At 41.5% G+C, this 288358-nt stretch overlaps 3 protein-coding genes and 1 pseudogene across 21 annotated transcripts; 2 read left to right on the top strand and 2 right to left on the bottom strand.

Moving 5' to 3' along the window:
* The first annotated feature begins 3010 nt into the window (after positions 1-3010).
* PTH (parathyroid hormone) lies at positions 3011-7438 on the top strand. Of its 2 annotated transcripts, none has more exons than XM_032168027.2 (3): positions 3011-3150; positions 6631-6721; positions 6825-7438. In XM_032168027.2, exons 1-3 carry the CDS (start codon positions 3072-3074, stop codon positions 7084-7086), a joined length of 432 nt encoding a protein of 143 aa, XP_032023918.1. In that variant the 5' UTR covers positions 3011-3071; the 3' UTR covers positions 7087-7438. The 2 variants fall into 2 exon arrangements, with proteins under 2 accessions (XP_032023918.1, XP_032023919.1); XM_032168028.1 differs by lacking the exon at positions 3011-3150 and adding an exon at positions 3193-3279.
* Positions 7439-29530: 22092 nt separating this feature from the next.
* BTBD10 (BTB domain containing 10) lies at positions 29531-104984 on the top strand. Of its 6 annotated transcripts, none has more exons than XM_032166576.2 (9): positions 29536-29731; positions 49480-49637; positions 72816-73012; positions 74923-75208; positions 77405-77507; positions 80852-80972; positions 93566-93763; positions 96147-96257; positions 104447-104984. In XM_032166576.2, exons 2-9 carry the CDS (start codon positions 49537-49539, stop codon positions 104755-104757), a joined length of 1428 nt encoding a protein of 475 aa, XP_032022467.1. In that variant the 5' UTR covers positions 29536-29731; positions 49480-49536; the 3' UTR covers positions 104758-104984. The 6 variants fall into 6 exon arrangements, with proteins under 6 accessions (XP_032022469.1, XP_058302969.1, XP_032022467.1 ...); XM_058446983.1 differs by lacking the exon at positions 29536-29731 and adding an exon at positions 30250-30266; XM_032166578.2 differs by lacking the exon at positions 49480-49637 and having other exon boundaries at positions 29531-29731.
* On the bottom strand, positions 62918-63063 carry LOC116477603 (U2 spliceosomal RNA; annotated as a pseudogene).
* Positions 104985-105718: 734 nt separating the features above from the next.
* On the bottom strand, positions 105719-216409 carry BMAL1 (basic helix-loop-helix ARNT like 1). 13 transcript variants are annotated; one of them, XM_058446978.1, is made up of 20 exons: positions 216324-216409; positions 183682-183754; positions 143712-143837; positions 141200-141261; positions 139325-139472; positions 136995-137033; positions 136676-136717; positions 135142-135299; positions 133314-133393; positions 128161-128253; positions 126954-127071; positions 123934-124083; positions 121267-121513; positions 119481-119587; positions 117828-117978; positions 116867-116955; positions 115149-115272; positions 112339-112432; positions 107799-107901; positions 105719-107000 (listed from the first exon to the last, which is right to left on the bottom strand). In XM_058446978.1, exons 5-20 carry the CDS (start codon positions 139462-139464, stop codon positions 106840-106842), a joined length of 1896 nt encoding a protein of 631 aa, XP_058302961.1. In that variant the 5' UTR covers positions 139465-139472; positions 141200-141261; positions 143712-143837; positions 183682-183754; positions 216324-216409; the 3' UTR covers positions 105719-106839. The 13 variants fall into 13 exon arrangements, with proteins under 13 accessions (XP_058302961.1, XP_032022447.1, XP_032022451.1 ...); XM_032166556.2 differs by lacking the exon at positions 141200-141261; XM_032166560.2 differs by lacking the exons at positions 141200-141261; positions 143712-143837 and having other exon boundaries at positions 216324-216403.
* Positions 216410-288358: the final 71949 nt, after the last annotated feature.

The raw sequence follows: 288358 nt of genomic DNA on the forward strand, positions 1-288358 counted from the left end.
TTCATGACGAAGATGCCAAAAGCAATGGCAACAAAAGCAAAAATTAACAATTGAGATATAATTAAACTAAAGAGCTTCTGCACAGCAAAAGAAACTATCAACAGAATAAACAGACAACCTACAGAATGGGAGAAAATTTTTGCAAACTATGCATCTGACAAAGGCCTAATATCCAGCATCTATAAATTAAACAAATTTACAAGAAACAAACAACCCCATTAAAAAGTGGGTAAAGGACATGAACAGACATTTTTCAAAATAAGACATACATGTCGCCAACAAGCATATGGAAAAAAGCTCAACATCACTGATCATCAGAGAAATGCAAATCAAAACCATAATGAGATACCATCTCACACCAGTCAGAATGGCTGTTATTAAAAAGCCAAAAAATAACAGGTGTGGGTGAGGTTGTGGAGAAAAAGGAACATTTATACACTGTTAGTGGGAGTGTAAATTAGTTCAACAATTGTGGAAAACAGTGTGGCAATTCCTCAAAGACTAAAAACAAAACTACAATTTGATCCAGCAATCCCATTACTGGGTATATACTCAAAGGAATATAAATCATTCTATAATAAAGACAGATGCATGTGTATGTTCATTATAGCACTATTCACAATAGCAAAGACATGCAATCAACCTAAATGCCCAACAGTGGTAGACTGGATAAAGAATATGTGGTGCCTATACACCATGGAATACTAGGCAGCCATAAAAAAGAACAAGATGGAGCTAGAGGCCACTATCCTTAGCAAACTAACATAGGAACAGAAAACCAAATATCTCATGGTCTCACTTATAATTGGGAGCTAAAAGATGAGAACACATGGACACAAAGAAGGGAACCAAAGACACTGGGGCTTACTGAAGGATGGAGAGTGGAAAGAGGCGGAGGATCAGGAAAAATAACTAATAGGCACTAGGCTTAATACCTGGGTCATGATATAGTTAGTACAATAAACCTCCAAAACATGAATTTACCTATATAACAGGCCTGTACATGTATCCCTGAACTTAACAGTTAAAAAATAAAAATCCATTTGTGGCTGGGTGTGGTGGCTCATGCCTGTAATCCCAGCACTTTGGGAGTGAGAGGTGGGAGGACTGCTTGAGCCAAGGACAGCCTGGGCAATTTAGCTAGACCCTGCCTCTACAAAAAATTTAAAAATTAGCTGGTTGTGGTGCTGTGTGCCTATACCCCCAACTACTCAGAAGGCTGAGGCGGAAGGATTGCTTGAGCCCAGAAAGTTGAGGCTGCCATGTCCATACCACTGCACCACTCCAGTCTGAGTGATAGAGTGAGATCCTATCTCAAAGAAAAAAGGAAAACCATTTGTATTTCCAATTCTTCTTCTCAACAGAGTATAACAGAAAAACGACACACAAACATCACATGTAGAGTTTGCATCAGGTCTTTAAAAAGATCAAGACAACAGATTTTTACAGTTAAAAGAGACCTCTTGGTTATCTAGTTCAACCTTCTTCTATGTATGAGTTTCTATACTATGCCTGATAAATGCTCATCTACCTTCTATTTGAATATTCTCAGTGATGGATAAATCACTATTTGAGAAGGTACTTGATTCCTTATTTTGACAATTATAATGTCCAAGTTAAGCCCAATGAACCCAGCCCTTCCTTCTTAAACCACAGAGAATACTCCTTCCTTATGGTAACCCTATAAATAATTAAACACAGCTATAAAGTCATTCCGTCTTTTTTTCCTCAGACTTTTCTAGTTTCATTCAACTACTTCTCATGTTATAGTTTTCAACATTTTCACCAAACTGATTGATATCCTCAGTATATGTTCCCATTTGTTTCTACTACTTCTAAAATGGAGCCTGGAGCAACACTCTAAGTGAGGTTTACCCAGAGTGGAGAATTTCCTACGGCAGGACTAGTATATATCTCTCATTATAAAGTCCATATGGTTACTATTCAAATTTGTACTGGCTCTTACCTAAGGTAGAGTCAGACCTTGACAATGGCTAGTAGGAAAAACGATGACATGAAGCCAGGATGGGACCAGAGCTGAGAGAACTGAACTCACTCTGGAACCGGATCTTTGGTGGGAAGGCAAAGCTGTCTAAAGGAGTCCTAGATATATCAAAGACATTCAAGGTGTTTTAATAGGTAGACCAGGCAAATATTGCTGGAGCAATATTTGAAGTCAGACATGTGGCAGCATCACGCCTCCATTAGGTTTTGGAGCAGGCTCTCATCATCCCTTAGGGAACATGAGAATAAAGTCCTAACCCCTGGGAGAAAATATTGCAAAGAGCTTTTGCTGTGATTTCAGATGACTTTGCAAATTAAAGTCAAGAAGACTGGAATTCAAAGAAGGGCTATATTTCTAGGCAGAAACTGAGGTAGTAAGAATCTGGTGTCATAAAGACCTTTGTTGAATTCCATCTTTTCTGCTTTCCAAGCCTAAGTTTCCTCATGTAAAAATGGGGATAAGCACCTACTTTAGTACTTTAAGTACTAACTTTAAAGGACTGCTGTGAAGATCTAGTGGGATAATATATGTAGTTAGCATGCAGTTAGTGCTTATCAAATGTTATTATTACAGATTAAGATTCACAAATAAAATATGTTAAATAAATTTTAAAATAATTTCATTTTTGAAGCTTTTAAAGTAATTATGTACTAAGAGCATTTTCTCAAATTATTTTTAACACTTCCTTTAAGAAAAGGGCTATATCTATTTTTTTGAAAGATGACCAGAAGTGATATGGATTGGTTGAAAATGGCTTGTAAAGTAAGCCTAACATTTATGATTTATTACCATAAAACTGTATCAACAGTATGGTTATAACAAATATACTTATTTTTGGATTTTATTTTCAAGTAAGATAATGACTTTATCATAAACCTTTGAAATCAGTCTTTTTACAGTATAAATTCAGATTCATTAATCCATGTAGAATTTTTCTAGATGGTATAATTCTGTATTTATTAAAAGTCTTTGCATAAGCCTCTTTTCAAGCCAAATGCTGTTTTTCCTTTTAGTATCCAATTATCTGAAACTTAAGAAGAGTGTGCATCGCCCAGTGGGTGTGTGTATGTGCTGCTTTGAACCTATAGTTGAGATCCAGAGAATTGGGAGTGACATCATCTGTAACAATAAAAGAGCCTCTCTTGGTAAGCAGAAGACCTATATATAAAAGTCACATTTAAGGGTCTGCAGTCCAATTCATCAGTTGTCTTTAGTTTACTCAATATCAGCTACTAATATACCTGAACGAAGATCTTGTTCTAAGACATCGTATGGTAAGTAATCTTAAAAATTCACTTCTGAATCTCATGAGATTTTGATAATCAAGTTATTATTTAATGTGTACCATTTCTACAAATACCATGTTGTTTCTTCAACGTAAAATGCTAAGAGGTTTGAGTTATGTTTAATATAAAATGTCACATACAAAATAAATTAATGCTACTAAAATACTCTCAAATCACAAAATACTTTTTGATTAAAGTCTTCTGAGATACCTTGCCTTTTAAAACCTCATCTGAAATTACAGCAAAAAATCACTAAAATTTGGCATGCTATGCTTTAATATAGTAGTATTGGTATCAAAATTTTGAAATAAAACAGGCTGATGGTGAATGAATAGTTCTGATTTAAATAATCACTATAAATTTATTAAGTGGAGCTAATATTCTATTTTTCCTGCAGAGTATTCTTATTTAGATTATTTATTTTATGGCTCATAAAGAGCCCAATCTGTATACTAAAGTTGGATAAGCCCGGTTTGACTAGTAAATATTTATTTCTTTTACATAAATTACAGCTGTATTCTGAAAACTGTATTTCCTTAATTTCATGAAATTGTATTACATGAATTTTAAGGGTGTTTTGCAACAATTTTTCAGCTTTTTTTCATGATATTCTTATAAGAAGCCCATAACCCTATGAAGACAAGGAAGCAAAGCAGAGATGTCTGAGGTCACTAGATGAATATAACAAAGCTAAGATTAGACTCCAGTGCTCCTGTCCTCCAGCTGCAGTGCTTGTTTCTAACATAAACAAAAACAGAAAATTTTCATGTTGCTTCATCAATAGCTTTATATTGTAAACAAAAATGTAGCAGATTATATTTCCTATGCTACTTCTAAATGATGCAGTTTACCTGTAAAATAGTAGTACATAACTACTCTATGTTTAGGTTAAAAGGTAGTACACTGAGCATTAAGGAAAAGTACTTCTATAATAACAGCCTTTGCAAGTACTGAAATGCAGATTAAGGCAAGAATATCCTATATTGATGTGAAATGAGGAAAGAGACAAAAGTTATACTAAAAGATAATTGTTAATAAGTTGAAGAAATAAGCTACAAACAAGCATTCCATTTAGAGATAAAGCTTGAAATCCATATCACAAGTAATTAATCAGATGATTTTTAAATGCTTTGACACATTATTTTTAATGCTAGGAGAAATGTGAATTAATTTAGTGAAAATCTCTAAATTAGCACCTATTAGTTTGGTATTTATGGTTATTATTACAATGCCTGAAATGAAGTTTACTTAAGAAAAGGATTTGCTAAGTAAATAGTGTTAACAATTTACACTATTAAGAAAATTAGCCATTTTCAAGCAAGTTATAAACATTTAGGTACAATCAACGTAAAATGCAGTGTGGGGGGGGCATTCTCAAAAATAGGCTCTTTCATTCCTCTTGTGGCTTAAGATTTCCGCAGTGTGACAGAAGGGAGCATGAGAAGCATGGCTCACCAGCCAGCCTCTATTGTCTTTGAAATTAGAAGCTTCAGAACTCACGAATACCACTGTACCTTTCATTGGTGCATTACCCCATAAAACTTGTTGAGACGAGATGAGATCTGAGTATAAAGATAGGTCAGAAGTATTTTAAAGGGCTTAATTTGCCAAAACGAAAAGTAAAAAGCTAGAGACCCTTTTTGCAGAATATTTGGTGACCACACATTTGAGGGAAGATGTCGCATTAGATGAAGCATAAGCAAACCCTGCTCTTAGGGGCTCATCTAGGTGAGTGCATAGCCTGTGACACTACAGGGAGAGGCTCAGTAAACTGAGATCCAGTGTTCTGTATGACAGGGGCATTGCTTATCACAGAGGTTCTGAATTTTAAGTAGGAAGTACATAAGGAAGAGGGCTTTAAAAATTGCTAAGAAAGCGAGTCACCAGGGCTAGTAGTAGTGTAACGGGGCCGTCCTGAGCTGTTAGGAGAGTAGATGCAGGGAGGGCTGGTGACCTCCATGGGTTTATCTGTCGGAGACTCTTCTCTCCAAATCCCAGGCCTGGCTTCCAGCACCATGCAGTTGTGCCCAAGAAGCCACCCTGGTGTGTTCTCCAACTCTTTTAAATGGTGCCCAATTTTTTCTAAGTGAGCTTAGCAATGAGAAGAAAGAAAAAAAACACGAATTCTTTTTCTGGAAAATCAGGGAGACATGGGTAACAATAGGCACTAATAAATATTTGTAGATGAATGAGGAAATAATTACTTCAAAAGGTCAGTGACAATTGATAAATGACAAGGAAATATTTAATTAGGTAAAACTAAATCATTGCTCTCTATACTAGGATAGACTTTTAACTACTTCGTCTGTTCCTAAGTCAGCATGTTAATTCTGGGGGAGGATCATAAGAAAGGAAATACTTTTTTTAAAAAAATTTAAAAACATGTAACAAAGCAAGGGTAAAACATATGTATATATATATAAGTGGTGTGACTGTAAAACTGTACTTTCCATTAATTATTAGCCAAGTTAAGAGAATGATCACATTTAAGTACTGTGTGGACTAGAAATGTACTCCGTCATCATGCAGTGAAATGTTGTTAACATTTTAACATAACTGATTTATGTAGAATGAATTCTGGCAGTTGACCCCAAGTCACAGTTAGGATGGTAGACGGTGAGATCGCAGATGCAGGATTATCTAGATTCAGTGTTACATTTTCGATGTTTATCACTCAGTGGATTTTTATTAATATGCTGATTAAATTATTTACTTGGCCAGTCATTGTGCTAAATAGTTTTGTGTAAAGTTTTGTGTTTCATTGCCTTGATGTTTGAGTGTAATCTAGCATTTTAATACAGTGCTTATTTTGCATGATCTTTAACAAATGTTTTTAGCAATTTTAAAAAGGCAGGATGTTATTGACATACACTGAAGTCTTAACATTTTAATATTTATAGTGTTTATTAGTTTGCAAAATCTTATAATTAGGAATTATTTCAGAGACAATGTTTTCTTTTTCAGGTGAGTAGCTGCTGCATAATATCAATGGAGTACATTCTTTATACTGTTTGTGAAATTAATACTAGCATATTAAGTGTACAAATAGATTTAGAAAGCAATAAAAAATTGCATGCTAAAAAAATAAATAAATAAATAAATAAATAAATAAATAAATCTTGCACAAGAAATCTCCAAAAGATAGTTAGGAGCATAAAGCTAATTTCTAAGTTAAATTATGTGTATATATAATGTATACTAATGTATCCATACAATAAAGAGGTTGATTCCAAAAGCTTCTCGTGAAAACCAACCCAATTAGTTAGTATTGCATTCTGTGTACTATAGTTTGGAATATTAAAAATATTTTAAAAACCTCCATTTTGCTTGTCCTTTTAGTGAAGATGATACCTGCAAAAGACATGGCTAAAGTAATGATTGTCATGTTGGCAATTTGTTTTCTTACAAAATCGGATGGGAAATCTGTTAAGTAAGTACTGTTTTGCCTTGGAATTGGATTTTTAATGTTGACTTTATCATTTCGAAGTGGGGAGCTAATGGGAAGCGGCCCTCTCTGTTTCTCTTCTTCCCAGGAAGAGATCTGTGAGTGAAATACAGCTTATGCATAACCTGGGAAAACATCTGAACTCGATGGAGAGAGTAGAATGGCTGCGTAAGAAGCTGCAGGATGTGCACAATTTTGTTGCCCTTGGAGCTCCTCTAGCTCCCAGAGATGCTGGTTCCCAGAGGCCCCGAAAAAAGGAAGACAATGTCTTGGTTGAGAGCCATGAAAAAAGTCTTGGAGAGGCAGACAAAGCTGATGTGGATGTATTAACTAAAGCTAAATCCCAATGAAAATGAAAACAGATATGGTCAGAGTTCTGCTCTAGACAGTGTAGGGCAACAACACATGCTGCTAATTTTTCAAAGCTCTATTAAGATTTCCAAGTGCCAATATTTCTGAGATAACAAACTACATGTAATCCATCACTAGCCATGATAACTGCAATTTTAATTGATTATTTTGATTCCACTTTTATTCATTTAAGAGTTATTTTTTCTTTTCTATTGTTTATTCTTTTTAAAGTATGTTATTGCATAATTTATAAAAGAATTAAATTGCACTTTTAAACCTCTCTTCTACCTTAAAATGTAAAACAAAAATGTAATGATCATAAGTCTAAATAAATGAAGTATTTCTCACTCATTGCAAATGTATCTTTTTGGTTATGACTGATACCCAGATGTTTACAGTGATCAGGACTAGGTAGAACAATACAAAATATTTTTTTAATCATGTCTTTCACATTTGGATATTTTGAACATCAACCTTTTAGTATTACCAAAGTATTAGGTTTCCAAATCTTCACTAGCTAAATACTGTTGTCCTCTTGTTTTCAGGAAAGGAAATAAAATGCTCAGCAAAAAAAGGGGGCATAAAGTGGTCTGAAACTTGAAAAAGTATTTGTCCCTACATAAAAACCCACTAATCATAGTTCTAGTCTGGACCCAAAATTGCAAGCAATAGAATGTTTGTATCTATTAGAAGATAATTTCATTCATTCATTTGTCATTTGACAAATATCTATTTAGTGTTTATTGTTTGTCATGTACTGTCTTAGGCACTGGCATACAATGGCAAACAAAACAGACATGGTTTCTGTCTATATGCGGTCTAAGATTTAAAGGAGAAGACAGATATTATTAATTCATAATTTGATAAGTGCTATGTAAGCACAGCACAAGATATTGCAGGAGTGTAGAATACAGAGCTCTAATGTACTTAGATCAGTGCTGTCCAACAGAACTTTCTGTGATGACAGAAATGTTCTGTATTCTGTGCTGTCCAATATGGTAGCCACATGTTCATTTATGTAAAATGTGCGTAGTGTGACTGATGATTGATTTTTATTTACTTATTTTTATTTTTAATCCCTTGGTCAATTTTTGTTCATTTATGTAAAATGTGGGTAGTGTGACTGATGATTGATTTTTATTTACTTATTTTTATTTTTAATCCCTTGGTCAATTTGAATGATTTTAAATTTTAAATTTAATTTAAAATTAATTTAAATAAAATTATAAAATAAAAAAAGGAAATAGCCACATATGGTTAGTGACTACTGACTACTATACTGAACAGTATAGTTCAATCTCAAGATGATCCAGTTGAATAAGAAACATGACTAAGAGTTAATTAGATGAAAAGAAGTAGGAGGTTTTCCCAGGCAGGTGGCATAGCATATGCAAAGGCCCTTAGTTGGGAGGGAAGATGGCTGTAATGCTAAAAGCCAGGATTACAAAAATGAATAAGATTCCATCTCTGGCCTCAAAGAGTTCATGTTCTAATGGAGAAAGACAGATAGGTAAGCAAGTAATTACAATACAAATGCAAAATACTGTGAGATACAGAGAGACTAGACTTGCCTGATAGAACGAACAATTGAGATGGAAGTTTAACGGCAAGTGAACTTTGCAAAATGTAGAAAAGAGAATATTAACAAATTTCTTGCATTCTGGTGGAATCAGTCAAACTGTAGTTTAAATGCAAAGAAAATTAACTTTAAATAGAAAGGGATGCATTACAGAATCATAGAGAATGCTGAAGGAAATAATCTAGGAAAGACTCAAAGTCACTGAGGGAGCAATTCTCTCTTCTAATAGCAGTAGCTGCCTTGACTACTATCCTGACACTGCCCTGATCAGGAGGCAGCTGCTGTTCCAGAAACACACTACACCTCTACCAACCACCCCAGCAAAACGGATGTCCAGCATTCTGCCTATTGACATCTGTCAGTGCCTTGTCATTGTAACGTTTGCTAACACTAGTACAGTAAAATCAAACCGGTCCACAACAATGCTTGCCAGCAGAAAGGGAGAAGTGGCAGATCACTTTACTTCTGCCTTCCCTTTCTCACAAGAATGCTTTTGATTTGCTGAACCTTAGCTGCAGAGGTGTCTGGAAAATGTAGTTTTTAACTTGCCAGCCTGTGTAATAGAGAAATACACACTAGAAGGTGGAGTGGACAGTGTCTCCAACTCCCTGGTAGAGAAATGGCACGGTGAGTATTCTTGAATATGTCCTCTTATGGAACTGTGTGAGAATTTCTTTGGGATCATTATCCAGAAGTAGAATCATAAGACAGACATAAATGAGTTTCACAAGCACAGTTTATACTCCTTCCAGTAGGCTAAGCCTTCCTGTTTCCTTATTTCCACCTCCAGTTTGGAATGATATGCCTTTATAAAAAGTTTTGCCATATTGATGTCAGGTGGTAGCTCATTGGTTTAATTTGTGTATCTCTGATTATTAGTGAGATTGATATTATCTCTACATAGTGGTCATTTGGGTGTGAACTGCTTATTTATATCCTTTGCCATTTTTCTATTAGTTTTCTGGCCCTGTTGATTTTGAATTCTTTGTATATTCTAATGCAAATTCCTTGTTGGTTTTGTTTGTTTATGTATGTATGTATTTATTTATGAGACAGGCCAGCCTCACTGTGTTACCCAGGCTGGAGTACAGTGGTGCAATCACGGCTCACTGCAGCCTCAAACTCCCAGGCTCAAGTGATCCTCCTACCTCAGCCTCCCAAGTAGCTGGGACTATAGGTGCACATCACTATGCCCAGCTAATTTTAATTTTTTTTTGTAGAAATGAGGTCCCACTATGGTGCTCAGCTGGTCTTGAACAACTGGGCCCAAGTGATCCTCTTGTCTCCCCCTCCCAAAGTGCTGAGATTACAGGCGTGAGCCATCGCACCTGGCTCCGTGTTGGTTTTAAAATGCCACAAATATTTTCTCCCAGTGTGTCTGTCATGTATTTGCCAACTCTTTCTATGCTTTTTTTAAAACTTAAAGGTATGTTATTAGCATTAACTTAGCAACTTAATAATGTATTAAAATAACCATTCTAAAAAAGAAAAACTTGAAACATCTTTCTATAGTATTGTCTCAAAAACTACAAATTAGACAACTGACTGAAAACACCAACTTTCCAAAGAGTGTGCAATTTCACCATGATATTTTGCTTTGTATCTTGATCCTGAATTAATAAGAACTAGTAATATAAAGAAAATTCGCAGGTTAAATCAGATGTTCAAAATAAGATTTAGTCAAGAGATACCTTTTAAAATTGTCAATGACTTAATAGCCAGATTTAATTATATGAGGGTAATGGATATAATCATTATCTTCATTGTAATGGTGGCTTCACAGGTATATACGTAGGTCAACATTTATGAAGCCACACACTTCATGTTTGTGGTAGAAAACTTTTAGAATTACAGAAAGGATTTTTAAAAGTTGGGGGAGGAGGGAACCCACCCTAAATGCCACCACCAAAAATGACCACTGTTGATATTTTGGTTACTAAGTTTTTGGATTTTCTAGCATACATCCACTCAGAGTACAATTCATAATTGACACGTTAATTACAACTGAGAGTCAGCTAAAGCATGTACATGTTAAAACAAGGAGACCACCCACAATATTAGCAACAGTATTTACTTCCTGCCATATAAAAGCTTCCAAACTTATTTTAAGATGCCACACAAAGCCCATTATCCAACATAGTAACTTTGGTTTCAAACTTTGCCTGTCCATTGACTGTAGCAAAAACAAGCTTAGGTACTCCAGGTAAGACAGAAGTGGGGGGCAGGGATGTTGGGAGAGGTGCCACCACTTCTAAAGTGTCTGTATGCAGGGAATCCAAATCTAAAACAGAGAAACTGACCCAGTACCACAAAATGGAGACAACTGAGCCTATGACGACCACTTAGTGCAGTTAGTTATGTTTCGTCTGCGTTAGAAATGGACATTTGCCTTTCTAAAGGATTTCTTTCTACATATCTTGAAAGACAACATAGAGGAGTGATCCTGGCTCAGCCAAGGGACACTGAGGCAAGCTGATTCAGTACTTTGGGTCTTAATTAATTAATTGCCATCTCTGTAAAATAGGGCTTACAACCAAAACTCACTCAAGTACAGTTCATACACATAAAACACTTAGAACAGCTCTGCCCTTTAGCAGTGTCACTGAAGTCTAGGTGGAAGCCACACCCCTTATTAATCTGGTTTGAAGGCCTTGTGTCTCTTTCTCCACACTCATTTCCTGAACCTCCCACCCCTACAGGTCCCAGTCACTCCGACTCTTCCATCAATTCCCAGAACACACCGGGCTCACCACCTCCAAAGCTTCTGTTCTCACTATTCCAGGGCTTGCCTTTTTCATGTGGCCTCCCCTTCTTTCATTCTTCATCTCTTGGCTTAAATGTCACCTTGATGAGGGGCCATCACTCAGTCTGTCTAGGCTTTCCTGCTATTTTCTGCCACTAAACGCTGCTTCTTTACTTCAAACCATTTTCATGATTGTCAATATTTTGTTCACACTATTGTCTGTCTCCATTTCCTGTGGGCAGCAACTCTCTCTGGTCACCTCCATACCCCTGAAATAGTGCTCATTATGTAGTGAAGGGTAATACATACCTGTTGCCTGAATGAACGCACCCTTGTGGGGAAAGGCAGACATTGCCGCTCGGGCAGGAAGAGCAGAGGGGACAGAAAAAGTCCTTAAATGTCAGGAATCAACAGCCGAGAGGACACGAGTTCAGCAATCCAGAGCCTAGACCAGGAGCGTCCAAGCTTTTGGTTTGGTTTCCCCGGGCCACAATGGAAGAATTGCCTTGGGCCACATGTAAAATACACTGACGTTAATGATAGCTGATGAGCTAAAAAAAAAAAAAATCGCATGATGTTTTAAGAAAGTTTACGAATTTGTGTTGGGCTGTATTCAAAGCCGTCCAGATTGGTATGCAGCTGGTGGGCCGCAGGTTGGACAAGCTTGGCCTAGACGTTGCTGTCACACCTAACAGAACTCAGCCCCCACCAGCTCAGCCTTCTGAGGGTGAGAGGTGACAATCTGCTACCAGCCCTCGCTCGCTCTCGGCCTCCGGTCTGGCCATGCTTGAGGAGCCCTTCAGCCCGCCTCTGCGCTGTGGGGGCCCCTCTCTGGGGCTGGCCGAGGCTGGAGCGGGCTCCCTCTGCTGGCGGGGAGGTGTGCAGGGAGAGGCGGCGGCTGGAGCCACTGAAAAGTGAAACCAGCTGGGCTTCTGGGTCCGGTGGGGACTTAGAGAACTTTTGTGTCTAGCTAAAGGATTGTAAATGCACCAATCAGCACTCTGTGTCTAACTAGAGGTTTGTAAACGCACCAATCAGCACCCTGTCAAAACGGACCAGATGTGTCCAGAGTTTCTTCCTTTTGGTGGGTTCGTGGTCTCGCTGACTTCAGGAGTGAAGCCGCAGACCCTCCTGGTGAGTGTTACAGCTCTTAAAAGCGCGCATCTGGAATTGTTCATTCCTTGCAGTGGGTTCGTGGTCTCACTGGCTTCAGGAGTGAAGCTGCAGACCTTTATGGTGAGTGTTACAGCTCATCTGTAAAATGTACCAATCAGTAGGATTTGGGTGAGGCCAGATAAAGGAATAAAAGCAGGCCACCCAGCCAGCAGCGGCAACCCACTCAGGTCCCCTTCCATGCTATGGAAGCTTGGTTCTTTTGCTCTTCACAATAAATCTTGCTGCTGCTCATTCTTTGGGTCCGCACCACCTTTATGAGCTGTAACACTCACCATAAAGGTCTGCAGCTTCACTCCTGAAGCCAGTGAGACCACGAACCCACTGCAAGGAATGAACAATTCCAGATGCGTGCTTTTAAGAGCTGTAACACTCACCAAGAGGGTCTGTGGCTTCACTCCTGAAGTCAGCGAGACCACGAACCCACCAAAAGGAAGAAACTCTGGACACATCTGAACATCTGAAGGAACAAACTCCAGACACACCATCTTTAAGAACTGTAGCACTCACCGTGAGGGTCCCCGGCTTCATTCTTGAAGTCAGCAAGACCAAGAACCCACAAATTGTGGACACAAGGGAAACATGCCAAAGGAGAGTGGGGCAGAGGCAGAGAGATGAGACATGGCCTCTGCTGGAGAGGTGAGGGCAGGATAGTACCCAGTAGCTGAGGAGGAGAGGAGAGACATGTGGGACTGTGAGCCAGGGGTGGAGACACGAAGCTGGGAAGTGCCCCCATCGCCTCTGGGAAAAGACTCCAGCTGCCCCAGTCCCAGGCCAAGGCCTGGCTCACCTGTGGCTCACCTCAGCCACGGGCAGCCCCAAGAACCCGATCCCCGCAGCAACTGTGTCGCCATCAGCACCACAGCTGCCATCATTATAGATGATTTTGATGAACTGAGATATATCAATTTTTCACTTCATTGTATGTATTTTTTGGGTGTCTTGTTGAAGAAGTCTTTCCCCAGCCCTAGGCCACAAAGTTACCTCTTACATCTGCTTTAGAGTTTTACCTTTCACTTTATTTTTTTTATTATACTTTAAGTTCTAGGGTACATGTGCACAACGTGCAGGTTTGTTACATACGTATACAAGACATGTTGGTATGCTGCACCCATTAACTTGTCATTTAACATTAGGTATTTCTCCTAATGCTATCCCTCCCCTCTCCCCCAACCTCACAACAGGCACCGATGTGTGATATTCCCCACCCTGTGTCCAAGTATCTCCAGAATTGGTTCCTTCCAGTGGGTTCTTGGTCTCGCTGACTTCAATAATGAAACCGCAGACCCTCATGGTGAGTGTTACAGCTCTTAAAAATGGTGTGTCCAGAGTTTGTTCCTTCAAATGTTCAGATGTGTCCAGAGTTTCTTCCCTTCCCGTGGGTTTGTGGTTTCGCTGACTTCAGGAGTGAAGCTGCAGACCTTCGCAGTGAGTGGTACAGCTCTTAAAGGTGGCGCTTCCGGAGTTGTTTGTTCCTCCAGGTGGGTTCGTGGTCTCAATGACTTCAGGACTGAAGCCGCAGACCCTCGAATTGAGTGTTACAGCTCATAAAGGTGGTGCGAACCCAAAGAATGAGCAGCAGCAAGATTCAGTGTGAAGAGCAAAAAACAAAGCTTCCACAGCATGGAAGGGGACCCCCCAGCAGGTTGCCACTGCTGGCTGTGGCTGCTGGCTCAGGTGGCTAGCTTTTATTCCCTTATTTGGCCCCACCCACATCCTGCTGATTGGTCCATTTTACAGAGCACTGATTGGTCCATTTTACAGAAGGCTGATTGGTGCGTTTCTACAGAGTGCTGATTGGTGCATTTGCAAACCTTTAGCTAGACATAGAGCGCTGATTGGTGCATTTTTACAGAGTGCTGATTGATGCATTTACAAACCTTTAGCTAGACACAGAGTGCTGATTGGTGCATTTTTACAGAGTGCTGACTGGTGGTTTACAAACCTTTAGCTAGACGCAGAGCACTGATTGGTGTGTTTACAATCCTCTAGATAGACAGAAAAGTTCTCCAAGTCCCTACAGACCCAGAAGCCACACTGGCTTCACCTCTCACAAGTGTTCTCATTGTTCAATTCCCACCTATGAGTGAGAATATGCGGTATTTGGTTTTCTGACCTTGCGACAGTATGTTAAGAATGATGGTTTCCAGCTTCATTCGTGTCCCTGCAAAGGACATGATCTCATCCTTTTTTATGGCTGCATAGTATTCCATGGTGTATATGTGCCACATTTTCTTAATCCAGTCTATCATTGATGGACATTTGGGTTGGTTCCAAGTCTTTGCTATTGTGAATAGTGCTGCAATAAACATACGTGTGCATGTGTCTTTACAGTAGCATGATTTATAATCCTTTCGGTATATACCCAGTAATGGGATGGCTGGGTCAAATGGTATTTCTAGTTCTAGATCCATGAGGAATCACCACACTGTCTTCCACAATGGTTGAACTAGTTTACAGTCCCACCAACAGTGTAAAAGTGTTCCTATTTCTCCACATCCTCTCCAGCATCTGTTGTTTCCTGACTTTTTAATGATGGCCATTCTAACTGGTGTGAGATGATATCTCATTGTAGTTTTGATTTGCATTTCTCTGATGGCCAGTGATGATGAGCATTTTTTCATGTGTTTTTTGGCTGCATAAATGTCTTCTTTTGAGCAGTGTCTGTTCATATCCTTTGCCCACTTTTTGATTGGGTCGTTTGATTTTTTTCTTGTAAATTTGTTTAAGTTCTTTGTAGATTCTGGATATTAGCCCTTTGTCAGATAGGTAGATTGCAAAAATTTTCTCCCATTCTGTAGGTTGCCTGTTCACTCTGATGATAGTTTCTTTTGCTGTACAGAAGCTCTTTAGTTTAATTAGATCCCATTTGTCTATTTTGGCTTTTGTTGCCATTGCTTTTGGTGTTATAGTCATGAAGTCCTTGGGCATGCCTATGTCCTGAATGGTATTGCCTAGGTTTTCTTCTAGGATTTTTATGTTTTTAGGTCTAACATTTAAGTCTTTAATCCATCTTTAATTAATTTTTTATAAGGTGAAAGGAAGGGATCCCATTTCAGCTTTCTACATATGGCTAGCCAGTTTTCCCAGCACCATTTATTAAATATGGAATCCTTTCCCCATTTCTTGTTTTTGTCAGGTTTGTCAAAGATCAGATGGTTGTAGAAGTGTGGTATTATTTCTGAGGGCTCTGTTCTGTTCCATTGGCCTATATCTCTGTTTTGGTACCAGTACCATGCTGTTTTGGTTACTGTAGCCTTGTAGTATAGTTTGAAGTCAGGTAGCGTGATGCCTCCAGCTTTGTTCTTTTTGCTTAGGATTGTCTTGGCAATGTGGGCACTTTTTTGGTTCCATCTGTTAAGATAATCATGCGGTTTTTGTCTTTGGTTCTGTTTACATGATGGATTACATTTATTGATTTGCGTATGTTGAACCAGCCTTGCACCCCAGAGAAGAAGCCCACTTGATCATGGTGGATAAGCTTTTGGATGTGCTGCTGGATTTGGTTTGGAGTATTTTATTGAGGATTTTTGCATTGATGTTCATCAGGGATGTTGGTCTAAAATTCTCTTTTTTCATTGTGTCTCTGCCAGGCTTTGGTATCAAGATGATGCTGGCCTCATAAAATGAGTTAGGGAGCATTCCCTCTTTTTCTATTGATTGGAATAGTTTCAGAAGGTATGGTACCAACTCCTCTTTGTACCTCTGGTAGAATTCGGCTGTGAATCCGTCTGGTCCTGGACTCTTTTTGGTTGGTAAGCTATTGCTGGAGAGGATGTGGAGAAATAGGAACACTTTTACACTGTTGGTGGGACTGTAAACTAGTTCAACCATTGTGGAATGCAGCCATAAAAAATGATGAGTTCATGTCCTTTGTAGGGACATGGATGAAACTGGAAATCATCATTCTCAGTAAACTATCGCAAGGACAAAAAACCAAACACCGCATGTTCTCACTCATAGGTGGGAATTGAACAATGAGAACACATGGACACAGGAAGGGGAACATCACACTCTGGGGACTGTTGTGGGGTGGGGGGAGGGGGGAGGGATAGCATTAGGAGATGTACCTAATGCTAAATGACGAGTTAATGGGTGCAGCACACCAACATGGCACATGTATACATATGTAACAAACCTGCACATTATGCACATGTACCCTAAAACTTTAAGTATAATAATAATAAAATAAAATAAAACCAAAAAAAACTGCCATGTTGTTTTCCAAAATAGCTATGTTTTATGTTCACACCTATAATGTATGAGGTTCTAGTTTCTCCCGTCTTCATTTATACATGTCTTTTTTATTTTTTTTATTTTTTTTTTTAGACAGAGTATCACTCTGTCATCCAGGCTGGAGTGCAGTGGTGCAATCTCCGCTCACTGCAAGCTCCACCTCCCGGGTTCACACCATTCTTCTGCCTCAGCCTCCTGAGTAGCTAGGACTACAGGTGCCTGCCACCACACTCAGCTAATTTTTTTGTATTTTTAATAGAGACGGGGTTTCACTGTGTTGGCCAGGATGGTCTCGATCTCCTGACCTCGTGATCCACCCGCCTCGGCCTCCCAAAGTGCTGGGATTACAGGCGCCTGGCTCTCATTTTTTATGATAGCCATTCTTGTGCATGTGTATTGGTATCTCATTGTGGTTTTAATTTACATTTACTTAATGACTAAGAACTTTGAGCACCTTTTCCTATGTTTATAATTCATTTATATGTCTTCATAGAAGTGTCTTTGCAAGTCTTTTGCCACTTTTTAATTGTACTCTTTTGTCTTATTATGGAGCTGAGTTCTTTATGTATTCTTATATAAGTCCTTTATATAATTTACAAACATTTCTTTTTGAGACAGCCAGGTGGGAAGGGGTCCCCAGAGAAACTCCAACCAGCCTGCGCACTGAGAGGAACGCGCACTGGGGTGGAGCCACAGAAGTTCATGCCTTTTGCAGTTGAGTGGAGTCTGGCCCCTCCTCTTCCTGCGTGGAGCCTGGAATTCAATCTGCGAGGTGGGAAACACACTAGCAGGGACTTTGGCTCTGTGGAGAGTCCCTGCTTCCTTTTTTTTTCCTTTTTGCCCAATCAATTCCATTATTCTCATCCTTCAAAGTGTCTGCAAGGCTAATATTGGCCGTGTGACAAGGACCTGGCTCTTAGCTGAACTAAGTAGGAAATCCTACAGTAGCTTGTTGAACTAAAAGAAGAAGCTGAGGCAAAATGTAGGGATAAGTTGCGTTTTTCCCTTTTCTGCTCTTTGTCATGAAAGGAATGAGGGGTTATGAAAAACTCGTCCATGGGGGAAGACCAGTTGCCATCAAGAGACCCCATATAAGTGGAAGTTGCTGTTGCGGGATGGTATTGATATTGCATAGCCATTATAGGTGGAATCTTTGTGATCTGGAAGATATAAACTTAATGACAGCATTAAAAAGGCAGGGACAAAATATTAAAAGAAGAATGACAAGGAATAAAGGTCTAAAGAATGGAAGAAGCCATGTGATTTCAACAAAGGTTTTGGTCCAGTCTTGGTTACCTTGGAAAAGTGTGTGTATCAGTTTCCACTTTTTCAGATACATTAATGGAGGTGCAACAAGTTTTGTTGATGACAGCACAGATTCCTCTTTGTTCAGCTAGGAGGTAATTTTGAGCTTGTCTATTATGAAAAACCGCTCCCGCTTGTGAGTCTGAAGACTTTTCTATCGCTGATATACTTGTGCCAGTTTTTGCTAAGGCTATGTCAAGGGAGGCAGTAAGTTCTTGTAGTGTGATTTCATGGTAAGTAAAACCTCCAAGTGGCGAGAGTGAGATAGTTCCCACAAGTGTGGCCACATTAAATCCTAGGGCCCTTTTTTTCTAGAATGAAATTCTGAATTGGAGTTATGTTCAAGACAGTGATTTGGGTGGGAGCTATTGTTCCCAAAATACAATCACCATAATGAAGAGAATTATCAAGGTGGCACAGGGCCAAAGCTTGAAAATGGTTTAAACAATTATTGGTGGTGCTACAAAACCATAAGATTCCAGGAGGGGCAAGTAATATAGCTTGAGGCTTTTTTGGACTAAGAGGGCCACTGATGCTAAAGCTTTAAAGCACGGGGCTATCCCTGGGAAACCAAGTCTAAAATTTTGAAAAATATGTTATGGGGCGCTTAGAGGGCCCCAGATTTTGGGCTAAGACACCCAAAGCAATTCCCCTTCATTCATGTACATAGAAAAGCAAAAACTTAGTTAGATCTTTTAGGGCTAAGGCTGGGCTGAGATTAAAGCCTGTTTTAAAGTGTTTAGAGCATGCTTCATATCATTAGTCCCCGAGAGAGGTTGTTCCTCAGCTCCCTTGAGGGCTTCATATGAAGGTTTTGCTATTATTCTGAAGGAAGGAATCTATATTCTGCAAAACCCAGACATACCCAAAAAGGACCAAAGCTATTGTTTAGTTAGAGGGGTTGTCATTTTAAGGTAATATCTTTACTGGAACCAGAGAGGCTCATTGTACTGGGGATTAAACTAAGACCCCAAAATTGAATGCTTTGTGCAGATGTTTGTACTTTGGAAGAAACTTCTTTGTACCCACAGTTAGCAAGTTTGTTTAGTTACGAATACTGTATTTTGGTCTGAAACAGCCTTGTTAGGAATACAGATTAGTAGGTCATCCACATACTGGGGTATATTGCTATCTGGGAGAGGCTGCAGGGTAGACAGGTCTTTAGCTAGGGCCTGTCCAAAAAGGTGGGGGCTATCTCTGAATCCCTGGCACAGAACTGTCCAAGTTAACTGTTGAGTTATTTGAGTATCTGAGTTTTGCTATTCAAAGGCAAAAAAAAAAAAAAAAAAAAGGCTATCTGGGTATACAGGAATGCAGGAAAAGGTGTTCTTAAGATCAAGTACAGTAAACCAAGCTGTGGTAAATGGAATTTGTCCACAAAGGGTGTAAGGGTTTGGGACAACAGGATGAATAGGAATAACAGCTTCATTAATAATTCTAAGGTCCTGTACTAGTTGGCAGGAGCCATCTGGTTTATTTACAGCTCAAATAGGAGTGTTGCAAGGTGAGTTGCATGAGCTCAATAACCCATGGGCTAAAAATTTTGTCATTTCAGGCTTTAACTATTTTCATGCTTCTGGTTTCAAGGGATCTTGGGGGATTCTGAGGAACTCATTGGGATTTTTAAGCTGAATGATGACAGAAACAGCTGATATTGAACGGCCAGGAGCAGACGTATTCCAAACCTCAAATGGCATTTGTTTTAGAATGTGAGGTTCTATTGACTGCAATAGCTCTTTTGGTGAAGTGTGAGTTAATACAGCTAGAAGGTGAGGTTATAACTGTGAATTTGCTTGTAATTTTGTGAGTAAGTCATGACCCAATAATGGAACAGGGCAGCTTGGCAGGACTAAAAGGTGTAGTTAAAGGTTGAGTTTTCCATTTCACAAGGGAGTGGCAGTGTGAAACAGCTTCGTTGGGGTTTTCCTTCAATACCCATGAGGAAAATGGAGGACTGGCACATTGGGTTATAATAAATGTTTAAAGTTGGACCCTGTATCTATGAGGAATATTATTTCTTGTTCAGCCACAATCAGATTTATCTGAGGCTCATCCATAGAAGTGGAAAAGATAGGGGCCTGGATAGCCACCCCACAGCCCCATCAGTCATCTAGAGGATGACTTTCGAAGGCTCGAGCATAACTCAGGAATACAGTTAGAGGTGCTTGTCCTTGCCCTTGCCCTAGTCCTCGTTCTGCAGGAATTTCTCATCAGGTAGGTTGGCAAGGTTGTGGCTATGACAGCACAGAAAGAAGAGGTGGTTCCATCTCACGAGGGAAAGAGGGACAATCGCTCTTCCAATGACCCTCTTGTTTGAAATGAAGACAGGGTCCTGAAAGCAGCTTGTAAGCCAGAGGTTTGGGACATTCTCTACTCCAGTGTCCTGGATTTCTGCAGCGATGACAGGCCTCTATACTATTAGTATTATAGGGACAAGCCTTGGGGTTGTTAGCTAAGGAGAAAGAATGTGCCAATGCTGCCACCATGTAATTAGCTTGACAACAGCATTTTTCCTCCTCCAATTGAGCCTTTTTTATTTTTGATGTTTCCTCCCAGTTATTGAAAACCTTAAAGGCTGTATTTAACAATGTAGGAAAGGGAGTTTGTGGACCTTTCTCTAATTTTGGGAGTTTTTGTCTGATGTCTTGGGAAGCCTGACTTATAAAATGTATGGCCAGAATGGAGTGGCCCTTAGGGTTTTCAGTGTCTAAATTTGTTTATTTATTCATAGCCTCCACCAGTCTAGCTTGGAAAAGGGCAGGGTTCTCAGATGGCTCCTGGGTGATTTCTCATAATTTAGAAAAATTAACAGGTTTTATTACAGCCTTTTTCATTCCTTCCAACAAGCACGTTATCATATAATCTAATCTGCCCCACCTCTGTTTGGGCTGGCATTGGTATCCTGGTACTGCCAGCTGGGTTCTGTGTCGTGGACAGCTTCTGCTCCAGCTCTGTTATCATTAAGATTACAAGCATGAGCTTCATCTGCCCAAGCTTGAGCTAAGACCATATGCATGATTTTTCTTTTTCTTTTTTTAGAAGTTTATCAATTTTTTTTTATTTTACTTTAAGTTCTGGGATACGTGTGCAGAACGTGCAGGTTTTTTATAGAGGTATACATGTGCCATGGTGGTTTGCTGCAGCTATCAACCCATCATCTAGGTTTTAAGCCCTGCATGCATTAGGTATTTGTCCTAATGCTCTCCCTCTCCTTTTGCCCCACCCCGCAACAGGCCCTGGTGTGTGATGTACCCCTCCCTGTGTCCATGTGTTCTCATTGCTCAGCTCCTACTTATGAGTGAGAACATGCAGTGTTTGGTTTTCTGTTCCTGTGTTAGTTTGCTGAGAATGATTGTTTCCGGCTTCATCCATGTCCCTGCAAAGGACATGAACTCATTCCTTTTTATGGCTGCATATTATTCCATGGGGTATATGTGCCACATTTTCTTTATCCAGTCTATCATTGATGGGCATTTGGGTTGGCTCCAAGTCTTTGCTGTTGTAAATAGTGATGCAATAAACATACATGTGCATGTGTCTTTATAGCGAAATAATTTATAATCCTTTGGGTATATACCTAGTAATGGGATTGCTGGGTCAAGTGGTATTTCTGGTTCTAGATCCTTGAGGAATTGCCACATTGTCTTCCACAATGGATGAACTAATTTACACTCCCACCAACAGTGTAAAAGCATTTCTATTTCTCTGCATCCTTGCCAGCATCTGTTGTTTCCAGACTTTTTAATGATCACCATTCTAACTGGCGTAAGATGATATCTCATTGTGGTTTTGATTTGCATTTCTTTAATGACCAGTGATAATTAGCTTTTTTTCATATGTTTGTGGGCCTCATAAATGTCTTCTTTTGAGAAGTGTCTGTTCATACCCTTTGCCCACTTTTTGACGGGGTTGTTTGTTTTTTTCTTGTAAATTTGTTTAAGTTCCTTGTAGATTCTGGATATTAGACCTTTGTCAGATGGATAGATTGCAAAAATTTTTATATGCATGATTTTTCTTCACGGGAACAACTAGTTAATAACACGAATATATCTTGCCAGGTTAAATCAAAGGCAATAGTTAAAGCCTGAAATTTTTTAATGAACTTAGAGGGATCCTGGCTAAATGAACTCAACTTAGATTGAATTTGTGAAAGATCAGACATTGGAAAAGAAACATGAACTTGAGTTGTTCCCAAATCTCCATTTGCTACCTTGCAGAGAGGCAAAATATTTTTGGGATTTTCTGAGGACTCTGTACTACTAGTGGCATATGTGACTCCTGTGTGAGTATGTGAGGAGGATAAAGTATTGCATAGGGAGGAAGTTGATTGGGGGATGGAACAGATGAAGAGGGTGTAAGTGCAGGGGGAACATGCTGAGGAGAGTGTGATAGACAAAAGAAACGATCATCTAAGACATCAGAATCAGGGAGAGAGGAACTTCCTTGGAAGCATACGTGATGATTTTTATGTAATTTTGGGTTTTGGGATAAAGCTAAAAAGACCTGAACGTGAAGTCAGAGGTATGGGACCCCTGATTATAAAAGAAAATTATGCACTTTTTTTTGAGAGTTTGTGGGTTAAAATGGGACCAGTTTTTAAGACTGAAACCTAACGGCAAGAAGGAATGAATTAAAGAATAAATTGAACCCATGTTGGGTTTTGGTAAGGGACCACAAGATCCCCGAGGCTTCCCTGAGGGATTTGGATGTCCCTTTTCCCTTTGACTCACTCTTTTCAGGGGTGTCCCACCACAGATAGAGGGCCTGCACTTTCCTGGATGACCAGTACAACTGTTCCCTTGTTTGAGTGGTCAGCTCAAGCCTAATGTGAAGAACTTACCCATAACTTGGGATGAGGTGCCTGTGATGAAGTTGAATGCAAAAGTGGGTCGGCAACCTGTAGAGTGTGTCTGTGCAGTGTTCAGATCGCTGCTGCTCATTTCCAAGGCAGAATTTACAGTGTTAAAAGTGGACTTGCCACCCTGACAGGTAATAGCAAATTTGCTCTTTTGTTACGCCTTCGGGTAACATCAGTTCAGATAATACGAGGGAGTGCCCTCAGCCAGAAACCCTCAATTGCCAACGAGTATTCAAGCTGGCTCACTGGCAGTCCAAAAATAGAAAAGAACCCTGGCTAGTCCCTCACCCCTAAGGACAACAACAAAGTCTAAGTATCCCTTCTCTAGGGCTTTAGGATCTCAGCCTTGGCCAAGGGCCTTTGGTTCCCAAGTGAAGAACCAGACCACTGAGGGAAGCAGGAAGGACAAAGAAGGGAGAAATCTCAGTAAAGTTCCCATATGGTCAAGATGCCAGGCAAGGTGTCAGAGCCCTGGAATTGGGAGGAGTTTGAATCGCAGGTTGGTAAAAAGAATTTATCGGCACCAGTATAGGTTTGAAAAAGGAAAGTTTATTAGAAAGAATGTGGCAGAGGAGTGCAGTGGGAAGCCTCAGTGAGAGGACTGAGCGTGCTGTGGTGGATTTTTCACTGGAGAATTTGTGGACCTTAAGGCGGGAGCGTATGGAGAATTTATGGACCTTAAGGCAGGAGCGTAGGGTTGTAAAATGAGTTTCCACATGGCATTCCAGAGATATATAGGAATTTTAGTTTCTTATAAAAGTTGAAAGAGACCTGGAACCACATGTCGACTTTAGCTACCAGGGAAGTTTAATTACTTCTAATTTTCCCTAGATAAGGAGCTTTGCCTCCGGATAGCCTGTTTGATAGTCACCAGGTGGTCTTTGCTCCCTTCTAAATTCCTCAGATGAGGAGTTTTTGTCTCCGGGGCCTGTTCAATGATCACCACGTGATTTTGCTCTCCTCAATGGGTACATGTCTATGTTTGTATATTGTCTACAAAGTGCCAAATTGATTTATGAATAAATGAGCACTTATTAATTAGGCAAATAAGCCCAAATGCTTTTGAAGTTCACATGACTTTAGTAATCACTGGTAATTAAAACTAGTATTTAAAATGTTGGTAAAATAAAATTAGAACTTCTTCAGAATTGTCAGTATTAAATATAATTCAGACATTTTCACCTAGGTCTCTTGGTGAGACATATTTATACTGTTTGGTAATTTATACTGTTAAGGTAACAGAGTTTGGTGACCAAACACTGTGGTTGGCACCTATAATCCCAGCACTTTGGGAAGTCAAGGCAGGAGGATGGCTTGAGCCAGGAAGTTTGATACCAGCTTGGGCAACATAGTGAAACTTTGTCTCTATAAAAAAAAAAAAAAAAAGACACATACAAAAAAACCGTTGCTTCTGTGAATTTTTTTTCTTTTCTTTCCTTCTTTTCTTTTTTTTTTTTTTTTTTTTTTTAAGACAGGGTCCTACTCTGTTGCCCAGGCTGGGGTGCAGTGGCACAATCATAGCTCACTGCAGCCTTGAATGCCTGTGCTCAAGCAATCCTCCTGCCTCAGCATCCCAAGTAGCTGGAACTACAGGTGTGTGTCACCAGGCCTGGCTAATTTTTAAATTTTTTTGTAGAGACAGGGTCTCCCTATGTTGCCTAGGCTGGCCTCAAAACCTGGACTCAAGTGATGCTTCCACTTTTGCCTCCCAAAATGCTGGGATTATAGGCATAAGTCACTATGCCTGGCCATTTCTGTGATATTTTTGATGTTTGATTTGTCTTGGAGCCAAAGCTCTGAGGGCTGGCTGTTGGGCTTCCCTGAAGCCTTGAACACATCTTACTGTGAGCTTACATCTTTGGTTTGAGCCTTTAGATTCTGGGGTCTAGACAAGTGGCCCTGGTGAAGACTGAAGACATACACATGTCCACAGCGTCTAGGCTGTCAGGTGTAGGGCAAACCCAACGTATCCTCCCTGGCCAAGCTATGCCTCCTGGTTATGTTGGGTAGGGTCGGACCCTCCAGGCATCCTCTTCATAGCTCTGCCCTCTCTCCTAAGCTCTAGACCTGGTATGTAAATACAGGACCCAGATGAGCTCCACCCTTTACAGCCATCCTAGTTGCCATGTGGGTACTTGGGACCCAGGATGACTGGGGAAGACATTAGAGAGAATTCCTGTGTTATTTTAAAATTATGCTGTATTAAATTAATAGATAAGCATAAAATGTCAGAGTCACTTCTAAGTAAGTTAAAATACTGAAATATTAATCTCTAAACATAAGTTTAAGTCTGTATATTTTAGCATCTTGTTTTCATGTGGTATAGAGAAACTAATTATATCTGTTAATTAAAAAATTTATCTACAACTACTGATATGAAACAGTTCAAAATTACTTTCTACGTTTTTCACTAGAAATTAAGGTTACTAAGAGTTAAAATTGTAATTAACATATGTAATTAAAATTACTAGATATAAGAGAAACAAATGTGTATATAGAGTGTATAAGAAAAATAGGATGTATTTTTGGTTGAAAGGATTACGAAGGAGGCATGAGAATGTGTTCTTTTGTTAAAAAGAAAGTAATTTTGTCCAGAGATTTTTAAAGGTTGTTTTAAGTTGAAGAGATTTTAAAAATGATAAAACTGAATGGATATAGAAAATTGAGGAAAGAAAGAAAATTGAAAAAAATTATGAGTTTATAAAAGGTTTATAGAAATGTTGTGTGGTGAAAGCTGATTGAGATGAGATGAATTAGCATTTCCATTGTGTATACTACCCTCAGTCTTCCAGACTGGTGGAATGCACAAATGGAAAATAAAAAATCAATTGGCAAAGCTTACAGAAATGTATTACCTTCCTTGGCCTAAGACTCTTTCATTTGCTTAGCTTAAATTCTACCCTGCCTGGAATACATCAGCTCTCTCCCATTGAAGTGATAATGAGAAGGCCCATGCCCCTGAAAAAAGGAGTTTACAAGCTAGCTCTCCTTAAAGGTGGTGTTCTAAAAAAAAAAAAAATAAATAAAAGAAAAGAAAAAATAAAAATTAGTAATCTTATGCCTGGGTGTGGTGGCTCATGCCTGTAATCCTTGCACTTTGGGAGGCCGAGGCAGGTGGATCACCTGAGGTCAGGTGTTCGAGACCAGCCTGGCCAACATGGTGAAACCCCATCTCTACTAAAAATACAAAAAGTTAGCCGGGCGTGGTGGCACATGCCTGTAATCCCAGCTACTCAGGAGGCTGAGGCAGGAGAACCGCTTGAACCAGCGAGGCGGAGGTTGCGGTGAGCCAAGATTGCACCACTTGCACTCCAGCCCAGGCAACAGAGCAAGACTCCATCTCAAAAAAAAAAAAAAAAAAAAAGAATAATCTTCATTTCTGTCCTCCCATAACACATTATTTCTATCTTTGACCCAACTTGTTTTCCTTTTGTTATTTAATTATACATCTCATTTTGTCAGAATATGTATAATACTATCTGTATCTCTTAGTATTTTTATTTTTTTCAGTTTTGTAGAGAAGTCTTGCTATGTTGCCCAGGCTAGTCTCGAACTCCTGTCAAGTGATCCTCCCACCTCCCAAAGTGCTGAGATTATAGGCACGTGCCACAGTGCCCATCTCTTTTGGTATTCTTACACAGGGGCTTGATTAATAAATGTATTTGCTGAATAGGGATCGAGTTATTTTTGCGGGTATGTGATTTTCCTGTTCCTGCCATTAGATGGCAGTGCTCAAACTTAGCAGTACAAAGAAATTCCAGGTTTTAAAAATTAAATAGGATTCTGGGTCTGTGGTCTTACCTGCTTTGAAACAATATTACCTTAGCATGCTATAACGCAAACTACCAAATGATCTTGTTTGTTCACTGCTACTATATGAAACTTCTCTTTCTGTATGGACCTCTTTGGTATGTGGAAGAAAGACTTTCATTAAAGTTCTGAACCTTAGCCTATGCAGTCAGCTAGCATTTACAAATTATTGTGTAGAGCAGATTTGTGATTATCTAAATCTATGGCATTACCTACCAAATGTATAACTGTTACCAGTGCTACTGTGCTACTACTACATTAATATTTGAAAGGTTAATTATCTTTTTTTTTTTTTGAAACGGAGTCTCGCTCTGTCGCCTAGGCTGGAGTGCAGTGGCACAAGCTCTGCTCACTGCAAGCTCCGCTCACTGCAAGCTCCACTTCCCGGGTTCACACCATTCTCCTGCCTCAGCCTTCCAAGTAGCTGGGACCACAAGCGCCCGCCACCACCCCCGGCTAATTTTTTGTATTTTTAGTAGAGACGGGGTTTCACCATGTTAGCCAGGATGGTCTGGATCTCCTGACCTCGTGATCTGCCCGCCTCGACCTCTCAAAGTACTGGGATTACAGGCGCGAGCCACCGTGCCCGGCCGGTTAATTCACTTTTAAAGCAAAGAACAGTAGAAATTTTATTCGATTTTCTATTTTCTCCCAACCCCCATTCTTTTTTGTTTTTGAAGAACAGCGGAATGAAATGAGCTCCAGGACCCATCCAAGTAGGGTATGATGGTTTGAACAGATTCCAGCATGGAACAAAGTTTCCACATTTTGCCTGAAGTCTTTCATTCATATGATTCTTCTAATGCTTCCTGGAAAATTCCAAGAACTTGATGTGAAATTATGCTTAACAGAGCACCCAGTTGGCCTATGGCAGGTGCATTAGTCCATTCTTGCACTGCTATAAAAAAAGAGGTTTAATTGGCTCACGGCTCCGCAGGCTGTACAGGAAGTCTGATGGCTTCTGCTGGGCTTCTGGGGAGGCCTCAGGAAGCTTACAATCATGGCAGAAAGCCAAGGTAAAGCAGGCACGTCTTATATGGTGGGAGGAGGGAGGGTGGGGAAGGCGCCACACACTTTTAAAGAACAGATATCACCAGAACTCACTATCACCAGAATGGCAAAAACAGGGAAATTTGCCCCCATGATCCAACGACCTCCAACACTGGAGATTACAATTCCACATGAGATTTAGGTGGGGACATAGATCCAAACCGTATCAGCAGGGTTAGAATAACTGTTTTTGCTTTCCTCCTAAGTGTTGGGCTTATTCGTAGTGACAGTAGGGTAAGCCAAATAAAACTATAGTATACATAGTACTTTTCATATAGTATACATATTATTTTATATGTAATATGAAAATAATGTGTCCAAAGGAAGGTGAGTAGAAACTCTACAACAAAATACCAGTCTTTCTTTAGAAAAGGACAGCTATTTTGATATAAGTATATGGTTCCTCATTAGCCCTAACTTGGACTACAGAATGACTTCTTTTGAGTAGAGCTTATAGGAGAAAATTTTGACAATAAATCAGGACTGATGACGTTTTTGTTTTTTGTCTGAGAATTTTCTCAGTTTCTCTGAGAAACTGTATCACCAAATTCCTATTAGATTGCTCTTATGTAGACAGCTTGAAATTATTGGCAATTTCCAATTTAGCAAAATGTTGGCTATCATAACTTAGTGAATTATGACAATAACCCGTTTCTCTTAGGTTTCTGATATGTAAGTGTCCTTACAGGAGAAAGAAGAAGCTATCTTATAATTGTCCAGCTCAACTGCTCATCTCCTTAGCATACACTGATTTGGAAAATACTTTGCGTATCACACGTAGGAGCCTGGGAATGTTCTCATCCGAACTAAACAGTGGTTAGAGGTTTTCAACAAAGTTCTTGCTGCAATATCTGTTTTCATACCCAATTACTCAAAACCAGGTCCTCTTCCTCCTTGCTTCCTATCCTTGCAATGCCCTTCCCCTCTTCCCTAAACTGGAGAACTTACTTATGCTTAAGATTCAGCGCAAGTGTCACTCCCAGGTGAAGGCTTTCTCAAAGAGGCCTCCCCGTCTGCTCCCAGAGCTCATGGCAAGCAGCTCGGCTTTTATCAGAGAATAATGGGATTATCTATTTTCCTGTAGGTCTTGCCCCGAGGGTGCAAGCTTCGAGGGCGGAGACTGTGTCTTTTACATTTTTTCCCGTTTTTATTGCCCGGCCAGCCCATGTAGGTGACTCTCGATGTTTCCTAGGCGGCCAAACTGAAGAAGTTTCAGCTGGCACACGGGTTCCCGCCAACCGAGCGTTTAAAAATAAGCAGCGGGGGACGCTAGGGAACAGAAGGTGTCCCTCACGACGACGGACTCTCATCAGTTCCAGCCGGTCCACGCCGGCAGAAGCGATTTTGGAGTCTGCTTTGATGAGGAAAACGCTTTCCCTGAAGAGTTCCTGCAGTATTTCTCCAACTCTGTGACCGAGATGCTGTCCACTTTTAACGGTGACAGGAAGTCAAGGGGAAAACGTAGGATTCAAAGGTTTGAAGGTAACAGCCCTCAGCCACTCGGGCTCGAGGCTCGCGGTTGACCAGAGCTGACGTCTGCGAGGAAAGGTCGCGCGGCGCCTTCCTCTCCCCGCCGCCTGAGATCCCACCCGAGGCCGCCAAGCCCTCAACTGCCTCCTCCTTCGGTGCCCCGCCCACTGCTGGGCGGAGAGCACCGTTATCGCGAGAACGCTGCTGGCCTCGCCTCTTCGGATTGTGAGCTCTCGCGATCAGAGGCTGAGGAGCCGGCCTGCGACTTGCCCGGGCGACTCTGCTACGCGCAGCCGCCTGAGTGGCCGCCTCCACAGCCACCTCCGGAGGGATCTGGCTGAGGAGGAAGTGGAGGTGTCACTGGCCTTGGCCTGTGCCCCAATCTTCTGTGGGCACTGAAGGGGGACTACAGGTTCGAGAGTGAGTGGACTCAGCTGGGGAACTCGGCGGGGGCGGCGCGGGAGGCTGGGCTTGGCCGGGGCAAAAGAGGAAAGGGGCGGGGGGCGAATCTGGGCGTGAGAGCCAGGCTGCTGTGGCGGTGGTCTGGGCGGCCGGACCCTGCTCGGGGACCGTGGGTGGCGTTTTGGGCTCCGGCCACGAGCACCCAATTAGGAGAGGCCGGGATAAGACTTGAGTTTTGCGGCTGCTGCTTTTGGGTTGAGAGTCCGGAGGCCTTTCCCCGGGGATGAAGGCGATACCCTCATCCCTTTCCAGGGCAGAGGAACCCCGTGCCCCGCCCCTTTCCTGTCATCTCAGACGAACGCAGCGACATCCTGGGGAAGGCGCATCACAATAGGGGATAGGGTGGTGGGCAGCCTCCCTCTGGGTGAAGAGGAGTGAGACCCCACTAACGTGCTGCGTGGTTTTATGCTGTAACCATTTTACGTGTGGTAAAGCTTTGTTTTCTTAAAACTTGCACGGAAAAGGTTCTGATGTCTTTCTTCTTCAGATGCAGGTGCCCTGACACCCTTATCTTTGGGAATGGGGTGGGGGCAGGTGAGACACCGGTTAGTAATTTGTTAGTGTGGGCCAGTGTGACTGTCGCTGGGCCTCACAGATTTCCTGCTTCTCCTTTCTTAGTATTCTGAGTCCATGATGAAAACTCACTAGTCCAGACATGCTGAAAGATAGAGCTTCACTTGCTTGTGGCTTTGTGCACTTAGCAAACAAGATTATTTTACGAAGATTTATTATCTTGCAGAGTTTTCATGCTTTTTATTTAAATTAGCAATCTAAATGAAACAGCACAGGATATTGTATTTGGACAACTGAGTTCCTTCCCGCCCCGATCCTCCGAACCCCCCAGCTACACAAATTTGATCAAAATCTTTTAGAGAGGGGGTTAGGGATAAATTTTCAATGAAAGAGACTGTGGAAATCGGAATAAGAGATATAATAAAGAACGCAGCCGTAACGGCCAGAAGAGTTTCTGTATTAGAGAGTGTGTCCAGGGTTGAAGTTCAGGCCTGAAACCCAGGACCGCAGTTGTCATTTGAATATAAAGCGGAAAGCAGTAGAAAATACTTGGGAAGGGATTTGAAAGTGGACTAAGACTGGTAAAAAAAAAAATGTAAAAAGAATTATTTCTGATGATGTAAATGTGTTTTATACATTTTCCCAACATTTCTCAGCATGTATGACCTAACTGCTATTATATTAATACATACAAAGTAGGAAGGAAGTTTCTGAAGCATGGAATGTGGTAAGGAACCACCAGAGAGTAACAGTGTTCAATCAGGAAAGCGTTTAGTGTTTCAACAATGTTTTTGTGTTCTTTCACCTTTTTTCTCACTCCCAAAAAAGTTTTCAGATGGACTTTTAACCCTATGTAATTATGTTACCCTTCCACTAGTCTGAATTTTCTTCTTTCCCACTCCTTCTAAGCTATGTGAATTTTTTAAATTATTAACTATGGAGTTGCAAACCACTGTGGTCTGCTTTTGGCTTTTTATAATAGGTGACTTAGGGAAGTATGGAAGTGATATGGAAAATATTATGCATCTTTCAAAGCCATAGCATGAGCAACAAACTCACATGCCTTCGGGTACTAGTTAGATAATGAAAATGAGGGAAATGCACTATGCCTTATCAGAGAGACATCCAAGTCTCAGGTCCCCCTAATCAGTGCCATATATGAATATGGACCCCATCTTCAGCATTCTCAAGAGGACCCAGAAATCTAAATTTTTGCATTCAGTGTCTTGCGTCTTAAAAATATTGACAACTAATTAAAACCATTAAAAATATCATGTGGCTGAATCAAATCCAAACCTCTCCATAGTTGCATTCTCCTCTCCAGTTTAGAAGCTCTGTTATAGATCAAAATTAATAAATTTTATGACGGGAAAAAAGGAGGTTTAAAGCAAGTTTGGAGTTTCAAACTTAAGGAGTCTTGGGAAAAATGTCACATCTAATTGAAAACAGTAGTTAAGTTTAATAGCCTTTAAGTATAGTAGGGCAGATTGAACTGGTATTTACTATAAATGTTTTAGCTGTGGAAATAACTGAAGAAAAAGTATCTCAGTATTTACGGTTTAAGAATTCAGAGTTCTGAGCAAAGCTGATGTATAGGTATCTTGTACAGAAATTGGATTATTTAGAAGCTCTTTATTGTACTTGCAGCTAATATATAAAATTAAATACAAGAGACCCTCTACAGTCCATTTCAGGATTTGTATGTTTATTGTTTGCTGTGCTATCCCACCTTGTCTTCCTAGGCATTGACTTTTACTGGAAGAAATACTGATCCCTTGGATTTTATTCCATGCCAGATGGAGATTGGAGGGGTTTGGTAACAGGATGGAAAGAAATTGGTGGAGAAAGTGTGATATGAAGCAAACACTCTTGTGCCTCTTCTTTACATTGTTCATTAAAAGATTGATATGTGTTAGTTTTTCTTGTAAGAAGGATAGGTATATTAATTGATTAAACTTAGTGCCTTATACGTAGTAGAGTTTAATGACATGTGTGGAATTGACCTTCGTGGATTAAGCCTCATTTACCCATTAATGTGAAGTAATTTAATCACATAATCTGATTCATACCTAGTTGGGTTATGGGGAATGGGAGTGCCAGAGGTCAAACCTAAGTAAGAGGTGGTTTTTAGGCATATAGAGGGCAAGTTGAGGGTCTTCACTTGGGATAAGGGTGAGAGAGGAAGTTAGGTAAGGGAGAGAATTTTGAAAAGGAAGGTGAAATTATTAAGTACCCATTTGTGTACTGTGCAGTTTTACAAAGAGGTCTGCCTTTTGTAGCTAAATTTATCATAACCTGTGCAGAGACTACATGGAATACTGGTTTTTAATCAGGACTGCTTTGGGAATTTGCAGACTTGATTTTCTTCATTTTAGCTCAGTCATCTCAGGCCAAGCTAGGCTAATACCTGTTCATTCAATCTCTGCCTCTCTCTGAAATAGGAAATGAAGGAAGAGGAGATATGTATTATGTTTGTGAGGTGCTCCTGTTGAAGAGTTATAAGACTATTTCTGAAGAATTTGTTTTATATTTGAGAAGATTGTGCTTATTGAAGGGGGAACCATTATTTTCGTCTTTACGTGTTTCTACCATGACTCATAAAGTAGGAAGTTCTTTTTTGGAAATAGCTTTCCCCTTCTTCCCATCCCCTGAGTTGCCATCCCAAAGGAGGATTAGGGGAGGCTAGGGGAAGGGATTGAGTATACTTTTGTTCAGTGCCTTATGATTCAATTTTTGGGACTCTCAATTCTTAGGCTATACATTGTCTATTCATTTGTATGGTAGGCTTATCTGAACAGGCTGGACTACTAATACTATGAGGGAGAAGGAAATGGAATGCCTGCAGTTCTAACTGGTTAAGTTTAATGTGCAATTGAAGTAATAAGGGTTTTTGCACATTGGATTTAGTTATATTTTTATCATCATCTGTTTGGATCCTTTATTTTTTGTTGATTCTGAACCGAAAGTAAGGCAGGTCAGGAAAGTACAGATGTTACCTTCTCCTGTTAATGGAGAAAGAACTATTAAAATTTTTCCCCGTTTTTAATAGATTCTTCATCAGGGTTCAAGCCAATTTTGCATTTCCCCTAATGTATCTTGCTCCGGTTTACTTTGAGATCTTTGAAACTGAGACCTAGTTTGCTAAAGAATGTAGCAATCAGCCAGCCAGGCATGGTGGCTCATGCCTGTAATCCAAGTACTTTGGGAGGCTGAGGCGGGCAGATCACGAGGTCAGGAGTTCAAAACCAGCCTGGCCAACATGGTGAAACCCCATCTCTACGAAGAAATACAAAACTTAGCTGGACGTGGTGGTGGATGCCTGTAATCCCAGTTACTCAGGAGGCTGAGGCAGGAGAATTGGTGAACCTGGGAGGCTGAGGTTGCAGTGAGCTGAGACTGCATCATTGCACTCCAGACTGTGTGACAGAGCGAAGACTCCATTTCAAAAAAAAAAGAATGTAGCAATCTATAACTTGAAGATGGAAGGTGAACTATCAGTTTAAAAAGATGCTCTCTGAGAAAGGATTAAGAAATTTTCAGGCATTGGGAATACAATGAGCTGAGTATTTGAAATAGTAGAAACTTGAACATAAAGAGGAACGATTTTAATTTAAATATGTAACCTTATGTCACAGCAGATTTCTGAATATTATAAATTATCGTTGCCAGTAAAAGCATCTTTCTGGCTGGGTGTGGTGGTTCACTCCTGTAATCCCAGCCCTTTGGGAGGCCGAGGTGGGTGGGTCACAAGGTCAGGAGATCCAGACTATCCTGCTTAACACAGTGAAACCCCGTCTCTACTAAAAATACAAAAAATTAGCCGGGCGTGGTGGCATGTGCCTGTAATCCCAGCTACTCGGGAGGCTGAGGCAGGAGAATTGCTTGAACTTGGGAGGCGGAGGTTGCAGTGAGCTGAGATCATGCCGCTGCACTCCAGCCTGGGCGACAGAGCGAGACTGACTCCGTCTCAAAAAAAAAAAAAAATCTTTCTTCACTCTGTTAATAGTTTAATTATGTTATTCTGTTTAAATGTAAGGTATCTGATTATATGGTGCTTATTTTTGTCTTTGTAGTTGAAATGAGTGATCTATTAGTAATTTTGGTGACAAATTGAAATTACCATTTAATATTTAGCTCAGAATGAAAGTCCATTATAATGAATCATTGATTGAAGTACTTGATTAGAAACTATGAAAAATACTTTTGTGAGGTCATTTTATTTACTTATTTTGTTTGTTTTTCCCTCTACCTATGGAAGCTCTAGGAACTAAGGTCATTTTAAATTGTAATCATACTTTTTTGCCTGAAGTGTCTTATTTAGCATCATTTAGATCTGAGTTTAAAGCCCACTGTTAGCTCTATGACAGTAATGTTAACCTCTCTGAGCCTTTGTTTCCTCACATGAAAAATGTATGTAGAACACAATTGTCAAGGATTTTTCTTGTTTGTTTTTTTTTGAGACAGAGTCTCGCTCTGTCGCCCAGGCTGGAGTGCAGTGGCGCGATCTCAGCTCACTGCACCCTTCGCCTCCTGGATTCAAGCAGTTCTCCTGCCTCAGCCTCCATAGTAGCTGGGACTACAGGCTCACGCCGCCTTGTCCAGCTGATTTTTTTTTTTTTTTTTTTTTTTGTATTTTAGTAGAGAGTGGGTTTCACTGTGTTGCCCAGGCTGGTCTTGAATTCCGGAGCTCGGGCAGTGCGCCTGTCTTGGCCTCCCAACGTGCTAGGATTACAGGTGTGAGCCACCTCACCTGGCCAATTGTCAGGGATTTAAGGATGAAATGAAATAAAGTATATAAAAGTGCTATTATAAATAGTAAAATGATGTATAAGTTGTTAGCACTTTGTTCTGTGTTTATGCTCAGAAAATAGCATACTGGCATCATTGCCTCCTTCTCTCACCTCTCTATCTTCAGTGATCTTAAAACACATCCATTAGTTAGATTTACATTCACATCTGGCTGTCTCACTTGGAGAGGACAAGTTCAACTGACTATTTACAGCCTTGCCAATATCACTCCTCTAGTGAAAATTACGAAGCTTTTTCTTTTTATTTATTCTAGTAAGCATTAAACAATAGGAAGCTTTTTTTCTTGTTTTTCATATTGGCATCTATTGGCTGATATCTGGTATTCTGTGTAATATGAATGCTAGGTAGAAAAGTAGGCAAAAGGGAAGAGATTAGAGTGAAGAGAGAGATGGTGTGGCATTTTAAAAATTGTCTTTTGGGATACTGTTATCTACCTCTAAAAAAACCATTTTTATTAATTTGGATTATTTTCCTTTAGCATATTTGACTATTATTGCTTGTAGCACATGAGTAGAAAATTAACTTGGGTTTTCTATTTGTAGACCACATGAAATGTCATCTTAAAAATAAATGTCATCCTAGGAAACCAACTGGGTTTGGAAAAAAATAAAAGATAAATAAAAATAAATTTTAGTGTTTAGATACCTGAGAAAGAATCTTAGGTACAAAATTGTACAAGCGTTGTTATGATTTTCTTGTTTTTGGGTGGCATACAAATAGTGCTGGATTGTTTTAAAGGTAATTACTTCATTCAGACAATGTATTTTATACGATGCAGGCTTGAATTTGATTTTTCTCACATCAAGAAAGCCAGCGATATGATGTTTCTTTCAGCTCTTCATTTGTTCATTTAGAATTTTCTTAGAGAAGACCATAACCTCCTGTAAGATGGTTAACTGCGAGACATTCTTGTTTCTTACTTAATTTTGTAAATTCTTGGAGTTTCTCTTTTAAAAGAGAATAATTATTAGAGAGACTAGTGGGATTATAAAACCATAATACTGAAAGTAACTTTAAAACCATTAATACTCCATTTTTTGGAAGAGAAAACTAAAGTGCAAATCAAGCCCCTTAACTGATTTTGATCAAAGATATTGGCAGGCAGTAAGATGGCTGAGACTAGAATACAAATCCACAAGTCTCCTGATTTGGAGTAGTTTGTTCCAGTGATCCCCCTAGTGGGTTGCATGTGCTTCTGGGGATATATGAAAAACTTTTCATTGGCTGTATGAAGAAAACAATAGAACTTCTATTTTATTTTTTACCGTATCCTTTTAAAATTTCCATTTCGTATGTGTATGTACTATATACATAATACTGGCGTGATAGTATATGTGCATTGTTTATAAATATACATATGTGCAGCTGTCCGTGTTACTTGAACTCAACATATTAAGAAAAGGAAAAGCTGCCATATTTTAAGTGGTATGGTGTCTTTGATCATCTTTGCTTCCCTAGTGAATGATATTATTTAACAGTAGACTGGAACAGTGTTTTTTTTTTTTTTTAGATGGAGTCTCATTATGTTGTCCAGGCTGGCTTTGAACTTCTGGGCTCAAGTGATCCTCCCACCTCAGCCTCCCAAGTAGTTGGGATTACAGGCACATACCAGCACACTCAGCTTGAATGGCTATTAATTTTGAAACTGTTTTATGATGAGTACTTTGAAAAATTTCCTATAAAAATATATTTATTTCGAGTAATTTCTTTCTGACTGTAAAAGTAATGTGCATTACGTGCAACTGGGCACATTTAGCAAAGGGCAAAGAAGAAAATGGTACCATAATCCCATGACTTGATGATAATTGCTTCCAGTCAGAAATATACGTGTGTACATAGATACATACATACACATATGAATATTACATACACCACTTATTTATTTATTTGGAGTATGTAAGTCATTACGTGGTTCAAATATCTAAAGTATATCAAAAGAGAACTCAGAAGTCTTGATTACATCCCTATTACCTTCACCCCAGTCCTACTCTGCCCATATAGGTAACCATTTTGATTAATGTCTTATTTATACTTTGAGTTTTTTTCTTTTACAAAAATAAATACATGTATATTTGTCTTTGAATATATGTACATATTTTTAAATTTCCCCTTTATGTCACAAAAGGTAGTACAATGAATACTGCTTGTTCTGTATCTACCTGTTTTTTGCTGTTGTTGTTTAACCTAACAATGTATTTTGGATATTAATCTAGTATTCTATTTTGTGGATGCACGTAGTTTATTCAGTTAACTTCTTTTGATGCACATTCAGATTGTTTTAGGCTTTTACCATTACAAATAATGCCACAGTGAATATATTTGCAAATATTTTGTGGAATATTAGTGGAGTTGTATCATGTTTGAAGTAGGACTAGTAAGTGTATGTGTAATATTATTGGATATTACAGAATTCCTTTCTACCGGGGTTATATAATCTGTGTTTTCATTTTTATTTTTTATTTTTATTTTTTTTTGAGACAGGGTCTCACTCTGTCACCTAGGCTAGAGTGCAGTGGCATGATCACCACTCACTGCAGCCTTCACCTCTCAGGCTTAAGTGATCCTCCCACCTCAGCCTCCCAAGTAGCTGAGACTACAGGCATGTGCCACCATGCTTGGCTGATTTTTGTATCTTTTAGTAGAGATGGGGTTTCACCATGTTGCCCAGGCTGGTCTCAAACTCCTAGGCTCAAGTGATCTGTCCACCTCAGCTTCCCAAAGTGCTAGGATTATAGGCATGAGTCACTGCGCCAGGCCCTCATTTGTACTTTTCATTGGCAGTGTATGCCAGTATTGAGACTGCTTCTCCACAGCTTCACCAACAGAGTATATGGCCAAAATTGGAGGTGTTAATTTGCATCTTTTATGAGTGAGTGAGGTTGAACATATTTTTATGTTTAAGGCCATTTGCCTTTATTTTTCTGAGGATTGCCCATTTCTTTGTGCATTGTCTGTTTTGGAGAAGAGAAGTTGTCTTTTTCTTTCCTTCTTTAAGGAGCTCTTTATCTACTATGAAATTAGCCCTTGTAAAAAAAATTACTTGTTTTTAAAACTTTACTTTTTCTGTGCTTTTTGCAAGTAGTGGTGTTTTTCATAGGCAAATAGGAAAGGCTTTCTCTCCTTCCCGGTTGTCAGTGAAATCACCCATAATTTTTCTAATATTTGTATGATTCCAGTTTTTACATTTAGATAGTTGATTCATTTGGAGTATATCCTTGTATGTGGTATGAGGTACGAATTCAGTTTCATGTTTTCCTGAATGTTTATTCAGTTGTTCCAATACCATTTATTAGTGTCTGTCTTTTCTCGATGACTTGAGCTATTGCTTTATCATATATTGAAGTTCTTTATGTTTTAGGGCTCTGTTTCTGGGCCTTTAATTCTCTTCTATTGGTTGGTTTGTCTCTTCATGCACCACAGACTTTTAATTATTGAAATGAGCCTTAATTCAAAGATCTTTGAATATAAGACCATTCTTAATTTTATTAAAATGGAACGCTACCTATAGTACCAAGACAAAGATGTGTAAAATGTTTCTTTGTGAGCAAGCGTTTTGTCTCAGGGCAAATTTTAGATTCTGTAAACTTTTCGGACAGTGCAAACGTAGAACATTTCCATTATCACACTGTTGGTGATAATGGAAAGTCCTACTGAGCAGTGAGTGCTACAGTCTAGAACTTGAACCATATTTAATAGGGCCTTTACTAGCCTGTTGAATTGATGGCTGATAGACAAAAATCGGAAAGGAGTGGAAGGTAAGGGGAATAATGAATAGGTCAAAATGGAACAGCATAATAAAGGTTATATGAAAAAAACATAAAAAAGCATTATGGAAGGAAAAATATTGTTTAAAATATTGTCTGACTTTGTTTAAAGGGTGTTGCTTCTTAAGAGTTGACTGTAATCTCCTTTGATTCAGGCATCAGCTTCAGGAGCATTGCCTGTATTAATTGATATTATGTCAAGATGGTTTGCTTCAACTAAGGTGTTTCTGGATTTGAAGTCAACGCTTTTTGGTCATAGTAGAAAAGTAAAACGTTGTTATTTCTTTAGGATATTAAAAAATATGCCCTTTGAGTTTTAAGAAGGTAGCCTATAACCTAAACAGTGTCTAGTTACTTACAATGCTAATCATGTAATGTAGGTACTTTGTAAATGCTTAAAATATGGAAAGATTTTCAAACATTTATTGAGCTGTTTGTGATGGGAAAGAAACAAATGAGTAACACTTTATTTATTGAAGCGTTAATGTGTTAATTAAGTCAGCAAAATTTGAATAGAAATTCTATAAAAGTGATAAAATCAATTAGCACAAAGATTTTATATCCAAATCACCTCTGGAACATCAAGGGTTGACTGAGCTGACTTTGGAAGTCTTAACATCTTGGTGAATTAGAGGTCACCCTTTAAATGGACAACAGGGCTGGGCGCGGTGGCTCATGCCTATAATCCCAGCACTTTGGGAGCCCGAGGCAGGCAGATCACTTGAGGTCAGGAGTTCGAGACCAGTCTGAACAACATGGTGAAACCCTGTCTCTACTAAAAAGAATACAAAATTAGCCAGGTGTGGTGGCACACACCTGTAATCCCAGCTACTTCGGAGGCTAAGGAAGGAGAATTGCTTGAACCTGGGAGGCAGAAGTTGCAGTGAGCTGAGATTGCACCATTGCACCCCGGCCTGGATAACAAGAGCAAAACTCCGTCTCTAAATAAATAAATAATTAAATAAAAATAAATAAATAAACAACAGATCCTACTTTTAATGGAAATACCATGCAGTTTTATTAAATCTGTTTGTTAGAGTCTCCCTAGCAGACTCTTTTCAGGCATTTATCAAAATGCCTGAAAGGTGCTAAGTACTCAATAAATAAATTTTGAATGAAAGAATAAATCAATTTTATTTTATTTTTAAAAATCTTTTTAATTTTTAAATATTTATTTAATTTAATTTTTTATTTTTAGACCTGGGGGTCTCATTATGTTGCCCAGGCTTGCCTTGAACTCTTGGGTTCAAGCAATCCTCCTGTCTCAGCCTACCAAGTAGGTGCGATTATAGGTACATGCCACCGTACCTGGCCACTTTAATTTTATGTGGTGAAATTAGATACATACAATTCAATTGGTTATAAAAATATCCTGAATAAAGTTCTCAGCTAAGCTTGTCTTAACTGTAACAAAGCAGAAAAGGACAAGCCTTAACAATTGAAAGGGCTTCTGTGAGATTTAAATAGGCACATCTTTGAGGAATGTTTTGGGGAAACTTAGGGCTTGTTTGGTAATAGCTTGAAAAATGTTTTCAGGGATGTGATATTTTCTCTCTTTTATCCCCACTATCTTGATATGTATTTCCTGAGAGCATTAGAAATTGAATTGTTATAATTTTTGCTTATTTGAGAGTGAGATTCACATGATTGGTGCTCTTTGCAATAACTAAAACATGAGTACAGGTATATGACAGTATTCTTTTAAGACAAACAACTAAAAGTTAAAGACTGCTTACAAATCTTTGTAATTCTTATTTCCTCTGCACTAGTAAATTATATTAACTGAAATGTCCTTCAGTTTCTTTCTTCTTCTTTTTTTTTTTTGTTTTTGTTTTTGAGATGGAGTCTTGCTCTGTCGCCCAGGCTGGAGTGCAGTGGCGCGATCTTGGCTCACTGCAACCTCCACCTCCCAGGTTCAAGCAATTCTTCTGCCTCAGCCTCCTGGGTAGCTGGGATTACAGGTACCCGCCAACATGCCCGGCTAATTTTTATATTTTTAGTAGAGATGGGGTTTCACCACGTTGGTCAGGCTGGTCTTGAACTTCTGACCTCGTGATCCACCTGCCTCGGCCTCCCAAAGTGCTGGGATTACAGGCGTAAGCCACCGCGCCCAGCCTCTTTCTTCTTAATGTAGTTAACATTTTGTAAAAGCTTACATACAAATTGTGCTAGCCTGTGGGGACACAAACCTGAATCATACTTTGTTGTTGCCCTCAAGGATCTTATAGTCTAACGGAGGACATGTGGCAGAAACATATTCTATCAATGCATATATAGTGACTATATTTAAGCAATCCAAAAAAATTTACAAAACTGCACTTAAGCAGTAAAATTAAACAAGGAAGAAAATTTCTATAGCACCATCACCTCCAAACACTTTTTAATAAACCTTCCCCAATATTATCATTATGAAAATAATATGTAGAAAATTCAAATAGTATGAAGAGATACAACAAAAAGTAAGTCTCCTTATTCCAGCATTTTCTCAGAGGCAACTAGTTTTAGTTTTATGTGATATTTCTAGACATTTTATCTTAACATATACAAGCATGGATGAGTGTGAGTGTATGTGTATTTAATTTTTTAATTTTCTTTTTTCTGTTTTTTGTTTTTTTTCTTGTGCATAAATATGGGGTTACATAATGCATATCTGTATCTTGCTTTTTAGCATAACAATGTATTTTGAAATATTTTCTGTATCAGTATCTATATATCTCATTTTTACTGGTTGCATGATATATTGTGCAGATTTTTAACCGATAAACTAGATGAACATTTAGATTGGTTCTAGATTTTTTCTAGGACAAATAGTACTGTATATCATGTCAGGGAGAGAAAGGAGATGTATTCATTGTGTGTATATGTGTGTATTAGTGTAGTGGTATGTATAATTAAACAAGGGCTGAGCAAAATCTTAAAACTTTTAGTCATGAATAACTAATAAAATATACACAAAATTTATATTAGGTTGCCTACTAAAGGGAGTAAGCATTGTGCCTAGCACTGTGTTATATAAGGTATCTTGTCTAACAGTTTGGTGGTTAAAATAATAATAGATTAAATAATGAGAATTGTGTTATTTTCTTCATTTCACATTTAAGGAAATTGAGGTCTTGAATGTTAAGAAACTTTTACAAAGTTATACAGGTTTTTTTCTGATACTAAAACCTCTTCATTACCCACTATTGTGGCAGAAGTAGAAATGAAAACTCACCAATTTTCCTTATCAAAAGTTTATGTGTGTCGTTTGTGGCAGTGGAAGGATGGCTATTGATTAAATATGCTTGCTATGGTAATGAGACAGTGTGATTGGGGTTTTTGATCAAAAAGTGGTTTCATTATGCCTTGCTAATATATTTGATGCTGCTTTTAAGTATTAATTAAAATCATTGCTGATTTTTTCTTTTAAAATTTAAATGCAATAAACTTACTTCTTTCTGATATACAGTTCTGTCAGTTTTGATAAAAGCATACAGGTGTTTACCACTACCGCAGTTAAGATACAGAATAGTTCATCACTCACCAAAATTACTTTGTGCTGTCCCTGTGTAATCACTTCAGCCTTAACTCCTGGCTGATCTGTTCTCTGTCTTTATAGTTTTGTCGTTCTATGAATGTCATAGAAATGAAATCATATGGTATGTAACCTTTGAGTCCAGCTTCTTTCACTTATCTAATGCTTTTAAGATTCATTCATGTTTTGTATGTATTCAATAACTTACCTACCTTTATTATTAGATACTGTCCCTCCTGTCTCTGAATCTCTTTTCAATTTTCTTTATTCTATGGATTGGGTAGTTTCTATTGATATGTTTTCCAAGTTCCCTGATGTTTTTTTTTGTTATCTCCATATGCCATTGTACCCATCTAATTTTTCATTCTAGTTGTTGTTCTTTTCAGCTAGAGCTGAATTTCCATTTCTTTTGATAGTTGCCACCTCTCTACTGAGATGCCCTTTGTGTCAGTCATCAAGACAGTGCTCTTCTTTTAGTTCTTTGTATAGACTTTTTCTTTAATTGTTTGAATATATTTATAATAGGTGCTTTGAAGTCTTTGTTTGCTAAATCTAACATCTGGGCCAACTTGGAGTCAGTTTCTGTTTTCTGCCTTTTACTGTTTTAATTGTTTGCATGTCTCATAATTTTTGGTTGAAACCTGGGCATTGTAATATTTTTATGAGGATTTGTTGTTGTTGTTTTTTTATTGTTTTAGAGAATGTTAGCTTGCCTGGATTCAAACTGCAAACTTGTTTCCCCTGAAGTGTATAGCAGCTGCCGTCTGTGCTTATTTCTTACTTCCAACTACTTACTTTTTTAGCTTGTTTTCCTGGGGGTCAGGGCAAAGGGAAGGCTTTCCTGCACCTGTAATTTGGTGGTCAGCCAAGAATTTGGGCAGAGATTGTACTCACATTTTGGAATTCACCCTCTTTGTGGGTTCTTTACTTCTGGGAATTCCCTCTTAATCTTTACCTGCTAGTGGTGGTCTTTGTCCTCTGATACCCTAACCAGTAAGGGATTCAGCTTTCTGCTGCTGGAGGTGTATACGGTTGGGGAATACATTCAGCTTAGAAAGCATCAAAATCATGTCTCATGCCATGCAGCTTTCAAGGGCAGAGTTCTCTATGGTCTCTGCCTGCTTTTTCTGCCAGGCTACCTGATGTACCTCCCCTATCTCCCGTACATGTGTATTTTAGCTATCAGCCAGGGATTCGAGCAGAGTTTATGCTCAGATTTTGGGCCTGCACTTTTCTTTGTTTCTTTCACTTCCACTACGTCTACCTGAAATTTCAGCTCTGAGGTTTTCTCTGCCACTTTGAGCTGTGTGGCTGCCTGGTTTCCTTCACCATATTTGTGAGTGATGGGGAGGCCACTCAGCAAAAAAACTTCAAACTGAACTCGTGATTCTGTTGCTTCTAGTTGTAGTTTTTCATGAGTAAGCTCTTCTTTCACTACTGTCTGCTTTTGGACACTTTCCAGTGCTTTTAAATAGTTGTTCTTTATAGTGTACCCAGATTTAAATAATTGCTTTCTGTTGGAGGTGTGCATGATCACTTCACCTGGCTGTGTTTGCAAGAAGTTTCTTTCCGTCTGTCTGATCTCCTTTTCTTTTAAAAGTTGCTTCCACCTGTTCTATGTCCTACATTATTATCTGTGATAGTTTGCAATCCCTCAAGCTCTTTCAGTTCTTAATGTTGCTAAAAATGACTGTTCAGTTCTGTCAATTAATTTTTGGATTTACGTTATACTCCATGGGAGAATTTAGAGTAGATTAGCAATCAAGAGGAAATTATAAACATTTTCACGGTGGTTATATCCATATCATACAGTCTCTCTTTTATTCCTAAGGATAGAAGCTCATCAAGTGATCTTTAAGTTTCTTGTCCTTAGAATTCTTCCTCCATGTAGGCCCCTCTGAAGGCCTTCTTTGTAGTTAGTACAAAATTAACTTTGTGAACATTCAGGTATTTGCTCTTTTGTCTGCCAGTATCAAGTGATTAATTTGCTCTTTGGGGCTATCTCTCCTCCTTTTGGTCCTTTCCACGTAGAGAATGTCATCTTAGGACATTTAACTGACTCAGTTGTCGTCTTGGCTTCCTCCTGGTCAGTCTTTACCATCCATATATTTGGATATTTGGACTTCTGTAGTTGAAGGCAACCCTTGTCATCTGATTCTGGGATCACTATGTAATTCTATCCTCTTCATTATTCTCCATCTCTTATCTATCAGGTCTTTCTAGTAATGGTTGCTCTTGAAATATTTTGTCTGCAAAGTTTGAGAGAGAAAAATAATTTGACATTAACAGAAAAGCTGTTGTGTAACGACACTATTTAGAATGTGCTATGGTTTAACTGTGTCCCCAAAAATCCATGTGTTGGAAACTTTATCCTCATGGTAAAAGTGCTGCGAAGGGCCTAATAAATGTTGATTGGATCATGAGGGTGGAGTCCTAATAAATGGATTAATGTAGTTAATTTCAGGAGTTGGTCAGTTATCAAGAGAGCTGGTTATTATAAAAGTGAGCCCAGCCCTTCGTGCTTTCTTTCACCCAAGTTCTCTTGCCTTTCTACCTTCTGTCATAGATGACACAGCATGTAGGCCCTTGCCTCATGCTGGTGACATGCTTTTGAACTTTCCAGCCTCCAGAACCATGAGCTAAATAAATTCCTGTTCATTATAAACTACCCAGTGTCAGATACTCTGTTACAGCAACAGAAAATGGACTAAGAGTAAGATTTTTAATAGGATGGATGAAGCCACAAGATGGCTGAGGTTTAAAAGCCACATTGTTGGTAATAAGCAAAAATATCAATTCTTTTTTTTTCCCTTTAAACTCTTTTTGGACTTGAAAAAAGTACCAATTTTTATATACCTTGCTTGGTACATTGGAAATAACATGGGCTTTTTGTTAGACTGGGGTTTTAATCTTATCTCTTAAGATTTCCTCATATATGAAACAGGATAATAATATAGAGTTGTTTTAAGGTTTAAATAGGAGAAAATATATAAACTTCCTAGAACATCGATAGTGAAAATAGAATAAGTGGTCTCCATACACTGTGCATTGTCTTTGTTTTGTTTTGTTTTGTTCTTCCATGTATCATTACCATTAATTGATACTATCTGGAAATAGTGTCCCAAGGAGCAATTATTTATTTTTTTACTGTAGTCTTCAAGATTCTGTCTATCCCCCAACCCCCACCTCCTGTTTAGACAGAATGTCCAAGAGAAGGGGAAGTAATTGCATCATCTTTTTCTCAGTTAACTTTTGGCAGTCTCCTGAATGCCTGCCCCTAGCCAACAGGCCCAGTGGTTCTAGCCTCTGTACAGATGAGTTCTAGATTATTTTGAATTTAAATTTATTTCTATCATGCCTAAACGTAGTAATGAATAGTGACGTATTTTCCAGGAATTTTGTTTTCAGTTGTCTGGTAATTATTTTTTGATGATTACAAGATCCAAACAACAATAAACTTTAGTTTGTCTAGACATTGGGGATTCAAGTGCCAGATTCTGAAGGACGTTTTTATAGTAAGGAGTTTAGATATAGGAAATGAGGAGCCATTCAGTTTTTAGGCAGGCCGTTCTGGTTACAGCAAAGCCAGTATGGAATTGAATGGTGGTAAGGAGGTCAGCCAACATTTTTACTGATAGATGATAAGGACTTAAATAAAGGCAGCACTCATATGAATGAAAGGGAGAGAAGGAGTCAAAAGAAGATTCTAAAGTAGACTTGGTGTGAGGAAATGAAAAAGAAGTCAAGGATGACTTCAAAGTTTTTAGCTTGATGAATAGAAATGACAATTGATGTGAGATGCCAAGATGAGACTGACTGTTGAAGTTGGGGTGCCAATTAAATAATTCAGATAGTAATAATGCAAACATAGATTCTATGTAGTGTATAAATCCTGATGTTTGCAAGGGTTCGGTCCTCATTTTGTTTGCTGTCTGTCTCAACCCAGCAAGTAGAGAAGAGAGGAAGATGGAATCCTAATAAACACCAAGATTTAATGAGGGTGAAGGATGAGGCAACAGTAGAACTTGAATAGAAGTGCTACAGGTGGGAGGGAGATGCAGGATATGGAATCATGAGAGGTGTCTTTTTTCCCCTTTCTGAGTTTTTTGAGTACAGGAATAATGTCTAACTTACTTCAGCACCTTGCATATTGGCATATTGTAGTAAATGCTTGTAAGTGCTTGACTGACTGACTGAATGAATGAATGAATGAATGAAATCAGACAAATACATTGTCACTGAGAATAGCACAGAGGATGGTTAAAACTGAAGAGATTATCAGATATTACAAAATAGTATACAATATGTGCCAGTGGCCTTTCAACCCTTTACAGTTATAACTTAGCTTATTGATAAAATTTAAAAACAATAGCATTTTTGTGTGTTTTACATGAACATAAAACACATTATGTTTGTGTAGGCAAACATAGGCATAGTTTTTCCAAACATCTCAATTTGAATTCCACTTATTTTTTAGTGTGCTTGTAACCCTATGACTACTGGGAGTGAGGGCTGGGGAAAAATCTTTCACGTGGTAATACCTAAGTTTTATTGACGAATGAAATGTGAATATGATTTTTCAGCTGATTTTTGAGCACCTTTACCTGAACATTCATTACTTTCTTATGGCTTGCTGTGAAATACATGCTGATTACTTTAAATAGGATTGATTAGGAAAACATATGGGTATTTCGCTCCTGCCACCTGTTTACCATCCAGTGTAATAGTGGTAGAAAATCTGAATCTGAATTTGCCTTGCTTATCTGTTCCTTGTAGTTAGCTTTTTGGTCACTGCCACCCATGGTTTAGGATCATTCTTCCCTCAGTGGACATCTGTGGCTATCCTATTCAGAAGAGTATCTGATAGTTAAGGAAAAGGAAGAGATAAAATGCTCTTCAAAGATATGTTAGTCTGTGTTCCCAGATATTCTGGAGGCTGAAGTGGGAGGATCACTTGAGCTCAGGAGTTGGAGACTGCAGTGAGTTATGATTGCACCATTGTACTCCACTCTGGATGACAGATTGAGACTCTGTCTCGAAAGAAACGGCTGGGTGCCCTGGCTCATGCCTGTAATCCTACCACTTTGGAAGGCTGAGGTGGGAGGATCACTTGAGGCCTAGAGTTCAAAGAAAGAGAGAAAGAAAAAGAAAAAGAAGAGGAGAGAGAAAGAGAAAGAAGAAAGAAAGGTTAATCTCTGAAATAGTTTATACTTGAGGATATGTAGAGTAAGGAAACAGTGTTCTAAATCTCATTCTACAGAATCTGCCAAATCTCTACATCTTTATTTTCTCACATTGTTTCTTTCTACTATCTTTATACCTTTTGCATCTCTTTTGGTGACTACTTGTTTTTCTGACTTTCTCCTTTGTTTCTCCGATTTGTTCATTCTCCCCGTTTTCTTCTCTTTGACCTCATCTCTTCAGTACAGATAACTAGTCATAAAGTAAAATTGAGGTTTTTAAAAGTTTTTTGTAATGAATACATTTTTATTTTTATAATCTAAAATTCAGATGACATTGACATATTTTTATGTTTAAAATAATTCATGGTTTTTATAGTCATCTAATACCTGATTGATTTATGATACAGTCATTCTTAAGGAAATAACAAATAGGAAATAGCCTTCCTTTTCCAGGAGCATTCAGCAAATAAACTATGTGGCATTTGCTCAGGAATTTGTATCAGTCATAGATTCAAAGGAAGAATTTGAATCAGCAGTTCTTCCTTTCCCCCTCTTTTATTTTTATTTCACTCATGGATCTACCTATTTATATATTTATTATATTAAATGCTCATTTATTATAAAATTTTCAGCTGTTTTTAGAAAGAAGGTACTATGAGAAAAAATTATAGTAAAATGGTTTCTCTAAAATGAAAATGTATCTTCTACTGATTTTTGATATGAACACAATTTTAATGAGTTTATCTTTGGCATTCTTTGTGAACTTGTACTGCAATACTGCGTTAAACTCAGGAAAGTATAGTGTTTTCCCAGTTTTGGAATTTCCCTTTGACTTTTATGTACTCTACCTCACCTCCCACCATCAAATCCAGTTTGGAAAAGTATATAGAAGGTATACAGGAGTGGGTGTTAGGAAACCTGAGTTCCAGTCCAAATTGTATAGCTTTGTTTAAATTGTTTATCTTCATTTGGTCTCTTTTGGTGTCTGCAGTTTCTGAAAGTCAAATCATCTATTTCCAAACAAATACTTTAGTCTCAGCATTTTTCAAGGTCAAGATTTTATTCTATATAGTGAATTATCATTGTTCTTTATAACACCATTTAGCAGCATTTTGACCTTTGGCAAAGTTACTAGAATTCTGAGGCTTTCTATTCTGTATATGGTGATCATAATGCCTACCTTGCAAGGTGATTGTGAAGATTAAATTGGATAGTGAATGTGGTTTTAAAGTGTTTAGCTCAGATATTCTGTAAAGCTGTTGTTAAGTGAGCTTCCTTATTTCATTTGACTAGAGTAGAAATAGCAGTTACAAGCCTCACATGTGAAAAGGCATAAAGTATATGAATTGCATTGATAAAACATTCTTATGGTTATTGCACTATAAGGAAACATCAGAATGCTTACATACAGTTATTTTTGAGTAAAAATTAAATTTCTATTCAGAGTTTTTAACTTCGTCAAAGAAATAATCATTAAAGAAATAATAACATTGGTTATTTGGTTTTACTACATGCTTTCCTAAGCATTTTAAACTTTTAGTAATTAGGAAATGTGTTCCAAGTGAAATTTTGTCTAAAAGAATCATTCTGTGAAATTGTTTTTGCCTTTTTGGTACCATAATGATATTTGGATACATGAAGTACCTATACAGCAGTTGTTTAAGTATATTTACTAAATATAAATAGCACATTATTAAACTGTTACATAGTGGTAGGAGATTTAATAGACAAATCAAATGAAAAGTACCTAAGAGGACCTCTGGTGTTTATTTTAATTTGATTTGTGGCATTTGTATGGTTAGTATTTTATAATCTATTCATCACTTTAAAAATATGTTACAATAATATCAAGTCTGTACAATTCTATGACTATTTTATTCTGCGTGGAATAGATTTAAAGGTCAACACTGCTCTTTTATGTAGGTTATGGGTGCTACATGTGTGCTTTCAGAGCAGTAGTGTGAGGAAGCTTGGAGTGGGATGGCAGGACGGCCTCATCCCTATGACAGTAACTCCAGTGATCCAGAGAATTGGGATCGGAAATTGCATAGTAGACCTCGTAAACTTTGTAAACATTCAAGGTAGGTAGAAAATATGTATTTCGCATGTGAAAGCTCTGCTAAAACTGATTGTAAAGAATACTACTGCATTTGGTTGTGGCAATTCCTGTCAGAGAATGGGGGCTGTTTTACAAAACATTGTGAATGTTTATCTGTCTCCATAGATAACCTTTTGGAGAAACATTTCTTTTTAATTTTTTAATATTTGTATTTGAATATTTATTTCTGTCTCTAAAGATGGTGAAAATCTCCCTAGTTGACCCCATGAATAAATGCTATAATTTACTTAATTGGGGACTCTCACATGACAGGTTAGTTCTTTCTATTTAAAACTCTCTAATAGGAATTTATTTTGTGCTCTAAATACATTGTATACCTTACACAGGATAATATATAGATTTATGTCCTTGTTTGCTTCATACGTTTTTAAACTATCTGAGTTTATATTGTGTTGTCATCCTTCTCATTAATGAGAAAAATTAATCTTTCTGGAAAGACTCTACTGGTTTATTTAAAGTTTGCTGCATGAAATAAAATTCATTTCAAGTTTCAGCCCGTCTATTTTTAAAACTTTCATTTTCTGCTGTGTAACTTAATGAGGAATACCTCATTGTAGACACTTTGATCTGAAATTTTAAGATGTTAATTGACAACTCAGAAACCTCACATATTACAGGTATGTAAGCATGTTTTCATAAAGGAAAATCTTCTATGAATATTACTTAGGGGATATTATTGAGCATTTAACTTACTTGAATATAAATTTCTCCTTACCACTGATAACAAATACCAGCTTTCTTGAAAAAAAAAAAAAGCCATAATATTGTAATAATGAAATCGTTTTTGTGATTTTAAAGAAATAGTTCAGGTACTTTATATACGATAGCTAGAAAATTTGAGTGTTTGGTACTTCTTAAGTCTCTTGATAATATGTTCACCTTTATTGTGGACTTTTAATGTGATGAGGTCTAAAATGTTAATATTAAGTTAACTTTTTAATTATTTATAAGTCCATGCCAAATGGTATGAGTGTTTTTTTGTTTTTTTGGTTTTTTATGTTTGTTCATTCTGTGTGTGTGTGTGTGTGTGTGTGTGTGTGTCAGCATCCAAACTGGGGCTTTTGTTCTTTTCCTCTATTTCATGGATATTATTTTGTCATTTAGATTAAAGATATGTTGGTTTTGCCAGGTGTTCATGCCTGTAATCCCAACACTTTGGGAGGCCGAGGCAGGCAGATCACTTGAGGTCAGGAGTTTGAGACCAGCCTGGCCAACATGACAAAACCCTGTCTGTACTAAAAATACAAAAATTAGCCGGGAATGATGGCATGCACCTGTAATTCCAGCTGCTTGGGAGGCTGAGGCACAAGAATTCCTTGAACCTGGTAGGGGGAGGTTACAGTAGGCCACTGCATTCCAGCCTGGGTGACAGAGTGAGACTGTGTCTCAAAAAAAAAAAGTATTGGTTTTATCACATTAAATGTGGGGCTGTATTTCTATCTACTATGTTATATATATGTGTATTTTTTAAGTGAATTATATAGTATTCATCCTAGTTCTTGCTGTTTTTCTGCTGAAAAACAGATTGCTGAGGTATAATACTGCATTATATAATGAAGAGGTGACAAGGGAGAAAATAAGCCATTATTTTATAAAAGCTACATACATACAGTGGGAAAAATTTATAAAAATGAACAGTACATTTTTCATTATTGTTGTTTCATTGTCAGTAACAAATACCAAAGCTCTTCTTGATAGCTGTAACATCAGTAACTTTTTAGTCTGTTTTTATTCTTTCTTTTTTTTTTTGAAATGGGTTCTCACTCTGTCAGTCAGGCTGGAGTGCAGTGGCATTATCTCAACTTACTGCAACCTCTGCTTCCTAGGCTTAAGCAATCCTCCCTCCTCAGCCTCTGGAGTACCTAGGACGACAGGCATGCACCACCACCACCACCACACCCAGCTAATTGGAGCTATTTTTGGGTAGACTGCAGCAGTATTTAGGGTTATTTGGGTGAAAAACATTAAAGTAAAATAGAAAATAAATACCAGTGAATTATTTTTTAAAGCAAAGACTATGAAGTCCTTTAAATGAGTTTATTTTAGCCTCATTCATGGAAAATCTGCCCAAGGAAGAACTTTTAGAGACCTCCTGTCCCATATGCTTAGGAACATATAACTTAAGACAATTGAAAAGTATGATTTGACTTTTTAAAAGTGTTACTTTTTGAATTGATAGTAAATTAATTGGCTGAGAGGTTTTAAAAAGTAATAGCAAGTATTAATGAGAACTTGCCTTCAGTTCAGGAGAGATTCAAAAGTGCACTGTTATGGAATAGTTTAGTATCCACGCATGGAACTATTAGAGGACAAGAAGGCACTTAAACTATGGTAATGAGTTATAAAATAAGAGTTCAGAGAAAGAATCATTATCAGCTTGAGTAGGTGAAAATAAGACTTGAGCTAATCCTGGATGATTAGAGTATTAGGTAGATGGAGGACATTTCTGGCATGGATCTTCAGATTACCTTGACTGGATCTGAAGGTGGAGCTCTGTGGATAGTATTATTGTTCCCATTTGGCAAATGAAAAAAAACGAAGTGAGTAAACTTGCCCAGGACCATCCAACTTGTAAATAGCAGAGCTGGGATTTATAAACAAGTTTCTCATTGTTTTCTTTTTCAAATTTTAAATAATTTATTATGGTATATTTTAAATACATGCAAAATAGAACAGATATAATGAACCCCTGGTATTCATCACCCAGCTTCAAGTTACCAACTCATGGCTGATTTTGTTTCATCATGCCTCTCCTACTCTCATTCCTTTTTTGAATATTGTGTATTTTATTTAGGTATGTTTGAGTAAAAGAAAACAAGACTAAACACTGGCTGACGTTAGGGGCTTATTTTTCTTTTATATAAGAAATCCAGAGATAGGCAATGGCAGATGGATGTTCAGTGGCTTAAGGATGTTAGGGTCAAAAATCTCTTATTTTCTTGGCTTTCCTCTCATTATCACAAGGTAGATATTGTAGTTCCAGATATCATTTTCACTTTCTAGACAAGAAGGAAAAAGGGTACAATGGAAAAGGGCTTCATTTATATCAAGAAATTAAATTTCTCAGAAATTTCCAGCAGATATCTGCTTATAAACCAGTCATTGGCTAGAATCATGTCATATGGCCATCTCTGGATCAGGGAGACTGAGAAATATGGTTTTTAAATTGGGCACATTGTCACTTTGAACAGTTGGGGATTTAAATCTATAAACGTAAGGAAATAAGCATACTTTATTGTTTAGTTTTTCTAGGTAATCTAAATTTTGTCTTGTTGAAATTTGTGTTTTGTTTTGTTCTATTTGTGTTTTGGAATAGCCTGACTTTTTCTAGTCTTGTACTTTTGATTTTTTTCCCCCACTTTTTCTTGCTGGCTAGGATAAAAATAAATTTTTTGATTTATAAAAGTAACAGCAACAGTTACTATCTAATGTGTATTTACCATTAAGGTTTGAGAGTTTGAGAGCATTGCCTTATGGTTTCTGTTCCATCTAAACAACTTTAGGTACTTTAAAAAATCATTTAATTATTATATTTTATTTCTGATCATTTTCCTTCTTTTTTCAAAAGATTAAAAAATTTTAAAAATTGGCACATAATTGTGCATATTTATGGGATACATAGTGATATGATATGTGTATCATACAGTGATCATATCAGAGTAAGTAGCATGTCCATCATCTCAAATATTTATCTTTTTGTGTGTGTTGGGAATATTCAGTAAAAGGTGCTTTCTTTTTAAACTTTCTTTTGAATGTAGATATATATCTCTTTTAAAAATTTGTTTACAGTTAGAGAAACTAGTCTGAACATGGATGGACTTTTAGGGTGACTATGATCGCTCAGCAGGTCTGTATGATTGAATTTGTTTAAAATTTACTGAATTGGTTTAAAATTAGTTTAAAATCATTGAATTTGTTTATAAGTTGCTCAACTTGTTTCTGGGTGAGTAGTTGTATAGTTATATATAGAGTTGCATAGTTACATACTTGTATGATATCTATATAGAACAGTTTGGTAGCCTGCTGAAGATGTTAAAGATCATTTCAGTTGAAATGTATTTGGCCTGAATTTGTGACAACTTCTTTTTAAATTATGAATTAGAAGAGCTTTTGCTACTTAAAAAAGAAAAAGAAAAGCACTTTTTCTGTATAAGAAGGTTAAAATGTCTAGATAGATGATACACTAAAAGCACTTAAATATTTGAATTGGGTGGAATATGACCATATAAAACTCAGGTCTGCAGTCCACTCAGGTTACTGAAGATAAATGCATCATACATTCAGTATAGACTATGCCGCAAGGTTTCATTCCCACATGGAAGTACGCATGCTCGTTTCTCCTGAGACTGCATAAAGTCTGAACGTTCCAGTTTCTCTTTTAAGTCACTTCATAGCCCTAGCAGCAGTTTAGAAATGCAAAAGTTTGGTTGCTTTAAAGGATAGTTCTTGAGTGGGTTCTTAATTAAGTACAATAATATTTTCTCTTTGATTTTAAAGAGCTTTACTGCCCAGAATGGATACACAATAAAATATTGAAAGGAAAAAGAAAGTTAGCTGTATCCTAGTTTTCTAAACCCTGGCAAGCTGGCAGAGCTAGAATTAGCTTTACAGATGGCATTTGGCAACATATCTACATATCTCTAAGCCCTCAACTCCTGCGTTTTGTTATGCCTGTCTATCAATTACAATATCCAATCACTGCCCAGAGATGGAGAAATGGGACGATCACAGCTCACACGATGCTGTTTTGTTAGAAACGTCAGTGCTGCACAACCCACGGCTGAGTCAGTGTCTGTGAGAAAATAAACTGAATTAATATGTAGAGGGGGTTGTATCTCTGAACATTTAAAGCCTAAATATTGCAACAGCATTATTACACAGTAGAGGGAGGAAGCTAAAGGAAGTCTATGGACAGGTGAGGTAGGGGGAGACTGGGGAATTTTCTGATTGTTCAGAGGAATCTTGAAGATGATGGAAATATCAGATGTGCTAAAGTTTCCTAGTAATGCCCAAGGATGCTGACCTGGCTTTCAGTGCTTCATTGTTTGAAAGAGCAGAGTCCCTTTATACTCTGATTTCAAAATTTTTTTCTTGTTTTTGTGTGTCTACCTTGGCATATACTAAAGGAAGGTGTGTATTCATTTATTACATGATATCTCTGGGTTATAATTATTTACATATATGAATATGAAAGATTGAGAGGGATATGTGTGACCTTTGTTTCATTATGATCATTTACATGACTAAAGATAAAGATCATATGTCTGATTTTCAGTTTAATGGCAGGTTACTTAAAATAAATGAAATATGTTTTTATTGTTTTCGTGGGTTTGATGCTTTGTGTTTTATTTCAAGTAACTTGAGAATGCATTGTGTTTGGTATTGCTTTTTATGAATATCATTAAAATTTAAGGAGAGAGTAATTTTGAAATAATATTTTTAATTTATTTGAAAATAAAATTCAAGATAAATGAAATAATTGAAATTTTCTAAAGAAGGAATTGGATATATTTTTACATCTGGATGAACTAAGGATTAACTGAACCATTTATATACAGTATTTTACAGAACTGAATATACTTAAATGATAAAGCTCTAATTGGTTAAAATGACTTTCTTTCAAGTCAAAGAACCCAGAAACTGAATAGATGATCTAACTACTGCTACTGAGGTTTTGGATTAGTGAGTATTAATTTTCAACCAGACGAAATTTCTAAATAAGGATAATGGTTTTTCCTGTGAGATTTTAAATCTTAACAGGTGATATTGCTCACTTTATTAGGAAATTTTACGACAATTTAAAACATTTTGACTAATGGTTTTTTTCCTTCTCTCTTTATTACCCTTTTCCTGCTGATCCTTAATTTTTTTGGACTTTTGGGATATACAGCATTTTACATTTACTTTGTTTTTAATGTATTTAAATGGTTTATAACATTCTTTCCTTGAAGTGTAAGGAAGTTCTTTTAATGTCCCCCATTTAATTTCTAAAAATTTGAATGGTCATCTTATGGTTGTCATGACTTATTTATATAGTTCTGTTCGTGGTATCTTGTATTGACTTTTCTTGTGGTTTAGGGTCCAGAAATGTTTTTCTCAGCTTGTTAAATAGAGTTATAAAAGCAGAATCTCAGGCTAGACCTTTTAATCTTATACTTTATAGGATACTTTCCCCTGGTTCTGCTGATTCTTTTAAGATAATAATGTCTATCTGATTGTGAAAATGGTACATACTCATTAGGTAAATTTGGTAAGCCCAGAAAAATATATAGAAGAAAATGAAAATAAGTTTTTCTATTATCAAAGGAAAAATAAATATTTTGGCATATAACCTATTTTTTCTGTGTATATATAAAAATATAAAATAACACATATGCACTTAAAAAGACATTACTGTAGTACTGTTATGTAACCTATCCTTGAAAAAAAAGAAATTTAATTATGAACATCCTTTAGTCATGAAGTGATCTTCTATTGCATAATTTTAAAGGATTACATAGTGTTTTGTACATATATATTTTGTAATTTATTTCACCAATCCGCATTTTTCTGATAATTGATCAGAGAAAAGATCAGCATGATTTCACAGCATAAATATCTCCAAAAAGAAAGAATGTCTTAAGGAGTTAAGTAAAAATGTAATTTTGATTATTTTTCTGGCAGAGAAAGATCTTCAGTGTGATTACACAGTGAACCCTTTAAAGACATACACATTGCTTTTAAAACAAAGCAAATAGCTAAGATAACCATCATAAAGCATAAAAAATAAACAAAAAAATCAGGAAAACTAGAGCTCAGATGAACTGAGACTTCAGAAAAATGCCAAGACCACCAAAAAAGGTTTCTTATATTACATTTAATGTAAGAAGAATAATCAAGGAAAGTATAATAATAATGCGTGACAATGAGGGGGAAAAATCTTTAGGTCTTGAAGCTTCTTTGTCAAAGTGGAAGAGGAAACCACCACCACCTCTAACAGAAATAAAAATAAGACAAACATTGATAGGAAGGACATAAAGGCCAATATGAGTATAGAGGTAAAGAATGCATCTGATTAAATGAGTTATCTTCTGGGCCATTTAAAACATGTTATAAAAGGAACTGCATGCAACACCTTAAAATTATTGTTATTATTTGTGATCTTTGAAGGTTTTCTGAGAATACAGGAACTGCTAAAAGATGGGAGATTCTGGGCTTGATTTTGAAACAAGTAGGAGATTTTGGGTTTAAAAATGGAAGGGACTCATTTATGACTGACTTGAAGAAAAACAGTTTAAAAATGATTAGGAATAGGTTTGTTAAAATTAGATTGCCAGACCAACTTAGATTTTTCTCTGATGCAGTTAGTAGACTAGCAACACTATAATATATTTGGACTTAAGCTTAGCTTTTGGTAAAGTCATTTTGATACCCTTGAGAGTAAAGTGGGAGAACAATAAGTTAGCTACCAGCTGGTTGTGATAATTAATTTACACAATTCTGACTTTAAATGATCCCATCCAGAGATTCATTGATCTTGAAAGGTGGCTTTGTTCTTTGCTTTGTCATATTGCTTATATGGAGAAATCAAATTGTCAAATTTATCAGTGACAATGAGGAGTGATAGTAAATAATATACTAAATGATCCAAAATAATTTTTGAGGCTGAGTTGTTGTACTAAGTTTAGATGTACTTTTTGGGAGTATATATGTAAGGCCTAAAAAACACCAGGATACATTAAGGTAGCATCGCTCTACAGCATCACATATGAAAAAGACCTGAGGGTGGCTGTTGGCAGTAAACTAGATATAAGACAAAAGTATCATATGGCTTCCCATCTTCTTCCTCACCCCTCCCCTAAAAAATCCATCTCAATTAATGGAAGAGTAGAGTAACTGTTGAATACCAAAGTATTGTTATTTTTAGTTCTGTGTATATTCAAGAGGAAGGATGTGAAAAAGTTGGATATGTTGCCAGTTTAAGGAACTAAGAATTTAAGAGAAATCTTGGGCTGGGCGTGATGTCTCACACCTGTAATCCCAGCACTTGGGGAAGCTGAGGCTTGCGGGTTGCTTGAGGCCAGGAGTTTGAGACCAGCCTGGACAACGTGGCGAAACCCTGTCTCTACTAAAATTACAAAAATTAGCTGGGCGTGTTGGTGCACGCCTGTAACCCCAGCTATGTTGAGAGGCTGAGGCACGAGAATTGCTTGAACCCAGGAGGCAGAGGTTGCAGTGAGCAGAGATCACGCCACTGCACTCCAGTCTGGATGACAGAGTGAGACTCTTTCTCAAAAAAAAGAAATCTTGTGACAGCTCTGGTTGGATATTAAGGAATGTCATAATAAGAGCTATCTTCAGATATTTTAAGACTTTTCCTTTGAAAAGTAATTAGACATGGTTTGAGTCAGACTTGTTTGAAGTTAGGAGCATGAACTCTGAAATTGAACCCCTTGGTTCAGACCCAGCACTTAATTAACTATATGATTTCAGGCACCTTGCTTAGCCGCTAAGTTTCCATTTTCTCAGCTGTAAAATTGGGATGGTTTTGAGGATTAAGGTGCTCAGTACTGTTCTAAATGCCCAAGTGTTCGCATTGTTGTTGTTGTTATTTGGTCCCAGCAGGTAGAACTAAGGCAGTTGTTTTCAGCCCAGATGATTATGTCTTCTAGTGGGCATTGGCAATGTCTAGGGACATTTTGGTTGGGGAGCTGGAGGAAGTACTAGCATACTGGTGGATGGAGGCTAGGGATGCTGCTAAACATTCTACAATGCAAACAACAGCCTCTTTACAACAAAGAATTACCTGGCCCAAAACCCTGAACTTGGGTTAGGTAAAAAGGTTTAAGCCTTAATGTTAAGGAAAAACAGCCTAAGAGTCAGAACTTTCCAAGGCTAGAATGAAACTTTTAAAAGAGAAAAGTTCCCCTTCCCTGTCATTAGTAATAGGTCAGCCAATTCGAGAACACTTTGTAGATGAAGATTCAGGAATTAGATGAATGTTTGGACTAGATTTTCTAAAGGGTTTTTCCTAAACTAAGGTTCCGTGTTTCTGTGGATATTTCTTAGGATAGTTAGACATACTGAATTACAGCAACATCAAAGGGCCTCTGATAGAAATTATTTTAGTCTTTAATTTCATCAATCTAATTACAGTATAGATTTTTATTTTTAATTCTGATATTTAGGATTGAGTAAAAGGCATAATGGGGGAATTTAATAGAAAAAGGTTGTGTTTTCAGAGGTCATTTGGAAGGAGTGATTGGGGGATGGCTGTGATTTGTCTTTAGAAATCTGTTTTGTGGCTGGGCGTGGTGGCTCATGCCTATAATGCCAGCACTTTGGGTGGCCTAGGCGGGCAGATCACAAGGTCAGCAGTTCAAGATCAGCCCGGCCAACATTGTGAAAGCCATCTCTACTAAAAATACAAAAAATTAGCCAGGCGTGGTGGCGGGTACCTGTAGTCCCAGCTACTTGGGATTCTGAGGCAGGAGAATTGCCTGAACCTGGGAGGTGGAGGTTGCAGTAAGCCGAGAGTGTGCCACTGCACTCCAGCCTGGGCGATAGAGTGAGACTCCATCAAAATCTGTCTTGTGAAAGTAATTTATTAAAATAATTCACAATCATTTGATAAATATTTTAAAAACTGAGTCTTGTATTTGTACTTCATATCTTTTATACTCCAAAAGTTTAAAAAAATTATATTTTTTAAAAGCATTGCTTGAAAAATATTGGTTGTGTATGCATTATAATATTATTCTCAATCATTAACAATACTAAGAACAGTAACTGGCACAATGTAGTTATTTAGTAAATATTTGTTGAACGAATGACTATTCAGTAGATGCACAATAAACCTGTGCAACCATTAATTTAGCTTTGAACAATTTTTAATAGTGGCTAGCTATTTTTAAAAATTTTTTCATGCTAGGAAGTTGCTGAGAATATTAAGTATATAGTGACTGACAACTCCCAAATTTGTATTTCTAGCCTAGACTTTTCCCCTGAACTTTAGACTTATGTATCCATAAGTATACACAGACTTACGTACACTCAGATGTGTAATAAGCATCTCACTTTTAGCATGTCTAAGACATACCTACATTTCTAAACCTAGTCCTCTCACTCTCACTTGCATTCAGTAAATGGAACTTCCATTCTTCCAGTTGCTCAGGACAAAATCATGGAGTCATCCTTAACTCTTCTTTTTCTCTCACCTCCTACATTTCATCCATCAGTAAATTTCAGAGGCATAGTCTTCAAAATATGTAGTCTAGTCCACTCTTTACCACGTAACTCTGCCATAACACTGGTCCAAGTCACTTTCAGCTTTCGCCTGATTATTTACAGTAACCTCTGAAATGGTCTTTTGGTTTTACCTTTGCCTTTCTCCCATTCTCCCATTGTTTGCTTTGCAGCTAGAGTGATCCTGTTAAAACGTAAATTACATCATTTAATTCACACTTCAGTGCTATCCATTTCACTCAAACAAAAGCAAAAACCCTTTAAACATTGCTTCAACGCCTGTCATAATCTTGTTTAGTCTTGCCTAACTAAGCTCTACCTTTTTAACATGGTTCTTACTTTCTATGCTTCAGCAACCCTGGGCTTCTTGAATGTCTTGAAAAAACCAAGGATAACTCTTGCCACAGGGCCTTTACATTTACTATTCCCTTCTATATTTCATAGTTCTATTTCTTAAATTTTTAGGTCTTTGTTTAGACACTTCCCCCTCAGAGAGTTCTACTTTGACCATTCAAAATGGTGGCACTCTTTTTTTATTACCTTTATTTTTCCTTATAACATTTATCACCATATGTTAGTATCTGGGTCTTCATGTGACTTCAGTTGAAATTTGAAAAGATACTCTTAGGTGCTGCTGCTGCTGCTGCTGCTGCAATGGGATTTTAGGAAGAAGAGAAAGATGTCAGGATTTAGAAATAGTATTAGAACTATTTTTAGGCTATATATATTTATTGCTGAAGGTGTCTTTGTGGGGGTAATCTAGGATGTAAGTATCATTTAAAATATTTTTATGGGAAAAATATATCTGACAACAGACTTACAGGTGATCTTTGAGAAATTAACTAATTCTTCGGTTGAGAACCTCCCTTTTCCATAATTAAGCCTTTCTTCCTTGGGAAACTGACCATATATTAAGCAGAAGAGCAGAAAGTTTATAGAAGGCTAATAGACCAAAAAAAGGAAACGAGATAGATTGTTATTAAATCTATTCAGAAGTTTGATAGCATTTTTTTATATTATAGTTATTGACATTTAATACAGGGGTCAGCAAACTTTTTCTGTATAGGCCTGGATAGTAAATATTTTTAGCTGTGTGGGCTACAGTCTCTGTCCTAACCACTCAACTTTGTCATTGTAGCATGAAAACAGCCATGAACAGTAATCATGAATAGACATGGCTATGTTCCAATAATACTTTATTTACAAAATCAGGCAATGGGTAGAATTTGGACCATGAGCCATAGTTTGCCAAATCCTGACTTAACACATTAACGATGCTTATAAAAAACAAATCGGTTGCTTCAAAAATATATTAATATAAAGTCATTTAAAAGCTTTAGTTTAAAAAACTGAAACAGAGGATCTGGTGTTTGTTAGAATATTTTAAAAAATCAGCTAATTCTTTCTCCCACAATAAAAATAGAATTTAAAATATTGCTTCTTTATTGAGGTCTGACTAATTCAAATGGATAGGAATATTGTCAGTGGAAAAAAAAACACACTCAACTCCAGGGTATGGGGCAGGACACCTTCTGAAATGAGGGGCCTATGGCCTATAAGCAAAGTAGGTCAAGGGATTTCTTTATGGTCAGCTCCATTACAGAAAGGCAGGGGAAGAGTAGAATGTATTTTTAGTTTCTAAGTCCTGCCTTGGAGAGAAAAAGGAGCCGTGAAAAGAGGGCAGGTGAAGGTCAGAGAGAGAGATTCTGTTTTCTGAGGCCTAAAGTGCCCCCAACATTATAACAAGGACAATAGGAGTTACGAGCCAGGAAACATGGACAAAAACATATATATATAGCCTTTTATGGAGACATATATGGTTTTTTACAGAGCTATATATAGTTTTGTATATTACAGTTTTGTGTATTTGTCAACAGTTTTCTGATATGAGTGCTACTTATATCAGCTACTTCTGGAAATTTTTCTTATATTATTTCCTTGAAAATGTGCTCCCCTCTATTTTCTCTGTTCTCTCTAGAACATATATTAGTTGAATGTTGACCTCCTTCATTAGTTCTCTTTTTTAATGCTTTCTTATTTTCCATTTCTTTGCATTTTTGTTCTTTTAAGGATATATTCAATATTTTCTTTCAACCCTTCTAGTAACCTTGTAAAAATTTCTGCTATTATTTTGAATTTCTCAGAACTTATTCTTTAATTTTTTAAAAAATTGCAGCATTCCTGTCCTTATTTTATGGATACATTTTTTATGTTACTGAATTTATTATAGTTTTGTGTTTTTTTTTGTCTCCACTTTATTGCCCCTTTTGTTATATATATTGAGCTTTTTCATTGTGAAATAATTTTAGATTTACAAGATGTCACAAAAAATCGTACAGTGAGTTCCCAGGTACTCTACTCAGCCTCCTTCAATGATAGCATCTTACATAACTTTAGTACATTATGAGAACTGACGTGGGTACAATACTAATAACTAAATTATTGACCTTTCTTGTATTTTATCAGTTTTTACATGCACTTTCTCTTTTTTCTGGTACATGGTTCTGTGATAGTTTATCGTATGTATAGATTCATGTAACTCCCACCACAATCGGGATACAGGACTCTTCTATCATCACAAAGAAATTCTCTTATGCTACCCCTTTATAGTTACACCCTCTCTCCAACTCTGACCTCTGGCAACCCCTAATTTGGTTCTATATCCCTATAAGTTTGTTGTTTTGAGAACATTATATAAGTGGAATCATATAGCATATAAACTTTTGGGTTTGGGTTTTCTCATTCAGCGAAATGCTTTTGGATCCATTCATATTTGTTGCAGATATCAATAGTTTTTTTAAAATTGCTGAATAATATTCTATGGTATGGCTGTACTACAGTTTACCCATTCAAAAAATGGCTTGGTTTTTGTTATAAACTTTGCAGTACTGTTGGATTTTAAAAACTCTGTACGTATTTAGTATTATAAACTTTTTCCCCTTGTAGGAGTCTCTAGTTTCATTGAACAAAACGAGGCCCTTCTGTTTTTCTTCAGTTCTTAGGAACCTGCCTGCCATTGAAAACTGTTGCTGTAATTAGAATTTTTAAACAAATTAGGTGACAAAATCATATGCAGAAGTTCATACCAGATTTGCATTCTAAAGTTTGATGTGAATAAATGTTTGCTTCTACACTTGATCTTAGCCAAAAGGCCGAGAAGCGATAGATATTTGCTTCTGAGAGTGACCATTTTAATAAGATTTAAAGGTTTTTAGAAACTTTACTGCCTGTTGATTCACCTTATGCTTCAAAGCATGATTTTGAAACAAAGTGAAAAGTTGATATTAAAGAAAACAGTAGCATTATTAAGTCATAAAGCTGCAAAATTTAAAAATGGAAATATTTTCTTTGTGTTTAAGGTGGATTTGTTTACGTAACTAGAGGTGCTTGCAAGTGATTGATATTCCTTAGTTGAAGAAAATTGTGATTTGAGAGGATCATGATTAAGGGTTCTGATTTGGGCTTTTGTAGTAAGTTTACTGGGTAGTATATGTTGGTTTGTGAAGTTTTCAAGTGGTGATCAGTTGGTGATGGTAGATGTTTTTAATCTGATTGTAGAAATGCTTTTGGTTTCTTGAGACCATGGACCATATTACAAGAAGAGGATGCAAGAATCTATGTAGATTGGTAGGAGAAGGAATTTAGTGCACTCTGCTAAGAAAAGTATGAAAAGAAAGGACTATTAGAAGAAGAAAGGCATGACTTTTATTACTTAAGTGTAATTGAAATGGCTAAGTAGTTGTTTTCTATTATGGTATTCTCAGGCAGCTATGTTTTGGCCAAGAGGTCAATTCTGGTGTACAATTTGGTGTATATATATATATATATATATATATATATATCTCCATAAAACCTTACCATAATTAGGATAATGAGCATATACATCACACTCAAAAGCTTCTTTGGTGCCCTTTGTAACCCTTCCCTTTGAACTCCTATACCCCTTTTTTGTGAAACCACCAATATGTTTTCTGTCACTCTATACATTATTCTATATTTCCTAGAATTTTATATAATTTATTTTTTGTGGTGGGGAGAGATCTGGCTTCTTTTATTCAGTGTAATTATTTTGAGATTGATTCATGTTGTAACTTGTGTCAGTAGTTCATTCTTTTTTATTGCTGAGTAGTATTCCATTGTATGGATATATCACAAATTGTTTATCCTTTCCCTTGTTCTAGACATTTAGGTTGTTTCCAGTTTTGAGCTGTTACAAATAAAGCTGCTAAGAATGTTTGTTTACAAATCTTTTTTTATGGATAATGTCTTCATTTCTTTTGGGTAAATACATAATGGAATGGCTGAATCATATGGCTAGAGTATGTTTAATTTCTTAAGAAACAAACTTTTCCGAAACAGTTTCTAAAGTGGTTGTACCATTTTCCATTCCTACCACAAGTGTATGAGAGTTCCATTTCATACATGTACTCATCAACACTTGATATAGTCAGTCTTTTTATTTAGCCACTGTAATGTGTAATGATGTAACAGTGTCATTTTAATTTACATTTCTTTAATGACAAGTGATGCTATCATTTCATCTACTTACTTTTTCATCTGCATATCTCAAATTTTTTACCCATTATTTTGAGAGTTCTTTATATAGCTTACATATCAGTCCTCTATCAGATATATGATTTGCAAATATTTTCTCCCAGTCTGAGGCTTGTGTTTTTAGTCTCTATTATTTGTTTATTTTTTTGAAACAGCATCTTGCTCTGTTGCCCAGGCTAGAGTGCAGTAGCATGATGACCATGACTCACTGCAACCTCGAACTTCTGGGCTCAAGCAATACTCCCACCTCAGCCTCTCAAGTAGCCAGAACCACAGATGCCTGCCACCACTCCTGGCTAATTTTTTAGAAAATTTTTTGTAGAAATGGTCTCACTATGTTGCCCAGGCTGGTCTTGAACTCCTGGGCTCAAGCTGTCCTCCCGCCTCAACCTCGCAAGGTGCTGGGATTACTGGCTTGAATCACTGCGCACAGCCTCTTTTCATTCTCTTAACACTGTTTTTTGAAGATCAAAAGTTTTTAATTTTGATGAAGTTCAATTGTCGGTTTGCTCTTTTATGCATTGTGCTTTTTATTTCTAGAAGTTGTATAGTTTCAAGTTTTAGATTTAGGTGTGTGGTCCATTTTGAGTTAACTTTTGTATATAATGGGAACTATTGCTCAGAGTTCTTTTTTTTTTTTTCTAGAATTGCTGAAAGTGAAACACCTATTGTATATTCATTTGTTCCAGCACCGTTTGATGAAAAACTCTTTCTTCCCTGAATTGTGTTTGAGCCCTTTTTGAAAATGAGTTGTCCATATATATATGTATGTGAGTTCTTTTCTCGAGTCTTTATTCTGATTCATTGATCTATGTGCCTGTCATTATGCCAGTAGCACACTTTACTCATTACTACAGTTTTTTTAATGAGTCTTGAAATCAGATCATATTAGTCTTCCAACTGTTCTTTTAAAAAAAATATTTAGGCTATTCTAGGTCATTTGCATATTCATATGAATTTTGGAATCAGCTTGTCACTCTTGACAAGCAAGCCTACTTGGTTTTCCATTGGGATTATGTTGTGTCTAGTAGATGAACTTAGGGAGAAAATTGACTTGTAAAGATGGTAGGTTTCTCCATTTGTTTAGGTCTTCTTAATTTCAGTAATGTTTTATAATTTCCAACGTGTGAGTTTTTCACATCTTTTGTCATATTTATCCCGAAGTATTTCAGGTTTTGATGTTATTTGTAAGTAGTGTTTTTAAAATTTCAATTTCAGGTTGTGTATTCTTGGTATGTAGAAATAAAGTTCATTTTAAAATACTGATTTTGTATTCTGCAACCTTGCTGAACTCATTGGTTCTAGTAGCCTTTTTTTCTTACTAGAGCCTACAATAGATGATCATGTTTTCTGCAAATAAGGACAGTTTTACATCCTAATCAATCTGAATGTCTTTTCTTGACATATTGCACTGGCTAGAATCCTCAGTATATTGTTGAAGAAAAGTGACAGTGGACATTCTTATTTCTGATTCTTGTTTCTGATTTTAGATGGAGAGCATTTGGTCTTTGATTACTATTCTTTTTTTGTGTGTTGCTGGATTTGATGTATTAAAATTTTGTTTAGAATATTGATATTTGTGTTCTAAGATTTGTAGTTTTCTTTTCTTGTAATATTTTTTTCCACTTTCTTTTAGTTCGAAATTTTCTAATTTCCTTTTTGATTTCTTTATTGCTCTGTGAGTTGTTTAGGTAAAGGTATTATTTAATTTCCAAGTATTTGGGAATTTTCTAGATATTGGTGTCTGGGCAATGTTGGTCTCATAGAATGAGTTGGGAAATACTATCTTCTCGTCAATTTTCTGGAAGAGCTGTGTAGGGGTGATATTATTTCTATCTTAAATGCTTGGTAGAATTTGTCAGTGAAGCCTTATGAGCCTAGAGTTTTCTTGGAGGGAATGTTTTAAACTACAAATTAAATTTCTTTAGTAAACAGAGCTGTTCAACCTTTTCTTAAGTGAGCTTTTTTGTGGGTTTAAATTTGTCCATTCTGAGTTGTTGAATTTATTGGCTTAAAGTTGTTTATAATATTCTTTTATTATTCTTTTAGTATCCGTAGCCGCTCTTATTTCTGACATTGGTAGAAATCTTCTCGATTTTTGTCCCAAGCAGTCTGGGTAGAGGTTTAACAATTTTATTGACTGATGTCATTTTTCTTAGACCTTTCTTCTTTTCTAATATAGGAATTTAATGCCATAATTTGCCCCTAAGTACTGTTACAATGTCATACCATGCCACAAATTATGGTATCTTGGGGTTTTTTCCACTTTCTTTTAGTTCAAAATTTTCTAATTTCCTTTTTGATTTATTTATTGCTCTGTAAGTTGTTTAGGTAAAGATACTATTTAATTTCCAAGTATTTGGGAATTTTCTAGATATCTCTGTTACTGAATTTTACTTTAATTCCATTGTAATCAGAGAACATACTTTGTATGATTAAATTCTTTTAAGTTTATTGATACTTGTTTTATTGCCCAAAATATGATCTATCTTGATAAATGTTCTGTGTGCACATGAAAAGCATGATTTTTCTGCCCTTTTTGGGTGTTTTGTAAATGTCAATGAGGTCAAGTCAGTTGATAATGTTATTCAAATCTCATCAATCCCTCCTGATTTTCTGTGTAGTTTTTCTGTTAAATATTGTGAGAGAGGTGATGAAATCTCTGATGATAACTGTGGAATTGTCTAGTTCTCATAGTTTTATCAGTTTTTGCCTCCTGCATTTTGAAGCTCTCTCATGAGGCAGAAGAACATTTGGATTGTCATGTGCACTTAATAAATTAACCCCTTTATCTTTATGAAATACATTGGTGATATTCTTTGTTCTGAACTCTGCTTTGTCTGATATTAATATAGCCACTCTTGCTTTCTTTGAACTAGTGCTAGCATAGTGTATCTTTCCTCATTCTTTTATATTGAATCTCTTTGTACCATATAGCATATAGTTGGACCTGGCTTATTATTATTATTATTATTATTATTATTATTATTATTATTTTAAGACAGGGTCTCCCTCTGTTGCCCAGGCTGTAGTGCAGTGGTGTGATCTCCGCTCACTGCAGCCTTGACCTCCGAGGCTCAAGTGATCCTCCTACCTCAGCCTCCTGAGTAGCTGGGACCACAGGCATGCGCCACTACACCCAGCTAATTTTTGTATTTTTTATAGAGATGAGGCTTTGTCACGTTGCCAAAGGCTGGTCTCGAAATCCTGGGCTCAAGTGATCTGCCAGGCTGGGGATCTAGCTTTTATATCCAATCTAATAGTCTTCACCTTTTATGGTTTAGACTGTTTACATCTAAATGGCTAAGGCTATCTGTATTTAATGTGATTATTGACATGGTTAAGGTTAAGTCTTATCCTGTTATTTATTTTCCGTTTGTCCCATTTGTTCCTTTTCCTTCTTCCTCCCAACCTCTTTTTTCCTTTGCCCTCTTGGATTAGCCAATTTTTTATGATTTTATTTTGTCTCCTTTTTTGGTATATTAACTGTATTTCTTTTGTTTTCTTATATTAGTGGTTGCTTTAGTATTAACAGTATACATCTGTAACTTATCACAGTATACCTTCAAGTGATGTTTTACTGTTTGTGTGGTGTAAAAACCTTACAAAAGTATACTTCCATTTCTTTCTCCCAGACTTTGTGCTGCTTTAGTTATATGTATATGTTATAAGCCCCATATTATATTATTACCATTATTGTTTAATCTTTTATAGAGATTTAAACAATTAGAAAAAAATTATATTCTTCCATGCAGTTACTTTTTCTAGTAGTCTTCATTTTTTTGTGTAGATTCGTATTTTCATCTGGCATTAGCTTTTTTTTTCTGCCTGAAGGACTCCCTTTTAACATTTCTTGCAGTGCAGGTCTTCTCATGATAAATTCATATGTCTTTTTTTGCCTGAAAATGTCTGTACTTTCTTTTTTTTTTTCAACAAATAAATGCAGATCCTTCTTATTTTTGAAAGATGTTTTTACTGGCTGTGACAAACCTAGGTCGACAGGATTTGTTTTCGTTTTTTTTCTTTAAAGTGTGTGTGGAGTTTGTTGTGCATATTGAATCTGTGGGTTTGGAATTTTTACCAAATTTGGAGAAAGTTCAGATATTACTTCCCTTTTTTTCCTTCCCACTTCCTTCATGGACTCCATTTATACCTATATTAGGCTGCTTGAAATTGACCTGCAGCTTACTCATGCTGTTTATTTTTCTGTTTTCTCTTTTTGTATTTCCTATTGCATTGTCTTCAAATTTGATAATCATTTCTTCTATAATGTATAATCTCCCATTAATTCCATTCAGTGTGCTTTTCTTTTTTAAAGTTTTTTTAATTGGCATATAACATGTAATAATTATACATATTTAGAGGTACTGAGTGATATTTCAATACATGTATACAGTGTGTAGTGAGCAAGTCAGGGTGATTAGTATATCTATCACTTCAAACATTTATCATTTTTTTTAAATGTCGGGAACATTCAAAGTTCTCTCTTCTAACCATTTGATAATATATAATAAGTTATTGTTAACTATAGTCATTTTAAAGGGCCATTTAATATACTTTTCATCTCACATGTAAACATTTTTATCTCTGGAAGCTTGATTTACATCTTTTTAATCCTGTATGTCTCTACATTGCTTTTTGGAGGGCTGTGGTTATAGTGACTTTTTAATGTTTTTATTTCTCATTCTAACATATGTGTCAGTTCACGTTTTATTTCACTTGATTTTTTTTTCCTCGTAGGTTATGTGTTCTCACTTCTTTGCATGCCTGATAATTTTTGATTGGATGCCATACATTGTAAATTTTACCTCATTTGTGTGTTTGATATTTCTTATAAATATTCTTGAGCTTTGCTTTAGGATTTAGCTATATGGAAACAGTGTGGTCCTTTGGTCTTGATGTTAAAATTTGTTAGGGGAACTGGAACAGTGCTCAGTCTAGTTGTAATTATTTCCCATTTTAGAATCTTCTAATTCTCTTCCCAATGCCCGATAAATTATTAGGCTTTCCTGTCTGAACTAGTGGGAACAGGACCTATTCCTGGCCCTGTATGAGTGCTGGCTGGGCACTATTTCCTCTAATCCTTTGAGATGGTTTTTTTCCCCAGCTTCTTTTCATAGTGTCCTCACATGGTGTGACAGGTATCCAGCTCAGTACTCAGGGAGGACTCTGCAAATTTCTGAGGTTTTCTCTCTGTGTTACACCCTCCTCTCTGGTACTTTTCCCTTAGAACTCTAGCCATCTCTTATCCCAATGTCTCAGCTCCATGTCTTTCATTCAGAGTCCACTGGGTTCTGCTTGTGTTTCCCCTTTCTGTGTTTACTTTGCAAATGCTGTCAAGATAGTAATTTGGGACAATTGTTGGGCATATCTCATTTGCTTTCCATTTTTCAGTGATTGTTCTCCTTCATTGCCTGATGTGCCGTGTCTTGGAGACTTTTGTTTCATATATTCCGTTTGGTTTCTTGGGTTGTTTCAGACAGGAGTGTGAACTCAGTCCTTGCTATTCTATCTTGGCTGGAAATAAGATATTAGGGCTAATCTAGTCTTCATGTCTTTACCTATCCTTAGTTCATGAATCTCAAACTCTTCAATGCAGCCTGAAACAGAGCTCTCCCCTCTGAACTTGCTTATCCTCATTTTCTTTTGTACATATTAACTATTTTTGCCTTTCGAGTGCTTTCTTAATCTAAAAGTATTGAATTAAATATAGTAGGACATAATTTGTCTTCCATGACATCTGATTTTGAAGGTCAGATTCAGGGTTCAGTCTATGTGTGAATTGAAAGAAAATATGAAAGTGTATTATGACACCTTTTGAATTCGTTTAAAATCTGAGTGGTTTAGAAATGAAGCCAATATTTTAGCAGTGTCTAGTCTTTCGGCTACAGAGATGTCTGGTGAAAACGCTTTTTTAATTACTCAGTCTGCTTGGCCCTTACTCAAACTGAACATTTAGCTTGTATTGGTCTTACTTCTTGTTGTGCTTGTACCTTGTCCATTAAATTACCAGACTCACATTTAGATAATGTGCTTTCTTGTAGCTGAAAATGATGAAAACTTAGCCACCAGAATAATTTGAAGAGTTATTTTTTCTATATATGATCTTTGTTCTATTTAGTGTGGATTCCTTTTTTTCCTACTTTAAAAACGAGCCAGAAATTCCAGTATTCCTACTCTAACGATTTTTTAAAAACATAAATGCAGTAGGATCTTTTGATTTGTTCTGTTTGAAAGAAAATATTATGTTCTATTGATGCAGCTGTCCTCTGATTTTTTTTCACTAGAATGAAGGTGGGAGTAGAATTTTTCTTTGTAGGTTTATGAGAAACAAATAACTGATAAAAGCTGTTAGGTTGCCTTTATTTCCCTAGAAGTAACTTTCAGGATAAATACAAAGTCAACTTTATCTTCTTTCCTGGTAGTCTGTTACATCAAGGTGATGACTGATTTTTATAATGAAAGAAACCACCAAAATAACAAAAAATATTAAAGCTAATAAAATCAACCAAAGAGATGACCCTGAGACACTGAAAGATTTTGTTTTCTGAATCACCAAGATTAAATTTTAACTCGTGGTTTTGCTAAAGGAGAGCAGTATAATATTATGAAAGGGGCACTGGAATGAATCAAAAGGCTTAGGTTATAGTGTTACTAGCATTTCTACTAAATGCTATGTGACCCTGAGCAAGTCTTGCAGTTTTGGACTTTAATATCCTCATCTGTCATAACTAAATAAACTAACATTTCATGAGTAATTATGTTTTGCCAGGTACATTGCTCGTCAGCTTACTTATTATACTTCATTTAATTCACCTATTCACCTTAGAAAATAAATAGAATCTATATTTTACAAATGAGAAACCTAAGTTTCCAGAATATTATTATTCAAAATGCCAAGCAATAAGCATTAGATGACAGTTTTACTGTAAAGCCATGAAGTTCCTTCTGTTTCTAAAAAGGACTTTAATATTTTTGAACCATAGTATATGCTAACAGTAAATTTCCAAATTGCCTTATGTCTGGTTTTATTATTTTTATTACCATCAGTTTTCTTATTTGCAGTGTACTCTAATTATTGAAATTTTATCTATTTGTCAGGGCCTGGACACTAGTGATACACTAGTGGCTACTCTATAGCAATGTCTGTTTTCTTTGAGATCCTGAAGCGTTTATTATCTAATACCCATTTAGTAGTTACATATTTGGAAACTCTTTAGTAGTTTTATATTTGGAAGTTGGGATAACTCTTGAATTGTTTAAAGTTCTGCATGTTCATGTATTATTGCTACACTTAGAAAACGAGCTCCTGAGGAAGCTTCTTTCTGTTGGCATTTAGCATAGCATTGTGCTTATAGTATGTGTAACTTAATACATAATTGTGTTAAAATATTCTGTAAACTGGACTATTTTATTCAGCATTCGGAGTTATTCACTTCTGGTGGAGAAGTTTATTATATATAAGATATTTTTAAGTTTTTAAAAATTCTGTGACTTTATGTAGTCAGAGTCGGTAGGTTTGTTAGGTTTTTCAGAGAAATGCTTTTCTTTTTCTTTTTTTTTTTTTTTTTTTTCCTGAGACAGAGTCTTGCTCTGTCACCCATGCTGGAGTGCAGTGGCGTGATCTTGACTCACCGCAACCTCCACCTCCCAGACAATTCTTGTGCCCCAGCCTCCTGAGTAGCTGGGATTATAGGTGGTGTGTGCCACCTCACCCAGCTAATTTTTGTATTTTTAGTAGAGACAGGGTTTTGCCATGTTGGCCAGGCTGCTCTTGATCTCCTGACCTCAAGCGATTCACCTGCATTGGCCTCCCAAAGCATTGGGATTACAGGTGTGATTCACTGTGCCTGGCTGAGAAATGCTTTTCAGAAAAACTTTTTAAAAAAAATCATAGTGTTTTGAAAAGACTCAACTCAAAGTAGACTTATTTTGTTTGACAGGGAGACCAATTTCTCTGCCCCATTCCTCAGTTTTTTAAGAGTTCCAGAAGCTCTTGCCTTCTCTTGTTCCCCTACAATGAAGGAAATCAAAAGAACATTTGAGTAACATTTAAGATATCTAAGTGATCTACTACTATTATTACTACAAGTTCTACTAACTCATATGTTAGTTAACCTTTCTAAGCTTTAGTTTTCTCGTTCATAAAAAACTGAGTTCAAGTATGTGATCTTCAAAGACACATTATTCTAGAATTTTTAAAGCCTACAAGTTTGAGGTAAATTAGGTTTCAGAATTGGAAAGTAGCATTTGATTTTTGCGCTTCAAGATACTAGTTTTATGTTACTCGGGTTTTTCTTTTAAAATGTTTGCAATCTTAATATTCTGCTTTTATGGTTAATTTTCCTTTCTAACTTATCAGTACTTCCTCGCGTATTGCTAAAGGAGGAGTTGACCACACCAAAATGAGTCTACATGGTGCTAGCGGGGGACATGAGAGATCAAGAGATAGACGAAGGTCAAGTGACAGATCACGAGATTCATCTCATGAAAGAACAGAGTCTCAACTCACTCCTTGTATTAGAAATGTGACTTCTCCAACACGACAGCACCATGTTGGTATGTAAAATCAACTAACCTTCCTAACAGTTCTTAAAAACATGCATTTACCTTTTTAAAGTAGTAATGACATTGAATTGTGCCTAATACTGCAGAGTAAAATTAGCTTCTTCTATTCAATTGTTTCTGTTTTAGTTGAGCTTGGTTCTTGCTGTGAAAGAAAAAACAGCTTATTAAATGCAAACTTAATGTGTATTTTTAACCTCTGGGACAGTCTTATAAAATAAGTAATTGAAAAGCCTTTGAAACTGTGATATATAGATTTTCAAAGTTTTCAATTTAATCTTTGTCTTATGAAATATATAACAATAGTTTGTAGTAAATTATTGATAGGAATTTAGTTATTATTATGCTAACAAAGGACCTGAAAGGTAGAATGGCCATCACGTTATTTATTCTTATTTTTGACAATATCTCAAATTTAATAATAAAAATAGATGAAAGGTGTGATGTGTTTTACTTTGTTAGTAAGTAGTTCACCTTCCTTCCTACTCATTATTATAAATGAACATTGTTATTATTACCCCAGGTGAACATATGGTATAACTATAAAACACCAGCTGAAGAGGAGGTACCTTAGCATGTGAGCTTGCTGATTTTTATTTTCCCCTGCAGAAGGGACAAATTAAAACTTTGACTTACTATATGCAGCAGTAGTTTCTGATAATCTGTTGTAAATAAGAATCATTAATATTAGGGTCTAATTATGAGAGAAGTTGTCAATGTTTCAGTTGATCCTTGAAGTCAGACTAGTACTTATAAGCCAGACATCAACAAAAGTATAGAGTTGACAGTTTGTTACACGCAAAAGTCAGTGTCTGGGAGTAGAATAGCAGGATATAATAAATTATTTTATTAATATTGCTTTAGCAAATTTTGCTTTTGGGATGCTACCAGTATTGTAGAAACAGGCAATAAAAGGGAGGTGTCAGAGTATCTCTGGAGATATGTCAAACCTAATTATATAATCAATAATGCTGTACGGAGTGTTCTAAGTAGTTTGAGTCATAGAGGAATTTGGCAAAAGCTGATGAAACTGATGAGATGGCGGTACATTTTTAGGTCACCTTTAAAGTTTAGTGATCTAGTCTCTAAATGAAATATATCACAAAATCTTGGTTTTTATTTCTCTTTTGTAGACTATTAGAACATCTTAAGAAAATTTTCTGAATTTTAACAATATTTTCTACCTATGAAAATTACAAACTGTAATTATAGATCATAAAATTTGTAGCAGTGCTTTATTCAACAAACATGAGAATGAGAAGAAAACAATATATCATAAGCTACTAAAGCCACTTTATTTGGTAGACATAAAAATCATTAAAAAATAAATAAATACTTCTTACTGCCCTTAGTGAATTTCTTTCTTTTTTTTTGGGGAAAGGGGACCTTCTTTTTTTGAGATAAATTGCTGGTTTTAGAATGCCCTTATTAACGTAGTGAGATTCTAAAGATTGTACTTTGTGTTCTCAGAATAGTGTTATCCCTTTTAGTAATTAGGACAGTTTAAATTGGTATTCTTATTAATCTTTTACTGTAATAACTTTCAAAGCATATTTATTTTACTTGTGAGAATATTTGGTTCCTTGGGTTTCTATTTTTAAGTGGAGTAATAACGTAAAATTTTCCTTAGTCTTGATGTTAGTTTGGGTTAGCATTAGTCAGCTATACATCTTTTTTAAAAGTCTACTAATAAAGATTTTAGAAAGCATTTTGATGTTTTGGGTTGTATTCCTGGGAACTAAATGAATGTTTATGGTGTTCTGTTAACATCTTATTTGAAATTGAAAAGTAGAAATGCTGTGACTTAAAACAACTTTTATAAATCAAACATTTAAAAAGATATATATAGATCTTGAATTTGTAAAAGAAAATGTGCATAACTTCGTCTAACATCTTTATTTCAGAACGAGAAAAAGATCACAGTTCCTCTCGTCCAAGCAGTCCGCGTCCTCAAAAAGCATCCCCAAATGGTTCCATTAGCAGTGCTGGGAACAGCAGCAGAAACAGTAGTCAGTCAAGTTCAGATGGTAGCTGTAAGACATCTGGGGAGATGGTGTTTGTATATGAAAATGCAAAAGAAGGAGCTCGGAATATAAGAACGTCAGAACGAGTGACACTAATAGTGGATAACACTAGATTCGTTGTAGACCCATCCATTTTCACTGCACAGCCAAATACAATGTTGGGCAGGTTTGTATTATTGCAGTTATTTGCATTACTAATTATAAGGTGCTTTTACTGCCATTATTTTTTCGTTTAAGTTTTACAGTAATTCTCTGTTGAAATGTAACATTTCTGTTTTACAGATGAACTGAGCTTTGGAGGCTAAATTACTTGTCCCAAGTTAATACAGCTTAGAAAGTGATAGAGTAAGAGCTTGAACTTGGTTTTATTTCTAGTGTTCTTTGCAGTACCAGTAGAAATAGCAAATATATTAGTTATTGAAGTCAGGATACTAAAATATCTTTACAGATTGAGACTGTAAATTGAATCTAACAAGGTGAATTTAGCAATGATAATATGTTTCCTGCACTTGGGTTCCCATTCAATCACAAAATATAAACAATCAGCGTTGTTTAAAGGCGGAAAAAAAACCCAGTAGGTAGTTTAGCTATAAAGTCAGCATGAATTGTTAGTTTGATGTAGATACTTTAAAAAAAAAAAAATGTCAACAAGTAGTTAACAAAATAAAGGAGATAATTGTCATCTTTTGATTTGTACTGGTCCAGAGTAATAGATCAATTTAAAGTTTGCGGTTATGAGAACCACAGTCTAAGAAGGATATAGACAATATAGACTTGATTTTTCACCATGTCCAAACTATACCTTTTAATTGTAAAATCAGTGTCTTTGTTCACACTACTATCAAATGAAAGGGCATGTGCATGAAATAGAAGTTTACATCAGATAAAAACTTGTACTTTACTAGATTGCATATGTAATGTGTGTGTGTGTGTGTGTGTGTGTGTGTGTGTGTGTGTGATTTATCATTGTCTCAATACAGAATAAATGCTGCCATTGTGATATTGCATACATTTTTGAGTAAATATTTTCCTTCAGCATTGACACTACGCTTTATATCATGAAAAAAAATCTTTGAACTATAGGCTTTTTTGTATTTTTAGTATTATAGGGGAGGATTATCGACAGAAATTATCAGGAATATGACTTGACACTTAGTAATACTTTATATTTTTACATAATATATATAGAAACAATAAAAAAGTAGATATTTGAAATTTTGGCTGTTATGTTTTCCTAAAAAAACATTTTAAAGTGTTCATATTGATGTGAAAAGAATAGCTTTCCCCTTTTGTAAAAAGTTTAAATGATGACATTTGATTCCTGAAAGACTATCTTCTTTTTCTCCTTTTTTCATCTTTTTATGCCGATTGACTAAAGTGTGTCTTTGGGGATGAAAATTAATATTCATGGGAACTGTAAAAAGCAGTTGGCATTGTTTTGGAAACTTTGACATAAAAAGCTTTGTTGTTCATAGTTTTCTGTGTTACAACAAAAGAGAAAACTATTTGAATTAGGAAACTACTGAGTAGAATACTTAGTTTAACCGTACCATAGGATCTAGAGGTTCACCTTTCTTTAATCATGATTTTTAAATTTTCTGGAGAGTACTAGAGTACATTTTTTATTGTTTAGGACATATTTTGGAAATGCCTCTTTTCTAAACAGCCACTGTTGAAGGGCCAACAACATGACTTGAAAAAAACATAAAGTCATTTGTATTTTCTTACATAAGAGCTTTTTTAATTTATTTTCTTAAACTTGTCCTTGTCCTATTTCTTCATTCCTGTCTATCCCAGCATTTGATTGCTTGTTTTTCAGTTCTAGGATGCAAGTCTAATAATTTTGAGTAGGATTTGTTACGTTTATAGTTAAGATTGTGAAGTGTAAAACAACCTGATTGTCCTGTATCATATCACTTTGTCTCAGTTTAGCTTGCTATTATGTGCTGCATTATGGCATTAACTGTACAGTGAAAATAGCAGTCTTAAGGAAAAAGCACAGATAACATGGTTTCCCTTTTTTTTTCTTCCTGGTAAAATTAGTATTAAAAACTCATCTTTTTCCCTAGATTAATTAGTTGGTGTTGTTTTCTGAGAAGGGGTAGGAAAGCTCTTTAGCTTCTGAATTTTGTCATTTATTTTATTGTTGCTTACAGGAAATCTGTACTAGTGTTCCCTACCATCAAAAAGGAAATGTTTTTAATATTCCTTCTTTTATGATGTTTGCCAGAATAAATTAATGATAAAAATTCTTGAACTAAATTTAATGATATAATTCCTTTTTACTTTTGTACATGAAATCTATTTTCCCTTTTGAAAGAAGTATTCTATTGACGTATTTCTCAATTATTTACTATCATAGGATGTTTGGATCTGGCCGAGAACATAACTTTACACGACCCAATGAGAAAGGAGAGTATGAGGTGGCAGAGGGAATTGGTTCCACTGTGTTTCGAGCTATTCTGGTGAGGGTTTCTTATGAGTATTGACTTAATCATAAGACCCCTTCTTGGTAGGTACTTGGATTAGAAGCAGAATTCTATTTGAGTATCTCTCTGGAGTTATTCCAGGATATTGTTTTTCCTTAAATACCATTTAATTCATCTTTATTTTATTTCGTTTATATTTTTATTTTGCAACAGGGTCTTGCTCTTTCACCCAGGCTGGATGGAGTTCAGTGGCACAATCATAGTTCACTGCAGCCTCAACCTCCCGGGCTCAAGCAATCCTCCTGCCACACACTCCTGAGTAGCTGGGGCTACAGGCATGCACCACTATGCCTGGCTAATATTTTTTGTTTTCATTTTTTATAGAGACGAGGTCTCACAGTGTTACCTAGGCTGTTCTTGAACTCCAGGGCTCAAGCAATCCTCCCACTTTGGCCTCCCAAAGTGCTGGGGTTATAGGCATTGAGCCACCATGCTGTGCTCTCATCTTTATTTTAGTACATACAGATAATATAATATAAGCAAATGAATTTTATGACCTTCAGGATGATAGGATAGGTGATTATTAATCTCTTAGGTTTGCATATATCAGGTATTTAGTAACATTTCTGGAGTCATATTTACTTCTCTTTCTCCTAAATACAGTAAATCGATCATTTTTATTTTCTGAGAATGAATATGACTACTTGATTCTATTATTTTATTGCACATAACTAGCAACGTGAAACATCTAAAAGTCATCTTCAAAATGTATTTGTTAACGTCTTTAGTTTTTTGTTGGTTTTTTTTTTTTTTTCCCCCAGACAGGGTCTCACTCTGTTGCCAAGGCTGCAGTGCAGTAGTGTGATCACGGCAAACTGCAGCCTCGACCTTCTGGGTTTAAGTGATCATCTCACCTCAGCCTCCCCGGTAGCTGGGACTATAGGCGTGTGCCACCACGCCCAGCTAATTTTTTTGTATTTTTAGTAGAGATGAGGTTTTGCCATGTTGCCCAGGCTGATCTTGAACTCCTTAGCTCAAGCAGTCCTCCTGCCTTGGCCTCCCAAAGTGCTAGAATTACAGGTGTGAGCCACTGTGCCCAGCTGACGTCTTTGTTTTAAAACTTTTTTTTGAGGTTTTAACCGGTTTTTTTTTTTTTTAATGTTTTATCATACAGAGTCCCTACTTGTAATTTAAATTCAGTGATTTTGGTTCATAAGGCTGGGTGTGGTGGTTCATGCCTATAATCCCAGCACGCTAAGAGACCAAGGCAGGTGGATGGCTTGAGTCCAGGAGTTCAAGACCAACCTGGGCAACATGGCAAAACCCATCTCTACCAAAAGAATATATCCAAAAATTAGCTGGGTGTAGTGGCACGTCTGTAGTTCCAGGTACTTGGGATGTGACAGTTACTACAGGACTGAATGAAGGGGGATGAACGCAGAAATGAAAACAAAGACAAGATAATCTGTTTTAAAGAAGGGGTCGGGGGCTCCTTGGTTCTAGTGAGCAAGGGCCTTGAGCTTCCACAGCCCCTTTGTATTTACTGGGGAGAAAGAGCAGAGAGGAGGCACTGTTGGCCAGCTGCTTGATTTATCACAGGTTCACATGATTGCTTACAGGCTTCAGTTGTGCCTGTAGATAGTCACAAGAAACACTGCGCCTGGGGCGTGATTGCCCTCAGCATTCATTTTCGGCGGCAGATGCAGTTTGTCAGTTTGCCAACAACCTGCTTTCATGAGAACAGTTTGCTGTTTGCTCATATAGCCTCCAGTGGTATACTGAGTTGGTCACCACCCTTATTCTTTCGGCCTCCAACACTTGGGAGGCTGAGGTGAGAAGATCTTTTGAGCCAGGAGGCGAAGGTTGCAGTGAGCTGAGATCACACCATTGCACTCCAGCCTAGGTAACAAAGTGAGACCCTGTATCAAAAAAAAAAGAAAAAAAAAAGGTTTGATTGATAGTTTGTGACCGTTTGTGCCACAGCCTGAAAATACGGTTTTCTTAAATAGTTTGAGGGAAGGGAGGATTCTGTGATGGAAGACAGATAGGGAAAGTAGTTGATCTTGATCAGGTGAGTATTCGTACAAGTACCAGACGATGTTTCACTTCCATTGATTCAGCAACCTTAGAAATTGTGTTACTGGTTACTTTGGTTCTGAACCTCAGGAAGCTTGAGACAGAGACAGGTCTTTTTTGTTTGTTTGTTTGTTTGTTTGTTTGAGATGGAGGCTCGCTCTGTCGCCCAGGCTGGAGTGGAGTGGTGCGATCTCGACTCACTGCAACCTCTGCCTCCTGAGCTCAAGTGATTTTCCTGCCTCAGCCGCTTGAGTAGCTAGGATTACAGGTGTGCACCACCACGCCCAGCTAATTTTTGTATTCTTTTTTTTTTTTTTGAGATGGAGTCTTGCTCTGTCGCCCAGGCTGGAGTGCAGTGGCGCGATCTTGGCTCACTGCAAGCTCCGCCTCCTGGGTTCATGCCATTCTCCTGCCTCAGCCTCCCGAGTAGCTGGGACTACAGGCGCCCACCACCACGCCTGGCCAATTTTTTTGTATTCTTAGTAGAGACAGGGTTTCACCGTGTTAGCCAGGCTGGTCTTGAACTTCTGACCTCAGGTGATCTGTCCGCCTCGGCCTCCGAAAGTTCTGAGATTATAGGCGTGAGTCATGGTGTCTGGCCGAGCCAGGTCTTAATTTTGGGGAAAAATTAAGCTTTTTTAGCTGTCCATATTTCCCCTTGTGGAATTGAAAAGAATTTTTATCACTCATCTCTGAAGTAACTTATCTGTGATTTTGGGGTCGTCCTTTAACAACCTGTTAAGTGGATTTTGGAAATAATTAATATTGCTTGTCATAATATGGAATCACCAAAGGGTAGTATTGAAAGAAGAATATCTAATGGTATGTCTTATTTTACATATTTTAATGCTTGAATATGACTATAATTCTGTACTAAAAACCTCAAATTTTGTTAAATTATCTAGGTAGTATTTAAGGTAACATATCATTCAATTTCCTTACTTTTTAAAAAACATTTAAAACTTTATGATGGTTTTATAGAAATATAACTTGTAGAAGGAAAATACATATGCATTGGTGTGATGTCATAAAGAAGACATGAATTAGGTAACAGGGAGCCCTATGTTCAAATCTTACCTTTGCTTTTAAATAATTTTATGACAGGCTAAGTCTTCATTTGGACCTGAATTTTCCTTATAGGTAAAATGAAAAGTACAGGTCTCATCTAAGTTTAAACTTCCACATTTCAGAGATGTCTGAGTTCTCTACTGTTTCTGAAAATGTTACCAGCCCTTCCTTAATAATAAGTTTTGGCTACCTTGTGCTCCAGATATTTTATGCTTTCTTTACTTTTCTTTTTCCAGGATTACTATAAAACAGGAATAATCCGTTGTCCTGATGGCATATCTATTCCTGAACTGAGAGAAGCATGTGACTATCTTTGTATCTCTTTTGAATATAGCACTATTAAATGTAGAGATCTCAGTAAGTATGATGTTTTGTGTGTAAGTGGTTTGTAGAATTATAATATATTGGAACAAAAAGCCTGAAATTAGTGCTGTTTACCTAGTTATACTTAAAGTATTTAATTGAATTATAAAGCATTCTAGTACCACAAAGATTATTAGTGAAAATTTGCAAAGACCTTGATAATTTCCTTGTGCAATTTTCCAAATATTTTTTCAATTTTAATAATTTTCTTTTTTGACAAACCCAGATTTCCTCCTAGACAGTTTTCTATATTATTTATTTGTTACCAGTTTTATCTCCTAGATTTGGATCCTTGGCTTTGGTCAAGTGTGGTCATTTGGCTTCATTTCTTTGATCGTATCATCCAAAAATTTATAATTTTTTGTATTACCACATATGATAATATGAGCACTATGGAAAACACAAATAATTCTCAAAAACAATACCTATCATTAAAGATTCTAGATTGAATGTCTAGCCCTCATGTATACATAGGGTTAAATGACTTCATCTAAGAACTTCAAATATAGTCTCAAAGCAGTGTGTAGAACGTTGTAATCCCAACTCTTTGATTGGTATTCTTCTCTCACCACTTCTTCAGCACCCCTACTCCATTATTACGCCAACCCTGAGAAAGGACGTGATTATGCACAAAAAAGTCAAAATAGTGTATGAGAAGTATCAAATGTTGACTTAGGTACTTAAGCCAACACCTAAGTGGTTGGAGAAGTTCAGAGGAAGGGGAAGTGATTGTGGGCTAGAGGATCGTGGAAGAGTTCAGTGGAAATAGGTAGTAAAGAATGAACTAAATGATTTACAAAGAGTAGATAGTATTGTTTTGGGGAATTATTTGTATCTTCCATAGTGCCCAGGATATCATCCTACATGGTAATACAAAAAATTCTAAGAGCTGAGGTTTCTGGAGTAAAGATGTAGTAGGTATACTTTGGAAATACAGTAGACCCAATAGACTGTCCAATAGATTGTTGGACAGCCAGAACATACAACTGTACATTTGAATAACATTGCTGGGTTGTTGTTGTTGTTGTTGTTGTTGTTGTTGTTTTTGAGATGGAGTCTCGCTGTGTCACCCAGGCTGGAGTGCAGTGGTGCAATCTCAGCTCACTGCAACCTCCGCCTCCTGAGTTCAAGGGATTCTCCTGCCTTAGCCTCCCCAGTAGCTGGGGTTACAGGCACCCACCACCACACCTGGCTAATTTTTTCGTTTTAATAGAGACAGGGTTTCACTATGTTGGCCAGGTTGGTCTTGAACTCCTGACCTCAGATGATACACCCGTGTCGGTCTCCCAAAGGGCTGGGATTACAGGTGTGAGCCACCGTGCCTGGCCAAAGTTGCTGTTTTTTCACATCGTAAAAAAATGATTTTAGGGGTTGGGTGCAGTGGCTTAACCTGCAATCCCAGCACTTTGGGAGGCAGAGGCGGGCAGATCACCTGAGGTCGGGAGTTCGAGACCAGCCTGACCAACATGGAGAAACCTCGTCTCTACTAAAAATACAAAATTGGCCAGATGTGGTGGCGCATGCCTGTAATTCCAGCTACTCGGGAGGCTGAGGCAGGAGAATTGCTTGAACGTGGGAGGTGGAGGTTGTGATGAGCCAAGATTGTGCCATTGCACTCCAGCCTGGGCAACAAGAGCAAAGCTCCATCTCAAAAAAAAAAAAAAAAAAAGTTTTAGTTGAAACCATGAGCATTATAGATCCCTGATTTCGAGTTTTGTGTCTATTCATATGACCATTTAAATTAATCTTTATATAATTTGATGTTGAATTTTGGTGACTGGCAGATATAGAAAAAAACTAGAATTTTTTTTTTTTAAAATATCAGATTTTTGTTTTGTTTTGTTCTTTTTTTTTATTGTACTTTAAGTTTTAGGGTACATGTACACAATGTGCAGGTTTGTTACATATGTATCCATGTGCCATGTTGGTGTGCTGCACCCATTAACTTGTCATTTAGCATTAGGTGTATCTCCTAATGCTATCCCTCCCTGCTCCCCCCCACCCCACAACAGTCCCCGGAGTGTGATTGTCCCCTTCCTGTGTCCATGAGTTCTCATTGTTCAATTCCCACCTATGAGTGAGAACATGTGGTGTTTGGTTTTTTGTCATTGCGATAGTTTGCTCAGAATGATGATTTCCAGTTTCATCCATGTCCCTACAAAGGATATGAACTCATCATTTTTTATGGCTGCATAGTATTCCATGGTGTATATGTGCCACATTTTCTTAATCCAGTCTATCGTTGTTGGACAATTTGGGTTAGTTCCAAGTCTTTGCTATTGTGAATAGTGCTGCAATAAACATACGTGTGCATGTGTCTTTATAGCAGCATGATTTATAGTCCTTTGGGTATATACCCAGTAATGGGATGACTGGGTCAAATGGTATTTCTAGTTCTAGATCCCTGAGGAATCACCACACTGACTTCCACAATGGTTGAACTAGTTTACAGTCCCACCAACAGTGTAAAAGTGTTCCTATTTCTCCACATCCTCTCCAGCACCTGTTGTTTCCTGACTTTTTAATGATGGCCATTCTAACTGGTGTGAGATGGTATCTCATTGTGGTTTTGATTTGCATTTCTCTGATGGCCAGTGATGATGAGCATTTTTTCATGTGTTTTTTGGCTGCATAAATGTCTTCTTTTGAGAAGTATCTGTTCATATCCTTTGCCCACTTTTTGATGTGGTTGTTTGTTTTTTTCTTGTCAATTTGTTTGAGTTCCTTGTAGATTCTGGATATTAGCCCTTTGTCAGATGAGCAGGTTTCAAAAATTTTCTCCCATTTTGTAGGTTGCCTGTTCACTCTGATGGTAGTTTCTTTTGCTGTGCAGAAGCTCTTTAGTTTAATTAGATCCCATTTGTCAATTTTGGCTTTTGTTGCCATTGCTTTTGGTGTTTTAGACATGAAGTCCTTGCCCATGCCTATGTCCTGAATGGTATTGCCTAGGTTTTCTTCTAGGGCTTTTATGGTTTTAGGTCTAACAGGTAAGTCTTTAATCCATCTTGAATTAATTTTTGTATAAGGTGTAAGGAAGGGATCCAGTTTCAGCTTTCTACCTATGGCTAGCCAGTTTTCCCAGCACCATTTATTAAATAGGGAATCCTTTCCCCATTGCTTGTTTTTGTCAGGTTTGTCAAAGATCAGATAGTTGTAGATATGCGGTGTTATTTCTGAGGGCTCTGTTCTGTTCCATTGATCTGTATCTCTGTTGTGGTACCAGTACCATGCTGTTTTGGTTACTGTAGCCTTGTAGTATAGTTTGAAGTCAGGTAGCATGATGCTTCCTGCTTTATTCTTTTGGGTTAGGATTGACTTGACGATGCGGGCTCTTTTTTGGTTCCATATGAACTTCAAAGTAGTTTTTTCCAATTCTGTGAAGAAAGTCATTGGTAGCTTGATGGGGATGGCATTAAATCTATAAATTACCTTGGGCAGTATGGCCATTTTCACAATATTTATTCTTCCAACCCATGAGCATGGAATGTTCTTCCATTTGTTTATATCCTCTTTTATTTCATTGAGCAGTGGTTTGTAGTTCTCCTTGAAGAGGTCCTTCACATCCCTTGTAAGTTGGATTCCTAGGTATTTTATTCTCTTTGAAGCAATTGTGAGTGGGAGTTCACTCGTGATTTGGCTCTCTGTTTGTCTGTTATTGGCGTATAAGAATGCTTGTGATTTTTGTACATTGATTTTGTATCCTGAGACTGTACTGAAGTTGCTTATCAGCTTAAGGAGATTTTGGGCTGAGACTATGAGGTTTTCTAGATACACAATCATGTCATCTGCAAATAGGGACAATTTGACTTCCTCTTTTCCTAATTGAATACCCTTTATTTCCTTCTCCTGCCTAATTGCCCTGGCCAGAACTTCCAACACTATGTTGAATAGGAGTGGTGAGAGAGGGCATCCCTGTCTTGTGCCCGTTTTCAAAGGGAATGCTTCCAGTTTTTGCCCATTCAGTATGATATTGGCTGTGGGTTTGTCGTAGATAGCTCTTATGATTTTGAGATACATCCCATCAATACCTAATTTATTGAGAGTTTTTAGCATGAAGGGTTGTTGAATTTTGTCAAAGGCCTTTTCTGCATCTATTGAGATAATCATGTGGTTTTTGTCTTTGGTTCTGTTTATATGCTGGATTACATTTATTGATTTGCGTATGTTGAACCAGCCTTGCATCCCAGGGATGAAGCCCACTTGATCATGGTGAATAAGCTTTTTCATGTGCTGCTGGGTTCGGTTTGCCAGTATTTTATTGAGAATTTTTGCATCAATGTTCATCAAGGATATTGGTCTAAAATTCTCTGTTTTGGTTGTGTCTCTGCCAGGGTTTGGTATCAGGATGATGCTGGCCTCATAAAATGAGTTAGGGAGGATTCCCTCTTTTTCTATTGATTGGAAAAGTTTCTGAAGGAATGGTACCAGCTCCTTGTACCTCTGGTAGAATTCGGCTGTGAATCCATCTGGTCCTGGATTCTTTTTGGTTGGTAAGCTATTGATTATTGCCACAATTTCAGAGCCTGTTATTGGTCTCTTCAGAGATGCAGCTTCTTCCTGGTTTAGTCTTGGGAGGGCGTATGTGTCGAGAAATTTATCCATTTCTTCTAGATTTTCTAGTTTATTTGCGTAGAGGTGTTTGTAGTGTTCTCTGATGGTAGTTTGTATTTCTGTGGGATCGGTGGTGATATCCCCTTTATCATTTTTTATTGCATCGATTTGTTTCTTCTCTCTTTTCTTCTTTATTCATTTTGCTAGCAGTCTATCAATTTTGTTGATCTTTTCAAAAAACCGGCTCCTAGATTCATTAATTTTTTGAAGGGTTTTTTGTGTCTCTATTTCCTTCAGTTCTGCTCTGATTTTAGTTATTTCTTGCCTTCTGCTAGCTTTTGAATGTGTTTGCTCTTGCTTTTCTAGTTCTTTTAATTGTGATGTTAGGGTGTCAATTTTGGATCTTTCCTACTTTCTCTTGTGGGCATTTAGTGCTATAAATTTCCCTCTACACACTGCTTTGAATGTGTCCCAGAGATTCTGGTATGTTGTGTCTTTGGAGCTGAAAGCCAAGGCTCGAGAACTACGTGAAGAATGCAGAAGCCTCAGGAGCTGATGTGATCAACTGGAAGAAAGGTTATCAGCGATGGAAGATGAAATGAACGAAATGAAGTGAGAAGGGAAGTCTAGAGAAAAAAGAATAAAAAGAAAAGAACAAAGCCACCAAGAAATATGGGACTATGGGAAAAGACCAAATCTTTGTCTTATTGGTGTACCTGAAAGTGACGGGGAGAATGGAACCAAGTTGGAAAACACTCTGCAGGAGATTATCTAGGAGAACTTCCCCAATCTAACAAGGCAGGCCAACATTCAGATTCAGGAAATACAGAGAACGCCACAAAGATACTCCTCGAGAAGAGCGACTCCAAGACACATAATTGTCAGATTCACCAAAGTTGAAATGAAGGAAAAATTGTTAAGAGCAGCCGGAGAGAAAGATCGGGTGACCCACAAAGGGAAGCCCATCAGACTAACAGCTGATCTCTCGGCAGAAACTCTACAAGCCAGAAGAGAGTGGGGGCCAATGTTCAACGTTCTTAAAGAAAAGAATTTTCAACCCAGAATTTCATATCCAGCCAAACTAAGCTTCATAAGTGAAGGAGAAATAAAATACTTTACAGACAAGCAAATGCTGAGAGATTTTGTCACCACCAGGCCTGCCCTAAAAGAGCTCCCGAAGGAAGCACTAAACATGGAAAGGAACAACCGCCACCAGCCACTGCAAAATCATGCCAAATTGTAAAGACCATCGAGGCTAGGAAGAAAGTGCATCAACTAACGAGCAAAATAACCAGCTAACATCATAATGACAGGATCAAATTCACACATAACAATATTAACTTTAAATGTAAATGGGCTAAATGCTCCAATTAAAAGACACAGATTGGCAAATTGGATAAAGAGTCAAGACCCATCAGTGTGCTGTATTCAGGAAACACATCTCATGTGCAGAGACACACATAGGCTCAAAATAAAAGGATGGAGGAAGATCTACCAAGCAAATGGAAAACAAAAAAAGGCAGGGGTTGCAATCCTAGTCTCGGATAAAACAGACTTTAAACCAACAAAGATGAAAAGAGACAAAGAAGGCCATTACATAATGGTAAAGGGATCAATTCAGCAAGAAGAGCTAACTATCCTAAATATATATGCACCTAATACAGGAGCACCCAGATTCATAAAGCATGTCCTAAGTGACCTACAAAGAGTCTTAGACTCCCACACAATAATAATGGGAGACTTTAACACCCCACTGTCAACATTAGACAGATCAATGAGACAGAAAGTTAACAAGGATACCCAGGAATTGAACTCAGCTCTGCACCAAGCAGACCTAAGAGACATCTACAGAACTCTCCACCCCAAGTCAACAGAATATACATTTTTTTTAGCACCACACCACACCTATTCCAAACTTGACCACATAGTAGGAAGTAAAGCACTCCTCAGCAAATGTAAAAGAACAGAAATTATAACAAACTCTCTCTCAGACCACAGTGCAATCAAACTAGAACTCAGGATTAAGAAACTCACTCAAAACCGCTCAACTACATGGAAACTGAACAACCTGCTCCTGAATGACTACTGGGTACATAACGAAATGAAGGCAGAAATAAAGATGTTCTTTGAAACCAACGAGAACAAAAACTAGAATTTTTTACAGAAGATGTGAATCTGTTAGTTCTGTAATCTTTTGTTGTGCATAGTTTAGCTTGTTATTACTACTAAGTATCTTTTATATGTTATGGATTAAAAGTAAGGGTTTATGTAAAATATGTGTAATCTTATCCTAGACTTTTAGCTTTTCAGTAATATTTGTAGTTTCTAGATTACTTGTAATATATGTTACTAAAAATCTAGAGATTCTCAAAGACGTTTTAAAAAAACTGTGTAGAATTTGAAGAGGTGGAAGTGGTCTTGTAAAAATGTAAGTAGACTTGAATCCAAAAGTAAATTTTTTTTCTTGCAAATATATGCCTTTGCTGAATATTTGGAATGGGACTTTGCACTGAAATATCTGGGCTTATGTCTTAATTTAAGAAGAAATTATGCAATTTACTTGCATGTTCTCTCTCTCTGGTTGAGGCACTCTTTTCCAGTTTGTGGCATTAAACTAGTTTGGACTTGAGGACAGAGACTATATCTTTTTGACTTTGTGTCTATAGTATGTGGCACATCCTAAGGACTCAACAAAATGTTTGCTGAACTAATAAATTATTGTATTCTCTTGCGCGTTTTTAGGACCCTCTTCCACTGGTTGTCCTCTCTGGTATCATCAGTCTTTCCCTTTCTCTATGTAGTAAACCTCAGGCCCAAACATACTCAAATCTGACTTATGTCTGTTCTAGATGTTCAAAAACATTCTCATTAAAAAAAACTTGAGCTTTTCATTGGAATCCTTTGAAGTTAACTTTTTAGAAGAATTAACATATAGCTCCAAATGCTGTGTCTTCCCATTTATTCACACTTTTGTGTCTTCAGGTAGAGTTTTATAATTTTCTTCATATAGTTTCTGCTCTGGTCTTGTTAATATTTTGTGTTTTATTGCTGTGTGTAGAATATGTTTAACTTTTCTAAGTGCTAACTTATAATAAAGCTACTGAATTTTGTGCATTTAGCCACCTCATAGAGCCCTGTTTGTTTCTAATAATTTTTTAGTTGATCCTCATATATGCCTCATAGTTAATTTACTATGTTATAAATATCACTTTTTATATCTTTTTTTTGTCCTGTCAAATTGGCTAGAAGATTTTGAACAATGTTAAGTTTAATGGGAATTCTGGCATCTCTGTCTGTAAAGGCATTTCCCTGGACGTGGGGGTCATGTCTATATTCCCAGCACTTTGAGAGGCTGAGGTGGGAGGAGCACTTGAGCCCAGGGGTTCGAAATCATCCTACACAACATAGCGAGAACCTGTCTTAAGAAAAATAAAGGCATTTCTTTTAGGCTTAATTACGATGTTACTCATTTTTTTCTTGACTCTCCCTTCCTTTGGCTTTTTGGCATCCTTTTTCCTGATCCTTGGAATGTGGTTGTTCTCCACTGTTAGCTACTTTCTCACAGAATCTGCACTTATTCTAAGTGGTGCTATTCATCACTGTGGCTTCAAACATTGTCTTTACACTGGGGATTTCTACCTTTTTATCTTTAATTTCTAAGTGTCAACTCCAATTTTTTTAAAATTTTATTTCAGTTGTTTTTGGGATACAGGTGGTTTTGGGTTACATGGATAAATTTTTAGTGGTTATTTCTGAGATTTTGGTGCACTCATCACCCGGACAGCGTACAGTGTACTCAGTATGTAGTCTTTTATCCCTCACTTCCTCCCAGCCTTCCCCACCGACTTCCCAGAGTCCACTATATCATTCTTGTGCCTCTGTGTCCTGATCAACTATTCATTTCTAGTTTACCATTTAACTTGTCCTTTCGTCACCTCTTCCTTCTTAATCAAGCTTTTTATGAGTTTCATGCATATAGTACATATACTGATGAATAAAGACAGACATTGTCCCTGCCTTTATGGAGTTTATAGTGTAGTTGGGAGGACAGACATTTAACAAGTAATAAAAGCTGTGAAAAATGCAGTGAAGAAATGAGATATTATTAGAAGTATATGACAAAGGGTCTGTGGAGAATCATTATCTAAGTGCCTTAAAGCTGAGACCTGAAGAAGTGGCAAAGAGTGGGGGAAAGCTGACCATACAAGCAGTAGAAATGATGTGTGCAGAGGTTTAAGTGGGAAGGAACATGACATATTTAGGATACTCAAAAAAAAAGGCAAATGTGGCTAGCACAGAGGGATGGAGTATGAGTGGTGAGGAATAAGGCCTGAGAGGTAAAGAGGAAACAAAATTTATGAATTGAACAAATATTTAATGACTCTACTCTGTACTAAGCACTGTTCCAAGTTTTGGGGATTCAGCATGAACAAACCAGGCATAACTTTCTGTTCTAATGGAACGTACACTCTATTGGGAAAAACATGTGATAAACAAAGTAAATAAATCATATATGGTATGTTAGTGATAAGTGCCAAGGAGAAAAAAGTGAAGAAGTTACTTAGAGGAGCCAGAGAAACTTTCATTGGAAATAAAAATGTTAAATTCCAAGCAGAGGTTACTAGTGAATGCACACAATGAAGGAGCTTGTCTGGTATATTTGAGAGCAGCAGAGAGGCCAGGATAGCTGGAGTGGAGTGAGTGAGAGTGTCAGTAATAGGAGATGTGGTCAGAGAGGTAACACGGCACCTAGGTCAAATAAGGCCTTTATGTTTTGGCTTTTACTCTGAGTGAGATTGGAAGATATGGGAGGGGTTTAACAAAAGAGTGATATTATCTGTAAGGCTGTCACATTGTACCATTTCATGGGGACCCTGTTCACACAGAAGTCAGTGTAGAGTTGTTCAGTGCTATAATCCTGACCTGACTTAAGGTTCAAAAGAATCATTTTTGGCTGTTGTGTTAAAAATGGACCAAAAGGGGAATTGTGCTAGAAGCAAAGAGATCAATTAGGAAGCCATTGTCAAAGTCCAGGTATGAGATGGTAGGGGCTTGGATTAGAGTGGAAGCAGTAAGAAGTAGTCAGATTCTGGGTATATTGGATGTTCAGATTACCAGGATTTCCTCTTCAATTGAATGTGGAGTGGAAAGGAGAGGAGAGATTTAACTGAAGTGTGAGGTTGCCATTAATTGAGATGGGGGAGACTTCATGAGGAGCAAAACTCTAAAAGCTTGATTTTGAACATGTTAAGTTTGAAATACCTGTTAGATATCCAAGTAGAAATGTTAAGTGGAGCATTGGGTATACATGTCTAAAGTTCAGCAGAGAAATGTGGGCTAGATATAAGTGGGAGTCATCAGTATATGGATAATATTTAAAGAAATTTAAATATTAAAGGATTGATTCTACACACTGATATATAACATTCTTTTTCACATTAGCAGGGCTTTATGTACCAAGTTGAGGATTTGAGACTTATTTTAAGGATAGTACAAGTCATGAGAGACAATTAGATTTGGCTGCTGTGGGGAAAATGAATTGCGGAGAGGCAAAAGCAGATGTTGGGGGAATGTAATCAGAAAGATTTTGTAGTGGTTTGGGTGAGAGTTAATGATGAACAGAACCAGGATGGAGGCAAGGGGATGGAATATGTCGGGTTAACTATTGCTGTGTAATAAACCACCCCAAGCTTAGCATAAACTATAACCATTTTATTACTCTCATTTATTCTGTGGGTCAGGAATTTATACAGGGCACAGCAGAGGTGGCTTATGGCTGTATCACAATATCTGAGGCCTCATCTGTGAAGAATTGATGGACTGGGGTGGCTCACAAGGCTGGAGGCTTTGTTCACATGTCTGGTGCCAGGACTAGGATGACTGAAAGGCTGGAATGTCAAACAGAATACCTATGTGTAGTCTCTCCGTATGACTTGAGCTTCTCAAATCCTGGAGGCTGCATTCAGAAAGGAAGCATTTGAAGAAAAAGCATTCCAGAAACCAAGGCAGAAATTGCAAGGCTTCTTCTGACTTAGCCTCCAAAGTCATGTGCTGTCCCCTCAACCAAGCGCCTCCGGTTACAAACAAATTTGTATTACCAGTCTAATTAAAGGGGAGGGGAGCTAGACTCCACTTTTTGGGAAGAGATGTCAAGGTCATGCAGAAAAGTATGTGGCTTAGGAGATTTTGCAGCTATCTTTGTGCCAAAAGAAGGAAATAACACAATTCAAGGTATGTTTAAGAAGACTTGAGGAATTATTTGAATTAGGAGGTGAAGGAGAAATCCAGGATTTATTCATGTAGTATACTAACATTTAAGTTCCCATTATATGCCCAGCACTGTGCTGAGATAGTTCTGAAAACTTGGGTGGATAGTGATGCCATTATACTGATGTGAAAAATACTGTGGAGAGAGATAGAGATAGTAAGTTAAATTTTGGATGTATTGAGTTTGAGGTACCTCTGAGGTTACATCCAAGTGGAAATTTCCGGAAAGCAGCTGAATATAATGCATCTCGAATACAGAAGACTGAATTAATAGAAATAAATTTGGGAATTCTCAGCGTAAGATAAATAAGAAAAGAACTTAAAATTGTCCTGAGAAATACAGTATTTAATGAACAGCTGGAGGAGAAAAAGTTAGCAAAGGTTACTGAGGAAGAATAGCCAGGAGGAGGAAAAAAAACAGGGATAATGGTATCAGAGATTCTTAGGGGTGAGGATGTTTCAAGAAAGAGTGTTCCATTGTAGGAGATTAAACTGAGAGGTCAAATAAGATCAGGACCAAAAGGTGATTATTGTCTTTAACAATATGAAGGCCATTTGGAGACCATAGCAAGACATTTTTGTAGTATAGTGAGAATGGAAGCCAGATTGGAATTGGTTCAGAAGTTGGGGAGAGAGAAGGTGTTGAAATACAGGTATTTGTCTATAAAGATAACTTTTAAAAATGATAATGGGAAATAGCCAGCCTGGAGAGAGACATGGCTAAGTAATAGTAATGTAGATTATTTAATTATCTAACCAATTATTATATTAATTGTAATATATTAATTATATAGTGTTAATTATTATATAATATATAATTATAGCGACATCTTGTAGGGAGGAAAAGCTCTCCTTTGGGAGACTGTAGGTTTGAGTTCTAGTGTCCTCCTTCACCCCTTCTCCAGTTCTCCAGTTTTTACAACACACACACACACACACACACACACACACACACACACACACACACACAACACACACACACACACACACACACACACACACACACACACACACACAGTCTCTCTCTCTCGCTCACTCTTTCTCTTTCTCTCTCTCTCTCACTCATGCATATGGTTGCCGTGGTTGCTTCTTTAACTTCGCTCTCCAGGCTGATGCAGTAGCAGTAGTTCTTGAGATGTTGGCATCTTCAGTAGGGAGATAGGACATTGCCATTACATAGGAATAAAAGAAAAAAGCAGTGCAGGTGAGTTTGTGGCTGTGCATTTAGGAAATTGAAGTTGTTCATTATGTCTGTGCTTAAGGAGGTTGAAGTCTATCTTTCAGCTCTCTCACTTCTAGTATCAAGTTTGCTGTGGAATTCCTGCATCATGTATTTTGCTTGATCTTTTGCCTGCCTTATTCTAAAGACTATTGACCCTTTTCACCTCACCTCTCAACTTGCACTGAAATATTAATTCTGTTTGTAACTTTCTGAGAAGGAGAGCATGCAGGAAATGGAATATAAGAACTATTTCAGTTTATGTGGATAACCTGAAAAGTATCCTTAAGATATACCTTAAAACATATTGTGTATACTGATGGAAGATAATATGGTATAGTGAAAAATATGCTAGGCTAGAGATAGGGTTTTAATTCTGACTTTGCAAATTAGTTTTGTAATATTAGGCAAGTTATTTCATGATGTGTAAAATGAGGGGGCCTATGTAGGCTGCCTTTAATTGGCCTTTCTTGTTATAAGATTCTATATTTCTAAAAGAACTCTTTTTAGGAAAAATTTTGGTAAGATATTTTTGTGGGTTTCATTTCAGGTGCCCTAATGCATGAGTTATCAAATGATGGTGCTCGTAGACAATTTGAATTTTATCTAGAAGAAATGATCCTCCCTCTCATGGTAGCTAGTGCCCAGAGTGGGGAACGGGAATGTCATATAGTGGTGCTTACAGATGATGATGTGGTTGATTGGGATGAAGAATATCCACCACAAATGGGAGAAGAATATTCACAAAGTAAGTATTCTGGCATGTTTTCTCTCTCCTGAATCATCACGAATTATTTCTTGTTTATGTAAAGAAAGAGCTCTTCTCATAGACTAGCAAACTATAGCCTGGGGGTCAATCCAGCCCATCACCTATTTTTATAAATTAAGTTTTATGTATTGCCTATGGCTGCTTTCATGCTACAGTGGCAGAGTTGAGTAGTTGCAACAGAAACTGCATGGCTCGCAATGCCCAAAGTGTTTATTATATGTCCCTGTACAGAAGAATGTGCCCCGCCCATGCCATACACACATGGTTAGTTATTTGTTGACTCTCTGGAACTTGATAGATTTTTTTTCTTTGTATTTAAAAGCATTCAGGAGAACTAGTTCCTTTATAAAAATAGCTCTTTTAAAAAATGAGGTTTTTTACATAAATTTGGAAGCTTTAACTCATTGATTTTGAGGATAACTTTAAGTTCTAAGGTACCCTTTTTTAAAATATATGTTCATCAAGGATACAATGACCTTTCATAAGGCTTTGTAGAATTATAGTTCTTTTGGGCATTTCTGACCAAAATGGCCTATCTTGAGCAGCAATCACTAACACTGTTTCTTATTTTTTTTTGTTAGTTTTCTTGATGAGCCCAATATTAGTATTTTTGACCAGTTTTATAAATAAGGAAGAATTGAAAGAGTGACTCAAGGAATTGAATAAAATAGCCTAGCATCTTCTTCTGTACTATATAGTCTGTTGACTTGGTAAGGATTAGGGTTTAATATAGAAAGTAACAAAACACCTTCTCTCTGATTTTTCCATTTTACATACGCTTTTATAAAATCAAAACAAAGCAGACTCCAGATGGCATTCTTTTTTACTTCTAAAGGAGATTTTTGAAAGATTATTTTAACACAAGTTATGGTAGCACTTTACAGAGTTTGCACTGAGGTATTTCTTTTGCATGATGTACTTAAATGAGTGTTGTGATTCCTTTGTGGATAGTTGTAGTAATAGACATTTCTGTTGCTATTTCCTCAGTTCTAGGCTCTTTGCTGACAATGGTTTTCTATAATATGTGGAATAAAAAGTTGAACAAAACCCAAGAAAAATGAAAGGTTGTCAAAAATAAAAGAGGTATACTAAATTATTTTCTGTTCAGGAAAAGGAGTGAACAAGCTTATAACTTACATTTTACTTTTCAAAAGGTTTGACCCCAAGAAAGTACAGCCAACCATAGAACATAGAAATGATATTATAGTGATAAAGGAATTATAATAAACCTGGTGTTTTCTTTTCCGTTGTTGAACTTTTCACTTCAATATTTTTTTTGTTTTCTTGTTTTTTATCTTAAAGCTTAAAAGGCCTGAAAACATTTTTACTTAGTTGTCTAAATATGTATTATTTTGTATCAAGATGATCCAACATAAAGAAGATTCATTTGAGGAACTAGAGATAGCCTTTCAGCCTGATTTTTCTACATGTGACTCTATGACAAATATTGTCCTTTCTAAGATCTAAAATTATCTTAAAATGCCAGTAAATCTTAAGGATATAGTAATAATCACAAATTTACCCCATAAGTAGAGTTTATTTACGTATTTTCCTTTTATTGGCTCTTAAACCAGCATGTTTGGTTTGTGAGTGTGTTTTTCTTTTTTTGAAAAAACCTTTGCAGTTCACCTTTTAAGGGAGATAACTCAACCTGAAAGAGAGAAGGCGAGGAATGTCCATCAGTCTAACTCCCTGAAGTTCTCAGCACATTTGGAAGACTCAACATGTTGTCAGTGGAATATCTGTCCTTTGCAAAGCCAGTTTGCTCTAAACAGACTAACCTAGGCAGAACTTGCTCGAATCTGCCATTTTTAACATCAGTATTAAATGGGGCTGTTCGCCTGAATGGAAAACAGTTTGTGGGGAGGGTCTTTGCCTTTTGGGAAATTATTAATAGTTGCTCAATCCATGAAATGTAAAATGTATCTGTTTTGTACTCTTTGACAAGGCAGTTTTTCCCCCTCTAGACTAGACCTTGTAGACATCTTAGCAAAGTCCTTTACTTTGCTTGATAATGATGCGATATTGATATCTTCTTTGGATTCTCTTATTTGAAACTTGGGGCAGATCTCATTCCAGTAAATGTGTAGATGATGTATCTTTCAGAAGGAGTTCTTCCTATGGATTGGGTTTTCTGATTGGTTGTCAAAGCTTTTCTTGTTTCCACTTAAGTAGACATTTGCTTCTACATTAACTATACTGAATACTGCCCTGTCATGTTGGCTAGTCATCCTTTGGCATTACTGCATCCATTATTTGGGCTTTTAGGACTGTTAGGCCCCTTTGATGAGCAAGATAAATTTAAGTTCATCTCTAAATCCTTTAATTTAATACAATAATATTTTTGTCTTTTTGTTTCCAGTTATTTATAGCACAAAATTATATAGATTTTTCAAGTATATTGAAAACAGAGATGTGGCCAAGTCAGTTTTGAAGGAGAGGGGTCTTAAGAAGATTAGATTGGGAATAGAAGGTAAGACATTTTCATTATTTTCTATTAATTTTCTTTTGAAAACAAAAAGGTTAAAAACAATTGGATCTTATTTAGAATACAGTTGGAATGCTTTGAGAAAAACTCTGACAAATGATTACCACATGCTTATGCAGTAGACCTATAAATAACAAAAATCAGCTGCACTTAGAAGACAGATAAAAGGCCATTAGAAATTGTTATTCCATAAGATTCTCTAGTGATAGAGATATGAATTTGTCTTTTTCTGCCCTAGTTTGCCCTAATTCATTTTTGACAAAGCCCATGTGGTGTGTGTGGACATGAATATATGTACATTCCCATAGGATTGGCAGGGCTCTTTGCATAGTAGTGATCATTGAAGCCCAATAGAATTAAAAATTACTTCCTGAAAATTCATGTAAAAGCAGCACTACTAGTGGCTTACTTATGTCTTAAAGTATGATAATAGCTTATTTTCAAGGTAAGTACAAATTATGAAATATTCTTTCATCTTATGTAAAAGCATAGAGTTTTAGATAGCTTACTTTATGAATTAAAAGAATTTTTCTGTAATGTTTTATCAGATGCCTCTTTTATTTTAAAATACCCTTAAGAAGAACAAAGTGTCTTAATTGATATAACATGACAAAGTAAAGACTAAAGGCTCTGGAGCCAGATTACTTACGTTCAAATCCTGTGACTTAATAGCTGTATGACCTTGGCCAAGGCACTAAAAAATTCTGTGCCTCAGTTTCTTTCCTCTAAAATGAGAGCATTAATGAGTACTTTATAAGGTTTTTGTAAGGATAGAATGAATTAATATATGAAAAACACTGCCTAGTACACAGTAAGTTTGCAGCATATGTTTGTGATGGTGATAATGAAGATAAGAGTGTTGATCATTGACCTACCTGATTGAACTGCTGGAGAATAGTAATGGGCTGCTGAGATATATAGGAAGAATAACCAGAAACAGGATTTTTGTGTGGGAAGGTGCAGAGACTTTGGGCTTAAAAAGCAGTGGAATTGCTGATATATGAAGCATTGGTCTAGTGTCCTAGTCCATTATTTTGTAAACAGTGAGATTTAGCTACTTGGTCTTAGAGCTAGAGAGAAGGCACTGGGAGCTACTTTAGACTGGGAGGACAGGGAAGGCCTCCTGAGGAGAAGACATTCAAGGGGAGGCCTGGTGACAAAAATGGTTCTAGAAGGAGAAAATAGCAAGTGCAAAAGGGTTGAGGTAGGAATGAGCTTACTATATTTGTAGTACAGAAAACATACATATATGTCTGGTATAATACATGAGGAGGAGATTTGAAGAGATATAGTTGGTCTGAAAGTTAGTAGAAGAGATAAAGTAGGATCAGAAGATGCAGGGTCTTATAGGCCATGGTAAGGAGTATACTGGCCAAGTGTCTTAAGGTAAGTCCCTCAGCCTTTCTGAGCATCAGTTTCCTTTATCTTGGTAGTGAATATAATACTCTGTCTATCTTAGAGGATAGTTGTGATAATCAAATATTATTTACTAGAAATTACTTCCTTCCCACTCTACTTCCTCTTTCTCTACATGGCGACTATTATTCATCCTTTAAATCCTCTGAAACCTTCTTGGAACCTCTGTGAAATTGTTCCTTAGAATAATTTGCTATATAATACTCTGTTCAGTCATAGACTGTGAGCTCCTTGAGAGAAGTCAAGTTGCATATTGCATACCTAACATGTGGCCTAGTTCCTAGGTATAGGTGGTTCTCAAATAGTAAATAAATGATTTATAGAAAAGCTATATGTAAATTAGTTACTGAAAGTGAGGACTTCTTTCTCTGTCACAGGGAGATAATAGCAGTGCTCTAAAGCATTGAGCCATAACTCTTAAATGAATTTTCATATGATTTTAAGGACCTATAACAAGTACTATTTACTATTAACCTCATATAAAATTCATTTAAAATAGTACATTATATGTGTATGTATATATATATTATGTAATATATATCTGTATGTATATATGATATATATAATATTTCACTTCTAAATATTTTAATATGCAGCTCTAAAAATATTTTAACATACCCAACAAAATTAAAGAATACTTTATTTGAATCAATCCATATTGAAATTTCTCAGTGGTCTCCCCAAATTTCCTTTTAGCTGTTTTCTCTAAACCAACATTCAGTCTAGGACCACATCTTATAACTAACTGCTTGCTTTGTCAAATTTCTCAATCTAGAATAGTTCGTTATTTATGATATTGTCCTATTGAAGAGTCTGGGCCAGTTGTCTTGTAGAAGGTCCCACTTCTGGGTTTGCCCTATTATTTCCTTGGTGTGTCCTTCAGTTTAGTCCCTCTCTTCTGTAATTTCTGTGAACTGTAAGTTAGATTAAAGGCTTAGTCTGTGTATTAGTCCATTTTCTCACTGCTATAAAGAACTACCTGAAAGTGGGTCATTTATGAAGAAGCAAAGAGATTTATTTGGTGCACAGTTGTGCAGGCTTAACAGGAAGCATGACTGGGAGGCCTCAGGAAACTTATAATCATGGCAGAAGGCAAAGAGGAAGCAAGGACCTTCTTCACATGGTGGCAGGAGAGAGTGAAGGAACTGCCACATACTTTTTAACTGTCAGATCTCATGAGAACTCACTATCACAAGAACAGCATGGTGGAAACCGCCGCCATGATTCAAACACCTCCCACCAGGCCCCTCTCCTGACACGCTGGGATTACTGTTTGTAATGAGATTTGGATGGGAACACAGAGCCAAACCATATCTGTGGGTGACAACCTGATCTCTCCATTAGAAGATTAAGATGTTCCTTTGTGCGGTATTATTTTGACACTAAGAATGTTCAGCTCCCCGCTAATCATTACCTAAAGGTTTTAAATACTAGTTGATAATTTTTGCCTGAATTTGTAATTTCATTGAGGATTGCAAAATGATAATTTTCTAATTTATCATTCCTTTTACATTTATCAGCTGGGATTTTGTAAAACAGAGCTTTCCTCTACCTAATGAGGTTATTTGGTTAGCTATCATTATCTCTGTTTTTTTTGTTACATATGTATCCATGTCCATGTTGATTCTGCACCCAATTGTCATTACATTAGGTATACTCTAATCTGTCCTCCCTCCCGAGTGTGATGTTACCCTTCCTGTGTCCATGAGTTGTCATTGTTCAATTCCCACCTATGAGTGAGAACATGCGGTGTTTGGTTTTTTCTCCTTGCGATAGTTTACTGAGAATGATGTTTTCCAGTTTCATCCATGTCCCTACAAAGGACATGAACTCATCATTTTTTATGGCTGCATAGTATTCCATGGTGTATATGTGCCACATTTTCTTAATCCAGTCTATCATTATCTCTGTTTTTAAGAGAAAGAAGCTAATGCTTAAAAGGTTGAGTACTTATTAAAGTTTTTTTTGGAATAAATAGCAGAGCCAGGTCTTGAATCCAAGTCTCTGTGATTTGAGTCTGTGAGTGGTTTTGAAATGTTATTTTAAGTGGAAATTTAAAAAATTTAAAATTTAAAGTGTAAAAAATTTCCACTTAAATAGCCAATATTATTTGCCTGTGTACTACAGTCTATGATATTGGGCTTGACTTTGGCAGGATGGTAACTAACCAGGCTCTTCTGTTCTTTTTTTTCAATAACTGCTTCTATGTACTGAAGCACTCTTTTCTTTCTCCACTAATATGTACACCAGTAGCCATATTTTCTTATCAAGTCTATTACTTTTACCTCTTGAAAAAATAAGTAGAATGGTCATAACCCCAGCAGAAGTGTTGAGACTTTCCTGGGATTAAAGAAAAAAAATTGAGATTTCCAAGTTAGCCATTTTGTTACTATCCTCCCCCACCATTTCTATGCCCCTGCCATACCAATCCCAAGTCCCTTAAAAAAAGTTTATTAGAATATTAAATGTGTTGACTTTTATGGGAGCTAGGTTGGGTTGGTGTATAAGAGACATGAGGAGGACCGGAGAGAACTTGGATATGTGAGAAAACATGACATATAAGGCCAGAAGTGTTCAAAAAATAATTTTAGCTCTGTGGTCCCATATTCATATTGAGAGATTGCTATAGTCAGGCCTACCTAAGGCCTCTTCTACTTAACTTTTAAGCAGGATTTTTGGGTGTATTAGTGTTGTTAAACACAAATGTGTCGTGGGAAAGCACAGATAATTCTTACCTAAATCATTCTCTACACCACAATTCCACCGAAAGGCACTTCTTTGGGGTTTTTCATTTTGTTTGTTTCACTTATCCCTTAATGGAACATCTCTCAACCTCCTAGGGTTGGGTTCTTAAGGCAGTTTAGGACTACTGCTACCCCATCTAGCAGACCATATTGGATGTGGCCTTACTCCCATCATTAGTCCTTGTCCTGAACTCAGTAGAAAGCTCTCTTCTGTCAGAGTAATTGGCTGAGACTTAGAACAGAACCTGAAGAGAACAAACTCTAAAATAATTGTGGAATTACAGTTACCATAGAATATAGGAAATGCGAGACAAAGTAATGAAGTCTTTAATTGGATGGGATTGTGAATTATTCTACCCTCTACATCCTGGGCAGGAATGGCAAGACAGTAGTAGGACTGGCTCTTACCACTGAAAGTTCACCTATATACAGAATCTCTGATTTCCCAATTCCATGTTTCTGGAACTGCATACAAAATTTTGTTCTCTGCAAGATTTAAACAAACTAAGCTTAAAAAAAAATCTGAGCTTCTCTTTTAATAAAGAATAGAATTTACTGTTTATTAAAGAGTAGAATTTACTCATGGCTCTCCTCCATTTGACCATAATCTGTCTTCTAATGTTACCTCCAGCTATTTCCCAGTACACTTTCAGTCCAGTCATACATGTGTTAGGATCTCCTAAACCATCTTCTGTGTTCCTGCCTCTGTAGCTTACCTGATGCAATTCTCTCCTTAGAATGATACTTTCTCTGCCTACCTTGCGCTCCCCTTGTTTCTGCCCATCCCAGTTTTGCTCATTCATTAAGATTAAGGAAGGCCTTCAAGAAGCTTTTTCTATTTTAGTCCATTAGAATCTCATTCATCTTCTGAATTCTTTACACTTCCACTATTGCTTTAACACTTTCTCTTATGTACGTATGTTTGCTGTTTGGAATATTCTTTGACTTTATGAACAATTTAATGACTCTTAATAGACCATAAACACCTTTAAGGTAGCACTCTGGCATTACAATTTTGTGATGCAGTAGTTGCTAAACCATTAACTGTTGACTGAATAGGTTGGTAAATCTGCAAGTCAGGGGCAGGCTTGCTCTATCATCTATCTATCTATCTATCTGTCTATCTATCTATCTATCTATCTATCTATCTATCTATCTATCATCTATCATCTGTCTATCATCTATCTATCTATATCTATTTATCTATCTATCTGTCTATCTATCTGTCTATTCTATCAGACAGGGTCTCACTCTGTCGCCAAGCTGGAATGCGGTGGCGTGACCTCGGCTCACTGCAGTCTCCGCCTCCTGGGTTCAAGTGATTCTCCTGCCTCAGCCTCCCAAGTAGCTGGGACTACAGGCGCACACCACCACACCCAGCTAATTTTTGTATTTTTAGTAGAGACGGGGTTTCACCATGTTGGCCTGGATGGACTCGATCTCTTGACTTCATGATCCGCCTGCCTTGGCCTCCCAAAGGGCTGATTTTACTTTATTTTTAAAGGAAAAAATGTTCTGAGTAAGATGGATGTTGGAAGAGGTTATTACTTGTAACTAGCATATCCTGGTAGTTCATTGACTCTTTGTTCAAATATTTGTTTAGCACCTGCAGTGTATCAGGTACTATGCTAGGCACTGAGGATAAACGGATACTGGCTTTCCCATATAGGAACTCATTATTTAGGTCAGAGAGTCAGACATACAAAAAGGTAATTACAGTTTAGTTCTGTTAAGTATTGTTAACATATGGGAGTGCTATGGAGCATAAGAAGTGAATGATTAAATGTTGGAGAGTCTTAATGTTTTTGCCAAGGATAAAAGAAGGTGGAGCGCAGGGGTAAGGAGGCTGAGAGGGAAGAGGCAGCAGAACAATTTATGTAAAAGCATGTTTGGGGAAAGCTTAATATGGCAGGTGTATTTAAGAACTCTAGAGTTAGAGTGTAGCATCATAGTAGATGACAGTAAGTAGATATGGAACCAGGTTGTAAAAAAAGCCTTGTATAATACTCTAAGGAGTACAGACCTTCCCATTAAGCACGAGGAAACCATTGGTAGTTTTTAAGCAAGGATTGTGATATGATTACATTTGTCTAGAGTGGTGATTTTGTGTGGAGGACAGAATACAAGGAGATGGGAATTTTAAAGTCTTTCTAATAGTCCAGGAAGAATCAAGGACAAGGGAATGGAGATGGAGACCTTTCTGATTTCTGGTGCTGCCTTCAGAGGTAATTGACCAAAAGTATGAAATGAAGACATTCTACAGGTTTTTAGATTTTCAGTTTTGTTCACCTGCTGCACCTATCTCACCCCCACCACATACACACATGCTGCAAACATGGCTATTTGTACTAGCTACCAACGATGCCTACATACATTCCCTTATGCAGTAATCATTAATTGATCCCCGACTATGTGAGACCATTCTATTTTTTCTGATTCTAACTATGGTCTAACTTTGGCCTATGGGCCAAAGTCAGCTCATTGCCTCTTTTTTATAAAGTTTTATTGAAACATACACATGTGGCTGGGCGCAGTGGCTCACACCTGTAATCCCAGCACTTTGGGAAGCCGAAGATCACTGGAGATCAGCCTGGCCAACATGGTGAAACCCCATCTCTACCAACAATACAAAAATTAGCCAGGTGTGGTGGCAGGCACCTGTAATCCCAGCTACTCGAGAGGCTGAGGCAGGAGAATCTCTTGAACCTGGAAGACAGAAGTTGCAGTGAGCCGAGATAGCACCACTGCATTCCAGCCTGGGTGACAGAGACTCCATCTCCAAAAAAAAAGAAAAAGAAAAACATACACATGCTCATTCATTTACGTATTCTCTGTGTCTGATTTCACTTTACAGTGGCAGAGAGAAGTAGTTCTAGTAGAAACCATGTGGCCTACAAGCCTGAAGTATTTACTCTGGACCTTTACAGAAAGTGTTTGCCAATCCCTGGTCCAAACTAGTTAATTCTTACTAGAAGAAAGGAGGGAAGGGGTCTGTAATAGTTTCTTAAGGACAGTTGATCTTTGGAGAAATGGCCTTACTAGTAAGTAACTAATTTTTTTTTTTCAAATCTAGGGTTGTCCTTACTTTTAAGTGACTATGTTCCAAAAGAGGAAGGTAATATTAGGTATTATTAATCAGGGAACGCTGCTTTGGAAATGTGACTATAAATTGAGTGCTTGGTTGTTGGGAGTAGTAATGTTAAAATGATATGGGAGGTTAAAATGTTGGCCTTGCTGATCTAGATGCAGAAGTATCTAGAACCACCTGGAGAGCTGTACAGCTTTTTCATTTAACAAAAAGAAAAGAAAAAACTCAGAGCAATATAAAGATGAGATGTAGGTTTAAGGAAACTAGAAGGCTAATGTGGCATAAATTCCAGGCCTGTAGGCCAGGTAATCCTGTGACGAGAATATAAGGATACATAGCTAGAGGCCGGCATGGTGGCTTGCGCCTATAATCCCAGCACTTTGGGAGGCCGAGGCAGATCACTTGAGGTCAGGAGTTCGAGACCAGCCTGGGCAATCTGGTGAAACTCCCTCTCTACTAAAAATACAAAAATTAGCCAGGCACGGTGGCATATGCCTGTAATCCCCGCTACTCTGGAGACTGAGGCGGGAGAATTGTTTGAACCTGGGAGGCAGAGGTTGCAGTAAGCCAAGATCGCACCATGGCACTCCAGCCTGGGTGACAAAGTGAGACTTCATGTCAAAAAAAAAAAAAAAAAAAGGATGCATAGCTAGAGATCAAGATCTGCTCCAACATACTCCTACTTTAAGAATGTTTTTTTGATGTTTGGTATATTGAGTAATTGAAAGAACGATAGAAGATTTTATGAATTACATCAGGGTTTTCATGTCTGGCTCATGAACTGATGAGTAGGTGGATGGAATATTGTTTTCACTTCTTTGTTTTAATTTCCGTTTCTTTAGGATCTATAGCAGAAAAGCTTTCCAAGGCAAAATTGGGTGAGAGGTCTGTGTGTGTCTCCTCAGTTTTTAAAATCTTTCTTTCAGGTTATCCTACCTACAAAGAAAAAGTAAAGAAAAGGCCTGGAGGCCGCCCAGAAGTGATCTACAACTATGTCCAAAGACCCTTTATTCGAATGTCCTGGGAGAAGGAAGAAGGAAAGAGTCGGCATGTAGACTTTCAGTGTGTAAAGAGTAAATCTATCACCAATCTTGCAGCAGCTGCGGCAGACATTCCCCAGGACCAGCTGGTAGTCATGCACCCAACTCCACAAGTGGATGAGCTGGATATTCTCCCTATCCATCCCCCTTCTGGCAACAGTGACCTCGATCCTGATGCACAGAATCCAATGCTGTGATGCTGATTTTCCTTGAAACCATAGCATGCTACTCTTCACAGTGACGTTGTACTCTCCTCATTCTGCACTGCAAGGCCACTCTTCTTCATTGTGAGATGCACATAACAATGTTTAGGATATTGCATTGTAGGCTTTTTTAAAGACCAAAGGTAGCTGAATGGTTTTTTAAAAATGAGTACAACTCTAGCATTTTGAAGTTCCAGTTATATAAATGTATTTGTTTACCAGTAGGTTTGTGAAATTGGTTCTTTGTATGGGGGATGGTCCTTTTTCACACATCTAGGTCTTTTCAGAAGTGGTGGAAATTGGCAGCTGGGGTACTTTCAGTTTGGATTGATATTCATCACACCTCAGACAAAATGCAGAGTATTATATAGTTGCACTTTATAAATGGTGGTTAAATGGAAATGTTCAAGCCATTTTATAGTTGTGATGCACAATATAATTTAAGTGCTTCTGTCAAAGTATTCCTCCAGTAAAATTTGTATAGTTTGCTGCCCTTGATGAGCAAAAAGTATTTATCTTGGGCTTATCTGAATGATCAGGATGAGATTTAATGCCCATATCTTATCAGTTCAGTTATCTCCAGGGCCATTTCACCCTTTAGAGTGAGTCACATGCAGGGAGTGTGAATGTCAGAGGTGGTTTATTATCCAGTCTGCCTTACCCTTAATCTGTTCACAGATATTTATTTACTAATGCTTTTTTTTTCTTAAGAGTTATGGGATAGGAAAATGAAGTGTTTGCTCTTCATTTACTAAATGATTGTAAACTTGAGTTTTTCATCAAAATAAAATTCCATTGTTTTAATGTTTCTGACCAAATTTATAACCACGTTGACCAGATTTTTAGTCTCATAATTTCCCATCTCGCTGGTATAAAAGTATTATTAGAAATAGTAGCTCAAGGAACTTTAACTTACTATATGTGTGATGAGGCATTTAAATTCCCTAAGTATAAAATATACTATAAATCAAAACAATATTAGAGCTGAAAAGAGTATTTTCTAGTCCAACTTGATATGAAAGGCAAAATGACTTTACTAGGTCATATAGTCACCCTAAGTTTCAGAGCCAGTTTCTCATACTAGTTCAGTGCTTTTTCCATTATACCATGCTACTTTGCTTAGCAAATTATTTATGCAAATGCTATTCTAAATATTCTTTGGTCCAATTCAAGAAGGAATCAAATATTTAGGTGCTTTAGGACTGGGGTCACTTACTACGTAACTGAAGTTGTATTAGAGAGGTGTAGCATTAGAGAAGCCAATTTGTTAAATATAATCTTGAATTTATAATTTCAGAGGATTCGATGTTTGTGTATAAGCAGTAACATCTTTGTTCTCACATAAATTAAAATCGCAACAATTTAGAAATGAACTATTTTAACAACACAGCTAAGCTAGTAGCATGGGGAAATTATGCAAGCCCAGAATCGTTAGGAAGGCCAGAAAAGCAAAGCACCACAAATGCTACTGGCGTAGATCGTCCTTGAACATCCACTGTAGAAACTCATAATCCAGCCCTGCAACACGTAGGATTTTTTTTGTAATTATTTGAAATGTGAACAGTATTTATAGAACAAGGGAAACATTTATTAAAAATATTTAACTGTCTAGTACATTATACTTTAACCCATATTTATAGTAAAGGATTCTTACAAGGAAGAATAAACGGCTTTATGATACAATTAGTATAAGAAATATCCACATGGGGGACTTCTTTGTAGTGTAAAAACACCATACATCTGAAATGTCCATTTGCATATAAAAGCTACCAATGATGCTTCTGTGCACAATGATTAAAAAATTCAACACAAACAGAATCCAAAATATACAATTAATGCAAGCTATCCACAGCTAGCCCAATAATCAATGATGAGGAAACACTGGAGCAGGCTTAGTTCCACTTTGTCTGAAGTTACATATAGTAAGATTGACTTGTATCAATGGCTCTGAGATGGCTTTTATGAAGTCAGTACATAAAAGCTATTCTCTCCTTATCCAGTAAGCTTCACAGACTGTAAAACTCCACCAGTAATGCACTTTGATACTATAGCTGTTGCCAAAGCAACATGTAGTGTTTACAGCGGCCATGGCAAGTCACTAAAGTCAACAGGGCCACCCAGTCCAGCATCTGCTTCCAAGAGGCTCATGATGACAGCCATTGCTGCCTCATCATTACTGGGACTACTTGATCCTTGGTCGTTGTCAATCATGTCTATACCTATGTGGGGGTTCTCACCTGTGGGAGGAGATAAAGACTGGTCAGTGATTTTTTTTTTTTTAAAGCATCTTCAGATTAAGTAAGCAATTCCTAAGCACACTTTTAATAAGAAAGTTACATTTAATGGTAGGGTAAGACGCTGCTTTTTGGGTTGCATGGCTATCTTTTTTTATATTGCTGTTTTTCAGAGGAAAGAACGAATTTTTTAAAAATACATAAGAAATAAGTGGGGTTACGCTGTGAAGAGATAGCTCTAAGGAATCAAATGATCATTTTAGAAATAAGTACAAAGTGCTTAAAATTTAGTAAATGTTAAAAATATTTGAGTTGAGCTTATTTTAATAATCTGATATAACCAGTTAAGAGGAGTTACAAAAAGAAAGGCAAATAGGAAGGGAGAGTTTAGGAAAATAACAGATCTAGAAAGACAAGTGGAGAAAAAGATGGATGTGATGGGAAAAGCAAACTCTTTTCACTTAATGACTTTTAATACCTTCTGATATGCTTACTAATCACTCTTCTAGGCATTATCTCTGAACCTTGATTAGCCTTCTCTCTGAAGAGATTATGCCCCACATGGGAGAAAGCCTATGTCTAGGTAGCTGTAGCCTCCTCTTGAGTTCAGGCACAAACTTGGACCTCCACCAATACTGAAGTCAACTTTTTAGAGATTTAAACAAATCTTAAACTTTTATTCTGTTCCTATCAAATTTATCTAGGATTAGCTTGTTTCATACAGTTCAGTTCTTAAAATTGACTTTATGTAAGATGTTTTGCAAGCTCATTGCAATGGAAACGAATAATAATGCCACTTACCAAGAATAGAAGAACTATCAGAATATGGATAACCTGGGTTCTCCTGAGCCTGGCCTGATAGTAGGCCACTGGAAGGAATGTCTGGAGTCCCTCCATTTAAAATCTACAAACAAAAGGGAAGTGTGAAGTTTGAATCAGTATTATGAGCAATGCCAAAAGGAAAATGAAGCATGTTGGAAATGCATGGGGTGGGGTGGGGAGAAGCTTCAGATGGCTTCAGTTTTCTGTTGGATGATTTCAAACAAGGAACTGTTAGACAGACATGGTCAGAGTAAGAAAAAACCTTTCCCCCAAACTATCCTTTTCTCTTCATTTTAGTGAGCCCACAGAGGCAACTTAAAGGCTGAGTAAAATCCCAAGAGTGTTCAACTGCCTGGAATCATGATGCCCACATATTTCTTTAGGACCAATGCCTAAACTTCAATGAGCCCAGCTAGGCATTTCCCCTATAAGGGAATAAAACATCTTATAGTGACAGATGTTTCTGAAGAAGAAGAACTGGAGTTAACAAGCTGTGAAGAGACACAGCTCTAAGGAGTCAAATGAAGAAAACACTTAAAAGTAAATCTCTTACACTACAGGTGCCAACTTCAGTAACCTGTGGTTTAAGTTCTTAAGACAGGCTACTGGGGAGGATTATTACTACTACTCAGTAGGAGAACTCTGTCTCAAAATCTCCCCCACTCACCCCAGCTGCCTTCGCCTGGCTGAGTCTCAAAGAAGAGCATTCTTTGAGACCCATCTTGGATATACGTGAGGAAACAGTTTGGGAGCTGCTGCTTTCAGGAGCAGCACTGATTTCAGGCCTTGCCAGTAGGTGGCATTACAACTTACTTTATTTCCACAGCAACGTTTTGGTCTAGGGACCCTTTTACACTCTTAAAAAAATTATTGAGGACTCCAAAAAACTTTTGCTTATGTAGGCTGTATTTATCAATATTTACTGTATTTGAAGTTAAAACTAATAGATTTCTTAAATGTAATAAACCCGCTACATGTTAACATAAATAATGAATAGTATTTTAATGAAAAATAACTATTTTCCAAAACAATAACAAAAAATTACTGAGCAGAGTATTATTTTACATTTTTGCAAATCTAATGTCTGGCTTAATTTTCAACTGGATTCTCGTATATGTTTTTCCATTCAGTCTATTTAGATACGTCTTGTGATTCAAGTATATGAAGGAAATCCAACCTCCCACAGATAAGTAGTTGGAAAAGGGAGGCATATTTTAATAGACTTTTCAAATAATTGTATTCTTTTTTGATACCACTTCAAAACTTGAGACGTAGAAGTTTCTTAAAGGTGAGTTGCAACGTGGAATCAAACCATATCAATGAATGTTTTGTACTCTTTATATCTTGGCACTTAGGATGGATCTTTTACCCTTACGTGATTTTGAAATACCTTGCATTGTTTAGTTACAAAATATTAGTTCACTTAGTTATGCAGATCTTCTATATGTTGACACATTTCATTATACAGCATCAAAATATCACCATTGTTAACACTCCCTATCTCATCCACAACATTTTTTAAGTTTTAGGAAGATCTCAAGGTCAAAGTAGCAGATACAAGTTTTCTAAAAATTCCAATTTTTGCTTGAAAGCTCAGATTTTATCATTGGCAACAAATGTTGGTCAGTCATTTTCCTTGAAGTGACAGGTTCACTTCATTCATTTCCAAAAAAATGTATTCTAAATACCCCAAACCGAATGACCATATACAATAAAAATGGTGTCCAATGAAAATAGAAGCTAGTTCAACTCACAACTTAATCACACAAGTAGTTTTTGAGACAAACGTCATACTTTGGTATGCAGCACAAGTTCTCTGTGCGTACTTCTCATTTTGTCACAGAGCATTAAAAAGATGTGTGCTTGAGAATTTTATAAAAGTAATGATGGACATTTTCCCTCCCTCCCTCCCTCCCTTCCTTCCTTTCCTCCTTGACAGGGTCTCACTCTGGTTGCCCAGGCTGGTGTACAGTGGCACAATCTCAGCTCACTGCAGCCTCAACCTCCTGGGCTCAGATGATTCTCCCACCTCAGTCCCCCGAGTAGCTGGGATTACAGGTACACCACCACACCTGGATAATTTTTTGTATTTTTTAGTAAAGATGGGACTTCTCTATGTTGCCCAGACTTGCCTCGAACTGTTGGACTCAAGCAGTTTGCCTGCCTCAGCTTCCCAGAGTGCTGAGATTACAGGGGTGAGCCACTGCACCTAGCCATGATGGACAATCTTAAATGAAACTGGCTTTAAACTGTTTTTTTACTGCGAGTGTGTGGTGGTGAAGAATACAATGACTACTAGTATAGTTTGGTGCCACTTGTCTGATTTTTGTAAAATGCCAACAGTTTTACCCAACAGTGCTTTTAGCATGAATAGTGCACATTATCAATACAGTGAAAAAATTAATGTTATTAAGAAAATAGCTTTAACCTTGCAGACCCTTAAAAGGATCTTGTGCCCTTTCTTTCTAGAAAAAGACTGCAGATGACATTTATAGAACTGCTGCTTTATCTGAATTTTCCTTAGTGCTTCTGGATGTCTGTACTCTCCTGCGACCTACGGAGGCTCACTTAGGCTTCCTTTTTAGCTTGATCCTGACTGAAACAACTGCAGGCTAAATGGTTCATTTTTGGACCTTCCAAATTTGAAAGTGACTGGAAAGGGCTGGGTATGGTGTACCATTTAATACTGCTGTCAGTTTTAACTGCCTTGTTTTTGCTGCTTTTCTTATAAGTCCTGCTGCCCAGGACTCATCTCATGAGAACATCCAAATTTCTTCTCACAGATCCATTTTATAATCCATTCTTCCCAAAGAAAAGGGAGAATTTTCATAAGTGCCTCAAAAATAGCTGGGGCTTTATGATGCAGAGCACAGCTTTTGATTTCCGGTAGTTGTTGATGTGAAAAGAATTGGAAGTCATGAGCCCAGGATTGTAGTTTGGGGGCCATACTTATAAAACGAACGCTGAGGAGCCTGGATCTTGTCACTATAATGTTGTGAAGGTGAGATGAGACAATGCATATGAAAGTTCTTTGAGTAATATTTAAGCCTATACTGGACTGATAACCTTTCAAAACCAATCAGTAGAATCCTTGGTAATACCAGGAGTCAAGTCAAGTGCCTAAAAGTTAACTTGAGAAGCAGAGACGAAGACCACCCTAAGAAGATGGTGGATCCAATATGCAGGAAGGACCTGGAGGTATAACAGAAAAACAGCTAAGAAGACAGCTGGCAAGCAATGTGTGTGTTGTGGGCAGGGGGGCGGGGGGCACGGGACACCAAGCCTAGACTTCATCTGTCAATGGTATTGTGGGCCAAGCACTTTCACATATATTATCTCACAATAGGACCTCATATGCAAAGATGCTGGCTACCCTAACCAGTATTAGCTCCATTATAAAGAAAACTAGGACTTCAAAGTTGTACAAGTTCACATAACTAGCACATGGCAAGGCCAAGCTTTGAACCCAGGTCTTTCTTACTTTGTAGTCTTACCCATTAATTTGTTGACTTTCAACCTTTTTGGGGGGAGCAAAACCCTTTTTCAAATAGAAATGTTCGCAAAAGATTCCTATATAAAAAAGAAGTATTGCTGCCCTTGTAGAAGCAGGATTTCTGCCCTTACCCTCTCTCCTTAGCAACTATCCCCACGCCCATCCCACCTGGTAACACCACAGCTCTTGGTAACCTGAACAAACCTCCAGGGAGCTCAGTTTTGAAAATCCTTGCCCTGCTTTTGATGGTTTGTGCCCTAGGAGTCCTGCCTATGGAAATTCCTAATATTCTCTCCCTGTGTTTTAGGAGATGGGGAAGGAAGCCATTGTGTCCAAAATGATGGCCTTCAAGCTGTCCTAAGCTCTACTGACATCAGGCTGTATACACAGATTTATGGTTTACGATTAACATGGGCCTAGGCTTATAAGTTCTCCGGCAAAGATGAAAACAAATGACTGGTTCCTAAACCTATTTATAGGGTAGTCTTATAGCAAGCTCTTCATGAGGGCTGGTGATTGATCCACTGCTTGGATCCAATGCTGTCACACCACAGGAACCCCCAGGCAGCAGATCCCCAAGTATTCTGCAGCTATAAAGCATGGCTTGATTTCCAAAGCACTGCTGGTGGCATTGCTGTTTCCATTGCCTGCCCTAGACACTAATATTTTCTCCCTTGAAAACTCGTGGCAGAGAATGAGAAGCTTTTCTATGTGAGGTACTCAATAATCTTTCCCTCATGGGAACTCTTGAATTGCTCCCTCAATTAAATGAACTGACAGTTCCCCATTCCTTATTCTTTCTCCCTTCTTCCACTCACATGGAAGAAAGCCTCTGAGGATGTCAGCAAGCCTCCCTAGCCCTACCAGTATGCTTTGTATCCAGCCTCACACAGATGCATTTACTTCAAGAAGGAAGTAGTACAACTTGTTTCAGCAATCGCAGTTGCAATTCCATACTCCCACCCCCAACATTTCAGATCTTGGGCAAGAGGCTCTCTAGCTTAGGCTAAGAGTCATCAGTCTTACCTTCTTGCCTCCTGGAGAAGCAGCATCAGGGGGAGGTGTACTCGTGATGTTCAATGGGCTGGAGCCACAGCTAGAAGGCGATGACCCTCTTATCCTGTCAGAAAAGAGAATTACACTGCCTTTTCTTTTTTCAGTGGAGTGTGTGTGTTTTGTTAAAGGGTAAAGGTGAGAAAGGGGATGAAGATCTAGATTAGGGTTTGGCAAGCTTTTTCTGTAAGGGCCAGATAGTAGGCTCTCTAGGCCATATGGTGTCTGTCACAAATGCTCAACTCTGCCTCTGCAGCTTGAAAGCAGCCACAGACATGAATTGGTGTGGCTGTGTTCCAATGAAACTTTATTTACAAAAACAGGTGACAAGCTGGATTTGTTCTACAGGCACCTGATCTAGAATGCAGTCCCTAGAGTCAAGCATCTCACTGACAAAGCCCTTGGATTGGAGTTTGCATTCAGTTGGTGAATTTCAAGTAAGTGGCCAGTTTTATTTCCTCACAGAATCCAGGTGAATTGGAGGAGAACTTCTAGGATGAACCTCCATCTTTGATCCACAGAAAACAATTTATCCCCTTCTCCACAAACACTGTTTAGCTAGTGAATACTCTTAGGACATGGAGAGCACCAGGGTCTAAAAGGTAGCCTAGTAGTAGTGACAGTAAAAGCAGCCTTTGAAGGCAGTGGTTGATGAAAAATGGGTCCAGGCCTTTCTTATCTAGCATATCTCTCAGATGATTTATAGAAGGGAAGACTTAGAACTGTAAATCCACCTAAACACTTCTCAGGCTGAAGGACCTCAGGAAAGAATCCATCACTTGGCATTGCAGCTACAGTTTAGGGAGAGTGTGATGGCAGTTATGTAACCACAGGGCTTTCAGCTCCTACATGGATGAATGCAGCTTTTAGGTGACCCAGAGACCACTTCCTCCACCGCCCAGAAATCTTTTGGTTCTTATACTGCCTAGTTCTCTAGATTTGTGAGTGAACAAGTTTTCTTTCTGGATTACAAGCTTAACAGCAGTTTACAACTACGTATTATGTATTCTCAGCATGCACAAACGGCTGCTAATTGCTTACAGAAAAATTGCTGAGTGTCCCCCACCTTTCTCTGTCTATGAAACCACTATTTTCCTAGGTTTCTCATCTTGGAATTGCTGTTTCATCATTCCTGATTTCATCTTCAAACGCTAGACCTTAGATGATTGATTTCTCTTTTGGCAGTGTCATCTCTGTAGGATAAGGCCTCATTCCTGAGTTACCAAATATGCCCACCTTCATCTCTCCCTTTTCCAATGCAACTTCCACAAAGCGTAACACAAGACTTTGGGTGCTTGTTCAGCATCCTACAACAAATGGGGTCTTACAGGTTTCTACCAGTCCAAACTGCACAGTATCATTTCTTGGGTTTCTTAATTGCCCATCATAGCTCTGTGTCTCCTTCCTACACAAAGCCTGCCCAGTTAGGTAGCTTGTTTCTTGACCGTGAATTTGCCACTCACATGCCCACTCAAGAATATCCCTGGCTTTTCTAGAGGGAACATCCACTTTTATTGCAAACCCTGGCTAAGGCCAAGTTCAAATCCTTCCTCCTTTGCTTGCTTTGGCCCATGCACTCTCCCTTTTTCCTGTTATCATAAAGAAAATAGACTTATAAAAGATTTTAAAATTCTTGAGGTCAAGGACTCTTTGATACTGTTCTTGGATGGTCTCAAGCAAAATATAGGGTATGCAAATGCGAAGTATAGGGTTTGAACCTGATTACACTGCACACTACCCTCATATCTCCTTCCTGATGCTGAGGTCACACCCACTAATCCTGTGGGGTTGGAAAAGAGCTGTGTTACCTATAGGGGAATAACAGCCCCTTTATGGCCAATTGGAAAACAGGCCAGCCTCTAATTCTGAGAGAATCCAGTGGCAGCAGTCTTTTCTTCCTTTTCTTATTATTATGTTACATTAAGTTGAGTTCTGAAGAATCTGGTTACCACCTTCTTTATTCCCCAAATTTGGACAGACTTATGATAACTGCTTCCCTCTCAATGACTGCTCTTAAAGACAGATTTAATTAATTTTTAAGCACTCACTATATGTCAGGCTGTGTTCCTGGAACTTTCCTGAGTGCCCTCACGATTCTAACACAATTCTTGGGAAATAGTGCTTTCTTTTTATGGTTTAAGTCAACAGAGAGCAAGAGGTTAAGTAAGTCTCAGCATAGCCAGGTAGAGAGATAGGCCCAGGACTCAAACCCAGGTGGACTGCTTCTAAGCTCCTTCTCTTTCATATGGAAAGGAAGTCTCTCCCAAGACAGCTATTAATAACTAGCTGATCTGCTTGGTCTCTAGTACTAATCCTGGGCAGCTCTTTGATTGAAAAAAAGTGAATGTTTTGTTAAGGTCCAGATTGCTCTGATAGTTCACAGCTCTACTCCTGCATTCCTGTAAAGTAAAGGTACATCCATCCGCACTGGGAAGCTCCTTGAGCCATAAGAAAGTTAAGTCTTCTTAAGAATTCTTTTTAGCTCTGGGCTATTTTGGTTTAGCTTCTTTATTTAAGGCAAGATTTCTTAATCTAGGCACCACTGACATTTTGGATTGGATAATTCTTTGTTGGGTGGGAAGGGGGGAACCGTCCTGTTTACTGTAGGATGTTTAACAGGCAGCATCCCTGGTCTCTATCCACAGGATGTTTAAGTAGCAACCTCCCACCCAGCTGTGAAGACTAAAAATGTCTCCTGACATTGCAAAATACCGCCTGGGGGAAAAAATTTCCCCGGGTTGAGAACCACTGGTTTAACAGAGGAACTAGAAGGTGTTACTTGCCTGTGGATTTCCATGATTTCCTCAGCAATCATTCGGCCTATTTTTCCTGCCCCAGCCCGGGTTCCCCCTGGAATCCCTGGAACAGTGGGGTGGGTCCTCTTTGGGCCACCTACAACAAAGGAATCTGAGAGTAGGAAAGGGGAAAACTGAGGAAGAAATACTATTATGTATTAAAGTAAAACCAGTTTATCCCATGATCCACCTGCAGTTCAACATCAGAGTTGCCTTGAGGGACTTTAGGGCTACAGCTTGTCAGGAAAAAGCATTCCAGCAGGGAAAGGCTCAAGTTTCCTTCTAGGATCTGAGGCCAGTTTTTTCCCTTCATGCAGCATCTAATTCTTTCCCTTCATGCACTGAAAAAAACGTTTATTGAAGACCACTGTATGTGCCAGGGTTACAGAGACAAGTCCCTGCCCTCAAGGAGCTCACAGTTTAACAGGGAAACCAACAAGATGAACAATGGCTAAAGCAAAATGTTGTAAGTTTGACAGGCAAGCACGAGGCAACCAACTCATCTGGGGCCAGGTGCAGCTTCTGGAGCAAGTTAACCCCGAGCTGAGTCTTGAGAGATGAATATGAATTAGCTTGGCAGAGAGGTGAGGAGAAAGCATTCCAGGCACAGCAACCAAAACGTGCAGGAGCACTGAGGCAGGTTAAAACTTGGGAGACTCCTCCAAGGAATTCATCATGAATGATGATGTGAGCATGACAGATGAAACTGGGGCAGCAGGTACCAATCCGATCATGAGGGGCCTCTCAATGAATGCCGTATTAACGAATTTGGACAGTTTCCACAAGGGAATAAAGAGTACCAAAGGACGATACACAGAAAAGGCACAAATGAGAACTGGGTTATTAGAAAGTCCACGGCAGGGAGAATGAACTACAATGGAGGATGGGGTGGGGAGAGTGGGACTAGAGTGGGACTAGAGTTGCGAAGTGATTTGCAGTGATCCAGGCAGCAGATGAGGAGGGTGAAATAGCAAGTGACGAAGTTTAAGAGATAGAAGGTTCAGGACTCCGTGTTTAGATATAATGGGGAGAGACAGCAGCCAGGTTTCTGACTTAAACAACCAATCAGGTCGGGGAGTACAGAAAATCAGCTTGGGATATTCTGAATTTCAGATGCCTCTGAGACTCCAGGTGGTTCTGTCTATGAGGCATTTGGAGAGACAGATCTGGAGCTCGGGAGAGAGACTGGGCCTGGAGATGTGGATGTGGGAATCATCGACGGGGGCTGCAGCCATGCATGTGGGGATGGTCCCAGGAAAGATGAGTCCAGTGTGGACAGCAGGGGCAGGGCCAAGGCTGAGCCTGAGAAGGGAGCCCAGTGGGTATGGTACACACCCTGGTGCCGAAAGACACCTTCCTGCCAACCACAGCAGCCAGTGACAGTCATGAAAGAGCACTTCACATCATGGCCACTAGCCAACACAGGAGGAAAGCACAAGGGGAGTAGGGAGTTTGCGAGCTCAAGGGCTTCCAGGGGCCAGCAGCTTTGGGAAGTGCAGCAGTAAGCTCCTAGCATTCTGGCTCAACAGAGAAGTGACATGACAGTGTCCTTGGCATTCCTGGGGAAATCCGCACATCATCCCCTCGAGGCCTCCCTTGTTCCACAGAATATGAATGGAGGGAACCCTGAATACTTTAGGGGAGGATATTTGACCACAAGCACCTTCTCAGGGGCAAGCCCCAGGGCCCCAGCAGCACATAGTTACCTTCTCCAGAGGGCAGCATGCTGTCCATGCTGTGGGGGGATGCTGTGAGCTGTGGGAAGGTTGGGTCCCCGCCTTCCAGGACGTTGGCTCTGTGAACATCCCAGCAATAAGGAAACGTGAGTCAGGCCTGCTCAGAACTGTGCACCTTTCAACTTGGCCAAGGTGTCCGGTGTCCACTCTGGACCTGGACAGGCCAGAAAATGAAGTGTCTGAGTGGGTAAACAGGTCTCACTGTTTGATAATATAATGGATAGCATCCTGGCCTTTGGCCCCACTGCCTGCCTGGGCCTTCCTAATATGTGTGGGACACAGTTCAGCAGAGGTGGTGGCTGCAGTAACCTACTGCCATCACTACAGCACCTCCTCCTGCCAGCCTGCAGTGCACCTAGCCCCAGCCCCTCACACAGCTCTAATCATAGGTGGGGTTTTGGACACCATGGGGAAGGAAAAGTAGGGAGCGGGCCTGGCCGAAGAGAGGCTCCTTCACCTCCCTCTGCTCATCTAGCAGGTAGCAGCCTTTTGAGGTGGCATTCCAGCTGCCAGTGCTTGGGCCCCCCGCCTGATAGGTATGGAGACCTCCCCATCCTCAGCCAAGGCCCGTGTGAGCTAGTGCCTGAATGAGCCTTTCATAGATTGTCAGCCCCTTCCTCCACAGCAGCACAAGTGGATGCCTAGGGTGCAGGGCCTGTGCAATTCAAAGGTTAGCTGCTTTATCTGGAAGGAAATGTTGCTATTTCCTGGAGCAGTTTCATAAGCCAGGGCCTGCATGGTACAAGTACTGACGCTTGTCCTTTGTTAACAATCCTTTCTAGCTTCTGCCAGTCCTGAGGCTTCACAGGTATTAGCAAGATGGCATTAAAGGATATGATACTGGATGTTGCCTGGACCCCATTTCCCAGATAAGGAGCCCTAGGCATCTCTTTGAAGCAAGGGGAGCTTCAGATATAGGAAAAGTACTTACAAAACAACAGTGTTAGTTGAGACAATATATTCTACTTCCTTGGTCCAAGGGTTCATGAAACTGAACCATCGACTCCGTAGTGTGATAAAAGAACCATCTTTGATTTTAAATTTATAACAATTAGTTGTAATTTTTTCTCTTGTCTGTAAAACTGAAAATGTAAAGAAAACATGGACATTGTTGTTTTCTCAGACCAAAGTATTAAACAGGACATCCAATACAAAATATTAAAGGTACTTGAGCTCCAATGACATCGCTCTTTAGTAAGCCAAGGAAACTCCAGTGGTCAACACTCAGGAAATAGGTTGTTTTCTGAGGGTCTAACTCAGAGCCTTTCAATTCATTTGTGAAGCTGTCACAATTTTCCATAGTCTGTAAAATTGAGGCTCTAGGGAATTACTGACTTCATGTTATACATCTAACTGGAATCAGCTCTAACATGACCACCACCAAATGAGAAGGCACTGTCCAAAATGTCATGCTTTATCCCAATCACAAAGCCCAAGGGCAATATAGAACTTATCTCATTTCTAAGAACATCCAAATCAACAGAGGCCACTCACCTATTCAACCTCATTCTTTCATGTAACAAACATGTAATGAGCCCTTCTCATGTGTCAGGCACTGGAGATACAAGAGGAGACAGGCTATGACTCCTGCACTCAAGAAGAGCAATGAGGGAAGGCTATACAGGGAGAAGAGATCAGAGCCTTGAGGGATGAACACGAGTTTGCCAAGAGAAGGAGGGAAGAACCCAGCAGTGCCTGAGGAGCAGCAGGGTCTGGTGGGGGAGAGGCCAGTGAGAAGGTCAGTGTGCCTGAAGCACAGGCCTCTGCAGGCAGGGATGGGGACTGAAACTGAGGAGGTGGGCTGGTGCCAGAAGGTGGAAGGTCTCACATTTGAATGCCTGTCAAAAGCATTTGGGCTTGAGTCTAAAGCAGGAGATGTTTAAGCAGGCTGATGTTATCAGGCTCAATCTATCTGGGGATAAATGGGATAACTGTGGAAGATGAACTGGGGGTGAGAGGGAGCAGGGAAACCCTGAGAAGTCTATCACAGGTCTCTAGGTAGGCACAAGGGCCTGAACCAGGGTGATGGCAGTAGAGGTGGTAAACCTGAGAAGTCTATCACAGGTCTCTAGGTAGGCACAAGGGCCTGAACCAGGGTGATGGCAGTAGAGGTGGTAAAAAGTAGACTTTTGGAAATGCATGTCTGAGGTGAATGAACAGGATCTGGTGGAGACACAGTGAAAGACGGGGTCAGTGTTGGTCTCTCTCAGGAGGCTGCACATGAAGCCACAGCATTAGTCAAGACAGAAAATACAGGAGGTAGTGCAGGCTTGAATGGAAAAGAGAATCAGATCAGTCTGGTCCATACTGAATCTTTACAGGGTCTGGGAAAACCCTCTGAACAAGAGATGTCTTTCAGAAACTGCCATGCAGTCAGCACAGGGCAACTACAAGGGGGATAAACAGTGCCTGCAGGCATCAGCTTCCTCTTCGCACAGATGTTCTGACCTGAAGAGTCCTAGGCTGGCTGACTCTACATCCTCTCTACATCCTCAGTGGACAGATTTCCCTGGAAGGTCATGTGGACTAGCCTAGAAGCAAGGGGACACTTTAAACTCAAGATCTTTTATACATCCTAGCTTACCTTGCCTATGACATTCTGCAAGATGTCCTATGTCATCTTGGTGAAAATATTCATAACACGATGTGCCTAGAAGTTCTTGTGGTAAATATGCCAAAATAGCTGTTGCCCTAAAAGGGAATAAAGGAATATTTAAAGAAGACAAAGCCATTCAGACGATTAATTGCAACTTTGCAATGGATAAACCCTGCTACAGCCTATGAGAGCAATGTCAAAGCTGCAGGCAAAAGAGCTGGATGGATTTTTAGAGGGCTCACTGTTTGGATCTTTTTCTCTTTTTTTCTGGCATCTGAATTTAATCAAGGCTATAAAAATAGAGGGAAACAAAGCAAAGCCTTTGTAAAGGGACTATTATCACAAGAAATCAAATCTGTGGGGGCTTTAAAAATGGCAACCAGTTGGGCACGGTGGTTCATGCCTGTCATCCCAGCACTTTGGGAGGCCGAGTTGGGCAGATTGTCTGAGCTCAGGAGTTCAAGTTTAGCTTGGGCAACATGGCGAAACCCTGTCTCTACCAAAAACACAGAAAAATGAGCTGGGTATGGTGACACACATCTATGGTCACAGCTACCTGGGAGGCTGAGGTGGGAGGACTGCTTGAGCCCAGAAGGTCAAGGCTGCAGTAAGCCAAGATCTCGCCACTGCACTCTAGCCTGGGTGACAGACTGAGATCTGTCTTTAAAAAAGGAACCACATTAATTAGATTAAAATGTGGTATAAATCTAAACCTTAGTGCAAGGCTTCTGGTTTTTGCTGCCTTTATCAGGACAACCAAATGCCAGAAGCTGCAGCAGCTGAGGCCACAAGACAGCTGAGGCTGTCTCCTTTTCCAGCATGTTGTGGCTGTCTCTAGTAGCCAGAAAAATTATTAGCCTGTGCATATTCTGAGGGAAAGCAGTAGGCAGCAGTAAATTTGGGACACCTGGGTCCTTGGTCCAGGTCTATTACCAATTAGTTGTGAATCCTACAGGAGACCAGTCCCCAGGCTGGGCCTCTGTTCTTCATCCATAAAATAAGAAGGTTGGATTAGATCAACGCTGTCCAACAAGAATTTCTGTGATGATGGAAGTGTTCTATGTTTGTGCCGTTAGCCACATGGGAGGCTACCATGGCCAACGAGTATTTTATTGGACAACTCAGGACTAAATAATTACTTCTAAGTACTAGATTCAAAAGAATTTCAATCACAATAATGGTTCTGGAACATTCCATAGATTCAGACAGCATGCTATCCCTACTGTTTTTCTTTCAGCCACGGACATCAAGGCACCCCACTTAATTGTCTCTATATGCCAAAGAATGACAGAAAAATCTCTGTATTTATGACGATATCCTATTGAATCTCATTTTTTAACAGAGACTCCCATCACTTGTTTCTTTCTTTTTTTTTGAACCAGGGTCTCACTCTGTTGACCAGGCGGAAGTGCAGTGGTACAATCACAGCTCACTGCAGCCTTGACCTCCCAAGGCTCAGCTGATCCTCCTGCCTCAGCCTCCAGAGTAGATGGGACTACAGGTATATGCCACCATGCCTGGCTAATTTTTGTATTTTTAGTAGAGACAGGGTTTTGCCATGTTGCCCAGGCTAGTCGCGAACTCCTGGGCTCAAGTGATCCACCTGCCTTGGCCTCCCGAAGTGCTGGGATTTCATGTGTGAGCCACTGCACCCAGCTTTGTTTCTTTCTTCATTCTTAGAAAAGCCAGCTGATGGCCCAGTCTTCTCTGCTTTTTAGATCAGGGTTGAAAATCCTCTACCATCATTGCTCAAGGGTAATATGTAGACTCTTACCTCTGGTCTACAAAAACAAACTTTCCATCTATCGCGTGCCGAGAAACATATTCCATAGATTTCACCCTGATTTCCCCATTCACTGGTTGTGGAACTACATGAGAATGCAGTCGTCCAATTGCAACGAGGCAGCTGAGGTTACATCCCTCATTGTCTGGTTCGTTGTCTTCATCCAGCCCCATCTTTGTGGGTGGCCAGCTTTTCAAATAGCCTGTGCTGTGGATTGTGCAGAAGCTTTTTCGATCTGCTAGAAAGCAAAGTTCGTGGTTAGTGTCATCACTACGTTTGGGTCATGGAGGTGTACACGGCCGATGGTGGGGTGGGATGTAGGTAGGGAGTCAAAAAATAAAATCAAGGCTTCAGTCTCCAGAAGTGAGCATCTAGTGAAAGGGGCAGACAGAAAGAAAAACAAAAAACTGTCATCTGGTGTCAGAATGCTTAAGTAGGGCCAGTTATACCATGGGCATTCCTTACATGCACCAAGGAAGGAATATCTTAACTCTTCCTGGGGAGAGGAAGGCTCCCCCAAAAAAACAGTGGAGGAGGTGGGTCAAGAAGGATGAGCAGTGGCTGAGGGACTAGAATGTATAAAGGCTGAGGACGTACAAAGGCACAGAGGCACAGCCTATATAGGAAATGGCCAAGAGCTCTGTGTGGTTGAAGTGAAATTGGAGGTACTGGGAGTGAGGGGCAAATTGGAAAGGCAGGTTGGGGGAAGATTAAAAGGGCCTTGGATTACTTGCTAACCAATATGTTGGTCTATTTTTTTAAGGCAGGAAATGCAGAGCATCTACAGGTATTTAAGTGCAGAAACAGCAAAATCAAATTGTGGTTTGGATGCTATAGGAGCAGAGTGACGTGTGAACTGGAAGAGAGTAGAAAACAGAAGTAGGAAGGCTGGTTCAGGGGCCAGTGGCTATAATACAGCAAGAGATTAGGAGGACTGAACTATCGCAGTGCAGTGAAGACGAGAGGGAGTCTGTGCATATTCTGAGGGAAAGCAGTAGGCAGCAGTAAATTTGGGAAAGGAAGCAGGAGAAATTTCTGAGATCAAACTGTTGGGATTTGCTATGAATAGCAGGCTTAAGGGAAAGAAACAAATGAAGATGACCTCAACTTTTCTGGATGGGTGGTTGCTGGTGTCATTCACTGACTCAGTGAAGAAAGAAAACAGACTAGAAGAGAGAGAGAGAAAAAAATATTTCGATTTGGGACACATTAAATGTGGAGCACCTATAGACTTCACCAACAAGCAAACCACTGTGGAGTGTCTGCCAAGCGTGGAGTCTGTGCTGGTTACTGGAATAGAGTGAAAAACAAATCAGACATGCCTTTGTGGAGTTTACAGCCTAGTGGGGAAGACAGACTTTAAACAAATAATCGCACAAATAACTATATAACAGCAAGTATAAGAAAGCACTAGAAAGCAAACAAACAGGGTGCTATAAGACATAAGGCAGTCTGAGGTTGGAGAGAGCCATGTGAAGGGAGCTCATGGGGAAAGGGAAGAAATTCCAACCAGGAAGCGACAGCATGTGCAGAAGCATTGCCCAGAAGGGCCTTGAGGCATCCAAGGAAGTCAACATGGCTCACATGTGCTTAGTGGCAGGGTCAGGGGCTGCATGGTCACATTAAATATTTTGAGCTTTTCTTCAAGAGCAATAAGGAACACTGAAGGGTTTTTAAAAGGGGACTGATAAAAAGATCATCCTGGCTGCTGTGTTAGGGGTGGGGAGCATGTGGGTCTACACTTTATGAGACCTGGTGAGAGTTGGGGGCAGCCTGGAGCTGAGTGACAGTAGGCAGCATGGAAAGGGACAGACATTTCAGAGAACTTTTGCAGATGGGACTCTTTGTGGCAGGACTTCATAACTAATGGGATTGAGGAGTGGGGTGGTGAAGCAGAAGTGAGGGCGCCTCCCTGGCTTCTAGCATAAGCAGCCAGCTGGATGGCAGTGCCATTTATGCTGGAGGAGAGGCTCAAGTGATTACTTTGGCACGTATCCTGTTGGAGATTCCCCTGAGATATCCAAGCAGGTTGATTTAGTAAGCAGTACCTTTATGAATCTGGAGTTCAAAAGACAAGTCTAGGCTGGAAATATGAATGTGGAAGTTGTTGGCATTTAAAGCCAAGGGAGTAGATGACGTGACCTACAGAGAGAGACTGCAGACAGAGAAGCAGCCTAGGACAGAGAGGGGCAGCCAGCAAAGGGGCCAGCAAGAGAGCCTGTAGCAGCAGGGGGTCGGGGAGGAGGAAGAAGAATGTGGTTTCATGGAATCCAAGGGAAGAGAACACTTCAAGAAGGAAGACAAAGGGAAAGTGTTCATTGCATTTAACAATGAGCTCAGAGTAATTTTGGTGGACTGGTGGGTGTTCATAAGGCAGTTAGGATTGTGGCTGAGGGTATTCTTCCTCAATCACGTTAAAAGAAACACAATTTAAACAGAGGAGGCCTCTCCACAAATCTCTGCTATCAGGCTTTTCAGCTCTCTCCTCTGCTCCCAACTGCCCTACACATAGGGAGGACCGCAGGGTCCTGTCTGCAGTCCTGGGACCTGCCACTCTGGCCAGCCAGAAACCACTGAACCAATGCCCAGCTGACAGCTCCGCTGTAGAAAGCATGCTTCACCTGTCACAGGGTTTTAATGGACTGTTAAAATTGTTACCTTTTTTCTTTGAGCAGGTAGAGGGGAAGTCCTTGTCTTCAACCTTTACTGAAGGCCTGTTACACTTCATCCTACAGAAGAAAGAACGTCGTGCTCCAGAACATAATCGAGATGGCCCAGGGGTTATATCTGTTTTAACTGGAAGTCCAGCTGCAAATCAATACACAAAATGTGATAAACTGAGAGCAGTGTTGTCTGTCAGGAGGGGGAGTGTGACCTTGAGCAAAGCCTTTTCTTGCTTGCCTCACTGTTTTATAATGATGACATGAGACAAATATCTCCCAAGTTTAGGCTTTAGCAGATGCAGCATGGATAGGTGTGTTGTCAGTCTGGAAATGTTTATAAATCACATTGAGTGTGCTACTAAATAAATGGATTAGGTACTCTGGGGATGAAAAGAAATATAGTATGGGGTTCTTGCCCAATAGAAGCTTATGGCTGACAAAGGAGAAATGGAGGTGCACCAAGAAAAGATTAATAATGGGACAGGGTGATGTATGATTAGTGCCAAATAAATGGCAAAGACAACCTGTGCTTCCCAGAGGAGAAGGAACTTGGGCTGTCACTGAAGGATGAGTAGGATATGGATATTGGGAAGGAAAGGTGGGAGCAGGACTGCCTTAAGTTCTCAACCTGGCTTGTAGGCCAGAATCCCCTGGATGCATGATCAACCTACAGATTCCTGGACCCCATTCTAGATCTGTGCTGTCCAGTGCATTAGCCACTAGCTGCATGCAGCTACTGAGCACTTGAAATGTGGCTTTTCTGAATTGAAATGTGCTGTAAGTGTGAAATACACACAAGATTTCAAAGACAGTATAGAAAAATAAAACAATGTGAACGAACTTATTAGTTGTTTATAATTATTACATGCTGAAATAATATTTTGGAGTTAATTTTGCATTTATTTTTATTTTTTAAAATCTGGCTACCAGAAAATATGAAATTACATATGTGGCTCATGTTTGTGGTTTGCATTATGTTTCTATTGGACTGTGCTGTCTGGAAAAACCAAATTAGAATCTCTGGGGGTGGAGCATGACTATGTTGAAAAGCTCCCAGGTGATTCTGAGGTACACACCTCCTTACCAAGCACTGGCTAGGTGTCAGTACAGAAGCCGAGGGAAAACACACCCATGGCCGTCACGTGAGCAAGTGTGCCGAGGAATGGCCACTGCCCAGGGCTCCTTCTGGGCCTCCTCCCCTCCCATCTACCTCCCACACTGCCATCTCTGCGATCTCCCCTAGAATGCCAATCCGAGCCTGCCCCGCCCAACTCAGAGCCCTTCACTGTGTCCCCACAGAACAAATGGTCTTCATGGTTCAGCCCTTCCCCTTCCCTGCACGTTTTGTCCAGTAGCACCAAGCAAGCCACGTGGCTCCACACCCCTGCACCTGTCCACAGATTGCTTCCTCTTCTCTCTTCCTCCCTTCATTACCTGGCAAACATTAATTCATCTTTTCAAACCCACCTCGGTTGTCATCTACTCAGTGATGCCTGTCCTTGCGCCCACATGAGAATTAATCATCCGTTCTCTATGCCTGGCACTATTTCTATGGCTGTACCTATTACTATGCAGGGTGCTGTCTGTCTCATTTCTCTGACTATATGCTAAGAGCCTCAAAGGCAAGGCCCAAATGCCATTCATATTTTTCTCCTAAGGTCACTAAAAAGAAGCCAAGGCTAGGCTATAAAGAACAACAGATACCAAAGTCTGCATTTTACTTTTAGGAACAAGAGGAGTGCTGTAATGAAAGAGATGATTTGAAGGAGATTCCTCTGGTGGTGTTTCTTTCCAGGGATTAACATGGACAGCTTGGGAGCAAGACATTAGTTAAGCCATAACTGCACTGGGCCAAGGTGAATGCAACACTGATACTGTTCTTACTATGTGCTAGGAACTGTTCTGCCTGCTTTATATACATTAACACTTTCAATCCTCACAACAACCCAATGAAATAGGTACTCTTCCATAAATGAGAAAACTGAGACAGAGAGAGGTTAAGTAACTTGCTCAAGGTCACACAGCTAGTGAATGGTGGAGCCGGAATGAGCCCAGTAATCTCCCTTATGTTCTCATTCCCTTTTTTTTTTTTTTTTCTTTTTTTGAGACAGAGTCTTGCTCTGTCACCCAGGCTGGAGTGCAGTGGTACGATCTCAGCTCACTGCAACCCCCACCTCCTGGATTCAAGAAACTCTCCTGCCTCAGCCTCCCAAGTAGCTGGGATTACAGGCACGCACCACCACACCTGGCTAATTTTTGTATTATTAGTAGAGACGGGGTTTTGCCATTTTGGCCAGGTTAGTTGCAAACTCCTGACCTCAAGAGATCCGCCTGCCTCAGCCTCCCAAAGTGCTGGGATTACAGGTGTGAGCCACCGCGCCCAGCCAGAGTCCTCATTCTTAACTGTAGGAGTACACAGCCTCCCACAGGACTAAAGTAGATGACAGCTACTGGGGCCTTGCACAGGAGTGTGTGCAGTAGCAGGAAGCTGGGGGCAGAGGGGACGATGTGAATGGTGGTTCCATTACTGCAAGAAGAAAGCCAGGTGGGGGAGCCAACCTAAGGAGGAACACTTTGGTTGAAGAAACACCATATTTATAGTTGACGTTTTCTTACTTTTATGAGGCTGCCTGTGTGCAACTCAGGTAAATAGGGCCCATTTGTTCTGGGAGAACAAATCAAACTTAGCCCTTTAAACTCAGGAGCATACAACTGGGATTTTCTAGATTCTGAAAGAAAAAAAAGTCTAAAAATCAGAAAGAATCCAGTCTAAATAGCTCTTCTTTTCAATAAATTTGGACATTGAGATTTTTTTTTCTTCTTTTTATGTAAAAGAAACCCAAAAGAACATAAATAATTCCATTTAGCCAAAGATAGCTCTGGTGCCCCAGAAAGAGGACAGAGAAGTAGGACTGGAAAGGCTGAGCCCATCACACACACCCGCCCTCTGCTCACTCAGGGTTGGCTGCCTGTGAGTGGGCTGCTGAGGAAATGTGAGGCCTCTCTGGTACTCACTTTTTGCATCTATGAGCCGCTCCCGGGGTGCGGTGTCGGAGGAAGAGAGCTGCTCCTTGACTTTGGCGATATCTTTAGGATGCAGGTAGTCAAACAAACTCTGACCAATCAGATCATTCTGTGGAGATGAAATGTTAAACATGACAAGTCAACTGCATGCAGAAAACCAATTATGCAACAAGTAAGCGCACACAGTCTGCATGTTACCTTTATTTTGTTTTTGTGCATGAGACCTCAAACTTTCCTATGTGAACCTGTACATAGGTCCAACCACTTTGCCTAGACACCAGGAAGGAGGCACCTGGAGGTTGATTTTGATAACGTAAGGGGAAAACCCTCAATTATATAAATAGTTTATGCTCTTCTAAGGCAATAATCTTGGAATTCCCCTGTAAGACCTCAGAAGGCAGAAGATAGGGGTGGGCTCTGATTCCAGCTCTGCTGTTCAGCCTCTCTGTTCTCAAGCAAGTCATGCATATCATATGCTTCAGTCACCTTGTCTATTAACAGAGATAACAGCAACTTCCTCCATAACTTTGCTCTGAGACTAAAAAGAGCCGAAATCTTTGGAAAATTAAATTTACATTAATTCTAATTTACATAAATGTCATTTTGATTCTTCAAGTCTTCTGCCTACCAAGCTTCCATGCAAATACCAGTGTGTCAGTGAGTGAATGAATAAATGAATAAAAACTCTGGGGGACATAATAGGTGAAAAGTTCTGTTCTAGAAGCATTTATAAATATTACTCTTATTTGATCCTATAGGTTATCATCATCAATTTTTAGAGTAAACTGAGGTTCAACAGAGCTAAGTGACACAGCACTGCAAACACAGCATGGAATGGATTTCCAAGTGACGTATTCTCTGGTATTGTGTTACCTGCCTACCTTTCTCCCTTGTCAGATAGCCTCTTACCCCTCTGTCCTCGCCACATATTGTGGGATATTTATTTTGCAGCAATAGAAGAAAGCCATAATGCTATTGATCAGATCAGAGTCAGATATTTCAATGGGGGGAATATGGAACATATTACAAGATTGTTCTAAGTCTAAATTAATTTATCTGTTAAGAAGTTAAGAATTTTCTGGAAGAAGTTCACATGTGACTTGTATACTATAATTATTCTGACAAAACTGAGTGACACTTCTGACTTCTGACTGCTGTGAGGCTGCCCACCACCAACAGGAGCATGAACAATACCTACCTGGCTGTAGTTGAGGATCTTGAAGACAGACTCTGAGACAAAGAGTATCTTCCCTCGGTCACATCCTACGACAAACAAAAATCCATCTGCTGCCTAATCAGGAGAAATGGATAATCAATTTCTCATACTTTAGGAAACATAATTTGTAATCACCCTGATAACAAATAGAGGATGTGCTTTCTAAGCATCCAAAGCACAGGAACACCCACTGACAGTTTCAGTGATATCCTGAGTGCAGAATGCTGAAAACAAATGTCTCTGAAGAACTATAAGATTTTGTGTGTGTGTGTGTGTGTGTGTGTTTCTACATATCATCCAATTATTATAGGAAAAAAGTCCAATTAAAGTAAGTTCTATTTCAAAGCAGAATTCAACTTGCACGTGTTCTTTTGAAGGTATCATGGTCCAGAGAATCATATTTCATTGCTCTAATTAAAACAACTCTATGGAGAGTCACAGAATCTGAGATTTGGAAGGACTCTTGAAGAATCCCCTCTCCAACATCTCAGCCACCATCTGCCTTCAACTTGAAAACCTCCATGTACAGGGAGCTCTCTAAAACAGTGGTTCTCAACATTTGGAGTAGTGTTTTTTGTTTTTGTTTTTATGCTGATGGTCTGGCATGGGGCTGATCACTGGGGTATTTTTAAACCCATCCCACTTCCACGTTAATGTGATTCTAAGGTACACAGGGCTGAGAATTACTACTCTCAAATGTTATCCCTCCATCCAGGGCCGGACTATTTGCATTCCAAGTGAGACAAGAAAAGCAAAATTCCCCCCCTTAGATTCTTCTTACCCCTTCTTCAGTTTAATACAAAAAATCTAAATGTTCCAATAAAGCCAGCCATTAAGATAGGACAACATTTGGTAAAGAGACTGAAGCAGGTAAATACCCAAGCTATAGTGCCTGAGAGCTTGGGCTGTTTTGTCAGTATATGTATGAATGCCACCCACTGCCTTCCAGACATACAACCACTCAACTTCTGCTGGGGTCTTCTAGTGACAAGGAGGGTGCGCCCCACTCTGTCATGCCCTTGCTCTTATGACTCAGCCCTCCCTGGTTCTAATACACAGTGGGCTAGTTTCTCACCTTATTCACTGGTCCTTAATCTGCTCTTTGGAAAAATACAGAGAAACTCTGTTCTCTTTTTCCACAAAAGGGCCTTCATGACGTAGTTTAATTCAAAGAACTAGGAAATGAATTAATGTGCCAGAAGGTAAAAGAATGGTGAATGTACTTGTGCTGGGACAGAAGAAATGAGTGAGAGGGGAACAGAATCACTGTTGCTTAAGACCCTGGCAGGCTACTCAGCCAGAAGGAAGCTGGGGAGGATTCTTTCCTAAGTTAGGTCCCTAAGCTGGCCCAGGGGCAAGGGATGACAGTGAGGAGGAAGTAACTTTCCAAGCACCATCTGCTGGAAGCCTCATTCTGTCAACAAATAGGGTATTAATAAGTTCCTCGTTTGCTTTGCAGATAATCTTATATCTCATAGAAGTGTTTTTGAGGCTTTTCATTGATGTGGTAATGTGGCTTGAAAGGTACCTGGACAGAAGGGAACTGTGACACCCTGGAAGTAATGCTGGGCAGGGTCACGCCTGAACCGACAACACGGGTAAAGCTATTTCAATACTCCAGGGGAAAGCCAGCAGGTTCCAAAGCAGTGAATGCATCAGCGAGGGCAGGCTCTGGACATTCCAACTCCACAGCACCCTGGCCAGCAGACCATCTGTGAAGGAGCCGGGCCCGAAGGACCGCTAAGGAGCAGAAGCTGTGAGAACACTACCAGCACCACAGAGCCACAGGGCCAGCCAGTGGCAGGGTCACTCTTGGGAAGACGGTGCTGGTTAATAAATAACACAGAGGTTCTGGTATGGTCTGCCTAGTTTTCAAAACATGGGGAAGTAGACTAATGTAGACATTGTAAACTGATACAGTTGACTAATCACTGACATACACTTTATTAAAGATATTTTGAAAGCACTTAGTAAAGAAAGCAGTTTGTCCACTTTGCATTGCTGAGGAAAAGCAGAAGTCCAGCTCCTGCAGCCAAACTGTCTGAACATCATCTGAGTGGACCTGGCTTTCTGTTGAAGCAAGTCCCTGGAACTGGGCCCCTGGAAGTGGTAAGGGCTTGGAAAGTATTTCACAGCCACTGACACGTGCCAGAGAAGTGACAAAAGCTTAATAAGGCAAGAGAGATCACTCCTGAGTGCTGCATAAAACAAGGGAGTAGAAAAGACAAGCCCAACATGAAGTATTTAGCTGAGATAGCATTATAATCCTTGTTCCATACCCTGGTAAGTATGGGTATCTGATAGAAAATTATTAAGAAAAGCAGCAACAAGAAAATGATTAAGCATGTGCCATTGCAAAAGGAGCTTGTTTTATTTATTTTTAAATTTGTCCATCCACAGGACTCTGCTTGATAATTATTTTACATATATATATATATATATATATATATATATATATGAAATAAAGACATAGATTCTTTTTCTTAAAATAATCAAGCCTGTACCCCAGCCTAAAATGTCATTGATTTGGATGTTCCTAGAACAATGCCAAGCCTCTAGTAAGTACACAAAAGGGTTTGTTGAATTCATGAATACGCAAGAATGAAAGGCATAGACACAGGCCTATCACATCTACAGCTGCAGATCTGTTACCAGTATGGGAATCAGGACCAGTTACATAATTTGTGGGGCCCAGTACAAAATGAAAATGCAGGGATCCTTGTTCAAAAATTACATTTTCAAGATGGTGACAGGGCATTAAACCAAGCATGGGGCCTTGTGAAACTGCAGAGGTCACATGCCCATGAAGCTGGCACCAATGGCAGCTACAGAAATCGGTCATATTTTAACCTCAGCAAATCCTCTCTGAGAACATGGACATCTTTATGAAAAGGATGGAGAGGTGGGCAGAGTTGGGTGTTTGAATAACTGTGTCCTGAGAGTGGTAACCGAAAGACTATCACTCACTTGATCAGGAGCCTGGTCCTACCCTAAAGTGTTTATCATTGATTTGGATGTTCCTAGAACAATGCCATGCATCTAGTAGGTATACAAAAATGTTTGTTGAATTTACGAATAAACAAGAATGAGAGGCACAGAGGCATGTATTGGATCCACAAGTCACACAAGATTCCAAGGGTCACTAATGACAAGCTGGACTGTGGGGCTATTCAACAAACAGGTTTTGACAGAAATGAAAGAGAAGTCCCATCTTAAGTTCGAAAAAGCACCTATACAAGATGTAAAAAACCTGACCTAACAATAATTCATATTCAGGAGAGAAGGGGGAGGAGGCAGTACTGCAGCTTCCCCAAATGATGCAGTACTAATAAGATGGCTTTTTTGGCAAGGAAGGCACTAGCCCCATTCAACCTCAGGCCAACCAGACCACAGTTGAAGTGCTGTATTGGGCTGTGGGAGTCACTTCTGGAAGGAATCGAGCAAATGCACGTGGCTCTGGAAAGTGTGTGTGGCAAACACTGTTGGGGGAGCCAATTCCCAACACCATTCCCAGGCCCCTTCTCTCTTGCCTGTCTCCACCAGGGAGGCTGGAAAATCTATAAATATTTGTTTCTGCACCCTGCCCTGCAGCTAGGTGTGACCAAGTGACACACTTTTGGATAAGCTGAAGTCCACTATTGAGTTTTCAGGAAGGTGTATCCTACCTTGATAAAAACGACAGCCAGACTAGAGCTTCATTTACCCCTATTTTTACAGTGGGTCTGGCTACTTAGACCTGGCATAGGTACCTGGCTACATTAAGGAAGCAAGCTAGCATGCTAGCTTGGTGTGGCTGAGTGCAAAGACAGAAAGAACCTGGTTCCTGTTGACCTAATTGAACCACTGCAGCAACCCCACATAAGCTACTGCAGACCAGTTATACTTGAGAAATGAAACTCTACTTATTCATCGGGTCTTCTGGTCCTTGCAGGTGAATGCTTTCCAATTTGAGATAGCATGTCATGAGGAGATAAATAGAGAATGCTGGAGTGAGCAGACAGGCCAGGCTTACAGAGCGCTGAAAATGGATAGTGATGATGCAAAATTCCAGATGGACTACCCTCTACTCTAGGGCTTTGCAAACTTCTGCTCAAAGATGGGTAGAAAGATTCTGTTGGCTGTGCAGGTAAGGTCAGCCCTGACTTCGTGGGAGGTGGAAGTGGGTATCTTTCCTTTTAGTTATGTTTTTCTATTCTGTTTACAATTTGCAAGAACACGTTTCTGAATCCAGTTTCTTTCCCTTCAATTCCCAAGTTAATCTCACTTTACGTAGTAACACAACTGAGAGCCTTGTGCCAACCTAATTCCGCATGGAAGACAACAGGTTCCCACAGTGCCACCTCAACCATCTCCCAGCAGAGATTTAGCAAGACAGAGAGAGGCACTCAAGTCAAGCAAGTGAAAGCATATACCTCTTGCATTTATTTATCTTTTTTGGACCACTAGTCTTTGGAAGTTTGTTTGTTTTTTGAGACAGAGTCTCACTCTGTTGCCCAAGCTGGAGTGCAGTGGCTCACTGCAACCTCCACCTCCCAGGTTCAAGCAATTCTCATGTCTCAGCCTCCCAAGTAGGCGCTTGCCACCACACCCAGCTAATTTTTATATATTTAGTAGAGACAGCGTGTCAACATGTTGGCCATGCTAGTCTCAAACTCGACCTCAGGTATCTGCCCATCTTGGCCTCTTAAAGTGCTGGGATTACAGGCGTGAACCACAGTTTTGTTATTTTGATGAGATTTTGGTGTAAAGATTTAGGTGGACTTTTTTTGTGCTAGTGGTTAAATCAGGTGAAGAGAAATTCTCAGTTGTTGTTGGTTTCAGTCCCTTCCTAAAATCTTCATGCAGAAATGTGATTCTTAAATCCCTCTTATTTTTAACAAATCCTGACTCTTCTGATTTTAAATTGCGGTGGCATAGACCTTCCATTTTTGTCTAGACGAGGTTAAAACAGGAGGAGAGTGGTTTTGTGGAAGAAATGTGAAGCCTGTCCAAACAATAAGATAAAGGGAGGGACCCAAGAGAGGAAGCAGGCCTAAAAAAAAACTCAGTGTTGAAACATCAAATTCCCACAGCTGGTACTTACTTGAAAATTTATAAAAACAAATGTTGTAAAACAATCCCATAATTGAACATACCCTGAGAATGAGGTGTTTCAATTCATCGTCTGACAGAAAAGTTGGTTTGTAGTTTGCTTCTGTATATGGATTGGTGGCACCTTAGGGGGAAAAAGAGAAAGAATTGGTATACTTGATATTCAGAAAATGTCTAACTTGCTGCCTCAAACCTTCTGTAAGTGGCCTAGTCCCTACGACCTGGTATTTAAATTTTATTGTTTAGGCCTTAACTGAGATGAGCCTAGATCTGGCTTTGGACAGAATCCTGTAAGCCAAAGAGAATTCCATGGAAAAGAGAACACTGTTACCCACAGGAGACCCAACAGGCCTGTTTTACTCATTACAGGGAAAACCAAGAGATAATAGAAGGAAGTTTAACAATCTGCTTCTAAGAAAGAAGGCAGCTCTGGAAGTAAACTGGTAGAGGCTCCTCAGAGAGTTCCCTCCTCCTAAGATCTATATTGAATGGGTTGTCTGGTAGTCCTTCAAATCACCACCCTAAATGTTCTTGGGAAACCATCCAGCCTGCCAGGCCCTGAGTAAATATATTGTGGAAGGCATTTAATGTGAGTTCCTCTTCATCACGGGTGAGTTAAACGAGCGTGGCAATGTGCAGGAATGCATTGCTTCAGTCAATGCAGCTCTCACTCCTAGGACTGAAAGGGGACAAGATTTAGGTTTAAAAGGCTGTCAATCCGGCATTTTTCAGGAGAACAATCACTTAACAGAGAAAAATGCCAGCAGTAAATGACTTGGAGTCTGTAGAATAACGAGTAGAATAGTGAAGGAATAAAAGGAAATGGATCTGTAACAATTCAAAGTACCATGGGGAGGGAGGGAGACAAGACGTGTTGCAACCATCCTATTGATCCTGATCCCTGCTCTTTATTGTAACTTGAGATTTGCCACTTTTTTCCAATTTAATAGAAATTAGTTTATAATAATTTAACCCATGTAATATTTGCTAATATGAATTTTTAAATGCCATTCTCCCAGCACAGAATACAACATTTATATTTTTGGGTAATGATCTAAAGTCAGACAAAACCAGCTACTTCTTATTTCTGGTGGCTTTGTGCAAATATAAAAAGACGCAATTCTTCTACCACGCAGGTCAGAGATCTGACTGAGCGCCCACTTTCCAATTTCCGCCAAAAGTCCAAGACTAGCTGTGGAAAATTCCAGGAACAGCATTCACTAAAATGCCTGATATATTTCAGATTTCTCTTGTGGTTTGGATAAGTCACTTCCACTTTTCTGCGTCTGTTTTCTCACCCTCCCCACACTCAGAAAAGAAGGAAAATACTGCCTCCCTCACAAAGAGTGGATCTGGTTCGGGAAAATTCCAGGAAGATGAAAATATCTTCAGTGTTCATTCCTGACAACAAAATGTCGCGAGAACCCGCAACCCGTGACTCACTTTTCAAAGGAACCATGATGAATTTTCATCTTTAAACTGACTTTTCTGTGTCACTGTGTGCACCTACATTTCTGCGTGTTATAATTGTAAGGATGGGATCCAGGCACAAACATAGGCAAGATGTGAGACATCAGAGCAGTATCATCTCTGATAGGCACAGAGCCTGATTACATGCATATACAGAGACATGCAAAGCACATAGTTTCTACGCTCTGAGAATGTGTGACTGCAAAATTACATGTCAAAACCCACATAAGCTCAATAATCACTTCATTTGCATCATGGCTGTTGCTGAAGAGTAAAGGCATACTACTCAAGGCTACATAATTGCAAGTAATAAACATCTGCCTTAGGGACAGGAACATTCTAGGCAAGGGTGGTAACATTTGTGGGCAAGGACATAAAGGACAATAGAGCCCAGGGTCTCACCTCTTAATGTTTTCATGTGCTGAACAGCCATCCTTAGCACAGTAAGTTTATCTAATTTCCTGGACATTGCGTTGCATGTTGGTACCAAAGAAGCCAATTCATCTATAAAACTGTTCATTTTATCCCGACGCCGCTTTTCAATCTGACTGTGAGCTTCCCTGAACAACAATATGAAAAACGATTTCTTATAAAATGTAACCAAGCATCAAGAAAAGATGACAAAAATAAATGAGTTGTAACTGTTTTCAATGTTCATCTGACAAGGCAAATTTAGAATTTGCAGAATGTTTAAAATTAGACTTTTCTACTAAAGTCTCCAAGAAAATGGTCTCACTGCCAGGTCAGTATTAGTTTTTTTATGTTTACCTCATCTTTAGAATTCAGGAGAAAAGCTACAAAAATTGTCTTTTCAGAGTAAACTGAATTGTTCATTTCTCCTCGTTTCTTTTCCTCTCAGCCTTTGTAAAGTTGGATTTTGAAATGGGGGTGAAAGGAAAGAGAAGGGAGATGGTGGCTTCATAGCACAGAGCTATGCAAACCAGAGCATCCAGAGCCCCATGGGCTGTCCCTGAGGTCTGTGAGGAGCCCGCTGTGTGGCCGTGTGACCTGGGCAGGGCACCAATTCTTTCCAGTCACAGCCTCACTGACTAGGGCACCCAGTAACCAATGCCGTCATCCTTGGATCAAAACCAGGACCCCACCTAGGTGTAGCAGATGATACATCTGTCCCCAGGAGCCTCCTCTGAGGAATGTCACACTCCTCCCTCCCAGGAGTGGCTGCCCGCTGAGGCAGGGTGACACTGACTGATGTGCACCTGCCATTGGTGATGGTCCTCCCTAAGGAGGTGCAGCAACTATGGAAATGTAGTTTGCTGCAGCTGCCGCAGATAGAGAGCCATGGGAGCTCCTGTCAAGGCTGGCCTCCGAGGGAAGAGCTAGAAGCCTTAGGGCAGCCAATTTCTGCAGCCCCCTGTATCAGTCTGTCATGACGCAGCCTCAGAACACAGCCTGGTACTAACGGCAGAAGAACTGAGGACCCAATGGGAAGAGGTCAGCAAGTGTGGCTGGAGGCTGGAAGGACCCAGGCAGAGAATCTACTCGAGACGCCAAGCGTGCCCCATGTGGTGCATTCAGTTGCAACTCGCAGTGCAACAGGGGCCCCTGTCAGAGGTGAGTCCCAGCCCAGGAACCAAATCACTGAGCCATGTCTCCTGTGGAGGGTGCTCCAGTCAGGAAGACATTCTCTGCTGAAGACTGGGGAAAAACTTGAGCCTTGATTGATTTCTGCTACCTTCAAATCCACTTCAGGTTAAAGATGCTTAGACAGCAAAGAGTAAAGGCCAGCCCAGTATGGAGAGCATGGAGGGCAGAAGGCCACCTTGGCCAAGGCCCACTACCTGCCTGTACCCTAAGGAGGTGACAGTGCCCAACAGGACTCTTAGACAGACAGGACCAAACATGCAGAGCCTCCTCAGCTGCTCTCTAAGCAACCAGAACTAGGACGCTTTGTAGACAAAATGAGGTCCAAGCTTACCTTGCATTTTTTATCCTTCCTTGGTGTTCTGTATATTCTAACCTGGGGGGAGGAAAAAGCAAAAGATAAAAACATAATTCTCTGGAGATGAATGGCAAAGTTACACATTGCTGTTTTCTTCTGCCTGATCCTGTCATCTCTCTGCAGACACACAAGGGGACTGGGGGTTGGAGGGACACAGGGTGAGCCCACAGGCTCACGGCCTCCTTGCTCATCTCCAGTTGAGGACATGGGTGCTGCCCCAAGTAATAGAATGTGTAACAGTGCAAAGAAAATGGCTATAAGGATGCTGAAGTTCAAATTACTAGGTTCATGGTACCTTCCATGAGGGTCATCTTTGTCTGTGTCCATGCTTTCTCTGAAAAAAACAAAAGAGAATGTGACTGCATGTTAATAAAGACATACAGAAGAGCTTCTTATCGTAAGACAGAAGGCTCTCATTTATCCAGAAACCAAACAATTATAAAGCTCGAACAGCCACAGTATCAATTAATGATGTATAATAAGGGTAAAACAAACAAACGGAAATTAACTTGAACTTACTATAAAACCTGGACCAGCTTCTCAGGTTATCAAACAAAAGTTATCATCTCAAAAGAGTTTGTGTGTTAACATATATTTTACCATATTCTGATTGTTTGAAAATTGGGAATATGTAGTGTTTATAAAGATGCTTAGTTAACCATAGGATCGAAATATCTATAACCTCTCATTCTCCCCCATCTTTCTGGATAAATGAAGCTTATTCCGTGTGCAAAACATATTGAGCATCAAAGATAAATGTGCATACATATCTATTTGGCAGGGAAGGGGTGAAGTGAGGAGGGTGGAATTAAAGTACCAACAAAGTACTGAGCAGAGCCCCAGGCAGCTTTTCAAAGGCACTACTGCCAAATATTCTGCTTCTCAGGTAGGTGGGAACCCCTAGATTTTAGGAATTGGGATGGAGGGATATAGTGGGGCTGAGGGCCACAGAGGTCCTGGGGTCACAGCAAGGATCTCCCTCCCTTTCACAGACTCCAGAAATCCAAGTTTTGTTGCATCCTGTGGTTCAGTAGAAGAAAACAGACTGAAATCCCCAGAGGAAGGAGTTCCAAATCCCCCTCACCGCCTTCTCCAATCCATACATTTATCAGGAGGGCATGGACTGCCAACTGGGCCTCTCTCCTTTTCCTTTATCCCACAGGAAAGGAGAGATCATGGCTCTTCAAACAATGTAATCCCAAGGGCAAAAATAGCTGTTTCTAGGAGCACTGGATCATATTGTGGACATTCTAGAACAGTGTTCCCAATTAGACGCCCTGGGGTTTCTCACAGGCAGAGGGTTTCCCCAGCTAGTTCTAAAGTTCAGAGATCACGCAGGCCTCACAGAAAGACAAAAACTCCCCTCTCCCTTTTGTCTAGAATTCTATCTGTTCCTTGAGGCCAGGTGATAATCTCAGGTGAGAAAAAGCGCTGCCTGACAGTCACAGATGACTTCAGTTACATTAAAATGATAGTGAAAGGGATTACGGTTGCTTAATTAATTGAGTCTCCACGAATTACAGAAGATTAGCAAACCAGAGTCCACAAGGGAAATCTTGGGTGGTGACCAGGCTGGAACCCACAGGTCTAGAGGACAGAGGCCTTAGAACACATCAGTGGCTCCCTCAGCGCTTGCTCAAGACAAAGGGTTTGTGGCCAACATCTCGCAGTCTTTCTGCTGGGGAGTTACTGCTATGGAAGAACACCCTCACAGCCCTCATACCCACTCTCCAGCCCCTGGGTGTTGGCTGTCTTAATCATCTGGGATAACTTACATATTAATCATAGCATCTCCTAGTGGGCATCTGACCTCCAGCCATTGTGCTCCCCAAATTCGACCTGTGAACTTCAGCAGAAAGGACATCTGCTGTAGGGGGTATACCTCCTCGGAGATTTTCCCTCATTAAACAAAAGAAAACCTCTTAAATGGACATTTGGGTAAGATTCTCCACGCAGGTGCTTCGGCAAAACAAAATGTGCCTTTGAATATTCTACACTGCCTTATTCCCTAGGTGATGGAAATATATAGAAGGGACGACTGTAAGTGTGAAAATCTACTTACTCAAACGAAAAGTCATCAAGTCTAAAAATAAACAAAAATACTATTTAACATAACAAGTTCATACTAATTTAAATAATGTTTAAGGACAATATCAATGTTCCTAAATTGTTTTCAGAGAGGACCTCCACTCATTCCTTCCATAAACATTCATTAAGCACCTGACACTTGCTGTCTTCCTCAGAGAGGCCCTCGGGCAAAGCTCTCTTTGAACCCCCTGAGATGACACCCATAGACTTAACCCTCTTGCTCAAAGGAGCAAAGAAAGAAGAGGAAGAAAGGGGTAAAAGGCAGAACTTGGCCTTAAGGCTGTTCTTTTTCTCTGGGTGTAGAACATTTTGGGGACAGGAGGTGGAAGTTAAATGCCTCAGCAGTGCTGAAGGCTCCCTTCTTGCTTACAAACTAGGGGAAGGTAAAGCCAAAAACCAACTGTGTCACCACCTAGAGTTGGGTTTTTTATCCCCATCCCCTTTTCCAGGATGAAACAGTAGCTGGCTGCTAGATGTTCCATGCCCGAGAACTGACACCAAGTTTAACAAGAGGAAGACATGCCCCAAAGGCCTTACTGGTAGTCAGTGGAGCTGCCTTTCCGTTTGCGGTTGCAATCCACACCACTGGTACCAAGAGAGCTGGAAAGCAGGTCGGTGGGGCCCGGGGACATGAAATCACTGATGGTTGAAGAAATGTCCATTCTCTGGTCTGCCATTGGATGATCTGGAATTGTTACAAGAGGCACAAAGGCGTGTTTATTTTGATGAGCTCTCAAAAGTGGTGGAGAACCCAGGGTGGTGCTTGGGGGTTTGGCGGTGGTGGGGGGGCGGTGGGGGAGACCCGGGGCTGGTTTACAGCAGCACTAACACATCTCTCACACCCCCGGACCCAGAACAGGCATGTGATAGAATGGAAAGAGCAACATATTTATTTTAAGAGTTTTTGTAGGAAATTTAAGCCCACCCGCTCATTTTTCTGGTGAAGACATAAAAGCCTAGAGAAGCTGAGCAGCTTCTCCGTCCCTGTGCTGTCGCATGGAAAAACTAAACCAGAACCAGACACTCTAGGAGTGAAAACCCAGGGCGGTTCCCATGGAGGGGACCAAATAACCCAGATGTTCTCTGACAATGCTAATTATTTTTCCTCCCTTTTCTCCACCAACAAAGGTAATTTTATTTTATTTTAATTTTTTATTTGTTTTGAGACAAAGTCTCACTCTGTCACCCAGGCTGGAGTGCAGTGGTGCAATCTCAGCTCACTACAACCTCCACCTCCCAGGTTCAAGTGACTCTCGTGCCTCAGCCATCCAAAACGCTGGGAAGCTGGGACTAAAGGCATACACCACCACACCTGGCTAATTTTTGTATTTTCAGTAGAGATGGGGTTTCACCATGTTGGCCAGGCTGGTCTTGAACTCTGGGCCTCAAGAGATCTGCCCATCTCAGCCTCCCAAAGTGCTGAGATTACAAGTGTGAGCCACCACGCCTGGCTGCTAATTTTATTTTCTTCTAATCAATAAACATGATCAAGGAAACAAATAAATGCAAGTTCCTTATTATCTTCGTATCTCTGTTATGACTTTTGAGAGCTTGTTTGGAGGTCCTAGCAGAAGAGTGCAGCTACTCATATACCCTTGACCAAAGACCGGTCCTTCTCTATTAGGGATGGTCATCTTTTTGAGCATGCAGCTTTGGGAGGGACGCACATGGAGTGGTGAGGGAGGAATGGGACATCCGCCTAACCAGCCAGATCATCCCAGTCAACCCTAGCAACCAATGGGGTGACAGATGTTGCAGCCAGATCGTCCTCACATCCTGTTATGACTTTTGTAAACACTGTAAGAAAGCAGAAAATATCCTTTCTTCCACTGTAAGTCTTACTTGGGAATCAGGAAAATATGGTGCCCTCTATCACGGCCCAGGCAGTCGGCCTGTTTTCCCCCACTGTCAGCATCCTTTGCAAGGAAAGCCATGAATGATGAAATGAAGACATTGTAAACAAATTTGCAAAACATTTTGAGAACTCATATTTTAAAAGCATTAAGCAAACCAGCCCTTGAAAGGGGCTTGACAAGTGCCTTGCGAGGGACTCTGATTCCAAGCCCAGTTGAAGAGGTTGGGCAGGGTGCCTGCCTACAGCCAGGGGGTCTGAGCTCCATGGAGTAGGACTGGAGCTGTCACTACCCCCCTCTGGACCCAACTTCCCTCATCTGCAAAACAGGAGGGTAAGTGTGAGCTACTGTTTCCCACTATCACTGTTAGGCCAACAGATAAGTGAACCAGTTGCCTCCTGTTTAGATGACTGCCATTTTTTCACTTTGATAAGCACTGCTGGGGTGAACATCTTTGTGCATATATTTCCTTGCATTTGAGCGATTATTTCTTAGAATAAATTTCTAAAGGTGGGACTGACGGGTCAAAACGGGACACACGTTGTATTCTGGAACATACTGTAACACTGTGCTGCAGAAAAGCGACAATAATTTCTATCCCCAACAAGAGTTCTTGCCAGTCTAAAGAGAAAAAAAGAAAACCTCATTGTTTTTACTTGTATTCTTCAGCTATTACTGATGTTGCTTTTCTCTTTACAGGCATTTCTCTGTCTTACCTTGTGTCTGCTCATGTCCTGTTTTTCTACCACAATGGCCTCCTACCCCGTGTTCACCTGTGTAACACGACATGGCTGGAGAAATACCCCTTAGAGGCCTGCATGCCGCCCAGCGATCCTTCGTTCCCCTGGCCATTTATTTTCTCATTCTGCTATGAAGGACTTCATACTTTGTCCTCTCTCCTCAAACTTCCATCATCTCTTTAGTCTCCATTCTCCGCTGAGGACTCTGCTTCTTAGTGAACTGAGAAAAAAGGCAGGTGCACACCCACCACCTCCTTAGATGCTCCTACTTAGGATCCCTTCCCCAGCTCATGCCTGGATTCTACCTCTCCCACCTCCTCGAGACCACCATTTCAGAACCCTCACCCCAGCCCAATCCTGCACCATCCAGTCTCCCCACGCTACTGAATCATTTCCACTTGGGTAAAAACAAGAGTTATATAACTCTCATCTTGGGAAAAATAAACTTACTTGAATACCATCCTCCTCCAGCTATTGTCCCATTTCTCTGTCTCCAGTTTTTTTCCTCTTATTCTGAATAACCCAACTCCAATCAGATTCTCTCCCCATCATTCCCATAAAACAGCCCTTGTTGGGTTGATCAGTGACCTCCCCACTGCTAGATCCAATGGCCAGTTCTCTCCTTGCCCATCAGCACATCCAGAGGAGAGCTGACCTCGCCCTTCTCACTGTCTCTTGGCTTGGGAGATCCCCCTTCTTGCGGGACTCCTTCCATTTCAGTGGTCACTCCTTTTTGCTCTCTTTGGCTGGCTCCTTCTCATCTCCCTCAACTCTAAGGGAGGGTCCCATGGATGTCCTGGGCCCTCTTCTGTATCTACACACACTCTCCAGGGGCTCTAGCTAGTGTCATTCTTTCAAATACTATCAACACTGTAACAATTCCCAAATTTATATCTCCAGCCTAGATGTCACCCTGAATTACAGATTTGTATGGCCAACCACCTCCCTGACATCCTCACTTGAATATACAAGAGAGATGTTAAACTGAAACATCCATAACCAAAACTCTAATTATCTCCAAGCCAAACCTCTCAGTCATTCCTATGTCAATGCTTCTGGTTGCCAGGCCCCAAACCTAGAAGCCACCCTGACTCCTTTCTTTCACAACCTGCATTCAATCCGTCAGCAAATCCTATCAGCTCGACATTCCAAAAACAGCAAATGTGCTATCAGCTCAACATTCAATGACTTTCCCTTTTTCTTCACATGTCATTCCATCAGTGAAGCCCCCTTGAACATCCATATAATGCAAACCCTGCCAAGCCTCCCTAGCCCAGCCACCTACTTAATGTTTTGTCCTTAGCCCGTATCAAAATGTGACCTACAATAATCTACCATATTCACTGGCTGTCCTCTCCATCAAGGTGTAAGTACCAGGAGAGCAGGGACATTATTTACTGCTTGTGCCCTTAGTGCCCAGAATACTTTCTAGTACATACTAAGTGCTCAATAAATATTGAATCAAAGAATAAATTTGTATACTAATATTAATGCTTTGTTCATCATTGATGTTGTAAACACTTTTTCCACCCTTTTGCTTTTTAACTTTGTTTACGATATTTGTATGTGGCACCAAAAGTGACATGTTTTAAAAGCCTTTTCTTACCCAAAATAATACAAATATTCTTTTTTCTAAGATTTTAATGATCTTTTTAATTTAATGCTATTTGGAAATTATTTTGATATACTACCTAAGCTTAGGAATTTCTTATTTCCCTCTAATGGATAGGAGATTTTTTTCTAACACCATTTGCTAGCTCATACATCCCATTGCCACTAACTTGAAATATACCTTTATTGATTTATCACCTATTTCTGGACTCTCTACTCTGTTCCTCTGATCTAGTTATTTCCATCACAGTACCATACTGTTTTTATGACTGTGCTTTAGAATACATTTCAATAGCTAGCAGAACAAATACTCTCTTACCGCTCTTTATTTTCAGAAATTTCCTATTCTCTCCGATTTATCCTTCAAGAAGTATTTCATGATTATTTAATCATATTAATGGCCCTGTTGGGTGGGTGACATTGTTTTTGTTATTCTGTCATTAACATTTACAGAAGCAGGGCCAGGAATGAGGACAGAGCCCTGCCCTCAGGGTCTTGGTGATTTATGGAGCCCTGGCCCCCTTGGGCCACGCAGCAGACATAAAGTACCTCCAGAATCCCCCACTCCCTTTTTTGACCAGCCAAACAACCACATGAGGTGGAATATCCCAAGTTTCAGAGTTCCTGGAAGAAACTACACTTCCTAAAGGAAGAACTGCCATGCAAGCTACCAATAATCATGAGTTCACAGGAGGCAGGGAGGGGATACTACTTTTTTACCTGAAGTTACAGTTCTTACACCCCAGATCCAGCTTGGGAGGAGTTAGGGGCCTCTGGAATTGGTCACCTCAAAGCGATTTTCATGTTTTATAATTTCTTTTCAGGCGGTCAGCTTCTTCCAAAAACCTACAGTGGGGGCCACAAGAAAAGAAAACCCAGACAGGTCACTTTGAGGTAAGTAAATGTAAAAATCTTTTATTAGCTAAGGGAGACGGTGGAGATGGTTCATGACTCCTAATTACAGGGAGGAAGGCTGGGCGAGCTCGTCACACTCTACCGGCACTCACCACCCCTTGCTGCCTGGCCGTCCTTCAGCCCCTTGTTAAAGCTAAGCTGCAAACACGTGAAAAAATCTGGCAGGAGATATTTTCTGTGCAAAACAATGCCTTCAAAGTTACTAAAACTGGATTCTTGGGCATGTCCTTGGAAGGAAGTTAGTTGTGTTTTTTATTTCTCCTACTGGGTCAAGTAATCATAATTGTGAAAACTTGTTGAGTGTGATTTTGTGTCAGGCTCTATCCTTATTGTTTCATGTAGATTAACTCACTGAAACCTGAAAGTAACTCTATGAGGGAGACACTCCTGTGTTCTCTGTTTTACAGAAGAGACTGAGGCACAGAGAGGTGGAGAAACTAGCCAAAGTCACACAGCAAGAGAGTGGTGGCCTTCAGAAGCTACCTCACTGCTGAAGACACCACTCAGCTCTTGCTAGGTTGAAGGTAGTGGCCTGAAGCCAGACAACAAGAACAATGAAAAACAACAGAAAACAAGTCTTCAGAAAACATTAAGCCGAAGCATAATGCCAGCAGAGCCAACACCTGAAACTAACTGCTGAAACGAGCTCCTCAGTCTAAAGAAAACATCAGTGAATCTCAAGTGCATCTGGGCACACACGAAGTTAAGAAAGAAATTCTGAAACAGGGTTCATGGTAGCCACCTGGCAGTGCTGCCCTCCCACCTTACTGAAAGGACTGAGGGGTCTCCTCTTCACCCTATGACTCACGTGGAGGATTCCTGTGTCTGGCAGAAACTGGCTCTGAAAGGAAGAAAAGGGTCACCCCACATCCTCCTAATCCATCCCTGCACTGCCTTGAGATGGCAAAATTTAGATTTTAAATGGGGCTTTCCTGACCTTTCTGAAGCAAAAATTTTGGCATTTCAAATTCCATTGGCTAATTCTTGCAGTCTTTGGGGTATCTTTGCCTCAATCGTTATAGAGATCTCCAAATGAGTATCTGCGAATACAACTGCTTCCAGCCTCCCAAGGCATTCATTCCCCATTGCAGTCTGATTCAGGAACCCTCACTGTCGGATTCTGTTAACCCCAGTCTGGGCACATGCAAATAATATGACCAGAAATTTTGTGCTTCTCATTCTTGAGCCTCAACTGGTAAAGCAGCAGCAAATGGATGTGAAATCCCCAGGCTTAATATACGTAATTCCATCTAAATCTGATTCTGTTTAGGTCACACGCTATCCTCCCAGCCCCCAAATTAGCAACCCAGAACCTACCCTGGGCTTCCTTCCTCTCTCCCTCCCACACCACATAGCCCCCACACAGCCCTCTAAGGGATGGGCCCAGCCACTTCCTTCCAGCTCCTTGTCACTGCCTCTGTTCAGTCTGCTGTCCTCTCCAGCCCCATCCCCTCCCCACTGTGGTCAGAGGCGGGACAGCCCCTTGCTCAGACCACTGCAATAGCTTCACTGTTCCCCCTAAGTCTTCCAAACAAAGTTCAAACCCCCCAGCAGGAAACATTGCTTAGTCTTCAGCCCAACCTCCCATCTGCTGCCCAAAGACCCCCGACAGACTAAAAGACAAGAGTTCCCAGAACCACCCTGCCTCTGCTGGACCCACGTTTCTTGCAGGTGTGGCTCCTTTCAACCACCCAGTCACCTGATAAACTCCTGCTTTCCTTTCCTGTGCCCGTGGGCACACCTCCTGGAGAAGCCTTCAGAGCTGTATCCTCTCTCCCTGGCTCGCCTGCAGCAGCTCCTGCCCAGGCTCCTTCACGCCCTGCGGCCATTCTCTGCTTGTGGGCGTGTCTCCCCCACCTCCCATAAGCTTCAGGCAGGTAGGGCCTTATTTATAGGCGTCTCCTGTGCCTGATCTCATGCCTCACTCCAGGTGGTACTCAACAAATGCTAAATAAATGAACAACTTCATGTCCTTTCTCGTTCTCTGAGTTCCCTGAAATTTACTTACTTAATTATTTTTTGAGACAGTCTTGCTCTGTCGCCCAGGCTGGAGTGCAATGGCATGATCTCGGCTCACTGCAATCACCATCTCCTGGGCTCAAACTATCCTCCTGCCTCAGTTTGTCATGTAGCTGGGACTACAGGTGTGCACCACTACCATGTCCGGCTAGTTTTTATATTTTTTGTAGAGAGGAGGCTTTGCATGTTGCCCAGGCTGGTCTCAAAGTCCTGGGCTCAAGCAATCCACCCGTCTCGGCCTTTCAAAGTGCTGAGATTACAGGCGTGAGCCACCATGCCCAGCCCTGACTTCCCTGAAATTTAGATGAAGGATCCAAATTTCAAGTACTAAACTCCCTATGAAATTTCTCATTCTGATCAATTTTCCCAATACTCAAATTTACTTTATAGAAATAATAATAATAAATGCTAATATAGATTTTGGTACTTCTGCAAAACAAAAATCAAAAACCCTTTTTTATTTTTTTGAGACAGGGTCTCACCCTGTTGCCCAGGCTAGGGTGCAGTGGTGTGATCATAGCTCACTGCAACCTAGAACTCCTGGCCTCAAGTGATCTTCCCACCTCAGCCTCCCAAGTAGCTGGGACTACAGGCATGTGCCACCACACACAGCTAATTTTTTATTTTTAGAAGAGACAAGATCTCACTATGCTGCCCAGACTCTTGGGCTCAAGCAATCCTTCCATCTTGGCCTCCCAAAGTGTTGAGATTATGGGCATGAGCCACCACGCCCAGCCTCAAGAGCCTCTCTTACATGCTTAGACAAGGTAAGGAAGCTAAACCAGTTGTGACACTTAATTAACATTATTTCTGGAAAACTGTTTTCTGCTCAAGAAGGTGTTCTTAGATACAAGAACAATAAATAAAACAACGAAAGATAAGAAAAAAGAAAGCCTCTTTCTGGGCTACTTCCAACAGAGGTGCCTTTGAGAGGGTACCCTTGCCAAGGGTGGGCTCTGAGGGCCTCCCTGACCTGGCCATCCACATGGTGTGTGGTGAGGATGCTTTGGGGAGAGCCTGGCCTGTGGTCCTGGAGTCAGGGGCTGCAGGTGTGCCCACTTCCAAGCTAGAGAGTCCCAAAGGTGAGATGGAGGCATGCTGGACCGCCAGAGAATGCAGGGCATGGAGGGACTTGCGCAAGATGCCTTGGAAGAATGTGAGGGCACCCTCCATTCCACCCAGGAGCATGGGGAAAGGATCTCGGGGCTCCACAGGAAGGAGGAAGGAGGGTGGAAGAGAAGTCACAGCCCAGCCTGCCCTATAGAGAGAGGCCTTGGCAGCTGAGAAAGGCGAGGGCATCAACCACTAGAAGGCGTCCAAAGGAGACACAGCTGCTCCTCTGAGCAGAGCAGGGTGAAGCTGAACACTGCCCCTTAAGAAGCCCAGACCGACCATCTACAGGAAGATGATCACATCTAAGACCCCCAATCCAGACCAAGTGACTCTCTCCTTTCCCTGGTCCCTGCTCCAGCACCCTAAAATGCAAAAGAAGAGAAAGGTGAGCCTGGCAGAGTGGATCAGTGTTCCAGGCTGAGCTGCCCCACCCAGTGGGAAGGTTCTGCACAGCCTGGTGGCAGACCTGGCCATGTGACTGACCCCGACCAGTGAATGAGAGCAGAAGTGATAGCCACAACTTTCTAAAGACCTTTAACATGTGTTCCTCTGTCTGTGCCCACGACCGTCAACTTCCTGGATAGAGGCTCCTCCTTTAGCCAAGGCCCTGGATGGACAGTAGCACAACGAAGAAATAAACCTTTGCTACAGTAAGCCACTGAGATGTTGAGATTGTTTATTACCAGGGTGACCAACTCATCCATTTGCCTGGGACCTTCCCATTCAGCACTGAAAGTCCTGCATCCCAGGAAACCCCTCTGTCCCAGACAAACCGGGATGGTTGGTCCCCTAGTCACTACTATTGTACAACTCATCATATGCTGACAGACACAGGCAGGAGGAAGGAAATTAAGACTAGGATTCTACAGCCACAGATCAAGCCTGATCCAAGAGCAGGAACAGGAAACAATGCATTTACAATAAACAAGTTTAATCTTCACAATAACCTATCCATTCATTATGATCATTATCCCAATTTTCAAGGAACCAAGAACTGAAGAGGCAACTTATCTTACTTAAAACGACACAGCTAGCAAGTGGGGATGAAACCCAGGTGTGTCCAGCTTTACTGCTGGTGCTTCTACCACGCTGCTGCCAATCCTGCCTCCAAAAACTACCCCCCAAAGTATAATACAGAGACAAAAGTAACACAAACAAAACATAAAAAGCAAGCATTCCTGGAAAAGGAACAAGGAGAATTTATAAGAAAAAGAAATCCTGGGTCAGGAAAGCTACAGGAACTGAGCAAACAAGTTATCTCTGAGCTTCCCGGCAGCCAGGGCAGAGAGGGAAATGCTCAGCTCTCACTCTTTTAAGACCTGGAAGTATATCAGGGAGTTCATCAGGACAGGCCTGAGCAAGGAGAGCTATCTGTTGGAAGGTTCTCTCTATGGGACCTAAGTAATACTATGCTGAATGGCTTGGGGAGAACAAGTGTTGTAAAAGAACAGAGGACTTCCCCCTTTTTAAAATGGGACCCCAGGGAAGGCCTGCCTCTCCTTCTGGCCTACAGTGTTACCCCTACTGTGACAGCTGGGTGGAGCTCTGTTAAAACACTTGGTGAAGCCCCAGAATGTCACTTGGGTAGCAGCCTTCCATGATGTGGCGAGCTTAGGAAAATAGGGACAACAGTGAATCAATATCCTTGACAACCCTATCTGGTATCCGTGTGCTTACTGATCTACTTCTCCACAAAACTCCGAATCCCCAGCAGAGGTGCTTGAGTTGCCACCTCTGCATTCCCACAACCTACTTACAGGGAGCTGGCCCTGAGCACAGCACATGCTCCAGAAGTACTGCTCTCCTTCCCCAGCCCAAACAGCCACGGCAGATGGCCCCTGGCCCCACTCTTCACTACATGGTGCCTGCCCTGATGTCTGTAGAGGGAATGAATGCTGAATTGCTCTGACCTGTTTATGCTCTGATCTGTTCAGAGGGTGGTGCCTCTGAGCAGAGGTGAGAGGCTGATGGGGCCCTGTCCCCACTGCAAGTCCTGTCTGACCTCCAGGGTTACTCTGACAGCCTGTGGGGAGCCTTGCTTTGCAACAGATAGATTTAGAAAACCTTCACTGAATGACAACAGATACCCCGAACCTAAGGTAACAGGTGTTTGCACAAGGATCATTCAATAAGCATTTCTCTAGCCCCTAGCAGAAGCCACAATGCGGACGAAGACAGAAATCAGCAGTCCTTACGTTCAAGATGTCCTCAGTCCAGCTAGAGAGACAAGTGTTTTAATAAGTACATGACAGCATGACCAATTCAACAGGCAGGCCATGTTTACAGCTGTACAAGCAATGCACTGCCCTACTCCAGAGGTGCCTGGGGGTTTAGAAGTGGCAGATATTTGTTGAGCCATGATGACAACTCTCCAGCAGGTGGCAGTCAAGTGTCTTGAGGAAGGTGTGCTTTTTTTGTAGCGGTGGGGCATAGGTAAGATACAAGAGCAGAACAGATGAAAAAATGATTTGCTTGTGGGCTTGGGTGTGTGTGGAGGGGTGCTGAGGAGGTGTTAATAAAAGGAGATGAGACCAGCGAAGAGGTCTTATGAGGTGTTGTAGGGGTTTGCCGGGTGGCCTAGCTGGTAGGGAGAATGCCCTGAGCAGAGGACAGCAGTATATGCAGTGGTACTTCAGTCTCAAAGGTGTTGGTTGTCAGGGGTCGGGCTGTGAGGGGGGCCCATTTGTGGCCCTTGGGTACCCAAATTCAACTGGTAGCTCTAGACGCTTGTGGATCCCCAAATTAAACATCAATCAAGGAGACGGCATTTGGAGCTATGGGGCTTGATCAATTGAGAGGATCCTGCAAGGGGTAAGATTTGTAAATCTGAGGCACTTTGTCCATCAAAACAAGGCTGGTCTTTGTGGAAAAGACCCCCAATATCATTGATAGAGGAGAGTCCATAGAATCCCAGTCTCCCAGACAGCTACTGAGGGTTGGTAGAGGGATTCAGAGGTCTAACTAAGTCACCAAACAGGGCTAGTTCCCCCAGGGCATGCACCTAGCTCAGTAAAGGCACTCAGTTTGCTGAATGATAAAAGGGATGTCTTCTTAACCCTTTGCCAAGTCCATCACTGAGGTGTAGAAAGAGAACAAGCTACTAACTCACTGGGCATCCTGGGGGGGACTCTTGGTCCTGGATGTGGAGGCACAGGCCACAGATGAGATGGCTGTGGAAAGTGGCCCGACTCCACCTGACCGCTGAGCAGCCGCCCAAATTGAAGTGGCCCAGATGAGGCAGCAGAGCAAACGAAATGGTCACAATGGGAGCATCTGAGTGGGCAAGCAGATTGAGGAGATTACTCTTTCAACAGGGCTGATTATAATGACTGCAGAATGACTTAGAGTCCCAGGAACCATCAATCCCCTTAACGTATCCACGAACCATCTGAAAAGGGAACTGATACCACTTAGTGCTTTTACTGCTCTAGACCCTTTAGAACACAGTGATTCAGAGCATGCTCTCTGACGGGAGATGACGGTCAAGTTTCAAATCCTGACCCCATCATGTATGAGTGCCTAGGGTTCAAATCTTAGATCCCACATTTACCAGCTGTGTGACGTTGGGCACAACATTTAGCCTGTATGTGTCATTGGTCTCCTGACCTGACCTGTATGATAAGGATAACATTACCTGCCTCACAGTTGTGGTGAAGAGTGAGATATATAAAGTGCTCAGAATGGTGTCTGGAGCATAACAAGCCCTCTGTAAGTGTCATTATTATCTTCCCATTAACCATCACAACAGCCTCATAAGACAACTAGCTAATGTTTCATCCCCTGTCTTACAGATAAGGAAACTAAGTTTGAGAGGGTAAGTAACTTGATCGAGATCAGAGATTTTGTATAATGGGAAAGCAGATTTAAACACAGGCCAGTCCCATCTAAAGCCCATACTCCTTCCACTGTACAGCACAGCCTCCATGCAATCTAAGAAATGGGGACAGTCCAGAGGGTGCAGGGATTTACAAATTCTTCAAAAAACACTTCCCAAAGTTCTGCCATGGAACACTAATCCCATAGGATTGTAATGATGTTATCTGCGGGAAAAATCAGGGGCCAAATATGTATAGGGAATGCTGGGTTCAATAGTTAGGTTTTTCTTCTGCAGGGCTTCTTGGACCTTTAAACACAGTCTTGTGGAGGGTGAAAGTCTAAGGGCAGCGGAGTCTGAGTCCCAAGTGTATGCATCCACACACCATTTATCACCTCACATCTAACAGCCAAGGGTTCCATGGGGCACACTAGGGGAACCATGCTCTGCAAGGCCATTCAGGATTAAAAGTCCCCTCCTGTGTGACCCTCCCCTTCCCCTGCTGATTTCCTCACCAGAAGATGCTTATTTCCCAGCCTCTTTGCTCCTCTGAAAGCAGCCCAGGCTCTGAGGTTCATGTCTCACTTTTTCTTATGAGTGGTCTCTGGCCACTTCCTTTGCCCAGTGCGTGCTCACTGGCCTGGCACTGTCCTCTGCCCCTCATGCAGACCCCATGCATTCTGTCCCAAAAGCAGGAATTTTTTGCAAGAGTTTTCCCCCAGCCTAGACCCCAGAGATGGTCTGCTTTACCTGGAGGACAACATGGGATCTGAAGCCACAAAGAGAGCCCCCAGGTGCTGCCTCTCCCCAAGCAGGGTCCAGGCCTTGTTCCCCTCTGCACCCCGGCACCCAGCGCTCAACATCTGGGGGCAAGGCCGGGGGCGATATGTGCTCTGCCACACCCCTCCTGCCCTGCCACTTCCACTCTGGGGACCAGGCTGGCGAGGCCAAAGCTCTCTTCCTGACCCTTGGCCTCAACATGCCCCTGCATTCAAAGAGGGCACAGGGTACAATCCCTGATGGAAGCAAGAAGGATCAACGAGTCACGCTCAAGGACCAGCTAAATGAAGGCGCATTAGCCTGGCTCCTGTTTCTTTTCATTGTTTTCTTGCCTGTCTTTGTCTTTAATTGCTACAGAATAAGAGGAGAGAGCCTGGTTCTACAGACTCAGGGAGGAGCACTCCTTTCACCAAAAAACTTACTGCCTGAAGTTGAAGAAAGTTCTGGAAAACATCTGCATCTTGTTCTAAAGGAAACAAAAGAATGCACTGCTGTTATTTGGTGGCAAAGGGAGAGAGGCCAGTGTGAGGGAGGATGGAGTTAGGATGGAGCACCTGAAAGATGCTTGTGTTTCTGGCTAGGGCTTAGGGGAGGCCAACAAGACAGGCTGGGTCAGGCAGCAGGGGCTGGACTCAGGGCGGGCCGAGACTCAGAGAAGAAAGCCACATGCCTTCTTCGAGAATGTGGGGGTAATGGGAAGAACATTCAACAGCAGAGAAAAGGAATATTATAGGATCTTGGATGGAATGGCCTGCACCTTTCACCAGAGTAAAGAGCAAGGCCAACTACAAAGCGGGTGGTGGGACCCCAGGACAGGCAGGAAGGGATCCGTGGGGCAGGAAGCCTGCAGAGCATCAGAGCCTCCTGGCAAGGCCAGGCAGCAGGCATGTCTCCAGAGCAGGCCGGCCAGGCATGGGACCTTCCTGGCAGAAGAGGAAGCAAGTGGCAGCAGAAGAAGAGGCTGAGGGTTCTCCCCCAGGTACCAGACAGGCAGGAGAAGGTGGGTTTTGACAATAGAGTGAGGGGATTCTGGGTGCCTAAGGAGAGGCAGGGCAGGATGGTGGTCAGGGCGGGGCCTCTCGGGTTCCAATCCCAGCCCTGCCACTTACTAGCTGCATGTCCTAGGTAAGTTAGGTGACCTCCAGGAGCTAGAGATGCCTCATCTGTAAAAGTGCAGGATTCCCTGCACTGGGTTGTTGTGCAGACCAAATGAGTTGAATATAGGAAAACACCCAGCATGCTCAGTGGCGCCCACTATGGCCATGGAAGTGGATGGCCTTGTGCTGGTTGAAAAGGGAGAAGGCAGGGAAAGTGATGTCAGGAGATGCAAACTCAGGTTGAAATCTTGGGGATGCAGGAACTCAGAGATGGTGAGAGCAGGGGTGGCAAGAGGACATGAAGGAACTTAAAGCTGGAGAGATCCAGGACAGTGACCCCTGGGAATGAGGAGGGAGTCGAGGAGAGTGGCTGCAGGGAAGGCTACAGGTATCCTGGGGGTGGGTCTGGAAGGCACTCCAGAGGGCAGCATTTTATAACAGGAAGCATTGAGGACTCAAAAGAATTTGAAAAGTGAATAGAGTTTTAAGAGTCCAACCGCTTTGTTTTAATATAAAACAGAGAGACAACTCCTCCTGTGAAAAGCCTGGACTAGGGCAATGAGAAAGGTCAGTGGGATACGAGTAACAGAATTTTGGAGTTGCTCAGGGAGATAAGATGTAGAAAGCAAGGACAATGATTTCCCTAGGGAGACGAAGCCCACAGGAGGAGAAGCGGAACCCAGCAGCGTGACAGCTGCTGCTGAGGGGTGGGCTGCCCCAGGGATTCTGGGGTGACACAGTAGCATCAGCTAAGGACGCTGGGGGCATCTCTTATGTCCCACTCAGCACAGGGTTTGGCCGACTGGCAAGGAGGCCTCGGACGGCTACCACTGCCCCAAAGCCTTGAGGCAATCCAACACAGTTTATTGAGAAACCACATATGCCAGGTAATTTCTTCGGTGAAAGAATTGGTAATTTGAGTAAATTTCCACCACAAACTGCATGTAGTAGCCAAATTTCAATTTGGGACAATTTTGTAATAACGAAGACACTGTTGGCGTGCTGGCCCACGATCACTCATTAATCTCTCAACAAATATTTATTGAGGGCATCCAAGTGCCAGGCACTGTTCTCTGTGGCAGTGCTGGGGATGGGGGTGGGGGTACAAAAATCCTTGTCCTCATCTGGTACACCTCCTGGTGAGGAAGGTAAGCAAACAAAACAAGTAAGTTATGTCGGGTGCTGGGTGGCAGTAAGTGCTCGGGAGGAAAGTCAGAGATGGGGAGGAGGCAGACCACAGGAGGGAGGCAGTTAGAAAGGCCCCAAGGAGGCTGGACGGGAGGAGGTGAGAGGTGACAGATGTGTTCCAGGCAGAGGACAGCTGGTGAACAGGGCCGCAGGGAGCCGCCCAGTGCTAGGGGACCAGCGACTTGGGCGGGGGGTGGGGGGGCGCTAGGGAGAGGAGACAGCTAAGGAAGGTAGGGGTGCAGTCAGAGGGCCAGGCGTGGGGGCCTGCAGACCCCAGTAAAGATCTTGGCCTTGACTCTGAGTAAAATGGGGAGTGACACGATCCGTCTTAGGTTTTAAGTCTGGCTGCAGTGGTGAGAAGACAGTGTGTGTGTGTGTGTGTGTGTGTGTGTGTGTGTGTAAAGGCAGGGCAGGAAGCTGAGTTAGGAGACAGCTACAACAGTCCGGGTAAGAGATGCTGTGACTCAGCCCTCGGTATTAGGCATGGGGGTGATGAGAAGCAGCTGGATTCTAGATGTATTTCCAGCGGCTGTGCTGATCAATGGGATATGAGGTGTAAGAGGAGTCAGTCTGAGTGGCCATGGCGGGGTGACAAAAAGTCAACTCTTGCTATGTTCTGAGAAGTTGATTCTTGGTATGCTGGAAAGGAATAGCCAATGGGTTTCCTGACGGTCTAGACATGGGGGTGACTCCCAGTCCATGAACTGCACAAAGGCCCCTAGCCAAGGGGGCAACTAGGGGTGCAAAGCCACTTGCCAGGTACATGCCCTGTGTGACAGCTGGAGGAAGAGGTCCCTGTACACCATCCACCCATCCAGGGAGGAGCTGCTGGTTTGGGACACGTTCAGTGTGGGATGCCTATGAGATGTCTAGGTGACACCACTGGCCCTGCTGCTGTGAGTGGAGGTGAAACAGAGAAGTCACCTGCCACCCCCACCCCTCTGAACACTGACCACGTCCCATTTACTGAGCATCAAACACATGCCTAGGATGGTTCTTGCCCTGACATGTCTCCTTCGGTCCTCATAACGACCTTCTGGGGGAGGCATCGACATCACATAGAAGATGACACTGAGGCTTAGAGAGGTAAGGCAACTTGTCCCAGATCACATGGCTGAGAAGGGCTAGAGCAGGGACTGGAACCCAGATATGCCCAACTCCGGGCTGGGACTCTGCACATGCTCTGTTGCTTCAGTGACTCAGCAAATAAAAGCAACAGCTCTGTCCCAACTAGGAGAAAGAGAGCAGGGCAGGCTCATACCCATCCCTCCTCCCACCTACGGTGCAAGGATGTCAAAAACCAGTAACAAGGACGTGAATAACCAATGGGCTGGGGGAATGGCACATCTGTTCAATGGGTTAACTAAAAGTTAGCCAGGTGATCCTTTCTGTTTAAACGTGAACAACTGAAAACCTTTCTAAAATGCACTTGTCCATTTGCCTGGCAAGCGCACTTGGAGGAAGATGATGTAATCTATAACGAGTCTCGGGATCTTCCCAGCCCTAGATCTAAAATGTTGGTCTGAATATATCCTGCCTGACCCCAGAAATAACTCTACAAGTTCCTCTTAATGAAAATGAAATCACCTTGTTTTTTTTCCTTCATTTGTCTCCTTCTGGCAAGAAGAATTTAAAAAAAAAAACCCCACAAACTTCAGTGATTTCAGTTTCATTTTTCTGAGCTTTGGATATAGTGAGTATCATGTGTCTGTGGGTCTGAACAGGCATGAGTTGTACAGCTCAAGGTCATTTTTCTGAGAAAATACTCAGTGCAGGAATCACAACAAAAATAACAACACAAAAACTAGCGGCAGAAACCACACACCAGGCTTTTTTTTCATGCTAGTCAGTGTTGTTTCATTTAGTTCTCAAAGAAGAACTAATTAATTTCGAGAGGGGTCAGATAAATTGCCTGAAATCCCTCAGCTCACAAGTAGGAAAGCCAGGATTCAAACCCAGGTCTGTCTGACTCCAAAGCTCTGTGACAACTGAAGCAATACTACCTTTTCTGAGTTAAAACAAAACAAAATCTCCTATAAATCAATAAAAAGGCAAATACCTCAGTGGAAAACCAAGCAGAGAATATGAATAGGAAACCCCAAAAGATGAAACACAAAGACCAGTAAGTATACAAAAACATGCTCAATCTCGTAACAGTCAAAATTTAATAGATAATATGCCACTTTCACTGCTCATATAAGCAAAGATTCTATTTAAAGATAATACCAGTATTAGTGAAGATGTGGTAAATGGGCAGGTCAGTACACTGTATATCCGAATATAAACTGATATATCTTTTGACAAAGTAATTTCATGTCTAAATTAAATTTTATGTTTAAGAACATCATCTCTTACATAGTACTCTTTTAATAAATATGCACCTGTATCTGTTAATATGTCAATAGATATAAATAGATATACATTTAATAAATTTTCATTTAATTAGTATTCACTCGTGAACTGATATACATTGATATACATTGGTGAAAAAGGATACAAACTTATATACACAATATTTCCCAATCTTCTTATGTGTCTATAGAAAAAAGACAAGAAAAAATTCACCAGAATATTAAGACATCTCCAACTGGTGAGATGGGTCATTTTTGTTTTAACATTATAATTTCTCAATTTTCCATCTTTTTCTATATTGGACATGAGTTATTTATATAATAAAATTTCATAAACACAGAAAGGACTGAAAGGAAATAAACCAAAATGCTGATAGTAGTTGTCTTTGTGGGCTGAGATAATGGGTAGTGATTTTCATCTTTCAATTTCTCTACCTCTTTCAAACTTTCTCTTATGAGATGAGGTTGTGTTACTTTGAACTAAGCGGAACTATAAAACTTAGTAGTAAGTATTCAGATTTTTTGTAACTATATCAACATCATAGAAAAGACTTCAACTAGTTTCCAGATAGGAATAACAAAGGACAGGGAAATCACACACCAGCTACCCTAGATGAAAGCCTTGGGAAATTTCCAACACAGCAAGTGTTAAGGGACCAAAAGCTTACTGCCAGCCTACACATGACCACCAAGGCAGCATCTGACACTGGCACATTCACAGTTCGTGTTTGCCTTTTAGGGGTCGTGTTCAGTTCTGAATGCCTGGCTATCCATGGCATCAACCCAACAGGCTGCTCAGTACGGTCAGTGCTGGGCAGCATGTTCCCTAGTGACCGTTGCTCTCTCCTGGGGATCCTCCTGGATGTCAGACCCTCGTGGTCCAACTGGAGAGCCCTCAGGTTTCAGGACAGGTAGAGGCCCAGGCTCGAGGCAGGAAGCTTCTGGTAGACTGACTTCACCCACCCAACTTGGCCTATAAGTTGCCCCCATGAGAAGCCTCATTATCTCCTTGACTTTCCCTTGGACCTGCCCACAGCTCCCAGTGTCAGTCTGACTCAGGCCAAGGTGCAGGCAGAGGCCTCAAAACAATCAAAACAAACTTAGTAAAGAGTGGGGAGCCTGGCTGGCTTTTCTTTCTTTAAAAATCTATATGGGGACGTTTTTAAATATATATATGTACAGGTGGGAGGAGTGAAAAAATAGAGATTGCAAAAATGAAAAAATATGACAATGGAAACTGTTTCAGGCTCTTTTAGGATTATATATTTTCTAAAAGGGACAGGGGAAACATCAAAACACCTCATTTCTCTGACAATGAATGCAGTTAAAAATTTGGACTTCTACTACATATCCTTATGTAAAAGGACATTTCTAAGAGTTATGAAACCATTTCTTTTCATTTAAAGTCTGTCTTAGGGTTTTTCTAGCTAATTTGTAAGCATGTGCATGCATGCGCGCACACACACTCTCTCTGTTGTTCTCTCATATTGTCAAAAATGCAATAAAAATATTTTAAATATGCCTTTAGCTCTCTTGAAATCTGTAAATAATATAACCTTACAACACTTATAATTCCAAAAAATAATCAATACAATGCCCTAACTGTAATACAAAGAAGAAAGGAAATACAGTTAAAAATAAGACAATATATAAATCAATATGTAAGTATTGGGGCATCGCTACACCAGAAAACATCATGAAAGACATATGAAATGCTTGCACCTATTCATAACAAATAGGTAAATCTTATATACTTGGTAGCTGTGTTCGCAGAAAATTCAGTATATATTAAAAACATGCAAAAATTATTTGTGTTTATGTGTTAATTGGAGTCAGATTCCAGGCCCAGATAATTTTAAGCAGGGTTTTGCCTACAAGAATGCACTGAGCATTAGGCAGCTATGCAGATGTTGGGCAATCTTTTGTTCCCCAAGCATTATATCTAGCACCCCTGCTTTCCCCTCTTCCCCCAATAAAAGCCTCGTCTGGGTCACTGTGACATCCAGATCACCACACACATTCCCACGATGTCCTACAGGGGGCGCGAAGTACCCATTCAGAACCAGTAGCATTTCTACAGACAAAAAGAGGCAGAGAGGTTAGCTATTTACCCAAAACAACAGACAAAACCCAACAGCAGACAGGACTAGAATAAGAAAAGGAATAGATAGCGGAGGAAGAAGGAAGTTATTATTCTCATATTTATATTTGTTCACTGCTAGACATCGTGCCAAGGACTGTTATGTCCATGCAGAATCTCATCTAATCCTCCTGTCAATCTTCCGGGTTAGCACTATTATCATCCCCGTTTTTCAGATAAAGATATTACCTTTCAGGGAGGTGAGGTAACTCTCATAGCCCTATTTTTGGTAGAACCAGATTTTATCCAGTGCTTTTTACATTGCTTCAAGCTGCTCCCCTCCAGGTCTCTGAGTCGATGCCCAAGGGTCCCTCACTTTGCTGCTTAAATCTCTGGAAAATAGTGACCGGAATGTGTGCTATCTGGAAAGCAACTCACAAAGAGAAAGATGGTTCAATCCCTGCATCTCAGCCCTTCTGGCCCTGTCAGTATATGGCTGTGGCCAGAAAAGCCCAGGCATCCCAGAGCACAGGAAGCAAAGACTCTGGATGAAGTCATGGGCCATCTTTCTCTAGACTCCTGGAAGAGCCTGGCTAGAGGCACCAGGGATCATTTCAGGAGAATGTGTATTTGGCACCTACATCCCAGTTTTGGAGGGTAGGTGGTCATCACATCCTTCCACCCCCGTAACTGCTGGAGTTGTTCTCTGAGACTGAATATTGGATTAGGCACTTGAAGAGATGACCCAGTTTTACAATTCTGAGGTACCTCTCTCCTTCTACTTTCTGGCCATGAAACCATGACTAAGCACTTTAAACAAGAAACCTATTGCTCAGGCACCACGTTCAGGAAAAAAAAAAAAAAAAAAAAACATCAAGAGCCCTGTATTTGTCACCTCGATCTAAAGCTACCACTTCATGAACCCTGTGGGGCCTGGCAGAGCTACAGGATGAACCCATTTGTTGGGGACAGTGCAGATGCCTCTGCCCTGCAGTCTGTTCTGTGAAAACAAACTCTGAAGGTTTCATAGAAAATGGTTCAACTAAGGCTCCTGTCTAATGATTTATTGCAAAATAAGTTAAAGCAGGGCCAGCCCAAGTCTAGTGCACCATGGGCTTATTTTTAGCACTATGCAGGAAAGGCTGTAAGATAGTCTTGCACCACAACTAAGAGCACGGGCTCCGGAGTCACACTGCCTAGCCCCAAATCTCTGCTCTGCTGCTTGACTGCGTGGCTCGGGACAAGATGTGAGCCCTTGTTCCTTAGTTGCCTCACTGGTAAAATGAGGATGATGACAGGGTTCACCTCATATGGTGATTTTGAATCATAAATAAGATAATTCACGTATGGAGCTAAGAACAGTGCCTGGCCCATGGCAAGCACTCTCTGGATACATGTCACCTTTACTGGGATTAATACTGACTGCCATGCCATAGAAAGAATGGCTGAAGGCACTGGAGAACATAAACCTTGTGGAGGGAGATAGAGTGGGTGGAGAGGGAAAGGATGTGGGTCCATGAGCACTACCTTCAAACTCCTAAGCTGGAATTGTGCCATGCCTACCGAACTTTGTTCTGTGTTGCTACAAAGAGTAGAACTAGGTCACTAAGGAACCACTGCCAAAAGGCAGATCTGGGGTCAGAATAGAGGAGGATTTTTAAGAGCCAAAGATGTCCATAAAGCGGGAGCAGGATGCCTGGTGTGGAGATGTCCGAGTGGGGCTAGGGGACTGCCTGTCACGGGCAGCCACTGCACAGATGGGATCCTCCTGCACTGGTGGGTGGCTAGAGGAAGTGACCCCTTATGCCCCTGCCCACTGGACCATTCTGTCACTTTGAAAATGAGTAAATAAGTGCTGATAGCCAGGGTGTGTCTGATCAGCCCCAAGGAAGGAGGATGGACTTTGCACCAGTCTTAACACACACAACCTTCAAAACTTTTACTTAATGCTCTCAGAACCACATCTGGTGGTGGCAGTGGCAACAGGAATGACCAGTAATGGCTCAAAGAACCCAAAGTGTTTCTGGAACACCTGCTGGTGCCAGACAATAATTCAGGGAATGTGTAAAATGACAGGGCTGTGACAACAAGCTATCAACATTTTCTTACTTTGGACGATTCAAAGACAGTATTGGCCAGGCGCAGTGGCTCACGCCTGTAATCCCAGCACTTCGGGAGGCCGAGGCGAGCAGATCACCCAAGGTCAGGAGTTCGAGACCAGCCTGGTCAACACGGCAAAACCCCGTCTCTACTAAAAGTCCAAAAATTAGCTTGGTGTGGTGGCATGTACCTGTAATCCCAGCTACTTGGAAGACTGAGGCAGGAGAATCACTTGAACCCAGCAGGCAGAGGTTGCAATGAGCTGAGATCATACCACTGCACTCCAGCCTGTGCGACAGACTGAGACTCTCTCTCTCAAAGAAAAAAAAAACAGTATCGATGACTAATGCCATTATCTGGGGGCACACAATATAGAGTGATCAAGTCTGCCAACTCCATGGGTTGTGACCGTGACAGGAAGCCTGGGGTCATTCCAGTTCACAGGCTACTGCCCAGCCTCCTCTCAGGCAAAGGTTTTAGTGTTCTTCAGCACCTCCTTACCACCGACCCACCCACACAACCCCTTGACCTGGATCTTACCCAAGTCAGTCTCCTGGCCGAGTCACACACAGGAAGAGTTGCTGGAACACAGTGAAATGTCCAAGAGCAAGAGGTAAGAGAGAAAGAGGAGAATTTGCCTTTTGAAAATTGGATCAGAGCTGGGGCAGCCTCCATCATGAAATAGTGTTACCTTTATTAACTATAGAAATAATTTTAAAACTAGAAACTATTTTACCAACAAGAAAAATTGCTAGCTTGTATTGAAATTATAATCCAGATCCAAGAAAAAAATGAAATTTCCAAACTAAAGCTCATCCGCCATTTTCCAAGTATTTCCTGTGCACTTGTTACTGCAAATTTATATGTTCTCAACTCTGAGAACTCGAAAGCAGGTAAGTGGCTGTAGGTATCAAAGATTAGGAAAAACAAATATTTGTAGGTGACCTTGGGGACATTCTGTGTACACGTTAATTGTTTGATATCTGACAACACCTGGCACCACGTTTGAGAACCACTGTCCAGTCTGGCTAGGAACTCCCTGGGCAGGAAGATCAACCATCTCTTCTCAGAAAGAATGGATTCAATAACCCAAGGGCTTCAGCTTTGGATCCCAGCTGCTGGATCTGCCCACAGCCCCGATTCCTCCCTCCCCACCTCTGATCTTCTCTGTAGTAGGTGGTTCACGTCCAGGCATGTCACTGTCTTTTATTCTCTGGTTGGTTGTCTGTCTGTAGCCAAATCCTAGTACGTCCTCCTCATCCTTAATTACTCCCTCTTGCTTGTTCCTTTCCATGCTGGCCGCTACAGCCTTAGTTTAGGCCCAGACCAACCCCGCCTGGCCTCTTCGCATCCTCTAAAACCCCTGGCCTTTGGCATCCCAACAGCTGACTTCCCCAGAGGCTTTCACAGTTTGCCCTCCCTAGCAAAGGTTTCCCTACGTCCCTTTGCTCCTTCCAGCCTCAGATAGAGAAGTAATTCCCCAAAGCCCACTCCAGCTCAGGCACTGTGCCTGACATGTAGCCCAGGGCAAGAAAGAGACAGAGGTTCACCACACAGGCCAGCACCAGTCCACTGATATTGGCTACCAGAATGCTACTCAAAGATACAGAGGGTCAGAAAAATCCCACCATGATCAGTTATTATTCTTCTACCAGGGGTGGGGCCAGAGCATTGGGAACATAGCACTCATGCCACTCACTTGCTTTCCCAGAAAAGGGCAGGGTGCTCCAGGGAACTCGGGATTGCCTGTCTCTGGCCTGTGCCCTGGTCCTATGCTCCCGTTGGTATTCCTATGAAATCACCTCAACAATCCATTCCCAGGGCTCCTCCAAAGTTGCAATACTTATCTTCACTGCCTCCTACCACCTACCACTGCATCATACTTACCTTCCCACTAACACATGACAAAAGTACTGCACCTTTTTCCATTAGAAAACTTTATAGCATCTATAAGCTTTTCCCAAGTGGGTCAGAGAGCAACTGATGTTACCTTTGCTTTGCTATCCAAATAGATTCCAAAATTCCCCACTCTCATTTTCTCCACCACTCAATGAATCTGTTATACACACATAACTTGGTCTACTTATGCATGGGGTGATTGTTTGGCCATCTTCGTGCCTGTGTCTTCTAAGACTGTGAACCCCTGAAGGGTAGAAATAAGATCTGTTTAACACAGTAGCTCCAGTGAGCACAGCAGGGCACTGTCAAGAGAAGCACAGAGACTGCCACCTCAGCCCACCTCTACCATGACTCTTAATGGGACCCTAGGCAAGTCGCTCCCTTGCCTAAGCCTCTGCTTCCCCACCTACAATGACATGTACTTAAAACTAGTGTCTCTCTGAAGGCCCATCTTGTAGCTCTAGTACACTATGACAACAAAGGCAAAAAAGCACTGGGTTTATGTCTCTTCATGACTATGTGAGCAATAATCACTCAGGGTTAGGCTCAGCGAGATATCACAATACTGCGCCTTTGAGTGGCACAGAACTGCCATTGCAATGTGTGAAAACCCTAAAGTGGCTATTTAGTGCAATGGGATGGATGTTTGTGCAGCTAAGTATAATGGACAATGAAGAATGATTTTATCTCCTTTTGAGAACATAAGTATACTATTCTATATTTATCCCTCCCATCTCCTAATTTAGACAGAGAAGAACTTTTTCTGATCAGCACCCACTTGCCAATAATTTCGCTCTACATCTAAATGGAGAACAGGAGTCATATAAGTTCACAGATTGAATGGATGGTTGATTTACGAAGCCCTTGAAATGTGGCTGCAGGCCGATGCTGGCAACCCCATAATTAGATATGGCATGCTCTGCAATGATGTATTTTTTAACTGTTTTTTAATAACTCAGTTCTCCTTCTGGGATGAGGAGAAAAATGGAATTTGTTAAAAATAAATCGAGATTTTAGTGGCTTTTCAGCCTTCTGCTGCTTGTTGCTCAAAATATTCTATAAATAAGAGAAGCCCTGCCCTATAGTGCACTGTAAACACCCACAGACACTCAGAGCCAAATTCTTCCAATTATGACCCTGTGCCTGTTGCCAAGCTACTGCAAGGACCTACTTGAAAGGCGGCCATCTAGGCCATTTCCTGATTAAGCTGCCCTGTAGCAAGGAATCAAGGCCTGCTGCTTTGGCATTCTATCTAGTCTCAAATAATTACTCCGTGTTCCTGAAATTAAGCCCTTTCCTTGTGATAGAATTACAATTCAGAGGTAAGTGAAAGGCTAACCACTCACCCATCTGTCCGTCTGCCTAAGTCGTGTGTGCATTTAAGACCCTGAGCTGTCACGTGTTGGACTTTATTTAAATCAGGTAGCAGAAGTGCACTCACAACAGCATCTCTAATTGCACTGAGCAAATCAAGGTCAAACAAAAGTAGGTCAACTATCGACATGACAGGTGAGTCAGATGCAGCCTGCCTTTCTGTTCAGTGGCTTCCTGACTCATCAGTTTGGGTCACCGTTGCCCAGCCCAGCAGGCTGAAATGGTCATTTAAAAATCCGTACCGTACCCCAAGAAGGCAACGCAGTTATGTCAGGTGTAGGGCTTACTGCTCTGCAGTTCAAATGCCAGTGTGTGAGCTGGAACTGCCCCGGCCTCTGGGCTTCCACGCAGCCTCAGCAAGCCATTGAAGAACTGCATGCAGAGAATGAGGAGATGACAGTGTGCCACATTCTCACTGAGAGAAACTACTTCCAGCTCCTTAGAAACCAGAATGTTCAAAGCAGCAATGGAGCAAAATGGGCTCTGGCTGGAAACTAATCACCCCCCACCTCCCACCACGAGGTTTTCATGTCAGTCCAACTGGGTGAGTGTTCAAGAGAAGTGTCATCCATACTGGCCCTGAGACCTTCAAAAGGTCCTGTGACATGGCTCCTGCCCCAGGAACTCACTCTCTAAATGGGAAGCCCATTAATGAACTAATATGTGGTCAGATTTTCCAAACTCAAAATTGAGACCTATATACTTGGAGGGGCAGTGTTTTTAAAAGTAGGAGTCCTGGAAAACTTGGGACCTGGGGGATCACAAAGCCTTAAGCTCTTCAGGGAGGGTTCTGCTGGCCATCCGATGTAAAGGGGTCCTTCCTGTGACTCTCATGCTACCCCTGGGTTCTAATTTCTTAATAACTGAAGTGATCTTGTGTTCTTGTGCCTCCTCTGATTAGAATGTGAGCATCATGAGAGCGGAGACCCTCTCTGTCTGGCTCTTGACTGGTTCCATATCAGCCAGAACAGTGAGCGGCTCTTAGTAGGCACACACAAGACTCTCAGAAAACCATTATTTACACCAATCTCCTTCAATCCCTACAGCAATATTATGAGGTAAAATAATTAGATCTCCCATTCAATGAGAAAAATCAAGGCTCAGAGAGGGCGCGTGTTTTGCCCAGGGCTGCATCTAATAAGTGATAGAAGTGGAATTCAAAACCAGGTATGGAGCATTATGATCCTCCCTTTGTAATGAGTGTCTATTATTTTATATAATTTAGAAAAAGCAGAAATGAAAAACTCTGGAGGAAAAACTGCTCATCAGAAAGAGCTTTATATCAACTAATCTTATCTGTGATGAATTCAGTTCTGGCACCCAAAATCCAAGTTCCATTTCCATCTACAGAGGACACTGGCAGCATAGCTATAGCAGGAGAAAGGATTCTGGGGCCTTCCTTATGAAAGGATTCTGTTCCTTTCTTTCTGCCGGGCCTCAGAAGCCAGGCAGAGAGTGGAGGGGCCATTGGCACCAGCGATCATCATGCCTACGGCTGCTGGATGTGGCAGGCTTGCTCCACGGTTCACTGGAAATGTTCCAAAGAGAGGCTCATAAGCAAGTCTGAGGTCGAAGAGTTAAAGTGTTTGGAATCTGCCTTCTCCCAAACCCATACCTTAAAACTTGGAAGGAAAAAAAAAAGCATTTTTTTAAAGACTGAAATTTCAAAAATGTTTAAAATGAAAAGTAGAGATTTACACTTACCTGAATTGAGTATATTAAACCCTGCTGAAGCTAAGTTTATCCCCCTTTTTAGTCTATAACTCGTAATAAAATTCCTACTAGTCTGATGTTTTGGGCCAAAAAAAAAGCCTCTCCAGTCTATCCTCTAGATGCAGGCCACAGCTTGAGTTTATGTGCAAATCAGCAGGTACATCTCATCAAAATGGCCAGGCCAGTTCTCATGTGTGAATACATATCTCAAATATGGGAAATAAATGCAAATAGCACATAGTATCAATCAAACAGGTATAGTGTTGCCAAGATGCCCAACAACCCTTAAATACAAACATCCTGCAGAAACATTACACCCTTCATGGCTGTGAATGAGGAGCAGTACAGAGACAAAAGAGCACATAGCCTTCCAGATCAGAAATTGTTAACTGGGATCCCTGGGTGGACTTCAGGGAAAATGTCTCATGAAAAATGCTGGGTTTGTATTTGTCTTGTGCATTTATTTTTTTGAGAGGGTCTATAAATCTCTTCAGACTCACAAAGTGATCCATGACCCCAAAAGACCAGGACTGCCCACCAACCCTTTCTGTTGCCACTCTTGTTTCATTTAGACAATGCTGCTAACACAAACAACTATACAGGAAGCCCTTTCACAGTAAACACGATGATGGTAACAATCAGAAAAAACTGTCCAAGCTCTTATACAGACGATTCAGCCACCGGAAACTGTTCAGTCAATGACAGAAAAGAGGTCAGTAGCTCAAAGGAACTGGAAAACTGCTGCACCTTAGCTTGAGCCCACTGCCCAGACAGGGACAAATAGCACAACCAGAAAAGCACAAGGAAGCAAACTTAGGGGCCAGAAAGTTTGGGACAGGTGAACTTGGGAGCAACAGGAGAAAAAAACACAACCTTTGGAGCCAGGCAGGGCCTCACATACAGACTCAACCTGTGGCTTTGGGATGATGATGATGACGATGATGACGATGATGATAACAGTATCTGCGATGAGCTATTATTTGCTGACAGCACAATGTCTGGCACATAGTAGGCATGTACTTAATGTACTTAGGAAATTACATGTTATTTCATTTAATTTTTATTTTTCTTAATTTTTTTTTTCATAAAAGAGAAGGGGTCTCGCTATGTCATCCAGGCTGGCCTTGAATTCCTGGCCTCAAGTGACCTCCCACCTCAGCCTCTCAAAGTGCTGGGATTACAAGAGTGAACCGCTATAGGCTGGGCGCAGTGGCTCACGCCTGTAATCCCAGCACTTTGGGAGGCCGAGGTGGGCGGATGATGAGGTCAGGAGATTGAGACCATCCTGGCTAACACGATGAAACCCCGTCTCTACTAAAAATACAAAACAATTAGCCAGGCGTGGTGGCAGACACCTGTAGTCCCAGCTACTCGGGAGGCTGAAGCAGGAGACTGGCGTGAACCCGGGAGGCAGAGCTTGCAGTGAGCCGAGATCGCGCCACTGCACTCCAGCCTGGGCGACAGAGCGAAACTCCATCTCAAAAAAAACAAAACAAAACAAAAAACAGTGAGCCACTATGTCTGGTCATTTCATTTAATTTTTATCACAACTCTGTACTATCTTCATAATATAGAAGATATATATATAAAATACCTATATAATTTTCTATATTATCTCTCTATATATTATCTTTATCTTCTAAATGTGAAAAAAGGTTAAAAAAATTAAGTAGCATGCCCAAGGTCCCCAGCTAGTTGAAAATCAATCCAGGGTCTGTTTGGCTGTAAGCCCATACTCTTAACTACTAAGCAGTGGCAAGCTTCAGCTTCCTCATCTGTAAAAGAAGATTATAATCCTTACATCCCCAAAGTGGTAAGGATTAGAGAGAATGCATGTGAAGTGCTTACCACAGTGCCCGGCACACAGGAAGCCCTCTAGCATAGATTCCTATGACATCGGAACCTTTGGAAGGGAGAGGAGAGGTGGGAGGTGAGCATCCAGCTATACAGACGGTACGGCATTTCACTTTGAAGGGCTTGACAAGCAGGATTAGGAATTCTGGACCAGGCTTAAAAGACTGGGATGAGGCTGGTCCGAAGGTAGTGAGTTACCTCCATTGATAGTTCAGTCTGTAACAGATCAAACTCCTTGTTCTACTCTTTTTTTTTTTTTTTTTAGACAGAGTCTCGCTCTCGCTCTGTTGCCAGGCTGGAGTGCGGTGGCATGATCTTGGCTCTACTGCAACCTCTGCCTCCCGGGTTCAAACAATTCTCCTGCCTCAGCCTCCTGAGTAGCTGGGACTACAGGCGTGTGCCACCACGCCCAGCTAATTTTTGTATTTTTAGTAGACACAGGGTTTCACCATATTGGCCAGGATGGTATCAATCTCCTGACCTCGTGATCCGCCTGCCTCGGCCTCCCATGGTGCTGGGATTATAGATGTGAGCCACTGCGCCCGGCCCCTTGTTCTACTCTTTCCCTGCTTCTCACTACTGCACTTGACTAGTATGAAAAAATAAAATACAATAAAATAGAAAAGGCTGGGATGACATACTCTCAGGGACACAGAGGGGACACACCTCATAAAGATGGGAAATAATGTGCTTACTCAGAGATGAAAAGTTTTTCATCAAAACTTGGAGGGGGTTGAATTTTTGAAAGAAGGAATCATTCAAGCCTACACACACACACACAAAAGGTCTCAAAAGGCAGCACCAGACAGCATGGCTACGCCTGGGCCAGGAATGTGTGCCTGCTGCCGGTCTGCCTCCCTGAGACCCAAGGACGGCAAAGGCTCCTGTTTGTGTTTGTAAGAAGGGAGATGCTGGAACCCCAGTTATCTGTAAACCCCACCTGGAACTTGAGCACAGTCTAGGTATTCTTTAAACAAAAAAAAAAAAAAGAAAAGAAAAGAAAAAAAGCAGCATTTGTCAGATCAGAATCAAATATGGTGAAATGTACCCACTGCGAGAAAAGAACCAATGACTTAGTGTGGCTTAGAGTATGCAAAGATCAATGGATCCATCTGCAGGAAGAAGACTCCCACTCACTGACACCACCATCTTGACTATTCTCTTATTAAAAAATGGAACAGGGACGCTGCGGAGCAGCAGAATCACTCCCCAGAGAGCCAATGCCACTACAGAGAACATGCATCCCTGGGCTTAGGTTTGCTTGGTGAAAAAAACACCACAGAGTGTCAACCGTCTCTCCCTGGACTAGCTCGTCCCCTCTTGCTTTTCTTATAAAGGAATCACTATACCAAGTTATCCCAATAGAAATCAAAGACACTCAAAGATCTTCAGGTCCTGTCATCTGTCCCCTCTTCTCCATCCCCACAGCTCTAGCACAACATTCAGCATCAATTTCCTGGACAATTTTAACAGCCGCTAAAGTAATTCTGCTGCCTCCCTCCTACAGTCCAGCCCCCACACTGCCACCAGCTGGCTTTCTAAAATAAAAGTGCTGACCACGTCACTCACCTCCTGAAAGATGTCTACTAGATTTGCACTGCCTATGAAATAAACTCCAAAGTCTTCGCTTGCATGCAGGCATGCATTAACTCAGTCATTTGTCCATCCACCCACCTCGTGTTTCAGGATCACCTACTGTGTGCCAGGCTCTGTTTTAGGCCCTAGAGTGCTGAATGCGATAGATAAGACCAGGTCCCATCTTCATGGATTTATATTCTTGTGGGGTAAGACAAACAGTAAACAAGAAGACAAACAAACATATCATATAAAGTCAGGGAGTGATGAGTGCTAACGAGGGAAACCAAAGCAAGGTAGGACAGAATGGTTGAAGCCGTGGGGAGAGGGGGCAGAACGGTGCTTTTTCAGACAGGTGGGAGAACACTTGAATAGAGGCCAGCATGGAGTGAAGGTGAGCCAGGCGGTGTCTGGGGAAGAGCAGCCCAGGCTGAGGACAGCAAGTGCAAAGCCCATGAGGCAACAAGGGGAACAGTAAGAAAGATGCAGCAGCTGAAATGGAGTGAGCAGAGAGTGCCGTGATGAGACCAGAGAAGATGAGCAGGAGGGGCTGGCAGGCCAAGGCGAGATGTTTAGATTCCATTCCAAAGATGCCAGGAAGCCGCTGGAGAGTTTAGAGCAGGGAAATGACACATATTTGCTTTTTAAAAGATATCTTTGCCTGTGTTAGAAAACTGACAGAGACCTGCTGAAAGACAGCGGAGGTTTGAACGAGGGTAGAGAGCAGTGGTCTGGTCTGTTTGGTTGATAAAGAAACAAACTAATAATAATAAGGAGCAGTGGTGGCTTCCAGGACATACAGTAAGAGCTGTCAAGAATTGCAATGTTTGAAATGACAGAGATGTTAATTATCCTGATCTGGTTACTATAGATTATATATATTGAAACATCACTATGTACCCCATAAATATGTACAATTATTGTGTGTTAATTAAACATACATAAATTGGCCAGGTGCAGTGGCTCATGCCTATAATCCCAGCACTTTGGGAGGCCAAGGCAGGTGGATCACTTGAGGTCAGGAGTTCGAGACCAGCCTGGCCAACATGGTGATACCCCATCTCTACTGAAAATACAAAAATTAGCCAGGAGTAGTAGCGCACGACTGTAATCCCAGCTACTCGGGAGGCTGAGGCACGAGAACTGCTCGAACCCGGGAGGCGGAGGTTGCAGTGAGCCGAGATCATACCATTGCACTCCAGCCTGGATGACAAAGCAAGACTCAGTCTCAAATAAATAAATAAATAATTTTTAAAACCAGCAAAACAAACAAAAAAAGAATTGCAAACAGATGATGGGAAGAACACAGGAGGAAGCAGAATCAAAGATGATGCCCACATTTTAGGCCTAGGTAGCCAGGTAAAAATGATGGGACCTCATAACATGGGGAAGGACTGAGGAGGGGCAAGGCTAGTTTTTTATTTGTTTTTGTAGGAACAAATCAAGACTTCTGTTTAGTTATGTTGGGTCTGGGAAGACCACTACACTTCAACATGCAGCTAGCTGCTGAATGGGCAGTGGGTATGGGAGTTGGGGGCTCAGGAAGACAATCTGGGCTGGTAACAAAGATTTGGGGCTTGCTAATATATGGGTGACTGCCAAGATGTAGCCGCTTAGGTCCTCCACCTCTTGGCTCCAGCTCCAGACATGCACCCAGTATGTCACCTCCTACCAGGGCTCCAGCCTCTGCCCTGTGCTCCTTCTGCCTGGCCCTTCCTACTTCTACAGCTGACAGACTCCTTCCTACTCATCTTTTAAGACTTGCTCACAACAGCTGGGTGCAGTGGCTCATGTCTATAATCCCAGCACTTTAGGAGGCCAAGATGGGAGGATTGCTTGAGGCCAGGAGTTCAAGATCAGCCTGGGCAACATGGCTAGACCCTGTCTCTACAAAAAATTTAAAAAAAAATCAGGCAGGCAAGTGGCACATACCTGTAGTTCTAGCTACTTGGGAGGCTGAAGCAGGAAGATCCCTTGAAGCCCAAGATTTCAAAGTTACAGTGAGCTAGGATCATGCCACTGCACTCCAGCCTGGGTGACAGAGCAAGACCCTCTCTCCAAAAAAAAAAAAAAAAAGACTTGCTCACAAGTCACCTCTTCTCTATGAGGTCCTCCAAGAGAGAACCAGTGTCATCCTCTCTTCTCCCACAGCATCTACTGCATACCTTGGTGACAGGACAAACCCATGTGTCACTTTATATAGTCACACCTTTCCTCCCCGTGAGCTTCTTGAGGTCAGTGACTCTATTTCTCTCTGAATCCCTTCACATAACATAAGGCCTGGGCGTGACGGACATTTGCTAAATGAATGGAGTTTTCCTCTTTGCAAAGAAATGCAAAAGAAATTATATAAATGCAAACTGATTCACACTGCAGCTTCTGTCTGCAAGGAGGAAAAAAGTGAAAAAACAAGGTGCTGTCATTGAAGCACTAATAAAGCTCAATGGGGTAAAAGAGTATCTTCCTTTGAGGAGTTTCTTAACAAAAAAGAGCTTCAAGAAATCTAAGAGTTGAGTATCTCAGGGTGTTGCGAGGTATAATGAACATTGTACCTAATGAAGGTGTCTTGGTTTCAACTGCAGAAACACCCAGTTAGTCTAAAACCAGTGCACTCAGGAGTTGGAGACAGAAGGAAGGAAGCCAACATTCCTTCTCATTCAATCTGGACAGTGATCCTGGGAAGCAGGTCCTCTTAGCCCTCCTTCGCACACAAGTACAAGCCTCAGGGAGTCAGGTGATTAGCCCGAGGTCACAGAGCTGGGAAGTACAGGAGCCAGGATGCTCACTCAGGCCTGCCCAACACCAACGCTGAGATCCTTCCAGCCTCACATGGTGATAACGGGTTCATGCAGTAGGCAGAGTCCCTAGGACCACCCGAACCCCAGACTTTACCAAGGACATAATCTAGTAGTTCTGGAGAGGGAATATTATTTACCCATAATGGCTGAGGAGTTACCAGCAGAACCGAAGCTGGAATCTAAGTTTCCGATTCCTAGGCCAGGCTCTCAGGGCACTGTGTATTCTCTCACATAGTCTTTAAAGGGCAGAGATGAAGCAAAAAATAAAAAGTTAACAATCTAATCTATCTGCTTACAAGTACCTTAGAAATAAAAGTTGAGAGGAAAGGGAAATTGTGTTTTTTGACAATTATGGCTGATGTGTGACCCTGGGGCCCCACTAATAGGTAGGAAAGTAACTGAGCAGCTGTCATTGCCCCATGTGGGTTACAAAACCAGCAGCACAAATCAAACTGACCGGCACGTGGCAGGCAGTGTTCTCATATGTTCAGACAAACATCTGCTGTCCACCTACTATAAGCAGGACCCCAAGCAAGGCAGCAAACAGGGAGAAAAAGACCCTGGAGGTGAACTGTGGCTTTCCCACTCACTACATATATAATATTCAGTATGTTAACCTACCTAAGCCTCAGTTTCCTCATCCATAAGAAACAACGGGCAGCCCATTTCACAAAACTGCTCTGACATTCTGGGGACTAAGTGAAATGGCACATGTGCCTGGTATACAGGAGTCGCGCAGTAAACATCAAATGGTTGGTAGTTTGTTCATTGCTGGGCAACCCAAAAGAACTTATATCTACTGTAGAAAAAGGAATGCAAAAAAAACCCCAGCTACACCAAAGTTCTTGTAAATCTCAGTAGGGTGAATTGGTATCCTCTGAGGACTTACTAAAGTATAAAGAAATTCTTTAAGAAATTTTCAGTGGCTGAGTATTTCAAGGCAGGGCTGGGGGAAAGGCAGGGTGAAGGGAAAAGGGAAGGGAAAAAGAGAGGAGCTGAATTTGAATATATCAGTGTATTGGCAAGGCCAAAAGAAGTCAACATGTACGTAAAAAACGATGTAACTTTATCTCTAGTGGATACAGCTGTATATTAATTATTTATGGTCTATCTTCTCTGTCGAACTCCTGTTGAACCTTCAATACCCCACCTACTTTTCCACCCCACCCACCTAGAAGGTTATTTAATCTTTCCTCTATTAATCAGTTCCTATTACTGGACACACTATTTGCTTGTTAGGCTCCCATATCAAATACTAAGCTCCTGAGAATACACATTGTGCATGATTCATCTCTGGGTTTACATGGTAGCCTTCCTCTCACTCCAAGATCCTCAGCCAGTAGCCACCAGCTTGGAGCATCCCCAAGGAACTTTCTCTCTACAGCAGGAAGATGAGAGAGGACTCATATTTATACACTGTTTATTTTGTGCTCAATGTCTGAGAGGCACCTGACAAATATTAATTCGTATATCTTTCAAAATGCCCCTGGGAAAGAATTATTGTCCCTACTTTGTAGAAGGAGACACTGATGCTCAAAGAGGTCAGGTCATCAGCCAAAGGGTCACACTGTTAGTAAATGTGATGATGTCAGGATTTGAAGCCAGGTCTGTCGTGCTCCAAGTACCTCTTTCCACTATGCCAGACTGCCCAGCATGGGTCTGATGAAGCTGAGGGCACCCTCAAAGGATAAATGGCCTGGGTATCAAGTCTACTCAGACTCATAAAAGTGAGGTTAGTGCTAAGAAGTCAATAAGGGGTAAACCATTTGCAAATGCCAGACACCAGCTCAGAGCCAGAGAGGAGAGCTAGAGAAGGTAGAATTCAAATTTTCACATGGAGTTAGCAGGTGGTAAGCTGACCTGTCCTTTCTAAGAAGAAGTCTTGAGATACAGCCTGGACCAAGAGTTCACAAATACCTGTGATCAGTTAAGGCCCCTGGCTGAGAATCTGCAGATCCTTCCCAAATGCTAAGGTTTCAAACCTTCGTGAACATGAGCCTAAATGTTAGCACTCCTGTGAGAAATCTATGAACAAAAGTGGCCACCAGAAGTCTGGGACCATCACTTCCCTTTCCTTTCCTCATCTAGCTCAGTAAAGGAAATAGCCATGGGGTGTTGCAGGCAAAAACTTTGTCTCAGCCTCACAGCAGTCACTTCCCATCTCCCACTCCCCAGGTCTCTGGGGCCCAAGGCCTGGCACTCCCTGGCAGGGCCCCTTCGAATGCTGACCCAGCCTCAGTATTAGTGGCTCAGCCCTCGGTGGGAAAGACAAGCCAGCCTGGCAGAGCTGTGGAAAAGGAAGCTGTGATTTGGCTGTAATTCTTCCAAAGGCTACCTGGCACAACTGATATCCTTAATAATTATTTAATAATTGTGTACAGTATTTAGGGAACTTTTTGTCACCTTGCAGGATGATAACCATCATCAAAGTCAAGATATAAAAATCATATAATTAAATCTACAAACATTATTCTGAATGCTTTTCTAAGATAAACATGTAATTTTGATGGCATTATTTGTGAGGCTTTTAAGATTTACTTTCTTACACATGTTTAAGCAAAAACTAGATTAGCAAAGCCATAATGGGATGCTCCTAGGAAGAGCACGAATTGGTACAGCCTTTTTGGAGGGTAATTTGGCAATATGGATTCAAATTTTAAATAGCAAACCATTTAAACCAAAAGTCCTACTTCTATGTATCTATACCAAAGAAAATCTCATGCAAAAGTTCATAGGTGTGCACAAAAATTTCCACAGCAGCAATGACTGCAATGGCAAAAGATCAGAAACAACCTGAGTGTCTACCAATACAAAATGAAATTTACTTAACATACAACCATAACATGGAGTACAACTTTTAAAAGTAACAAGTACATTTATCTGTACATATGGACTTAGAAAAATAACCATAATAATTGACAGCTGTAAAAAGAAAGTTGCAGAACACCATGCTCAGGGAGAGTCTATCTTTAGAAAACAAAAGGGAAAGTATCTACGTTGTGGTTGAGGGCAAAGGGTAGGGGTGGAGAGAAACAAGCAAACGCAAAAGTCCAGGAATATAAGAAGCAAACTCTCAAAAGTGCTTATGTCTGGGGAATGGTTGGAAAAGGTTGGGGGAGGTCACAGAAGATTTTGTTGCTTATGCTAAAGCACTTCAGTGTTGTCTGAATTTATCACAAGTGTTTATTACTTTTGTGATGACAAAAACAAAAAAGTTTTTAAAAGCTCATAAAATAATAATTTTAAAAAACTTTGGTATTTGCAAGGCCCCCCCCCCCCCCGACCCTCCAACTAGAGTGACCACTTTTGGAAGCTAAGTCTCCTCTCCACCCTCTGGATGTGGCCACAGTGCTGAGCATGCACTAGCTAGAAGGAGGCACGGACTCATCTGAGGAAAGACTCCAGAAGGCAATGGTCTCACGTTCTGAGAAGCTCAAACCCCTTGCCTATTTCAACAAAGACTCTGCCAAAGGTCAACTATTTAATTATTTAATTCTGGAAAAAAAAAAAAAAAAAAAAAACCAACTAAGTGTCTTTTATTTTTCAAATTTACAACACCATAAATTGTTGAATTAAAGCAGTTCACTTGTTTGCAACCCCCCTTCAATAGTAGCTATCGAAATTTATATCCTGCATTATTTAAAATTTTATGTTGATATATAAGCCTTGCTGAACACTTTTTAAAAATTGTGAATGAGGAAATCCCACAGATAGGAGAGAAGGTAATTCTATTAAATCGAAAAGAGCCTAAAATACTATTATAGCCATTTGGGCTCTCATAAGAATGACAACTTAGCAAATAAAATATCCTTCCTACCTATGGTCACAGTTGCTAGTGGAAATAATTCTAAATTGATACACAGTATCTAAGGGCTATTAGTTATATTAAGCAGAGACTACAAACTCAATTCCTACATGGGCCAAGCAGGCCATGGAAAGGTATAGGGAGGCTGGGCCAGCCAGGGGCAGGCTGGAGAAACAAGCTCCCAGCGGAGGGACCACCACTCTTCCGCGCCGCCACAAGGAAGACGGGCCCAGGCCCACTAGACCTTTGATTTTTTATGAAGAGCTGGAAATCTGGATTCTGATTCAAAAATCTACCCATTTTTAGATGTTGGCCACTAATTTAAACATCTTAAAACACTATGAGTGCTGAACAAAACACATCTGCAAGCCAGATGCAGCCAAGGGGTAGAGAGTTTTCAACCTCTGCCTGAAAGTATCTACGTGTTTTTTAAATGGCTAATTTGGCTCACTTTTATTTCAGAAAGATGGGAAGAGGCAAAGCAATGATAGGGAATGGAGATAAAAAACAAAACAGTCAAGTAGTTGCTATTAAGAAAATATTTCTAACATACTTGTGAAGACAATGGTAGCTGTTTATATCAAATTCTAAGGAAATTGTTTATATTTATTTAGCTACACAAGGCACAAAATTTGGAGACGGAGAATTTCTCAGGTCTAGAGTAAATAATAACTCAGTGCATTGCCCACAATTTACTGTCAATGAACCTCTAAGAACTTCCTATCAGGTATTGTTTACCATAACCATTTTAAACAATAGTGACCATTGAAATAATGGCTCTTCTTTGCCGGTGCTGTCCAAGCATTTGGCACCCAGGGTCACCAGTGTGGGTCATACATCCACTGGACAAGATTCCAATAAAGGCCAATGTGACAAACCTCTTTCCAAAACAAAAAACAAAATGACAAAGGACATAGACTCAACATCATAAAATTGTGCTCCAGCATTTTTTTCAAAGACAAAACAATAATAGACATACTTGTGCTAATAATAATATCTGGACATAATGTGTAATTCAAAAAGCACTTTTCTTATATACCATCTCCCTTTCATCACAGCCTGCATTTTAGACTTTATATCTGTTTTAAAGTCTTCTTATAGTTATTATTAACAATAATACTTTGACAAACAACAATGCTAACAGATAATAAATATTTGGTGCTTTCTACATGCCAGTCACGGTGCTAAGCACGTCTTCATTCCACTCTCACAAGAACCTTATAAAGGTTATTCTAATGATTACAATCCCATTTTACAGATGAGAAAATGGAGGCTAAGGGAGCTTGGTGGGTTTGTCTTAAGTCACAAAGCTAGACAGACATGGAGCTGACGTTCTGAAGCAAGTGGGCCTCCAAAGCCTGAGACCAGTGTGCTGAATGCCCTTTGAAGGAGGCGTCTTAGAGGCCAGCCGCACTTTAAGCCCATCTCAGTTTGCTGCTGGCAAATGTACCTAGGGTGTGGCTAACGTCTCCCTTCTCCTCCTCCCACATCCACTTTCCCCATTTGGTCAGAAGCCATTTTAAAATTTTTATTTTTCCCAGTCAAAAACAGTATGAGTCAGTTGAAGCTCAGCCAGCCTGGCCCTAGAGAGCCCTGGAGGCCTGGTGAGTTGCCCTAGGAACTGGGCTTCCCCTGCTGCCAAGGCCCCTGCCCAGCTGGCTGGAATCTAGGTAGGGTTTTCACATCACTGCAATCTCAATGAGGTCTGGGAAGTCATAACAACCCTGTGAAGTCACCGAGGTACCAAAGTGAGGGGTAGGGGAAAAGGGAGGTGCCTTCAGATCAGCGGGGGAGAAAACATGTATTTAGCCAAGAGCTATGATATATCTACTATTCAAAGCTCCATGTCAGACCCCTGAGAGAGGGAGATATAGCAGGGGGATAAATAACACAAATAAAAACCTCATGCATGAGAAAAGCACACATCCACACATACATGCACATATACCAACTGCACCATGAAGCAGCTTCTCTTAAGGTAATGACCTCAGGCTCTCCCTCAGCCTTCTGTAGGGCCGTGAGCCCTGACTGTACAAAGTACTGCTCTGCCACAGAAACCAAAGTCCAGAGCACATGGACCATCATGACCTGCCATGGGCAGTCATCCTCAGAGTGTATGCAGATCAAGAGGACCAGGAGAAGGGCAGCTGGCTCTGCCCTGAGAGACAAAGGGGGCCCCTTTCCTTGAAGAAGGACAACAAAGGGGTTGTAAGGTAGAGAAAAGGGCTAAGGGAGTGGGCAGAAGGAACAAACCTTAACAAGGCACAGATGTTTCCTCAGCACAGCTGGTTCTGATGCAGAACCATGGAAGTGTGGGTGAGGGCCAAACCCCATGCACGCACTCAGTGAGCTCCAGAAAGGGGGAGGCCTGGGCTGGCTCTTTTATGGTCCTAGCCCACCCTCCTGTGATGCAAAAGGCAAGAAGCAGCTGTGGGCAAGTGGGCAGTCCCACATGCTCTCAGTCAACTCCAGGCTGAGCACCTGCCTAGAGTCCTGGGTACTCCTGCCATCCTGGGGCTCAAAAGGGCTGCCCAATGAGGGAATAAACATTCATTAATCAAATAACCACACAAACAGAGGTCATGACCTTCGTGACAAGTGCTGAAAAAGGACAGACTGCAAGGACTTGGAGCAGAGGGAACGGTGGCGTATAGAAGAAAGGGTCAGAGCGTAAACCCACAGTCCAGCATCTGGGATAAACTCCTGCTCTGTCACCTACTCAATGGGTCGAGGCCTCAGTTTCCTCACACAGTGTCTTTGGGACAATGATGACACTTACCTCAGCCAACATCTACCAAGCCCCTAATACAAAGTAGCTATCCATGAAGCATTCTAACCGTACTTGACACAAGGTGAGCAGTCCATAAGCGCTAGATGCTGGCATGGGAATGGTGAGGACAAGACCTAGCCTTCTTATCAGGGAGGTTGGGGAGGCTTCTGAGGAGGAGGCAGGCCAATCAGCTGAGTTCCAAAGGGTGAGCAGGCATGAGCTAGGCAAACCAGGAGAAAAATGCATTCCAGGCTGAGGGAACAGCGTACGGAAAGTCCCTACAAGGGGAGGCAGCATCACAAGCATTTCCAGCCAAGGAAAGCAGTTCCAAGAACCTGCTGGAGTGCCCTGGTCTGCAGGACACCTTGGTGCTGAGAATGGCTCTCTTCTGAAAAGCTTTCCTAGATTACTGTGAGGTCCCAAATAAAAGCTGCACTCTTGGCACAACTTCTTAGGTCTCTGGCAGAGATAGGAAGTGAAGAAGACACAACAAGCATCAAGCTTAAGGCCCTGAATGAAAACATGAGAGTTTATATGCTACTGGCTAGGTGCATTGTCCTAGCTCCCATGCAAAGTACAGATGCTGACTTGGGACCCCTGGGGTCAGAGCTTCTTCCTATTTGTTAGACTCCTCAGTATTCACTGGGGACTTTACAAGGTTTAAAATGAAGACAAAGAGGCCCTCAGGCACCCCCATGAAGGGCCACTAGGTATCCTTACCCTTCAAGAAAAGCATTCTCAGCTGGATTAACGGGGAAAAAGCCTGTCAGACAGTAGTTGGCAAGAATAGATATCCTGGCTAATTTAGGAAATTTGGGATTCATCCAGGACCAAGGTGGGTGGACCTCATTCCTGAGAATTCCTTGATGGATTATTTTTCATTTTGAATTGCTATTATCGGTCCATCAACAACAAGAGCTAAAAAAATAAAAAGTCAGGGGCAAAGAATATAGAGAAGAGACATTCCTGAGGTCTCAGCATGCTGGGAGACACAACAGGCAGTCACAAACTCAAGCCTAACACAACCTGTCCTGCACTCAAAGTTGACAAGAAGAGCACCCCAATAAACCCCAATGGCCAATGAACCTCCCATTTCAGGTACATTTTATCACATTATAAATCTGTTGCTTGGCTGCACAAACAGACCAGTCCTCACTCTTACAACAAAAACTTCCTGAGCCAGGTAAACTATGCTGGCACTTGGAACAGAGAGAGAGAGAGAGAGAGAGAGAGAGACAGTGTGTGTGTGTGTGTGTGTGTGTGTGTGTGTGTGTGTGTGTGTGTGGTCTCCACCCTTAAGGAGCTCAGGTTGCTGAGCATAACAGATAAGTAAATCAACAGTAACACCGATAAGTGCTTTGCAGAGACATGAGGGTGTTCTGGGAGCCAGGAGGAAGGTCATTTCCAGGTCATGGAGAGGTGCTGGGTAGGGTAGGATGGTGTCTTGAAGATTTGGGGGAAACTGGAGTTGAGTTCCCTAGAGGGTGAACAGGGACCACGCCATTCCCAGGAGAGGGCCCAGCACTGCAAAGGCACTAGGAGGTGATGGCTGTTGGTAGCTAGGCTGAGGTTAGAAATGTGAGTTAGGGAAAAAGGAAAACCCAAAGCGGGGTGGGGGTGGGGGAGCAAAAGCTGCAGGAGGCCAAAGGCCAGATGATGAGAAGACTGCAGGCCCTGCGTAAGGGGGTTAGCTTTTATTTTCTAAGCAATGAGGAGCTCTTGGAGAGTTTTAAGCGGAAGAGAGCTCTGATCAGATATGTGTTAGAAAGATCATGTTGATAGGAATGTGGGCAGTGGAGTGAGGGAGGAAAAAGATGAACACAGGATGACAAATTAAGAGGCTGTCATAGAACAAAAGGATGAATCCTAAACACAGGAGTGGAGAGACGGAGAAAAACTGAGTTGACAAATTAGAAGATGAGCTCTTCAGGATGTGGTAACCAAAGGAATATGAGGGAAAAGACAAGGCCAGGACGACTCATGAAGCAGAAGCAACTGAGGGGCGTGGACCAAGCAGGCAGCACAGGGATAAAGACGCATGTGGCACTCGGGAGGGGACAGACAGGTTGAGGTGCCCTCGGGGCAGACCACTAGGAGTGTGGACTGGGAGGAGGTTCAGGCCGGATATGGAGATCCGGGTGTCTTCGAGACAGAGGTGAGTGGTGGATGAGCTCACCCAGGGAGGACGTCAAGGATGACGTGAAAGGGACCAAGCCAAACCAGAAGCTAAGGACAAAGAACAGAGAACCAGCAGAGCAGGCTGTGGAGGCTGGGATCTGAGCAGCTGGAGGAGAACCTGGAGGAGAACCAGGAGCCGACCCAGGAGAGGCACGCTCAGCAGAGCTGAAGAAAGCGAGGCCTGAGGTGGGAGTTCTCGCTGCAGGGAGCAGTCTCAGCTGGGCATTGGCAATGGCAGCCAAGCAAAATAATTAAAACAAGGTGCTGACAGCGCAGCTGACAATCTGTAGTCACCCCAAGAGGAATTGTATGGATTTTACCCCCAACAAGCTCACTGTCTCACTTCTTGGACAGGCCTTTCCCTCTCCACCCTGGTCTCACTGTCTTTTATTTCAGAGCATGATCATACCTGATGTCACATTCTACATCTCACACATGTGAGACCTTGTCCTGTTTCACCTCTATAACCATGATGCCAAAAGCAGTGCCTGAGACGCTAAGCGCCTTGTACCATGTCCTCTGGTGCATTCGAAGCAATAAAAAATTAGTGAGTACATAACATACTACATGCCAGATTCTGTGCTACGATGCTGGGGATACAGTAAAAAACAAGACAAAATAGGAGCCTGCCTTTGGAGCTCAAAGCTGGAGGTAATTGGAGAGAAATGCCAAGAGTTTAAACAAAAATGACATTATAATTGTCATAATGCTAGGACTGGAATCTGACTCTCATGCCTTCTAGCACTATTTTCTTTCCAAGCCCAAGGCTGCTGCCTTCAACTAAATTTTATCTGGGGAAACAGTTAAAGTAAGTGTTTGAGGTTTGGCCTAAGTCTCTTCCAGACGTCCCACACTTCTTCTGCCCTTTCAATAGACTCCTAAGAAGTGGAAACACCCACTACAGCCTCTGAACATTTAACCTGAGGGACTGGATCTATCTCTAGTCCTTCTACATTAGTAGGAGGAAAAATTCCAGACACAGGCAAGAGAAAGTAGGAAGCAGCCTAAGCCAGGGATTATACAGACCCGGGTTAAATCCCTTGTAACCTTGCATAGTTACTCATCTATGACTTATTTCTGGCTGAAATAAGAATACTATTAATAATTCCCCCCACATAGGTCATTGCAAAGATGAAATGGGATGATACACAATAGCACTTAGCACTGGACTTAGTACATAATGAATGTTCAATAAATCATGGCTCTAAACTAGTTACACCTGTTGCTTTTGTTACCAGCTCTCTAACTGCTATATTCACACAAACCAAGTCAAAACCTACTTAGAATTCAAACCAAAGAAGGTACACTCAAAATACTCAGAGCACAAATTGATACGTAATTAAATCATGACTGGAGGAATTATCCTCAAGTCCCCATACTTGGATAGACTCTGTAGTAAGAAGGTTTATTTCAATTTTTGGTCCACTCTATTTTCTCCTCCGATTTATACAAATGCAACTACTTCCCCAACAGATCACATCTTGTCTCATGGCAAGGGTCCAAACATGGGCTGGATTCTGTGGTGCAAGTTGTGGCAGAGTTATGAACACCACACCTCAAAAGGGAGCATAAGAACACAATCACAAGCCCAAGGTACACACAAACTCCCAAACACAGCTTGGCTCCAAAGAAGGAAATGAGAACTGGTCACAGCATGCTTTGCCTGCCTCAAAGCTAAAGCAAAGGTTATTCTGACAAGCAAGTATCTAAATCTTATGTGTCTCCCTGCTTTTACTACCCAAACCTTCTATGAGTGGTCTATTTTTGTAACATCTCAATTCTTTATCCTTCATTTATGTCCAACTCCATGTAACCTGGCTTCCTCTTCCCTTCTCCTCTTGTGACATTACATTTCTCAAGGCCATCTGCAAAGACCTTGTCACAAATTCAGCAGCCTCCCTTCAGGTCCCTTCTCCCTGGTCTTTGCTGCCCCATTTTCTTCCCTTCCTGGGACTCTCCTCCATGGCCTCTGAGTCTCTTCCATCTTCTTCCCATCCCACAGTTATGCATACTCCCCACAGCTCAGCCCACTGCTCATCTTGGGGAGACCGTGTTTAATCCTATGGCTTCCATTCTACACCTCTAGACTTAATCTTCTCAGGCCAGGCCTCAGCCCTGCATTTCCAATTCTCTGCTGGACATTTCTTATGGATGAACCACTGTTATCTTGAATTCAACATATCTAAAACCAGATGCATCAGCTACTCCTTTCCACCCCCAACATCTACATTTCTGTCCACAATACCACTGTAAACAAGCAAGCTTAAACTTTCATCCTCTTTGACTCCTGCCTCTAAAGTCTAGGAAGACTGAAAACGATATTGGTTCTCCCTTTGCATTATCTCCTCCATTGATTCTTTGCTTCCATTTTCACAACTGTTCACCGCAAGACCTCATGCCTGGATGACTGCTGCTGCCTTCCAAAAGGGGCCCATGCCTCTTGTCCAGCTATCAGATGAATGTTCCTAAAATGTAAACATCTCTTCTGCCACTTCACTTCTTTGCCCAAAATAACTTCAATGGCTTCCCACTGCCTTCAGGACAAAGTCTGTGTGCCTTAGCCGGGCATTTAGGGTCTAGAAAAGGAATTGGCAAACTACATCCCGCAGGCCAAATCCAGCCCACCACCTGCTTCTGTAAATAAAGTTTTACTGGAACACTGCCACACCCATTCATTTCCATATTATCTATGGCTGCTTGCATGTTACCACAGCAGAGTGGAGTAGCTGTGACAGAGACCACATGGCCTACGAAGCCAAAAATATTTAGCATCTGGTCCTCTACAGAAAAAGTTTGCTGATGGACTAGAATCATCAGACGCCAGCAGATCCCACCACAGTTCTTGCCCATGACTCCTTTCGACGAAGATTTTGCTCCTATGGGACTGCTGCTAAGCCCACTTTTTTACACCTCACCTCTATGTTCTCAAGTCCCGAAAATCTTCTTTCACTCCTCCCTGGACTTTTTTCAATCTAGCTTGCCCTTCAAAACAGAGCCAAAGCTCCACCTCTCCAAAAGGCCAGCTGCATCCATCCCCCGCACCCCTTGGTTCCCCCCTCCTCTGGCCTCCCTCTCTGCATCTACCACAGAAACCTACAGTGAGATTTCACTTTTCCTGTGTACCCCTTCAGCCTGTGCTACAGGCTTCTCCAGGTCCAGGGCTGGTAACCTCCACAGAGAACTTGCCAATGATAACTACCTTGCCTTTCATTCCAAATACCAATCCTCAATAGCATAATTTGGTAAGAAGGCATCAAACAAACTTACCAATGAAGGCCCAGGATTCCACATTGGAAAAGTTAAGCTTGGGTCCAAACGTATACACTCTAGCCAGCACCACCTAAAAGCCAATGAAATAAGTTTAGCTTTAAATTCATAGCACCCAATAAGTTTTGATTTACCATACTCCCGGGATGCCCATTTCTGCTTCTTTGCCTAGAAAATTCCTGCTTGTCCTTTAAATCCATTGGACAGTTTTTCCCTGTAAGCCTCCCCAGTGTTTCAGGCAGGCCAGCACCCCCTCCTCTCAGCACCCATGGAACTGTGGTGGCATGGCTATGGTAACACATGGCACATTGTGGCATAACTTCTTGTTTAGGAAGGAGAGGGGGTTTCTCTAGACTGTAGGCTTTTCAAGAGAAGAGACCTGTTAAATTCACCCCATCCCATACCCCCAACTGCCTAGAACACTACGGGCACTTAGATGGTCCTCAATAAATACTTGTAAAATGGATGGAAAAATAACCTACTCAATTCATTAACACATGCTTGGATATCTAAAATTCTCCTAGGCCAGAATTTTCACCATAAAACTGAATGCCTCAACCCCACTGCTTTTAATAGGCAACGGTTTAACAGGAAGGACTAATGAAATTAATCTAAATACACACCTTTGTAATGACACTCTGGGCAGAAACCATCAGAGGCTCCCAGAATCTAAGAAGGCAGGCCCAACTCCACAGACCCAGGATGCTGGGCCTGCACCAACTGGCCCGGCTGCAGTCTCAGCTTGCATAGTTTCCCCGATAGACCCTACCGTACAGAAAAACAGGACTGATAGTTCCCAAACCCCTCTCAGCTGGACATCTTCCTCCACTCTTTTCCACATTACCTCCATCTACTGGGATGGCGCATCCATTTCAAACGTCATATCCCAGACCAAGTTCATGATGGGGCCCCAAAAAGTGCTTTGTTTTAATCTCTCTCTATTTTTAATTGTGAGAAAATACATGTCACATAAAATTTACAGTCTTAACCATTCTTAAGTGTACAGTTCAATGGTATTAAGTACATTCATATTGTTGTTCAACCATTACCGCCATCCATCTCCAGAACTCTTTTCATCTGCAAAAATGAAACTCTATACTCACTACATAATAACTCTCTCTTCCCTCCTCCCCACAACCCCTGGCACCCAATAAGTTTTTGTCAAATGAATGAATACACAAATGAATGAAGATATGAATGAATCTGACCCAATCCTCCCCACAAAAGCCAGAAGCACTGTTTCCTTCTGCTGGATTCCTACAGTACTATCTTCACATCTTTCTCAGATTTATTTCAATAAATCTTAAATGATCCCTTTTTGTAAAATTATATTCTCCTTCTGGGAAGGAACTATGACTTATTTGCAAAGTTAAGCTTAGGTCCAACAGCATATGCATTTGGCCTGTCTTGCATGTTGCTAGATCCATTGGTAAAGTCTCAGTCCTTACCTTGCAGCTTTGACACCAGTTAATCATGCCCTCTAGCTCTCCTGGTTTTCCGCCCACCTCACTGGCTGTTCCTTCTCTTTGCTTATTCTCCCTTATCTCCCCACCTCTTATGTCAGAGTGTTCAGTCCTTGTTTTCATCTCTTCTCTGTCACTCCCTTGGTGATCTCAACTAGTCTCCTGGATTCACACATATCACCTCCATGCTGATGATGCTTAGATTTCTCTCCAAGCCTGGACCCCTTCTCTGAACTCCTGACCAGTATATCCAACTGCTTGTGTCAAGTAAGAAGTAGATGGGAGCTTTGTGTAAGACATGGTGGGTGTCTCAAACTTAAACATGTCCAATGCAGACCACTGACGTGCTCCTCCCAGAGTTGTATCCGCCTCAGTTTAAGACAATGTTCTTCCAGCTGCCCGGACCAAAAATTTGGAGTCATTTTCATCTCCTTTCTCTCCCACTCCATATCTAATCCTCACTAAAACTGGTTCTTACCTTCAAAATGTATTCAGAATGCAACCATTTCTCACCACCTCCACTGTCCCCATCCTAGATTGCTGCAACAGCCTCCTAATTGGTGCCCTGCTTCCCTGCTGCTACTCTTGGAGTCACTCTACCTCCACCCGTAGTCTATTCTGAACAGAGGAGGAAATCTGGTGCAACATGAATCAGATTGTGTCATTTCTTTCCTTAAATCCCTTAAAAGCCTTCCCAGCAAGGATGATGCCAAAAGGACGAATGTGCCTAAAGCAGACTCGTGGGCCTCGGGGCAGGCTGGGGGCAGGAGAGTCTCCAAGCCAGTGTCTCCCTCTCCCCCACCTATTTCTCCACTGGCGGTCCTGACTGTATCACCTATCATCTGATTTCTCAAAAAAGGAAGCTCTTTAAAGGGAGGGAAATGCAATCAATCAGCTTCCTTTTCCAGCTGGATACCACAAGAAGCCAACAACCCTAACACTTCTGAAGAAGCAATAAGGTACATAGAGTCTGCAAACACTTAATAGCATTTCCAAAGATAAGGCTAGCCCTCCAGAGACTCATTCTTTATGCCCTTGGTGGCAGTGGGGAATCCTCCGTAAGACCCCCTTCTCCCTGCCTCCATCTGGCCACCAAGTCTTGCCTGTCTAACATTTCTAGGACTCTATCCCTGTTTTCCACCTCACTGATGCTGCGGCTGGAGGTGAAGCGCAAATAAAGTAAGTCAGGATTCTAAGCTATCTTAGGCCTCATCAGTGCTCCTTGGAGCTACAGCAGTGGCCTCCGAACCCGCCTTGACACCTCTTGTCATTCACTTCCAATCACAACCCCATACAGTGTCCAGAATGATTTTAATAAAACCTAACTTTGATCAAGTCCCCTGCTTTAACCTCTAAACACTTTTTTATCTTCCCCAGATGCATTTTGTCTGCCTTCTCCTTTAAAAGACTCTGGTTGCCCCAACAGGGGTGGGCAGACGATCCGGCCTAGATGAGAACTCTCCACTCCCTTGCGACAGTGACGTGTCCAAAGGCAGGCACATCACCAACCTGGGCCCATCAGAGCCTTTCCCTTGAACTGATACCTAGGTGTAGAGAAAAGCTCTCCCCCTTCGCTGGGACTGTAAACTGAGGCTGCTGGCAACTGTGCCCCCTCAGGCAGGGCAGCCTGTCTGCAGTAGAGAGGTCTGATGCCAACACACAAACAACAGAAGGCAAGGAGCCAACTGGACCGCTGGCAGCATCAACTCACATTCCAGAACTTCTTCCTTTTGTGCACTCCTACAGCATCCTTCCCAGTCATGGAACCAGTAACTACCCACTTATGCCTCAGCTAGCTGGAGTCCCAACAGGCCCATCACGCTGTTTTCTGTATCTGTGCCTTTTCCCACGTTGTTTCCTCTGCCCAGAATGCACACTCCCTGGATTTTTACCCAGCAGCCAGACTTCCTCTGTGAAGCCTCCTCTGAGGGGAAACGCAGTTAGTCGAGCCTTCCAGATCTGCTCTACAATGCCTAGAATACACCCCTCTGCCACACTTAGACCCCTCCCTCTGTCTCTGTTACCTCAGAACCAGCTAGCTGCTCTAGCTAGAAACCTCAGACCAACCTGGCCTCCTTGCACTTCCTCACTGTCCTCATGGAACTTCCTGTCCTTCTTTCTGCTGCAGTTCTACTGTCATGGCCAGGACCTCAGGACCTCCTGCTTGGATATAGGCAGCAGCCACCTAGGCTCTCTCCACTCCCCCTCTTCCCATCCCCCTCCCACTGCTGTCAGGGCTGAGCCTCCACAGCCCTCCTGCACCTACAGAACGGAGCCCTTACATCTAAACTAGCCCCGAACTACATGCTCCAATTTCCCCCAACCATTTCCACTCCCAGCAGGATGGAGCAGGTGCACTTTCCCCGATTCCACCTGCTAAGAACAATGAAAACCCCCAGGCATTCTATGCTAGATGACTATAAGAAGGCTCCAAATGGCAGTCTGAAGAAGGCAGACCAGCTGGGACCTCAGGATCCAAGGAACAACACAGTGGTGAGCTTCCTGCATTTCCTTTTCTGCATAGAGCTCAGACTTGGAACTGAGGAGACCAGCAACTCAGAAATGCCAAGGAGCACAAAGAGAAAATGCCTCCAACAAATCTCCCTCTTTCAAGACAGAAAACTTGTAGATAATAACCACCGTATTTCAGCCAAACACCACACACACACACACACACACACACAAAACCCCACAGTCCTACTCACAACCATACCAGCAAAGTGCAAGTGGCATCTACAACAAACCCACAGCTGACCTTACACTTAATGGTGACAGGCTGATGCTTTCCCCAAGACTAGGAACAAGGCAAGGACGTGCACTCTCAGCACTCTTGTTCAACATAGGACTGGAAGTCCTGGCCACACAATCAAGCAACAAAAGGAAATAAAAAACATACAGATTGGAAAAGATGAAATAAAACAATCCCTATTTGCAAGTGACACGATTGTCTATGCAGAAAATCCTGGGGAATAAACAAAAAAAAAATTCTATGACTAATTAGTGAGTTTAGCAAACATGCAGGATACAACATAAAAACAAAAAAATCAATTGGATTTCTATATACTAGCAATGAACACATGAATACCAGAATTAAAAATACAACCCCATTTGCAATCAGTAAAGAAAAAGAAGAAATAACTATCATTTCTCTCAGCTAGCCATTCTATGGTTTAGCCACTTGAGGCCATCTGTGCCATGAGGGCAGGGATGATATATTGTTTTGCTCTCCAGTGAAATAAAATGCCTAGCGGGGGCCCAGCATCTAGTAGGTGTGCACTATCTGTTTTCACAGCTCACGCCCTGCCATCTCTAAGATGAACTTTCTTCCCCATATGCTCCCAGTGAGATCATGGTCTATTAAAAAGTCCCATCTCCAGTTTCAGCCTTGGCAGGTCATGACTGCCAAGGAAGTACGTGGGAAACAGTTTCCGCTCCCACTCTCAAACACAGAGCCTTTGCCTTAAACTGATACCTACATGTAGAGAAAGGCTCTCCCCCTTCACTGGGATTGTAAACTGAGGCTGCTGGCGGCTGTGCCCCCTCAGGTAGGGGCAGCCTGTCTGCAGTAGAGAGGTCTGATGTCAACACACAAAGAACAGAAGGCAAAGAGCCAGCCGGACCGCTGGCAGCATCAACTCGCATTCCAGAACTTCTTCCTTTTGTGCACTTTTGTGGGTTGTTACCCTTCAGCCAGGGCATCACCAATGTTTGCAGATGGCAGGCATTGGAAGTGGACTCCAGTAGGCATATCTCACCCCCCAAGAGGGCACACTCAGTCCCTACCATGTCACTCTAAAGGGGTCCCAAGGTTTGACCCAAAGACCCCAAAGTGAGACAATTCCCAGTGCTACCTCACCTCTGCTGTGTGCCAGGAGGGACTCCAGGTGCCCTCCCCGTGTCTGAAAGCTTAGTCATGAATGGGAATTGCCCATCTGTGCCCAAAAAAAGTACCACAGAGTGAAAGAGGTTATGGAGGACAGGTCAGGGCCCAGAGAACACTCAGATATCCTTTTCCAAAAAATTTCCCCTCTTGCTTCTGAGGGTAGGAAGTGAGACTAATACTCATTAGGCAAAGCCAAAACCTCAGAATAATCTTGACTCCTTTCTTTCTCTCATGCCCCACTACCAATCCCATAGCAAAATTTGCTGGCCCACCTTCAGAATAGGTCTCAAATCTAACGGCTTCTCCCCACCTCTACCACCCTGGCTCAGGGCCAGCCCTTCTGGTCACAAAATGCCCACTTCTCCCCTGCATCCCCCTTGCTCCCTCAGTCCACTCTCAACACAGCAGCCAGAGTGAGCCCTGTGAGACGTGCCTCAGATTCTGTCATTCCCCCTTCAAAACTCTATGTTCTGGCTCCGCTTGTCATTCCCAAGGCAACCAAATCCTTACAGTGACCCCAATGGCCTGGCCCCCACAACTCCATGCCCTCATCTGCCCCCACTCTCCTTCTCTCCTCCCCACTCCATTCCAGCAGCCTTTGTCTTGCTGCTCCTTTTGTGTAAAATGCTCTTCCTCCAGCTAAACACATAGCTCCTTCTTCACCTCACTCGCTGCAACACACCATGCCATGAGTTCACCAGAACCCACTTCCTTTTTTTAGGGGGCACATGGCCAGACTTCCTTTCCCAGCCTCCCCTGCAGTCAGGAGTGAACATGTGACTGAATTCTGGCCAGTGGGTGAGAGGGAGGTATGCTTCCTCCAGACTGGTCCATAAAGCCTTCCTCACAAACTACCCTCTCCTCTTCTTCCTCACGCTCCAGCATTTGAATGCAAAGGAAACTAAGGCCCTTGAAGAAGGCAGAGACACAAGATAAAAGGAGTCTAGGTCCCTCAATGACTGCAAGGAAGGCTGACTGCTAACCAGTAGCAGGCACTTTGGAATTTTTCTGCAGAGAAGTGCAGTTTTGTTGTGTTGTTACATTGAGATTGGCGGGTTTGTTTGTTAACCTAACAATTTGTTGTACTTTCAATGAGGCCTTCTTTGACCACTCTATTCAAAATCCTCCCACTTCCCATCTGACCTCCTTGCTTCATTTTTCTCCATAGTTCTCATTACCACATAGCATAATGCATATGTCATTTATTATACGATCTCTATCTCCCCAAGTTAGAATATAAGCTGAAGGTGGGAGTTTTGCCTTTTTTCCCTTTGCTGTACACCCTGGGTCTACAACAGTTCTCAGCCTGTTGCAGACAATCATTTGTTGCCAATGAATGAATGAATGGAGCACATGGACTCTAAGGTTAGAAAGGCCTGCTGAGGCCCAGCTCTGCCATCTACTAGCTATGTAACCTGGGGTAACTTACTCTATCCCTTTAAGGCTCATTTTCTTTATCTGTAAAATGGGGGAAGTAATAGTACCTACTTCAAAGAAATTGGGAATAATTAAGATCACGAACATAAATCCCTTAGCTTAGTGCCTGGTAACCACTCAGGCTCTGTACATGATGACTGCTATTGTTAATCAGCTTGAGGCCAGAGGACAAGACTGGGTTTCAGGCCCAAGCACGGTCAGTGGCAGGGCAACATCTCAGAGAGGAAGAGGCTGAATGGATATTTACATGCACAAACTCTTCTGGAAGAAATCAAGACAAACACCAGGTAGTGAGATTCAAGAGCTGCCTAAAAATTCTCAGTAAATTGCCAACAATCAGAGGAACCTGCCAAGTGGGGGCAGGGGTGATGACAAGTGTGCGCAGAGTCTGCAGAAAAGTGCTGCTTGTGGAGCAAGCACCACCCAGATGACGAGAGATCACTTTGTGCCTTTTAAGAAACAATTTTCACAGCAAAGCTCAAGAAAAGAGAGAGGCCTCTTGCATCATGGGGACAAGGTAATAAGGCTATAAAAATGGAACTCAAATAAACCACACATAGAGCCCACATGGGCCCAATTTTCCAGGGAAAATAGCAATTGCACAGCATTTAGATGGGGGAAGTCACACTTGTGCCTCAGCATAGCAAACAGCTTTCAAAAATCATTAGGCTGCAGAAAAGTCACCGGGTTTGCCAAATTAGCAGTGCCAGCTCTCACCTGCCCCCTGTGTCACACTCACCTCTTTCTACAGATAAGAGGACAGGGACAGTGATACTCATCAACAGCTATGATCCCCCAGGAACACGCAGCACTCTGCAGCCAGGATAGGACACCACAGCAGCTCCAGCCTGGGTCACCCTGCTGCCGCTCTCCCGAGGCCCTCACAGCTTTCTCCTTGGCCCAGACCTATTCCTCAGGTCTCACCTCCTGGGATTGTCTGCAGCCCTGGGCCTCACTGACAAACTTCTCCTTAAAGCTCTGTCTTCCTGTGGCCCCTCACGGCTCTCATCAAACCCTCTTCCCATCCCCACCTCTCCAATCCCCCTCATCTCCATCTCTGGTCTCTTTTCCACCTCTGCATTCCTGAATGTTGATAATCCCAGCCTCTAAACATACGGCATCTGTCCATCTTTCTGGTTCTAGTGACTGTTCTTTCCCCGAATCAGAGGCAGGGCAGCTTCATGGTCAGAAGCACAGAGCCTGGAGCCAGATGAACTTGGTCTGATCTTGGCTCCACAGCAGTGTGATCCTGGGCAATTAATACCTTGCTATTTATCTTAGCTTCTTCATCTGTAAAATGGGGATAATAACAGTACCTCATTTGGTTCATTGCGTGGATTAAGTGAGTTACTACATATCAAACTCTTAGAACCACGCCTGGCGCCTGATACTCTCCATAAAGTGCTACTATGACCATTACTACAGGCACGCAATTCTTCAGCCAAATCCCAAACATTGCCCCATGCCCCTCCATCTCCATCTCCTCTACTCAGGCCTTTTACCTTTGCTGAGAATGTCCAGCTTCCATTTCAGCCTGTCCTTCAAGGTGTTGACAAACGCAACTAGTTCCATAAAACCTTTCTTGATTCTCCTGCCCCTTAGCCCCACCCTGCCCAGCAGTGAGGTAGAACTCTCCCTTTCTCTAAAAGGATGGAGCTGACTTCTCTCAGGGCCCCCTTCTTAATCTCCCTTGAATAACCATTGGTTTTAACATTGCTTTATCCTTCCCACTCCCTGGTCATGAGGTTCTCAGAAACAGGGGTGCATTGAGTTCTTTCTCCCTAAAGTTTTAGTCCTTGCAACCTTATATAGTGTAAACATTTGCTGGTTTAAACTAAAATGCAAAGCTTACAGCCCGAGTCTACATAATAAGCCACCAGAGACTGAAACAATAAAAACAACAGACCGGGCGCCGTGGCTCATGCCTGTAATCCCAACACTTTGGGAGGCCGAGGCAGGTAGATCATGAGGTCAGGAGACTGAGATCATCCTGGCCAACACGGTGAAACCCCATCTCTACTGAAAATACAAAAATTAGCTGAGTGTGGTGGCACGTGCCTATAATCCCAGCTACTCGGGAGGCTGAGGCAGAAGAATCGCTTGAACCAGGGAGTCAGAAGTTGCAGTGAGCCAAGATCGCGCCACTGCACTCCAGCCTGGTGACAGAACAAGACTCCATCTCAAAACAATAACAACAACAACAACAACAAATCAGCAAGTCAGAGGAAGCCTTCCCCATCAACCCAAAGCCAACACATACCTCAGGCTCAAAGCAGTACTGGGGACCAAGTCAGTGTTGTCTGTTTGTCCATTTCATTCTAGTTATTTCCTAATGACCAAAAAACCAAATCCTTTCAGTCTACAACCTGCTTCCACTGCTAAATGGCATTTCCAGAGAGGCTCATTCGGAATTAAGGAGACGTGTTTTTTCTTGGAAATCTGATTTACTTTTTCTTGTTTTAGGGCATTTCTAAAAATATCCTTAAGAAGAGATCACTGTTTATTTTGTTATGTTTTCATCAGATGCAGGAATACAGATCTCTTTGATTTTCACAGGTAGATTTCTCCTTCCAAGGATTTATTGGCTCCCCTCCACACTCAGGAACAAACAAGTCACGAGTTACTTGTATACACACAGCCTTTCACTTACGACTAATTTCATGTTACTGTTTCCCTGCTTCCTCATTCATGAAAACCCCAACAAAGATGATTCCTAGCATTTTAAGTAAATTTTTTATATATCCTCATGACATTCTTCTTGAAAAAAGAAATTCTGATTCTCTATTAAATCTTGAGCCATCACCATTAGCTAGACAAATGCCAACTAATGAAATGATTCCATAATACACAGAGATGGCTTAACGTAGCATTAGCTGAAAGAGCAAAAATTAGAAGCAATCTAAATGCTCCATAACAAGCTCATGGCTTGCTGAAAACATTCCCTTGGTAGAATATTATACAGCCATTTTAGATGGCCATAGGGAAGACGAGGGGCCCATGGAAAAGGGCTGGGGCGTAATGTTAAGAGTAAAGAGGACATAGTGCAGGGGAAAGGCCAAGATCAGGGAAAGGCCAAGGTCAATTCAGGAATTCCATCCTCAAATAGCCATGAGGAATGGGAAGGGAACTTTCCCTATGTTTGCACAACGAATCCATCTCTGGATGAGCGAACAACTTTCAGCCCCTCGGACACTCAATGTCAAGCTTGGTCCTCTCCAGTGTGGCCACCAGGCTCCTACCTGAAGGCCCAGCTCTCCCCAAGTCTCTGAGGCTAATGCTGAGCAAAGGCAGGAGGGATTTGCTCACTTGCTGCTAACCTGGCAGGTAAAGAAAGTGAACCAAGAAACTGGGCACCTGAGCCAAGGCCTCCGACTTCTCAGCTCCTTGTCCTCTGTTGGTTCAGTTGAAACTCTGCCACCCCAAAGGTGCCTGAGAGCATGGGCTCTGCGTGCCACATGCAGGTCCCCAAGACAACTCCACCTCTGGAAGAGAAATGACTCCAGAGCTTCTCTCCCAGTGCCCTCTTCCTCACCCCACCACAATCCCCAGTGTGGACCCCTCCTGCCAAATACAAGAGGCCAAAGTCATTGCCCTGGCATTACAGTCTTCCCCCCATGGCCCCAAACCACCTACCTAACCATGCCTCCCAAGGCACTCACCCATCCCCAGGTATGGCAGGGGCAGCTCTCCTATTCCTTCTGCCACTCCCAGAAGCTATGCTCCCTTCACCAACTCAGATCCCTTACAGGCCAGCTCAAGCCTTTTCTCCTGCACCCTCTCGCCCCAGCCACCTCCGAACACATGGGTATTACACTGCCTCCCTTGAAGGACCCCAACCTCTCAAAGCCTGAGTAGCCAAAAAGCCAGACTCTTATATGTGAAACAATCAGGTCACCCAGATGCTGTCATCCAAGAGACTCCTCTCTCCAAAATTTGCTCTAAATATACCACTGGAGACTCTCATTTAAGTGGTTGCCAAGCTCTCCCTTGACATCCCTTGGGAGGGGGCACAAACATCAGACGGCAGTGATACTGGAGCCAGGCCCCCTTGTAAGGGTCCTGATGGATTAAAAAGCTCTTTCCACCTCCCACAGCCACCAGCAGCAAGCACTTCCTAAGCTCCTACCACATGCCAGCTGGGGGCGCAGACCGCCTGAGATACAAATCTGAACAGGCCAGTCTCTGCCCCACAGGAATTCCAATTGGAACAAGAAAAAGTGTGAGATAAGCCCCACTACTGCAGTGTGATAAATGCCGAGCAGAGAGAGAAGGCAAAGTGAAGGGGAACACAGAGCACAGGTGGTGGTGACTTAATTCAGCCTGAGAAGGGACTGCAGAAAGGCTCAGAGAAAGCCACATTTGAGCCAGGGCCTGGACAGTTAACAGAGACAATGAAAATACTGGCATCCATGTATTGGGTGCTTCCTGTGTGCTGAGCACCGTACCCAATACTTTACCTGTGTACATCCAAACTCATTCACTCATGCATCACTGAGCCCCTACTGCCAGGCACCAATCTGGCACTGGGGATACAGCAGTGAACAAAATTAACACTGGTGCCTGCCTGCATCAAGCTTATGTTCTGCTGAGAAAAATAAATAAATAAAAATAAACCAAATAAATAAGGAAACCGTATAATATATTAGATGGTGATAAGTGCTAGGAGAAAACATAAAGAGAAAGAGAAAAAGGGAACATCTGGGGGGCAGTGACCCAGATGGAACAATTTTAAATAGGGTGACATTTGAAAAAAGACCTGAAGAAAGTGAGCTAACTAGCCATACACACCTCTGGGGGAAGAATGGTCCAGGCTGAGGGAGCAGGCAGTAGGGAGAGCTGAAACAGGAAGCATGCCTGGTGTGTTTGAAGAACAACACGGATTCCACTGTGGCTGGAGCAAAGCTAGAAAGGGGCAGGTAGGAGCAGCATGTACAGCTGCACAAGTTGTGCGATGCATAAGTTGGGGAGGAAGTGAGTGCCACTTACATGCACCACAATGAGCTGTGCAGAATCCAGCATGATCAATCATACACCATGGCCCTGGGGTGGGAGATGAGATCAGAAGTACCAGGAAGCTTTGAGGGCCATGCTAAGATTTGGCTTTTCCTCTGACTGGGACAGGAAGCTACTGTGGAGAGGATTCTAAGCAGAGGCCTGCCCTGATCTGACCCTCGGTCACAGGATCACTGTGTAAAGAATGCACAGTAAGGCCGGGCGCGGTGGCTCACGCTTGTAATCCCAGCACTTTCGGAGGCCGAGGCGGGCGGATCACGAGGTCGGGAGATCGAGACCACGGTGAAACCCCGTCTCTACTAAAAATACAAAAAATTAGCCGGGCGTGGTGGCGGGCGCCTGTAGTCCCAGCTACTCGGAGAGGCTGAGGCAGGAGAATGGCGTGAACCCGGGAGGCGGAGCTTGCAGTGAGCCGAGATTGCGCCACTGCACTCCAGCCTGGGTGACAGAGCAAGACTCCGTCTCAAAAAAAAAAAATAAAAAGAATGCACAGTAGCAGGATGAAATTGGAAGCAGGAGACAGCTTTGGAGGCTACTGCAATCACCACACTCAACTATAGTCTTATCCTCATGGTCCCATGCAGTAGGTTCCATGAGCACTCTTTCACAGAATAAGAGATTGAGGCTCAAAAGAGATCTGGTCACTGGCCCAATGTCACTCAGCTAGGATAGAAAGCAGGGGGAAGAGAGCATTCCAGATGGAATGAACAGCATAGGCCATGGAGCAGGAGCTTGGCAGGGCCTAGCACACTTGAAAAAGGGCAGGCTTATAGTTTGGGATGCCCAGAGCCTCCCCTGGGGACACATGGCAAGGGCAATGGGTGAAGGCCTATCTGCAGCCTGCCCACCCTCACACCAATACCCACCAGCAGCCCTCAAGCTGGCACTGCTCCCTGGACCAGAGCGACTGCCTCCTAACCCATCTGCCTGCTGCACTCTTGTCCTCCTCACTGCCGGCCCACAGGCAGCCAGAAGAACCCTTAAAAACATAAATCAGGTATTATTTTCTTGCTCACAGCACTCCAGAGGCTTCCTATGATGCCAGGCACACAGTAGACTCTCAACTGATGCTGGACAAATGGGCGACTCCTTCACCCCTACAGCCTTCTCCAGGCTTGTCTTGTCTCAAAACCAAGGTAAGAATAACTTCTTCCTTTCCTCCTTAGCACAGGGAGGTGACTCCACACTGAGGGAAGCAGCGGGGCTCCAGCCAGGTGTAGCTCATTCAGACCAAAGCCAGAGAGGGGAGCCATTCAAACGAACTAAGGGACCACTTACATATTAAACTTATTTTTTCAATAAAATTGCTTACTACAGCGCAAACTACTTTACCACGCTGTGGCTATGTAAGAGAAGGGGTGCAGAGACACCTGGGCTGTAAAGACTGCAGCAGGCACACTCCACATGGGAGCCCTGGCACCCTGAGGCCAAGCAGCACCCAAGTGCCAAGAACTCCTGACAACACTGTCACAGGCAGGAGGACGGTGCAGGAGCTGCCTGAGGCTGACAGAGCCACAAGCGCAAGATGGGACAGGAACAGCTTCCCCACGGAGTCTGACCATGAATTTAAGAGGCAGAGCTGATGGCCATATTCTCCTTTACATGCTGATTACAGTGAGCCCCAAACTTACGTTGGAAACTGGGAAAACTATGAAACTAAGGCTGAAACAAAACTTCACAAATTTGAGCCAGAGAAGATTTGGAACAAAAAGTATACATTTCCCAAAGGGTCACTACCACTCCCAGGGTTTAAATCCAGGCCCTCTGAGGGCCACATTCACAAGCGAAATAAAGAAACATGTAGGTACACACATGCATGTATGTAGATATAGTTTTAAAGAACGGTAATAACAACCAACAAAATGAGACAGTAATAAGCTCCCCTCTCCCAAGAAAACAGAATTTAGTAACAAAGAGTCTTCCTAGTGGGACTGGAAGGAGTATTCAACCACAGCATGAATGATTTACTTTCTGGTTAAAATCGGTCTGTGGGTGGGAGAGGAGCGAGGAAAGCTCTGAAAGCCAAGTGATTCCCCAGACCCCTTCAGGAGGCAAAGAACTTGCAGATTCCCATACTGCATTGGACAGGTATGAGACAAGCTTCAAAGGCTTTGTTCTTTGAAATGGAAGACGGGGGAAAGGGTTAGGAAAGCTCCATCACTGATGTTTGCAGGAGGAAGGGTGCTGAGTCTCCATGGAGTGAGGGTCCTGAGGGTTCCCAGAAGGACGGGACAAAAGACCAGGACAAACGGCCAAGCCTCTAGACCTGACAAAGAAGTACAAAGGCAGACTCAACAAGGATGCTCAGGGAAATGGCCTAAGTTTGCCTGACACCAAGCTCCTCTGGGTAGTCCACAGCCAAGCACACAGTGCTGCAGAAAGGTCCTGTGAGCACTGGTAATCAAGAGTTTCAGAAAGGCTAATACCAAGGCAAAAATATTCTTATTGCATGCCAAAGCCAGACTCTGAGCCACCAGGAAGGGGACTGGGAGTGGCTGGGTGAGAGGGAGGCAAGGAGGAGTTAATTAAAATTGTTCCTGAAAACACCAGCCCAATATCCTTGCTGGAGGGGCACTGAGATGCTGGTACCTCATTAAAAGTTGAAAATAATAGGAGAGAAAATATAAGCTTGCCTTCAGACAAAGCTGCAGCATGCATAAATCTGGACTCCTATATGCAAATTTGCTCCTTGTTCTTTAAAAAACATAGCTATTCACCTGGGGCAGTCCAGAGATGGGCAACTGGAGTGACCAAGAGAGCCAGTCCCTAGCTTATGCCCTCAACTTTTGCTATCTCCATCTGAAGGCCCCAGGCTGGTCCAGACTGGCTGAAGGGGAGAAGCTCAGCCCTCCCAGGGGGTCTCCTCCACCTCCTCCCTTCCCACCAGAAAGCCCAGAGGACACAGAAGGAGCCAGACCTTGCAATCAGGGATATAGGTTCCTATCCCAACTCTGGCCCTCCCACTTCTCTACAAACAGGCACCTGTAACCTCCTCTGGGGCTGTTCTTACAACCTGTAATTATCTTCTTCATTGATTCCCCTGCTAATCATCTCTCTCTCTCTCTCCCTCTACCACTAGAATGAAACTCCCATGACAGCCAAGGCCATATCAGCCTTGGTCATCAGCCAGCATCTAGAACAGAGGCTGCCACATTGAAGGTGCTCAACAGATGAATGCATGCCCTGGGAACTGTCTTCAAACACCAAATAGCCATCTTCAAGAGCCACTGCTGAGCCTGCCCTGCCAGCTGTGGGCCAACTGCTGCTGGATGGATGGTCCAGTGCCTTGCCCCAGGGAAGCTCGGCCAGCTCAGCACCCCAGCCTTTCCCTGCAGTCTTGACTGTTTCTCTTCACCTCATCCCAGGAGCACTGCTCAGGCCACTCACCTGAGCAATGATAAAGAGGAAGAGGAAGCTGCACAGGGACAAGGACAGCAATGTGCTCTCTTCAGTCTACAAGAACACTGGGGGAAGAAGCCACAGCCAAATCAACAACATTGTGAACATGAACAGAGAACACTGGAAATGGCAGGGGCCCGAGAGAGCCAAGGACAGGGTCATGCAATCCCAGGATAAGAAAATCTGGGGACCCTGAGGTACATATGAGTACAGGATAAAGAAAAAAATGGTGACACAGTGAACAGGGAACCCACAAAACTCATTTCCTTAAGTAACTGTAATAAAGGCTAGTCAGAGTCCAGGAGGAAAGTTACTCAGGACATCTTTCCTAACACATTATAAGACCTTGGCTTGTTTCTTGATTTCCAGAAGGAAAGCATCATCTTTATAACAAGTTCCTCAATGCCTCACTCAGAAAAGAATCTGGATAGGTCTGAGACAGTGTGACAGTTTATAGTCCAAGCCAGATTGTGAAAAATAAAAATTTGTGATTTGGCTTGAGAGTGTTAATTTGTGAGACTAATTTTTAACTTGTCTTTCATGATGATAAAAGTAATTCACACTCACTGTTGAAAAATAGGAAACCACAGAGGAGATGAGAATAAAAGTTGCCTCTAATTCCATGAGGTGAGAACCACTATTGATATTTCAGTGCATTTTCCTCCATCCATGCATGAGATTTTAAAAGAGTTTAGAGCACACTGTGAATATAATTTCAATTCCTGTTTTTTTCCAGTAAAGTCCATCTAAAAACACTCCGCAGAGTTCCAAGAAAGAAGTTCTTTCCTTAGCAAATAAATTAAATAACAAAATGAACAATACGAACCCTTCATGAAGTTAAAAGAAAAAGAAACAAAACTGATTATTCCACTGAGCCCCCATTTTCCTACCAAAAGCAAAAAAAAAATCACTATTGCTAGGCCCAGAAGATAGAAACATTAAGCTCTTTTTTGTATCCTCTTATTTAATTTACATTTTCTATTAATACGTATTGTTTTGAACAAGTCACACATTTTTTCCAAATCAACAGAAGCATTTTATAACTGCATCTTATTATTTTGAAGCAAGAAATCAAGTTTTGGTGGCCTTGGGAAGGTTTCATCTTCTAACCTGCCCATGGACCAAATCATTTAAAAATGATTAGTTCACATTCATGGGCTATACCTCCAGTTCTGTTGCACTTGGTTACCTACACAGAGGAATGAGCAAATGGCCTTGCCAAGGACATACTATGTGTCATGTGCTACCCAGTAAGGAGCTGCAGGCATCTGCCCATGTGTTTGTTAGGTACCTGGTTTTACACATAGGCCCAAGGCCTTGGCCAGTGGAGAGCAGAACCTTTCTGCCTGGTAGAGAAGACTGTCCAGGATTAAGATCTACTTAGTATAATGCATTTTTCCCAACTCTTTTAATAGTTCACACTTCATTCAACAAATACACCCATGGCAGGCCCTGGGCTGGGCAGACACCATGCACATCTCCATGGGGCTGCAGTCTACACAGTACATCCTCACCCTCTGGTCTCACACTAAGCCTGGGAGGCAGGAAAGGCCATTACTGTTATTGCCATTATCTAAATAATAAAGCAAATATTTACGGGAGTATTTTGCCCCAGGTTATGAAATAAAAGGGCTGGACTCAAACCTAGGTCTTCTGACTCCTAGTCTAAGTGCTCTTTCTACTGATTCAGTCACACTGGTGAATTTCCTTTTACTGACAACCTAATGTCTTATGGGTAATTCACATTCCCTTCCATGCCTGGGTGCCCCCCACTGCTTAGTTTCAGAGCCAAGAGCTTCCCTGACCTCTAGATGGCTGCACATTCCCTGGTTTCTGTGTGACTGCTTAGATTCTCACCCTTGACTCAGGCATCTTCCCAACTCTACTGACAACAGCTTCAAACTACTTATCCCTTCCATTGCCACCACAACGCAGCAGACTGCTAGCTTCCCTCATTGAGTCCCCTTGCCACCCTTAAAAACAGAGACTTTGCTAGACTCATGGCTTCCCAACTAAAGATATCTCCCAGTCTTCTTTGCAACTATATGTAGTTGCAAGTTCTGGCTACCGGAAAAAGAGAATGTGCTGCTTCCGGGTCTTCCCCTTAAAAGACTGGATGTGTGCCCCCTTGGTTCTTTCCTCTGGGAGATGGTAAGTTTTTACCTTCAATCATCAAATGGAAGCCATATGTTAAAGATACTAGGCCTGGACCACTATCTACTCGGGACTAGTACATGAGAGAGAAAACTTCTACCTGGTTTCAGCCATTGGGCCTGTGGGTCTCTTTAACAGAGGGACTTACCTGGTATCCCAACTAATACAAGAAGCTTGAGTGAGACCAGGTCTCCATTCTTCTAGCAAAGCCCCTTGCCACCAATTAAATACTTTATTTTTCATTTTATTTTATTTTTTCTGAGATGGAGTCTCGCTCTGTTGCCCAGGCTGGAGTGCAGTGGCGCGATCTCGGCTCACTGCAAGCTCCGCCCCCCAGGTTCACGCCATTCTCCTGCCTCAGCTTCCCAAGGAGCTGGGATTACAGGTGCCCGCCACTACGCCCAGCTAAATTTTTTTTGTATTTTTAGTAGAGACGGGGTTTCACCGTGCTAGCAGGATAGTCTCAATCTCCTGACCTTGTGATCCGCCCGCCTCGACCTCCCAAAGTGCTGGGATTACAGGCGTGAGCCACCGTTGCCGGCCAATTAAATACTTTAAAGGGGTGAAAACAAGTGTTCCATTCAGTTTTCTTTTGTGGAAAACTTTTTTTTTTTTTTTTTTTGAGATGGAGTCTCGCTCTGTCGCCCAGGCTGGAGTGCAGTGGCACGATCTCGGCTCACTGCAAGCTCCGCCTGCCGGGTTCACGCCATTCTCCTGCCTCAGCCTCTCCGAGTAGCTGGGACTACAGGCGCCCGCCACCACGCCCGGCTAATTTTTTTTTTTGTATTTTTAGTAGAGACGGGGTTTCACCGTGGTCTCGATCTCCTGACCTCGTGATCCGCCCGCCTCGGCCTCCCAAAGTGCTGGGATTACAAGCGTGAGCCACCGCGCCCGGCCCGAAAACTTTTAAAATATGAGATTACCAGGATCTCAAAGACAATTTATGCTTAGGTCACAGGAAAAACTGAGAGGACCCAGAAAAGCAAATCAGCCTCCAGCAGAAACAGTAGGGGGGAGAGCTCTAAGTGACAACCATAACCAGTGCTCTTCTTTCAGCAGTTCACTCCATTCCTAGGAAAGGCACTGAAAGCTGAAATGATGCAAGCCAAGGCTAATGTCTCCATGGAAACTGTTACAATTGAAGCTTGTGTTCCTGACCAAGAACTCGATGGTCAACTTTTTCAAGAAATTACACAAATTCCATGTTTTATCGTCTATTAAAGCCTTGGGATTTTTAAAGCTGTTGGACCAATGATATCCCACAAAAGATATGTGTGTATTCTGTATCGTACAAAGTGAGCACACATCAATTAAACCTAACACAACAACCAATCATATGACCTTTTATTTACTCTGATTCAGTAACACTGTATACCACAAAGAAGTTCACTTTAATAATTCCTGCCGACTTCTAAATACAGTGAATCAAAACATTTAAGAACTTCAATATAGAAAGCAAAGATGAAACTTGAATAGAGAGTGAATTAAGTCACAAAAGCAATACTTAAGTGCTGCCTCTGCCACTGACCAGTTGTAGAACCCTGGACAGTTGCTTAAATTCTAAGCAATTTCCCAGTCCACAAGAGGAGATGTCATAACACCAGGAGATGTCATAGACTAGGAGGCATCTTCCCAACTCTACTGACAACAGCTTCAAACTCTACTTATACCTTCCATCACCACCACAACACAGCAGACTGCTAGCTCCCCTCATTCATTCCCCTCGCCACCCTTAAAAACAGAGATTTTGCTAGACTCATGGCTTTCCAACTAAAGATATCTCCCAGTCTTCTTTGCAACTATATGTAGTTGCAAACCCTCATAGGGTTGTGATGATGACTAAACAAGACATTGTATGTAAAAATTACTTGTCAATTATACAGGAATGTTCTATGGTATTGTTATCAGAATCACAGCATTTGGAAAGGCTTTTACGGGGTGACTTTGATGAACATCAAACTTTAAGTAGACTACAAGCTACCAGTCACTCTTTGAAAAAATGACCTAGAGAAATTTCTTTTGCTGTCTTTAAAATTCACCCACATGCACTAGCTGGCAAGAGTTAGTCTTTCTGCTGCATTCACCACTTGCACCCATTTGCTCACCAGCCAGAGTATCCAGGAGGACGTCCGTCACAAGCTATGAAGAAAAAAGAGCTGTGCTGAGCTGAACCTCTGTGTGGCAACCCATCCATCAACCAATAACACAGTCAGAAACCTCAAAACCAGAGACAAGAAGTATTTTGAGGTACCAGGAAAAGAGAGAAAGAAGAATATAGCAGTTATGCATCCAGGCACTGGAGTGAGACTGTTCTGAGTTTGAATAATGACTTTTACACTTAACATGTATCATCTGAAGCTCCTCTGAGTTTCAGTCTCTCTAACTAGAAAACAGGACTGACAATACACACATTATATGAATACTGTAAAGACAGAATGATAAAAGGCATGTAAACACTTGGCACAGTTGCTGGCATATGGTAAGTAGTCAAGGTTAGATACTGCTATTAATAATAATAATAATAATAATAATAATAATATATACACTTGTAATGCTGGCAAAAATTTAGATTTGGCAGATCTCCAGTCAGGCTTTGCAGCCAGGTATTACCTGGACAGCATGCTGGCTCAGCCATGAATCCCCCAGGCTAATCAAGGTTCTTCTGGATTGCTGCCTAATGCCCCAGGACAGATGAAACATCCAAGAATGCCAGACTGGCCAGCTGGCTAGATTCTAACACTTGTTTTTCTGGTTCACAGCTGCCTGTCACTATCCTGAAAGGTGTCTACAGATAATAGATTCACATGGCTATCCCTGCCTAACTTTTCCATCCATGCCCAGGCTTATGGGGGTGAAATGTAATCATCTTTAAAACATGGCCCTATCCCAAAGGATATGAACAGACATTTCTCAAAAGAAGACATTTATGCAGCCAACAGACACATGAAAAAAAATGCTCATCATCACTGGTCATCAGAGAAATGCAAATCAAAACCACAATGAGATACCATCTCACACCAGTTAGAATGGCGATCATTAAAAAGTCAGGAAACAACAGATGCTGGAGAGGATGTGGAGAAATAGGAACGCTTTTACACTGTTGGTGGGAGTGTAAACTAGTTCAACCATTGTGGAAGACAGTGTGGAGATTCCTCAAGGATCTAGAACTAGAAATATCATTTGACCCAGTGATCCCATTACTGGGTATATACCCAAAGGATTATAAATCATGCTACTATAAAGACACATGCATATGTATGTTTATTGCAGCACTATTCACAATAGCAAAGACTTGGAACCAACCCAAATGTCCATCAATGACAGACTGGATTAAGAAAATGTGGCACACATGTACCATGGAATACTATGCAGCCATAAAAAAGGATGAGTTCATGTTCTTTGCAGGGACATGGATGAAGCTAGAAACCATCATTCTGAGCAAACTATCACAAGGACAGAAAACCAAACACTGCACGTTCTCACTCACAAGTGGGAACTGAACAATGAGAACACTTGGACACAGGGTGAGGAACATCACACCCCGGGGCCTGTCAGGGGCTGGGGGGCTGGGAGAGGGATAGCGTTAGGAGATATACCTAATGTAAATGACGAGTTAATGGGTTCAGCAAACCAACATGGCACATGTATACCTATGTAACAAACCTGTACGTTGTGCACATGTACCCTAGAACTTAAAGTATAATAAAAACAAACAAACAAACAAAAAACATGGCCCTATCCAACAAAGTAGTACACATCAGCACCCACCTGGTGGACAGCGCCAGACCTCTAAACATGCCCTGTAGGTAGGGGAACTTTCTTCTGGTTCTGCTAGGCTATTCCTGTAGGGGCCAGTACGTCTTCACTATTTATTAAAACTGCACTGCTGCTCCCTGCAGCCAGGAAGTAACTTTACAGCTTCAAAATGCCTATTCTTTCCTTAGCTCACACAAGCATCACACATACACTGAAAAGGGCTCAACAGGAATTGTTATACCTGTTCCACAGATAAGGAGTCAGGCTCAGTTTGAGACATTAAGTGATTTGCTTTGGCTATATAGTGATTAAGCAGCAGAAGCAGCCTAAAATGCAGGTTATCTGACTCCTAATCTGGTGCTCTTTCCAGAAAATGTGGGCATTTGTTTTAAAACATTCAACTTCCATAATGGCACTTTCTGTCTGGAGAATTCATTAACTAAGGTATCTTGGTCACAGTACAGTGCAGATTCACACACTTGAAAGCCACTCACACAGGCAGATGTTCACCGCACTCTAGAAATCTAAAGGGTGACTGATAACAGCCATGCTGATTAACATAATTGACAATTAATTCTCAGTTCTGGCTTCTCTCTCTCCTGCCTGGATTCATCTAGCAGCCTCCTATCAGGTCTCTGCTGCATTTAGTCCTTCATTGCTCCAATCCAACTGGAACACTAACACTGGATTGATGCTTTAGGGAGAAATATTTCATGTCACTAAAATCATAATCATAATAAAACAACTCCAGTGGTTATCCATTGCCTAGCAGTCTCTGACTCACTAGGCGAACTCCAACTTGCCACTTAACCTCACTGAGTTTCCCCAACTGCAAAATGAAAGAGTGGGCTAAATAGAGCCTTGCCCATTTCCAGCTCATGACTCTAAAACCCCCAATCTCAGTGTCCATCACAAAAAAAAAAAAGAAAGAAAAAAAGAGAAAATCCCCAATCAAACCCAAATCCTGCATCTCTTGGAGACTGCTGGGAGACAGCCAAGTCCAGTGCCAGTGGTCCAGAGCTCCCATGGCCTTATTTTAAGCCTGGATCTACCACTTACCAGCTGTCACTTTAGGCAAGTCACTAGATGTCTGAAATGGCTTCAGGACCTTCAGTGATCTTCCATACTTAAATTCCCACCATTATTTAAGAACCTTCCATTTTAGGCAAGTCTGTGTCCATGAATGCAAACTGGTCCATTCCTACTTCTGTGCTTTTAATTATACTGTTTCCACTCAGCCACTTCCTGGAAATACCTGTCCTCACCTTGTCTGTGAATCAAAATCCTACCATCCTTAAAGGTGAAAACATGACCAGTTCTATGAAGCCTCCTCCCTTCTACAATGCTCATAAAGATATTCCACAAGGCAATCAAACTGCAGGCTCCTTGGTCACAACAACAATTTCTGCTCTTCCTTTGGATCTAGCAACATTCTTGGCATATAGGCTCACAGATATTTGTTGACTGAATAAATACATGTGTAGTACTATGCCTAAATAAATATGCAACAAGTTTTCTTTTAGTTAATGTGGCTCAGCTATAGATTTGCTGCAGTTTGGAGCCAATTAAAGATAATAGAAGATGAACATCAGCAGGGCAGGGACAACCATCATCAGTAAAAGACACTGATATCTGACCAACCTGAAGAATAAGAAAAACACAGAGGTCAAAAAGAAATGGTAACCTAAACTCCAAAGTACCTTGCAAGACCAACCTCATAAGCCTATACTGTTAGAGAGTGGAGGAAATTAGAGGTTTATCCGAAGCTGAATTCGCTTTTTGAATGAATAAACAAGTATTTATTGAGAGACTTTCCTGTACAGACACTGTTTTCATTGCTGGGGGTATAGCAGAGAACAAAAGAGATGACACTGCCACTGGTATTCCAGCATCCAAGAAGGCAGGCTAGGTATAATGCCACCCTCTAGCTCCAAAGTGAAGTCCACGAAGCAATAACTTCTTGTACCAACTCCTTGCTATGCCTTCAAGTAAGGAAAAAAAGGAACACACCATTCACGACTGACCAAATAGAGGCAGTGCTAAAAGTGCTCTGTCACTCCCTATGAGGCATCCCTTACCCTAGAATGCACTGGGGAAGTTTGCAGCACGGCACTCTGCACCTAAGTCATTTGAACACTGCCAGTTGAGCTCTGCCACTAGCGTCACTTAAATATCAAACCTCTCAAATGGCAAATGTGGCTCATGATGTCAAAAACAAAACTCAGAGGTGGGAAGGGAGGGTGGTAGTTGGTTAAAGGATCAGGTACTTTTCACCACTGCAAAACCTTACGTTCCTTTCTTCTTTGGAGCAAAAACCTCTTCTATCCTCTAAAACCTTGAAAAAAATTTTTTCTTCCAGCAGGGTACTGAAAATAGCTTTGCATTTAACATTTAAAGTTGTTTTTGATCCCACACTCTTTCAGCTCTGCTCTCTGCTGCAAACTCATTCCATTCCCTAAGGGCACTTACAAGTATATTTTATAAGCAGGCAAGCCAGAGTCCCCATTTTTATCCCTAAGAGTTAAAAAGAAAAAACAATTTACATAATTATATGGAAGATAAGTTGGCCAAGAACACGGAAATCTTATCTGGACCAAAAGTTCTGGGACAAAATTTCTTTCAACTCATCCAGAAAGATAGCAGATCAAAATCAAGGTTCCTACTGAGAATGTCACTGCAGAGCTCTACACATGGGAACTGCTTGAGTTCCTCATTGCTGAGTGCCATATACTTCTTTAAGAAGAAATCAGAGGCAGTCATTTGAGGGCAGGTTTGAACAATGAAGTATATCTATGTTTCCCTGCTATGGTGAGAAAACAATAGGATTTTACAGCCAAGAAGAATCCGAGAAATCAAAGTTCAAAGAGGATAACTTACTCAAAGTTACTCAGCTGGTCAGTGGCTGGGCCAAGACTGCAGCCCAGGCCTCTCCCAGCTCCCAGTCCAGAGTTTTCCCCACTCTCTGCACTACTGTCTCATTTATAACACATGAAACCAAATCTTAAAGGTATAAAGGTAAAAAATCCCTTCTATAAAAGTTTAACAGACTGAAAATACAGTAGGAGAAGTGACTGATGTAAATGGGTCCTATGATTGCCAACAGCAAATGAGGTACAATGCTACTGAGAGGAGGGTCTACCAGCAGAAGTCTTGACGACTGCTGATACCAACCAGTATGTTTTCAGCTACAGCTACTACCACTAAATAGCTTTTGTGGGCTCGCCTAGAAACTAAATCACTATTTAGTTCATTGTTTCCTATAGAAAAATTTATCCCAAGTTTCCATCTAGTGCCCTACAAATAAACTTTTGGAACAAAACCTGTTTTTAAGATGGTTGTGCACATGAAGCAGAATTCTGAGGTCTAAAGTTCTGCACTAAATACAATTAAAACAGTAATATTTGGTGAAACATGCTAGGAGGGCATTTATAAGAAAACCCTTCAAACCCTTAATTTGTTTATATGCAATATAATGTTTTATGAAAAGCTTTCTAAGCGGGGTATGGTAAATTACTATTTTATAAAATTATTATTTTATAATATATAACCAAGGACAAATGCTATAATTCTGTATGTATTTACAAGGCCTTCCTAACACTGGGCTCAGGGTTAAAGGGAGTATAAAAGAGGCAGAAAACATCTGTATACAAGCAGCTCATAATTGAGTCACACTAGCCTTTATTTTCCTCAAAAATATCAAGCACCTTTCAACCCCAGGGCCTTTACACGTGCTGTTCTCTCTTCCTGGGATACTTTCCCCCAGATCTTTCTCAAGCTAAGCTCAAATGTCACCTCCTCAGAGAGGTCTCCCGTGTGATCTAGATAAGGTACCCTCCCTCCCACCATACCTCATCGCTACTGCTTTACTCTATTTGCTTGCTATCCTAGCACTCCTAGCACTTCTCACAACAAACGTGTTTCACTATTCTTCATCTGCCTCCTCCTGCTGGCCCCCTGTTTTGTTCACTGCTGTATCCTCAGTGCCCAGAACAGTGCTATGCATCCAATAAACTTCACTGACGGAGTAATTGAGTGAAACTGGAGAGTGGGAAGTGAGCGTAAGATAATTAACCATGAAACAATTAAAAAATCAGACAACTGGCCATCCTGATTCGGTATGATATGGTAATTTGCTCATTATGACATACCCCTGCTTCTGAACGAATGAATGGTTGGCAATCAAGAGTAAAAAGGAGAGCACAAAGGGAACAAATGTCATCAGAGGTACCTCACAGAGAAGTGAGATCCAAGGCAGGCACAGGCAAGGAAGAGAGGCCTCAAGGGAACAATTTAAGCAAAGATCCCGCTAGCCAGAGGGAGAGTGTGAAGTGAGGTGGCCTAGGGAGGACAGCGGAGAGGCAAGGAGGACTGAACCTCGGGCACAGGGCTGTGGCTGGGAATGGAGGTTGAGCGGGGAAGCAGGGCTGGGGAGGAGGAACAGGACCAGACCCTGGAGAGCCTGGAAGACTGGACACAGGGGTGCCACCTGCACGCCACCGGCACCAGGGCTGTTCTTAGCAGGCAAAGCTGGCCTGTCATCTGGGAAGATTGAAAGAAGTTAAGCAGAGCAGAAAACTGGTCAGAAGATGGCCTGGGTGGTCTAAGTACGAGGGGGCAAAAAGAGCTTCTTCCTTCTGCTTAGGTGTGAGAAAGATACAAGTGAGCAAGATGTGAAGGCATCCCCCACCCCCCCGCCAAAAAAAAAAGACAATTTCCAGAGCATCTCACAGTACCACACCATGGCAGATTCAGGCCAACTTCCCATCCATCCTGCTCTCGGTGCACTCAAGAAAGACAGAGCTCAGAACAAGAGCTCTGAGGGCAGGGCACGTCCTTCCATGCCTCCCAAATCTGAGGTTAATTATATTCAGGACAGCCTGTGTTTATTATCTTTTTATTCTTTGAAAAAAAAGTGGTATCTAATTTCACTGTGCAGTATATATTTGAACATTATATAACACATTTTTATGTAACAGGTTCTTGACATAAAACAATGTGTCCCTTACTATCTAAATGTATTTGGGGAACAACTGGCATTAAAAACATATATATATATATACACACACACACACACACACACACACACACACCCCCAAGACTGTGGATATACCAAGGTTGTGGACGTCGGTCTTCAGGGAGAAAAGGACGAAGGTGAAGGACCTTTGAAAAGGTCCCCTCCCCAGTGAGGAGCTCTGCAGATGGCTAGATGAGGGTGGGAGGTGGGGTTAGTGAGTTATGTTAAAAGGTTCATCTCACACAGGGAGCTGCCTGGGGAGGAGCTGGCTGAGCCACAGGGGGCCTGGGTCAGAGCAATGCTGCAGAGAAGGCAGGAGGAGGCCAGAGAGACAGCCATGCATAACAGGATGTGAGGAGAATGCTCACAAGCCCCTGGAGCTGCTGCTCAGGTAGCATCCAGGTCCGCGTCCCTTATGCGGAGGGTTTCCGCCGGCTCTGCTCTAAAAGAGGCTCATACCACGTTTGTCAACAATAAGACTGGTTCCCAATTGCTGTCGGCCTACTAGGCTCCTGGCATGGTGCGGTTGAGTGATGTAAGGGATGTAACGGGGTGTTTCCTCCCAGTAGGAATCTACTAGGGTGTTACAGGGCAGACTGTGGAGTTTATCGGCACAAATTCTGCCCCAAGCCATAACAGCTGAGTGACCTTGGACAGTTTATAAAACCACCTCATTTGTGAAGTAAGGATAATAGTACCTGCCTCATGTAGTTGTTATGGGGTTTAAATGAATTAATAAGCAGAGGTGACTCCCATATGTGCTGGCACATAGAAAGTGTTCAATAAATGTTAGCTGCTATTATCGTAATAATTATTATTCCTATTTTGCACTCAGAGAAGCTAATTAACTTGCCCAGGTCACACATTTCAAACAGTGATTGAAGGAATAAATACAAGCCAATGCTTCATTCAGTATATGCACAAAACCCAGTGGGTAGAGCATTAGCCAAATATTAAATTAGGCAGACCAGCTATCCCCTTCTTTAACCAGGCTAGATAAAGAATTAGTTTACACTATTTAAAAGGACAGCACATACTAAGGTAAAAACCACTCTCCATTACATGCCAGTACTCAATGTTCCCCTGCAGCAAAGATGACTAAACCTTATCCAATCTTATCTCCCCCTGAGGTTAAGTCCCCAATTCAAACCCTCCTTCCACGCAGACCTAAGTACTCATGGCCATGTCCATTTATGGCCCTGTTGCACCTCCACCTCTCTGCAGTGTGCATCCTGTTCCCTCCACCCGCTCCGTCCCTGAGTGCCCACCCCATCCCATCTCCTCCTCCACAAGATCAACGTGCATTGGACAACCATGGCCTAAAGGCTCCCTGTGCCTGTCATTTTGGAAAAAGCAAGATAAACTTCTCCCAGAATGCTCAGCCTGAGCCAGCAGGTGAGATATTTTCAGAGACAGCGCAACACAATATGGAATGCAGCAGAACCTAACAGAATTGGAGAAAAATCAATAAGGGCATTGCTGCCAGGTGTGGGGAGGAAGGAAAACAAAATGAAGAAATAGTGCTGCAGGACCAAGGCCCTGCACTGGGTCCTAAAAGCAGAGGAGGATTTGGACATGTGAAAATTGAGGGATGGACTGGGCCAAGGGCTGGTACAGGGAATGGACAGCCCCTCAGCTTGACTACAATGTCCAGGCACATGGCAAGGTCTGGCAGACAGGCAGGCTGAATGTGGAGACCACTACAAACCAGGCCAAGGCACCCCGGCAAGGCAACGAAGAGCACCAAGACTGACAGCAACATTCACTGAGTGTTTGCGATGTGCCATGAATAGACTGGCACACTTTTTCCAATGCTTTAACTCATTTAATCCACACCTCAACTCTTTGATGCAGGGGCTACTACGATCCCAGTTTTATAGATGAGGACACCAAGGCATAGAGAGCAAAAGAAACTTGACCACAAGTCACGAAGCCAGTAGGGAATACTTAGGATGTGAAATCTAGCTCCAGAGTCTGTATGCTAAACTACCCAACCAAACTGCCTTTTAGGACAGCTTGGGGAATGAAGGGACGTAGGCTCCAGCATGTCATGAGGACTCAATGTGACAGTGCTTGCAAGCAGTCTGCAAACCTGTAACTCCGAGGCCACAGATGCAGATTACAGGCTGCCATTCAAGTCCACAACGGACCTGCTAGCAGAACACAGGAGAGACAGGTCAGGGCTAGAGAGGGGACCCGGGGCCACGGACAGTGTGAATACCAGAAGCTAGGACAGACATTTATCTTTACAGGGGTGCAGGAAGAGAATCAAGAAACCAGCATAACCCAAAGGCTGAGGGAGGAAAGGATTTCAAGGGACAAAAAACAAGTGAGGTAAAAGCTTCAAAGGAGCTGAGCACAGTGACTCATGCCTGTAATCCCAGCACTCTGGGAGGCCGGTGCGGGTGGGTCACTTGAGCCCAGGAGTTTGAGACCAGCCTGGGCAACATGGCAAAACTCCATCTCTAATAAAAATACAAAAATTAGCCAGATGTGATGGCATGTACCTGTAGTCTCAGCTACTCTGGAGGCTGAGGCAGGAGGATCAACTGAGACTTGGGAGGCTGCAGTGAGCCAGGATTGCACCACTGCACTCCAGCCAGGCAAGAGTGAGACCGTGTCTAAAAAAAAAAAAAAAATACTGCAAAGGGGCCAAGAACAACCACTCACGCCTGTAATCCCAGCACTTTGGGAGGCCGAGGCGGGCGGATCACGAGGTCAGCAGATCGAGACCATCCTGGCTAACATGGTGAAACCCCGTCTCTACTAAAAATACAAAAAATTAGCTAGGCGCAGTGGCGGGCACCTGTAGTCCTAGCTACTTGGGAGGCTGAGGCAGGAGAATGGCGTGAACCCAGGAGGTGGAGCTTGCAGTGAGCCGAGATCGCGCCACTGCACTCTGGCCTGGGCGAAAGAGCAAGACTCCGTCTCAGAAAAAAAAAAAAAAAAAAAGAACAACCACTTAGGAATAAGGATGGGCAGATGGGCCCCAGGAACTCAAGACAAAGTTTTGGAGAAAACTTTGAGAAGAAATATAAAGAAAGGTGGTAGAGAGAGAAGCCAGAGGGCAGGTACTAAGAATGGAGCAGGAGATGGGAGAGTGGGGGAGGCTGGCAGGAGGGAGGAAAGAGAGAGGCATACGAACCCAGAGTACCAAGTAAAGACACATGTAAATTGCCTGGCACACAGCAGGCTCACCACAAGTCTGTCTCTGCCTCTTCCATCCTTCCTCTCCTAAATCAAGCCTAAGGTTTTCAGGGTGGGGCGGGGGAGACTAAGGACAAACAGCACAAATAAAATTCTAGTGACGGGACTCAGGTAGAGGTGAGAAGGAATGGCAGCTGGCACAAAGGAAAGGCTTCCTGTGTGCCAGGCCTTTTACATGCACTATCTCCCTTAATCCTCACACAGACTCCATGAGGCAGGCACTGCCATTACACCAAGAGGAGAAGCCTGAGGTCAGAGGAGTCAAGCACACATCCAAGGCCACACAGCCCAAACCCGAGCCATAGATTCTTCTGCCACCAAAGCCCAGGCGCTTACCCATGGTGATAGACCAAGAAAGGAACAGAGGAGAGGTCCACTTGCTTTCTCTGAACTGGGAGGAGAGGAGGGGACAATGGGGATAGAGACAGAACATTTTGGGCGGTAAGAGATGCTGAGGGGGTTGAGTCAGAGCAGGTCTTATTTCATGAGAGGGAGAAGAAAAGACAAGGTGGGTATTTGGGATAAATCTGAGTCTTGTGATAAGGTGACAATGAAAAAAAGACTGTGGAGAAGGATAACATGCCTGTGTCACTAGCTCCCAACTAAACCTCAAGGTCTAGAAAGGATATTTTACTTCCCTGCAAGTAACTACTTTAGTTATCATGATGTTTCCTAAAATCACTGCATGTAATCACGGGGCTGAAACTGTTTATTTAATATTGATTTTCCTACCACAGTGAGAGTTGATGATGAAATCACAAAGATATATTATAACCCTTACATCAAAGAGAGATATTAACTATCTAGTTTTTACCTTTTCATATGCAGTTTTGTTAATACAGCAAAATCTTTCTATGGTGCTTGTCCATCTTTTCGCATATAAATTCCACAGAGATTGTTGGTGTGAAGGGATAAATCTGAAAACACAGCCACTTCCTTTTCCTGCCCTGTGGCATGCAAACCTCTTCTGCAAATAGCAGACAAACTCGTGAGTAGTCATCATTTTATAAATCATTTGAAATGGATCCTTTAAAACACCATCTGTTCATCTGCTTAACTTTCTTATGAAAATAGGGCTTCGGCTCAGATATTCTGGAGGTGCCAGGAGGTAAATACCAACCTGAATTCAAATGTATTAAATATTTAGAGACTTACAGAACTTTAAAACAGAGGAACCTTTGAGATCACCGTTCAACCGTCTTACTTTCCATCAGAGGCAAACACAACCTAGAAAACTTTAATAACTTGCCCCAACTGGAACGGCCACGAGAGCTCAAGCCTAAACTAGAACCAGGATGTCCAGCTCCTAACTCCCAGGTTAGTGCTTTTCTACCAGATCTGTTCGTTCTTCAGAGGGTGGAATAAAGAACAAATTTAACTACAGGTTTAACTTATTGTTATCATTCACTGGCTGCATCTACAATCAAAGCCAAAATGCTTCTACAGTCCCAGCTTCAGATGATACAGGCAATTTCAAATCCTGTCCAGGAAATTTCCAAACCTTCTAAATATGTTCTATAAACTGTTTTAAAGACTTATCAATAAAGTGATCTGAGTAACAAAACATGGACTGAAAGACTGAATTTTGTATTTTCAAAAATATTTGGGAATTCCATTGATATGGAAATCAAATATAACACCAGCGAATTTTTTTTAAGTCTTGCAAGCACAGAGAGCATGATATTATTCAAAACTGCTCAGGAGCAGCGATGATTATTTTAAGCTCATGATTCAACGGGTACATTAATTAAAAACTCCACCAACCCAAATTGACAGATCTTGATATCAATGAGACCAGAAGAATTAAAATAATAGTTGTCATTTAAAAATAGATTAAAGGGGTGAACAACAGCAGATGTCAGAAGGACAAATGACAAGCAAGCAGGTGTCGTGGTAAATGAATGCATCTAAGGGACAGCTTTAATGGATTTTTAATAAAACGACGATGCTGGAAATACGGGTATACGGGCAGTGTCAAGAAAAGCTTGTTCACAAATACGGAATCTGATTTTTGGAAGCTGGGTGAGAAAACTTGGCTAATAATTCCCCGCTGAGGAGTAGCGGTGGAAGAAGGGAGAAGAGACCGCAAGCGCCAAAGCGCCAAAACAACGCTAGGTGACCGGGAAGGGGCCGAGGTGGAGAGGGGAGAGGGGTCAGGAGGTGCGGGGTGCGCGGCGGCAGCGGGTCTCTCACCGGCCGGCGAGAACTTGACAGCAGGCGCCGGTGTCCAGCACACCCCTTCCCTCCCCAGCTCCTGCCGACGGGCACCTGCGCTCACCCCGCTGCCGGCTCTCGCGACCCCTCGGGGTGGCTAACATGCGCCCCACAAGGTCGACGTTCACCTCTACCTTCCTCGTCTTCTTCCAAGCAAACGGGAAGCTCTCTGGGATGTCAACGCCCGGCAATAGCCGAGCGGGAACCTTTTCTTCCCTGACATCTGTCAAACCCGGAGCGGGCGACAGACTCGCTGCGCCTTCCGCGGAGCTCTGGGGCTCCAAGGCCGGCCCGCACCTGGGCTCCAGGCGACATCCCCACGCCGACGCGCACCTGCCCGCAGACCCACGGGGCATCCTTGCGAGCCGCCCAGGACCTGGACGGCACAGGCCCCACGAAAGTTCGCAGGCTAGGGTCGGCCCCGTGTCGGCCGGGGATTCCCGGGTGCAGCGCCAGCCCTGGCTACAAGGCCGAAGGGGCGGGCGGACTTGGACTCCCCAAGCCCGACGGAGACGCCCTCCCCGCCCCCACCCAGCCTCGCGGGCTCCCGAAAGGGAAGTGAACCGGGGAGGAAGGGCAGACGCGGCACCGTTCGCCTAACGCCCTTGGGGGGCAGCCATCGGGCATGATCCCCTCGGGGATCCCCGAAGCTCCCGGGGATACATCTAGGAGTCCTCCTTGGCCGAGTCACTGCCCCCAAGTGCAGAGCTATCCCTTTAAGAAGCAGCTAGCTGCCCCCTCCCCCCGCCAGGTAGCGATGCCCGCGGAAAGGCGGTGGGTACTCCAGCGGACACTTTCCCGGCCCCTTTAAGGGCTCCTGCGGCACCTCTGCCTGCCCTAGCCCGCAGCGGCAGCCCCCGCGAGGAGGATGGGGGCGGACGGGCGCGGCGCCTTTAAGGGGCGCAGCCTCCCCGAGGCCCGGGTGGGGGCAGGGAGCGGTCACGGGCCCTTTAAGGCCGGCAGCGGGCACGTCGGGCAGGGTTCTCCGGCGGCCGGGTTGCCCCCGGGGCGGCGGCAGGGGCGCAGCGCCCGCGAGGGTGCTAACGGCCCCCGACGGGGTGCGCGGGATCGCGCCGCTGGCCGCCGCTGGCCTGACACTCACCGTGGCTCGCCGGGAGCGCCCGCGCCCGCGCCCGCACTCGGATCCCGCGGCGGCGGCGGCGGTGAGTCCGGCGCGGGTAAACAGGCACCTCCGTCCCTGACCTACTTTCTGCCTTCCCTAAATGTCGCACCACTAACCTACTTTCCGACCAATCCGCTCCCCGCCGGCCCAGGCCCGGCCCCCCGCCCACCAATCGCTGTGCCCAACCCCCCTTCCCCGCCCACCAATGGAGGAACCGCGGAGCCCGGATACCTGCCTCTTCCCGCCAGCCAATCCGAGCGCCCGAAGGGAGCGGGTCCCGGCGGCCGCCCCCAGCCAATCCGCGCGCGGCTCGGCAGCCCGCTGGCCAGTTGTGTGGCGGCTAGAGAGGCCGCTGACCAATGGCGAGGCGGCGAGGGCCGGTTTACCTGCTACTTTCCTGCCACCAATCATTTGGCGCACAGCAGCGCACGCCCCGAGGAGAGGACCAATCCGCGTGCGCTCCCTGGTTTCCTCGCCCCTGCCCTCTCCCTTTCCCGTCAGGTCTCCCACTAGCCGAGGCCACTGCGGTGCCCAAGCCGCGCTCCTCGGGGTCGCCCGGGATGTCCCTCTTCTCTGGGTCCCCTGCCGGCTGGCGTCTGGCCGCCCGCCCTCACCCTTCCTCCTCCTTCTCCACTCCGGGCATTCCGACGAAAAGCAGCAGTTCCTGACTCCCTCCCTCCCTCCGGCTCCATCTAGGAAACCAATTTTAGGAACGTTGAGTGCCAGACCCTTCCTAAAACCCCTGGTTTGCCAAAGTCTAAAGGAGAGAACGAACACTTAGTATTTCTAGAAGGCATTTCCACCCCGAGGACTGCAAGTGTTCTCACGTTCTTTGCGTTCGTCATGACCTCCAAGTGTCCCACTGGAGCTGTCATTCCCGTAGTTCCAAAGAGAATACTCAAGCGCGGAGCGATTCCATTGCATTTCCTTCCAGTAGCCAGGTTTTGACCACTTACTGAGGGGTAGACACCAGCCCCGCGGCAGCGCTCTCTGCTGCAAAAAGCTGTCTACGGAGCAAGACGGAAGGAAACAGTTACAGAAAATAAAAATTTGATAACGACAGCGACTCGGTTGCTGAGAGGACAGAGAAAGTGACTTATTTTTGCATCTCAGGCACTTTGTAGAGGGCCTTTAGCACAAAGAACTCCTGGCTCTTCCAGATGTTAAACTCCCTGAATAGGACAGCGTCTTCTTTTTCGTTATCCATCATGCCAGCTCTCCTTTAGCGCCTGCTGGGGTAGGGTGGAGTGGTGGGGGCGGAGCCGGCACCCAGCAAGTGCACCATAAATATCTGTTGGCTGGATACATGAACAAATGGAATTAAATAAATTGGCCTAATTCTGTTACCCAGACTGGCCCCCGTGACTCTAGACTTCTAGCCTGGTAAGTTCCTTGAACACAGACACTGCGTTTTTTAATCTTTGTAACACCATTGCCCATCCCCAGCTCACTGGCAGGCACGGAGTGCCCAATATGTGCTTTTGGTCTGAATGCTGACTGTTTTCTAGGTCAAGCAACTCCGTCGGTAGCTTGCTATTTTTCCTAAGTTTACACGCAGATGGAATCTTATTGCTCCTTTGTCTCTGCCCCCATTTCATGAGGAGATCACTCTAGATAAGTGGGACTTAAGCGAAGCACTTGACAAGATGAAGAAATATGGGCTGGATGCTAGTATCATTAATTGGACTAATAACTGGTTAAGTAACCATAACCTAAAGATGCTGATTAGTGAGTCCACGTTGACCAAAAAGAAGATTGCAGGAAGTCAACATTCCAGCAGCACCTACTACATCCCCGACACTGTGTTAAGTACTTTCCCCTCATGTTCTCCCTTAATCTTTATAACCACACTGTGAGGAAGCTTTTATTGCCCCATTTTACAGATGGGGAAACTGAAACTCAGAATTTAGCTAGCTGGCCAAAGGTCACACAGTAGGTGGCAAAGCCATGATTCAAACCAGACTTTTTATTTCAAAGCCTCTATACCACATCAGTTACCCTCAGAATACAGAAGCCTCTCTCCCAGGTCCAGACATCAGAAGTTTTATCAGTGTCCTGAAGGAAAATCCAGAAGATTCGCATCACATGTCCAGATGACACAAAGCCAGGAGGGGAAGAGACGCTATTACACAAACCACACACAATATTGGAGCAGTGGGCTGACTCTAACAGGTAAATGTGGAGTCCCACCCTGTGTGAAGCCAGAAGGAGGCAGAGGTGTCTTAGATGCGTATAGGAGCAAGATAAAGGGTCTTAGGTGACAAATAATCTGAGTCCACAGGGAATTGTGGCTGCCAAAGTAAATAAACGCTCTTAGGCTGCATCAATGGAAGTCTGACATGTAAAGCAAGATAGGTGTTATTGTGCTGCCCAGTGTTGGTCAATACCCACATGAAGTATTGTCTGCAATTAAGACTTGGCAGAAAGAAATTACCTACGTTCACAAGTAGAGGGACCAGGATGTAAAGAGGCTAGAAACTATGTCATATGAGGAAATATTAAACGAAGCAGAAGGTTTTGCCCCAGGGGTACAAGGTAACTGTCTTGATATATGTGAAGGACTGTCAAATGGAAGAGAAATTAAACTTACACTTCACGGCCTTAAGGAGTTGAAGGAGAACCTGTGGGTAGAAACTAGAATGAATCAATATGAACAATTGTCTAATAGCTAGAGCATCCTCTGCCTTGATTAATTGAGTTTCTTGTCATAAAAAATGTCCAAGTGAGAAGTGGATTACCATGCAGTGGGAGGGGGGCTGAAATAGGTGTCTTTCTGGACTCCATTCCTCTGAGATTCTCATCTTATACCGTGGCTTTCCTCTTTTAAATGTTATCACACTGCCTTATCCTACCCTCAGTGGCCAAGCAACTGTCTTCCCTCGTGTGCACCTGTTTTTCCCTATGTAATTACACCTTTCTTTGTGTTTCTCTCTGTTGGAGATCCCAAACACCTCCTTCCACTACTACCTAACTTCCCTTTTCTTTTCTACTTTCCGGGATACTGAACTTTCAATTCTTAGGGCACTGCTAAGGTCAAAATATTGTCCTCAGTGTAAATTTTACTGGGCATGAGTAGAATCATGTAGATAAAAGGAAGATAAGAGAGAGCATTTATTTGCACCTACGTGTACCAGATGCTTTAAATACATTATTTAATATAATCCTCACATTAACCCTAGCAGTTGATATGCTTGCCCTCCACACTTGCTAGCTGGATGACTTTTATCAAATTGCTTAACCTCTTTGTACCTCAGTTTCCTCATCTGTAAAAGGGGGATAATCTAGTATCTACTTCATAGGGCTGTTGTAAGAGTTCAATGTGATGATAGATGGAAAGCCCTTAACACAGTGCCTGGCATACAGTCAAGATGCAATACATATTAGGTATCACTCTTAACAATTCTGTGAAATAGATATTTCTTGCTCCCGTTTTACAGATGAAGTTACTGAGGATAAAGTAGTATAATCTACAGTAGTTTCCCTGACTCTGATCCAATGATGGATCCATTAGAATTACCTGGGGAGTTTTAAAAAATACAGACTTCTGAGTCCTGTTCTGGAAGATTCTGATTGCATTTCTTTGGGATTTGACATTTGTGAATGGTTTGATCTGTTAACCAAGGTTGACATCTGGGTGTACAAAAAATGGGATTAAAAAAAATCAGGCATTAATGAGTTAACCAGTGTTTATAGCTTTTTCAGCTGCTTTTGAAAAGACCTTCCTTGGCTCTTTTTTAATGGGATGGCCATAGCAGCTCAGAATGGGAGAGCAGTAATACCTCATTTGGAATGTGTCCTAGACTGTGTAATTAGGCTTTAGACTAGATCTTGCTTGCAGACATGGCCAAGATTCCAAAGATCTTGGTGCTCAGATGTGAAAGGGGCTTTTCCATTTGGCTAGAGGAAGCTAAAGCACCAGTGGCCACATGGCTTCTCAACAGAAGCTCTGAAGAACAGATAGACACTGTCTTCAAAAAACTGGCATCAATTTTGCCCTGCTTCACTGGGATGAGAAGAATAGAGTTCACTTTCTGGAGAATATAAAAGAAAGGAAGAATCCATTCTAGTTAGTATAGCAAAGGGAAGTGTTCAGGCAAGCCATTTCAGAAATGCATTGGCTCAAAAAAATTTACAATATGCTTTTGAAAAAGAAAAGAAGGGATAGATTGGGGGAATTTGATCTCATACATTATCAAAGTGTACTATTAAACTGTGGTAATAAAATAGTCTGGTATTGGTATAGAAACAGACCAATAGATGAATTAAAAGGCAAAGCATCCAGAAACAGACCAAAAGTATAGGAAAATTGAATTATAAAGTGAATTTTAAAGGATTAGAAGAAGATGGATTTTTCAATAAATGCTATTGAAACAACTAGCTAGCCATAGGGAAACACATAAAATTTGCCCCCCTACCCTGTACTTACATTAAAACATAAACCATAGGAAAAGAGAATTTAAGTGCATATAATCAAACCTGTAAAAACACTAGAAAAAAATATGAGTAGAAGTTCTATAATCTTGAAAGGCCCATCTAAGCATAATACAAAATCCAGAGGCCATGAAAATAAAGGTGGATTTCATATATGCACACACACACACTCTCCATATAAACGAAATAAAGGAACAACTAGCATGCAGGCCCCACACCACATTATTAATGCACCATACACACATTCCATTTAATAAGTCAGCAGCTGGCGTGGTGAGATGTAAGCAGTGATGTCATTTAACCTGTCATTGATAGAAGAATTACTCCTTATAAAGAGCTACTCCTTGTAACATTGTCTTACTTCATTGGCCCTCTGTTTCTCGTTTTGTGTTTTAAAAATAAAAGTTTATAATCACCAAGCACGATCTCCAGCATCAAAGGTTGTTTAGATCCTCTGCAGTGAACTCTGGGTCCTTTGCTCCACTCACATAAAAGCTACAGGCTCAGAATTTACCTAAGGAAAACTCTCATCTTGCATACAGATGTGTGTGCATTGTAAGAATGACTGCTACTCAAATATCTCCTTTCTCTTTGGAAGAACAAGAACATCTATTGCTTTTTTTTTTTAGATTATGAAACCAATTTACATCTGTGATCAAAAATTTAGAAAGCACACACATAAAGAAGAAAATAAAATAATCTATAATTCCATTAAACAGATATAACCCGCATTAAAATATCAATGTATTTTTTCTGTAACTGTATCATATTTTGACCTAATTTTTTTCTTTTTCAGAGACAGAGTCTTGCTATGTTGCCCAGGCTAGACTCGAACTTCTAGACTTGAGCAATCCTCATGCCTCAGCCTCCCAAGTGGCTGAGACTATAGGCATGCCACCACACCCAGCTCTTTTGATGTAATTTTTATCACATCAAAGTTTTGTCATCTTGCTTTGAAAAAATTATCACATGCATTCTCTCTTGTTATTGAGCCTCCTACAACAGGCTGTCTAATGGCTGCAGCATTTTTATTGTATGGAGAGACTATACCTCACTATGCAAAACTCTCTCATTGAAAGCATTCACATAGTTCCTAATGTTTCTTTATTATACAGATGGCCCTGGGTTCACAATGGTTTAACTTACGATTTTTCTAGTTTATGACTGGTATATTGGGATATTAAATGTATTTTCAGCTTTCAATATTTTTGACTTGCCATGGGTTTTTCGGGACATAACCCCATCGTAAATTGAGGCTCATCTGTAAACAGTTTTGAAAAGAACATTCTTTGGGATTTTTAAACCTCAGGGCCCTCTGGAAGCTATAGGCTTATGTAACTGGCCCATAGCTTTCCTACTCTACTTCATTACCACACTGGGTTTCAAATAATCAGCTGGTATAGACAGGAAATACAACTTACATATTTTTTTCTTATAAGGTTTCAATGTTATCTCCTCCTGCTGCTGCTTCTCTCTCTGCCATAACACTTATTTTAAAGACATGGAAAATTCTATGCACTTGAGTTAAATACAAAACCGCAAGTGACTATAGCTTGATAAATGGTCTTTGGGAAATTTATGAGCCAAAATCTGTGTTATAAATTGATAGCACTCCAGCTAACAAAAGATTGACAATAAAACTTACTATAAATAAAACTATCTAAATCTTGAGTATGAATAAAGTCCATTAGTTTGGGTTGTATTATTATGATTGTTGCTTTTGACTCCTGTGCTGCATGTACATTTTTCTTTTATTCATCTACTGCGAAATTATACATTTGCACATTTACCAGAGAAGGGCAAGAAAATGTAATCAAGTGATATTACTTCTTAGCCCTTGGAAGATTTGGATAGGTGAGAAAGGTGAAAGTCAACAGCCAAAAAAGAGAGAGAAAGAAAGAGAAAGAAAGAGGGAAAAGAAGAAGGAAGGAAGGAAGGAAGGAAGGAAGGAAGGAAGGAAGGAAGGAAGGAGAGAAAGAAAGAAAGACAAAGAAAGAAAGGAAAGAAAGAAAAAGAAGGATTGCACACTGATCCCCTCTGCCTGTAAATTTCCCTTACTTCCATTGCCTTTGACCCATGAATCTGGCTCGCACTTGCTTCGCTGCTTAAAGGTCACTTCCTCAGGGAAACCTTCCCTGACCTCCCAGCTATAAAAATCTACCACAACAGCACCTTGTACTTCCTTTTTCAAAGCACTGTCACACTTGTAATTTCTTGTCTTCTCATAAACTCTGTGAGGCAGGTGCCACACCTGCATAGTTCACTTCTGTATCTCCTATAGCTATCAAAGCAGTAGCACATTCATCAGAACAAATATTGTCTGAACAAATGAATAAAAAATGATAAAGACATGCGAAAGTGAGCTGTACTTCTTGCATGGACACACGCAAGACATCACCTTCCAGAGATACACACAGGATTTAAGCACTGGCTTCAATTACCCCCTCATCAGAGAAAACCTCCTATCCCTTCTGAAATATTACAGCAGCCTCTGCATTTCACCTTTTTACCCTTCTTGAATTTTCTTTTCAACACATATCACCATCTGACATTTTGTTGTGTATTCATTAATTTATTGTATGCTTCCCCCAGTAAGGTCTGTGAGAGGAGGGTTATTTTTACTATCATATCTCTCACATCTAGGATAGTATCCAGCAGGTAGTAGGTGTGCAACAAGTATTAGTTAAATGAATCAATCAATCAATGAGATTCCAGAGTGCAGCACACTGAGCCATTTTGGCTTTCTAAATAGTCATACCAACTTCCAGCAAAAAGCACCACATTCCATAGTATAGAGAGACAAAAGAATAAATAATTTTTAAAATTTTTTCCTGTAGTTGAATTGTTTCTATCATTTGTTAGCCAATTTTTAAAGTTGCAATTATGAAATTTTTTTATGTTTTTCTGCCTCACAGTGAGTTGACAATATGTTCAAATAAAGTATCTCATTGGGTATAAAAAGAAACAAACTTTTTCATAAATTACAGTGTGAATGTTGATTTTGTTGTTGTTGCTGTCATTATTCAGGAAGTCCAATAATAAGGACTAGAAAGTTGATTCACTTTTGAGAAAATAAGTAGTTATATCAGCTGGATAAAATACAATGCCATCCTTTAAAATGTTAAATATGAAGTTAAGCCATAAATATATAGAAAAAAGCCAAATAATGTAATATGAAAAGTAAGACTCCCATCATATACAGATTGACTGAAATTTTGTAAATAAGATGTGTACACATGAACAAAGTTATAAGTATTCTAGCAGTAGCTCACTGATTACATTTTATTGAAGAGGTTATGGGATAAACTTTCTCAAAGTTGTTTATAATAATAAAAATAATTTTAAAAGGAAACCAGGAGAGCCAAGTGTCCCAGAACACTTCATGTGTTTTCTGGCACCACTTCATGTTATTCTGGTTTTTTCTTCTTAGTTAGTCACCAGTTATCCACCTTCAAATTGAACAGCCTTTGAGATGACTTGCCCTGGTTGGGCTGGAATCCCTGGAAAATTCCAGGGTGATCTGCTTTTATGCCTTGGAGTGCCTTTTAATCTCAATACACTGATAGAGAAATACCAAGAGTTGTATTGTGAATTTCCAGTTCCAAGATGAAATTCAATATAACTTACAGTTTTAGTGGTGCTTGGCATTACTTTTATTTTTTGGACATTCTCCAGCTTGAAGCTCTGCTTCTGGGGAAGACACTCTGCTGCCCAGGAACATTCATAGTTAAGGACCTCTGCACTACAACACCACAACCCCACACGCTACGCCAGGTCAGTGCCTTAACCAAGAGCCCGGTCTGGGCCCAAAGGGGGAAAATATAATTTTTTTCCTGAGGCCATGGTCTTGGTGATTTCATGCTTCCCAGGGACAGCAGGCTTTGGAAATTAGAGTGAGCCATCTCTTCTCACATAATCCCCACCTCATCTACTCCACTCTCTTCCCCTAATGCAGAGTGCAATATTGGCACCTTGGAAGGCTGGCCATGATTCATGGTCCATTATAAGGTTTAGGAGTTAAACTTTCCAAGTAGATGAAACCAAAATAGTTGGTAACCTCCCTATTAAAATCAAACCTTTTCCCTCACTCCTTTCTAATCTTAGGACTTGAGAATATGCAAGACAAACAGCAATTTCATTGTACCAGGGGAAAACAATACAGTAAGACTCTCTAATTCTTCAGACTGGGTTTTAAGCATCCAGCTGTCTTCATTTGCAAGGCATTAAATATTTTCATATTCCACAAATGGGGCTATTGAACAATGATAAATGAAGTCTAATGCAACTATTTTTAGTATGGAAATTGCAATTAAAATGCAGTGGAATAATAATCTTGCCCAAGCACGTCTGAGATCTTCTTTCCAGTTTTTTCAAAACAATGCTTTCTATGTCTGGCTGCAGAGACTTGTTGCTTGTTTTCCTTTTGCTGAAGAATAGGTAACACTTGACATTCTTTCTAAACCAATTGAATGTGCAGCTGAAATTGTGGTTTTGGCTGGACACAATCCTTCCTTCTTTCTCCATGTTTTCATTTACACAATCTAGGGGATGAAATCTGTTTCCTATATATAGTGGTAAATTACCATGAACCAAATCAGTTTCCTAGGTAACTATTATCTATCTATTTATCTTTCCATCGATCTATCTATTTTTAAACTTAGGATAGTTCATTATTGTTGTTTGAGACAGAAAACATACCTAATAAAATAATAATAATAAAAACAAACACTTTTATGGTGCTTACCACATGCCAAGTATTATTTGAAACACTTTATACATATTGACTGAACCCAACACAATTGACACAACTCCAGAGGTAAGTTTCTATGTTATTCTTATTTTATAGATGAAGAAACTGATGTGTGGAGAAGTTAAATAACCTGCCTATGGCTCCCAGCAAGTAAATGGGAGAGCCAGAATCCAAACCCAGACATCTGACTCCAGAGGCGGCTCTCAGCCCGTGTGCTGGCCTCACAGCAGCAACTTTGGGATGTAGGTATTACCCCCATTTTATGCGTGAAGCCACTGAGGTTCAGAGAGGTAAAGCTATTCATTCAACATCACAAATCTGGTAAGCAGCTAACCTAGAATTCAACTCAGATTTCAGGTGGCTTTGGCTCTAATGTTTGTGTTTTCTCTAACCTGAAATAGTGCTATTTATTTAATATAATACCTTTTATTAGTAGGAATAAAGAGTTCTATTTTTTATTCCTACTAATAAAAGGTAGGATAGTACTACTAATAAAAGGTATTATATGTCCTGCGCCAGGCGCGGTGGCTCACTCCTGTAATGCCAGCACCTTGGGAGGCCAAGGCCGGCGGATCACCTGAGGTCAGAAGTTCAAGACCAGCCTGGCCAACATGGTGAAACCCCGTCACTACTAAAAATAAATTAAAAAATAGCCAGGTGTTGTGGCACACGTCTGTAATCCCAGCTACTCAGAGGCTGAAGCAGGAGAATCGCTTGAACCCAGGAGGCAGAGTTTCCAGTGAGCCGGGATCACACCATTGCACTCCAGCCTGGGTGACAAGAGTGAAACTCCATCTCAAAGGAAAAAAAAAGGGGGTATTATATGTCCTTTTAAATACATTCATGGGTTAGCAAGACTTATGTTAGTATGAAAACACAATGAAAAGAACACTTTTTCCCCATTAGAAAGTATTTTCAAACTTCCAAGGGATCACCTTATAAATGATGGTCTGTAACTCACTACATTTGAAAGTTGTAGATTAGTCAAGTTTAGAAAATAAAATTTGATTTTAAAATATTAAGTATGATAGTCCTTCGAAAACACATTGTTTCTTATTCTGCAAGGAGGGAAAGAGTCTGTTAAGTTGATTAAACTAGAAAAATGCATTTCCTCTTTTAAAAAAACCACACACACACCAAAGAACAAAAAAATCATAATTAATTTTTTTTGGTTTGTTACTAACCATGCTTCTAAACTTCACTTATTCTCTGCAAGCCTCTGTAAGAGGCCATTAGCTGCAATGCAGAAGCCTTATTTATTTATTTATTTATTTATTTATTTATTTATTTATTTATTTATTTTGAGGCTGAAAAGCTTTCCTCTTCAAGTTTCTGTTTGTAGGATAGTCCTTGGTGCACGCTTGAACACACTGGGGAGAATGCACTAGATGAGCTCGCCTTGAGAATGAATCTGAAGATAAAAGCTCCCTAAAAAACAAGCAGTCAAAACTGATTATCATAGAATCCTACAGAATAATCCATCGCTCATTTTTTTTGTACACAAGAAGACCCAAAGGGCCTCATGTTTGTTTTCTATTTCTGTTTCAGCAAATTTTAAGCTGAAGTGTGATTTCCATGTTCAGCATTAATGACGATTTTGCTGTGCTTTGAAATTTGCTGTCATCCCATTTCCTGTGCTTTACTGTTTTTGAGGCCAATTTAGCAATGACAGGGTCCTGCTTGCTCTGCCCTGCCAGGGTCATTAAAATCAGATTTATTAACAGTACTCTTCCTCTCACTAGGGTGTTGCCCATTTTTAAATAGCTAGCCTGTAAAAAAGCTTCATTTTTAAAGTAGAAACATTTTAAGCGCTCTTTGAAAAAAAACACTTGGGAATCCATTGGTAAAGAAATCGCCCTTGGAATGAAACATTAAAATGAGCTACATGTGAATTTGAACATTTACTTCATAGAATATAGAGAAAAGAACTGCAGGGCTTCAGATTCAAGAATACCTGGTACATTGCATTAAAACCATTTCAAATCTGGTATATGTTGCTAATGCCAATGGAAACATTTAGTTCCTATAGATAAGTTGTTCAACAAAGAGTTGCTGTTATCTCTCTCTCTCTCTCTCTCTTTTTTTGAGATGGAGTTTCACTCTTGTTGCCCAGGCTGCAGTGCAATGGCACTATCGCGGCTCACCACAACCTCTGCCTCCCAGGTTCAAGCAATTCTCCCATCTCAGCCTCCCGAGTAGCTGGGGTTACATGCGCATGCCACCACACCCGGCTAATTTTTGTATTTTTAGTAGAGATGGGGTTTCATCATATTGGTCAGGCTGGTCTCTAACGCCTGACCTCAGATGATCTCCCCTCCTCAGCTTCCCAAAGTGCTAGGATTACAGGTGTGAGCCACTGTGCCTGGCCTATCTTTCTCTCTTAAGTATTGCTATACTTATCCCAAAAAAGTTGTCTGTATTTGTGGCCTCTTGTTATACACTCTGAAATCCTTCCTTATCCTCCTATATGCCCATTTTCCTGAATGAGTTTTTAAAAGTCACCAATGACATCCTAAACACCAATTCAAATGGCTTTTCCTTAGTCTTCAGTCTTCTTGACTTGAGAACAACACACAGTTTAATGTAAAAATAATTACCAAAGTTAATTTGACATATATTAACTGATATGCAAAAAAGTTGCTTCTTAGTAATTAGACATGAATATTAAGCAAGTATTATAAATAGCTTTAACTGACAGTGTCACTTTTTTTCAGCCCAGTTTTCATTTTTTAATTCTTCCTTTTGCTTTATTTTATCATAGTAAATTTTATTTCACATTTTCTATGTGCCAAGCACTATGCTAAACATTTTATATACGTTATTTCATTTAATCCTCACACATATGCAAAGATTAATGTTCTTATTCTACCAATAATGAAAGGAAAGTTCAGAATGATTGGGCATTTGATCCAAGATTACATGGCTATCAGTGGAGTAACAAGTTCAACCCATTTTGGTCAGACAAGAGAACACTTGCTCCCAATTCTCAGTATCTACACACAGTATCATTTTGATGGTTTTTCCTCATATCATGTAATTTAGTACTCATTAAACACATCCATTTGTCTTATCAGTCTAGTGGTCCATAAACATTCAAGTTTTAACTGTGATACTGAGAGATATAAGATATAGTTCCACCTATCAAGGCATTTCTGGGCTAGCGGGGAATATAAGTCAATAAACAAGTTTACAATCCAGTGAGATGGTTATCATAATAAAGAGATGTATTAAGTGTGATGGGAGCGGAGAATGGCCAAAATTTATCTGGGAAAGTGAGGAAAGTCATCAGAAAAAGGCTTTGATTTGAATAGAGACTTTAAGGACAGGGAGAAGAGATGAACTGGGATGGAAAGCAAACGGGCTCCGCATCTGGAAGCTGAGGTTGCTGTGCCTAGAGGTCCTCTGTAGCTCCAAAACATCTGGAGTTCATGCACTTAGCTGGAATAACCCCAGCTTACCTTTATCAAAGAAAGCAACATATCTTAAACACAAGAGGTACCAGATTCTTCTGACAATACTCTACTAATATCTACTAATACCCTACTCCCCTTTCTCCCTAACGCTCTGTTGCAATGGTTCTCCAAGTGTGGTCCTTGAACCATGAGCAGTAGGAGCAACAGCACCTGAGAACTTGTTAGAAATGCAGATTCCTAGACTCTACTCCAGATTTACTGAGCCAGAAACTCTTTGAATGGGGCCCAGCAATCAGTTTTAAAAAGCCCTCCAAGTGATTCTGGTGCATGCAGGAGTTTGGGAACTACTGCGGCACCCTCCTGCATATACTTTAGAACAGTGAAGCTAATTTCCCTAACAAGCTTTGAGGTGTGGTGTGTCTGTTGTATTCACCCTTGTGCTCCCAGCACCTAGCCCAGCACTGGACACAAACGTAGTAAGTATTCAGTAAACATTTGTGGAAGGAATGAATGAATAATTAAAAATGCATTTCACAAGTGCATAAAAAGCTTTAAATGCCAATACTCCTAGAAGAGATAAAGTAGTTTCACTAATTTCTGATAAGAATAGAAGGGAGCAGAAAGTGAAAGTCCTTGGGAAGGAAGAGAATTAACATTTCCAGAGCACTGACTGTGTGCTAGGGGCTTTTCAGAGGCTTTCTGATATCTTCATAACTACCTGGGAGGTAGATATTATCATCCTCACCTGAAAGATTAACAATACTAAAAATCAGAGAAAATGTTCCCAAACACCAAGCTGGCGGTAGGTAATACAAACCCAGACCCCTCCAGCTCCAGGGCCCTACTGTTTTCTCTTCTCCGTGGTCCCTCTAAGAAACACCACCAACAGCAAATGGAAGCAGAAAAAGCCTTGAAGGGAAAGAAAGAATCCATTAACTTCACAATTTTGCCTGGTGTCATCGCCATCACCTGCTCACTAATTGGCAGGACACTGCTAAGAGGTATCAGTAGCCTGTGAGCAACGTGTCCGTAGGCATTTTATACTATATTGGTGTCTTCTTCAGAACCTGTCCTCCTCCCCATTGGCCATGACCTCACACCATCTTCCATCTCCTGTCTGTCTGAATGTGCCTTCTCATTCACTGACCCTGAATGAAGACAGCAATCTGTCAATCCGTCCATGTCCTGCCAGGGTGAGGTTTCCCATGCTGGGTCAAATTAAGCTTCAGGCTCCACTCATGATCTTGCTCTTTACAGATTCCTTTAAATTTCTGTTTTGCAATCATATTTTCCATAGAACCCAAAGGTTTGGTTCCCAGAAGCTACTTCTCTTTTCCTTCCTTCCCTGACCTTTAAAGGTTTCTTCCATTCTGAGAGACTAAATACCATTTCATCACTCTCTACCTGGCATCTTCAGCCCTGGCCTGGTCCTGAGTTTTAGTCCTGCATCTTTCTGCCTGGTGGAAGTTTCACCTAGGTGTCCAGTCTCACTTTAAATGCAACATATTTGAACCAAGCTCTCAATCTACTCTTTAATCTTATTCTCCCTCCCAAACTGTTTCTGTCATTGGCACCACATTCTACCAGTCATTAGACTTTTAAAGCCACCTACTTGAATAGTTAACCTCTCCTCCCTTCCTTCTTTCCTTCCTTCCTTCCTTCCTTCCTTCCTTCCTTTATTCCTTTTCGTTCTCTCCTTCTCTTACTCCTTCCACAGATCTGCCCCTTGCCCACTTACTATGGGGTATTTAATAAGCACTTACTACATGCCAGTCCGGGTTACTCTTTGCCTTCCTGGAGTCTATAATCTGGTAAGAGAAACCCACAAGCAAGTAAACTAGTTATAGCTTCTGTCAAGTACAGTGAAATAGACAGAGGGCTGTGTACGGGATAATGAAGGGAACAGACAAGAAAGGGCCTCTCTGAGGAGGTGATATTTAGACTGAGACCCATGAGGAACAGTGGACATAGAAGGGTGGGCTGCCCATATGAGGTCTGATCAGGTGCCAGAGCTTAATGAGCTGGCAGGAGAGTGGATAGGCCAGGAAAGAAATGAGTAGAAGCAGATCTGGAGGGACTAGGAGGGCAGGTGAGTCTGACTTTATTCAAAGTGCTTTGGAAGCCTTTAGAGGGCTCAAGTGAGGAGGAACCTAATCTGACTTACACTTGGGAGAAGCATGGGATTGACAGTGACCTTCTCAGCTGTTTTCTGGAGAAATGATTGGAGAGAAAGTGGGGAAACCTGTGGGTTTGCCTTTCTCTTCCAAATCTTCCCAATATAATGTTTTTCTAATTAAGACTAATATTATTCCTTGCAATCAAAAGGGTGAGAGTTACATTCTGCACCACTCAACAGCCATGCTTCAGGGAGGGGTCTTGGGTACTGGCAGTGAGCAATATCAACAATGCAACAACAACAGTAAAGCTCACGGAGCATGACTATGTGTACTCAATATGAGTACTTACGTGCATTAGATGTTTTAGTGCACAACAGCCTTATATAGGGTGTATTGCCACCTTTATTTTACAGAGAAGGACAAAGAGGTGAATTAACTTGTCCAAGGTCACAGAGCAGCTAAGACAAAAATGAATGAAGAAACGATTTCCAAATAAATATAGTCAGTCTTTGATTGGTTTTTCGTCCTGTCTTCCACACTCATTGTGAAAAATGCAAACTGTACAAAACTGCATAAAGTAGAAAGTTAAAGCTCCCTGTAACCCTGCCCCTAAGGTGAGACTTTGAACTTGCACTCCGTGCTTTTTCCCCCAGCAGAGCTAGAATACTTCCTATCGGCAACCTGAAAAGCTCTCAGGTATCTGACTTCCATGAAGGGGCTGGTCCTCTCTTAAGCCAGTTTAGAAACAGAAGAATATAAAGCCACTTTCTTACCATTTCTGCTACAGAAAGTGAACGCCAAACCATTCTGGCTACAAAGAGAGCCACACCCATTTGGAGTGAAAGCTTTCATGAGTTTACATCACTGCTTAGAAGGACAGACCAAAAAATACAGCAGGAGGACAATGAGAGGTTACCTTCATCCACCAACAATAAAACGAGAACAATTTAGAAGAGAAATCTGGTTGTTCATTTCTCCTCATTTTTATGTCTCATAAGAGAAATCATTTGGGTTTCCTCTGTAAAAACAAACAAACAAACAAACAAAAAAAACCGAAAACCCTACCGTTTTAGCAGCAAAACTAATCACAACGAAACGATAGTCTGGTGTCATTTTATAAATTCTGAATAAAAGCTGGAGGTATTCAAATTTCTAAACCTTGCAGCACAAAAGGCAGCTTTCCAAACAAGGCTAGGCCACGCTAACTGTTGAATAGGAAAACTAATTAGCATCCTGTGTGAACTATCTTGTCTTTTTTTAGGACCGGAAATCAAATGGGAAGGGTTCCCTCCTGTTCCAAGTGAGTTCCAGAAGAATTACTCACGCTCCTTAACCTATGAGTCAGACAGGAGTCTAGGAGAGTGTTTCCAAAACAGGCTGACAATAAGATAAACAAAGCAATTGATCTGTGGCAGTCAGGAGAGGCAGGGTTGCCATTGGTCAAAGCGAGGGATCAGGTCTAGAGTGTAAGATGGTAAACCGGGGATCGGGGATCGGCTGAGTCTCCCTGGAGAAGCCGTGCAAGACCAGAGCTCTGCAGACCAATCAGCCCCGAGCCATTTCCTGAAAGTGAATGTCCACAGGGAGGTTTGGTTCAGAACCTTTATTCAATTTCATTGATTTAGTGTATGGAATTGTAGCATCTTTCCCCCCATATAACTCAAGGGACTTGTCTGCCGTCACACTGCACTGCCTAGCCTGGCTCTCTAAATGCTTTGGCTATCCATGCGTTTGGACATCTCACAACATAGGATATTAATCATTTCAGGACTCTGGGCCTGTTCCCAGTGTCCATGTTTGCCACTGTTGAGCTGCAGCCAGAAAAGCAGTTCCCAAATGACAGAGACGTTCCTAAACTGAAATACAAAGTAATCAAAATTCAGCTTAGGAAATAACCCAGCACCAAGCAGGTACTCTCCTGGGAAGGTAGAGGATAAATTTCCTCGTTGCTCCCTCTAGGAAAGAGTCTGAAGCCAGGGCTCAGCTCTGTCTGCGGCTGCTACAGGCCTACAGGCATCTCCTAACGGAGGATTTAGGGGTGTGCACGAGGCCTCATGAGGACACTGCCCCGCTAGCCTGGTCCTCCCTTCCAAGAGAAAACCGCAGTGTGGATGTGCCGAGGTCGGCCCTGCAGTGGAGGAAGAGCGGAAGCTGGCTGGTGTTTTTCTCGATCCGCCATTAGACCTATTCCTGTACAGAGGCCAGGCTGAGGTGAGGGTGGGGTGGAGGAGGAACAGTGTCCTAAACAAGAATCCTGTCTCTTCTGCTTGCCCTGACTTGCCCCTCTGTCCATCCGTCACGCAGTAATCAGTGATCTTTCTAAACACAGCTCTCAGATCACCTCCTCTCCTGAAAGCCTTTGAGGGAACCCTCCCTGAATACACACCTACAGAAATTCCAAAATTCTTCATAGGACATCCAAGGCCCTTCACTCCTTGACTTTCTGCCTAACTTTCAGATTCATTACCAGCCACTCCCTGAGCTTCTAACCACATTTGCCTGCTCGTTATTTCCTGAAAACATTGCGTGCTTTCAGCTCTGCTTTCTTTATTCACGCTGTTTCTTCTACCTGTAATCCCATCGCCTACTGACTGCCTCCTGCTCAGCCCTGCAACGTGCCCCCCACATCTCACCTCTTTTTGCAGGAGCACTCCTGGCTCCTTTTCCCACCCCTGCTGAGTTTGTTGCTCCCTGATCTGTGTTTGCATGGCACTAGATGCGCGCCTCTCTTCTAGCAGCTATTACCTTGTGTGGGATCGGTCCATGCTCTTGATCTTCCCCATTAGACTATGGGCTCCCCAGGGATGAGTACTGTGTTTGCTCCATCTTAATTGAATCAAGGAGAGTTTACACATCAGCTGTTACACTCTTTGCCATTCATATAATGGCCAAAAGTTTAAAAGAAGCTGCATTGCACAATGGTCAATCCTGCTGCTCTCCCTCCATGCAGCTTTTTGCATTCAATGTGACTTTCAGCAACATTTGGCTTGCACCAACACTGATGGTATTCAGTTTCAAAAGAGTAACAGTTTCAGGGTGCACGATTTCTGCATTTAATTGTTTAAGATAGGAACAGATAGCATACCTAAATTGCACTCCAAGTCTCCCTCTCCTTCCCTCCTTCTCCTCTGTTTCTCTCTCCCTCCATCTCTCTGTCTTTGTTTTTCATTCTCTGTCTCTCCCTCTGTCCCCACGCCCACACAGATACACAACACACAGAGTAGAAATGCCTAAGGACACATGAATGAAGTTAGGGTACAAGATTTAGTATGTAGTAAAAAATTTTAATGCCATGTCAAACAAAAAGCCCATTAGTTAACAGGTGTTTGCAGAAGGGCACTCCAGGTCCCCAGCCCTTAGCCAACCTAGGTGCTATAAAGGAATACCATATTAGGCAAATTCCTGGTATTGCTTTGGAAAATGGTTACACTGGCTTTCCTTTCTTTCTCAAACAGACATTTCCTCTCTCAATGTTCGCACATGGTGTTCTCTGCCTGGAAAGCCTTTGCCCTTCACCGCAATGCCTCCGTTAAGCGCACGCTTTGTCATCCTTCAACTTTCAGCTTAAACAAAACTGCCTCAGAGGGTTGTAGTTATCTCCTTAACCATCTCCATAACTCTTTTCATCGTGCGAAGCTAAAACTCTGTACACATTAAAGAGTAACTCCTCATATTTCCTCTCCCCAGCCCCTGGCAATCACCATTCTCCTTTTCATCTCTGAATTTCACTACTATAATGGCTTTAAAAATAGTGTGCATATAAACTGAAACATAACTGCTTAGACCCATCTCCCATATTCTACACTTCAGCACTGTCAGTATTTTCTTCAAAGCCCTTGCCAGTTATTTAATTTTATCTTACTTAAATTTAAATTTAATTTAACTTTTTGTGTGCCCCTACCATTAGACTGAAAGCAATTTGAAAGGAAGAGAGTTCATGTGGGTTTTGTTCTATATCACATAGTAGTTCTCAGTAAATACTTTTGGTTGAAAGAATGTACTCTTTCAAATTCACATTCCACTTGGAACTGGGGGAAGTTGATATCATCAACTAAGTGCCTTTTCCTGCCTGGTCACACCTGTTCGTCCCCACCACTGACAGGTGTCCTGAACTTGCTTCTAAGGTGCCTGCCTCCCTCAGCCTGGGGAGGCCTTTCATCACCTTCTCCACTTAGCACATTCCTGCTCATCTTACAACAGCTTTTCACCCCATTCTGACACTGTTTGTAGGATGTTAGTTACTTCTGCTTCTAGGCTCCACAAACACTTTTATTTTCTCCTAACTTTCTCATGTTTGCTTCTTTTATTACAAAAACTAGAAAGTGCTCCTAGAAAACTGTGAGCAAACATCACAGAGGTGTATAAAGTAAAAAATGAAAAGCTCCCTTTCCATTCTCATGGCTCCAGGTGACCACAGGTACCACTGAGTTCTTTTGTTTGCATTTATAAGCATATACTAAATCTTTTCATTTAAATAAAAAAGGGACCATTGTATACTTTTAGAAAGTAAAAAACAGATCACGAGATAATACTGGTTAGTGTGTTACTTTTCAATTGCTATCTCTCGTATTTATTTTTCATGTTGTAATAGAGAGAGCAACTTTGCTTTTTCAGTGGCTGATTACTGGTTCATTGTGTGCTTCTACTATCATTTAAAAAAATCTGTTTCTTTATGGCTATTTCAAAATCTGGTATAAATCCCTTTATACCTTTATACATTTCAGTGGCTATTTCTCTGGAATATATATATATATTTTTTTTTTTTTTTTTTTTTTTTTTTCTGTCACCCAGGCTGGAGTGCAGTGGTGAGATCTTGGCTCACTGCAAGCCCTGCCTCCCGGGTTCATGCCATTCTCCTGCCTCAGCCTCAGGACTACAGGCGCCTACCACCATGCCCAGCTAATTTTTTGTATTTTTAGTAGAGACAGGGTTTCATCGTGACAGAGTCTCACTCTGTCGCCCAGGCTGTAGTACAGTGGAACAGTCTCAGCTCACTGCAACCTCTGCCTTCCCAGTTCAAGCAATTCTAGTGCCTCAGCCTCCCGAGTAGCTAAGATTACAGGCATGTGCCACCACATCCAGCTAAATTTTGTATTTTTGGTAGAGACGGGGTTTCGCCATGTTGGCCAGGCCGATCTCGAACTTCTGGCCTCAAGTGTATCCACCTACCTCTCCTCTCAAAGTGCTGGGATTACGGGAGTGAGCCACCACTCCTGGCCTGGAATATATTCTAAAAATGGAGTTGTTGGATCAAATGGCATCTCATTTCGTATGTTGATAGCTCCAGCCTGACTGTCTTCTAAAAAAGCATTCTACTGCCCATTTTTACTCCCACACATGTTGCATAAGAGTATCAGAGGCTCACACTATGAGTGGGTATTATTGCTGTATTTAATCTGTGCTACCTAATTGGTCAAAAACTATCCTGTTTTCAATTGTCGAGCTTGATAGTTTTTGATATTTAACCATCATTTATGTCCTTCATCCGTGAACTATTTTTATATCTATCGATCATTTTTCTATTGGAGTGTTCAATTTCATTTTTCTTCATTTGCAATGGCTTTTTAAAAAAACATTGTGGTAAAATACACCTGACATAAAAGTTACCATCTTAACCATTTTCAAGTGTACAGTTCAGTGGAATTAAGTACATTCACAATGTTGTGCATCCATCACCACCATCCATCTCCATAACGCTTTTCGTCATGCAAAGCTGAAACTCGGTACCCGTTAAACAGTAACTTCTCATTTTTTCTCTCCCCAGCCCCTGGAAATCACCATTCTACTTTTCATCTCTACAAATTTGACTATTGTAATAACTTTGAACATAGTATGAATATAAACTTTTGTCTGTTAGAGAGGGTGAACATATTTTCCAAAATTTTTAGCATGTCTTTTAACTTGATAATGCCTCTTTTCATATAGAAGATGCACTTTTTTTAAGCTTCACACTTTTATATTAGTAAATATGACCATATTTTGCTTTTTGGCTTTTAAGTTTTATGTTTTACTTTAAAAGACCTCTTCATTCTAAAATGATAGAAGTATTCTCTTGATTTCGTCTGGTTATAAAAGCACTCTGGTCATCTCTGTATCTCAACACTTCTCCTTCTGTATTCTAGTGAATAGTAATAGCTGACATTAATGAGAACTGTATTACAGACACCGTGCTAAGTTCTTTTCATGTATTATCTCATTTAATCTTTGTAACAAATTGATGAGGTGGGTCATATTTTTATTTATTTATTTATTTTTGAGACAGGGTCTTTCTCTGTCTGCTAGGCTGCTCACTGCAGCCTCGAACTCCTGTGCTCAAGCAATCTTCCCACATCAGCCTCCTGATTAGCTGGGACTACTGGTGCATGCCAGCATGCCTGGCTAATTAAAAAAAAAATTGTAGGGACAGAGTCTTATCATGTTGACCAGTCTGGTCTCAAACTCCTTGCCTCAAATGGTCCTCCTGCCTTGGCCTCTCCAAGTGCTGGGATTACAGGTATGAGCCACAGTGCCCAGCCAAGGTGGGTTTTATTATTATCCACATTTTACAATGAAAAAATGAAGATTCATAGAGTTTAAGTAACTGTACGTCCAGTGGCAAAGCTGTAGTCTGGGCCCAAGCTATGTAACTGCACTCTAATCACTAAGCTATGAATCTATTTTCTCTGTGAAATGATGTTCCCTAAGGGTATGACTATGTCTCATTTGTATTCCTACTCTAGTATGTAGATCATCAACAATGATTTTCGGAGTGAATTAATTCCTTTCACTTAAAGTCAACATGCTATGCGCAAGCTCAGACGTGGCCATTCCTATCTATCTCTTCCTCCATCACCTCTCTCGTCTATGAATTTGGTCATGACTTCTAAGCCCCACAGAGCCGCTGCTTTCCACTGGGAACAAACTCCCCAGGATGTTCAGGGTCTTCTCAAGCATCACTGCCACTTTCTCAAGGTGGTAAGTCCCCTATCAAGACGTTGCTCCCCTCACAGAGTTCCCTACTGGGTCTGCTCATATGTCACCTCTGTCCTCTCAATAAGCTGATGGATTCCCTCTAGCTCACAGACCATAATTCTACCCTTATCCTAAAACAGCCTTTCCTCTTTTGGAGTCCTTAAAAATTTTAGCACCAGGCCCACAGCCTTCACCTCTCCACCTCTCTTTGTCTCCCTTTAGAGCTCCAACCCTCATATTGATAACCCTTCCAATGTCCTGGCCTCAAATCCCCAATTTTCACAATCAAATATCTTTTCTCTCCTAATGTTCGTAATATCAGCCAAGCCCTGGGCCCAGATTCAATCATTGCAAGATGCTGCTTCCTTGTCTTGCTCTCTTGTCTTTCTACTGCAGCCCTGCCTCTTTTGCCAATTTCCAGACCTAGACAAACCCCTTCTATTTTCTCCACTCTTCCACATTGCTGGGGAAGTTCAGGAACCCAGGATGTTTGGATCTGTTACAACTTCGGGAGGACTGTCTCCGTGACTTGGTCACTCTCTCATCACCTCCACCTGGCTTCTTGTCCACTCTTTGTAGCATCTCTTCTAAATCTTTCACTCTCAGCTAGACTTCACTTTTCAAAGATGCCTTTGCCTCTTCCTTCACTGTGGAGGGAAAGCCACCTCACTGGATCTCTCTCAACTTCCCTACCCTCCACCACACTCCCTTCTTTCCTATCTCAGAGGAGTAAAGCTTCTCCACTTCATCCTTTGGGGTGCCCAATAAGTGTAATGGGGAAAAATAGATTTTGGAAACTGACAGTCTTGGGCTTGAATTTGAGCTCAAGTATCAAGGAGCTTTATGTCTGGGAGCAATTTATTTACTGTTTCAAGCCTCACCTTTTTCACCCATAGGTGGGGATGACAATAGTACCAGCCTCAAAGAGATTTGTAGAGAGGATTGAATGGCTGGATGAATGTGCAGCTGAGACATCTGCCCTGAATTTCTGAATTTTCTTCCCACCTCCCCACCCCCAGCTTCTCCATTTGAGTCCCAAATTCCATTCCCTTTCTCTTTGGGGCTTTGCCCCATCAACTACTTTCTACTTGTTTATGAATGTTTTGTCATTCCCTTTGGCTAAACTTTTCTTTTTGACTTTAGAAAATGTAAAATTCTTCTTCACCCCCAAGAATTCTTTTTGGTGACTCTAACAATTTCAACCTTCATCTTCTTCTCTTAATTTTACTGCCAAATCTCTTGAAAGAGCAGTCTATACTAGCTGATTCTATTTCTCTCCCACCTACTCTCTCTTCAACACCTCTTCTACCTCCTTAATCACCATATTTAAATTGGGTTTCTAAAGTCACAATTTTCTAGGCCCTTTGATTGCAGGTTTTCCTTGGTCTTCAGCCTGCCATGTTCAACTGCAGTATTGAACAGTGGCAATGCCCTGGATCTACTTGAAAAATCCACCTTGACTTCATATCATTGTATGTATTTTTTGTTCTCCTCCTGCTTCTCTTGTAATTGCTTCAGTTCACTCATAGAAGAGTTTTTTTTTTTTAATTGAGCATCTATTATAGACCACAACTGTGCTAGCTGCCAGGATATAATGGTGAACATCACAAGCATTGTCACTGGCCCACTAGTCCTTTAAGCTTATGGTTTAATAGAGCAGACATCAAACAGTCATACACATTCTCTCTATCAGCTACCTGCTGCATGTGTGTCTTTACATATTTACAACATATTATAAAAGCATATAACAAGGAAGAAGCTGGGAGAGGGGAAGGCAAGTCAAGGAAGTACAGTTTGGGGAAGTGATACATCTCGAAGCTGAGATCTGCAAGATAAAACTTGTTAACTGAGTGAGGAGTAGTAAAGTTGGAGTGGTGGCTTCCAGGAAAAGGAAGAAAAACTGTGAAGGCTCTGGGGTGAGAAGGAACTTAGCAAATTCAAGAAACTGAAAGAATACTAGTGTAGCTAAAGTGCAGGGAACAATGGTGGAGGGATGAAGGCAGAGCCACGGACAATGGGCTAGATTATGTGTGGTCTTGTAGAGAACATGGAAAGGGTTTGGGATTTATTCCCAAGAGCAATGAGTGGATATTGAAAAACCTCTCTTTCCCTGCCTGCGTCCTCATTTCGAATGCAGTCATAGATGGGTTGTCTGCGCTTTCGGCCATCCAGTGTCATGGCTGAATAATTGCTCTTTATGATTGATTCCTGAGCCCCAGTGCCCACCAGAATTCCAGTCCTTTCCCAGCTACCTACTAGGATTCTCCCATGGGATGTCCAGCTGGCATTGCAACTGTAAATGTTAGCAACAGACTTCATCTTTCTTTTCAAAATTCTTTCTCCTTTTGTGTTTCCCATCCTGGCTCATGGCAGCTCTGCTGGCCTCCCATCTATCCAGATTGGAAATGTTGGCGTCTCTTTGACTCCCCCTTTCATTTATTCATTCATTCCTTCTGAGGATACAGCATGGACCAAAACTTATGGCACTTGCATTCTAGTATGGGCAACCAAGGCCAAACACATCAATATCAATGTATATTATAATGCCAGTTAGTAATCAATAAATACTACAAATAAAAAGCAAATAGAAAGTGATGGAGTGGGGATGCTGCTTATTTTCATCAGGGAAGTTCTTTTTGAGAAGATACCTTTGAGCAGGATAAAGAATCAAACCATGTGGATATTTGGGGAGAATACCAGGCAGAGGGAATGGCACATGCAAAGGCCCGGAAGTGGGAGCATGCTTGAGAAACAGCAAAGAGGTTAGTAGCTGGAATGCATCGAGTGATAGGTTGACAGTAAAGAGACAAGGCCAGAGAAGCAGCACCTCCAGATTGTGCTATAAGGTATGGAAAAGGGTTTGGAATTTAATTCTAAGTGTGATGAGAAGCCATTGGAGGGTTTCCGTCAGAGAAGCAACATTCCTGTGATTTGAATATTTGTCTCCTTCAAAACTTGTGTTGAAATTGAATCCACAATGTGTCAGAATTGAGAGGTGGGGCTTTTAAGAAGTGATTGGGCCATGAGAGCTCTGCCTTTATGAATGGGTTAATCTATTCATGGATTAATGAATTAAAGGATTAATAGATTAATAGGTTATCATGGGAATGGAACTCATGGCTTTGTAAGAGGAAGAGAGATTAGCTGACACACACAGCCCCCTAACCATGTGATGCCCTGCACCCACCAGCAAGAAGGCCTTCACTAGATGTGGAATCTTGACCTTGGATTTCAGCCCCCATAACTGTAAAAAATAAAGTCATTTTCTTTATAAAGTACTCAGTTTTCAATATTCTGTTATAAGCAACAGAAAACCGACTAGGACAGACATGATCTGATATGCAGTTCAAAGGGTCCCACTGGTTGCCGTATGAAGAATAGACTGTAGGGAGCAAAGTGAAGACCACATAGTAATCCATGTCTCCCCGACATTCACAGGGTCTTGCCCACTCCATCCTCCCTTCCCATCTTCACAGCTGCTGCTCTGAGTTAACTCCCTGCATATCATATGTGAATTATTCGTGTGGCCTCATAAACGATCATCCTGCATCCTGCTACATTTATCTTCCAGTTGCACAAATTTGAGCAGGCTATTTCCTTGATCTAGACTCCCATTGTTCCGTACCCTATTTTCATTAAGTACAACTTTTTTAGCCTTATATTTAAGGTCCCTTCTTGCCACTAACTGCTTCTCCAACTACTGATTTTCACATACCCCAAGCTCAAGTTACACTGAACTACTCAGTTTACCATATAAGCTTCTTGCCTTCTCACCTCCATGCTTTTGCTCAAGCTATTCCATTTTCCCATAAAGCCTTCTCTTGCCAGCCCTCATCTCTGTAAGTCTCAGATTTCGTGAGTCTTTCTTGATCACCCAGGCAAAAGTGATTCTTCTTACCTTTGGCCTCTTACACTTTCCTAGTGACATTAATCATTCTCTACCTAAATTATAGCTCTTTATTGTACATGTCTTGTCTTCCCCACTAAATTGTAAATTCCTAGAGGTCAGGGTCCAAGTTGATATATCTGTGCACTTTCCATCCACAGTGCCTAGCCTGATGCTTGTGGTGAGTACACAACAGATATTTGTTGAATGAATGGATTTCTAGCCTCAGAGGATTTTAACAGTCTATTTAAAGAGACATAACCAAGTCCTAAAGCCATGCTAGTAGACAATATAAGACAGTGTATAATGGAGGAATACATTACATGGCACATAGTCTATGGACTGTAGGAATTCAGAAGGAAGATCAATAGTAGGTGGATTGGTCAAGGAAGAGCCTTAATAGTGAATGTTTCTGGAATGGTTACCACATTCCAATTTCTAGGCTGAACACTTTACATGCATTATCTCACTCTTCTCAACTCTTCTATGCTACAGGCACCTCTATGATACTTTCTACATTTTAAATGTGTCGCCCAAAGTTTGTGTGTTGGAAACTTAATCCCCAATACAACAGTGTTGAGAGGTGGGACCCTTAAGAGATGATTAGGTCATGAGGGTTCTACCTTCAGGAATAGATTAATGTAATGACTAAAGGAGTGGCTTTGTTATAAAATTGAGCTCAGCCCTCTCTTGCTCTCTTTCTTGCTCTCTCTCACCCTCTCTTCTTCTGCTATGGGATAATGCAGCAAGAATGCCCTTGCCAGATGCCAGAACCTTGATATGGAACTTCCCAGCCTCCAGAACTATGAGAAATATATTTACGTTCACTATAAATCACCCCGGTCTGTAGCACTATGTTACAGCAGCACAAAATGGACCAAACAATACTTATGTATAGATATGGAAACGAGGTGGTAAGGTGAAGTTATTTTCTCAAAGTCACAGTGCTATGAAATCTACAGAAGTGGGATTTGAGCCCATGCCTATCTGATTGGTTAGATTATACCAATCGCTTCACTTGTCTGCCTTTGAGAACAAAGGAAAGGCTGTGCTTAAAGATAGCATTTGCTTTTTATCTACTATCTCATCAAAAGTGGATCTAAAACAGCTAAACATGGACTGAGCTATGCCTGAGAAGATGACTAGGGCTCAAAGATGAGGCAAGTGTTTTGGGTTAAGACAGTAGTTTTTGTGGGCTAAAAAGAGTAAACCTGTTCCTCGATGACAACAGACTGATCTGGCTAGTTGGAAGATGTGTTTAGGGACTAGTTTACTGGGTAAGTGGAGACAGTGTGTGGAAGGCATTGAATGTCAAGTAGAATGGTTGAATGTTGATATTCCAGGACACAAGAAGATATTGTAATATTTATGAGTAGGGTCAGGACATAACTCTATTCAAAGAACATTCATTGGGAAAGATTTTGCACTAAGCAGATGGCTAGAATTGTAGTAATCTCTGAGAAAGCTCTTATTCTCAAAGAGCTAACAGTCCTTTGGAAGAAATAGCCCATGGAATTCAAACAAAGCCCAGTAGAGACAGCTGAAGAATAAGAATTTTAACAGAGCATCAGAAAGAACTTCCTAAAGGCTATGGCACTTGAATTAGGCCTTACAGAGGGGTGGAAATGGAAGAATAGACAATGCGGCCCACTTCCGAGCTAAGGGAAGGTGGCATTTAGAGAAGATTACCCTGGTAATTGTGTACTGGCTGGGCTATTAAGCAATCTCTAACACGTTGAGATTTCTGGGGGAGAGATGCACTTAAGGCCAGAAATCCATCTACACAGGCAGCAGTTCATGTGAAAAAGACATAGGAGTCTTAGCATTCAGCAAGTTCAATGAGAGAATGGAGATGCTTCAGTGTCAAAGGAGCTATGCTAATCTTCAGCTGCCTTAAAAGACGTTCAGTGTTGCACATCCAGATCCCAGACTATATCTGGAGAATTTTGTCAGTTTTGGTGGCCATGCTCTCCACCTTATGGTCCACAACTGGGGGTGTTTTTGACCCCCAGGACATTGGCAATGTCTGGAGACATTTCTGGTAGTCACAATTGGAGGGAGTGCTACTGGCATCTAGTGGGCAGAATCCAAAGGTTTTGCTAAACATTCTATAGTATACGGGGCAGCCCCCACTCCCCATGACAAAGAATTACTAAGGCCAAATATCAATAGTGCCAAGCATGAGAAACCCTTCTCTAGTTGATGAGGCAACTAGAGCATGGTTAGTGGAGGGAACGGTTTTTAAAACAGTGTTACTAGGAAAAATTGAAGAAACAGTTGATTATCCTGGAGATTTAGGGACCTGAGAAATATCTTAGAAAAGTAAAGGAACTGAACCGTCCAGAGCAACTGCCCAAGTTTCTACCAACATTCACCCTAACCATTGTGATAGGGTCCAATCAGATCCAATGTTTGGAAAACTAAGAAAGTCAATTTTAATAGCAAACACTTATATAGCATTTACTGTATTTCAGGCACTATTCTAAGAGCTGTACAGATATCAACACATTTAATTGTCACAACAAACCTATAAAACCCGTTTTTCAAATGGAGAGACTGAGACACAAAGAAGTAGGTAAGTAACTTGCCTAAGATCACAAAGCTGAGAGTGAAGAGCCAGAATTTGAGCCCAAACAGCTGTACTCTTAACTACTGTTCAATATTGCTTTGCTGTACTGGAAAGGATGGTATTGTAAAGAGACAGACCTGGGCTCAAATCCCAGCTTTGCCACTTACTATTTTGTAGCCACAGGCATGCCACTTAACCTCTCTGGATCAATTTCTTTATCCTGCATGATAAGGGTGTCTGATAGTGACATGATAAACATTTACTAGGTTCTTCTGCACTGTGATGAATGTACACTTGTGTTGTTTAATGACAGGGATGTGTAACTGAGAATAGTTAGGCAATTTTGTCATTATATGAACATCATAGAATGTACTTAAATAAACCTACATGGTGATAGCCTACTACATACCTGGGCTATGTGGAATAGCCTATTGCTCCCAGGCTACACACCTGTACAGCAAGTTACTATACTGAATTCTATAGGCAATTGTAACACAATGGTAAGTTTCTGTGTAACTAAACATAGAAAATGCTTAGTAAAAATATGGTATAAAAGACAAAAAATGGTACACATATATAGGGCACTTGCCACAAATGGAGCTTGCAGGACTGGAAGTTGTTCTGGATGAGTGGTGAGTGAGTGTGAAGGCCTAGGACATTACTGTACACTACTGTAAGCCTTATAAACACTGGACACTTAGGCTACAACAAATTTATAAAAAAATTTTTCTTTCTTCAATCATAAATTAGTCTGTCTTACTGTAACTTTTTTACTTTATAAACTTTTTAAATTTTAAAACGTTTTGACTTTTAAAAATGGCACTTAGCTTAAACCACAAACACATCGTACACCTGTACAAAAATATTTTCTTTCTTTGTATCCTTATTTTATAAGCTTTTTCCGTTTTTAATTTTTTCTTTTTTACTTTCTAAACTTTTTTGTTGAAAACTAAAACACAAACATACACACATTTGCATAGGACTACACAGAGTCAGAATGTCATCAAGATGTCACTAGGTGTGACATTATACATATATAAACATATGTATGAAAAATGTACATATTATATAAATAACATACATACAGATAAAACATATATATTTTCAGCTCCATTATAAGCTCATGGATCACTGTTGTATATTTGGTTCCTCACTGACTGACACGTTATACCGCGTGACCACATTTATTATCCTCATTTCATACACATGGAATTATATGGTTTAGAGACATTGAATGACTTATCCAGGGTCACACAGCTAGGAATTAGAGGGTCAAGATTTAAATCCATATCTCTCTGACTCCAGAGCCTGTTTTTTAACCACAAATTCATTATATTTGCAAGCTCATGATGATAATAGTATGAGAAGGCATATGAAAATTGCTGGGACACCGTAAGCAATTAATAACTGCTTATTATTAGATTACTAATCATAGTTATCATGTTTATTACCAGCTCAATCAGGTGTGTAGACAGTAGCACATATTCTAGCTAAAAGGACAAGATCAGCAGAAAATGGATGATGCAGTAGCTTGTGTGTAGATCACAATCCCCCAGCCAGCTGTTCCATAATCCTGAGCTTCAGTCTCCTGGTGAAGTGTTGTCATTTTTGATTCATTCGTCCTGCTGTCTGTATGGTCTACTATTCATAGAACAGGAGTGGGAGGAGCAGGGATAGTGTAAGGCTATTTAATGTCAAGATTCCACGGTCCATACATTTCATAGAGTCTGCTTAGTCATAATTTTTAAAAACCATGAATATAGTGCCTTGCGCAAAACCAGAAAAGCCACCACACACTCACAGACTGCACTGAGAATAGAACCACAGCTCACCTGATGGTTAATTCCACCCAGGAAGGATTTCATCTTAAAACGATTGCCTGAATTCGTTGCAGGGAACACTGTGAGTGTTTTCCACAGAGGCGGTGGCATCTGCCTAGCAATTAGAAAGGCTAGAGGGCTGGCAGCACTCAGAATCTGCCTGCAGTGGATTCTTAAACATGAAATTGTGGCCAAAAGGATGTCAGACAGGAAGTGACCAGAGAACTTCTTGGATTATATGTGATGGCAGTAGGTACAAAGGGCACTGGGAGACTTGGGTAGGGGCCACTAACTGCCTACTTGGTGGCTAGTGATCAGAGAAATTTAGGGAGGGGATATTTGAGCTGGATCTTGATGGATGAATAGAAGTCTGCAGGTGGAGAAAGGGGGCGGATATATAGACAGGAGAGAACGACAATACTACAAATTTATGTGACCTGGGAGAACATGGCACTCCTGAAATGCTTTGTGACTGATGGTGGCAGGAGCCCAGGGAGAGGAGCATGGCATGAGGGAGATGAGGCTGGAAATATGGGTTGGATTCAGCTCACAAAGGGCCTGTAGCTCCACAAAGGCTTCTGGACAGTGTGGTGTGATGACAAGGATTTCTGGCAGTGCAATCTGAGGAGAAACAACCCCCGGGATTTAGAGTGAGTCAAACCTGGTTTTGAATCTGAGTTCCATTACTTACTGGCTGTGTGGCTTAGGACAAGTGACTTTGCTTCTCTGAGTCTCAGTGCCTGTGTCTATAAGATGGGGTCATCATGTCCACCTCACATACAGAGGTGTTATTTGGATGAAACAAGGTAAGGTATAAACTCCTAACATAGCCATGGCACATCACAGCTCTTGGTGAATGCTAATTCCCCCTTTGTTTCCAGTTGGGCAGAGTTTCAATCAGATTTCTATTTTAGAACAATAACTCCAGTGGATTGCCCTTGGAGGGGTGGATCTGGGGGACTGGAGGCAGACAGAAGACTCAACTCTGGGAGTGAGTTGCTTTGCTAGTCTCAATCTGTAAATGCTGAGTTCTAATAGCTTCAATTTCGGGAGTTTACATCTTCATTAACAGAACCAATATCCTTCTCTAAGAAGACTGGATAATGAATGAGCCAGCTTAGCTGCCTCAGTTTCTCCAACGTGAAGAGACCAGTCTGAAGGGACACAGTTGAAGCAAGTTCAAGTTTATTTGGCCATGTGTACTTGATCTCTTGTTTCCCATTTCATTTTTTCATTTGTTCACTCATCTAGCAAACATTTACTGAGCGCCAACCATTAAGTGGGCTGGGCGGGTGCTGGGGATATAGTTGTTCACCCTCCCATCTGTGTGATTTTGGATGATCAGATCTTGAAGGAACAGTGATCTCGTCTCTTCCTAGTGCATGCACATAGCTGCGGCTTCCCATTGGCCAGTTAGACACATCCCTGAACTTTGTGGAAGATAGTGAGTAGAACAGAGAACATGGCTCAGGGGAGATTCCTGCTGGAGAATTATTGAACCATGCTACACTTTATCAAGCTCTATTTTCTAGAATTTCAGCACAGCATTTTGAATCTAGGACCAGAGATCCTGAACTCTTGTCTTTCTGAGAAAGAGTTCAGGAAAAGATAAATGAAAAGGAATAGTTGGACCGAGTGCTGGGGCTCATGCCTGTCATCCCAACACTTTGGGAGGCCAAAGCAGGAGAGCTGCTTGAGGCCAGGAATTCGAGATCAGCCTCATCAGCACAGTGAGACCCCATCTCTACTTAATTTATACATTTTAAAAACAAGTAGCTGACAGGTCATAAAAAAGAAGGCAGTCCTGGCTTCTTAATACTGACCGAACTTCTGGAAATACGCCCAGAGGGTTAAGTTAATTCCACTATTTGATTAATCTAGAAATCTTACCTCAAGTTAAGGGAATTTAGAGAATTAACCAAGAAAAGCAAACAACAAAACAACAACAAACTGTATCAATGAGGTTAAACAGCAACACTATTACCAAAACAAGATATGTCAAAACTTTGTGATGTCAAAACTTCCACATCTCATTAAGACATTCTAAAATGCTCACTTTTCCCTCCTGAATCCATACCACTGTTTGTTCCTCTTATGGACCATTCTAAGAGCCTCCTAATAGTTTGGCCACTATGGCAGCAACATGCCCCCATCCATACTTTATGGAGTCTTCAGAGTCCCCAGAAGGAGAGAAGGACCCTGGCTGTTCCCTGACTCTCAGTCTCCCCCAGAGGACTGTCCTGCTCCTGGCTAGAAATCCAGGCTGTGCCAAGCCAACATCTCCTGAGCTCCACCCACTAACAGGCCCCAATCATTTCTCTCAATCTCTGTTTTTCAGCTGGACAGAATGGGGAAACAATGCCGTGACTTTATACCTTGGAGTTACTTCCTTTTCCACCCCCTTTTCCTTCAAAATCCAGCCCAGTTGTCACTTCTTCTAGACACAAGTCCCTTGACTCTCTCTCCAGACGGTTACCCACTCCGACACCTGTAGGGCCACCTCTGTATTTTAATGTTTCGAATGTAGCTCTTCCAAAGATGTATTATACTTTATTGTCTGACATGTCTTTCTCACCTGCTATGACCTTTACACACAAGGGCAAGGACTCTGCCTTATTATATGTCTCTGTTTCTCCACTGCCACGCACAGCACCTGGCACATAATAGACAACTTTGTATGCTATCTTTTTTTCTGGTTAAATTGAATGATGAAATGGAAGGGAGGGGAATAGATGTTCTGAAATAGAAGAAAAGAAAGAAGACCAGGCAAGTCTGTCTCCTCAGCAAACAGTCAATGCCGCTTTATTGTGAGGGGCTGCCTTGTGCAAGAGAGGAGGCGTTTGTCCCTGAGAACCATACAGACTTTGCCGTCCTACTGTTTAAGAGTGTGGACTTTAATGTCAACGTGCCTGGGTTTGAATCCCAGATCTGCCACTTGCTGTATGACTGTAGATAAACTACCCAACTTTCCTATGCCTCGGGTTTTTATCTGCAAAATCAGGGTAATGATGGTCCTTACTAGGAAACGTTTGTCATGAGAACTAGTGATATAATCCATGTCTTGCACTTACAGCAAGCAGCGCCTGGCACGGTGGGCATGGGGTAAATGTCAGCTTTTATTGAAGAGTTCATAGTCAAGCAGGCTTGCAGTAACATGAAGATCAAGAGAGCCGTTATTAAGAAAACTTTATTTTCTTAATAAAATCTGCACACACATCTTCAGAAGGCTTTTGAGCTGTTGGGTAGATTCTTTAATGAGATGTTCAAGAATGAGGCTTTGATACCAGAGGCATGACTGGGGGAGAATAGATGTGATGGTTGAAATGCCTTTTATGGAGGCTGGGAATAGCTAACTCTCAAGTTTTTGTGGGATATTCAAGGCAATGGCTAGAGCCAATTTTTTGAGAAGAAATGGGTGGTTTGAAAGAAAGGAAAGAGAGGGCCAGGTGTGGTGGCTCACGCCTGTAATCTCGGCACTTTGGGAGGCCAAGGTGGGAGATCAATTGAGGTCAGGAGTTCAAGACCAGCCTGGCCAACATGGTGAAACACTGTCTCTATTAAAAATACAAAAATTAGCCAGGCGTGGTGGTGCATGCCTGCAGTCCCAGCTACTCAAGAGGCTGAGGCACAAGAATCACTTGAAGCTGGGAAGCAGAGGTTGCAGTGAGCAGAGATCACGCCATTGCACTCCAGCCTTGGGTGACAAAGTGAGACTCTGTCTCAAAAGAAAAAAAAAAAAAGAAAAGAAAGAGAGAAGAAAAGGCTGCTAACACCCAGGGAAAGGGCTTTGGCAAGGAAATTGAGTTTTTAAATCAGAGCTTTTGATCAGCTTTTCTGTCTGGTGTGTGATGCAACCCTCTCCTTAGCCTTCGCAGAAGGTCTTCAGTGAAATCTCCCTGACTCTCTTTGCTGCTGGAGTTAGTTTGCTTTCTTTGGGAATGCAAAGAGTCTGGGTTTGACGTTTTTGGTGAGGTCAGTGGTATCTCCAGGATGCCAGCCACATCTGGGCTACAGATCATTACAACCCAGTGGGAGAGTTTCCATGAGAAAGGCGCTTTGGGTACACGAGGTAAAAAAGCAAAAAGCACCTTTGGGTGCAGCTGGAGAGATCAGTATGTTACAGCTGCTAAATATATAGTGGAAATGTACAATAGAGTCAAGTTCTAGACTCTTACAGCAGCCTGTCCAGTGGGCAGGCACTAGACAAGCTATCTAATACTAAACACTAAGTGTCTCTGGGAAGTTACTATCATCTCTCACATTAAATTCAATTATGCTGTTCACAGCTCGGTTGGCATGAATTGCTCTTTGTGCCTGAAACACCAGAGAGGGCCAAAGGACACAGCACTGGAAAACCTCCAGAAGCCTCCATAGTATTATGCACTGGTTAATAGATCAAGCACTTGGAGGACCTAACTCAAATTTGAGTTCAGGGCTCGAAACCTAACTATTTCTAGTCATTGTTCAATTTTTCCATTTTTAGCAGAGCAACTTTGGGCACTTGCTACCTGCCAGGTACTGCTATGTGCTTTACTAGCACCATTTCTTTTCATCCTTTCTAAAACCCAGTAAGTTCAGTAAAATTGTTAGTTTTACATTGTAGAAGAGGAAAGTAAGGGTGAAAGAGATTGACCGACTGCTATAAGGTCATACAGCTTGCAAGCAGTAAAGCTGGGATTTGAACCCAGCCAGGTCTCTTGGACTCCAGAGCTTAAGATCCTAATAACTATGTTAACTGGTTTGGAAGGACCCACAGATTGTCCAGTTCAACCAACTGTATACCTAGAGGGAGCAACTTGCAATTTGGAAGGGCATGCAACTAGGAGTCTGCTCTCATTTTGTCTGAGGCTCTGCTGTGTGACTGAGCAAGTCACTAAACCTTCCGGGGCCCCAGTTTTCCTTTGCTATCAACTTTTGATGAACTGTTCTGTCTTCCTTACAGGTTTGTTTTAAGGAGCAGTACGTGAAAGCCCTATATAAAAAGTGGAACAGGACAAAAGCCACCCATTTGTCTTACTAAACAGACAGCAGGCATATTCTAGTCCCCTTTTATGGGCCAGCTAATTTCTGATACATCTAGCCAAATGTGATTAACAGGGAAATGTTTAATATAGAACCACTCCCTTTTCTGACTCACCAAGAAAATGACATAATCTTGAATATTGTACTAAAATAAATAATTTAAAAATTGAGTTTGATATTTGGCTGCCCTATGCTTAAGCATTTTCACATGCATTTAATCTCGGTAGAACAAAATGAGGCTCCAGATGGCTAAGTTATTTGCCTCCAATCACATGCAACTAATCAATAGGAGAGTAAGAATTAGAACCCAGCGCTACCTGGTTTTACTTGCAGGTGATTTTCCGCACAGCAAGGGCTTAGGTCAGATCCGTTTGATTATAGAAGGTAACAACTGTCTTCATAGGACCTCATTGTTTCCAATGAAGTCACCATAATATCCCTGGGGCTACTCCTTATGCCTCCATACACCCTAATGGGAGAGTTTTCTATTTTATCCTTTGCTGTGTCAAAGTCTAAACGTTTAGCAAAAATCCAGCCTCATCTAAAAAAACTAACCAGGCTCAAAGCATAGACGAGCTAAAAGACATAAAATACTATATCACGTGTATCTCTTGATGAGAAATAATTTTCCTAGCTTTGAAGTAAAGGAGGAATTAAATTTCTTTCTAAATTATGGACAATATTGAATTTGAAACTTGTTTAAAATGTAAAACAATGGCATGAGATTAAAAGGAAAATATGTATACCAAAGATGATTAAGACTCAACTGTATATGAAGAAGTAATTCAGATTTTAAAAGAAAAAAAACCCAAGATCTCAATAGATCAATGGCCAAAGGACATGAAGAAAACATTTACACAGAATAGAACACAAATACTAAGCACTTATCCTAGAAAACATTTATCCTGAGTAGTAACCAAAGAATTACAGGTTCAAACAACATTTATTATTATAATTACACATAATAATTTTACAGTTTTTGATATTTACTAAGTGCTTTACACATATAAGTTCATTTAATCCCTAAAACCACCATAAGAGATAGTGCAATTTCCATTTCATAGGTGAGGAAATCGAGACACAGAGAGGTTTCGTAACTTGCTCAACTCATAATTAGTTAGGGGAGATTTAAATCCAGACAGTCTGGCTCTTACATTCATATTACACTTGGGAAATTAATAGAACTAAACATACCTAAAAGTAGACTATTCGGTGCTAGGAATGTTCTTGAGAGATTCAGTGCTAGTGCTTTATAAATTGCTACAACTCTTTTGCAAAGCAATATTGTGATAGGTAGCAAAAACTGTAAGACTATACCTTTCATTCTAGTAAGCTCACTCACTGGACTGTAGATTGTGGAAGGAATTCAAAAGTAGAAAATGTGGCACATATACACCATGGAATACTATGCAGCCATAAAAAATGATGAGTTCATGTCCTTTGTAGGGACATGGATGAAATTGGAAAACATCATTCTCAGTAAACTATCGCAAGGACAAAAAACCAAACACCGCATGTTCTCACTCATAGGTGGGAATTGAACAATGAGAACTCATGGACACAGGAAGGGGAACATCACACTCCGGGGACTGTTGTGGGGTTGGGGGAGGGGGGAGGGACAGCATTAGGAGATATGCCTAATGCTAAATGACGAGTTAATGGGTGCAGGAAATCAACATGGCACATGGATACATATGTAACAAACCTGCACATTGTGCACATGTACCCTAAAACCTAAAGTATAATAATAAAAATAAAAATAAAAAAAGAGAAATTTATAGGCAGACAGTTGTATACTGAAGTGTCATCTAGACAAACACGGTTCAATATAAATATAATACACACCACATTTATAATTTAAAATTTTCTAGGAATCATATTTAAAAAGACAAAATGAAATTAATTTAGATAGTTGATTTAACCCAATATATCCAAATAGTATAATTTCAACATCAATATAAACATTTACATTGTTTTTCTTATATTGCCTTAGAAATCTGGCACATATTTTATACTTAGATTACTTGTCAATCTAGACTAGCTACATCTCAAGTGCACCATAGTCGCATGTGGTTAGTGGCTGTCATATTGGATAGCACTGATTTAGAACATCAGATGATGGGAAATGGACAGTAATATCCAGTGATGTGGAGAATGATTTAGAAAAAGTAAGGTATGTCAGTCTCTGGAGTTGTATCAGATCATTACCAATAGCAATAATAAAAGCCTTTAAGAAATATATAAGGCGGGGTACAGTGGTTCATGCCTGTAATCCCAGCACTTTGGGAGGCCGAGGCAGGCGGATCACCTGAGGTCAGAAGTTCAAGACCACCTTGGCCAACATGGCAAAACCCTGTCTCAAAAAAAAAAAAAAGAAAGAAATGTGTAAAACGTTTACGCTACGTTAAGTAAGAAAATCCAAGAACAAATATTAAATTAGTAGATATTTAAAATGTGTCTGTATGCAGGCTGCGACTGAAACAGAATGTGCAAATATTAAAATAGTTGTGTTAGCATGATGAGATTTCAGGCTGTTTTTTTGTCAAATGTTCTTTTCACTTAAATAGGCATACAACATTTATTTTTATTAATAAACTTTTGAAAACTTAAAACAGACAAAGAAAGGATCCTTCATATAATAACAATATTTAGGGATTTAATTTTTACATATTTTTAATATACTATGTGTTCTAATAAATTCCACATGCTATATATCACATGGGTTTACCTATAGTTTGGTGTTCTCCTGATAAATAATTTGGAATTTTTGATTATTGGATATTCTTCTGTTTATGTCAGTGTTCTCAAAGGAGTTGAATTACCTAAGAAAATTATCCACAAGCCTTTGAATAACACATTATGGAGGCAATGTAATGATAGGACCATCTTTTGCTCTTTGTAATATATTTAATATACATTATTGATTGATTGGTTGATAGATTGAGACAGAGTCTCACTCTGTTACCCAGGCTGGAGTGCAGTGGCGTGATCTTGGCTGACTGCAACCTCTGCCTCCTGGGTTCAAGCGATTCTTGTGCCTCAGCCTCCCGAGTAGCTGGGACTACAGGTGCATGCCATCACACCCAGCTAATTTTTGTAGTTTTAGTAGAGACCGGGTTTTGCTATGCTGGCTAGGCTGGTTAATACACATGTTTAATATTGCATTTCTTTTATTTGACTTATGAGCTATACTGAAAGCTGACTCAAAGATATCCAATTGTTTGGTGGGTTCCTAGAGATAGAAACTAATGAACAAAATCCCAACTACTTAGGAAAAACTTTGAAATTCTGATTTCAGTTTTAACTAACATATCTAATTGAGAACTAGAGAAGCAGAGACATGGATGAGTTAGATAAAGAAGGATAACTGGAGTCACAGAGTGCTGCGAGCCTGAACTTGGAAAGTCAGCATCTGCAGAGAAGAGGGCACGGGATTGTGGTCAGAGAAAACAACTCTGGCCCTGCCTCTACTACCTTAGGGAGTGCACAGTCATTCCCTATCTGTAGAAGTGGAGATCATGAAATCAATCTCATAGGTAGTGAGAATTAAAAAAGAGAATATACTTCTCTAAAGATCTGTAATTCTCTGAGGTCATTAAGTGCAATCCTTTATTCTACCTGTGAGGAACACAGGTCTAGAATGGCAAAAACAGGTTTGGAACCTGGATGTCTTGTTTGAATTAGGGTCCTTTGAGCACAAAGACTCAGAGGCCAGGCCTGGAATCAGGGTCCTTCTGTCACTGTGCAGCTCAGTTCTGACACTGTCACAGTGTCATAACACTATGACCTTGAACAAGTCTCTTACATTCTCCCATTTTCCCTATCTGTAAGGTGGGGAAAATAATTGTGTCTAATTCAAGATTGGTTGTGGAGTTTTTAAAAGTCATACTACATATTATGTTTGGCATGTTGCAATCTCTCAGTATCTGTTATCTGTTATTCATAGTAGCCGTCCAAAGAAACCTTCTTTGGATGCTTTTGGTGTCCCCAAACCAATCCTTACAATTGTATTTACATTCGGCATGTATATTTTACTCATCGATTGGTTGAATCTTTGCAGCTTAAACTCTACAGAATTATATTTTGGAACTTCATAGAAAAATAAAATAGGAAGTTGGGGAAGGGTGGCATTGGCCCACCACTAGGGGGAGTGTTGGTGAAAGTTTATCTTAGACACTCAGGGCCGGGCGCGGTGGCTCACGCTTGTAATCCCAGCACTTTGGGAGGCCGAGGCGGGCGGATCACGAGGTCAGGAGATCGAGACCACGGTGAAACCCCATCTCTACTAAAAATACAAAAAATTAGCCGGGCGTGGTGGCGGGCGCCTGTAGTCCCAGCTACTCGGAGAGGCTGAGGCAGGAGAATGGCGTGAACCCGGGAGGCGGAGCTTGCAGTGAGCCGAGATTGCGCCACTGCACTCCAGTCTGGGCGACAGAGCAAGACTCCGTCTCAAAAAAAAAAAAAAAAAAAAAAAAAAAGACACTCAGGCGGACAGGTTCTGCAGTGGGTAAGGGTTTGGTGGAGGGAAGGAAGGGAAGAGGTGGGCGTTCAGGAAAAAGCTGGGCGGAACTCAGGAAGGCATGGAGGTGTGGTCCTGTTGGAGGAGGGCTTGCAAGAAGAGCAAGAAGGCAGCGCGGCACATTGGTAATACCTCTCACTGAGCACTTGCTGTGTGTTAGGCTCTGTGACTCATTATTAGTTTCTGTCGCTGGAAAATGGGAATGCTAATAGTTTCTCCTTTCTAAGAGTTATTGCAAGCACTTTAAGAAATACTATGTACAACATTTTTGAACAATGGGTGCTTGACACATAAAAGTTTGTTGTTACTATTATTATTTACTATTAAATCCTTCAAAGCTCACATGAGGAAGACCAGGGAACATGTTCAAAACCATGGAGCTAGTAAGTGACAGATATCCCCTGTTGCCCGGCAAGTCAAGCAGAGTCTTCCATCCTCCCGCTACTCACCCTCCAGCCCCATCTCTCAACCTTCCATTGGTGTTGCCAGGGTGGACCTAGATTGGCTCATAGCCCCCGTTCTGCCTCTTACTGGCTGAAAGACCGGAGTAAGTCACTTTGCCTTTCTGAAACTCAGAAAGCAAACTTCTAGTTTGCTCATTTGTGAAGTGGGGGTCATGTTTCTTATAGGGATTTTGTAGGAATTCAATAATGTTTTCCAAGTAGATGCGCAGCCCACTGTTTGGCACATAATTACTCAAGGAGTATTAAGCTGTTAATGTGAAGTGAGCCCTTGGGTTCTTTGTGACCTAAGTTTCTCTAGCTCCTGACATTTCCATACTTAACCTTTATTCTGGAACAGTCTGGGACAAAAGAAACATATCAAAAACCTAGGCTTTGACAGCCTTCTCTCCCTCTTTTTGTAACACACCATTTTCTTAATTCAATGCCGTATGAAGCAATACAGCTTCTAAATTCATTGATGGTATTCACTGGTGAGGAAATGTCAGAGCAGTTGGATCCAACTGTCCCGTTGCCGTTCTCTGGCTTTCACTGGGTGAATGGTAACATTTTCAAATGAATAAAAATCTCCAGGCAACATCGCTCTCCTCCCCCAGAGCAGATTTATAACAGAGTGGTTGGCATTTCCACATGCTTTGCACTTGTCAGTGTCAGATTCACATACGTTCTTAGGTCTCTGTACATATATAGGCATAATTTAAATCTCCGGTGAACAAAGCCTATTTTTCTAACTTGGAGATATTCCAAAAGATCTTTGCATTTCATCTATTTTAAATGTTTGTGTGATTTAAAAGCATGGTGATGTCAAATGGTACAGGGGAGGACTGAATATTCAGCTTCCAGCAACTGATCATGTGCTAGGTGTCAGGCACTTTATATACCATATTTTACTGAACTGCAGGATGCATATGCATGATCCTCAGTTTACAGAAAGGGAAACTGAGGCTCAGCAAGATTAGTGACTTGCCCAAAGTCACACATAAGTCACATGAGCTGAGAGTGGTGGGAGTGCAACAAAAATCATTCTGATTCCATATTGAATGTTCCTGACACTTTATCACAGATGCCTCTGCAGAATAACATGCATGCATTCATTCATAAACGATTTACTGAGCACTTGTAATGTACCAAGCACTATGCAAGGCTCTGGTGATCTAACAGAAGAAAAAATAAGCAAGAATTCTGGCTTTCAAAGAGCTTACATTCCCGTGGGCAAATAACATGGACCAATTCTGTAACTTGGTGAAAATTTCATCTTCATTGGATGGGATGGAGGTAGAAGAAGGAGGTGGAATGCAAGGATGGCTGGGATCATGGTCTCTGTTCCTCCCCAGATCATGCCAGGGTAAGCATTTGGGGAAGGTCTGAGAAGAATGATGAGGCATAAATCTGTGACAATTCCTGCCAGGCCTCTATTCTCATCTGCAACGCATAGGTTTCCCTCTTTTGGGGTGCAGGATTTTGACAGCAAACATTGCTGCTCTAGAGCAAGTAGAGATAAAAAGTGGGCTATTGAAAAGCAAGGCATGGGGAAGGTGTTTTTAGGGGCAGCAAAGATAGAGAAGGAGATGAAAGTGCCAGGATGCCTACAACAGGCACTCAATAAGTGATAGTAGGCAGACTGTGACCCACTATCACTATTACCCAAAATCTGTAGTGAAATCCATGGAAAATTTAAAACAACTTCCTGTTCATTTTCAAAAGCAATGTTGCTAGCTACCTTCATTAAGCAACTCCTATGTGCCAGTCACTGTACCATGTTCCTTGTATGCATTGTATAATTTAATTCCCCAAAAAATGAAGTTGCTGCTCAGAGAAGCTAGTGAATGGAGAAACTTGAATTTCAAACCCAAATCTGTCCAACTATAAAGCTCTTGTCCTTTTTGTCCACACCAAGCTGCCTCTGTGGCTCCTCAGAAGGCTCTTAAAAGAAAGTAGAATTAATTTGTAACTTGCTCTGCATCCTACATCCTTGCAACTCAAAGTATAGTCTGTGGACCAACGACACTGGCACCACCTAGGAGCTTATTAGAAATGCAGAATCTCAGTTGCCACCCCAGACCTACTGAATCATAATCTCCTTTTTAACAGGACTCTCATGTACAATAAAGTTTAAGAAGCAGGCCGGGCACGGTGGCTCACGCCTGTAATCCCAGCACTTAGGGGAGCCGAAGGGGGGTGGATCACTTGAGGTCAGGAGTTCGAGTTCAGCCTGGCTAACATGGTGAAACCCCGTCTCTATTAAAAATACAAAAATTAGCCAGGCATGGTGGCACATGCCTCTAATCCCAGCTACTCAGGAGAATCGCTTGAGCCCAGGAGGCAGAGATTGCAATGAGTCGAGATCATGCCACTGTACTCCAGTCTGGGCCACAAAGCAAGACTCTGTCTCAAAAAAAAAAAAAAAAAAAAGAGAGAGAGAGAGAGGCACTGCTCTATATCTCTTGCCAAAAGACATGATACAGACACTCCCAAAGGTGGTGAGAGATACTTATCTCTGGCTCTAAACATTATCATTTCAGGAATTAAATTGATGGCTATTGTCAAACTTAATCAAGAAATGAAAGTTTTAAAAAACCTGTCTGGGTGCCTGTTAAATCAAATTGGAATGGAAGAATCACTGTGTGATCTCAGAAGTTAGCTAAAGTTTTGAGGATGAGTTTCTACTTTTTTTTTTCTTTTTCCTAATCCCTGAAACCTATGAAAGAGGATGAGTTTCTATTTCAAGGATGTTTTCATAGGCTTTTTAGGAAAGGCTTGCTCATTGTTAATGAGACTTTTACCCCCTAGTGGGAATCTTGACAGTAGTTTGGGAGATGAATAAGGGATCCCTTTCTTTTCTGGTTTTAGTGTGTTGAGTAGAGCCCATTAATCTGGATTTAGGGCAAGGTATGATGGACTAGAACTTTTATCACAGATTTGTCCATTGATTCTCTCTATGGTCTTGGCAAATCATTAAAACCTCCCCATGTATCAAGTGATGCTGGCCTGGGGAAAGTCTACATAACATCTGACTGTTCTTGTGCCCATTATAATGATGATAAAAGAAACGTGTGTGTGTGTGTGTGTGTGTGTAAGATAGGGTCTCGCTTTGTCACCCAGGCTGGAGTGCAGTGGTGCGAACATGGCTCACTGCAGCCTTGACTTTCCGGGCTCAAGCAATCCTCCCACCTCAACCTCCCAAGTAGCTGGAACTACAGGCATGCACCACCATGCCCAGTTAATTTTTTGTAGAGATGGCATTTCACTGTGTTGCCCAGGCTGGTCTTGAACTCCTGAGCCCAAGCGATCCACCTGCACTGGCCACCAAAGTGCTGGGATAACAGACGTGAGCCACCACACCCAGCCAGAGAAATTTGTTTTGAAGGCAGGATATTGGTAGGTTAATATTATGGACTTCAAAAATTCATAGGCATTTACTAAAATGCTTGCTAGTCCTTTCATCAACCAGCAAACCAATCAATCAAACCATTAAAAAGTATTTATTGGGAAGCTGCCCTCTGTCTCAGAATACAAAGGGGGTAATGCTTCTGGGGCAGAAAATAGTAATTATGAATCACTTTCCACCCATTTCCAGTTCCACAAAAACTAAGCACCGTGATGAGTAGAAAGGGGCTGGGATGACAGGACCTGAGCACAGCGTGTTAGGTGGGGGCAGGAGGGCACTGTGGCTCTTTTCCTGTTTACCTGCTCACTCAAGGCCTGCTTTGTCTTGCCTGACATCTAGAGCAGAATCTCCAAATCTACCCCTGGAACATGAACAAGTTCAGGTGCCACGCTTCTAAGGCAGAGAAAGTAGAGGCTCAGTCTTGCCTTAGCTCTTCCTCTCTGGCTTCCACATCCAACCCCAAGTCCTAATCTTTGTATCTCAGTAAAATCTTTTCTACCTGCCTCCACGTTCCATTTGTTAGCTCAAGCCCTGTGTTTTAGGCCTTCCTAACATATAGGACAAAGGAGATCGCTTGTTTCCCCAACGGTCTTGAATGGCAAATGAATTAACCTCTCTGAGCCTGTTTTCTCCTTGGTACAGTGGGGATAATACTATTGTCTGTTTCATGGGGTTGTTGTAAGGATGTAAATGAATGGAAGTTCAGAAATATGCAGCTACCTCTGTCTTTACATCTACACTTCTGTGACCTTTCCCTTTTCTTCTCTCCACACATCCTCCTTCCCTTTCACCTGACTTCTCATATCAATTTTTCAGAATCCCAACTTTGACATCACTTTTTCCTGAAAGTGTGACTTTTCCATATCTATGGGAAGTGCCTCCAGTATGTCTTCCTATATGACCCCAGCCCTCTTCTGCCATGGTCCTCATCTCAATGTGGCATGCTTGACTGTTGACATGTTAGTAACTAGACCAAGAGCAGTAATAATATATGTTGAGTTCTTACTATGTTCCAGGGCCTATGCTAGGTACTTTTCATGCACTGTCTTATTCAATCCTCACAATGACCCTAGGAGATTGGTTTTATTATTGTCATTCCCATTTTACAGATGAGGAAACAGAAAAGAATAGACTCAGTAAATTATCCAAGATCACCCAGCTAGTAGGTTTCAGGACTGGAATTCAAAACCAGTTCTGTCTAACTTTGGGCCCATGTTCATAATACTAGGCTAAATGTCCCTTGACCAGCACATGCCTGTTACACTCCAGAATAGGATAAAAACACACGCACACATATACAACCAAAGCCATGTTTTATAAAAAGTGCTTAGTAAACTGATAAGTCTTTCATCTTTTCTTCTTTTCTTCTCTGGGGGTGTCTAGGGAAGAGAAGATTTATCATTATATGGTCTGCATCATGGTTTGGGCTGGGAAACTCCTGCTGTAGTTAACTGAGCTCATTAGAAACCCACGGAAGTGAATTATAGAAACATGACTTGTGCCAGCCTACCTAGCCACATTTTAGGATCCTGAGACATATGGGCACCAGCTCATTTAGAAAGCATTTTTAACAAAAGCACACAAAAAGATGTTCAGCATATGTTAGAGTAGGTAGGATTCATGGAATCCTAAATCAACTTGCTTTTTATAGCCATCTGGAGAGGGGCAAATTAGTGAGAGCCAGTTTTTCCTTCAGTGCACATTGAGAAGGGGCCAGGCTGGGGAGCAGGTGGAGTAGCCAATATCAGTGCTGGTGGATTGGAGGGTCCCTGACAAGCTCCCAGCCCCCACACTCTCTCCCACCTACCTGCACATTACATGCTCATTCTCTCCTAGCAGTGCCAACTCCAAGCACACCATAAAAAAGTCTTAAAGATGATATAAGTAACACATGTTAATTAGAAAGTAGGTTTAAGAAAAAAAAATCATCCTTACTCCCACCTTCCTAAAGAAAACATTTTGGTATCTATCCTTCCAGTTTTTTTTTTTTTTTTTTTTGGTTGTTGACATTTTATACACGCACACATATATACTTGTGTATATACAAGAGACCTCCTTTGTCCTATATATATGTATATATTCCCTTTTACCAAATTGAGATTATATCAAATGTTCTGTAATTTACTCCCTCCCTCTCCAAACTTAACACTACCATTTCAAGTCAATAAGCACACATTTACATCATCATTTTAAATCACTGTATGGTATTCCATTGTAGGGTTTACTATAATTTATTTACTAATCTAGTGTTATTGGGCATATAAGTTGCCTAACCACTGCTTTTTGTCAACAACACCTCTAGGAACATTCTCATATATACCACTCTGAGCACTTGTCCCCATTGTTCCTTAGGACAAATTTCCCAGGCACCCTACCTTAAAAATAAATTATCACTCCTTAGTAGCTTGGTGTAATCACTTCTTTCTTTATGATAGTTCTAAACCCTGACAAAAAGGGAGGTTTATTGGGTGTGAGGGTGGGTGGGTGTTTGGGAGAAGAATGGGACAGGAGGAAGAATGTCTCGGGGGCATAAGACATTACTAGAGGAATGTAGGACTTGGTGCCATGGGACTAATTAGCTATTCTAGGGTCAGACTGAAGGTGTTGGATTAAAATTAAAACAGAAACCAACCAATCAAACAACTGAACAAACAAAACACAAAGCGGAGATGGCTCGCCTTCAGCATTTGCTTCCCTGATTTGTGATTTCAACAACACTGGATCCTTGGCATGAAACCTTGGCATGACCATCTTTATTGGCCTTTTGGAAAATGTTTTAGCAATCAGAAGCCACAAAAATAGTCATACTATTTGATTTAGTAGTAGCACTTCTGGAAATATAACCAAAGGAACTAACACCAAAGAAAGATAAAGGTATGTGGACAAAGATGTTCTTTATGGAGTTACTTAAAGTAGCAAAAAAACTTTTATCCAATGAAAATTAGTCAACAGTTAAGAAAATTATAGTACAACTACATGACAGAATAGCATGCAGCCATCTGATCCTTACCAGCTATGTGATCTTGGGGGAAATTATTTAACCTCTCTTAACTGTTAAGTGGGGAAAAATAATCTTTGTTACTGCAGGCTTGTCAGGATTAAAAAGATAGTATTTAAAAAGTGCACAGCATAGTTGTTGGCTTATTATAAGTGTTGAATAAATATTAAAAACAGCTAAGTATACAAAGATATTTTACAGTCATGGAAACAAATATGATAGGATGAAAAGCAGCCCACAAAAGCATGCATGCACCTGTCAGCCATGAGGAAGCCTGCATTGGGAACTGGAAATATTTTTTTGCCTCACTATGGACTCACTAGATGTGGATCTCCAAGACCTGGAAAGTGAGTTTTGTCACAACGGCCAGAGGTGTCAAGCTCTGAGAGGCTGTCGCTACCTCAAAGAAAATTAATGAAGGCCTGACCTAGACATTAGAGTGCCAGTGTATTGACTTAGAAAGAGAAATACAAATATCATGTGGAACAGAGATACCTGTCCCAGCACTGTAATGCTTTCTCTCCCCAGAGGCAAGAAGCAGAGGGAGCCAACACAGAAGCAGAAGCCCCAGCATATGATAAAATATGAGAAGCATCAAACCCTAATGCAAAAAGCAACAGAATCGTCTACTGTTGGATAAATGCAAAAATAAAACATGTTAAAAACATGCAATGGAATACTCTATATCCTTAAGAAGGAAAGGAATTCTGAAATAGGTCACAACATAGATGAACTTCAAAAGCATTATGCTAAGTGAAGTAAGTCCAGACATAAAAGGACAAATATTGTATGATACCACTTTTTTTCTTTTTGTTTTTTGAGATGGAGTTTCGCTCTTGTTGCCTAGGCTGGAGTGCAATGGCATGATCTCAGCTCACTGCAACCTCTGCCTCCCTGGTTCCAAAAATTCTCCTCCCTCAGCCTCCCATGTAGCTGGAATTACATGCATGCACCACCACGCCCGGCTAATTTTGTATTTTTAGTAGAGGTGGGGTTTCACCATGTTGGTCAGGCTGGTCTGGAACTCCTGACTTCAGGTGATCTGCCTGCCTTGGCCTCCCAAAGTGTTGGGATTACAGGATGAGCCACCTTGCCCAGCCACGGAGTACCTAGTAGGCAAATACACAGAGAGTACAGTAGAGGTTACAGGGGAAGGGGGAATGGGAGTGTGCTTAACAGGTACAGAGTTTCAGTTTGGATGATAGTAAAGTTCTGGAGGTGGATTTTGGAGATGGTTGCACAACCATGTGAATGTACTTAATGCCACTGAATTGTATGCAAAAAAAGTTATGGTGGTAAATTTTATGTGACGTATATTTTACCACTAAAAAGAAAAGAAAAAACCTAATGAGAGAGGCAATGTGACTTGGTGGTCTTCAGAGGGCATGAGCTCTGAAACCAGGCTGTTTAGGTTCATGTCCTGGCTCTGCCCTTTACTGGCCACATGTCCTGGGACAAATCCCTTGCATACTCTGTCACTCATCTGCAAAATGGAGGCCATAGTGGCACCTCCTTTCTGGAGTCATCATGAGGATTAAAATGAGTAGATCTAGGTAAGGTACTTTAGTTTTACAGCAATGCTGAACAAATAATGAATCTTACATAATCCTGGGAAAATTTTTAAAAAGTGACATTCTTGGTTTCTCTTGAGAGAGCATTATGATGGGGACAGAAATACTCAAAGTCAGTGAGACGACATATTATCTTTGTGCAGGAAGATCTACTGGGAAGCGTAAGGTTGCTTGGCAAACACGGAACCAGAACAAAACAATTAGAGAAATTGTGTATCTAATAGTATGCAGTGAAGACAGCCTGATTTTATCATAGGGATTGTCTTGCCAGCAGAAGTGGAAACACTCAAAACCCATTGACTAAAGCTCTGTGTCTCCCTGGGACCGTGCTGGGCAGGGCGGCCAAGGCTTGCTTTTGTGACTTTTCTTTGCCAGCACATCCAAGGCTGGCCAATCCCTCTCCAAAGCACTCCAACATCCTGTCTCCTTTGGGTGAACTGCCTCAATCTGCCCCATTCTAACATGTGTTGCCTTTACTATTTAGTTCCCTGACACTTCTATTTTTTTTGGAAGGAAACATGGAAAAATGACAGCAGCCTGATTTATTGGTGGTTGCAGAACTGTGGGTGAAATATTTTCAGTTCTGTTACTGGAGCTATGATGGCTGTAAAATTTTAAAAACAGATTTTAAACAATCATGGTTGCCCAGTGTTTTTGCATTTGTAAGCTCTTTTCTGTTGGATGGGTCTGATTGTTCAGAGCACAGCAGGCAGCAGGAATAATGAGATATGAAAGGGATGCTAGATCATGCTCCTGGGCCCCATATTCATTCCAGCCGGTTAACCATCTCCCGATTGTCTTCAAACCCTAAGTGAGCCTAATGAGGGGCTTGATGTGGTGTCTGAATTTATGATGAACCCCATTCATTTGCTTTTACACTCCAGTAAACAGCTGTTGAACTTCTTCCTCTGAGTGGTTTATTCTTAGCCTTATGTGGCTTGAAGTAACTTTAGAAACAGCAATGCTGTGTACACATATGTGCCTGCATGTTAATACCATTCAGGTCAGGATTTGCCGCTGCTGCCTTAGGATTTGATCACGTGTATGGACTCATCTGAATGGATGGGTACATGCCTCAAACGAGTGCCTTTAAATTTTACCTCACTCTAAAGAGGGGCTGGATCTCCCTGGACAGTGTTGGAGTCCGAGCTGGTCTCTACTTCTTGTACTTGGCTGGTAAGAGGAGAAGGAAGCTGGGGAGGCTGGGTTCCCTGGAGCACGGCGTAGCAGATGTGGGCAGTTTGTTAGTCACATTCCTCAAACCGTACTGAGCCAGGGTGCATGGGCCAGCCTTCTATCTGTGTCTGTGTGTCTGAAGACTTTGTCTCAGAACTGCTGCAAGCTGGAAGTGCCAGGGGAGTTAACACTCCTGGGAGCAGCCTTCAACCAATGACTCTTGCTAATTGGGGCATAAATATTCCAGTCCCTTCACCCCTTGGGTGGGACAATTGTGAGGCATGTGTTTTATACTGTCTCCCAGATTTTTCCCATGAAATTCAGCTCCAGTTGCCCACTGCCATAGCAGGTTCACTCCACACCCCTGCCAGGCTCCTTTTCTTTGCTCTGTCACCTTCATTATCCTCCAGTACTGGTCCTTGAACCTCCCAAATACACTCACTGCACTAGAACCCCTGTATCAAGGCCTGCTTCTGGGAGAACCCACATGAAAACACAGGATGTAGAGAAAATAGCACAAAGTTTCAGACTAGAAGACACCAGTTTTATCCTAGCTCTGTCACTTATGTGTCACATGACTTTGGGTAACTGACTTTAATCTCTCTGAGTTCTAGTTCCCTTAACTATAAGAAGCCAGAGCATAATAACACCTGCCTCATTCATTGGGCCACTTGTAAAGCCTGAGTGAGAATATGTAAGAGGAGGAGCTGAACAGGATAAAGTTCTTTAGAGATGTTCATCATGTAGTTACGTGTGGCTCTGCCATTTCCCCTATTGTCTGCAGAATCTAGCCCCGCCCCCAGCTATTCCTCTACACCGTTCTTATTCTTATTCATGCTAATAACCTGTGTACATCTCAGGTGAATTAACATTATGAAAATTTCAGCTTTTGAGCACTTTGTGGCTAATTCTTTCTTTATAATTCTTTTTACCTCTGTTTCTTACTATTAACACTTTCAAACATAAAGAAGAATTGAAAGAATAGGCCAATAAACCCTTGATTTGGATTCAACAGTTTTAAACAGTTTGCCATATTTGCATTATCTGTTGGCCTATCTTGCTACACTGTTTGAAATTGATTTCTAGATGCCATGATGCTTCACCCTTAAGTACTTCAGTATACATTTCCCAATCTCACACATGCACAGTACCCTTCATACACCTAAGAAAATGAACCTTAATTTCATAATATCATCTAACATTCTACCTATTGTATTCCAAGGTTCTACTTCTGCCAATAATGTCTTTTATAGCTCATTTATTGTTTAGCTAGGATCCACTCTAGGTTTACTGCAGAATGTCTTTGCTTAGAAACAATCATTCTGTCTCTGACTGTGTGTGTGCACATGTGCGTGTGTGTGCACATACCTGAAGTATGTGTTAGAGATGTTCCCTGTGCATTCTTTCTCACTGAAGCCAGATCAGCGTTGTGGCTCTCTGGTCCTTGGGTGACAATGTGACAACCTGAGCCTTGTCTAGATGTGTGATCTTGGCTGGGCTGGTGGCCTCCACCAGCAGCAGAGGGTTCTAAGTGGGTGGTGACTGGCAAGTCTGCCTGACTGTCTGTGCATGTCAGGGCTGCACCAACCACGTCTGTGGCTTCCTTCAGTGGTCACCTGCCAGATGCTTACACAGAAGTGCTGCCAGCAACGTCAGCTGTCAGTTGAGGAAGAAGGCATCCTGCCCACTGATTTAATGAGAGATGGATTTTTTTCCTTTTGGGGAAAAAAAATAAAACTATTTGGCAGGTAGAGTGCCTGTTTAGACAAGTCAGTAAATGCTCTTATTCTAAATTGGTGAATGTTCTTCTGTCCCTCCCCGTCTTCACAAAGATGTTGAAAAAATGGAGACAGAGGTTGATGGAGTGTGTTTAGACAGCAAGAAGGCATATGATTTGCAATAATAGTAATACATAGAGTCCCCAATAAATATGTACTGAGTAAATACATGAATAATACAAGCAAGCATTTACAGAAGGCCTACTATGTGCTATCATCTCGTCTATTCTTCATAGCAACATTGTGATACAAGTGTTATCTCCATTTTATAAATTAGAACCTGGGATTACTAACTGACTCAAGATCACATAGCTAATAAGTGGCAGAGCTATGATTTGAACACAGCTGTCAGACTGCAACAACTGTGTTATTTAACCAGAGTCCTAAGCAGTCAGTACTGTGCTCAGTCTGTACATTAAGCATCTCCAACCACAGAAGCTGCTGCCACTTCTTGGTTAACATGCAGTACAGTGCATGGTACATTACAGTTGTTCAGGTAATGTTTGTTGAATAAATGTGTAACCCAAGATAGGCATACAAAAGGTGACTATCAGATTCTCAGGACTCCCATTAATTTCAGTGATCATAAGCCTCCACTGATTTCTCTCTCTTCTTTTTTTTTAAGCTTCCATGTCATTGTCTCTATATGTTCTCCCACTAGCCCCAATTCCTCCCCAAAAAACCCTCCCCAGCCCAAAGCAGCATTCTTCTATGTTGCTATTTCCTACAAAAATGTAACAAGTCCCAAATGCACTAGGTACTGGCATTCCTAGCTGTCTTCTTTCCCAACAAGTCCTTCGTAGAGAAATGCCTTCCTGCAGAAATTAGAAGGGGAGGTTCTCTGCAGCCTCTAGAGACTGTGCTCTTTTGTTGTCTATTCTCCCGACAGGTACCTTTAGAGACTTACCTAAGAAGAATAAAATGAGAGGTGCTGACATCTCAGATCTGGAAAGTCTACCTTAAAAACCAAATTTCTCCCAGGGAACCAATCAGGACACAAACTCTGCTTCATACTTTAGACCCCATGAATTCTGCTCTGCCAGTGAGTGAAGGACCAAAAGAAAATAAAATCTGAGGGACCTAAGAGTCACCAGCACCTTCTCATTCCCTTTGGAGGTGAGAGGCAGCTCTGACTGTCACATTCTTTTAGTTTGGTGAATCATAAGTTGTTTGGGACCTCCTGAATTCCCCATTTCCAATATTTATCTCTTTCTAATCCAATTCAGGCTGGCACATACGGGACCAAAGTGTGCTTGGTGCATAGGCAGGTTGGTGGATATGTGCCTAGGGTTGCATGTGGGAGGTGACACTAAGGCCTCAAGGGTAGGCTTAGCACTAGCCTAGGAATGCAGAGAGGAAAATGACAGAATGGAGAGATACTACCCTGTGTCAGATGCATGGCCTTCACATTCATGTGGCTAGTGGGCTGTTGGACAAATGACCAAGCAATCCCAGCAACAGGGGATGGTACTCTACTATGACAAAGAGGCCAAGTGCCATAGAAGAGCTCCAGGAGAGTGACATCTAAACTGGCAGAGGAAGGATGAATAGGCATTAATCAGACCAAGCTAGAAGACTGGGGAAGAGGGGTAGGACGTCCCATGGGAGAGGAAGCATGATGGAGAAAGAAGAGGGGCATGGAGGGAGCCGAAAGAAGTGGTGGGAACATAGGTTACAAGGCAGTAAGGGCCATTCGATGAAGTTAGGGCAGTAGAGCAGGACCCCAAACATGAATGGCCCTGTGGGCCTGAGGCTGGAGGTTTGGAGGACTGTTGGAGGTGGTAAGGAGGGAGGGATGTAGGGCAGCTCAGTTCTGAGAGCTGTTTCGCTGCCCTCTCCCTTGTCCTCCACTAGGCTGAACATCTCCATCTAGATTTCCACAACTGTTGTATCCCACATGGTCAAAGTTAACTTAAATCCTCCCTACCAAAGCTTTCTTTTTCTTTACTATTCCAGTTCATGATAGCACCACAGAGTCACTCAAAGTAGAAACCTTATATCGAAAATGACAAACAGATTTACGTTTGACTATCAACTCCAATTAATATGTAATAGTGGCCTGATGCTCTGTGTCGAGGAGGATTCCAAGGCCAAGTCATGCCTCAGAGGGAAGGAGTACATGGGTAATGAGCCTTGCAATGGGCAGGGGAAGGAGGCTGGGGACACTAGGGCTGTGTGTTAGCCGAGCGTTACAGTTACCTAGACTTTTCTTCTTTTTCGTTTTACATGCAGTAGATCCCAGAGTCCATTTCTCTCATTCTGACTTCTTTCTCTCCGTCTCTACTCTCCTTCTTAGTTCTGGTCTCTGTCTTTCAGCCGATCGCTATCACCAGGTTCCTAAGCGGGCTGTCCGCCTTAGGGCTCTTTCAGCTCTAATCTGTCTTGCCCATGGCCACAGGGCAATTTCTCCAAGCATAGTCTCACATCGCTGAAAATGCTCAGTGTTCCTGGAATTACTTTCAGTTCCCAATAGGCCATGCTTCTCAAGGCACCCCCACCCCAGCTTTTTAGCCTGTGCTCTTTCTCCTGCCCAGTACACCCTTCTCGACAACCCTGGCTCCACAGCCTCATCCTATAATGTGCTGATATGGCATTGCCTCTTCTGGAAGCTTTTCTGCCTGGCAAGCTCCTCTCCTTCACCTTCCCAAAGCAGTGTGAGCGGCTTCTTCTTTCATGTGCTTCTGTGGTGTTTTGTAGATAAAACTATTACTTGTTACTTCACTGCATTTGCACTTATGCATGGTTCATTCATGTATTCATTCGACAGATATTTATTGAGCAGCTTCTATAGACCCGGGGCTGCAGATAGAGTGATAAACTAAACAAAATCCCTGATCTCAAGGAGGTTACATTCTTGTATGTGTGTGTACAGACAATATGAAAATAAACAAATACATAATTTAATATCAGATGAAAAAGAAAGCAAAGGTTGAGAGACAGTGGGGTGCTATTTTAACTAGGGTGGACATGAAGGATATTTTTAATTGAGTGACATTTGAGCAGAGATTTGAATGAAGTGTCAGTAAGCCAAACTGACATTTGGGGAAGAGAGTTGCAAGCAGAGGCAATGGTGTGCAAATGTCCTGAGGCACTTATGAAGGATGTATGAGGAATAGCAGGAAGCAACTCTGGAAATGACTGAGTGAAAGGGAATGTGTCAGAGCTGAGGTCAGAGAAGGAGCAGAGATGGGACATAGCACATTGGTCCTTTAGAACATAAAGGTGCTTGGAATCTAACCTTTGTAAGCAGGAAAGCATTTGATGCATTTTGAGCAGAGGAGTGAAATAATCTGCTTCATCCTTGAAAAGGCTTGGGCTGGCTGCTGTAGTGTTGAGAATACATTGCAGGGACAAGGGCAGAAGTAATACTCAAGGCTGAGATGATAGTGTGGACCAGGGTGGTAGTGGTGGTGGTGGTGAGGAGAGAATAAATTTGCAATGTATTTTCAAGATAGAGTCAATAAGATCTCCTGACAGATTGGATGTGGAGAGAAAGAGAGAATCAGTCAATCAAGGGGACTGCAAGAAACTGCATCTTAACGATTCATTCATATGTCAGTATCTCCTTGTAGACCAATAATTCTTAGCCTACTGCTTCCTAACCCCATTTGTCTTATACTCTGGATGCTTTTGAGAATCTGATAAGAGCTATGAAATTTTCTCCCTGAAAAAATTCACTGCCTGTCTATATATATACAGATGCGGTATGTGTGTGTGTGTATGTGTGTGTATGTGCGTGTACGTGTGCGCATGTATATACACACAAGATTTTGTCTATAATTTCAGGGGTCACAGACCCTCTGAATCCTATTCACAAATCCTGGGATCAATGTCCCGGCCCCAACCCTTGAGATCCTCGAGAGCCAGCCATGCCATATTCATCTTCATTTCCTTAGCAGAGTAACCTGAATACAGTCGCTGCTCAGTAAATGTACTGAAATGAATGAGTGAAAAAGAGCTGCTTCTTTATTTTAACTCTTGATTCGTCCTGGCAAAAAAGAAGCATGTCCTATTTATACCCTGACCAGTAACTGGGGCTATCATTGCAATGCAGTAATAAGCAAACCAAACCAATAAACAAAAGCTGGAGAAGGGGGAGCAGGAAAAATGAGGCGAGAGAATTAAGGCAGAAAAGCATTTTAAAAAGCCTGTTCAGTTCAAAATGCCTTGGCAGAAATACACAGGGAGAAAAACACATGCGTAAAAAATGTAATCATTTTACTGGTAACATTGGGACATTTTCCACCTCAGCTGCAGGCAGACGGAGTGGCTTGTTTCGAGGTTCCAGGGTCTTGGTTTGCAGCCAAGCCCTAGGGCAGGTACTCAGAGGGAGTAGAAGTGAGAGCTTCATTCTAAGCATCCTAAACTCAGAGGAGCATCCTCAGTTCACAGCCTTCCTGGGATGGGGGTGGGAGTATTAGAGAAAGGCCTGATGGAAAGGTCTGATAGAATCGAGGACCAAAGCACAAGCATGTCACCTAAACCCTGAAGCAGTGCAGTTTGAAATGATCACGCTGGCTCCTGGGAGCCTGAAAATTAACCTGGTTGTGAGGACAAATTGATCATACAAGCAAGTGGCTTTCTAGAGGGTGCCAAGAGGATATTGTCTAGATGATGGCCTTTCTCCTTGTGAATTTAACAGGAACCTTATTTAGAAGTTGAAGAAATCCAGGAGGAAGTCTTCATCTTCTTTTAACTCCAACAGAGTTAGAAACCATAAAAATAAACTAAAAGCAACCTGAATCGCACAAATTCAGTTGGTTGTAATAGACTCTGCCCATTTTTTACAGTTGATAATTCAAATTTAGTAGATATTAAGTCTGGCCCTGCCCTGTGCCATATTTGCTTTAACTGATAGTGACCCGCTAAGTCAGTATTATTCCTCTTCTCCTTTCAGGTGAAGGATCTAGTGCTTGGAGAAGTGTACGCTGCTAGAAAGCAATAGTGAGAACCAGCCCCAGACAGGGCTGACTCCAAGTCCCTACTCTGTCATTCACTAGGCTGCTTTTTTCATGGTCTACACGCTCATCCAAAAGAAAAACAATTAGCCCTCTTTTGTTCTGTGAGTCAGAGGGGAGGTTGGAAAAGGCTGTCTGCTCACCCTTCCTTCCAGGTTACACATCGCAGGGAAGAATGCTATGGGAGGCCCGGCCCTGGGGGAGAGCCAGGCCTGGGCAGGCAGTTGCCAGGGAACTGGGCTCTGTCGTCCTAGGTTCTGTTGCTGGTGTCTCTTTGCATCTTGTTTGACAGCTCTTGCCTGAGAAGCCAGCTTGGAATGTGTTCCAAGCTGAAATTTCTGGAGAAAAAATGTTCCCTGTCTTACCCTTTTCTGGGACAAGGTGGCTGGCCAGGTGGAGATATATAGCAATCAGAACAGATTAGGTTCAGATCTTGTTCATTTTCCTACCTATGCCCAGGAGCCTGGGTGTTGGTTATCATTTTGGTCTTTGTTTTCAGGCATTTTTGTTTTGCCTCAAAGTGTGAAAAGGCCGTGGACTCTCTTATGATCTGCAGCAAATAGCAAGACAAGGTGGCAGGGGCACTTGGGAGAGAAGGCGGCCTGTGTCTCTAATGTGTCTCTTCTGAGCTTCTTATGGTAGACAGAGCAGAACTCCCAGTCAGGGAAAAAAAAATCTTAAGAGGCTCTTGATAGGAAATATGCTGCCACTTGTCATCTACCCAATGGCTCCTAATCCTCTTTCGTGAGCTGAAATCCCCTTGAATTGGATTATAACATTCCTCTTGGTAGAAGGCACTTCGCTTGAAAATGCAAAGCCCTTGATAGTGAAAGAAAAACAAACACTAATTTGAAATTGTTTTTGCCTTAGGAAAGAAGATATGGGTAGAAGCCTTGAAGAAGCCCTGCTCCTGCCTTTTGAACCCTCAGTTCCCTGATGTGCAGCATACACTGAGGTCTCAAGACAGAAGGCATCCCTCCCTCCACCAGCTTCAAGTCAATTGACATTTGCATGGGTGATGCTTACTTTCACTTGTTAAAAAAACAATATTTTAGGCCAGGCGTGGTGGCTCACGCCTGTAATCCCAGCACTTTGAGGGGCAGAGGTGGGTGGATCACCTGAGGTCCGGAGTTTGAGACCAGCCTGACCAACTGGTGAAACCTTGTCTCTACTAAAAATACAAAATTAGCCAGTTGTGGTGGCACATGCCTGTAATCCCAGCTACTCGGGAGGCTGAGGCAGGAGAATCACTTGAATCTTGGAGGCGGAGGTTGCAGTGAGCTGAGATCATGCCATTGCACTCCAGCCTGGGCAACAAGAGCAAAACTCCATCTCAATAACAACAACAACAACAACTCTCTCTATATATAGACACACACACACACACACACACACACACACACATATATGTGCACATATATATATATTAAACACTCAACAATGGGAAAAGAAAATTTTGTTTAGAAACCAAAGAGACCTTTTAAAAGACCTATTAATTACATCAAAACTTCCCTCCATACAGGGATAAATGCTTGTAACTGGCTCAAGTTTGTAACCTGAAATTGGATTGACAAGTGTCAGACGATGAGGCCAGGTGCAGTGGCTCATGCCTGTAATCCCAGCCCTCTGGGAGACTGAGGCAAGAGGATTGCTTGAGCTCAGGAGTTCAAGACCAGCATGGGCAACATAGTGAGACCTCATCTCTACCAAAAATAAAACAAATTAGCCAGGTGCAGTCCCAGCTACTCAGGAGGCTAAGATGGATAGCTTGAGCTCAGGAGTTGCAGGCTGCAGTGAGCTGTGATTGCACCACTGCACTCCAGCCTGGATGACAGAGCAAGACTTTGTCTCAAAAAAAAGACGATGACAAATGTCAGACTGTGACTTGGGGAGGAGAAGGGAGATAAACTGGCAACTATAAAAGATTGGTGAACAGAGGGAGGGCCATCGCTAGAAGCACATTTTCCTGCTGATTGCAACTCAGATTTCTCTCTTACAGACCACAACATTTTTTCCTAGACCCACATCCCACCTCTGGCCTGTTCTATTGTCTTCACTTACCTGATGCTGCACCCTCTCTTGCCCCTTGGCTTGGCAGTCACGTACCTTGGTTTTCTGAATGCTGCTCCAGGGGCAGAGGTGGGCCCTGGGGCTTTGCAGTGGTTGGGGGTAGGGAAAGGGGCCTGGGAAGAGCCAGGCCTTGGTGAGGAGCGGAAACGGGCCCCTTATCAGCACCAGGGCAAGCACTGGGGCACGGCCTGTGGGATGCGATTAAAGATCTTGGCTCTCAGCAGTGCCGAGAGTCACTTCTGTTTAATCACTTTGTGCTTAATATTGTGCAGGGTTTAGAAAGGTCTGGCAATTTCGTGATTTCTTCAGTCCACTGTAGGAGGGCCTGTGCAAACGGTAGCAGCCTCCATACTTGTTGGAGTCTTTTGATCAGAAAGAAACAGAAATTGTGAACACCACAGAGCAAATAAGTGAAAGGGTCTTACTCCCAGCCTTACCCACGCTGCTTCCTGCCTTTGTCTTAGACCTCAAACCTGGCAAGCCTTCTTAGGTAAGGAGCTGAAATCACCAGCTTATGGTGACACAAATTGCTTTTGCCTTATCTGGGTAGGGATGAAACATTTTCTTCCTATTTCTCAAAAACTTAAAAGCCAAGCCAACAGAATTTCTAAACAAAGAGGGACTTCAAACAGGAAGACTAGCTGTCATTACCGGTTTTCTTCTCCCAAAACATATCCGCAATTGCTGTCTGGGAAAAGTGGTAGACCTGCTTGAGGTGGCTAAGAAACCATTATATCTGTTCCCTACAAGGAGGAAAACCTTATATTAGCAGAGCCAGGAGATTCTGGACTCTAGGTCGGGAAGACTCCCAAATTGCCCACTCAGATGAGACAAAATAGATAAGGAATATAGGCTTTATCTCCGTTTTTTCATTTACTTTTAAATTTCTTTCATATTTTATGAATAGGTAATCCATATGCATGATACAAAATTGGAAAGATCCCAAGAGTAGACAGTGAAAAGTCTTTTTTCCCCCCTCTCCTGAGCCCTGATTAATCTCTGTGGAGGCAACAGTGTGTGGGGGAGATTGGGAAGAGGAGACAGGAGTCAGGCACTCGGCTCAAGTGCTGGCGGAAGAGCCAAGGAGGGTGGCGTGGAAAAGAATAGAGGAAACCGACATGACTGTGTCACTGAGGAGGAGGAATGGGAGGAACCAGGAGGTGTAAAATATCAGAAATGGAGGCCTCACGAGTGGAGAGTCCATGATGGGAGGAAAGTGATGAGCCTGTTTCTTTTTTTTTAAATTAAAAAAAATCCTTTATTTCAAATATTTTTCTCTGTTCTTTTCTACTTTTTAAAAATTTTACTCTAAGTTCTGGGATACATATGCAGAATGTGCAGGTTTGTTACATAGGTATACATTTGCCATGGTGGTTTGCTGAACCCATCAACCCATCATCTAGGTTTTAAGCCCCTCATGCATTAGGTATGTGTCCTAATGCTCTCCCTCTCCTTGTTCCCCACCCCCCAACAGGTTCCAGTGTTTGATGTTCCCCTCCTGTGTCCATGTGTTCTCATTGTTCAAATCCCACTTATGAGGGAGAACATGCAGTGTTTGGTTTTCTGTTCCTGTGTTAGTTTGCTGAGAATGATGGTTTCCAGCTTCATCCATGTCCCTGCAAAGGACATGAACTCACTCTTTTTTATGGCTGTATAGTATTCCATGGTGTATATGTGCCACCTTTTCTTTATCCAGTCTATCATTGATGGGCATTTGGGTTGGTTCCAAGTCTTTGCTATTGCAAATAGTGCTGCAATAAACATATGTGAGCATGTGTCTTTATAGTAAAATGATTTATAGTCCTTTGGGTATATACCCAGTAATGGGATAGTTTCTAACACAGAGGTTTTATCTGTGTCCATCAGGTGAACTCCCATTAAATTCCTCTTTGGGCACCTCTTTGGTGAAGTTTTCTTTATTCTCCTCTTCAAAAGTCACCTTACTGCTGTACTTTGACATACCTCATTTTACAACTTAGTTCACCATGTTATCAGTATCCATTATGCTGGGCTTACCTCCCAGAGTGTCTTTCTCACTTCTCATTTTCACATTTCTGGCACCACCAATAATAATAGTAACAATAACAGAAATTATCTCATTAAATCCTTTCAATTACCCTGTGAAGTAGATACCTATTGTTTGGGGGCCTTTTGTTTTTGAGACAGGGTCTCACTCTGTCACTCAGACTGGAGTGCAGTGTCCCAATCACAGCTCACTGCAGCCTCAACCACCTGGGTTCAAGTGACCCTCCAACCTCTGGAATAGCTGGAACTACAGGCACACACCAACACTCTAGGCTAATTTTTGTATTTTTTGTAGAGATAGGGTTTCACCATGTTTCCCAGACTGGTCTCGATCTCCTGACTTCAAGCAATTCACCCATCTCAGACTCCCAAAATGCTGGGATTACAGGCATGAGCCACTGTACCTGGCCTAGATACCTATTGTTAGCCCCATTTTACAGATGAGGAAACTAAGACATAGAGAAACTAATTGTCCAGGATGGCATTGCTGGTAGTTTGGCTCAGGATTGGTATCTGAGCATTCTAACTATAGAGCTTACACTCTGATCCTCCAATCACACCGTTTTGATAAGAATGATAACATTTGGGGGACATTTCGGGGAAACAAAGGACAAGACAAACCACCTTGGGAGGCTGGTCTCATTTTTATCCCCTTTTTGCCAATAAAAACAAGTCTTAAGTCATGCCCAAGAAAGGAAAAGGGTCTGGATCCATGTCCTCAGACTCTCAGACACTGTTCTCTACTCCCAGCGTGTGTGCTCATTAGATATCTATAGAATAAATATATGAATAAAATAAAGGAAGGAGAGAGTGGGTGAAGGAAGAAGAAAGGAGGAAGAGGAAAAAAGAAGGAGCAAAGGAAATAAAGGAAGGGAAATCAAATAGAATACTGTACTCAGCTATCTCTTAAACTCAATCAAAGCTGGCTGGTAATGCAAATATTGTAACTCACACAGTGTACTGAGTAAACATTTTGAAAGAAGATTCTAGGCGTGAACGCTTTAAATCAAATGAAACCTCATTAATGTGAAACATCAGAACATCATAAGCTGATGGGGGAAGTGCTTGAGGATAGCAAGGACTTCCCAGATCCCAGGTATAGAAGTCAGCAATAGATTTACTCCTGCAAGTCTGATACAATTGCTTGGAATAGCAAATTACGTGAACTGCTGGTTACTTCAAAATCACCCGCAACCGAGAGGTACCTTCTTTTAAAGCGTTTCTTGGTGTTTGCTTGTCCTTAAGCTACACCATTAACCTCCTCTATTATTCTGCGACCCAAATGGATCATCAAGATGAATGAAAATTCTAATTTTTTCATGGGGATTTTTTTTTGCTCCTATAGACACCGTGTGTGTCTGTGTGTGTGCATGTGTGGGTATTTTCTGTGTTTCTCTGTTGCTGCCTGCCTCAGGAAGAGACACCTTCTGCAAGGTAGGCAGCCCTGCTGATGGTACTTTTCTTAGGTTAATCAAGCCATGCCTTGTGGATTTTTCTACCACAGACAGGAAGGCCTCAGTTTAGCATATTGACAGTAACCATATTTTCCAAACCCCAAATAGGGGCAGGGCGTCTGACCAAGAACGGAGTCCTGCTTATGAATGTAGTCATGTGAACTTCTCAGCAAGGCACAGAAATGACATCATCTGTCATTAGCCATTTTATGAATTGCCTTTATAGAAGGTAAAATGGCAGGACATTGGGTGCACCCAAGGGCACAGCAGCTAGCGGCCCTTGGACTCCTCTCTGGATTCAGTGATCTTTGTGGATCTTTAAGGATAGCCAGTGATCTTTAAGATAGTCCAGTCCCAGACAGGGGGCCTCTCTGCCCCACAGACAGAGCTAGCCCTGGTGACACGGCATTGCTCAGGATCCCTGTGGTTATGAGCTCACCCTCCGGCCGCCGGCTGGTCTGATGCAAGCTGCCAGCCTCTTGGGCAGTGAGTCAGCCATGGGCTGTCACTCCATCCCGCTAAGCCTCAGAGCCCTCAGAAGCCTCTCCAAACCCAGCACTGCAGCCTGGAGCCGGAGCACCACAGGGAAGCCTGCCCTGCCCAGCCCCACTACTGTCCCAGCTTCCCCTTGCTCTGGTCCCTGGCAGGCAGGGAAGCAGCACGCGATGATCAGAATTCAGGGCATTGTTGAGAAGCCCCCTTGTCACACCCACAGCAATCCCACCCCCGCCAGAGGAGGCTGCTGAGCTTAAAGGGGACTTGCCGGCACACACAGTGTTTCTTTGAAACACTCCAGAGATTTCACTGAATTAACCTCCTTTGTCCTTCACAGGATTCCAGTGAAATTAGTCAGCCTTAATGGGTAGCATCTCATCCTACTTCCCTTTCTGCCTGGGAGTACACCCACTAGCTTCTCCCTCCAAACCCTTTGTTTTTCAGCTCTCGATGGCTCTTAGGTCTATGAGTTAACTCTCACGGGACCACACTGAATGCTGAGGCAGAGGCCGGTGAATGTGCATTAAGGAGTATTTACACATTTTATCCCACTGAATCTTCACCATTGACCTCAGATAGGATTTTTTTTTTTTTTTGGGACCAAATTTTACTCTTGTTGCCCAAGCTGGAGTGCAATGGCGCCATCTCCGCTCACTGCAACCTCTGCCTCCCGGGTTCAAGCGTTTCTCCTGTCTCAGGCTCCCAAGTAGTTGGGATTATAGGTGCGCACCACCACACCCAGCTAATTTTTGGTATTTTTAGTAGAAACGGGGTTTCACCATGTTAGCCAGGCTGGTCTCGAACTCCTGACCTCAGGTGATCCACCCACCTTGGCCTCTCAAAGTGCTGGGATTACGGGCGTGAGCCACCCTGCCCAGCCGTCAGGTGGGAATTTTTATCCCCTTTTCTAGATGAAGTAACTGAGGATCAGACAAATTATGTAGCTCATTCAAAGTCATAAAGCTTGTAAGTGGATCAGAGATTCAAATTTGAGTCCATATGACTTTTTCACCCCTGCATTAGCAGGGGCCTCTTGCCCAGGACCATCTTCAGATGTTTCCCTCTGTACACAAGGTACAACAGGCTGGCTGGCCCTAAGGACACCACACACCTGTCTGCTCTCTAAGTCACTGCAGAATGTGCACCAGTCTCCAACTGGGTAATGCTTTTTCAGGCCTCTAAGCCTCAGTAGATAATCTTCCTTCTACCTGGAATGGCCTTCTCTCCAGGTCTGAATGCCAGCCTCCCTCAAGAGCCAGCTCAAATGTCAGCTCTTCTGAGAAGATACACATTCTCCATGACCCATGGTAGGGGTGTGGACTGTGCTCCCATCACACTGAATTAGTGTCTGTCTTCCCCAGGAGGCCAGCAGCTCTCAACGACAGTGGCAGGATTCACTGGCATATTGCACTCAGGCCTGAACTGTGTAGAAGTAATTCACACTATTAATAGTAAAAGCACCAAAGTTTTCAAATGAGCTGCTTTTGTTATAAACTGGAGTGGATTCAAGGTTATTCTTATAATAACGTCATTTTCACTCACTTGCATGTTTTCCTGAGTGGGTGAGAGAGGGGTGGGGTTTCAGCTAGCTTGCTAATTGTTCCAAATGTTAAAGAGAAAAGATTAAGAAAAGATGAACAGCTCTTGAGATACATTAGTTGGCTGTGGATAATACGTCATGCATTAGAGGTGCTCTATTCTCTGCATAGAGAATGTCTTTATCTGTGTGTGTATGTGTGCATGCTTGTGTTGGGGGCAGGAGTGTTTAAATGTTCATATGTTACAAAAAAAAATCCCCAGACGAGAGCAGCAATTATTCACACCACACTGAACATTAACTGTGATTAAGATGGAACAATGTGGAAAATACTTGATGTCCTGTTAAGAGGGAGAAAAAGGCAAATCTCAAACTATGTGTACATTATAAGTACCGTACATAAAAAGGCAATTCAAATCTGGACGGAAGGCAAGCTAAGAAACAATGAAGCTCTGACTTGTAAGATAGTAGGGTTGTGGTAAGGTTTTTTAAATTTCATGGTTTGAGCATTATCTCCATGTTATTATAGACTCAGCTTCTTGAGTCTACCATCACCTGGGCTGTGTATGTGGTCAACAGTCCTAAGGCTGTTTTCAGTCTGTCTAGCTTGATGTTCCTAGAGCTTCCTGGAGTAAGAGACCACCCCATCTGCAGCCAGTAGACCTGTGCACACACCTTCCTCGAAGAGATAGTTGATTCAAAATCTTCAGTGCTGGTGGTCCCTGTTTTAATCTGCCAAAAACCCAAGCATAAATCCTTTCAGCTATCCCTTCCCTAGTGATGCATCCTTAATTTTTTTATTTTTCTTTTTCTTGTTTTCTTATTTATTTATTTGTTTTTGAGACTTGCTCTGTCCCCAGGCTGGAGTGCAGTGGTGCAATCTCAGCTCACTGCAACGTCCACCTCCCAGGTTCAAGTGATTCTTCTGCCTCAGCCTCCCAAGTAGCTGGGATTATACGCGCATGCCACCACCCCCAGCTAATTTTTGTATTCTTAGTAGAGACGGGGTTTCACCATGTTAGCCAGGATGGTCTAGATCTCCTGACCTTGTTATCTGTCCCCCTTGGCCTCCCAAAGTGCCGGGTTTACAGGTTTGAGGTACCGTGCCCTGCCTTTGCCCCAGCCCCTGACCTGCCAAGCTCTTATGACTGAGCCCTCTGGAATTGCTTGTTCCATAACCACCAAAACACCCCTAGATCTTCAACTTTTTCTCTGCTCCTACCTGATACAACAGGCTGGCTTGCCCTAAAGACACCACGCACCCCTCTGCCCTCTACAGCCCTCGATTGGAAGGTGTTGTCACTGTCCCCCTGGTTTCCAAGTGCTGCATCCACAACATTGTTTCTGTACCTTTGAGGATCATGCTATTTTGCTCTCTTGTCCTTCATGTTGCCATCATCTTCCTGCCTACCACCATCTTTATGCCACTGAAGACTGGAGCACCTCTCTTATGGTCTTCCTTTGCATCTGTTTCTTCCATTTCCTTCCCTGTGAAGCTCCTCCAAAAAGCTGTCTCTCCTTACTGTCTCTATTTTTCATCCTTTCTCCCTCTCCCCTCAGCAACTTTGTGCAGGCTGCTGGTCCCACAGTCACCAAAACAGCTCCAAGTTAGGTCACTGATGACCTCCATGTCATCAAATTCAAGGGACATTTTTCTGGCCTCATATTCCTTGCCTTCTCAGCAGAGACTGCCAGTGTTGATCATTTACTCCTTCTGGAAATATTCTTCCTTTGGCTTTAAAAATGAAATGTTCTCCTGGTGTCTTCCCTGGTTTTCCTGTATCCTTTGCAGGCTTACATGTCTCATTCTCATCATCAAATACTGGTGTCCCTCCCTTTTCTTACTCTGTAATCTATTCCTAGGTGATCACATCCTCACCCACAGCTTCAGATATCTGTAGAGGACTTAGATGATTGTATTTCCAGACTCAACCTCTTCTCTGAGTTTCAGGTGTGCAGATCCAGTTTTTGATTTGATATTTTCATTTGGAAATCCCAAAGGCAGCTCAAACTCAACAGACCCCAAACCAAACCCACAATCTTTTACCACATACCTGCTCCTCTTTCAGAGTTCTCTGTCTTAGAGGGTGGTAACCACTGTGCATCCAGGTGCACAAGCCAGAAACCTAAGAGCCATTGCTGGTATCTCCTTTTTTGTACATCCTGTCTTCAATTTATCACCAAGGGCTGTTTCTTTTCTCTCCTAAAAGTTTCTCAAGTTCACTGTTTTTCTTGATTTCTCTTGATCTCCAACAAGTAGAAGCCTTCGTCCAAGTCAACATTATTATTTTCAAGGACTATTGCTATCACTTCTCAACTGGGCCATCCTGTATCTAATCTGAGTCCCTTCAGTCCAGTCTCGAGAGAGCACCTGCAGTCATCTTTTTGAAGTAGCTATCTAATTATGTCATCCTTTGCTTAAAACCCATCATGACTCTTCATTTCTTTTAGGACAATGACAAAACCTTTACTATTGCCTATAGGTTTCCTCTCGCCTTTCCCCCCCATGTCATTCTCTCCTCTCTAGTCACTCCAGCCTTCTATCCCGTCTTCATACTCCCCTATTTTCCCCTTGCCACAGGGCCTTTGCAGAGCACTTCCTTCTACCTGGAATATTCTCCATACCCCTGGTTTAGTCAACTTCTACTTATGCCTCACATATCATTGCAAGCATTACTTTATTAGGGAAATCTTTCCTGATTTCCCTAAAAAGGTCACATTTATCTTTTATAAAGTTTCATAACACCATGCATGTACTTCTTCACGGCACCAATAGTAGTAGAGAATCATATTATAGTGTCATTATTTGAGTAGTGGTTCTTTCTCTCACTAACATTAGAGTCGCGGGGAGGTAGGAATCATGTATGATTTTGAATTAACATTGAGTCTGTAGCACAATTAAAAATAACAGCCTCCATCTTTTTTTATAGTTTTATTCTTTTTCTTTTTTATAATCTTTTATTCTTTTTTCATAGCAGTTATAATCACTTGCCATATATATGTGTATGTATATGGCAATAATATATATGTATTTATTTCCTTTGTTATATTGAAAGCTCCATAAGGGCAGAGAATTTGTCACTGATGTATTTTTTCCCAGCACCAAAAACAGTACCTGGCACTTGATGATCATTTCATAAGTAGTTTTTGCATACGTAGCATTTAATAAATATTTGTTCAAAGAATAAATATGTTTTGTGTAATAATAATAAAAGCCACCCTCACCAGCAATATGATGGGATTTAGTTAGCCCACCTAGCTTTATGCAGTTGTATGTCTATATTTGCCATAAATTTATTATGTAAACTTATAATAATTACTACCAAATTTATCAAAATAACTACATTAATATACAAAATTCAACCTTTACTATATAGTCAGTAGTCAAGATAACTTGTTTATCTGCTCATCTAACCTTAGAATAATTTATGAATCCATTGCCCCAGAAGAGGAAAATCAAATAATGATGAACATCCAATCCATGATTGCAGTTAGATCTGTTAAGGAATTATTTTCTTCCTCCTCCAGGGTAAGTGTTCTTTTGATCAGCACTGCTACATTTCCCTTCGAAGAGGTCTTATGAATATTCACTGCCACTGATATGAATGGAAATGTTCATTTTCCTCAAAAAGGAAGGCAGGTTTGCAAATAACAAAATTGGCCATAGTAAGGATGGACTGAAGAGGGTGGAGGATGGACTAAGAGGGTGAAGGATGGTGGTTGGAAAGGCAGATGTCTAGGACTTGAAATCCTCGCAGGACTGCCTTTATGTCTTGCACTGCAATCAGGCAGGCAAAAGAGTGCCTTGGGATGATGCTCCCAGCTTCCCAGTTTCTCCAAATCCTTACTTCTGCGGCTTCCTTCTGCAGTGGCCTAAGAAATCTAGGTTACTTGTGCCACCTGCTGCCCAGATTGTGGATGATTTGCTGACATCCATACATACCTCTTGGGATTTTTTTTGTTTGTTTGCTTCAAGCAATTTTTACCCAGCTCACTCCTTATCCATGGCTTTCTGACTTTCTTGTTTTCTTTTTTTTTTGTTCTTTGCAGAGATAATCAAGGTAAACTGACTTTCTCCTCCTCTTGTCCTTGGAGCACACCTTCTGAGCTATGAATATACATGAAAGCATGGTCTGGGAGGGTGCTTTGGAAAAAACTGGGGCTCACAGCTTTCACATGCGGTTCTCATTTCTGATCATGTTTTAACCTGTTGTTTCCATTCAATGCACTAATGGCCCTGGGTAGGCCCTGCTGGAACAAAGATGAATGAGATGTGATTCTGCTCCCCAAGGAGCTCATAGACTACTGGGAAGGGGGAGTGTTAGATACATAAACAAATAATTAAAATTCAATGTTATGATAGAGACAATACAGACACAGAGGGAGATGTAAAGTCCACTGATGGGAACCAGCAGAGCTTTGGAGAGGAAATGCTGCTTACCTACACTCTAAGGGATGGGCTGGGGTTCACAAGGTGGAAAGGAGGACTGGCATTTTAGGGAGGTGGAATGGCATTTGCAAAAGTAGGGGGGAAACAGCTTATTTGGGGAGTAGTGAGAAGTAACTTGGTAACCACTGTTAACATTTTCTCATAGGTCCTTCCAGGCTTTCTGACATGCATTTTCCTGTGTATATTTGTGAATGGATGTGTGCGTGTGTGTGTGTGTGTCTGTGACTTGCCTTCATTTCACTAAACATTGTATGTTAGAAATCTCTCCATGTCAGTAAAGAAAAGCTCCTTCATTTTTTAAAACTTCTGCACAGTGTTCTATTGTGTTGATCTATTATAGTCCCACTTTAATAGACCGTTTAGGTGGTTTCCAGTTTTTCACCTCCTATGTGTATCTTCGTGAACCAATGTCTAGAGAAGAAGTTGCTGAGTTAAAGGGTACCTACATTTAAATATTGACTGCTATTACTTAATGACCTCCAAAAAGGCTTTACCGATGTATACTCTTCATGGAGTGGCTAAAGTATGTCATGGCCTAGTAAGTCTTTCACATTTTCCCCATTCTGCCTTAATCCATGGCATAATTTTCCTCTCCCTAAAATAATGATCCTGACAGGAATCCTACATGTATGGAATGAGTTGCCCCCATTTTACAGATGACAAAAAACGGAGGATCAGAGGAGTTGGGTCTTATCCACAGTGCCCCAGGGAGTCAGAACCAGAACTAGAACTCAGGCCTTCAGAATCCTAAAGCTCTTTCTACTATGTTGCTAGGCAACACTTCTCCCTTTTGATTCTTGTGCCAATGCTACTTGTTGCCATGGTACTGCTGGGACAAGGAGCAATAAGTTGTAATTAAGCAGTGAGCTAGAATCTTTGCTCCTAGCAGAAAAGGTTTTGTTTTGCCCTTATGTGTGGGTGGACAGGAGACAAGGCCACCAGGGCTGCACTTGTGGTGCAGAGAGGGGCAGCTGGAAGAAGCCAGCTGATTGTCGTGTAGGTTTCATGTGAGGGCAGATGTTCATCTTCACTTTGCCCATTTGAAACCATGTTTGCCCAGAAATGCCGGGATGGGGGTGCTGTGTGGGGTCCCTGCCTACACACTGGCTTGTCAAAAATCAGCATCCAACTTCGGTGTGTGCCTTCTCAGTCTAGAAGAAATAGGAGCCTCGTTGTTAACAGCACCATTCTGGAATCAGACAGGCCTGGGTTCAAATGCTGGCTTTGCCACTTACAGAAATTTACCAACATTTTCTGATTCTCAGTTTCCCTGTCTGAGTGGAGACAATCAGGGCGACCTCGTAAGGTGTTCCGTGTATTGAGTGAGAAAATGGGGCTAATCACTTAGCCAAATGCCTGACATTAACTACCATTTGTTAAGTGATCAGTGCATGTAGCCAATGCTAGCGTTTTATTTTTATCATTCACCCACCCGTTCTTCTTTGTATGCTTTGCAGTAATCAAAGGGTTTCCAAAACATCTTTAGTATTCCATCACTCAGTGCTGAGTTGAGGGATTACGAAAGCTCATCATGTTTTTCTCTTTAGACAAGAACACTCAAAAACAGATTTTCAAAAGATTTGATGTAGTGAAGTTCTGCACCTCAGAAATGTGTGTTATCTGCCCCAGGAATGAGTCATTGGTAGTAGGAGGAAAAGTGAAACTGTTTTTCAAAGGCGACACAATGGAAATTGCACAATTCAAATTACTGCAATTGCCTTTTCAGCTGAATCCAAGGAAATGTTTTTTTTTTTTCATTTTTTTTTAAATTCATTCACTTGACTTTTTGAACACTTCTTGTTTGTCAGGCCCCATGCAAGAGGTGAAAAGATGAATAGAACATGGCCCCTGCCCAGGGAGCTCACAATTTAGTAGGGGAAGAGGAATTTGAAATAATTACAGCAATGCGATAGCTGCTGTGGTGAGGTCTGTGGATGGCATTGTGGGGACACTAGAGCAGGAAGTCTTTAACTTGGTGAGAGAGGGAAGTCGGGAGGGAGAGGAATATCGGGAAACACTTCACAGAGCTGGTATCAGCTGAGCTAAGTCTAAAAAGATAAGGGCAATCAGCAGGCAGAAGGCACTTGGGCAGAGAAAACGGTGGGGAAGCGGGGAGAGCATGGAGCCTTCAGATCTGGGTGGGGGACAAGGCTGAAGCAGCAAGCGCCTGCACCCACAGGCCTGGCCCTGTGCTGCATAACTCACCCCTTCTAAAAGCACCCCCTGCTCCCTCCCATTCTTGCAGTGCTCACTGCTTTCCTCCTGCTCCTCAGGTTTGCTCTGTCTCTGCTCCTGCCCGGCCCCTCCTCCCCTGCATTCTTACCCTGGGCTTCATCTTCTTTCTTCCTGTCACACCTGAAACTCCAAACCCTTACATTTTACATCCCTTGCAAAGATGTTCCACTGATCCTGGATGCTACAGGGGTAAATATTTCACTTGTTCTGGTCTTTTGTGCAACCCTCATCCGGCATAGAACTTAATTCTAGATATGCACCAATTAGAATATGAATCTCACCTCAAGGCAGCCAGGAGGAGCTGTCTCCATTGCAAACGCACTGATTCCTTTATTCCTTCTCCTAGGTGTGTCCTGAGGACATGGCTCAGCTACTAGACTTTTTTTTTTTTGGTTTTTGTTTGTTTAATTGTTTGTCCTTTAGAAATAGGGTCTCTCTCTGTCACTTAGGATGGGGCGATCACAGCTTACTACAGCCTCAACCTCCTAGGCTCAAACCATCCTTCCACCTCAGCCTCCCGAGCGACTACACTTTTGATGTGGGAGAGGCCTCGTCATTTTCAAGTGAGGCAGAGCAGTGCCATTTCCAGCTGACCACGTGGCCTGGGAGGTAAAGACCTACGCCATCCAAGTATGATGGGGTTCCAGCTGTGCCTGAGGTGGGGATGTGACTCTGTGTTTCCCCACCTCTGATTAGTGGGAGTGTGTCAAGGTGCCTTTCATTGTTTCTCCTGGGACAGAGAATCAGACAGCTACTACTCCACAGAGTTCTCCTTGCTGGCCCAGGCTCTTCTTTGGAATGAAATTGTCTGCAATGTAGATGCAATTCCAGGAATAACTATAAACCAATCCACAGTGAACTGTCCCTGAAGACTGAGATGCCCAGGTGCTTGTGAGTGGCTGCTGGTCTGACCATTTGGATGCCTCTCTGTATAAATTTACCCTAGCAGGGCCAGGCTGCATGCATCATTTTACATATTGCTTACTATTGTGAAAACACATTTTTACATTCTGGCTTTTTACACTTAACAATACATTAATAAATTTTTCCATCTTGTAGGCTTTCTGTCATGTTTAATTACTTCATAATATTTAGGTGAGTGAATTGATCATAATTTACTAACCTTTAGGCCCACAGCTGAATATTTAGGCAGGTTCTAATTATTTTGTTAGTGTGCTTAATACTTTGATGAACATCTTTTTGTTTATGTTGATTAATCTCCTCAGGATAAATTCCCATGAGTAGAATTTCTAGTTCAGGAAGCCTAACCAACACTTCTGGAATGCGCTTCCATTCTCATCTCACCTAACCGCTCTGGTTTTATGCTTGATTAGTTACTAGAATGGGATAGAAGGAAAAAGGAAGTAAGCAGAGATTCTGGGGTTCTTCCAAAAGTCAGGCTCACTTAGATATGGGAGACTTGGGGCCACCAGATAGCTGTGTAGGGAGACATGGTACTAAGAGATCAGGGAGAAAGACAGACATCAGAACGACACAGAGATAACCACAGTCTCTGAATTAGTCAGAAGAGGCTAACGATGGCAGCAAATAGCCCCAAGCTTTAACTACAAGGAATAAATTCATTTCTTGCATAGGGATAGGTGGGGCAAGGGACCTTCACTCAGGCTATTTCATACCGAGACATCCCCCTGCTCTGGGTCAGAGGGATCTTCTCCATGCAGATGGGGAAAGAGCAAGTATCACATTGGGGAGATTTCACGGGTCAGGCCTGTTAGTGGTCTACATCCCTTCTGTGTAAAATCCATTGTCCAGAACCCAGACATAAGTCCTCACTTGAGTGCAGAGAAGGCTGCGAAGTATAATTTAGGTGTATGTCCAAGGTGGAAGAGAAGAACACAGATACTGGTGTGTACAAGCAGTCTCTGCTGGAGTCTTTTTCAAAATTTAGCCAGTCAAGCCTGAAAACAGGAGAAGCTGGG

The sequence above is a fragment of the Hylobates moloch genome, unplaced genomic scaffold (assembly GCF_009828535.3).
Source record: "Hylobates moloch isolate HMO894 unplaced genomic scaffold, HMol_V3 SCAFFOLD_11, whole genome shotgun sequence".
In the NCBI taxonomy this organism is placed as follows: Eukaryota; Metazoa; Chordata; class Mammalia; order Primates; family Hylobatidae; genus Hylobates; species Hylobates moloch.

What these genes read in the sequence shown, in the direction of transcription:
- BMAL1 (XM_032166556.2), bottom strand. Translation starts at nt 139,464, where the DNA reads ATGGCAGACCAGAGAATGGACATTTCTTCAACCATCAGTGATTTCATG. An exon ending in AGATCCTCAACTACAGCCAG is followed by an intron (nt 127,072 to 128,160) that starts GTAGGTATTGTT and finishes TCATCTCCACAG; the next exon opens with AATGATCTGATTGGTCAGAG. An exon ending in CTTCTCCAGGAGGCAAGAAG is followed by an intron (nt 107,902 to 112,338) that starts GTAAGACTGATG and finishes TTTTGTTTGTAG; the next exon opens with ATTTTAAATGGAGGGACTCC.
- BTBD10 (XM_032166575.2), top strand. Translation starts at nt 54,681, where the DNA reads ATGCCCAAGGATGCTGACCTGGCTTTCAGTGCTTCATTGTTTGAAAGA. An exon ending in CTGTGTTTCGAGCTATTCTG is followed by an intron (nt 77,508 to 80,851) that starts GTGAGGGTTTCT and finishes TTCTTTTTCCAG; the next exon opens with GATTACTATAAAACAGGAAT. An exon ending in GATTAGATTGGGAATAGAAG is followed by an intron (nt 96,258 to 104,446) that starts GTAAGACATTTT and finishes TCTTTCTTTCAG; the next exon opens with GTTATCCTACCTACAAAGAA.
- PTH (XM_032168027.2), top strand. Translation starts at nt 3,072, where the DNA reads ATGTGCTGCTTTGAACCTATAGTTGAGATCCAGAGAATTGGGAGTGAC. An exon ending in CAATAAAAGAGCCTCTCTTG is followed by an intron (nt 3,151 to 6,630) that starts GTAAGCAGAAGA and finishes TTGTCCTTTTAG; the next exon opens with TGAAGATGATACCTGCAAAA. An exon ending in TCGGATGGGAAATCTGTTAA is followed by an intron (nt 6,722 to 6,824) that starts GTAAGTACTGTT and finishes TCTTCTTCCCAG; the next exon opens with GAAGAGATCTGTGAGTGAAA.